The sequence below is a fragment of the Scyliorhinus canicula genome, chromosome 6 (genome assembly GCF_902713615.1).
Source record: "Scyliorhinus canicula chromosome 6, sScyCan1.1, whole genome shotgun sequence".
Taxonomy (NCBI): Eukaryota; Metazoa; Chordata; class Chondrichthyes; order Carcharhiniformes; family Scyliorhinidae; genus Scyliorhinus; species Scyliorhinus canicula.
In genome coordinates this window covers 205,036,594-205,324,951 of record NC_052151.1, presented here as the reverse complement: position 1 = coordinate 205,324,951, position 288,358 = coordinate 205,036,594, and the positions used below count along the sequence as shown (strand labels likewise).

The window sequence follows — 288,358 nt, the reverse complement described above, 5'->3', positions numbered from 1 at the left end:
CTATAATTTTCCATCTTTTGTCTTGATCCTTTCTTGAACAAGGGGGTTACAACAGCGATCTTCCAATCGTCCGGGACTTTCCCTGACTCCAGTGATTTTTGAAAGATCTCAACCAACACTTCCGCTATTTCTTCAGCCACCTCCCTCAGAACTCTAGGATGTAGCCCATCGGGGCCAGGAGATTTGTCAATTTTAAGACCTTTTAGATTTTTTGGCACCATCTCTTTTGTAATGGCAACCATACTCAACTCAGCCCCCTGATCCTTTATAATTTTTGGGATATTACTCATGTCTTCCACTGTGAAGACAGACGCAAAGTACTTATTAAGTTCTCCAGCCATTTCCTCATCTCCCATCACTAGCCTTCCAGAATCAGTTTGAATTGGCCCAATGTCTACTTTGGCCTGTCGTTTGTTTCTTATGTATTGAAAGAAACTTTTACTATCATTTCTTATATTACTGGCTAGCCTGCCTTCATATTTGATCCTCTCCTTCCTTATTTGTCTCTTTGTTAACCTCTGTTTGTTTTTGTAGCCTTCCCAATCTTCTGATTTCCCAGTGCTTTTGGCCACTTTATAGGATCTCTCTTTTTCTTTGATACATTTCCTGACCTCCTTTGTCAGCCGTGGCTGTCTAATCCCTCCCCGGATAATCTTTCTTTTCTTGGGGATGAACCTCTGTACAGTGTCCTCAATTATGCATACAAACTCCTGCCATTTTTGCTCTGCTGTCTTCCCCTCTAGGGTCTGCTTCCAGTCGATTTTCGCCAGTTCCTCTCTCATGCCCTCGTAATTACCTTTATTTAACTGTAACACCATTACATCCGATTTTGCCTTCTCTCTTTCAAACTGCAGACTGAACTCAACCATATTATGATCGCTGCTTCCTAAGTGTTCCCTTACTTTAAGATCTTTTATAAAGTCTGGTTCATAACATAGCACTAGGTCCAGAATAGCCTGCTCCCTTGTGGGCTCCATGACAAGCTGTTCCAAAAAGCCATCTTGTAAGCATTCCATTAATTCCTTTTCTTTGGATCCACTGGCTACGTTATTTACCCAATCCACCTGCATATTGAAGTCCCCCATGATCACCGTGACCTTGCCTTTCTGACATGCCTTTTCTATTTCCCGGTACATGTTGCGCCCCTGGTCCTGACCACTGTTAGGAGGTCTGTACATAACTCCTATTATGGTTTTTTTTGCCTTTGTGGTTCCTCAATTCTACCCACACAGACTCCACATCATCCGACCCTATGTCGTTTAGTGCCATAGATTTAATTTTGTTCATAACTAACAAGGCAACCCCACCCCCTCGGCCCACCTCCCTGTCTTTTTGATAGGTTGTATATCCTTGGATGGTTAACTGCCAGTCCTGAACCCCCTGCAGCCATGTCTCTGTGATGCTACCACATCATAATCATTCACGATGATCTGTGCCATTAGTTTGTCTACTTTGTTACAAATGCTACGAACATTCAGGTAAAGTGCCTTAATGCTAACTTTCTTATCATTACAGATATTGGAAGTCCTAAGATGTCCAAAGTTATCCTTCCTTTTTGTTGAATTCCTAGTCTGCCTCAAGCTTAAATCCACCTGCCTACATGTTATCCTCCTGCGTATCTTGCCATTTAACTCCATGCTCCCTGCCGCTTTCACTTTCCCTTCCCCCCCAACTCAGAAGTTTAAAGTCCTACTGACCACCCTATTTATCCTCTTCGCTAGAACACTGGTTCCAGATCGGTTCAGGTGAAGACTGTCCCAACGGTACAGATCCCCCCAGTTCCAAAACTGATGCCAATGTCCCATGAAGTGGAATCCCTCTTTCCCACACCAATCCCTTAGCCACGTGTTTACTTCCCTAATTTTCTTTTCCCTATGCCAATTGGCACGTGGCTCGGGCAGTAATCCGGAGATTATGACCCTTGAGGACCTGTATTTCAATTTTCTTCCTAGTGCTTGATAGTCCCCGAACAGGTCCTCCACCCTAGCTTTACCTATGTTGTTAGTCCCAACGTGGACCACAACAACTGGATCCTCCCCCTTCCGCTCCAATATCCTTTCAAGCCGGTCAGAGATGTCCCACACCCTGGCACCGGGCAGGCAACACACCATGCGAGACTCCCGATCCGGCTTGCATAGGATACTATCTGTCCCCCTAATTATAGAATCCCCTATAACAACTACTTGTCTTTTTACTCCCCCCTCTTGAATGGCCTTCTGCACCATGGTACCGTGGTCAGCTGGCTCATCCTGTCCAGAGCCCTTTTCCTCATCCATACAGGGAGCAAGAGTCTCATACCTGTTGGACAAGGTCAAGGGCTGAGGCTCCTGCACTCCTGAACTCAGGTTCCCCCTGCCTGCCTCACTAACATTCACACTCTGAAGTCCCTGATCACTTACTGAATGTGAATTACTTAATCTCCCAGGTGTGACTGCCTCCTGAAACAAAGAGTCCAGGTAACTCTCCCCCTCCCGGATGTGCCGCAGTGTTTGAAGCTCAGATTCCAGATCATCAACTCTGAGCCGGAGTTCTTCCAGCAACCAACACTTGCTGCAGATGTGGTCATTGCCATTCACAAGGGGAACAGCCAGCTCCCACATCATACAGCTACAGCACATCACCTGCCCAGCCATCTCTGATTAGTTAATTAATTTATTACTTTGTATAAATTTCAGTTTAAAAAAAAACTTGGATACCTCTGCTATAGTCTTTTCCAACCTAGTTCTGGTTAACAAATAAGAAAAAGAAAAATAATAATGTAACAAGGCACTCACCTGCTCACCCCAATGGGTCTTATTATTAGGTTAGAGGAGGAGGGCGGGTGGGAGACACTACACGTGTAGTGTCTCTGGTTTCCTCTCCACCAGAATTTATTGACGAGGGAGGGGTAAACCTTCCCAGAAGTCCGCGGGCCAAACTTCCTGTTTCCTGCAAAGGTAAGTAATTTAAACTTACAACTCACCTCCCGATAGGCTCAGCACCTGCCTGTATCCAATGGCTGGCCGCTGCTCCTTTCAATGTCTTCCTCTCGCGCTGTTTTCAAAGTCCCGGCTGTCTCTCCTCTCGCACTGTTTTCAAAGTGCCGGCTATCTCTCCCTTCGCGCTGTTTTCAATGTCCCGGCTGTCTCTCCTCTCACGCTGTTTTCAATGTCCCGACTGTCTTACCTCTCCCGCTGTTTTCAAAGTCCCGGCTGTCTCTCCTCTCGCGCTGTTTTAAAAGTCCCGGCTATCTCTACTTTCGCGCTGTTTTCAATGTCCCGGCTGTCTTTCCTCTCGCGCTGTTTTCAATGTCCCGGCTGTCTTACCTCTCGCGCTGTTTTCAAAGCAGTCGTGCTTTACATTCCAAAGCTGTTCTCAGAGCAGTAGTGCTTTACATTCAACCAACATGAGCCTTCTCTTGAGATCTGATATTGTTCCGATGATGTTCTTAATATGACCGTGGTCATACAACAATTACATTCCAGATTTGACACCAGATGTTGGAAAACTCCATCTCCAGGTTATTCTACTGCACCATCTCTCAACCTCAACTCCCTGTCACACACACGGGCATTTTGTCATTACGGTCACTCAGTTCCGTGATAAAGGTCGGATTGTTGACTTTGAATTGCAGACTTCAGTTACTAAAGCACGGGAAACGCATTCAACATCATAAATTATGCCACTTCTCCATCTAAGAACGACTGCTAAGCGCATGCAAAACCTCAAATAAACACACATATTTAAACTGACCTATATAGAACAGTACAGCACAGAACAGGCCCTTCGGCCCTCGATGTTGTGCCGAGTAATGATCACCCTACTTAAACCCACGTAACCCGTATACCCGTAACCCAACAATCCCCCCATTAACCTTACACTATGGGCAATTTAGCATGGCCAATCCACCTAACCCGCACATCTTTGGACTGTGGGAGGAAACTGGAGCACCCGGAGGAAACCCACGCACACATGGGGAGGACATGCAGACTCCACACAGACAGTGACCCAGCCGGGAATCGAACCTGGGACCCTGGAGCTGTGAAGCATTGATGCTAACCACCATGCTACCGTGAGACCTAAACTGCAGAAGACTGTCCACGCCGCAAAATCATTCCACCCAATCTCGTTCCCCCAACTTACACAGAGCTTCCAACTGATATGGATCCTCAAACTGGTACTGACCATTCAACGATACCTTCTAACAGATACAGATGCTGTAATTCACAAGCCCATCCAATAGATACATATCCTTGTTACCAACGCAAAGGTAGTATTACGGCATTTATATATCTACGGGTAAACATTAGAGATAAGGTATACTGTTAGCCTAGTTTAATGTAATGTTGCTGTTCCCGGAAAGGAACTATAGTTAGATTTATTCTGGATAAAGGCAGTTGTATGTGTGGGGGTTAGTTAAATTTCAACTGTGATTTGATTGTGCTTGCAGAGGAGTTGACGTCTGCAGAGTAAAGAAAAGCCTAGGGAAGGCTAAGTGGTTGCTTAGCAACGGGAGCCTTGTAAAGATGAAAACACCTTTCCTTTGTTTTTAGTTTTATTTTCAATTGAAATCCACAGCCGTTGAAGCAAGATCACAGCGGAGTAAGGAGCTCTTAACTCTGCCAGGAGAAGATGGACAAGGGAAATTGCAATGATACTACAAGTTTTCGAAGGAACAAGGTACATTCCAGAGAACCCGGGAATTGGGAAAAGCAGGGTTAAACGGAACAGAGCAAACTGGAGCAAGACAAATTATTGTTCAGGCAAGACCAGAGATTTTAAATGACATTGGATCATGAGAGGCTAGAAATATATATGCAATAGTGCTAAATTTATGAGACATTCGCTTGTAACTTTTTTTTCGTTCACAGGGATTCTCTGCCGCACCTAGATAACAAAGACACCTATGTCAGACTCCTATTTATCGACTACAACTCAGCCTTCAACACCATCATTCCTACAAAACTCATCGCCAAACTCCGTAGCCTTGGCCGAGGCTCCTCCCTCTGTGATTGGATCCTGAACTTTCTAATCCACAGGCCACAATCAGTAAGGATGGGTAACAACACCTCCTCGACGATAATCCTCAACACCGGTGCCCCACAGGTCCGTGTCCTCAGCCCCCTACTATGCTACTTATACACATATGACTGTGTGGCTACATTACCCTCCAACTCGATTTTCAAATTTGCTTATGACACCACCATAGTAGGTCGGATTTCAAACAATGACGAGACAGAGTATAGGAATGAGATAGATAATCTGGTGAACGGGTGCAACGACAATAATCTTTCCCTCAATGTCAACAAAACGAAGGAGATTGTCATTGACTTCAGGAAGCGTAGTGGAGAACTTGCCTCTGTCTATATCAATGGGCACAGTAAGAAGTCTTACAACACCAGGTTAAAGTCCAACAGGTTTGTTTCAAACACGAGCTTTCGGAGCCATGCTCCGAAAGCTCGTGTTTGAAACAAACCTGTTGGACTTTAACCTGGTGTTGTAAGACTTCTTACTGTGCTCACCCCAGTCCAACGCCGGCATCTCCACATCATGTATATCAATGGGGACAAAGTAGAAAGGTTCGAGAGCTTCAACTTTTTAGGTGTACAGATCACCAACAGCCTGTCCTGGTCCCCCCCATGCCGACACTATAGATCAGAAAGCACAGCAACGACTCTACTTTCTCAGCAGACTAAGGAAATTTGGCATGTCAGCTACGACTCTCACCAACTTCTGCAGATGCACCATAGAAAGCATTCTTTCTGGTTTAATCATAGCTTGGCATGGAGTTTGCTCTGCCCAAGACCGCAGGGAACTACTAAAGGTGGTGAATGTAGCTCAATCAATCACGAAACCCAGCCTCCCACCCATTGACTCTATCTATAATTCCCAGCATAATCAAGGACCCAACGCACCCCGGACATACTCTCTTCCACCTTCTTCCATCAGGAAAAAGATACCAAAGTTTGAGGTCATGTACCAACCGACTCAAGAACAGCTTCTTCCCTTCTGCCATCAGATTTTTGAGTGGACTTACCTCGTATTAAGTTGACCTTTTCTCTACACCTTGCTATAACTGTAACATTATATTCTGCAGCCTGTCCTTACTTCCCCATGGACGGCATTGTTTATACAGCATGCAAGAAACAATGCTTTTCACTGTATACTAATATATGAGACAATAATAAATCAAATCAAATGTCGGGGTGATGCGGAAATCCCGACGCATTGACATGGGCCAAGCTTAAATGACCGGTCCGGTTTTTTCCCCCCACCTACTTCTCTTGATGTGCTGTGCTAAACAAGCTGCATGAAAACTCAATGGACAGCTCGAACTTGGTCAGCTGGCCCCGATGTTAGATAAGTTGTTATGCCTTTTTATTTTCATTTTTTTCGTCTAGTCATTAAGTAGAGACAGGAGACATCGGAAACAATTCTTCGTGTCGGCTAATGTTTTGTAATGTCAGGGCTTAGTGTTTTTAAATTTTCAAAACACATTCAGAGAAATACATTTTTATATATTTTTACTTTAGTCTGTCACGAGGCTATTCATTGCATTAAATGTATTTTAATGTAAAACGTGTGTTTGGAGCCACAGAGAGTGCAAGGACTATTTGTTCATTTTGATTTGATATGAGAAATTTAATTCCAATAAAGGAACAATAAAGAATACAATGAGATTGGAGTGAATGTAATCTTGAGAGAACGTATCTCATTGCCCACCTAAGGTACTCTTTTTCACTGGTCATGGGTTCTGTGGGCTGAAATGTCAGATCCTACAGCCGCATTTTCGAATGTACTTGGCAGGTGTTTTCCTTGCCAGTCCTTGGACTTTAGGTCGTGGGGATTCCTTTGTCAGGGTCCTTTTCCAGACCTGCTCTTGCCGTCGCTTTTCCTTGAAGAATTGTGTCCGTTTAATCAGGAAGTTCCTCCAACTATATCTCATCTGAGCAAGGCTCTTGCAGACGTTGAAGTCTACGGTGCCTTTTTTGAGGGAAGCTTTCATGGTGTCTTTGAAGCGCTTTCTTTGTCCTGGTCTTCTTTGGAAGCATTTCTGGAGCTCGGTGAAGAGGATTTGCTTTGGCAATCTGGGCTCTGATATCGTAAGTACGTCACTGGCCCAGCGGAGTTGGCTTCAGGTGATCCCGGCCTCAATCCAGGTGCGGTTGACTCCTTCAAGGACACCAATGGCAGCACGTCCATCCTCCCAACTGATGAGGAGTGCATTTGGATTTTGCAATTATTTTAAGCTGTGCTATTTAAGGGTTTTCCTGATGTCCTGTTGATTGTGACAAGCCACACGGATTACTTCAAATGATTGAACAGAATGTAATGCCTTAGCCGACGTATGCAAGCCTCCTGGAAACTAATGTGAATTATCTCTCTGACAGGTATTGCAGAATCTCGTGCAGATTTATAATCTGCAGTTATGATCCACCTCCGCTGGGACTTCACACGAACCGTTCTGTTTCTTAATACTTATTGTGTTGTTTTGAGACTTCCAAGTAACCACAGGGATCATGGGAAAACTGTGAGGTTACATCTCCACCTTGTGAGGAAGTGAATCAATTACCCACTCCTAAGAGTGTACTGGCAAAGGACACCATATGAAATTATGTCAGAGGAAATGCGTGCCAGGAGATTGAGTTTCAGCAAGGAAGCAATCGGACACCTTTGTGAAATGGTGATTGAAGGCATGAAGCTGAACTCTAATTGCTGCACTGCCTTAACTGTGGAAATGAAATTCACGATGGCGCTGATTACGTTTGCATCTAGGTCCTTTCAACAAGGCATTAGTAACATATGTAACCTTTTTTAGAATGTTGCGAGGACCTGCACTTACCAGCCACTGAATGCAATTGATCCGCGGCATCAGAGCTTATTCTTTTTGACAAATCCCTCGAAAAGATGGAGGAGAGGTCTATCACATTCTAAAGGTTTCCCAAAAATAATCGGGCTGCCATTGGAACATATATTACATTAAAGGCAGTAAGAAATGACACTGTTTTCTTCAGCTATAGGAAGGGAATCCATTCTTTAGATGTGATGATCATGTGATGCACAAATATGCATCCTCAATGTAAATGCAATCATCCTGGGAAGTGTCAGGCGAATTTGGCCTTGCAATCTCAATGTTACAATAGTCCACGACAACACCACCAGTAATTAAAGGTGTTAAGGGATACCCATTGAGGTGACGGCTTATGGCGCTATTCCATAAGACCAACAATGAAGCTCTTGAGCGACACCACATGCTCATATAGCAACCATAAAGTGATGGAACGGACAATTCGTGCTTTGAAATAACGTTTCCATGTCTGGGCAGGATGGGGTCACGTTATAGCATGTATTGGTGATAGAAAATTGGACCTGGGAGCATAAGTAAGCCATCTGGGCTCTCTACCCTGCTCCACCATTCAATAAGATGATGGCTGATATTTTTGTGTGGACTCAGCAGCACTTAATCACCAGTTCACCATAACCCTTAATTCCTTTACTGTTCAAAAATCTACCCACCTTTGCTTTTAAAACAGTCGACAACGTAGCCTCAACTGCTTCATGGGCAAGGAATTACACAGATTCACAAACCTTTGGGTGAAGACGTTCCTCCTCAACTCAGTCCTAAATATGCTTCCCCTTATTTAGGAGCTATGCCCCCTCATTCTAGTTTCAAACGCCAATGGAAACAACCTCCCTGCTCCTATCTAATACATTCCCTTCATTGTTTCTCTAATACTCCCGTCTCTCGTTCTTTTAAATTCCAATGCGTGTGATCCGAATCTTTCATCATAAGGCAATCCTATCAACTCAGGAATAAACCTAGCGAATGTCCTCTGTACCCTCTCCAGCGCCAGTGCATCCTTTCTCAAGTAAGGAGACCATAGCTGCACAGAGTACTACAGGTGTGGCCTCACCAGCACCCTATCAAGCTGCAACATAACCTCCCTGTTTTCAAACTTCATCCCTCTAGCAATGAAGGACAAAATCACTTTTGCCTTCTTGATAACCTGCAAACCAACGTAATGGGAATAATGTACAAGAATACCAGGTCTGTCTGCACAGCAGCCTGCTACATTTTGTACCACTTAAATAGTAGTCCTCTTTGCTGTCATTCCTACCAAAACGGACGACCTGACATTTACCAACATTGTACTCCAGCCGCCAGGCCTTTGCCCACTCGAATTATCTGTTCCATCAGCAGACTTCTAGCGTCGTCCATACACTTTATTCTGCCACTCATCATAATGTGATCTGCGAACTTTGATACATTTCACTTGGTCTCCAACTTCAAATCATCTCTGTAACTTGTAAAAAAAAAGTGTGGTCCCAACACTGATCCCTGAAGCACACCACTAGCCACTGATCGCCAACCAGGAAAACACCCGTTTACCCCCACAATTTGCCTCCTGTAAGTTATCAATCCTCTATCCGTGCTAATACATTACCTGTAACGGCATGCACTCTTATCCTATGCAGTAGCCTTTTGTGCACCACCTTGTAAAATCCAGTAAATTAGCAAAACATGACTTGCCTTTCATGAATCCATGCTGTGTCTGCCCAATGAGACAATGTTTATCCAAATGTCTCGCTATTTCTTCCTTGATGAAAGGTTCAAGCACTTTCCCCACTCAGAAGTTATGTTAACCAGTCTGTAGATTCCCACCTTTTGTCCATCTCCTTTCTCAAACAGTTGTGTCACATGTACTGTTTTACAGAACCACCCCAGAGTCCACGGATTTGGTCCAGCAAAATTACAACGTGAGCATTTGCCATTTCCTCGCCATCTCATTTATTACCCTGGGATGCATTCAATCAGGACCAGGAGACATATCTACCTTTGGCCCCCTTAGCTTGCCCAAAACTACCTCCATAGTGATCAATAGTTTCTTGGTCTTCACCTGCCATAGTCTCCTTGCCATCAATTAATGGCATGTTATTTGTGTCTTCCATTGTGAACACCGACACAAAATAACTATTCAATGCCACGGTCATTTCTCTTTTCCAATTCTTAAATCCTTCTTCTCATCCTCTGAAGGACCAATGTTTACCTTAGTCACTGTTTACCGTTTTATATATTTTAGACGTTTTTGCTACCTATTGTTTTATTCTGAGCTAGTTTACTCTCATAGTCCATCCTCCTTTCATTAGAGCCCTTTTCATGGCTTTCTGTTGACGTTTAAATATTTCCCAATCCTCTAGTTTCCCACTCATCTTTGCCACCTTGTATGCATTTTATTTGAATTTTATACTCTCCTTTAATTCCCTACATATCGATAGCTGATTATCCCTTTTCCTACAGACCTTCCTTTTTACTGGTATGTACTTTTGCTGAGAACAGTACAAAATGGTTTCGAAAGTACTCCACTTTTCCTCAATTGTCCCACCATAAAGTTTTTGTTCCCAGTCTCTCTGAGCTACCTTCTTCCTCATTCCATTGTAGGCTCCATTGTTTGATCACAAGACACTGGTATTTAATTTTAACTTCTCACCCTCCATCTGTATTTTAAATTCAACCACATTGTGATCGCTCCTTCCGAGAGGATCCCTAACAATGAGATCATAAATTATTGCTGTCTCATTCTACAGGACCAGATCTCGGATTGCTTGCTCCCTCGTTGGTTCTATTACATACTGTTCGAGGAAACTATCACGGGTAAGTTCTGTGAACTCCTCCTCAATGCTGCCTTGACCAACTTCGTTTGATCAATCGATAAGTAGATTAAATTCCCCATGATAATTTCAGTACCATTTTTCTATGCATCAGTTACTTCTTTGTTTATTGCCCACATCGCCGTGTTGTTATTTTGGGGTGCCTGTAGTTTCTGCCTATCAGTCACCTTTTCTCCTTACAATTTCTAATTTACACCCAAATGGATTCAATCTTTTTTCCAAAGAACGTCTATCATCTCTTACTACCGCCCCGATGTCATCCTTAAATATCTTGATTAATAAGGGGATCAGCAGCAATGGGGAGAAGGCAGGAGAATGGGGATGAGAAAAATATCAGCCATGATTGAACGGCGGAGAAGACGCGATGGGCCGAGTGGCCTAATACTGCTGCTATGTCTTATTATCTTATGTACTTATAGCTACACCACCTCCCTTACATTTCTGTCTTTTCTTCTGAAAATTCTGATACCCCGGATATTTCAATCCCAGTCGTGACCAAACATATGTCACATAGATTGTTGATATGCGTTTTCCATTGATTGATGAAACGTGTTTTACATTGCACAACTTTTCTCTTCGGCATAGACTCAGCATTCACCTGGAAGATGCCTTTCCACCTGAAATGGGTGAGCTGGAGTAAAGTAATATGAAGCCTGATGCAAGCATACCTCTTGATGCAAGTGGGCAAGCCTAGGCTCCAGATGATACAAGGGCCATTTGAGATATCCTGGCAGCAGCTGCTTTTGGACATTGGGCTTGCAAAATTAACAATTGGTATGTCTTAGCCCTCTCTTCGTCCACATCTCACCCTCCCTCCCCTTTCCCCTCTTCTCTTCTCACCTCCCTCCTGCCCTTCCCCCTTCTCCATCATCTCTCGCTCACTCTCCCTTGTTCTACCTCCTCTTTGCTCTTCCATCCCATCCCCTTGAAAGATAGACAGAGTCGTTGTGTTTATGTGTAAAATATATTTTATTGACCGTTGAGTTCAAGTGATTAAACAATTTTATTGCAAGAAATTGGTAAAATTTGAAGTAATTATTAAACAACAAGTTATTATTCATCTGTTAAGTGGTCGCTCGGTTACAAGTCATGTGAAAAACCTGGATTGGGTTTCGGAATGCAAACCGCTAATGGAAAGTATGATTATGAGAGAAGATTTTATAGCGTGTTTTGGGCATTCGAGTTTGAAGACTCTTACGTAACAATCAAATGGGGAATTCCGAGTCGTCTTTTACAGACAGTCACGGGATTCTATGTGGAGAATGTATTTGACCATCATCATTTCGTGTTTAAAAGATCTTTTTTATGTTACAGAGATCATTGTAGCTTAAAATTTGCATTGGAATTCATGTTAATCTTAAACTCTATGTATTTGTTAAACTAAGTGAGGAGTAAAGTAGTATTGAATGATAATCCATTTAAAAAATGATTACTGGATATACTTTCCGTGTTCTTAAAATAATTGACAGTCCTGTAACTCTGCTGGTCCACGTTTGATAAGAAAAAAGTTAAATGTTAGTTCTTTGAGCCAGGGTTCCATTTCGGGATCTTCCCGTCCGCTTATAACAGCAACTGAGATCTTAATATCCTGCAACTGATGGGAACAATTTAAATCTCCAATATAGACATGCCCTCTAATTCATACTGGCACCCCAGAATATCGACAGATTATCACATTCAGACAGATCCTCCAATGGGTACATACCCTTAAACTGGTGAAGACGTGCTCAACGGATGCAACATTTCCATCGAGGCAGATCCTCAGTCAAACATACTTCCTCCCACGTGCCCAGCCTTTCATTGTGAAACACCATCGCAAACTAATACATGCCAAAATGATGGGTTCCCGGATGCTGAGAGTCCTCCGATTAATGAATACAGACCGCAAACTGATAAAGCTGCTCGAAGCGACTTGCAGGGATGATGAGAAGAGTGAATGTTCGCCAGTCAGTGCTATACTGTTCACAAAGAAGGTGATCTTCTCCACATCAGCTATAGTTGGCTCTGTAATAGTTGGGAACAGGAAGGGACCATTTTGTCTTCGAACTGTTCATGCTGTTGAAAAAGCGCAAAGTCGATCTCAGATTCATTATTCAACCGAATTTTCTTTTGGCAATTCTCTCAGGATCCAAATAGCTGTCCAGATCGCTCTCCATTTTACTCAAGAAATGTGCTTGCACAACTCTCTGGGATAGAGATTACAAAGAGACCACGCGCAGTTTGAAATCGCCGAATCCTTGTCCTGCGCGTCGAGACGATGTCTTGAACTCTCCAGCCAGGTGGAAAGCTCTTCTCAGAGTTGATCATGTCAAAGCCTTCTGAGCCTTCTGAAACTACACTATTAGTCAAAGTTCAGGGAACGGTTAAATAGAGCAGGTGAATTGGCCAGAAAACATTTAAAAGTTGCACAGCAAACAGGAAGCAAACAAGAAAGCAAAAGTGCGTAGTTATGCGAGTGGAGATAAAGGTTTCGCATTGTTACTATGGTAGGTGAACATTTAAAAGCAAGGTTTTCTGGACTTTATCAGATTGAAAGAACATTGAGTGAGGTGAATTATTTTGGATGAATACCAGATAGAAGGAAAAAACTCACCGAGTGTGTCATGTGAATATGATTATGACTCAAAATGAAGAACCAAATCCAGATGACTCTGAATTTGGCATTCCGCAAATTGAATTGGCTAACGAGGATGTTCTTAAAAATTGGGATAAATTATTGAGTTACCTTCCAGGGGGAAAACGAACTGACCTGAAAGAGTTATTAACATCAGAAGGACAAGTTTGTGGAAATAAGTTGGGAAGTACTAAAATGGTTATACGTGATGTAGATGTGGGAAATGCTGTTCAAATTAAACAACATCCATACAGACTTCACCCTCTAAAATTGGCACAGGCTCAGAATGAAATTGAAAGTATAATTGAAAGAGGCACAATTAAAGTGGATTTCAGCGAGTGGAGCTCACCCATAGTGATGGTACCGAAACTGGACGGTACTCAACGGTTGTGTGTGGACTATAGAAATGTTTATGCGGTTACAAAAACAGACTCGTATCCTAGCCCACGGTGGGAGAGCTGTATTGAGCAGGTGGGTCAATCAGCTTTTATCTCCAAACTGGATTTACTCAAAGGTTACTGACACGTAACTTTTTCTGAAAGGGTGAAGGAGATTTCACCTTGTGTGACTCTTATACCGATTCAAAGTTACGCCATTTGGCGTGAAAAACGCCCCAGCCACATTTCAACGGTTAACTAACAAACTCATTTCAGGAGTACCAAATTCTGCGGTGTACATAGATGATCTGGTGATTTTCAATCAGACATGGTGAGACCATTTGAAGCATCTGTTGGAGTTATTCGATCGACTTCAGGGCACGGGTTTGGTGGTAAACCTAGACAAAAGTGAGCTTGGAAAAGTCCACGTCACGTTCCTTGGCCATACAATTGGACATGGACGGCTGGGCCCACGTGATGTGAAAACAAAAGTTATGGGGGAGTTCCCAATACCTTCGACACAAAAGGCAATAATGAGATGTCTTGGCCTGAGTGTTTTTAAGTAAATGTGCAGGAATTTTAGAAGCGTGGTTGCTCCACTGCTGGACGCACTGAAGAACTGTCGCAAATTTCAGTGGATGGCGGAGTGTTAACAGACATTTGACGGCCTGAAGGCTGTGCACAAAACCATTCAAGATGGCTATCGATGCGAGTGATGTGGGCATAGGTGCCGTGCTCCTGCAAGAAGACAACGAAGGAATAGAGCAGCCTATTGGGTATTTTATGCAAAAACTCAAATGTTCACCAGAGGAAATATTCGGCAATTGAAAATGAGACTTTGAGCTTGGTGCTGTCTTTGCAACATGTTAACAATTATGTTACCAGCAATTCGTCTGAAACAATTATATATACTGACCATAATCTGTTGAAGTTTTGGGACAAATTCAAGAATGAAAACACCAGACTGTTTCGATGGAGTCTTTTATTAAAATTTAATTTAAAACTTGTTCATGTCGCAGGATGGGAAAACGTGATAGCCGATGTTTTGGCACGAATGCGAAGAGGAGAGAAAGGTTCAATGGTGGAAGACAAAGAACTGAACTGTGCTGTGTTACTTTAAATTTTTGCCTGTTTTGATTTTATAAAATGTCTGTATGTTTATTGTCAAGTTTTAGTAATGGGCAAGTAAAAAGGTTTGAAAAATCAAACTATCTTTGAAGTCTTTTTAAATTTAAAAAAATATTATTATTCTCCTCCCTTTTCGCATTTTTCCCCAAATGTACACCCAACAATAAACAATAATCAGCAACGAATAGAATGTTAATCCCCATATCAATATCAACGATCCCATCCTCCCACAAACCCTAAATATCAGCCCGCATCTTAACATATACAAATGACAAAAAGGAATTAGGAATCACCCATAGTCACAATTAACACAACAGTCCCTCCCCCCCCCCCCCCCCCCCCCCACCCCTCCCAGCCTCCATCCCCCTAATATTCCATGTAATCCCATTCTCGACAGTACATGATGAATAATGCTCATGAATTGTAAAACCCCTCCATTCTTCCCCTCAGCTCAAATTTGACCTTCTCAAGTGTCAGGAATTCCAGCACGTCCCCCTGCCACGCCAGGGCATATGGTGGTGAGGTTGATCTCCAATCTAATAGGATCCGCCTTCGGGCGGTCAACGAGGCGAAGGCTACAACATCTCCCTCCGCACCTGATTCCAACCCCGGCTGGTTCGACACCCCGAATATGGCCTCGTGGGTCCCGGGTCCAGTTTCGGCTGTTAGCTGCGCTTTTAATAAAATTAGATGCACGCTAATTGCGCTGCCTATTGGTAATAATTAATGGGTAGAGTGTCTGATTCGACATCAATAGTGGTTAGCAAAAGATTGCAGGTTCCAGATTTGCTGCACTTGTTTTACACAGAGAAATCTAGTTCAATTGAGACCACATCTCAACTCCTTAATTTCCCGGGATGTGCTACAGAAATTCGTCGCCTTTTTGTCTCCAGCAGATTTTTGTAATTATTCTCCAGCTCATGTGAAAATGAAATTGATAGAATTGTAGAATCGTGCAGTTCCCATATTTATGTAAAAGTGACGGGGAAATATTTGCCTGACCAACACAAGGAGAAGATTGTGTTTAGAGGAAACGCAAAGAATCATAGAATTTACAGTGCAGAAGGAGGCCATTCAGCCCATCGAGTCTGACCGTGAACTGAGCAATAGGGTGGAAATATCATACAACTGAGAATTACATACATCTATGACAGGACATGTTCAAGCAGGTGCCAGGCAAGATCAATAAGCAATAGAGAGGATGGTTTCGAAGACAAATGTAGACTACACCAATGATTGGCATTGAGCCCTTTCTTATTCCTGATTGCCATTTCTGTTCTAAATGAAGAAGCGGTACAAGAAGTGGCATGGTTCATAATGTTGCTGTGGAATGATGTGAGTTAGGCTGAAATCTGGCGAACTGAAGAGAAACATTCTTCTAAATGTTTACGAATATTAGTAGACCAGCATGCCAGCGTGGGGAATGTCAGGCTGAGCCCAGAGAAAAAGAACGGACTTAAACATTTTGGAAGAAGAGAAAGAGAAAGTGAATTGTTTCAAATATATAGAGTCAAGGCTGCCAGAAGATGAACGCACGGAAATTGAAATTACGCCATGGATTAGCTCCGATGTAAATAAATGGAAGAAGTGTACTGGAGTGTTGTGCGATAGAAATATATTACTGATACTGGAATGATGAATCTACAAGATATTTTTGAGCCAAACCCGACATTTAATGCAGAACCTTGTGCAATAGAGAAACGAGAGAACAAAGACTGGATAGTAACTATTATGAATGCTGACATGAATGTGTGAGCGGATGGGGAATAACAGGATAAGAAACCAATATACCAGGGGGGTCGTGGAAATTATGGAGACATCAGAGAATCTAGTTGAGAAAAATCGAAATCGTATAGTTACGTGTTGCAGAGAAGGAAAGCACATTTACTCTGATTTAACAGACGAGTACATTTGTTAAATGATTGTAAATAATGCCACTGATTATTAAGCATGTTTCACTCCCTGGAGGGTTGATATGTGTATAAATATAGATTCCCTTCCATTCTTTCTTCTGTGCACCATTCAGAGACATCCAGAAGTCATCCAATCTGACAGAGCATGGATAAGTCAACTATTCTGCTGGTGAAAGAGATTTACTACCCGATCCTCGCAGCTGTTGGTCTTCCAGGTAAGCCATTGTCACTTGTTTGTTGTTAATCGATGGAAACAGTTAGGGCGCTCGAGAGATAAAAGTTAGCTAGGAAGGACCTAAAGAGAGAGCTAAGAAGAGCCAGGAGGGGACATGAGAAGTATTTGGCAGGTAGGATAAAGGATAACCCTAAAGCTTTCTATAGATATATCACGAATAAAAGAATGACTATGGTAAGAGTACGGCCAGTCAAGGACGGTAGTGGGAAGTTGTGCATGGAGTCCGAGGAGAGGTGCGAAATGAATACTTTTCGTCAGTATTCACGCAGGAAAAAGACAATGTTGTCGAGGGGAATACTGAGATACTGGCTACTAGACTAGAAGGGATTGAGGTTCATATGGAGGAGGTGTTAGCAATTCTGGAAAGACTGAAAATAGATAAGTCCCATGGGCCAGATGGGATTTATCCTAGGATTCTCTAGGAAGCTAGGGTGGAGATTGCTGAGCCATTGTCTTTGATCTTTAAGTCATCTTTGTCTACAGGAATAGTGCCAGAAGACTGGAGGACAGCAAATGTTGCCCCGTTGTTCAAGAAGGGGAGTAGAGACAACCCCGGTAACTATAGACCAGTGAGCCTTACTTCTGTTGTGGGCAAAGTCTTGGAAAGGTTTATAAGAGATAGGATGTATAATCATCTGGAAAGGAATAATTTGATTAGAGATAGTCAGCACGGCTTTTGTGAAGGTAGGTCGTGCCTCACAAACCTTATAGAGTTCTTTGAGAAGGTGACCAAACAGGTGGATGAGGGTAAAGCAGTTGATGTGGTGTATATGGATTTCAGTAAAGCGTTTGAGAAGGTTCCCCACGGAGGCATGGCATTCAGGGTCATTTAGCAGTTTGGATCAGAAATTGGCTAGCTGGCAGAAGACAAAGAGTGGTGGTTGATGGGAAATGTTCAGACTGGAGTCCAGTTACTAGTGGTGTACCACAAGGATCTGTTTTGGGGCCACTCCTGTTTGTCATTTTTATAAATGACCTGGAGGAGGGCGTAGAAGGATGGGTGAGTAAATTTGCAGATGACACTAAAGTCGGTGGAGTTGTGGACAATGCGGAAGGATGTTACAAGTTACAGAGGGATATTGATAAGCTGCAGAGCTGAGCTGAGAGGTGGCAAATGGAGTTTAATGCAGAAAAGTGTGTGGTGATTCATTTTGGAAGGAATAACAGGAAGACAGAGTACAGGGCTAATGGTAAGGTTCTTGGTAGTGTGGATGAGCAGAGAGATCTCTGTGTCCATGTACATAGATCCATGAAAGTTGCCACCCAGATTGATAGGGTTGCTAAGAAGGTGTATGGCGTGTTAGCTTTTATTGGGTGAGGGATTGAGTTTCAGAGGCATGAGGTCATGTTGCAGCTGTACAAAACTCTGGTGTGGCCGCATTTGGAGTATTGCGTGCAATTCTGGTCGCCGCATTATAGGAAGCATGTGGAATCATTGGAAAGGGTTCAGAGGAGATTTATCAGAATGTTGCCTGGTATGGAGGGAAGATCTTATGAGGGAAGGCTGAGGGACTCGAGGCTGTTTTTGTTAGAGAGAAGAATGTTAACAGGTTACTTAATTGAGGCATACAAGATGATCAGAGGATTAGATAGAGTGGACGGTGAGAGCCGTTTTCCTTGGATGGTGATGTCTGGCACGAGGGGACATAGCTTTAAATTGAGGGGAGATAGATATAGGACAGATGTCAGAGGTAGGTTCTTTACTCAGAGAGTAGTAAGGGCGTGGAATTCCCTGCCTGCAACAGTAGTGGACTCGCCAACACTAAGGGCATTCAAATGGTCATTGGACAGACATATGGATGATAAGGGAATAGTGTAAATGGGCTTCAGATTGGTTTCACAGGTCGGCGCAACATCGAGGGCCAAAGGGCCTGTACTGCGCTGTAATGTTCTATGTAATGTTCTATATTCTATGAAACTGTCTCTTGTCGATGTCACATATTGCACAAGGGACTCTGTTACCCTGATGCCTGCAGTTCTTAATGGAACAAGTTGACAAACAATTTGTCGCACTTTCCCTTTTGCCCTTTATCTGAAAACCTTATTACTGCGATGCTAATTTTCCTTGAAGGATTTGTTCTATATTTTAGTGGAGTTACTGACTGCCCTGTTATTGAGCGCAGAGTGAGTTCTGGAGCAGCTTATTAAATGTGTGGTTATGCTTCCTTTTTTATCACACAGACTAAATTTATATTGCATCAGCAGGGATCTGAGTCTCTATTTCAATCAGAAAGAGAAACGTTATTTGCTTACCACTCTATTTTTTTTCTTTCTTACAGCAAACCTAATGACAATTGTGATTCTTTCCAGAGGAAATTGTGGCCTTTCCAAATGTATCTCTGTTTACATGGTGGCAATGGCGACAGCAGATCTTCTGGTCATTTTCATCAATGTAATGATGTATCATATATTCAGTTATCATTTTCCACTTTCATTCTTATCTTACACTCCTGTGTGCAAGGTCATGATATATATGACGGGCGTCACTCTCGATTCCTTTGTTTGGTTCACAGTCTGCTTCACATTTGACCGATTTGTAGCAATATGTTGCCAGAAGTTTAAAACAAAGTACTGCACCAAATGAGCTGCCACCTCGGTTGTTACAACAGTCACGGTACTGGTCTTCTTAAAGGGTATTCCGGTTTTGAATGCATATGAACCAGAGCAAATAATTAACAAGGTGCAGTGGGGCTGCCGGTCAAGTGTGGCTTTTTTGTCTTCAACTCCAGGTATTGCATACGTCTGGTTTCACAGCGCCTGGGTGGTTTGGCTTCCGTTCACTCTAATCGTCTCGTTTAATTCTTTAACTGTACGATGTATTTTAGTAGCCAATAAAACACGCACGGGACTCCGGGGTCAGAGGACTGAAGATCACAACGATTCGGAGACGGAGAGCCGAAGGAAATCCATCATTTTATTGTTCACGATATCGGTCAGCTTTATATTGTTGTGGTTGACAAACGCCGTAACATTAGTAACTACCAAAATGACAAACACCGTTTATTACCGAGGGGACCACACAAAACCTGCGTATATCGCCACTGAAACCGGAGCTTTTCTGAAGTTGTTGAGTTGCCTCCAAAACCCATGTATTTATACAGCGACCCAGAGCAAATTCAGACAGGAGCTGAAGAATGTGGTTAAATCTCCACGGACACTAATGCTGAGATTAGTTGAAGAAATGCGGAGATAAAGAATCAAATTTAGCAAACCCGCCATGAAAATCTCAATTTTCGCACGTTTCCATCTTTGTTCTTTGTTCCCGATTATCTGAAAATGTATAAGTTTATGTGCATATTTCTTCAATTTCCCAACGCTTGTTATATATAGGCATTATTTTCCGTTTTCCCATATTATTTTATCTTAGTTTTTCCAAATAAGGATAACCTGGAAATACAACACATTTCAGCCTCAGCATTCATAAATCAACATTGAGGGACTTCACCAGTGACGCCGAAAGTATGGAGAATAGAGGACCACTGCAGATACTGAACGCGCCAATTTAAAATCATCGACACAGGTTTATGTCGTTCCGAACAAAAATCTGAGGCTTTGTGGTCACGGATCTTGTTAATTCTGCTGGACGTTCGGTTTGAATATTGCAAGCGCTCGACTCACTATGGAACGCAATTCCCCATTTATAAATAGGACGGGACTATTTTGAAGTGGAGGAAAGAATCCATTCCAAGCGCATTAATGTACCTTTTCCCTACTTTTGGCTTGGCAATTTAGCTACAGGCGCGATGTTATCCTCACTGGTCACTAATGAAATATGAAGTCTACGGTCGACAGCTGTAACGTGGGTAATAGTACTGTTTTGTTTTCTTCATGAGTCGCGCAAAGTGATAGAGGGATTTAAAAAGTTAAGGTGTTGCATCAAATTATCCCGTATATTTGTTGTAAACGATTAATGAGTAAATAACTGCCCATAATTCTGATTAAATCAAAGCGATACTCAATGCTTAGTGTTCCGCTGAAAATTTGCTCACGATCGAGCACCTTTGCAGGTGTGTAATTCACTCACAAAACGAAAGCAAATCTGTGTTTTTCGATATGTTTCACAAGTATAAACAAGCGATGGTAAAACTTTACAACAGATTATTAAGACTTGGTTTAAAATACCAGGTACAGCAGGAGTCCCCTCTGCTGTCAAACGGCACGGAAAATAGACAAATACTTGATGCGTGTCTTCACAGAGCAAGTTACAAAACAATTCCCTGAAGTACATGATAATCAAAGGACTAGTGAGATTGAGGAACTGAAAGATAGCGGCATTAAATGAAAAAAAAAAAGAAAGTAGTGGGATATAAGTAAATCGCTCTGAACGTTAATTATTCCCCTGGACCTGGTGACCTGTATCTCCGGGTATTGAAAAATAGTGGACGCATCAGTGATCATCCCCAAATTCTACATATTCTGGAAGAGCTCTTGCAGATTGGAAGGGACTAAATATAACCCAATTGTTTCAGAAAGAAGGGAGAAAGAAACGGACAACTACAACCTGATATCAAAAATTGGGGAAATGATAGAAACTATTGTAAAGAATGTGATAATTAGACACTTAGAAATTAATGTTAGAAGCAGGCAAAGTGAACATGGATTTATGGAAGTGAATTCAAGTTTCATAACCTTGTTGGGGGGCGGGGGGGGGGGTTAAAGATGTACCTAAGGATGTACGAATAAATGTGTGATACTTGGATTTTCAGAGTTTTTGATAATAAGACAAGAGGTTAGGAAAATATTGAGCACGTTGGATTGGGAGATTATACTGCTATGGTTTGAATATTTCATAAAGGACAGGCAATAGAGTAGGAATAAATGGGACATTCTCAGGTTGACAAGTTGCGAGACAGTGTTTGGGCTCCACCTTTCACAATCTATGTCAATCAATCAGATTTGGCAGTAAAATGTAACGTTTGCTGTTGACAAAACACAAGGTGCGAATATACATGGTGAGTAATATAGAAATAGACTTTCAAGACGATTTAGACGTTATGGGTCAGGGGCCAAAAACACGTTAGATGGACTATAACGTGGGAAGTTTGGAACTTCTCCATGTTGGACAGAAATACTGGAGTGCAGAGAATTTAGTGAACGATGAGAGAATCACAAGTGTTGAACTCCAACGGAAACGCAGTGCAATGGTTCACGAATCACTGAAAGCTAACATATCGCTACAGCAAGCACCGAGGAAGGAAAATGGTGTGTTGGCTTTTATTGTAAGATTATTCAAATACTGACGTAACAGAGGCCTCCGTGAAGCCACTGCTGGAGAATTCTGCAAGATTCTGCTCTCCTCGTCAAAAGGAAGACTATGTTCGAAATAGAGGATCAACCGTATGTTCAACAGACTGATTCCTGGTATGATGGGATTTATCTATGAGGCTAGATTGAGGAGGATGGGTAGATATTCCCTTGAAATCAAAAGAACGAAAGATGATCTTATTAAAACAGACAAAAGTCTTACTGGGTATGATTGGGCAGTTGGCGAAGGATGCATAGATACCCTGTCTGCGTGGTCTTGCACCGCGGAAAACAGTATCAGATGAATGAGAAAGGCATTGAGGTCCAAGATAAAGAGAACATCCTTCACTCAGTGAGTGATTAATGTTTGGAATACGTTGCTCCAGAGGGCAAGAGAGACCATGTCATTGAGTATTCAAGACTGACATTTCTAGATTTATTGAAATTAAAATCATCAAGGGATATGATAATAGTACTGGAGAATGACATTGAATCAGAAGAGCTGCCATGATCAAGTTGAATGAGGGAACAACTCGAGTGGCCGAAAGGCCAATTCCTGCCACCATTTCTCAAACCCCTATGTTCTTCAATGGGGAAAGCTAATTAAAGACAAGAAGAGCGGGTGGTCTGGAGACACAGATGGTTTCATGGATTTAACTTTTTTGTTCACTATCTTAATGGACACGGTATTGCGTCTCTTTGCACTGCAGCAGTTAAACTGTGAGCATAATTTTTAAAGATCTTTTTAAAATAGTAAACAGTTCTAGAAGAGTGAAAATTGGTACATTATTCCAGCTCGTTAGTGTGCGAATAATAAAACGTGATCAGATCAAAACGGTGAAAGAAAATTAGCAGCTTTTTATGCAAACAATTTTATGGTACGGGATATTTTGTTTTACATAATAGTTTTTCTAAAATTTAAAGTAATTTAGCATCGCGAATCCACCTACGTTGCTTCATCTTTCGGATGTGGGCGTGAGACCCACGCAAACACGGCGTGAAACTGCAAACTTCGCAAGGCCAGTGACCCAGAATCGAACCACTGCGCCACCATGCCACACCTGCCTGAGATAATAGTTAATGGGGAAATAGATTTATACTTGGGGCCAAGAAAATGCATGCCGATTGGAGGGGTGTATAGAGAGTCCCAGCGTTATTTAGTGGGCCTTTCAGCCAATCGGTTCACCTTGTCCCAATCGAGCCAGGATTAATTCCCCTGCGATAAATGTAGTCCTTTGCTTTAAATGTTCACCAAATTTCGTTTCGCACAAATCAATCTTCTCTGCTGCACTACACATGTGCATAACGAGTTCCAAGCCAGCACCAGTCACAACCGAAAACAACTATTCCTCGTTGATGAATCCCTTGCAGATTGTTATTTTCTGTTATATCAAATCAATTAGCACTGATAGGATCAGTAAAATAACCTATAACCTCGACGTACTTTTTATGCTAAAATCGTCCATTGGGCTCGTAAGAATAGTGTGAACCAGTAAGTTCGAATTTTCTACAGAAGTCACCTATTCACAGCTTTACAGAACATGATTAATGAAGTTACATATACAGGGGCAGCACGGTGATGCAGTGGTTTACCCTGATGCCTCACCGCGCCGAGATCCCAGGTTGGATTCTGGGTCACTGTCCGTGTGGAGTTTGCACATTCTCCTTGTGTTTGCGTGGGTTTCGCCCCCACAACCGCAAAAAAGATTGATGTGAAGCAAGGGTTAATAGCTAGAACGAGCCAGAATGAATTAGTGGAAAATCGCCAGTAGAGGAGTTTGTTATTGAAGCCATTGAAGAAGGATGAACTTGTTGAGATGAGGGAGTTGATATCTGAATTCGTGAGCCGACTCATGACTATAAGCTGAATAGCCTTGAGAAATAAGAAAGATGGCCGGATGACGGAATATGAAATGTGGGAGCCGCTTGCAACTATGGCTAACACATGCTGTTTAAGCTAAGACTGCTATATACTCATGTGCCAATAGATAACCGCAAAGTCTGTAAAATCATGTATTGGAATTATGGCAATAACAAGTTTATGCTTTGTAATGGGGGAAAATTCAAGTGAATGTAAGGGACAGCCCCCTAATAATACATATAAAAAAGGGATGTTTTGAGCAATACTTTGGAACTCTCTGAGGTGGTTCTCCAGAATACCTAGAGAGCTGCCCCAATCACAATAAAGAATATTCTGAAATACGGACGTGTTCGAGACTGCTTCTTCCGGACTGAGAGACAAGTGAATTAGAGACGCATTCACATTTTGGCGGCAGTGGTGGGATTTCAAAGAGTCTACGCTGAGACTGGCGGAATAAGCGACTGATCGGGCAGCACGGTGGCATTGTGGATAGCACAATGGCTTCACAGCTCCAGGGTCCCAGGTTCAATTCCGGCTTGGCTCACTGTCTGTGCGGAGTCTGCACATCCTCCCCGTGTGTGCGTGGGTTTCCTCCGGGTGCTCCGGTTTCCTCCCACAGTCCAAAGATGTGCAGGTTAGGTGGATTGGCCATGATAAATTGCCCTTAGTGAGCAAAATTGCCCTTAGTGTTGGGTGGGGTTACATATGATATTGAGATAGAGTGAAGGTGTTGAACTTGGGTAGGGTGCTCTTTCCAAGAGCCGGTGCAGACTCGATGGGCCGAATGGCCTCCTTCTGCATTGTAAATTCTATGATCTATGATCTATGATCTATTATCGAGCTCGGGAGCGAAGGAGGAATTGGGCCCCAATTGTGAGGAAAGTTTTTGCCACTTTGGTATTCCCCTCTGCTGTACTGTCCGTGATTCGGCTCCGCTGCCAGTGCTCAGGGACGCTCCTACGAAATCCAGGTCAGTCTGGCGAACCCGTTTAAGGGAGGGAGTGTGACCCCCTTACAGTTATAGTCACAGGCACAGTCAGGGACTAGTGTCTTAAGGGAGGGAGTGTGACCCCTACAGTTATAGTCACAGGCACAGTCAGGGACTAGTGCTTTAAGGGAGGGTGCGTAGCCACTACAGTTATAGCTACAGAAGAGCTTTCGGCATCATCATGATCCTTGCCTTTGTCTAAAAGTGCCCCCGCGATAAGAGGCTTTAGAAGGGTGCACGATCAACCCTAAGGTAACAACATAACAAGGACGTCATAACCTTGTAGTTAGATAGGCTTGCAGGTACGGATGAGCCTGCCTGAATTGGCCAACGGAGCAGGATAACTCCGTTTAAATTCATGATTGAATAAAGTGGTCCAGGACCATTTCGCCAAATGAACGATAATCGTAAGGATCATTAACTGCCAATAGTGTTAGAGATGGGTAATACGTTAGATGCAACCTCTGATAGTGGAAGCGCGCTTCAAACCTTGTGTGAACAATATCCGGAATATTCCAAGCAACTGAGACAATTGTCAGGAGAATTGCGTAAAAATTTAGGAGAAGAAATATGGCCACTGGGGGAAAAACTAATGCATTAAAATTGGGCATAAAATTGACAGAGAAAGGAATAGTTAAAACAGCCAAGCTCTTAAAAAAAAGGGAACGCGCATATGTGAAAATAACCAAGTCATTAGGCTATCCGCCTTGAATCTGTATATTAATCCATGTGAGTTTAAGCTTAAGTGGGATAAGGTGCTGTCAGGGACTGCGGAGTTCCCAAATCTTATCTCCCAGAATTCTGACACAATAAACTGCTTTGTTACTGATACTCAGGCCTTGGTGTGAATATTTTCACCCCTAACATTTAGAGTAAGTCTGGAAGGATTTGCTGAGCTGGACGCCTCTCAAGCCGCTGGACAAGGCGAGTGGTCAAACCTTTGACCACCAAAAATTAGAGTCACTCAGCAAGGTGGACAGACGGTGAGGTAACATCCAATAAATCTGGTATCAACGCCAAATGAGTAAAAAAAGTCAATTAAAAATTTTTTTTGGTTTTTGAAGAGCAAAGTACTCCGAAAAAAAACAATGATCAAAGATGGGTGTGATTTCTGTAGAACAGAGAAAAATGGTGAGATACACAGAAGTAAAGATAAGACAAATAAAGTTAGAAGCACAAATGACATAAATTAAACCTTCACAAGCTGGTTTAATGGAATTGAGCTCTAACTCCTTTAAGCATAGCAATAAAGCTGGTAAAGATACGGCAGTACAGATTGTGCAATCTAGAAAAAGACATCACAAAACTGCCAACAATTACGGCTAATTGCTGTCCCGGAAATTCTCAAGGAAAAAAAAAATCAAATTAAATGAAGTCCCAAACATCAGAAAGGGACTAAAACACTCAATTAGTTTTGTTCAGGAATATCTGAGGACGACTAATCCTCCCCTCCCAAAACAAAAAATGGGGAGGAAAATCAATACAAGATTACGGTTGGAAATTTAACAATGGATACATGTCGAGAATAACTTCAGATCGTTTCAAGCCGTCCAGATAAATTTGGCAGTAATTCAACTCATTTGAAATAAAAGAAAAATAAACATCCAGTAATGTCTCTTTCAAAAACCGGTTAAATAACGAACATTGAAAATTGAAAGAAAGGATGGATAGTGTTTGAGGTCACGTAGCGGATGGAGATGACATCATGCCAAGTTCTCCACCACTTTCGATTCTGTACAAAAATTTAACCATTTCAGCAAGCAGGGCCTCTGCACAAAGACATATACGTCTCTAAGAATAGCTAATGCCTCTAAAATTAATCAGTGGAAATTGACTTAAATGGAATGACACAGATAAAGTTTTCGAAGGAGAATGAAAAATGTTGTTCAGTATTTTAATTGAGCTCGATTTTAGAGAAAGAGTGATAGGGTTAGAGAGAGAGAGAGCCAGAAACAGAGAGAGGGACTGATAGAGACAGTGCAAGTTGAGAGAGCGAAAGAGAGTGAGTCAGGGAGAGACAGAGACGGGGAGAGGCAGTTAGATAAAGAGAAAGAGCGGCAAGAGTTCCAGAGACAGACAGAGTTACGTAGAGAGATAGACAGAGAGAGAGGGGGAGTTTTAGACATCTAAACTTTGTTCTGAGCTATTCACTGTCTCTGTATTCATGTTTCATTTTCAGACTTTGACTTCAGACTTTGACTTTTAAAATTTGTTACGAGCTGTGATTATTTGAAAGCTTCAAATTGTCTACGCATTGCCTTTAAAGATTATAGTTTGAGTACAGTTAACAATTTTTTTCTTTTCAAAGGCTGTCATTGGCATTTCCAGGGTAATTTTGATACACAAGGAATTTTAATCAGGGTGCAAAATCACGTATGTAAGAATAAGAAAATATTAGTTTTATGGTGTTCAGTGGAGGTTAGGATAGTTGAAATAAATATGACAAATATGATCAAGCCGGTGTTTCATTAGTTCAGGGTTAAAACTTCCCTGACACAAATGATCATCAGTAGGGTGAAACTAACCTGTCTCACAACGCAGATGTTTTCATTATGAGATTGCAGAATTACTTATAAACAACAGATGGGTAAATGAAATATGTCCATGATCATGCTCGTCTGGGAAAGAACCACGATACAGGTTCATTGGTTCACTCAGAGTTTCAATAATATATTGTGTTTGCTGAAATACTTGATAACGGTAATTTGGCAGCACTCAAACTTTTACTCCCAGTCCATTTGAGTGAAAAATATTTTTTAAAAGTTTAGAGATGCAAATGGCATCATTCCAATTTATCCACCCACTATACGCCCCTTTTTGTCTCTGCAAGAAAATTGACCCTTTCAACAAGCTTTTGTCTGTAACAGAGAAGATGTCTTGACACTCCCATGCTGGGTTTGCCTGTGAGCTCTGGCCCTTTTAATTCTGATAAAGTAATCAACAGTCCACACAGCTGAAAATTCATTTTAATTGGAACTTACAAATCTTAAGTTTTGAATTTTCACCCTCTTATCGACCCAGACCTGACCATGTTCACAGATGGAAGTGCTTCCATCGGTGAACGGGTGGAGTGGTTATCAGGATATGCTATAGTCAACCAGGGTGGGGAGGCAGTAGAATCAGTAACATTTGAAACTGGGGAGACAATAGAATCAGGAGCATTTGAAACTCTATTCTCGGCTCAGCAAGCAGAATTGTTCGCACTAATACTCGCATGCGCACTAGGAGCAAGCAAAAAAGTAAATATTTATCTAGACTCCATATATGCCTTTGGAGTCGTTCATGATTTTGGACAATTATGGAAGAACAGAGGATGGTTAACATCTGCTGGCACCCCAATTTCCCATCAGCAGCTGGTGACCCAATTACTCCAAGCTCTTATGCTCCCAGAAAAGGTAGCAGTGTACTGCCCATACGAAAGGAAAAACTCCAGTAGATGAAGGAAATAGGCAGGCAGACCACCAAGCAAAAGAAGCCTCCCATTCAAAGGAAATGGTAGTGCCCAAAATGATGAGCCAGACTAAAAGCTCGCAAGACAAGTCACCCTCTGAAAAATCTATGCCGACCATTACTGACGTCCAGCTACAGGAGGACGCTCCTGCTCGCGATAAAAAGTCATGGGAAGAATTGGGATGTACATATGATAAAGAAAGTAAGCTGTGGGTCACCCCGGCAGGGCAGACATGTATGTCCGATGCTTTGGCAGCCTGGTGGCCGAATGTGTACACTTTGCAACTCACTGTGGTGCACGTGCTACAGGTGATATATTGTTAAAAACCTGGTGGCATCCTAGGTTGCAGGAGATAGCCCAACGAATTAGCAATCGCTGCTTGATATGCAAGCAGTATAACCCTGGTAAGGCAGTGCCCTGTGAGCCGGGGAAGACACCATTGCCCGAGGGTCCCTTTGAGACCCTGTAACTGGACTACATTGAGTTAGAAAGATGCCAGTGTTTTAAGCATGTTTTAGTGATTGTTGATGTGTTTAGTAAATGGATAGAGGCCTATCCTATTTTAGATAATAAGGCTTCAACTGTACTAAAACTTCTTGCGCATGGAATTGTACCAAGATTTGGAATCCCATATCGTTTAAGCTCTGATAATGGACCTCACTTTGTGGGACAGATCAATAAAGAATTCTGCACTCAACTTGGAATTAAACAGCAGTTACACTGCGCCTACAGACCCCAGGCAGCTGGGATAATGGAAAGAGCTAACCAGACTCTGAAAACCAAACTTGCTAAGCTACAAGCAGAGACTGGAGCCACCTGGCTCAAACTTTTACCTGTTGCACTTTTCCAGACCAGAACCAACCCTGCGAGAAAGACTCGATTGAGCCCCGCTCAATGTACGGAAGACCTCTTCGCACCCCCTGGGACTGTCATACATCCCAAGACATTCAGTTCCACCACATGACTACAGAAATGGCTAATTATCTAATAGCCCTCACTAAAGTCTTAAAGAGTCTCCATTTGCGAGTACGTGCCACACAAGAGGAAGTGCCACCCTTAGCTAGCTCCGATATTGTACAACGCAGAGATCATGAGATGATCAGCAATTGGACATGGAAGGGGTTGGAACCGCGTTGGGAGGGACCATTTCAAGGTCTCCTAACCACCCCCACGGCAGTCAAAGTTGAAGGACGCAATGCGTGGATTCACACCCACCACTGTAAGCTAGTGAAGTTTTCGTGATTATTAACTCTCGTTTTAAGTTTTAGGTACATACAACCTTACTCGGACTAGGAGCAGGACCCCACAATGAAGCTGCTCTTTTTACTAGTGATCCTCGCCAGCGCCATCCAGTTTACATTCACTAGCGACCAGTGATGTAGACCTGGTGGACGAATTCTGCACCTTTGTCGTGAGGACACCTTTAGCTGTGCCAACAGCACCACAGATGAGACCTTGTGGACAGCAACCCCGGTAGATACCTGCACCACCATCATTCATCAAGACGAGCAGAAGCCTCGCTTCCTGACTACCAGTGGATCACTGACCTGCGATCGCTACGCTTGCCGGTGGGACTACCGGTGTACGAGGGAAAGGCAAGCCTCGAGTTCCTGAATGTAAGACTACCCATACTCACCCGCCTACCAGGAGGAAGCGGGCAACGCACCATGTGACTGCGAATTCATTCCTGTTTATGTCTTATACTTATGCAAAGAAACTGAATGTCTCCTCTTGTTGGGTATGTACGCATGTTCCCAGCCATGCCCACGGGAGTATTCCCTTGGTCCCTCCTTCCTATTTGCTCGAGGAGATCGCAGAATGGGCTCTGCGACATAATCGCACCGATCCTGATAATGATACACAAGATATGATCGATTGGCGATCAGCCGGGTTCGATATGAGCAGATTTAAAGGATGGTGGTGGCCGAAATTTACTGTAACCCCTCAGCCGCCCTACCTGATCCTCCCAAGCATGCTAAATTTCCAAAAGGCAGTATATGTTTTAAAAAGGATCATGCCAATGGAACCCACCAGGTAGGTAACAGCCAATGGAACCAGACCTTGATTTGGCAACCACCTATAACTAATCTTACAGAAAAAGGCTTGTTCACCTTTAATTGGTCAGCAATAGAAAACCATACTACTGGCGGCCCCTGGAGGGAGGAGCCAACTAGAATCATGATGACGGATGCCAAGGGGAAATTGACCTCGTACAATGTTACCTATTTTTTATGCGGACATAAAGCATATCCCTGGTTGCCAGAAAATTGGTCGGGTTCTTGCTATATGGGCTTTGTAGTCCCTGGCATCACCAATTATACAGATCTATCCAAACATCCCCATTCCCGAACCACTAGGTCCCTTGTGCCTTGGGAGGTGATAGCTACTGTCCTTTGGCCCCAGTTCGGCACTATTAGATCTCTCCAAAAAGTCATCAAGCTCCGGGATATGGTGGAGCAGGTGGCTAATGATACCGTGGAAGGACTCAGTGAGCTCAACGCAGAGATAGCAGCCGTTCGGACAGTTGCCTTACAGAATCGCATGGCTCTAGACTACCTCCTCGCCAATGAGGGAGGTACGTGTGCTGTAGTGGATTCTGAGTGCTGTATTTATATCCCTGATAGCTCGGAGAACATTACACACCTAGTGGACCACATTAGGTATGGGGTAAAGAGACTCCACTAGTCCTCCTCGGACGACTGGTGGGGATGGCTGTGGTCTAGTTCCTGGACCTGTTTCATGGATTTATTATCTTTATCGTTATTTGCATTTTGCTATGCATCATTGCAACATGTGTTAAATGCTTTTGTAATCGTTTAGGCGCCTCTGTGATGCCACAGATGCTGCAGCGGGTTTCCCAGTTAGACAAGCAGGACTTAGTAGGTGCCGAAAATGTGTATGAGGACGTTGGACCAAAGGATAATTTCCCGGAAGATTTCCTGAGACTCTCAAGGATAAGCCCCTGAGGGCTGTGTGATCATGGAATGATCAATGGGGGAATGAGGATGTGAAGCAAGGGTTAATAGCTAGAAAGAGCCAGAATGAATGGGATACTGTAGAAAATCACCAGTAGAGGAGTTTGTTATTGAAGCCATTGAAGGAGGGCGAACTTGTCGTGATAAGAGAGTTTATATCTGAATTTGTGAGCCGACTCATGACTGTAAGCCGAATAGCCTTGAGAAACAAGAAAGATGGCCGCATGACGGAATATGAAATATGGGAGCCGCCTGCAACTATGGCTAACACCTGCTGTTTAAGCTAAGACTGCTATATACTCATGTGCCAATAGATAACCTCAAAGTCTGTAAAATCATGTATGGAAACTATGGCAATAACAAGTTAATCAGGTATTGGAATTATGGCAATAACAAGTTTATACATTGTAAGGGGGGCAAGCTCATGTGAATGTAAGGGACAGCCCCCTAATAATACATATAAAAAAGGGATGTTTTGAGCAAAACTTTGGCCCTCTCCGAGGTGGTTCTCTGGAATACCTAGAGAGCTGCCACGCTCGCAATAAAGAATATTCTGAAATACGGACGTGTTCGAGACCATTTCTTCCAGACTGAGAGACAAGTGAATTAGAGACGTATTCACAAGATGTGCAGGCTAGGTGGATTGACCACGCTAAATTGCCTCTTAAATGGAAAAAGTGAATTGTGTAGTCTAAATTTAAAGATAAAGTTACATATGAAGTATTCCATTTGAATCTTGCAGCAAAGATGATTGAAGACACTTGGATTAAAGCAGTGCTGGCAACGTTCAAAGGTAATGGCCCGAAGATGCTTTGAACAGAACGTACAATTTTTCACAACAGTAATTCACGTTATTTTATCAGAACAAATAAGTAGCAGTCACTTTGTAATGATAATGGGCACCCTAAGTTGATAGTCTAGCATGAAGATGAGTGCAGCAGATTTGGTGACTTTATATGCATCAGACCGTGAATGTCATTATTAATAAATATTTTTAAATGGGACACACGCTCCGTGGGAGAGAATTATCCATCAACCAGACGATTTTATAAAATTATTAATTTTTCTCTGTTTTTCAAAATGGATAATTGCTGAGCTGAAAAGATGGCTCCAGTGGGTCAAATGCTGGCTTCTGGCGGGTTCTGAGATGTTTCAAAGCAAACAAAAGGCCCAGCATGTAACTGACCTTGCATCGGATAAACATTCCAGCCAAGTCTAGACAGTGACTTAGCGGAGGAGGTGTTTGCCCCAACTAGCAAAGAACAAAGATAAGCGATTTGCAACTCCTTGTCTGCAATGTGATGCTAATTATCAAAGCGTTACCTGCTCTGAAACACAATGAGTTTGTTATGCGCCACGGCTTAGATACTCCAAAGTGTATTATGATATTCACCTGACCCCTAACTTTTATTTTGAATAAGGCGAGGATGAGCTCAAGAAACTTCACTTCAGGTGTGATTCATCAGACTTCCAAGACGCTTTTGTCAAAACAATGTTTATTATAAGAATGTAGTTAACATATATAAAACACAGCAAGGTGTTCTAAGAAATTACGAACATGAAGAAAACACAAGAGCTACAGTAATCTATGTGTATAACTCTTGATGAATTCCCCTTAGTAACTGTTTCAATTTAATTACAAAATACAATAAATCAAAAACCCTTTCAAGGGCGTGGCCCAACACACTTGAATGGAACTGGTTCTTTCCCGGAGATTCTGATCTAGTTGTCTCCCAATATATTCCGGAATTAATTACAAACAAAGGGTCTTGAGGGGGTGTGGGTTTCCTTCGGTTATCTAGGAGTGAGATGGGGGAAAATGAAGATTAGAATGATGGCAGGTTACCTTCTCTAAGTGAGTTGATTGTTTCAATTTCAGGCCGCAAATCATGCTGCTTATTAATATACACATTCACACATTTGTTGTATTATTGTTGAAATTGTCCCACAATCAGAACAGCGAGCATCCCACCATCAGCTACCATTTTATTGATTATATAAACGTCGTACTTTTCCTGGAACACGAAAATTAGCCTTAATAAATATTCAGCCTGTGGATTCTCAGCAACAGGATCGTGCATTTCTTGTGACTTTCTGGCGGCTACGACTGACACATTTTAATTCCCTGCTGGGATCTTCCTATGCCTTAGTTCCTACAAAATTCGTACTTTGTGCCCGGAATAGATTGAAAACGGATCCGGAAAATGTGGAACGAGTTACCCAGTTTCTGCGATTCTCAACCTCACACTCTAATACGTGCCGATTGGATGATTCATTGTAGATATTTTGTGAAACATGATCATTTCAGAAAGATTCCTACTGAAAAGTATTGATGTATCATATGAAGAGTGTAGCTTCGTGCAAACAGGAGTCATATTTTAACGTTTATAATTTCTAAAATAGAACGATCTCAATGAATGTCAGATGTGATAGAGGACTCTAATCATTAACTCCTACTACATTTTCTGATGTTCTAATTGTTCTTTCGACATTAAATGGTTAAGACGTGTGGGCCTGCCGCCTTCAACTGTACAGAATGAAGTGCAGAGTATACAGCAGGAACATCGCCAGGCAGCCAATGGCCTCGAACTGCTTTCCTTCATTTAAGTTATTTCTGTTGTTTTGATTATCTTGGTAGTTAAAGATAGATCGCACGTGCCATTTGTAAAGTAAACATCAAACACCTGTAGGGATCGGTCACAAGAAAGATGGCATCCCAGGAGTAGTGTCAGATAGGTCAAATTCAGATCAGAAAAATGGAGGTAGTACATAGAATCCTATAATCATAGAATGGACAGTGCAGAAGGAGGTCATTCAGTCCATCGAGTCTGCACGGGCCCTTGGAAAGAGCACACTACTTAAGCCTATGCCTCCAACCTATCCCCATAACCCAGTAACCCCACCTAACCATTTGGACTCGAAGGGGCAATTTAGCATGACCAATCCACTTAACCTGCACATCTTTGGACTGCAGGAGAAAACGGAGCACCGGAGCAAACCCACACAGATACGAGGAGGAAGCGTAAACTCCGCACATGCAGACACCCGACGCCGAAATTGAACCTGGGTCCCTGGAGCTGTGATGTATCAGTGCTAACCACTGTGCCACCACGGCGCCCCATATAGCTAGTGACTTAGAATGTGTTGTGATATGTATAGAATTACAGGAGAAGTAAAGTTGTAAAAAAATCTCTATGAAGGCACAATGGCGGGGTGATACTGCTTACACTTCAATGCAAGGGGTATAAAAAAACAAGGTAGATAAGTTAAGGACACAGGTAGACACATGATAGCATAGTGCCATTGTCCTAACGGAAACCCAGCTAAAGGATAAGCAAAATTTGCAGTTCAATATCCTCGGTGAAAGAATCTTCAGACACGTTAGAGTGGGAGAAAAAAAAAGGAGGGGAGTAGCATTAATGGTTGACGAATCAATTCCAGTTGTGAGAGCGGTGATATACTAAAGGGTCAACAACGAGGCTTTATGGGTTGAGTTTAGAAATAAAAAAGAGACAGTCACACTACAGAGAGTTTATTACAGACCGCCAAATAATGAAAGGGAGATAGAAGATCAAATATGTAGGGCACCACTGTAGCACACTAGGGGTTAGCACAGTTGCATCACAGCTCCAGGGTCCCAGGTTAGATTCCCGGCTTGGGTCACTTTCTGTGTGAAATCTGCACGTTCTCCCCGTGGCTGTGTGGGTTTCCTCCGGGTGCTCCGGTTTCTTCCCACAGTCAAAAGATGTGTTGTTAGGTGAACTGACCGTGCCAAATTTCCCTTCGTGTCCTATAAGGTTAGATGGAGTTACTGGGTTATGGGGATAGGTTAGGTGTGGGATTAAATGGGATGCTCTTTCCAAGAGCTTGTGCAGAATTGATGGGCCGAATTACCTCCTTCTAAATTGTAAATGCTATGATTCTATGTAGGCCAATCTCTGTCTGTCAGAACAAGAGGGTAATAATAGTAAGATACTTTAACTATCTCAGTATCAACTAGAATTCAAACAATATAAGGGAAACTGAGGGTGAACATTTCATGCAGTATGTCCAGGAAAACATTTCAACCAAATCCAACGAAAGCAATTTTAGACCTAGTCTTGGGGAACGAAGAAGGGCAAGTGACTGAAATGACAACGATCACATCGGGATAGTGATCGCAGTTCAGTTAGATTCAGACTTCGTACAGACAGTGAGGTTCAATATTACAATGGAAAAGGACAGGGATAAAGTAGGAGTAAAGAAAATTGAATTGGGAAAGGCAAATTGTGCACAAATGAAAAGGGACTTAGCTGTTGTGAACTAGCTGGCATTGCTAGAGGATATATCAGTGGAAAACCAGTGAGAAGTACGATAAAGCGAGATCCTAAATATATAAAGTAGAAATGCACCTCCAAGAAAAATTGTGGTACTTCCAAATGTCTACCTCCCTGGTTGTCGAGAGGAATTCACAGGAAGATCAAAGGGGAAAAGAAAGCGTACGATAGGAATAAAAGAACTAAGCACTGCAGATAGCCTAAATGAGTGTAGAAAGTGCAGGGATGAAGTAAAAATGGAAGTAAAGAAATCAAAGAGAGGCCATGATGGCAAGATTAGCAAGTAAAGTTAAACAATTCCCAAAGTTGTTTTACCAACATATTGATGGTTAAATGTTAGGGAAGGAAAAACGTGGGACCTATAACAGTTGAAGAATGATACTTAAGTGAAATGCAAAGGCTGCGGGAAAGGTTTTGCCTCACTAATGAGATTGAACTACTTGAGGAAGTGTCAAGAAAGTTTGATGAAGGTAGTGCATTTAATGTTTTGTACATGGATTTTAGTAAGACATTTGATCAAAAGTAAAATGTCAAAAAGTAAAAGCCCATCCGATACAGGGCAATGTCACAAATTGGATAAAAGGTTGGCTTAATGAAAGGAAATGAAGGGTTCATTTAATAGATTTCACAGAATTTAGAGTGCAGAACAAGGCCATTCGGCCCATCGAGTCTGCACCGGCCGTGGGAAAGGGCACCGTACGTAAGCCCACACCTCCACCCTGTCCACATAACCAAGTAACCCCACCTAACCTTTTTTGAGACACTAAGGGCAATTTAGCATGGTCAATCCACCTAACCTGAAAATCTTTGGATAGCTGTCCTTGCAATTAGAAAGTTGTTTCAAGTGGTGTTCCACGGGGCTCAGTATTGGAAGCCTTACTGTTGGTGTTATGTATTAACGATTTGGAACTGAATGTATGGGGAGGGCATGAGTGAGAAATTTGTACACGACAAAAAGATTGGACGAGTGGAGGACAGTGTAGAGGATAGCTGGAATCTCCAAAATGATTGATGGGTCGGTGAGTGGGCGATAAAGTGGCAGGTGAAACACTGATGAAGACACAACTGGAGCGTTGTGTGCAATTCTCGTCACCACATTACAGGAAGGGCATAATTGCCCTGGAGAGAGCGCAGGAGGTTTACAAGAATGTTTCCAAGGCTAGAAATGCGTACATATTTAGAGAGATTGGATAGGTTGGGGTTATTTTTCTTGGAACACAGAAGGCTGAGGGGTGATTTAATTGAGGTGCTAAATAATCATGAGAGATGAGACAAAGTGGACAGAATAAAACTGTCACCCTTGGTGAATGATTCAAGAACCAGGGGACATATATTCAAAACAAATGGCAGAAGTTGTTGACGGGACATGAGGAATAATTTATTTGTGAAGTGTGTAATGGTAGTCTGGAATTAACTGCCCGGGCTAATGGTGGAGGCAGAGGCACTAAACTCCTTTTAAAAGTTTTAGCGTGGCCAATCCGTCTGCCCTGCACATTCTTCAGTTGTGGGGGTGAGACGTATGCATACACGGGGAGAATGTGCAAACTCCACACGGACAAGTGATTTAGGGCTGGTATTGAACCCGGGTCCTCGGCGCCGCGAGGCAGCAGTACAAATCATTGCGCCATCGTGCCAGTCTAAAGGCCCCCTCTCTGTGCTATAAATCACTATATCTTTGTGACTCTGACCACTATAAGCAGTCCTCCAGGTTAATTCACCTGGTGAAGGAACTACACTCAGAAAGCTCGTGATTCCCAATTAACCTGTTGGACTTTAACCCGGTGTTCTAAGCCGTCTTATTGTGTCCACCCCAGTCCAACGCTGGTACATCCACATCCAGTCTAAATGTAAAGGTTAACCATTACTTTTTGCTTCCTGACACACAGCCAATGATTTATACATGTTGATCTTGCCGCTTTTATTCCATGGACTCTAATGTTTCTCACAAATCTACTATAAGGCATTGTATGAAATGCATTTTGGAAGTTTATGGACATTACATCAACATCATTGCCCTGAAGAACCTTCATATTACTAACTAAAAAAAACTCAAGCAAGTTAGTGAATCGGATTTCCCTTTAAAAACCCGTGTTGAATTTCCTTGGTTAACATTCAATTCACCCTATTTTCCCCAGAATTATCGTTTTTCAAAACATCCCGATCACTGAGGCGTATGTAACATGCCCGGCGTTGTGGGATTAATCTTTACGCAATTTTATGAACACAGTCATTGCATTTGTGATTATTCTGTTCCCAGCACGGCACGCTGAGTCTAAATCTGTGTTGAAATTATGGCCTCCACATCTCGGCTCCCCCCCCCCCCCCCAAATCCAGGCCCTTACGTCCCTCAGTATTCTGCCAACTGCAGGATAGAAATAAATTACAGGTAGAAAAGAAAATAACTAGGTACCGAATATGTGCGATTAAATATTCCATTACGTTATTCCTTCATCACTGACACTTTTAACACTGAATGAGAAATGTCTTTATTTAGGACGAACATACTTGCGTGTTCCTGGTGTTTTACGTCAACCAGCTTTATTTAGCTCCAAGGAAGGAGAATATCAGTGTGCTGCAATATGGGTTAAAATTAATTCTACACTCTCACCTAGAGCTTGATATTGCATCTCTTTCATTATTGATAAACCGCAGTAACAGTGTGCAGGGAAATTTCAACAACTTCTTCAGCTCTTCTCGGAATTTACTTTGTGTCGCTGCGTAAATACACGTGTTTTGACAGGAACTCAAAAACTTCAGCATAGTTCCTGTTTCTAAGGTGATATATTCGGTGTTTAAGGGGTCACCTTTGTAAGAATTGATGTTGACCAGTCTAGAAGTTATAACACCAATGATAGACGGCAACCACATGAGTAAAAACGCGCCCGACACAGTGAACAGTAAGATGATGGATTTTCTTCGGTTCTCTATCTCTGGATCAGACTTATTCTCAGTTGTGTGAGATCGGAGTTTCCTTCGGACTCTGCTTGCGATACAAATACGTCTGATCGTCAAACAATTAAGCAAAACAATTAAAGTAAAAGGAAGCCACAATATCCAAACAATGGTAAACCAGAAAAATGCCACACCAAAGGGTGAAGAAACAAAAGTTGCACTTGTCTGGCAGCCCCACTGCACGTTGTTAATTATCTGCTGACATTCAAATACAAAGAAGAATGGGATATTCCTGAAGAAGATCAGAACAGAGAATATCTCGAGAACGAGAGCTACTGTTCTCTCGGTGCAACGCTTTGCTTTAAACTTTGGGCAGCAGATAACTGCAAATCGGTCAAACGCGAAGAAGACAGTGAACCCAATGGACAAATCGAGCGCAACAGCTGTCATGTATAGAATGGACTTACACACCGGGGTGTAGTGCAGAAAGGAGAGTGTGAAATGATAACTGAAAATATGATACAACATTACATTGATAATCATGACCAGTAGATCTGCCATTGCCATTGCCAACATTATTAAAGATATGCATTTGGAAAGGCCACATTTTCCTCGGCAAATAATCCCAATAGTCACCATGTTCGCTGAAAAAGAAAAGATAGTGTCCCAGCATCAAATTAGCATACAGGTGGACTTATTTTATCCAACAGGATATAAGAAAAGGGAGGCAGTTTAAACTGATTAAAAATAAAAAAGTTACAATGGCTTACCAGGAACACCAATAGCTGCCAGAGTTGGATAGTAAATCTCCTTTATCAACAGAATGACAGGTTTTCCCATCTTCCTAGAATGAGTGAATGACCTCGATGCTTTAAAGCTCTAAGTGACATATTGCTGAGGCATGGGAATGAATAGTATATTTATATATTAATTAATTCCCGAGACAATCAATCAGGTGAAGTCATCATTAATATTATTTAGTCATTTAGCAAAGACCTAGCTATGTTGTTTGTTTATTAGTTTGCTCTGCCAGATTAAGGCGATGTTACATTTCTGTTCGGCATTTGAAAAACAATGGACAATCAGAGGTTGATTTTTATTTACCTTGGTGTGCTAGATTAAGGTAGTAAATTAGAATTTTCACTGGACATTTAGAAAGGCAGGGAGGTTTTTTTATTTAGCTTGTTGTGTTAGATAAATAGAGGAAGTAGACCTTTTTTTCTATAGTTGATATTCCACTCTCTTCGGGGGTAGTGGCAGGGGTGGGGGCTGCCATTCCGTCGGGCAGGGACTCAGTAGATATGGGGAGGTGCAGGTTGCTCGGGATTGGGCTGCTGGGTACAACATTTCTAATTTTGTGGGGAGGGTGAAATCTGATCTGGCAAGGTGTGATGTCTCCCTCTGTCACTGACGGGTCAGGTGCAGACGGTTAAAATGAACGGGTTGCTGCGATTTCTGTTTATTTTCCAATGCTTGCCGATTTTCCTGACAAAGGCATTTTTTTAGAGCCATTGAAGGGATGATTACCTCGTTCATATGGTGAGGGAAGGTAGCCAGGATTAGAAAAATGCTACTACAGAGAGGAAGGCAGGCAGATGGTTTGGGTCTTCCGAACCAGATGTATTATTACTGGACGGCCAATGTGGAAAAGGTATAGAGCTGGGTCAGAGGGGTTGACTCCCAGCGGGTCAGAATGGAGGAAGTTTGTGTCGGGATTGAAGGTGCCAGCAACAGCGCCACTCCCGACGGCCCCGAGCAAATTCTCAGAATCTGGTAGTAATAGCTTTGTTGAGAATTTTGAGGCAGTTTCGCCAGAATTTCTGGTTGGGGACAGGGTCAAAGGAAATGCCGATTCGGGGGAACCACTCATTTGAGTCAGGGAAGTGGGATGGAAATTTTCGGAAATGAGGAGAAAGGAATTAGGACATTGAAAGATTTGTTTCTTGAGGGTCGGTTTGCCGGATTGAAGGAGCTGGGAGCTTATTGGGGCTGGAGCAGGGGGATATATTTAGATACATGCAGGTTCGAGACTTTGCCAGAAAGCAGATATCGAGCTTCCCGTTGGAGTAGGCCTCCACAAGGCTGGAGGAGGGGCTGACGATAGAAGAAGGGGGTTATTACAAGGCTATTTTGGAAGCGGGGAAGGAACTGCCGGAAGGGATCAAGGCAACGTGGGAGAAAGAGTTGGGAGAGGGTATGGAGAAGGGGTTCTGGTCTGAGGTGCTGCGGAGAGTGAATGTCTTCAACTTGTGTGCGAGGTTGGGGCTGACACAGCTGAATGTGGTATATAGAGCACACCTCACAAGGGCAAGCCTGAGACAGCTATTTGAGGGGGTAGAAGATGTTTGTCAACATTGCGGAGGGGGGGGGGGGGATGCAAACTATGTTCATATGTTTTAGTCCTCTCCGAAGCTGGAGGATTTCTAGAAGGAGGTTTTTAGGGTAATCTCTAAAGTGGTGCACGTGAATCTGGCCCTGGACCCTCGGGAGGCCATATTCGGGGTATCGGACCGGCAGAGGTTGGAAACGGGGCAGATGTTGTAGCCTTCGCCTCGATGATCACCTGAATGCAGTTCCTGTTGGGATGGAGATCAACCTCTCTACCTGTGGCCTGGTGTAGCGGGGGTGGGGGGGGGGGGGGGCTGCTGGAATTCCTAACTCTTGAGAAGTTCAAATTTGAACTGAGGGGAATGATGGAGGTGTTCTACAATTCATGGACATTCTTCATTATGCACTTCCGAGAATTGGGTTACATCGAACATTGGGGGGTGGGGGGGGGGGGGGGTTGGGAGGGTTGGGGGAGTAGACTGGATGTGTTAGTGGTGACTATGGGTGATTCCTGATTCCTTTTTGTTATTTGTTTAATTTAACATGTAGGCTGCTATTTGGGGTTTAGTGGGTGGATGGGATTGGTGTTACTGATATGCGGATTGACATTGCATTCGTTACTGATTATTGTTTGTTGATGGTGGATGTAAACTTGGGAGAAAATCTGAAAAAGGAGGAGAATAAAAATTGGGGGAGCTCACATTCCTCAAGAAACATGGAGTGACCAATTGCCCCCAGCAAATAGGATCTGGGCAAGTTATAACAATCCTTCCCTCCAACATCCGAGGATCCGCTGAAGATCCTGGCAAAGCAGGGTGTCAGACTCATTTTACAGCAGGCTGCATGCCAAGTGCATGAGGCACAACATCGGGTGGCTTATACCGAGAAGGCGAACAGTGCTTGTGAGTCGTACGGCATAATGGCTGCAAGTACGTGGGCCGTAGAGGAAAGGGCTGACACTCTGGGGCATCCTGCTTCTCGATTTCGGAGTCGAGAACCTCCATCATCTCTCTGTCCCTATATGCATGGCATTCTGCGAGCATGGTGCAGAGGGACATCTCGAGGGTGAGCATCCATTACATCTGAATCCGGCTACTGTAACTGGAAAAGCGATTTCAGGGGACGGTGAATCTGCGGGAGGGATGGCCTTCTGGATTGAATGTGATCTAAATGCTTGCATTAAATACGACACTGTGCTTGCACCTGGTAAGAGATTGCGTCTGTTTTTGAAGGATATCGGCAGAGACCCATTGAGCACCACAGATAAAATTGCGAACAAACACCAATTCTCCAGGGCCAAACTACCAGACCGGGTGGTGTCGAGAATGGCCCCTGCCATTCCTTATTTCGGTGTGATTTCGTGCCAATGTCTTTCAAAACCATGCTGAGGAGGGCAGGAGGTCTGGGCCCATTAGGAATTCCAGTCACCCTGGAGTGGTCCTACAACAAAACAACGAGCCAGTCTTGTGTCAATAGATCCAGAAGACTGCTGCTTGATGTCCCTCTTCAACGTCTGTGCTGCACTCTCCACCAACCCATTGGGAATCGGGTGGTACGGAGCAGTGCAAATATGCTGCATACCATACATCTTCATGAAAACCATGAACACCTCACTTGTGAAAGGAGTGCCATTGTCAGTGATCAGCGACTCCGGAAAGCCACGTGTGCTAAAAGATAAACGCATCTTCCCTATGGTTGCATGGGACCTTGTTGCCGCCTAACGAATGTACCTCGAGCCACATTGATTCGGCATCAATCAGTAAGAGGAATATGAAACCTTAAAAAGGGCCAGCGAAATCGGCATGTAATCGCACCCAAGACCGGCCTGGCTATTCCCAGTGATGTCGGGGTGTGGCTTCCTGATGCTACTCGGAAATGGAGCAGTGTTGGGATATAGAACATAGAACATACAGTGCAAAAGGAGGCCATTCGGCCCATCGAGTGTGCACCGACCCACTTAAGCTCTCACTTCCACCCTATCCCAGTAACCCAATAACCCCTCCTAACCTTTTTGGTCACTAATGGCAATTTATTATGGCCATTGCAATTAACCTGCACGTCTTTGGACTGTGGGAGGAACCCGGAGCACCCGGAGGAAACCCACGCGAACATGGGGAGAACTTGCAGACTCCGCACAGACAGTGATCCAGCCGGGAATCGAACCTGGGACCTTGGCGAAGTGAAGCTACAGTGCTAACTACTTGTTCTACCCTGCTGCCATCTTCTCAAAATCGGCGCCGGTGCCTGAATAGCCGACCTAAATCTGTGCTGAGTTTCATTTTGGTAACGCCTGTATGACCGTTGTGTATGCCCTTCAGTATAGGACCCTGCCTTTTATCTGGGACTACCACACGTGTCCCCCACAACAGAGTACCATCGGTTCCATTTTTTTGTTCCGTCTAGATCTCGATAAATGTATTAATTTCGCTACGGATTCCCACCCCTTTGTTACCTTCATATAGTTCATCTCTGACATTTCAAAAGTAAGAAATTGTGCAACATTGGGAAAACTGTCAAGTTGAAAATTTAAGTACAGCATAATTGGGACATCTTCTGAAACAGGTGGCAACATGTCCGTGATTAAACAGCACAAGATAAAAGAGATCTGCTCGTCTCTATAATCTGTTACGTAGATAAGAATATATTCCCGTTCACCTCGCAATTAATTGTAGTCACAATTCGAAATCGCATTCACCACAGGCCAAACCGGCAACTGGTTACTTTGCAAAGGACAATGCACAGATGCAGGTCCAATAATGGAGGAAATGCTAATACCTCTGAAAATTGTGCCTCATAATGTGTCGTGACAGCCCCTTTTGGGGTCTTAATGAAGTTCGATGCCATTCTCTGCACGAGAGGCGATGGGGAGATGGTGGCTGCGGCGTAGTGGTATTTTCACTGGGCTAGTAAACCAAAGACGCAAAACCAAAGTAATGCCCTGGAAACCCAGGTTCAAATCCTGCCGCTGCAGATGGTGACATTTGAATTCAAGAAAAATCTGGAATTAAGGAAATCGAATGACAGTGGAACCGCTGCGAGTGTCGGGAAAAAAAAACATTTGGTTCACTAATGTCGTTAGAAAAGGATGTCTGTTGTTCCTACGTGGTCTGGCCGACGTATGACACAGCAATTTGGTTGACTGCTAACTGCCCCCTCAAGGGCAATTAGCGATGATACAACAAATGCTGGCACAGCCTGTGAGACCACGTTCCATGAACGAATAACAAAAAACGAATGGGCCAGTATGATAAGTCATGCACTAAAACGACAATTGTGTTGAATTACGATGATAACACAAAAGAGAAAAGAAATAATCTGATTGAGAGGAGAGCGTGCTTTATATATAGATAAAATCGCTATACAAAATAGAAGCGCTGATTTTTATGTAAGCCCAAAAAACAAAATCAATTTGTTCTCTTCCACAACAGTTCCCCAAAATGGAACATTAATTCCCAAGTCACTGAGGAGCATTGGCGGGGGTTCTGGGGGGGGGGGGGGGTAGGGGGCACTACAACAGCCAATCCGTTCCTGGCTCTTCCACCCATCTTCACTCATACATTATTCACTATGTCTGCAGTATTGAGTCCTCGAAGCAGCGCCCCTCTTGAACAAAACCTTTTGACCCTATTTCAGCATTTCGAGGCCTGGCTTTACAATATGTAAGTTGTTTATGCATCTCCTGGTGGTGTCTTTTCATCTGGCATCAATCCGGTGTCATGTCCATCAATCAAACATCATCTGCCGACGCTTCATATGGGTTAGTAAATTTGCAGATGACACGAAGGTCGGTGGAGTTGTGGATAGTGCTGAAGGATGTTATAGGATACAGAGGGACATAGATAAGCTGCAGAGCTGGGCTGAGAGGTGGCAGATGGAGTTTAATGCGGAAAAGTGTGAGGTGGTTCACTTTGGAAGGAGTAACAGTAATGCAGAGTACTGGGCTAATGGCAAGATTCTTGGTAGTGTAGATGAACAGAGAGATCTCGGCATCCAGGTACATAAATCCCTGAAAGTTGCCACCCAGGTTAATAGGGCTGTTAAGAAGGCATATGGTGTGCTAGCCTTTATAAGCAGGGGGATTGAGTTTCGGAACCACAAGGTCATGCTGCAGCTGTACATAACTCTGGTGCGGCCACACCTGGAGTACTGCGTGCAGTTCTGGTCACCACATTATAGGAAGGATGTGGAAGCTTTGGAAAGGGTTCAGAGGAGATTTACTAGGATGTTGCCTGGTATGGAGGGAAGGTCTTACGAGGAAAGGCTCAGGGAATTGAGGTTGTTTTCGTTAGAGAGGAGAAGGCTGAGAGGTGACTTAATAGAGACATATAAGATAGTCAGAGGGTTAGATAGGGTGGAGTGAGAGTCTTTTTCCTCGGATGGTGATGACCAACACGAGGGGACATAGCTTTAAATTGAGGGGTGAGAGATATAGGACAGATGTCAGAGGCAGTTTCTTTACTCAGAGAGTAGTCGGGGTGTGGAACGCCCTGCCTGCAATAGTAGTAGACTCGCCAACTTTAAGGGTATTTAAGTGGTCACTGGATAGACATATGGATGAAAATGGAATAGTGTAGGTCAGATAGGCTTCAGATGGTTTCACAGGTCGGCGCAACATCGAGGGCCGAAGGGCCCGTACTGCGCTGTAGTGTTCTATGTTCTATGTTCTATATGACGGAACCAACACATTCGAGCCTATTCGCCGTCCTGGCTTGCAGTCCAAGGGTAATTGTAAAGCAAAAGCATTCTAATAAATAATGTACAACTCGTGTTAGTATTGCAGCTTGTAAAATGAAGAACCTCGGACATAACTGTCGCCTCAGCTTCGTTATCAGATTGATTCGTTGAGGTACAGCTATCTTCAACATCATGATATTATGAAAAAAAAGATCCGTCAGAAACGGAAAGTATTGCGGCATGTCCTTTTTTCGTTTTCAATCTTCAGGAGATGTGCCGTCTCCAATTCCGCCAGATTCCCGGATCTTCTAATTTCAGTCCTATTTTCTGACCAAAGCATTGTTTCCCACAGGCTGATAATAATGTATTTGTTTTTTTCAAAGAAAATATATTGATATTTTCAATTTTGGTACAGTTGCACTTCATTGTGGGGCAGCCAATAAACAAAGAAATAATTGATGCATGTAGAAATGGTACAGCAGTTATCACGGGGGATTTTAATCTACATGTTGATTGGTTTAACCAGGTCGGTCAAGGCAACCTTGAGGAGGAGTTTATAGAATGTATCCACGATAGTTTCCTAGAACAGTATGTAATGGAACCTACGAGGGAACAAACAGTCCTAGATCTTGTCCTGTGTAATGAGACAGGATTGATTCATGATCTCATAGTTAGGGATCCTCTCGGAAGGAGCGATCACAATATGGTGGAATTTAAAATACAGATGGAGGGTGAGAAAGTAAAATCAAATACTAGTGTTTTGTGTTTAAACAAAGGAGATTAGAACGGGATGAGAGAAGAACTAGCTAAGGTAGACTGGGAGCAAAGACTTTATGGTGGAAAAGTTGAGGAACAGTGGAGAGCTCAGCAAAGGTTTATACCAACAAAAAGGAAAGACGGTAGAAAGAGGGAAAATCGACCGTGGATTTCTAAGGAAATAAGGGAGAGTATCGAATTGAAGGAAAAAGCATATAAAGTGGCAAAGATTGGTGGGAGATTAGAGGACTGGGAAATCTTTAGGGGGCAACAGAAAGCTACTTAAAAAGCTATAAAGAAGAGTAAGATAGAGTATGAGAGTAAACTTGCTCAGAATATAAAAACAGACAGTAAAGGTTTTTACAAATATATAAAACAAAAAAGAGTGGCTAAGGTAAATATTGGTCCTTTAGAGGATGAGAAGGGAGTTTTAATAATGGGAAATGAGGAAATTAACATGTTTTTTGGGTCGGTCTTCACAGTGGAAGACACAAATAACATGCCAGCGACTGATAGAAATGAGGCTATGACAGGTGAGGACCTTGAGAGGATTGTTATCACTAAGGAGGTAGTGATGGGCAAGCTAATGGGGCTAAAGGTAGACAAGTCTCCTGGCCCTGATGGAATGCATCCCAGAGTGCTAAAAGAGATGGCTAGGGAAATTGCAGATGCACTAGTGATAATTTACCGAAATTCACTAGACTCTGGGGTGGTCCCGGTGGATTGGAAAGTAGCAAACGTGACACCACTGTTTAGAAAAGGAGGTAGGCAGAAAGCAGGAAATTATAGGCCAGTGAGCTTAACTTCGGTAGTAGGGAAGATGCTGGAATCTATCATCAAGGAAGAAATTGCGAGGCATCTGGATAGAAATTGTCCCATTGGACAGACGCAGCATGGGTTCATAAAGGGCAGGTCATGCCTAACTAATTTAGTGGAATTTTTTGAGGACATTACCAGTGCAGTAGATAACGGGGAGCCAATAGATGTGGTATATCTGGATTTCCAGAAAGCCTTTGACAAGGTGCCACACAAAAGGTTGCTGCATAAGATAAAGATACATGGCATTAAGGGTAAAGTAGTAGCATGGATAGAGGATTGGTTAATTAATAGAAAGCAAAGAGTGGGGATTAATAGGTGTTCCTCTGGTTGGCAATCAGTAGCTAGTGGTGTCCCTCAGGTATCCGTGTTGGTCCCACAATTGTTCACAATTTACATAGATGATTTGGAGTTGGGGACCAAGGGCAATGTGTCCAAGTTTGCAGATGACAGTAAGATGAGTGGTAAAGCGAAAAGTGCAGAGGATACTGGAAGTGTGCAGAGGGATTTGGATAGGTTAAGTGAATGGGCTAGGGTCTGGCAGATGGAATACAATGTTGACAAATATGAGGTTATCCATTTTGGTAGGAATAACAGCAAACGGGATTATTATTTAAACAATAAAATATTAAAGCATGCCGCTGTGCAGAGAGACTTGGGTGTGCTAGTGCATGAGTCACAGAAGGTTGGTTTACAGGTGCAACAGGTGATTAAGAAGGCAAATGGAATTTTGTCCTTCATTGCTGGAGGGATGGAGTTTAAGACGAGGGAGGTTATGTTGCAAATGTATAAGGTGTTAGTGAGGCCACACCTGGAGTATTGTGTTCAGTTTTGGTCTCCTTACTTGAGAAAGGACGTACTGGAACTGGAGGGTGTGCAGAGGAGATTCACTAGGTTAATCCCAGAGCTGAAGGGGTTGGATTATGAGGAGAGGTTGAGTAGACTGGGACTGTACTCGTTTGAATTTAGAAGGATGAGGGGGGATCTTATATAAACATTTAAAATTATGAAGGGAATAGATAGGATAGATGCGGGCAGGTTGTTTCCACTGGCGGGTGAAAGCAGAACTAGGGGACATAGCCTCAAAATAAGGGGAAGTAGATTTAGGACTGAGTTTAGGAGGAACTTCTTCACCCAAAGGGTTGTGAATCTATGGAATTCCTTGCCCAGTGAAGCAGTTGAGGCTCCTTCATTACATGTTTTTAAGGTAGAGATAGATTGATTTTGAAGAATAAATGGATTAAGAGTTATGGTGTTCGGGCCGGAAAGTGGAGCTGAGTCCACAAAAGATCAGCCATGATCTTATTGAATGGCGGAGCAGGCTCTCGGGGCCAGATGGCATAATCCTGCTCCTAGTCCTTATGTTCTTATGTTTAATAGTTACAGCACGTGTGGTTCTTGTATATATCTTGTTATCTTCTATCTTCGTGCGTATTCCTCCCAACCACTAACTTTTCTCCCCATGATTTCTCCAAGATCTATTGGTGCTTCCACGTCTCTCCACCTGTCCTCCACCACAACTGGCATAACCAGTCCGTCGAGGAACTGTGTCATCCCTAGATCCCCATCTGGGAGGTTCTGAGGTACAGCCCTCGGTAGAAGGTCTCGAATGCCCGATTGGCCTACTTTAATTCCGTTACCAGTATGCTTCTGCTATCCTTTACCTGCGCCATTTCTCTCGTAGCTGCCTGCTTTCTCAGTTGGTGCACCAGTAGGCAGCCAGCCTTTTCTCCATGTCGTAGAATGTGCCCACAATGTATTTGCTTTTATAGTCATTGTCCCTGGATTGTATCCTATTGGCAAAGGCGAAACACGGCGGAAAATGTGTTATTATTCAGTGATTGGAAAAGTATGGACAGCTTTGGGAATACGAGTTTCATAATTGGGAATGTATTATTGATCTGTGATTGGAGAAGTAAAAGTACTGGAGCTCAATATTTTAAACTACAATTTTAATTATATTTTAACTCGTGTTAGGAAAACTCTTTTAATGCTCATCAACTGCTGCGGGTATCAAACTACATGCTGAGTTCAAGACCAAGCAAATCAGTACTAGGTGTTATGCAGCATGAGTATTTTGCATGTGGTTTAATACAAAAACAGAAGCCAACAGGTAACACTTCAGTGGCAAAATCTAGAGATGTATTCCAATGTTCCCTCACAGTCAGTATTTGCTAGTATAGCGGTGAGCATGGCTACTTCTCAAGCAGTTGACTCGACTGCTGGTAATCGCGATCATTGACTTCGAAACAAGGCAACTCAGAATTTCCAAGTGTTGAGTTGTCAAGCATTGTCTCTGTCAAATCTTCTGTTAAACCTCCTTTCTACACTCAGCTTTTCTAATCTATCACCATAACTGAATTTTCTCGTCCTTCGAGCCACTCTTGTCTGCACTCTCTCAAAAGCATTCACATCATTCCTATGGTGTGGCGCACAGACCTATACACAATACTGCAACTTAGGTCTAACTAGTTAGTGTCTTATAATAGTCCAGCGTAAACTCCTTGGTCGTGCACTCTATGCCGCTATTAATAAAGCCCAGAATGTTGGATGCTTTATCAATTATTCTTTCCACCTTTGCTTCCATCTTCATTTGCATGTGCACATGTACTCAGGTCTCTCTGCTCATGCACACCGTTTAGAGTTCTGCCCCTTGTGCTACATTGTGTCTCCATGTTCTTCCTACCAAACTGAATCACCCCACTGGAAATTCATTTTCCACCTATCGGCCCATTCCAGCAAATCATTTGAAGTTCTACACTGTCCTAATACAGTTTAAATGCTTCCACGTTTCGGATTATCAGCAAACTTTGAAATTGTTCCCAAGCACCAATGTACCAATCATTGATGTATGTCCGTAAAAGACTCTTGGGAACACCGCTGCAAACCTTTAGCCGGTCTGAAAAATATCCATTGTCCTATACTCTGTGCTTCTTGTCATGCAGCCAGTTTCGTATTCATGTCGCTACAGTGCCATTGGTTCAATTAACTATAATTTTTTTCAGAGGTCTGTTGCATTGAATTGTACTGAATGGAAGTTGTGCACACCACATCAACGGCATTATCCTTTCGGCCCATTATCCGGGAGCACTTCAAAGAAACTCCGCCAAGTTCAATAAAGAGGATTTTCCTTTTCCACCTGATCCACCCACAGCTTTGCCAGTTGCAATTAATTCTATCCCGAATATATTTGTTTCTAAAAGCTTCCCGACCACCGAAGTTAAATTTCATCATCTGTAACTATTCTTTTCAACGTGTTTCAAACAGGGGCGTATTTGTTGTAACTCTTCAGAACTCTTGACACCCCCTGATTCTGGAGGGCTAAACAATTCTGGCCAGTACCTAAGCAATTCCCAATCTCACTTCCTTCAATGTCTATCTCATGTACCTCCAGTGCCTTGACAACATTAATTGCCGACAGTTTATCCTCCTCTGCGACCATGGCCTGTGTAAAATACACATCATTGGTAAAGACAGAGGCAACATACTCACTCAACACCTCAGCCGTGTTCGGTGCATTTATCTGTCAATTCCCTTTGTGGTCCCGAATCAGCCCGTACTATTTATGTGCTTATAGAATGCTTTGCGATTACGTTTTACACTGGCTGCCAGTCTTTAATCAGAATCCCTCTTCACTTCTCGGATTCGTTTTTCCAACTCCACTCTTAACCCTCTGTATTCAGCTTGGTTCTCACAAAATACACCACCCGCAAGACATTCGGCCAAACGCAGAACACAAAATTTCAGTCTAATTCTCGATGAATTTCTGACAATGGTTTATTTTTACAAATGCACTGCGTGAATTTTAACAGTTAATGCACTTCTGGAAAGTCATTCGCTTTTTCAATCCTTCACCATTTGGTTTGGGAGACGGTTTGAGGCTGACTATCAGTAATATTACTCAAGACACTTGCAAAGGCAGCACAGAGCAAGAGCAGAGTGTGGCCTACAAAATAGTGCGAAACATCAATTCTATTACAATTGAGATTATAGATCAGTAAATGGGACATTAAAGCTAAAATATCGCTTCAGTCGGTTGAATTCTGATTGTTTCCTCTGTTCGAAAAATGATTACGTCACCAGATGTGTCAATAATGATTGTAGTGTTTCAGGAAAGACAGCGCATTCTTAATTAAGCGACATGTTATTCATTTTGACTGGCATCGACCAATATATTCTCGGTAGTTGTTTAACTGACGGTGGTAGCAGTTTGTGCAGTTTAAGACAGAGTTCTATGGTGTCCATATTTTCGGAGCCTCTGCCGAGCTGCAGCATTGTTATCATTGATTCGAACTTAGAGAGTGATATGTTATTCAAAATTCATATTGATGTAGCTCATCTTCGCACAAAAGTGACTGGACGCATGTTATCCTCATTTTCTTCTCTGAATTAATATCCAGGGGGATTTCAACACATTTTTAAGTTCTTCTCTAAACTTCCTCTGGGTCGCTGCATAAATACACGGATTTTGTAAACAGCTCAAAAACTTCATAAAAGTTCCGGCTTCAGTGGCAATATATGCAGGATCCGTGCGATCGCCTCGATAATAAGCGATGTTTGTCATCCTGGTAGTTACAAAGTTCACGGCAGCAGTCAACCACAACAGTATAAACATGCCTGATATAGAAAAAAGTAAAATAATGGATTTCCTTCGGCTCTCCATCTCTATGTCATTGTGATCCTCTCTTTTGTGACCTTTTAGCTTTTCGCGGACTCGATTGGCCATTAAAATGCTCCGGACGGTTAAAACATTAAAAAAAGTAATGAGAATAAAAGGAATCCACACAACCCAGGCGCTGTGAAACCAGACGTACACTGTGCCCAGTAGTGAGGAATAAAACGCCACACTTGCCCGGCAGCCCCAATGCATCTTGTTAATTATTTGCTCAGTTTGATATGCAAACAGGAAGAGAACGTCCTTCAAAAAGCTCAAAAGAGAGAATGCTGTTATAACTATTTCCGCAGTTCTCTGGGTGCAATATCTTGTATTAAACCTCCGACAGCAGAGAGCTACAAAACGGTCAAACGTGAAAGAGACGGTGAACCAAATAGACAAGTCGAATGTGACAGCAGTCATGTATAGAACGAACTTGCAGACAGGAGTGTGAGAGAGGAATGAAAGTGGAAAGCGATAGCTGAAAACGTGATATATTATTACATTGATGATCATGACCAGTAGATCTGCAGTTGCCATGGCCACCATGTAGACCGTGATGCATTTGGAAAGGCCGCAGTTTCCTCGGCTGAGAATCACAATTGTCAGCAGGTTCACTGGAAGGAAGAGAAGCAATAAGTGCGGTAGCAGTGTCCGATTTAAGTTTACACGGGGATGTGAGCACATTTTACTCCATTCTTGCTTTCTCGGTTGAACTATCAATGTTAAACAATATGAGAACAGCAATAATATTGAAGCCATTATCAGGGAATTCTGCTAACGATTTTACGAGTGGTTGAAGTGCGCACACTGATCAAAGTGACATGGTGATCAGATAAAGTCGTTAAAACGCTTGGACTGGATATTCAAAGAACGTTGAAACATCAGTAAAGTAATCGGATTAAATATAACGAGTGAAATGTGTACACATAGCTCAAAGGTTTGCTTAACTGACAAACAACTCTGCAATGCTGATACCAGAGAATCATGTTGCCTTATGCAGCATGCAATACTACGGAACACAATTTACTACTGATTAACAGCAAGGAGATTGCAATACCTTACCTGAGACACCAAAGACGGCGAGAATTGGATAATAAAACTCCTTTACCACCAAAACTGTTGGTCGTCCCATTTCCTTCATGAAGGTGCAACGTCTAAAGGAGAGCTGACAGACTGGCGCATTGATGGGTCAATGAAGGGAAGTTACATTTGTACACATATCAATCCTCCAGGGAATCAATCAGATGAAATCATAATTAACATTGATGTGGAGATGCCGGCATTGGACTGGGGTGAGCACAGTAAGAAGTCTTACAACACCTGGTGTTTTAAGACTTCTTACTATAATTAATATTAGTTACAGTCATTAAACAAATATGTGATGCAGGTGTATTGCCAGGAATAGGAGGTATCAGGTGAAATTAGTGGCTAGAGCAGTAGTGTGCCACAATGTAAGGTAAAGTTAGAGAGTCCGGTGAAAAGTTGTGACGTGGTAGTCAGAGAAAAATACTTTTTCCAGGAGTACAATTTATCCGAGGTAATGGATCGTGCTGTGGTCACAGCCAGTGGAAATTCAAGCAACAGACATATTGCAAGAAGTTTATCCAGGACTGTTTCGTGATTATGTAGTAACCAGATCACAAAGCCACAGATTGAGGCAGGAGGAAGAAAACTTGAGGAGTGCCGATAGGGAGGCTAAAGTTCAGTTGGCAGAAACCATGTTTGATCAGATGGTTAGTAAAAGAATAAGATCAGCTGGTGGATGAAGCAGATATCTGAGTTCAAGAAAGTGGGTTGAATTACAACAGAAAGGTTCAAAGATAAAGCAGCTGTATCAGAAAGCAGAAACGAAAATGAAATCTGAGTGCCAGAGTGTAACTACATGAGCAATAATGCATTCATGAGAAAGTGGAGCACATTACATATTCCAGCAGAAGAGAAATGGTCAGATGTTCATCAAGTGGTATTACCGGTGGATTAATGAAAGGTGGTTCCAGTAGGGGGTCATTTAGCAGTAAGGAAAACTCAAGCAAAAATACAAAAATATTTTTATTGATTGGCCTGGACTGTATAAAGCTGTAATTTAATGTTGCTGTACACGTCACACATGTCAGATAGTTAGGAAACCTCAGATGGTAACAGACCAGCATCTTTATTACCTTTTCCACCATTTTATTAACCTTTATAATTGTCCGAATTGATTTTGTGGGGCCCCTACCTAAAACCAAAAGTGGGGACGGGATTTGTTAAGGGACGACATCTGACGTCCAACATTAGGCAGCTCCTTAACGTAATAATGATGCCTGCGGAGAGGTGCGAGGTTGAGGTGGTGATGGCCATGGATGCAGACAAGGCCTTTGATAGGGTGGAGTGGAAGCATTTGTGGGAGGTCCTGGGAAGGTTTCGATTTGGGCAGGGATTTGTAGATTGGATCCGGTTGCTATATCAGGCACCGGTGACAAGTGTGAGGACAAACTGAGTTTGATCAGAATATTTTAGTCTGTGCCGCGGGATGAGACTGGGATGTCCACTCTCCCCAGTACTGTGTGCCCTGGCCATAGAGCCTTTGGCAATGGCTCTGCGAGCATTGAGCATTTGGCGGGGGATAGTTAGAGGCGGGTGAAACATAGGGTCTCGCTCTATGCGGATGATTTGGTCCTTTATATAACAGACCCGTTGGGGGGGATTGCAGGAATTATAGGGACACTAGAGGAATTTTGCCAGTTCTCACGGTATAAATTGAATATGGGCAAGACTGAGGTGTTTACGATCCAGGCAAGGGAACAGGAAAGGAGACTGAGGGAGGGTTCAAACTGGTGGCAGGGAGGTTTTGGTACCTGGGGATTCAAGCGGCAAGGGACTGGGGTCAGCTTCATAAATCAAATTTGGGCAGATTGATGGAGCAAATGAAAGGGAGTTTCCAAAGGTGCTCTTGCTGTCATTGGCGGGGAGGGTACAGACTGTGAAACTGACAGTCCTCCGAAGATTACTGTTCGTGTTTCAGTGTCTCCCAATCTTTATCATAAAGTAATTTGTCGGAACATGAATGTGGCGATCTCGGGTTTTATATGGGCCAGGAAAGCTCCGAGGGTGTTGAAGGTCCTTCTTGAATGGAAGCACGGGGAGTGGGTCTTGGCCCTTCGAACTTTATTAATTACTACTAGGCGGCTAATATATCGATGGTTAGGAAGTGAGGAGTCGGGAAGTGCTCGGTGTACGAGTGAGTTGAAGCGGCATCTTGCAAGGGCTCGAGTCTGAAGACTTTGCTCATGGCACCTCTCCTGTTCGTGCTAGCTCAGTACTCCACAAGTCCAGTGGTAGTGGCAGCTCTGAGAGTGTGGGGCAATGGAAGCAGCACATAGGACTGGAAGAAGCGTCGGTGTGGTCACCGATCTGTGACAACCACCGGTTCACTCTCGGGTGGCTGGACGTGGGCTTCAGGAGATGGCAGCGGGCAGGGATTGAGAGATTTTGGATCTCTTCATTGAGGAGGGTTTCGCGAGCTTGGAGAAGCTAGAGGAGGAGTTTGAGTTGCCGGGGGGAATGGGTTCTGGTACAAATGCGGGAGTTTGTCCGGAGGCATGTCCTGGGCTTCCCTTGCCTCCCCACTAAGGGGGCTACAGTATGAGGTGATGTCAAACACAGGGGTTGGGGAGGGGAAGGTCTCGGAAATATGTAACGAACTGATGGACTGGGAAGGGGTTCCAATAGGGGAGGTGAAGAGAAAATGGGAAGAAGAGTTGGGAAAGGAGTTGGAAGTAGAATTATGGGAGAAGGCCCTGAGGAGAGTCAATGCATCCTCGCCGTGTGACATGCTTAAACTGTTCCAATTCAAGGTCGTCCACAGGGCTCATATGACTGGGCCCCGGGTGAGCAGGTTTTTTGAGGAGGTGGTGGACAGGTGAGAGCGCTGTGGGAGAGGTCCTACTAATCATGTGCATATGTTCTGGGTGTGTCCGAGACTGAGGGGATTTTGGCAGGGATTTTCAGATGTCTTGTCAGAGGTCCTGGGAGGGAGTGTCCAGACATAACAATATTTGTAGTGTCGGAAGACATGGGAGCCCAGGGATGGAGAGCGGCCGACGTTTTGGCCTTTGCCTCGCTGGTGGCCCGGAGATGGATCTTGTTGGGATGAATGGACTGGAAGACTCCAAAGCCTGGTGTTTGGTCAAGGGCATGGCAGGGTTTCTTCGGCTAGAGAAAATTAAGTTTGCCTTAAGGAGTTCACTACAGGGGTTCGCTTGGAGGTGGCAGCCGTTCATTGACGTCTTCAAGGACAATTGACCGTCAGCAGTGTGGGGGGGGGGGGGGGGGGGGGGGCGCATGGAAGTGACGAATAAGGGTGGTAACCTAATGCATGGGTAGTTAGGGTCTACGGATGGGGGAGGATAGGTTAGGTATTTTGTTGTGGGGGATTTATGTGCGTTGGATCTCTTTGTTGTTTAAAATGTGAAAATTATGAATGCTTTAATAAAATATTTTCTAAGAACAAACAAAAAGTGCTAATTGTGTTTGTTGACCGTAAGTATTTGTTTACTAGATTTCCAGCGACAAATCCACAAGAAATATTACATCTAAGAGGGTTGTCGAGCTGTTAACCAAATTTTTGAATCGGTATGGACTACCAAAATAAATTCAATAATTTCAGGGATTCAATTCAATTACTCAAGGAAATTATGGTAGCCTAGGAATAAAGTAATTGAACTCAACGGTGCAACATGTAACGTGTGAGAACACGGAAATGCATTATATATGGGCAGCACGGTGGTGTGGTGTGTTAGCCCTGTTGCCTCACGGCGCCGAGGTCCCAGGTTCAATCCTGGCTCTGGGTCACTGTTCGTGTGGAGTTTGAACATTCTCTCCGTGTTTGCGTGGATTTCACCACCACAACCCAGAAGTGTGCAGGGTAGGTGGATTGGCCATGCTAAATTGCCCTTTATTTGGAAAAAATAATTGGGCCCTCCAAATTTATTTTTAAAAAAGGAAATGCATTATATTCATGTTTGCCTGTATAAAATGTAAAATGATATATCTTATAGAGCATAAATTGCATGCAATCTTAAGAAATGTTTAAACTTCCAACGATTTAGTAAAGGAAGCCATTTGCTTACATTGCTGGTTAATCTTTTAAGGGGAGGTGCAACGAATGGAGAATTCTAGTAATATCGGCTTCTAAATATTGGGACAGTTTAAGGGTTAAAAGCCTGTAGTTATAGTGTGTTTGACTGCAGTAGTCATATTTCAAAAACATATTGTGTTTTGGACAAATCTGGGAACTTCTAGCAAACAGTAGGTGCAATTGACCAGAGAGCGGCACCGTGGCACAGTGATTAGTACTGCTGCCACACAATGCCAGGGACCTGAGTTCAATTCGGACCTCTGTGGAGTTTGCATTTTCTCCCCCTGTGTGCGTGGGATTCCTCCTGGTGCTCCGGTTTCCTCCCACAGTCCAATGATGTGCAGATTAGGTGAATTGGTGATGCTAAATTAAAAGGTTTGATATTGTATTCATGATAAAGTTTTGTTTTAAGACTATCAAAGCCTTAATTTTCATGCAATCACTCCTGGAGTGAATCGTTCTTTCTGCACTGTCTCACAAATAATCTAAAATATTGGTTTTTCGGTCCAGGATCCTAGCCAATGCTGGGTCTGGCCTTACATAGTGACATTGTACACAAAATATACAATATACTGCCCGCATGTGTGTGAATTGTTGAGAACCCAAAGCCATGGATTTATGGCGATCGACAAACAAACAAAAATAACACGAGAGGCACCTTTTCACCCAGAGAGTTGTTAGGCTCTCAATATACGGCTTTGACGAGTGATGAGGGCAAATGCAATCGTGCTTTTGAATAGTGAATTTGATAAGAATTGACTTGGGAAACATTGTAGATTTCGGGAGAAATGAGGGAGGGTGGGAATAGTAGAGTGGGCATTTGAATAACGGGCATGAGTAAGATGGGCTGAATGGCTTCCTTCTGTGCTGTAACCATTAAATGAATGTTTAAATCATCCAGGTGCTAACACTTCCTGGAGTGGACCACGAGTCACGCAAACCTGATGCCTATGATCTGACGATTGAACAGGAGATGGTGCAGATTCCGATTGAGATGTGAAGAGCTGCACTCCGGTTTGGACATGAGGTTGGTGCATTCGAATCTGAAAGACAGAACATTGCACAAACTATCCATACAAAGAGTTCAGTGACGTTTATGAAATAAAAACATCCAGTCCCACAATGGATCAGCGTTCACGTCGCGCCCTCCACCCATACCCAGGCTTGCCGGGGAAGCTAAAGATTCTACCATCAGAGTAAATTGCAAAGGAAGCTTTATGAGAAGCCATATAAGGAATCCTGGTCAAAGTCCCTTTTGTGAGTCTGTAGAGTAAAACACAAAGTGATTTTATTTACAAAAATACGTATAAAGTACCAGCAGCTCACTACCGGTTTCCTCTCTAGTCGATACCACATGGCCAGTTCTATTTCTACAGCTACACTGTTAATGATTGCCATCCTCCCCCCCCCCCCCCCCCCCCCCCCACCCCTCACCCCCACCACTCTCATCGGGGAGCACATATTGCTCAAGAACTATAGGGTATCCCATTTTCCCCAACCAATATAACGCATGCAGGTTATAAATACCCAAAGCCGAAAGGAACAATAGAAATCCACCCCAAAGATTACATTGCAGTAGGGCCTGCTCTCCAAATATTCCAATGCCACCTTGAGGTCGGTCGGCAGCCAATCGAAGCCTCATCTAAGTCTTTGCTGCTCAATATTAGTTGTCCGCAAGAAATCTACATCAGAACAGATGATATAGGCTGTTATTCTATCGAGGACACTGACCTCCTTTGCTACCACTCTGATCTTAAATATGGCAGTGCCACCTATGTCCGAACCGATGTTGCTCAAGCTCATCATCTGACAACGAAAACCTTTTCTGACTCCCTAGCGGTTGGTAGATTCCACGTAGCCAGTGTCTACAAGCTCCCAAGTATCATCTGGGAGCCGAAAGTTTTGCCACCCTCCCCGCACAACCATCTATGTGGGGTACATTAACAGTCATCATTAAGACTGGGAAAATGAGTGCAGAGTGGACGTCCAAATTTGATCTGACACACGACCCGAAACAGCGAAGAACATTCCTTTCAGCTAGATGTCCTAGGCGTCAATAAACCGACCTGTCAGTTCTCATAATGGGACTTCCCAAAATGCTCAGATCCTTGTCTTAGATGACTTCCCGCACAGCCCATGTCGTGCTCCAATCGTTCACCTAGCTTTACGTGTTTCAGTAGTCAACATCCCAAGAAAAATGCGATAGAACTTCCAGAAAGCCTACTGGAGACAATACAATACATTGAATTCTTGGAACACAGAATCACAACAATGCCACGACAAAACATTACTGTTCACGAAGCATACGACCTCTCTGTGGTGCCATTTACAAAGCAGCATGCTGGGCTGTCCCTCGAGGCTGCCAGCTCATCTACGTCCTCTGCTTAAATGAAGAGAATGCTCCATCCTAAAGACATATGAGGCATTAGGGGAGCCAGATGTAGGCGATCATCTGATCGAGTCCCTCAATGACGCTCACCGCGCCAAGTGGGAGGAAACTACAGCAGAACGGAACTTCAAACACATTAAAATGCTGCGGAGCCTCTGCTGTCACCTTGGAGGATAGCAAAAAACACCTAGTGAAAACTGTCTCACAGTTACTCCCAGCCATGTCTCCAGCCATCTATTTGCCAGAGCTAAGGCACCCACTGGACAAACACAACAAATAATGATCCAGCGTGAGACAACACAATCAGCAACACGGAGAGACTTCAGCCCCGCCCCCGTTGAGGTTGCAGAGCTAAATAAATTCCTCCAGCTTGAAGTGTGGCGATGTGGCAGGATATGGCAGTGTTTATGAAACACCGGAAATCCCGATTTTACAGGATGGTCATAAATTCCAGCACCATTTCAAATAAATGGCGGACAGCAAATGTCATCGCCATACCAAAACCGGCAAAAGATCCCACAGTTCCACCTAGCTACCGCACAATCTGTTTCCTGTTGGCCCCATATAAAGTCTTGGACCACATCCTTCAGCGCATAACCTCATCCTTAGATGTCCTGAGCGACGAACAAACTGGTTTGTACAAAGACAGCACTACAGGGGAACAGATACTGGCCCTAACCGCTTACATTAAAAACGGCTTTCAAAACAAGTTGAGGATAGATGCTGTGTTCCAGAGCCGCACAGGTGCTTACGACAACATTTGACACGCTGGTCCCCTCCTGAAGCTCTCACGCCACCACCCCCACCCCCTTCCCTTCGCAACTAAAACCATTGGAACGCTATTGAACAATTGAAAGTCCTGAGTTAACCTTGCAGAAGCAAAAACTTGCATGCAACAGACAAACCATTTGACGTTTCCAAGGTTTAGTTCTAGATCCCACCTTCGTTAACTTGTAAATAAATAGTCTTCTGAAAACTACCTCCCGAAATTTCATATATGCTGACGGCAGCTCAAGCCTCCGATTCCAACAAGTTGGACCGAATTCTAAACGAGGACTTGGCAAAACTTGATCAGTGCGGCAACACGTTGCGATTCAAGCCAAACATTGCAAAAATGTATCCAACATATTGGCTCTTTGCAATTCAGAATCCAAGCGGTCCAGTTTTAACAGGTGTAGTGTCGGGCACGGCCCCTGCTGGCCAACCTCCACAAATGGGACATTAGTGCCAGTCCCCTATGTGCCTGTGGGAGAGAGCAAACTATGCACCACATCAGAGAATAATTTACAATCCACAAACTCAGTGCAGTCAAGACCGCAGGACTGGAAGAAACAGCTTGGCTGAGGGACTTTGTGTTCCCTAAATAAAATAAAATGAGGTCATCTGCAAAATCAGTGCATACTCTCTGGATTTCAAGACAATGAGTGACGAGGAGACATTTGTTTATTCACACGTTTAGGACATTTTGAGATTCGCTTCCTTAGAGGGTTGAAGCGCTCAATTTATCCAAGATCCAGAGATTATTGAACACTGTGGAGATTATAGTACATAGGAACAGTCGTGGGTAAAGTCTCGTGCCAGATTGGAAAGATCCTATATTGCACAGAGATCAAGGAGAGGTAAACAGATGACACCCAGACAGACATTCAAAAAGCTTCAGAATAAATTCAAAAATACAGGACAGATATATGGGTCACGATTCTATCTGTTCATTAATTGAAAGTGACGAAGAGAAAAACTTCCAGAGAAACAAATATTAACTCAGAAAGGAATCCAGAGAGTAAGACACACACATGATAATAACATATTTGTGATTAATATGACATTCACCATATAATTCAGAATTTAAATAAAGACCCTTTTGAGAATCAGAAATGAATACACAGTGACTCTATATCACTTTCCTTATGATAGCTTCAGGGGAAAATGTTTAGAGCGTTTAGGAATGCTCTTTGGAGGAAAGGAACGTACTGAAGAGATGGATCTTTGTACAAGACAATATACAGTCACTTGCACCTATTACATTTACCTCTGAGCTAAATCAACTGCTTAGATAATGAAGAATGAGGATGGGTGGGGTAAAATTAATGTCAAATAAATTTGAACTGCAGCAAGTTATCCATTGTATATATTTCAGTGAACTATACTCATTGCAGTGAGGTGTCATTGATACTCTGGAGAGGAGATTAAGGGTTATCGTCAAGACATTGCCTCACTCTACCTCAGAACCAATACTCATGTAGCATATTCTTTCATTGTAGAACGTTTCCAAATAGACTGGTTAGAAAGAGTGGTGAATTCAATTGTTTTTCTGATTCCCAGTAATTTAAAATTGCAATGGAAGCATTAATTAATACTTCATCCTGGATTTCAACAAGTAAAGGAAATTATCAAATTCAGCGATAAAATTTGCTCCCAAAGAGAAAATTGATTTGTATTTGCCCTATTAATATTGAGGTCTTACAACACCAGGTTAAAATCCAACAGATTTGTTTCGAATCACTAAAATCACACACATAGACAAAGTCAATGATGCAAGATGATACTTTGAATGCGAGTCTTTGCAGGTAATTATGTCTTTACAGATCCAGACGGAGCGACTGGAGAGAGGGATAATCACACATTAAAGAGGTGTGAATTGTCTCAAGCCAGGACAGTTGACAAGCTTTCACGAGCCCAGGCAAGATGGTGGGGAGTGAATGTAGTAAGACATGAATCCAAGGTCCCAGCTGAGACATACTCATGCCTGCAGAACTTCACTATCCGTTTCTTCTCGGTGACTCTGTATTGTTGCGCTTCCTGAAGGCCACCTTGGAGAATGCTTACTGAAGATCAGAGGCTAAATGCCCTTGACTGCTGAAGTGTTCCCCCGACTGGAAGGGAACATTTCTGCCTGGCAATTGACGCGCAATGTCTGTTCATCCATTGTCGCAGTGTCTGCAAGATCTTGCATATTCTTCGCAGCCTTCAACACATCATCGATGAAGATGAACATCTTGCCAAGATCATCCCCAATCCCACACTTCTTGCCTTCAAACAAACACGCAACCTCCAGCAGACCATTGTTTGCAACAAACTACCTAGCCTTCAGGAGAACAGCGACCACAACATCACACAACCCTGCCATGGCACTCGCTGTAAGATGTGCCAGATCATCGACATGGATACTACCATTAAACATGAGAACACCACCCACCAGGTATGCGGTACATACTTGTGTGACTCGGCCAATGTTGTCTACCTCAGACGCTACAGGAAAGGATGTCCCGAAGCGTGGTACATTGGCGAGACAATGCAGATGCTGCGACAATGGATGAACAGACATCATGCGACAATCGCCAGGCAGGAATGTTCCCTTTCAGTTGGGGTTACACTAGCAGTCAAGGGCATTCAGCCTCTGATCTTTGGGTAAGTGTTCTCCAAGGAGGCCTTCAGGGCGCGTGACAATGCAGAGTCATCGAGCAGAAACTGATAGCGAAGATCCGCATGCATGAGTACGGCCTCAACCGGGACCTTGGATTCATGTCTCATTACATTCACCCCCTACCATCTGGCCTGGGCTTGCAAAATCCTACCAACTGTTCTGGCTTGAGACAATTGACACCCCTTTAACTATGATTTTCTCTCTTTCCAGTCGCACTTTCTGGACCTGGAAAGACTTAACTACCTGCAAAGCCTCGCATTCAAAGTATGATTCTGCATCATTGACTTTGTCTATATATGTGGTTATGGAACCCACCTCTTCACTCACCTGGTGAAGGAGCTAGTGATTTGAAACAAACCTATTGGACTTTAACCTGGTGTTGTAAGACTTCTTATTGTGCCCATCCCAGTCCAACACCACCATCTCTACTCATGGCTATTCATATTGGACATAATATGCATCCCAGCTCTTGTATATTCTATAAAATACACCGTATAAAAATGAAAAAGTTTTTCGAAGGAGTTGAACAGTTGGAAAACATTCGCGGCAAAGTACATTCCTTTTATTTCTGTGTGTTGTGGCATGACGTGTCAGAGATTTGTAGCACTTTATGGTTCTGTGGGTCAGGCTATTGGAGGATTTTCATTTCGTTTCGGGCACTCTGTGGAGTTGTAAATGTGGCGGATGTGACCAGACTCCTGGATTCTAATCCCAATTTCCTGCGGACCCAACTTTTGCAGTTTAGGTAAAGACCGTGATGTGGTTTGGGCGCGAGCCTGCACTCAACCCTAATGACCTGGCTGGCTCCATAATGTGGATAGGCACGTCCTAGTCCTCAATTTTCATGGTGTCATTACAGCTTTTAAACAACTAATTGATCACAGCACCTTAGCTGTGTCATAGCATCAGGGACTCTCTACAATGCAGAATGAGGACAATTGGTTCATCGAGTCTGCACCGACCCTCGAAAGAAGAGTCCTGCCTAGGTCGGCTTCCCCCACCCTATCTCAGTAACCCCGTAATGCCACTTATGCTGCACATCTCTGGACAGTAACTAGTAGTTTTGCATGGCCACTCCACCTAACCTGCACATATTTGAACAATCGTTTGCAAGGCAGGTTTTAAACGGCTGACTCCGACAACTGCAAATTTTGAACTTTCAATAACCTTCATAACCCGCATGCTAACTAATGTTGGTTGGCGACCCAGACATTTCGCAGTGCAGGGCTCGGTATCTCAGGCTGAATAGGCAGCAACCTAATGTAGTTTTCTGCATCCCCCCCCCCCCCCCCCCCCCCCCCGTACAAGACAATCCGCTTGGTGTACACTGCATGATGAAATGACAGCTGAAATAAAGCTCTCAACAAATAAAATGGTTTTGGTTTATTTTATTGAAAGTGGTATTCCCGACCAATATCCATAACTGAAAAATTTAACAAGTATATTCTTGCTTCTGTCTCTGTCATATTATATACCAAAACTACATGATGCTCAAATGTTTCCTTTGCAAAGCAATACAACACGGTTTAGAACATTGTTTAAAACACAGTTATCAAACGATTTACACTCCCTTAAATTGAGCACAGAGTAAGAAATATATTGACTCAGTAAAATGCCTGATTATTTCATCCTGGCACTGACCACTGCTGCATGATTGGCTTGGAACGACAGTCCAACGATACTTCCAAAAACTTATTTGCCTGCTGAAAATAGATTTTTAAAAATATACAACAGATAGTAAAGACAATGCACTACAGCACGAATACTCTTTGGGATATTCTATTTCTTCAGTGCCTACTATTAGGGTTAGAATATTTAAGGCCTGCACCAATCAATATCTTCTCAATATCTGTCACAATCTATTTTATGACTCCGATCCCATCTAATTTTTATAAGTGTAGTGAATGTATGAACTTCAGGCATATTGTATTGTAGTTAATTGGTGCAGTATGGGTTAAAAGCTTGGGTTAGAGTGTGCTTGACTGCTGCAATCATGTTTTAAAAATAATCTTCGTTAGAAAGGTTGGGAGCCAGGGGTGCAATTAAACCACCGTAAAAACCTTGGGCTAATAGAATTTTGCTTTGATTAAGCAGATTCCCTGTGGAGGTAATAAGATTTCAGCTGGGCAAGATGATGTAATTGCTGGGTTGAGCTACTGAAGCAGGCATTTTGTAGGAAAGCAAGTCAGTTCCTATCTGAATGAGTTGTGTATAGAATTGAAATTGTTCGCGCTCTGCAGTTCAGTTAAATCGATTAACAGTCTTTAAAGCAGTGTAGACTCGTCTGAGAACAAGGGAGAGCTGAAACAAGCTTGGAATCAGCTTCCAAAGACATACAGCCAGAGTATCTACGTGGGATTGACATGAGTCATATCTTCTCTTTAAAGCAGTGTCCAAAGATCTCTCTTTCTCAAATAACATCTCTGTACAACAGGTACTCCTGTGCTATTGGAGCTACAATGGTTGAGATATTAGATGTTTTATTTCTTGCTGTTCAAGTAAGAATAAAGATAGCATTCAAGGGTATTGGCTGGTTTAGCTAATGGGTTGGATGGGTGGTTTATGATACAGAACGTTTGTGATACAAAGCCGGCATCAAGGCGCAGGTTCAATTCCTGTACCAGCTTGCCCGAACAGGTGCTGGAATGCAGCTACTAGCGGCTTGTGACAGTAATAGAGTTTTATTAATATTGTATTCACTGTATTGAGAAGCATTATTTCGGGGATAATTGTAAGTTATTCTCTGGTGTGATGTTAGAAACAATAAAGTTTATTTTAATATATCATATCCCCATTTATTTGGGTAATCTCTCCTGTAGTGAGGTATCCTTTCCACACAGTCTTACAAAATTAAAATAAAATATTGGAGTTTCTGTCCAGTATCCGAGCCACTGTTGGGGTCTGGTCTGGGATGGTAATAACAGGACACCATCCAGAGACAGCTTGGACCTTATCTTGAAGTAATTCATCCGAGAGTTTGAATCATACCGACCTGAAGCCTCTTGCTTCAGTATCAATGTTATAATTTTACAGTCACAGAGATGCACAAAGCCAAAACTGTAAAACACTAAAAAAAACTCTTTGTTCTGGCTAGCGATTGCCTGAATGATCTGTTCCCTATTACAAAGTACTGTACCAACATATCCAAGACTAATTGAGAGGGACGTTAATATCTGCAACAAGCAATCTAATGTCACACTGATGGGCAAAGTTCCTGCTATCTCCATCATTAGCTACTGATCCGGAGACAGGACCTTCTCTGTTTCCCTTGGAAAATGGAAAAGTCAAATGAAGAACATGGCATGAAATTCAGGAAATGATTTCTGATCTCTGTTCATTTTCAAAACAACAGTTCCTTTACGACCTAGTGACAGGCGGCCAATACCTACGGCGCCATGGGTTCTAACTAGGACAGGGAGTTTGGGTTTGATTAATCATGTTTTTAATCAATGACAAAATAAAGAACCAAGGCGATTTCACGAGTTTTACGAGCTCTTCCCTGAAATTTGTTTGTGTGGCTGCATAAATGCACGTGTTTATACAAGACATCAAATGGGTGAGCATATATCCGGCTTCAGTGGCAATGTATGCAGCATCTGTATAAACAGGCCGGATGCGTATGACCAGGACGTCAGCCCACTGACTCTCCGCCGATGGCAGACTCAATAATATAAAATTAGCCGACACAGCGAAGAGTAAAATAATGGATCCTTCGGCTCTCCATCTCTGGATCGCACTTATTCCCAATCCCAGAAGCCCGGAGTCTCCTGCAGGCAATATTGGTGAGAACAATGCGTCTGACTGTTAAACAATTAAACAGCAATATCATAGCAAATGGAATTAAAGAAAACAAAATATTTTGTAAATAGGCTCTACCTGCAGGTAATCCAAGAAAAAGGATTTTTCACACTGGGAATAAAACCTCAAGGAACATTACTAATTATGTGTTTATGTTCAAATGCGAACCAAAACGGAATAGTCTCTAAACACATTAGCCCAGAAACAATAATTATTACAATGGACGCACTTCTCACTGTGCAATACCTGCTTTCCAGTTTCTGACAACAGATACCTATAAACCGGTCAAACGTGAAGCCAACTGTCAACCACATCGACAGAGCATCGGTGCTCCCAGTCAAGTACAACATAAGCTTACAAATGACAGTGCACGAAACAAATTAATGTGGAAATTGTTCCTTGAATATTTGATGAGCAATTCCATGGTTGATTGTGGCCGCGATAGATAGGTGGAATTGGAAAGGTGGCAATTTCATCTGCAGAGGGTCAACGAGTTCATTGTTAGAAGGGGAAAGGCATTACATCAGATTGACACTCAGATAAATATCGTCATATATTGTGGAGCGATGTGGAGATATTGTGGAGATACTGTTCCTACTTAGAATTAGGGGAACCGTTACTTCTTAGAAAATTAGGGAAGCATTCATGTCATTGCTTTCGAAACAAATAAATAATTGAACACTGAATATCCTCCGTGCATTATTCATTCAGAAGGGGCCAGGGCCATTCGGATTCTGCTTGGGGAGTGCTAAAGGAGGACGACACACAACCTACTTGAAACCCAGTTGCTGTTGAATAAAGACGGAGAAGGACAGGTGGGAATTGCTGATGGGAAACAACATATTCACCATATATTTTGTAAGACCTCTCACTGAACATTGGTACTTTTTCCGATAACAGTGTAATTCTACTTTGTATGCTTCAATTGAACTTGCCGCCACCACAATATCGGACATTGCACTCCAACCCCTAATCACACGCTGAATATGAAAGAAAGTTTCTCCCTCTATCACTTTTTCGTCTTTTACTAATTATTTCAAATCGATACTCTCTGATTCTTAATTGTTCCACAAGTGAGAGCAGGAGGTCCCAGTCTACTCTCCAGATCCCTAGTGATTTTGAATGTCACTCGAATTCCGCACCCCCCCCCCCTCATTATCCATCCTCTCCCCCCCCCCCCCCCACCCCCCACACCCCTCCTCCTACCCCCCATCTCCACTACCACCATACATCACCTTCTTTTCTCGAAGGAAAACAATCCTAACTTGTCCAATCGGTCTTGGTAACTAAAGTTCCTCATCCCTGGAGCCATTCTCGTGAATCTTTTCTGTTCCATTTCCAATGCTTTCACACCCTTCCTGAAATGCGGCACCGATAACCGGGCACAATATTCCAGCTGAGCCTGAAATTGTGGTTTACAGCAATTCAAGATAATCTCCTTGCATTTTTACTCGATGCCCCATTAATAACGCCCAGGAAACATCCATTAATCGCTTTATTTTTCCTTTCGCTACGCAAATCATGTATCCATGGTGTTACTGCCCCTTTTATTCAATGGGGTACAACCTTACTCACAAGTATGTTGTGTGGTCTTGTGGCAAACGCTTTTTGGATGTCGGCGCACACAACTTGAACAGCCTTGCCCTCATAAACGTTGTTTGATGCCTCCTCAAAAAATCGCTGACAAGTTAGTTGAACATGACTTCCCCTTCATGTCCATCAAGAATTACTTACATAGCATTTACAGTGCAGAAGGAAGCCATTTGGCCCATCGAGTCTGCACCGCCTCTAAGAAAGATTATGGGATTATGGCATTATGGGAGAATGCTGCCTTAGTCAGCTAGAAGAAAATGTGGAAGGTTGGAAGATGGCTTGGTAACAGACCGGGAAGGAAAGGGTAGATTGGAACAGTCATGTGGAGTGTGATTTGTTTCTTTGATTCAATACATTTTCGTATTGTAGCTGGAGCTAGAAGGGAACATTATTGGGAGGATTCAAACATGGAGATTCAAAAAGGTGGACACTGTTTAGGGAGGCGGAAATGTGTCCAGGGGCTTTTCAATGGAAGTGAGGTTGGACATGAGCCAGTAGTTTGTAAGGACCGTGGGAGAAAATATATGTTTTTAGGAGCAAGCAGACAACGGAGCAAATGCTCTCATTGGAAGAAAGACAATTACTAACAATATTAACCAGCACGGGAAGAAACATGTGAAGTTGTTGATCAGCAATTTAGATGGAAGATGATCCAGGAAATAAGAAATTACGTTCCACAAAAAAGATGCATTTGAAGAACAGTAAGAAGTCTAAAACACCAGGTTAAAGTCCGACACGTCTGTTTGGAATCACGAGTTTACGGAGCGCAGCTCCTTCATCGGGCGAGTGAAGAAGCAATGATACAATGTGAGTACCAAACATGAAGAGTGCAGCTACAAAAAAACTCTGAAAGTAAATCTTGGATGATTCTACAACGGGTTGATTTTCGGCAGTATCAACCGAATTCTCTCACATATTTCTCAGTCCCTATTTTTATGTGCTAAGCGCTGAAACTACGTCATTACATTTGTACAATATGATTCACCAACCCTATTTTCTGCGTTATTACTCATGCCCAGTGGAGCAAGTGATGAAATTCTACATTTAGTCCGTGGCACGGTCATTAGCACTGCTGCCTCACAGCTCTCGGGACCCGGGTTCAATTCCGGCCTCGGGTGACTGTGTGGAGTTTTCGCTTTCTCCCTGTGTCTGCATGGGTTTCCTCCGGGTTCTCTGGTGTCCTTCCACAGTCCAAAGATGGGCAGGTTCGATGGACCATACTAAATTGTCCCTTAGTGCTCAAAAGGTTAGGTGGAGTTACAGGATTACAGGGATAGGATTAAGCAGGGTGCTCTTTCCAAGGGCCGGTGCAGACTCGATGGACCGAATAACCTCCGTCTCCACTGGAAATTCTATGATTCACTAATGTTAATGCACTAGAAAATGGATACGCAATGTTGAGATTCTTGTTCTGTTCCATAATCGTTAACACTGAAATATTCAACAGCTGTTATACAGAAGGATATTCTGATTTACGGGGACTACCAATGGTTACCAGCACAGGATAGTAAATATCCTTAAACTGTAGAAATTTCGGCCATTCCATTATTTCGAAGAACCTTCACCTCCTGATCTTCTTTGCAGTTCCTACTGGAATGTGTATGAGTTCCCTCAGTGCCCCCTTTATAGAACAATCTGGTCCCAGCTGGGAAAGGCAACTTGCACAAAGTTAGTCATTAGCTACAGTTACTAAACAAAGGACAGGTTTCTACTTCAGTGCATTCAGAATGGCAATGGCAAAACCGAGTAGGTCAGTCCACGATACAAAATCCTAGATGAAAAAAGAATGATGAACAATGCAGCACAGGAACAGGCCCATCGGACCTCCAAGCCTGTATCAGTCATGATGCCAACCTTGGCCAAAACCCTCAGCACATCCTTATGCCATATCCCTCTATACCCATTCTTTCCATGTATTTGTCAAGATGCCTTCTGAACGCCACTAACGTATCTGCTTCCACAACCTCCCATGGCAACGCGTTCCAGGAACTCACCACTCTCTGTTTTAAAAAACCTGCCTCGCACATTTCCTCTAAACTATGCCCCACAGACATTAAACCTAGCCCCCTGGTGACTGATCCCTCCACCCTGGGAAAGAGTGCCTGCCCATCCACTCTATCCATGCTCCTCATAATCCTGTCGACCTCTATAAGGTCACCCCTCAACCTCTGTCATTCTAATGAAAACAGTCCAAATCTATTCAGCCTCACTGCATAGCTAACACTATCCTGACTAGGCAACGTCCTGGTCAACCTCCTCTCACCCTCTCCAAAGCCTCCATATCCTTCTGGGTGTGCTCAATATTCCAAGTGCCGTCTTACCAAGATTCTATACAACTGAAACATGACTTGCCAGTTTTTTACACTCGATGCACCGTGGAATGAAGCCATGCATTGCGTATGCCTTCTTGACTACCTTGTCCACTTGTTTTGCCACTTTCAAGATCGGTGGTCCTGCACGCCCAGATCTCTCTGACTTTCTATATTCCTAAGAATTTTACCATTTATGGTATATTTCCCCTCTATGTTAGACATACCAAAATGCATTACCTCACATTTGTCTGGATTAAACTGCATTTGTCATTTCTCTGCCCAAGTTTCTATCTATGTCTTGCTGTATCCTCTGACTACTTCAACACTATCTGCCACTCCACCAACTTGGTGTCATCCTCAAACTTACTTAATGAGACCATCTATGTTTTTATCCAAATCGTTTATGTATACTACAAAGAACAGAGGCCCAAACACAGATCCCCGTGAAACACCACTAGTCACAACCTTCCATTCCGAAAAACACCCTTCTACTGCTACCCTTTGCCTTCTGTGACTGAGCCAGTTCTCTATCCATCTTACCACCACACCTCTATCCCGTGTGACTTCATATTTTGTGCCAGTTTGCCCTGAGCCATCTTGTCAAAGTCTTTACTGAAGTCCAAGTAAACAACATCCACCGCCCTTCTCTCATCAATCACCTTTGTCACCTCCTCAAAAAACTCAATCAAGTTAGTGAGGCACGACCTCCCCTTCACAAAACCATGCTATCTATCGCTGATGAGTCCATTTTTTTCCAAATAGGTATAAATTATGTCCTTGAGAATTCTCTCCAATAAATGAAATGTGCCTTTTCGTGCAGCTCAGAAAAATACAAGATAGTTTTGTTGATCAGTGTGCCGATGCACCAACAGGATAACAGTTTATTTTAGATCTAGTAGTGAACAACTGGGGAGATCTTATAACGCATTGGTTTCTCAGGAAGAGTGAAATAATATACTGGAAAATTACATTCAATGTTGATTGAAAGATATTTAGTTGCTTTGTACCTCGAATGACAAATCTCATAATAGCAAACGACGTAGCTTTGCATTGCGAACTGCCACATGTCGATCTTGAAACAACATTTCAAAAGATATGATTGTAGACAAGAAATTAATTGAAAATGTTAAATATGTATACATTAATGTAAGGCAGAAGCGCCTCACGGAAGGAATGCTCAAACCGAAATTAACAAGAAGGTTAAGAAGAGACTATGAATGCCTGTGTCGCAATCAGTCAAAGGCAACATGAAGGACTGATGAAAGAAACGGGACAAACAGGAACCAGCAAAAAAAAATGGAACAAGATGTCGGCACTGGCGGACATCATGGTCGCCAGCGAGCCGTAATGATACGTTTTTCCCCAGAGCTGTCTGAATGTTCCCATCTTCACAATGTTGCTCAGCAATGGAAAGTATTCTACCGAAAGAAAATCTCAAACTGCAAATATTTTCGGCTGATATCTTACACAATCCTTATTTGCCATTTCATTCACTGGATGAAGGCTCATGAAATGAAAAATAAAAATCGCTTATTGTCACGAGTAGGCTTCAATGAAGTTACTGTGAAAAGCCCCTTGTCGCCACATTCCGGCGCCTGTTCGGGGAGGCTGGTGTGGGAATTGCACCGTACTGCTGGCCTGCCTTGGTCTGCTTTAAAAGCCAGCGATTTAGCACAGTGTGCTAAACCAGCCCCATGGACAGTATATATTAAAATTGCCTTGTCAAAATGTTGCAAAATCTGTTGCAATTGAATGTATGGAACTTGATTGCGAAGACGCTCATGGTAGTGCAATCTGGTGACTTTTCAATTTGGGCCAATTACGCGGAGTTGCAAGTTCACAGTATTTCCGTACGGCTGTCAGTTAACCACTTTAGGTGTTTCGAGCAAGTGGGCAAAGTAGTGAATGATGGAACATGTTGTTTTATTCGTTTGTGGGACGTGGAAGTTGTGACTGGGCCAGCATTTATCTCCCACCCCCCGAGGAGGGGGAAACAACAGTTAAAACTGGGTCAGATTTTAACCAGAATAGCCTGCATTTACCTGGGGACAACTAGAAACCAACCAGCCGGAAAGCATCTGTCCTGACTTTGCCAGTCAAATTTAGGCTATGTCCGGTTGTGATATTCTTATTCATTCGTGGAATGTGGACGTCGCTGGCTAGGCCAGCGTTTAATGTCCATCCCTTATGGTTTCAACGGGCGAATGACTATTGCCCGTTAACCGGAAACTTTATTGTCACAAGTAGGCTTACATTGCAATGAAGTTCCTGTGAAAATTGTCCCCATACACAGTGGCTAACCAGCTAAGGGACTGTTTTCCCTCTTTGTGGATGATTGCCCTTGAAACAAAATGGTTTGCGAGACCATTTCAGATGGCAGTTACGAATCAACTGTATTGCTGTGGGTCTGAAATCACGTGTATGCCAGACAAGGCAGGGAAAGAAGATGGCTTTTGCAACAATCATTAGTTTGTTTAATTTTTAATGAATTAAGGTTTCACATCTGTCATGATGGAATTCGGACCGGCGTCCCATCTCCAAGTGTTATCCTGGGACCCTAGATTACTAGTACGTTGACAATACAGCGCGCCACATTGCCGTTGTACTTGTCTCAGTAACACACATACAGCAGCGCCACTTCATAGGCTGCAGGGCAACGCGGGTGGCGTGAGGTTACCGTTTTGTCTTCCTAAAGGGATTGGTCCAGTGAGATTGGAATTAGAAAACTAATCTTAGACTCACAGAATCTTTACAGCGCAGACCGGGCCATTCGGCCCAGAGAGTCTGCCTGGCTCCCTGAAGGAGCATTGGCCCTCGTCTCATTCCCCTCCCTTGCAAATTATTTTTTCTCAGAAATATGGGAAAGCTTTGTTTTCTCAGCCAGGGCAAGTAGGCTCAGCAATGAGGCTCACACTGCGCTGTTCGGTATTTTGTTTCCACCTCATTCGTAACATTGGAGTCCGTTGTACAGCATTTTAAAAGTCATGTTGAAGCAGCAAGTCTTTTTGACATAGCTAAACAGGTGAACTTTGAAATGGTCCTTCCGAGCGCAACAAACTGCTGATCCCTTTCAGTGAAAACAAGGCAGCAAATCGGGACATTGTGTTAATTGTTTCCCAACATAAACTGAAGCGATGGGGAAACTTTTACAGCGAGGATTTCTCTTAACTTGTCAGTCAGGGTGGCCAATTAAGGCGCCGTGTTTAGATCGCAGTCTACCCAGCAGGCGTAGGTTGAAATGACAAACCTTCACTGAATTTATTCAATTCAAATGTAGACAGATTCATGTGAGTCAATGATTGACGGCGCTAAATATCAAAGTGGAGCAAACGAAGCAGAATCTTACTGAATGGGCAAATGGCCTAAGTCTTCCCATATTCTCTTATGCACATTGTCCTCTATATATTTGAATGCTGAATACAGGGTAAAAGGCGGTATTCTTGGAAGTGTGGAGGAACAGAGGGATCTTGGTGTCCACGTACATAGATCCTTCAAAGTTGCGACCTAGGTTGATAGGGTTGTTCAGAAGGCGCCTGGTGTGTTGGCTTTCATTAACAGGGGATTGAGTTTAAGAATCGCGAGGTTTTGCTGCAGCTTTATTTAATCCTGGTTAGACCACACTTGGAATATTGTGTCCAGTTCTGGTCGCCTCATTATAGGAAGGCTGTGGATGCTTTGGAGAGGGTGCAGAGGAGATTACCAGGATGCTGCCTGGACTGGAGGGCATGTCTTATGAATAAAGGTTAAGGGAGCGAGGGCTTTTTTCACTGGATCGAAGAAGGAAGAGAGGTGACTTGATACGAGATGATGAGAGGCATGGATAGAGTAGATAGTCTTTTCCCCAGGTCTGAAATGGCTGTCACAAGGGGCATAATTGGAGGAAGGTATAGGGGAGATGTCAGAGGTCGGTTCTTTACACAGAGAGTGGTGGGTGGATGAAAAGCACTGCCAGCGGAGGTGGTGGAGTCATTAGGGACATTTAAGCAACTCTTGGACAGCCACATGTGTGCGTGGGTTTCCTCCGGGTGCTCCGGTTTCCTCCCACAGTCCAAAGATGTGCGGGTTAGGTGGATTGGCCATGATAAATTGCCCTTAGTGTCCAAAATTGCCCTTAGTGTTGGGTGGGGTTACTGGGTTATGGGGATAGGGTGGAGTTGTTGATCTTGGGTAGGGTGCTCTTTCCAAGAGCCGGTGCAGACTCGATGGGCTGAATGGCCTCCTTCTGCACTGTAAATTCTATGATTCTATGTCTACCAGTATTTAGTCAGTTTTCCGTTTGGAGACCAACTGCATGTATATAAAGTGGATCTGTTAACAGGCGAATCAGGAACTGAATTCAAATCTATTACTCAAAATCAAAGATTTCTTCAAATAATATGCCGTCAATTCACTTGCATTTACAATTTTCAGTAAATTTTCAAACCACTCTCTGGTGGCCTAGTGGTTAGGATTCCGTGCTTTCGCCGCTGTAGCCGGGTTTGATTACCGGTCAAGTAAGTGCATTTGACAAAACAGCTAACCTGTTGGAGAAGGAGAATTTTGTTCATTCTGTGTATAGACCCTGCGCTCGAAAGCAAATATTTGTCAAGAGTCAGGTCACCATTAGTGTGTTAGGCAAAGCTGATAAGCTCAACAAGGTGGAAACACCTAACTTCTTGTCCTCAGATCAAAGGCAGGGTGACAATGAAACGCAAAATCATCTGCACAAACTTCAACAAAATTTGCCGCAAATCAAACCTGCATCAAACGCTTGGAAGGCAGTTCTGCTCACCCCTGTACCAAAAGCGAGTTGAATTATAGTACCATGTCTCAGGCTTTTGACAAAGGAATTATACAGTAACAAGCAATATTACAAGATTATACTGCGTAGAAGGACATTCAGCCCATCAAATCTGTACCAAACAAGCACCCTACCGTGGCTCACTGCTCGCAACCCAACCAAACCTGCACACCATCGGACTGTGGGAGGAAATCCACACCGATACGGGGAGAAAGTGCACCCGAAGCCAGAATGAAACCTGGCCCCTGCTGATGTGAGGCAGCAGTGCTAACTTCTGTCCCACCTTGATGCCCCTAATTGTGGTAAATGAAATAAAGTTGACGTTGAGCCACAGGAGATATTAGGTCAGGTGACAAAAACTGGTCAAAGAGGTAGATTCTAAGGAGCATCTTAAAGAGGAGAGGGGGCGAGAGAAGTGGAGAGATTTAGGAAGGGAGTCCAGAACTTTAGTCCAGGTCAGCTAAAAGCATAGCTCTCAATATTGTCGAGATTAAAATCAGGAATGTCCAAGATGGCAGAAGAGCAGAAATGTGGAAGGCTTGTTGGGCTGGAGAAGGTTACAGCACGGTAGCATGGTGGTTAGCATCAATGCTTCACAGCTCCAGGGTCCCAGGTTCGATTCCCGGCTGGGTCACTGTCTGTGCGGAGTCTGCACGTCCTCCCCGTGTGTGCGTGGGTTTCCTCCCGGTGCTCCGGTTTCCTCCCACAGTCCAAAGATGTGCGGGTTAGGTGGATTGGTCAGGCTAAATTGCCCTTAGTGTCCTAAAAAAATAATGTTAATGGGGGTTGTTGGGTTACTGGTATAGGGTGGATACGTGGGCTTGAGTAGGGTGATCATTGCTCGGCACAACATTGAGGGCCGAAGGGCCTGTTCTGTGCTGTACTGTTCTAAAAAAAAAAGATAAAGGGTGGAGCGAAGTCATGGAGGGATTTACAAATAAGGATGAGGATTTTAAAAATGAGGCATTGCCGGGTCAGGAGTCAATGTAGATCAGCAAACACGGGGCTGATTGGTGAACTGGACATGGTTCAGGTGAAGTTCCAGACAGCAGAATTTTGGATGAGCACAGGTATATGTAGGGTGGAAGATGGGAGGCTGTCCATTGGAACACTGGAATAGTTAAGTCCAGAGTGAACCAAGGTGTGTATCAAGGTTTCACCAGCAGATGAGCTGAGGCAGTGTCGGAGTTGGAGGATGTGGAAGTTCAGTGAATTCATCTGATAGCATTCTGTCAGTCTGTCTAATATGCAGTTTAGTCAGAGGAATTGGGGGTGAAATGAATAGTGTCAGTTATCATTGTTTAATATTAGGATTGTTACTGTATCTGTATCTCTGAAACATTATAACATTGCAGGTATTTTTACATTTCCCTGTGATCAGAAACGGTACGTGTTTCAATAACTCCTAGAATAAACATGCAGCAAAGACATGTGGGCATTCAGCCCTTCTTGCTGATGCAATCTCTCTGCACTGTGACTCCTTGAAAACGAATTTGCAATTGAAAAGTCTCCTTTCCATTTTCTTTAATAAACATTTAGCTCAGTTGGCTGGATAGCTGGTTCGTGATGGGGACGAAGGCCAGCAGCGAGGGGTTCAATTCCTGTACCATCTGAGGTTATTCATGAAGGCCCTGCCTTCTCAACCTTGCCCTTTACCTCAGGATAAATCACCACGAGTCAGCTCTCCCCATCAAAGGAGAAATTAGCCTATAGTCATCCTAGGGCGACTTTACTTTACCTAATAAAAGTAAACATCTCCCCATCGGGGAATTAAATCACGGTCTCCTGTGTGACAGGCAGGGGTACTAACCACTACAGTGAGGAAAATTGATCATTCAACAATTTATTTTCTGCAATTTAACAAAATATGCTGAATTATGTCAATGACCATCATAAATCCCAGATTAGGACTTCCGGTTGCGGCTATGCGGAGCTAAGCCGCACGTTCGGCAGCTCCCGCGATTTAGGGACTTTTGGGCCGTTTCGAGGGCCCCTATGCATCCCGGTGGGGGAAGGTGCCTGGAAGAACTTGCCCCACACTATATGGTGCTCACCTGGAGTGGGAAGAAGAAAAAGGCTGCAGTAACTCCCCCAAAAAGACGGGGGAAGAAAAACAAAATGGCGGCCGGCACTCCTGCTATTTAGGGACTTTTGGGCCGTTTTGAGTGCCCCAAACGGCGCTGTTTCTACGCATCCTGGTGGGGGAAGGTGCCTGGAAGAACTTGCCCCACATTATCTGGTGAAAAAGGCTGCAGTAACGCCCCCAAAAAAACGGGAGAAAAAAAACAAAATGGCGGCCGGCGCTCCCGCTATTTAAGGACTTTTGGGCCATTTTGAGGGCCCCAAACAGTGCTGTTGCTACGTATACCGGTGGGGGAAAGGTGCCTGGAAGAACTTGCCCTACACTATATGGTGCAAAAAGGCTGCAGAAACACCCCCAAAAAAACAGGGGAAGAAAAACAAAATGGCGGCCGGCACAACACCCGAGGACTGGTGGAAGTGGGCGCAGGAACAACAGGCCTCGCTTCTATGTTGTTTTGCTGAGCTGAAGGCTGAGCTGCTGGACTCCATGAATGCAACTACGACCAAGCTGCTTGGGACCCAGGCGGCACAGGAGGAGTCTATTCGGGAGTTGCAGCGGCAGGCCGTTGAAAGAGAGGAGGAGGCCGTGGTCCTCGTTGGGAAAGTGGAGTTGCACAAGGCACTTCATAAAAAGTGGCAGGACCGCTTGGAGGAGCTGGACGTTCGCACGAGGCGAAAGAATCTGAGGATCCTGGGCCTGGCGGAGGGGCTGGAGGGGTCGGATCTCCCGGCGTATGCGACCACGATGTTGAGCTCGTTGATGGGAGCGGGGTCCTTCCATTTGCCCCGGAGCTCGAGGGAGCGCACAGAGTGATGGCCAGGAGGTCCAAGGCAGGTGAGCCCCCGAGGGCGATCTGGTGCGGTTCCACCGATTCAGTGACCGGGAGTGTGTGCTGCGCTGGGCCAAGAAAGAGAGGAGCAGTAAATGGGAGAATTCGGTAGTGAGGATCTACCACAGGGGTGGGCAAACTACGGCCCGCAGGCCGCATGCGGCCCGCCAAAGGTCTTTATGCGGCCCACCAAGTCATTTTTTTTTTTTAATTTTTAAATTAAAAAAATTTTTTAAAAAAAATTTTTTTTTTTTTTTTTAAGGTCAATGGGGGGGGGGGGGCTGTTGGGTTACTTACTGGTATAGGGTGGATACGTTGACTTGAGTAGGCTCGGCACAACATCGAGGGCCGAAGGGCCTGTTTTGTGCTGTACTGTTCTATGTTCTATATGAGGCGCCCAGAATCATAACCGGGTGAGGTAATTATTTTACTTAATGTACTATGCGGCCCTTTAACATTGTGAATTTCTGAATGTGGCCCTTGCACGGAAAAGTTTGCCCACCCCTGATCTACCAGGACTGGAGTGCGGAAGTGGCTAAGCGGCGGGCCGGGTTCAACCGGACGAAGGCGGTGCTTCATGCTAAGCAGGTCAGGTTTGGAATGCTGCAGCCTGCGCGCCTGTGGGTGACATACAAGGACCGGCACCATTACTTCGAGTTCCCGGAGGAGGCGTGGGCCTTTGTACAGGCGGAGAAGCTGGACTTGAACTAGGGCCTGGGAACATACTTTGGCCGGCATTGTTTCCGCTGTGGCTGTTTTGTTTCAACTGTTTCAACTTTGACATGTGTGTTATGTAGGCTGGTTTTCTTTTTGCTCTTTACGGGTTGGTTTGTCTGTTGGGTATGGTTGTGGGGTAGGTGGGGAGGGTTGGAGGTTTGTGTTCTATATGTTCTCTTCTGTACGGGGCTGGGGATTGAGGGGAAACTGGATTTTGGGGAACTGCATCAGAAGGGTGGGGTATGGCAGTGTGAAAGCGCGGGCTTTCCTCTGGTCTCCCGCGCTGCGGGGCAGGGGGGTGGAGCTTGCGATGGGGACAGGGCCTCTACAGGTCTTTTTTCCCGCGCTGCAGCAAGGAGGTGTGGCAAGAGGGGGATGACCCCAAGCCGGGAGGGGATAGGTTTTGGCGGGAGCTGCCAGGGTCAGCAGAAGTCAGCTGACTCACGGAAGTACCATGGAGGGTGCGTCGCGGCTTGGAGGGGTCCTAGCCTGGGGGGGGGGGGGGGGGGGGGGGGGGGGGAGGGGGGGATACCGGGTTGCTGCTGGAACGACTAGGAAGGAGCCGATGGGGGCCGGGGGGGAAGAGGAGAGGCGCTATCGCCATGGGGAACGGGTCGAGTGGGGTGTGCTGGCCTGGGGCGAACATCTGCCAAGCTATGGCTAGTCGGCAGGGGAGGGGGGCGGGTTGCCCTCTGATCCGGCTGATTACCTGGAACGTGAGGGGGCTGAACAGGCCGGTTAAGAGAACCAGGGTGGTCTCCCATCTAAGAGGGTTGAAGGCGGGCGTGGCTATGCTCCAGGAGACCCACCTGAAGGTGGCGGACCAGGTCCGTCTGAGGAAGGGGTGGGTGGGGCAGGTTGATCATTCAGGATTGGACGCGAAGAACCGGGGGGTGGCGATTCTAGTGGGGAAGAGGGTGGCGTTTGAGGCAGCTGAGGTGGTGTCGGACAAGGAGGGCAGATATATCATGGTGAGGGGTAGGCTGCAGGGAGAGAAGGTGGTGCTGGTGAACGTACATGCCCCGAATTGGGATGATGCTGGCTTCATGAGGCGATTGTTGGGCCGCATCCCGGGCCTGGAGGCAGGGGGCCTGATCATGGGGGGAGATTTTAACACAGTGCTGGATCCCACACTGGACCGGTCCAGTTCAAGGACGGGTAGGAGACCGGCGGCGGCCAAAGTGCTGAGGGGATACATGGACCAGATGGGAGGGGTGGATCCCTGGAGGTTTGGGAGACCGAGAGCGCGGGAGTATTCCTTTTTCTCTCACGTCCATAGGGTTTATTCCCGGATAGACTTTTTTGTCCTGAGCAGGGGATTGATCCCGAGGGTGCAGGATGCCGAGTATTCGGCCATAGCGATTTCGGACCATGCCCCGCACTGGATTGATCTGGAGATGGGGGAGGCACGGGACCAGCGCCTGCTCTGGCGCCTGGATGTGGGGATGCTGGCGGAGGAGGAGGTGTGTAAGAGGGTTCGGAGAAGCATTGAGGGGTATCTGGATACCAATGATACGGGGGAGGTCCAGGTGGGGATGGTCTGGGAGGCTCTGAAAGCAGTGATCCGGGGGGAGCTGATCTCCATCCGGGCCCACAGGGAAAGGAGGGAGAGGAAGGAGAGGGAGAGACTGGTGGGAGAGCTTCTGGAGGTGGACAGGAGATATGCAGAGGCACCGGAGGAAGGGTTGCTGGGAGAACGGCGCAGGTTGCAGGCCAATTTTGACTTGTTGACCACCAGAAAGGCGGAGACACAGTGGAGGAGGGCGCAGGGCGCGGTATATGAGTATGGAGAGAAGGCGAGCAGGATGTTGGCGCATCAGCTCCGTAGGCGAGATGCGGCTAGGGAAATTGGGGGAGTGAAGGATGGGGGTGGAAATGTAGTGCAGAAGGGGACAGAAGTAAACGGGGTCTTTAGGGACTTTTACGAGGGATTGTACCGGTCGGAACCTCCGAGGGCTGAGAGGGGATGGAGAGCTTCATGAACAGGCTATGTTTCCCAAGGGTTCAAGAGAGGCTGGTTGAGGGGCTGGGGGCGCCGATAGAGTTGGAGGAGCTAGTCAGGGGGATCGGGCAAATGCAGTCAGGTAAGGCTCCGGGGCCGGACGGGTTCCCGGCAGAATTTTACAAAAAATATGCGGACCTGGTGGGTCCCCTGCTGGTGCGAACTTTCAATGAGGCGTGGGAGGGGGGGGCTTTGCCCCCGACAATGTCGCGGGCACTGATCTCTTTGATCCTAAAACGGGATAAGGACCCCTTGCAGTGCGGATCAAATAGGCCTATCTCACTCCTTAACGTAGACGCTAAGTTGCTGGCGAAGATCCTGGCTACCAGGATAGAGGATTGTGTGCCAGAGGTAATTCATGAAGATCAGACAGGGTTTGTCAAGGGGGGGCAGCTCAACACGAATGTGCGGAGACTGCTCAATGTTATCATGATGCCGGCAGTGGAGGGGGAGGCGGAGATAGTGGTGGCGCTGGATGCAGAGAAGGCGTTTGATAAGAGTTGAGTGGGGGTACCTGTGGGAGGTGCTGGAGAGGTTTGGATTTGGGGAGGGATTCATCAAATGGGTGAGGCTGCTTTACGCGGCGCCGATGGCGAGTGTAGTCACAAATGGAAGAAGATCGGAGTATTTTAGGCTTTATCGTGGGACCAGGCAGGGGTGTCCCCTGTCCCCCCTGCTCTTTGCACTGGCGATTGAACCGTTGGCCATGGCGTTGAGGGAGTCAGGGGAGGGGTCTGGTGCGGGGGGGGGGGGGGGGGAGGAGCACCGGGTATCGCTGTATGCGGACGACCTGCTGTTATATGTGGCGGACCCAGAGGGGGGAATGTCGGGGGTGATGGAACTGTTAGCGGAATTTGGGGGCTTCTCGGGCTATAAGCTGAACTTAGGAAAGAGCGAGGTATTTGTAGTGCACCCGGGAGATCAGGAGGAGGGAATTGGGAGGCTCCCCTTCAGGAGGGCAGTGAAGAGTTTCAGGTACCTGGGGGTGCAGGTGGCCAGGAGTTGGGGGGCTCTTCATAAGCTTAACTTCACCAGACTAGTGGAACAGATGGAGGAGGAATTTAAAAGGTGGGACATGGTGCCGCTATCGCTGGCGGGCAGAGTGCAATCCGTCAAAATGACGGTTCTCCCGAGGTTCTTGTTCCTCTTCCAGTGCTTGCCCATCTTTATCCCTAGGGCCTTTTTTTAAAGGGTGACCAGCAGCATCATGGGATTTCTTTGGGCGCATGGCACCCCGAGGGTGAAGAGGGTCTTCTTGGAGCAGAGTAGGGATGGGGGGGGGGGGGGGGGCTGGCGTTGCCCAACCTCTCGGGGTACTACTGGGCGGCCAACGTGTCGATGGTGCGTAAGTGGGTGATGGAGGGGGAGGGGGCAGCATGGAAACGGATGGAGAGAGCGTCCTGTGGGGATACAAGCCTGGGGGCCCTGGTAACAGCGCCGTGGCCGCTCCCTCTCACGAGGTATACCACGAGTCCGGTGGTGGTGGCTACCCACAAGATTTGGGGGCAGTGGAGGCGACATAGGGGAGAAGTGGGGGGCTCGATGGAGGCTCCGTTAAGGGGAACCATAGGTTCGTCCCGGGGAACATGGATGGGGGATTTCAGGGATGGTATAGAGTGGGAATTAGACAGCTGAAGGACCTGTTTATCGACAGAAGGTTTGCGAGCCTGGGGGAGTTGGAGGTGAAATTTGGGCTCCCGCCGGGAAACATGTTTAGATATCTGCAGGTAAAGGCATTTGCTAGACGGCAGGTGGAGGGATTCCCTGCGCTCCCCGCGAAGGGGGTGTGACAGGTTGCTCTCGGGGGTCTGGGTCGGGGAGGGGAAGATATCCGATATCTACAAGCTTATGCAGGAGGTGGAAGAGGCGTCAGTAGAGGAGCTGAAAACGAAGTGGGAGGGGGAACTGGGGGAACAGATCAAAGACGGGACATGGGCTGATGCCCTGGAGAGGGTAAATTCTTCCTCCTCGTGTGCGCGGCTTAGCCTCATCCAATTCAAGGTGCTGCATAGGGCGCACATGACTGGGACGAGGATGAGTAGGTTCTTTGGGGGTGAAGATAGGTGTGCCAGGTGCTCGGGGAGTCCAGCGAACCATGCCCATATGTTCTGGGCATGCCCGGCATTAGAGGAGTTCTGGAAGGGGGTGGCGAGGACGGTGTCAAGGGTGGTGGGATCCAGGGGCAAGCCAGGATGGGGACTCGCGATCCTTGGGGTTGGGGTAGAGCCGGGAGTGCAGGAGGCGAAAGAGGCCGGTGTGTTGGCCTTTGCATCCCTAGTAGCCCGGCGAAGGATTTTGCTACAGTGGAAGGACGCGAGGCCCCCAAGCGTGGAGACCTGGATCAATGACATGGCGGGCTTCATTAAGCTTGAGAAGGTTAAATTCGCCCTGAGAGGATCGGTGCAAGGGTTCTTTAAACGGTGGCAACCTTTCCTCGACTTTCTGGCTCAACGATAGGGTACTGGGACAGTAGCAGCAGCAACCCGGGGGGGGGGGGGGGGGGGGGGGGGGGGAGAGACGTTGATTATGTTGGCTTATTTTATTTAAATTTGATTTATCTAATTTTAATTTATGGTTAAGTTCTCTTGTTTGGGGGGGGGGGAATGTGATACATGTGATGTTATGGTATGGGGGGAATTGTGGATGTTATGGGGTTGTTAGTTGCATATTACTGCTTTTTGCTATACTTGTTGTTATATTTTCTGTAAAAAATTCCAATAAAAATTATTTTTTTAAAAAAAACAGTCTGGGCTTGTATCTGCTGGATTGTAGAAGAGTAAGAAGCAAATTTATTGAAACATACAAGATCCCGAGGGGTACTGACAGAGTGAATGTTGAGACAATGTTTACTCGTGAGGACTCACCCATTTAAAACAGATGAGGAATCACGGATCAGTATCTCCTGGCTCCAGAATCAGTAAACCATTCTGAAGATACTGTCACCTCCATCCAGGGAGGTCATCATTCCCTCCCTCTATCCATTTGTCCAATCGGACCAGTGAACTATGTGAACCCATTCCTGGCCGGATGTCTTTTTCCTCATTTAGCTGATGTCTGATATCAAAACTGCAGCTTCTTAATAAAATGCTTCCAAATTACTGATGAATTTGAACCTCTGTGATTCCTGCACTAAAATCTTACACTTGTCCACGGACTAACCATAGGTATGAGAACTGATATAGTCCAGAGTAATGATGAGGTGTTAGTTGCGGCTCACTGGTCACATTCCTATCTCTCTGTCAGGAGGTTGTAGGTTCAAATCCACATCCAGAAACATGAGTATAAAATCCAGGTTTTATTTTGATGCATTACTGAGGGAGCCCTGCACTGTCACAGGTCTTATCTCACAGGTGAGATCTTCAACTATGGCTCCCTGTCCCCTCATTAGGTTGTAAAAGTTCACATGAGGTTATTGTAAAGAGCAGGGGAGTTCTCCTTACTGTCCGGCTTAATATTTATCCCTCAACGAACATCACTGAACAGATTCTCTGATCACAGTAACATTTCTTTAAAAAAAAATATTTAGAGTACCCAATCATTTTTTCCAATTACGGGGCAATTTAGCGTGGCCAATCCACCTATCCTGCACCTCTTTTTGAGTTGTGGGGGTGAAACCCACGCAGACACCGGGAATATGTACAAACTCCACACGGACAGTGACCCAGGGCCGGGATTCAAACCTGGGTCCTCAGTGCCGTAGGCAGCAATGCTAACCACTGTGCCACCGTGCAGCCCTCAGTAACATTTCTATTGGTGGGAATGTGCTGCACAATTTGACGGCTGCATTTCCTACAACAGGGCCGGCATTTTAAAAGAGCCTCATTGGCTGTGAAGCACTTTGGGACATTCTGAAGTTGTGAAAGGCTCCAAATAAATACAAATCTTCCACTAACAAAAGGAGAAAAATCCAAAAAAGGAACAGTCAGTAACAGGACATCAATCAGTGTTCTCTTGGACTCAAACTGATTTCATCAACCGTCAGAATGAACATGGTTCAGTCCTGCGTGTGATTCACAGCAGCAAAATCAGCACAATATAAACATGCAGTCACTGGTGTCTCAGCAGGGTAAACATTAGGTTCAATCACTTTCCAGAGGGAACAGGTACCCAGTCTCCCTCCAGTGAGTGCACACTGGTTAATCAGCAGATCAATTGTAGTTTGAAAGTTCTTCTCATAATCCAAACATTTAAGTTGACTTTTACCAATATGAACCAGCTGGTTTACTGGGATGCAATGACTGAGCAAATCCCTTCCCCCCCACACAGAGATGAACAACATTTATCCAGTGCGAGTGCACTGGTGTCTCAACATATCAGTCAGAACATTTAATCCCTGTTTATCAGTGTGAACAAGTTGATGTGAAATGCAGACGCTTAAACAAGTTAATGCCTTGCCCCTCACACAGCAGTTGAACAGCCTTTTTTAATCTATTCAACAAATATGGGGTTCACTGGCTAGGTCAGAATTTTATGGCCATCCCAAATTGCCTTGGAATGATGGTGTTGAGCTGCCTTCAGAAGCCGCTTCAGTCCATGTGGCTTCGGTACACCCTCTGTGCCGGTAGGGAGAGTGTTCCAGGATTTTGACCCAGTGACAGTGAAGGAATGGTGATAAGTTTCAAAGTCTGGGTGGTGACTGGCTTGGAGGGGAACTTTCAGGAGGTGGTATTCCCATATGCCTGCTGCCCTTGTAGATAGTAGTGGCCGTGGGTTTGGAATGTGCCACCAGAGGAACCTCAGTGAGTTCTTAGAGTGCATTTTGTAGATGGTATTCACGGCTGCAATTGTGTCAGTGGTGGAAGGAGTGACTGTTTGTGGATGGGGTGTAAATGAACCAGTCCTGGGTGTCAAGTATCTCGAGTGTTGTTGGAACTGAACTCATCCAGACAAGGGGAGAGTATTCCATCACACTCCTGACTGGTGCTTTTGAGATGGTGGACAGGCTTTGAGGAGTTAGGAGCCGAGTTACTCGCCACAGGATTCCTACCCTCTCACCTACTTTTGTCGTCATGGTTTTTATATGTTTAGTCCAGTTCAGTTTCTGGTCAATGCTAAACCAGGATGTTGATAGCCTCTCCCCAGTATGAGCTAATTTGTGTCTCAGCAGAATCCCTCTGATTTTAACATCTTCCGACAGTCACAGCATTTACACTGTTCCTTCTCAGTGTGAACAAGTTGCTGTTTACTGCGCTGCGATGACTGAGTGAATCATTTCCACAAACAAGGAGCCGGTGAATAGTCTCTGCCCAGTGTGAATATGCTGGTGTTCACTGAGATGAGGTGAAGCAGTGAATCCTTTCCTGCACGTCTTTGCCAAAGTGAACATCCTCGTCTTTCGTAAGGCCGGAATACTGCTGGAACATCTTCCCACACTCCGAGCAGCTGAATGATCTCCCCGGTTATGTTCAGTGAGGTGCAAAGACCAAGCGAATCCCTTCCCATACATAGGGCAAGTAAAGGGACTGTCCCCAGTGGGAACACGCAGATATTTAGTGAGGTGAGGTAATTCCCTGAACAACTTCCCACACTGAGAGCAGCTCAACAGTCTCTCCTCATTGTGAACTTCTTAGTGTTGAATTAAACCCTCACAGCTCTTAAAGCTCTTCCCACAGTCAACGCAATAAAATGTCTCCCCTCAGTGAACTTGTTCATGTTGAATTAAACCCTCGTTGCTCTTAAAACACTTCCCACAGTCAGTGCATTCAAATGGTCTTTCCTCAGAGTGAACTTGCTTATGTTGAACTAAACCACCAGAGCTCTTAAAATACTTTTCACAGACAGAGCATTGAAAAGGTCTGTCCTCAGAGTGAACTTTCTGGTGTTGAATTAAACCCCCAAAATTCTTAAAACTTTTTTCACAGTCACAACATTCAAAAGGTCTCTCATCGGTGTGAACCTGCTGGTGTTGAATCAACCCCACATTGCTCTTAAAGCTTTTCTCACAGTCCGAACATTCAAAAGGTCTCTCCTCAGTGTGAACCTGCTTGTGTGACACTAGATTAAATGCCCGAGCAAATCCTTTACCACACACAGAGCAGGTGAATGGTCTCTCCGCAGTGTGAGTGCGTCGATGAATTTTCAGCTGAGATGGAGATTTGAATCCCTTCCTACAATCTGAACATTTCAGCAGTTTCTTCATGAAGCGGGTTTTCTTGTGTTTCTCCAGGTTGAACAATCAGTTGAATCCTTGTCCACACATACAACACATGTATGGTTTCTCGAGACTGTGAATGGTGTCAGGCTGTGTAACTGGTTAAAGCTCTTTCCACAATCATTGTACTGGAAAATCTCTTTCAGGTGTGGGTGTCTCAGGACTTTTCCAGTCACACTGATGTTTGAAAACTTTTCTCAAACAGAACAGACAGAATATCTCCTTCCACATTCAAAATCCTTGGATGTGTTTTTGGTTTGAGTTTCTGTCTAGGACTCCTCTGCTTCCAAGAACCTGGAAAGGAAGTTCACAGATGATATCGCTGTCAGTACAGGATAGAAATTTAGAACAGACAATTAACATTTCTAACAATAATAATCATTATTGTCACAAGTCGGCTTACATTAACACTGTGATGAAATTACTGTGAAAAGCCCCTAGTCGCCACATTCCAACGCCTGTTCAGGTACACTGAGGGAGAATTCTGAATATCCAAATTACCTACCAGCACATTTTCAGGACTTGTGGAAGGAACCCGGAGCACCCAGAGGAGAAGGAAACCGGAGCACCCAGAGGAAAGTCACGCAGACACAGGGAGAACGTGCAGACTCCACATGGAACATTGTTCCCCTCCTGTTTCCACAAAAATGTAGTTCCATCAAACAAAAAGGAGCAAAGCTCAGCATCAAGTTCCAAACAGAAGCAAAGGAACTTGAACCTGAATGCGATTCCCGTAAGACCATGAGACATAACAGCAGAATTAGGCTATGCAGTCCATCATGTCTGCTCGGCCATTCAGTCATGGCTGATTTGGTTCTCATCCCCATTTGCCGGCCTTCCCCCCATAACCCCTGATAATAATCGTTATTGTCAGAAGTAGGCTTACATTAACACTGCAATGAAGTTATTGTGAAAAGCCCCTAGTCGCCACATTACGGCGATCCTCTTACTAATCAAGATCTATCTATCTCTGTCTTAAAGGCACTCAGTGATTTGAACTCCACATTCGCCTGAGGCAGAGTTCCACAGATTCACCACCCTCTGGCTGAAGACATTCCTCCTCATCTCTGTTTTAAAGAATCATCCCTTCAGTAAAAAGCTGTGCCCTCAGGTTCTAGTTTTTCCTACTAGTGGAAATATCCTCTCAATGTCCCCATGTCCAAGCCTCGCAGTATCCTATAAGTTTCAATAAGATCCCCCCGCATCCTTGGGCAGCAGGGTAGCATGGTGCTAGCATAAATGCTTCACAGCTCCAGGGTCCCAGGTTCGATTCCCGGCTGGGTCACTGTCTGTGTGGAGTCTGCACGTCCTCCCCCTGTGTGCGTGGGTTTCCTCCGGGTGCTCCGGTTTCCTCCCACAGTCCAAAAATGTGCGGGTTAGGTGGATTGGCCATGGTAAATTGCCCGTAGTGTCCTAATAAGGGTAGGGTTAAGGGGGGGGTTGTTGGGTTGCGGGTATGGGATGGATACGTGGGTTTGAGTAGGGTGATCATGGCTCGGCACAACATTGAGGGCCGAAGGGCCTGTTCTGTGCAGTACTGTTCTATGTTCTATGTTCTATGTCCTTCTAAACTCCAGAGTCCTCAAATGCTCCTCACATGACAAGCTCTTCATAACAGAGATCTTTTTGTGAACCTCCTCTGGACCTTTCCTAAGGCCAGCATATCCTTCCTTAGATACAGGGCCCAAAACTGCACTTTACCCAATTAGAAAATAGTCTATGCCTCCATTCTTCCAACCAAACTACATAACCTCACACTTTTCCACATTGTATTCCATCTGCCAACTCTTCTAGCCTGTCCAAGTCCTTCTGCAGCCCGCCTGCTTCCTCAATACTGCTTGATCCTCTGCATAACTTTGTAACATCTGCAAACTTAGCACAAACACCCTCAGTTGCTTATTCCATTCGTTAATGTATGTTGTAAATCATGGCGGGAGACTTTAACACGGTGCTGGATCCCCCACTAGACCGGTCCAGTTCAAGGACAGGTAGGAGGCCGGCGGCGGCCAAGGTGCTGAGGGGGTTTATGGACCAGATGGGAGGGGTGGATCCCAGGAGGTTTGGGAGGCCGAGGTCGCGGGAGTATTCCTTTTTCTCCCATGTGTATAGGGTTTACTCCCGAATAGATTTTTTCGTCCTGAGCAGGGGATTGATTCCGAGGGTGGAGGATGTCGAGTATTCGACCATAGCAATTTCAGACCATGCTCCGCACTGCGTCGATCTGGAGATGGGGGAGGTGCGGGACCAGCGCCCGCTGTGGCGTCAGGACGTGGGGTTGCTGGCTGATGAGGTGTGTAGGAGGGTCCGGGGAAGTATTGAGGGGTATCTTGAGACCAACGATACGGGGGAGGTCCGGGTGGGGATGGTTTGGGAGGCTCTGAGGGCAGTGATCCGGGGAGAGCTGGTTTCCATCCGGGCCCATAGGGAAAGGAAGGAGAGGAGGGAGAGGGAGAGACTGGTGGGGAAGCTCCCAGATGTGGATAGGAGGTATGCGGAAGCCCCGGAGGAGGGATTGTTGGGGGAACGGCGTAGCTTGCAGGCCAAGTTCGACTTGCTGACCACCAGATAGGAGGAGACACAGTGGAGGAAGGCGCGGTTTATGAGTATGGGGAGAAGGCGAGTAGGATGCTGGCACATCAGCTCCGCAGGCGGGATGCGGCTAGGGAAATTGGTGGAGTGATGGATAAGGGTGGGAATGTGGTGCGGAAGGGGGCAGAGATGAACGGGGTCTTTAGGGACTTTTACGAGGAACTGTACCGGTCGGAGCCACCGGTGGGGGGTGGAGAGCTTTATGATCAGGCTACATTTCCCAAAGGTGCAGGAGGAGTTGGTGGAGGGGCTGGGGGCGCCGATTAAGTTGGAGCTAGTCAGGGGGATTGGTCAAATGCAGTCAGGGAAGGCGCCGGGGCCGGATGGGTTCCCGGTGGAATTTTATAAAAAGTATGCGCACCTGGTGGGCCCCCTGTTGGTGCTGGCCTTCAATGAGGCATGGGGGGGGGCCTTGCCCCCGACGATGTCACGGGCGCTGATTTCTTTGATCCTGAAGCGGGATTAGGACCCCCTGCAGTGTGGATCATACAGGCCAATCTCGCTCCTCAATGTGGATGCTAAGTTGCTGGCGAAGATCCTGGCCACCAGGATAGAGGACTGTGTGCCAGGGTGATACACGAGGATCAGACAGGATTTGTCAAGGGAAGACAGCTTAACACGAATGTGCGGAGGTTGTTAAATGTTATTATGATGCCGGCGGTTGAGGGGGAGGTGGAGATAGTGGTGGCGCGAGATGCAGAGAAGGCCTTTGATAGAGTTGAGTGGGGGTACTGTGGGAGGTGCTGGAGAGGTTTGGATTTGGGGAGGGGTTCTTCAAATGGGTGAGGTTGCTTTATGAGGCCCCGATGGAGAGTATAGTTACTAATGGAAGGAGGTCAGAGTACTTCAGGCTCTACCGTGGGACCAGGCAGGGGTGCCCCCGTCCCCTTTACTTTTTGCACTGGCAATTGAACCTCTGGCTATGGCGTTGAGGGAGCCGGGGAGGTGGAGGGGTCTGGTGCGGGGTGGGGAGGAACATCGGGTATCGCTGTATGCGGACGACCTGCTGCTGTATGTGGCAGACCTAGTGGGGGGAATGCCTGGGGTGATGGAGCTGTTGGCTGCGTTTGGGGGCTTCTCGGGCTATAAGCTGAATTTGGGCAAGAGCGAGGTATTTGTAGTGCACCCGGGTGATCAGGAGGAGGGAATTGGTAGGTTCCCGTTTAAAAGGGCAGTGAAGAGTTTTAGGTACCTGGGGGTGCAGGTGGCCAGGAGTTGGGGGACTCTCCACAAGCTTAATTTTACCAGGCTTGTGGAGCAGATGGAGGAGGAATTTAAAAGGTGGGACATGGTGCCGCTATCGCTGGCGGGTAGAGTGCAGTCCGTCAAAATGACGGTGCTCCTGAGGTTCTTGTTCCTTTTCAGTGTTTGCCCATCTTTATCACTAGGGCCTTTTTCAGGAAGGCGACTAGCAGCATCATGAGCTTTGTTTGGGCGCATATGACCCCGAGGGTGAAGAGAGTCTTCTTGGAGCGGGGTAGAGATGGTGAGGGGCTGGCGTTACCCAATCTCTCGGGGTATTATTGGGCGGCCAATGTGTCGATGGTGCGCAAGTGGATGATGGAGGGGGCAGCCTGGAAAAGACTGGAGATGGCGTCCTGTGGAGGCACAAGCCTGGGGGCCCTGGTAACGGCACCGTTGCCGCTCCCTCCTACGAGGTATACCACGAGTCCGGTGGTGGCGGCTGCCCTCAAGATTTGGGGGCAGTGGAGGCGACATGGGGGGGAAGTGGGGGGCTCGATGGAGGCTCCGCTAAGGAGGAACCATCGGTTCGTCCCAGGGAACATTGATGGGTGGTTCCAGGGTTGGCACAGAGCGGGTATCAGAAAGCTGAGGGACCTGTTGATTGATGGGAGGTTTGCGAGCCTGGGAGAGTTGGAGGAGAAATTTGAGCTCCCCTCGGGGAACATGTTCAGGTACCTGCAGGTAAAGGCGTTTGCTAGGCGGCAGGTGGAGGGATTCCCTTTGCTTCCCGCGAGGGGGTGTGAGGGACAGGGTGCTTTCGGGGGTCTGCGTCGGGGATGGGAAGGTATCTGATGCAGGAGGTTCTGGAAGGGGGTGCCGAAGACGGTGTCGAGGGTGGTAGGATCCAGGGTCAAGCCAGGCTGGGGACTCGCAATTTTTGGGGTTGCGGTGGAGCCGGGAGTGCAGGAGGCGAGAGAGGCCGGTGTTTTGGCCTTTGCGTCCCTAGTAGCCCGGCGGAGGATCGTGCTACAGTGGAAGGATGCGAGACCCCCAAGCGTGGAGACCTGGATCAATGACATGGCGGGTTATATTAAGCTGGAGAAGGCCAAATTCACCCTGTGAGGATCGGTACAAGGGTTCTTTAGGCGGTGGCAGCCTTTCCTCGACTTTCTGGCTCAGCGATAGGGAACTGGGTCAGCAGCAGCAACCCGGGGGAGGGGGGGAAAGGGGTTGACTATGTTTATTTAATTTTAATTTATTTTCAAGTTCTCCTGTTGTTTACTGGGTTTGGGGGGGTGGGGGGGGGTTCGATATATGCGTTGCTACGGTCTTGGGGGTGTTATGCTTGTTATGTTGTTTTATTGTTGCTTGTTACTGTTTGTTGTTATATACTTGGTAAAAAATTTTCAATAAAAATTATTTGAAAAAAAAATGTATGTTGTGAAAAGTTTTTTAAAAAATTTAGATTACCCAATTATTTTTTCCAATTAAGGGGCAATTTAGCGTGGCCAATCCACATACTCTGCACATTTTTGGGTTGTGGGGGTGAAACCCACGCAGACACGGGGGAGAATGTACAAACTCCACACGGACAGAGACCCAGAGCCGGGATCGAACCTGGGACCTCAGCGCCGTGAGGCGGTTGTGCTAACCACTAGGCCACCGTGCTTCCCATGTTGTGAAAAGTTGTGGTCCCAACACAGGCCACTGGCTGCCATCATGAAAAAGAACCCTTAATCCCCACTCTCTGTCTTCTGCCAGTCAGTCAACCCTCTATCCATGCCAGTTTCTTACCCTTAACACCATGGATTCTTAATGTATTAACAGCCTCCTGTACAGAACCGTGTCAAAAACTTTCTGGAAATCTAAATAGATCACATCCACTGGTTCTCCTTTATCTAACTTCCTTGTTACCTCCTCAAAGAATTCTAAGAGATTTATCAGACATGACCTGCCCTTGACGAAGCGATGCTGACTCAGTCATATTTCATCATGCACTTCCAAATACTCCGCAATCTCATCGTTCATAATGGACTCTAACATTTTACCAATGACAGAAGTCAGGCTAACCGGCCTAGAATTTCCCATCTTCTGACTCCTTCCCTTCTTAAACAGCAGTGTCATATCCAGTCCTCTGGGACCCTCCCTGCCTCCAGTGATTCCTGAAAGATCACCACCAATGCCCCCACAATCTCCTTAGCGATCTCTCTTTAGAACTCTGGGATGTATTCCATCTGGTCCAGGTGATTCATCCACCTTCAGACCTTTCAGTTTCCCCAGATCCTTCTCCTTCATGATGGCCACTACACTCACCTCCACCCTAATTCTCCTGAAGTTCTGGTATCCCACTGGTGTCTTCCATTGTGAAGACTGATGCAAAGTAACTATTCAGTCATTTGCCAATTCTTTGTTACTGATTACGACTTCTCCAGCCTCATTTTCTAGTGGTCCAATATCTCTTCTTGCCGTTAATATACTGAAAAAAAACTTGCTTTCTTTTTTTATATTACTAGCTATCTACAGTCATATTTCATCTTCTCCCCCCTTATTGCTTTTTGAGCTCGCTTTTAAAAGCTTCCCAATCCCTTGGCTTACCACTAATCCTCGCGATCTTGTATGCTTTTTCTTTTGCCTTTATGCTGTCTTCCCTTTACTTCCCTTGTCAGCCATGGACATCTCATCTTCCTCTTGGCATGTTTTCTTCTCCTTGGGATGAATTTCTGCTGTGCCTCCCGAATAACCCCCAAAAAGTCCTGCCTTTGCTATTCCACTGTATTCCCTGCTCCTTTTCCAATCAACTCTGGCCAGCTCCGACCTCATGTCTTTGTAGTTGCCCTTTTTTAATTGTAATACCGTCACATCTGATTGCAGCTTCTCCCTCTCAAACTGCAGGGTCAATTCTAACATATTCTCTGTGTCCATGAGACTCTCAACCCGGAGGTGCCCAATGGCCAGGGAACATAACAACGGTACTGGTGAACATCGATACAGAGAGCACAGTGGTTAGCACAGTTGCTTCACAGCTCCAGGGTGCCAGGTTTGATTCCCGGCTTGGATCATTGTCTGTGTGCAGTCTGCACATTCTCCCTGTGTCTGCGTGGGCTTCCTCAGGGTGCTACGGTTTCCTCCCACAGTCCAAAGGCGTGCGGGTTAGGTGGATTGGCCATGCTAAATTACCCTTAGTGTCCAAAAAGGTTAAGTGGGGTTACTGGGTTGCGGGGATAGGGTGGAGGTGTGAGCTTGAGTGGGGTGCTCTTTCCAAGAGCCGGTGCAGACTCGATGGGCCGAATGGCCTCCTCCGGCCATTAATTGTATTAATGGCCATACGTGCATAAATTGTATGATTCAATTCTATGACAGATACACAGAAGATAGGAGCAGGAGGCCTATTGGCCCTTCGAGCTTGCTCCATCATTCATCACGATCATGGCTGATTATCCAACTCAATAACCTAATCCTGCTTTCTCCCCATAGCCTTTGATCCCATTCTCCTTAAATGCTATATCCAGCCGCCTTTTGAATATATTCAAAGTTTTTGCATCAACTACTTCCTGTGGTAATGAATTCCACAAGCTCACCACTCTTTGTGTGAAGATATATCTCCTTATATCTGTCCAAAATGGTTTACCCTGAATCTTCAGGCTGTGACCCCTGATTCTGGACACGCCCATCATTGGTAACATCTTCCCTACATCTGCCCTGTCTAGTCCTGTTAAAATTTTATAAGCCTCTATGAGATCGCCCCTCATTCTGAATTCTCCTTCAGTGTACCTGGACAGGCGCCGTAGTCTGGCGACTAGGGGATTTCTAGACTAACTTCATTGCATTGGTAATGTAAGCCTACTTGTGACACGAATAAAGATTATTATTATTACATGGCTGTAAAGTGACCAATGTTTTCCATAGAGTTGTTTTCCATAGTCCCTGCAGTGCAGAAGGGGTCATTCGGCCAGAGTCTGCACTGACCCGCTGAAAAGTGCACCCAACATAGGCCCACACCCATTGACCTATCTGCAACTCACCTATCCTGCACACCTTTGGACTGTGGAAGGAAAACAGAGCACCCTGAGGAAACCCACGCACATGGGGAGAATATGCAAATTCCACACAGTCACCCAAGGCAGAAATCGGACCCTGACGCTGTGAGGCACCAGTGGTAATCACTGCCACCCATTAGAAACTAATTCTTGCAGGACGTTTAATTTTTTAAAAGACAGAAAGAATGAAAAAGGAGGCAGGATCCCTGATAAGAAATCTTTGGATAAAGACAGAGAGAAAGGATAATCTCCTTTCAAGAAGAAGGAGCTCAGAAACAACAAGTGGCAGAAATCATTTGGGGGGTGTTCTGTGCTGTACTGTTCTATGTTCTATGTTTATCGGCCCCAAAGCAGAGGGTGTAATTTATACAGAATCAAACGGATCTGACAGGAATGAGGAACTTAAATAAACCAGTAAGAGTAAAGATATAATATTGTAGAAATTAAGGGGCTAAATTGACTGGAGCCGCTGACCTTGCATCCTCGGGTTTTCAGAGGGAGCTGAAGACTGAATGGATCAATAGGTTCACTTAACCCAAAATTCCAGAGATGGACTGAGACTCCGAAACCCCGCCCACTCCCTCACCAAGATGGCCGACCATGTGTCCCGCTTCACAAAATCAGCCCAGCTTTTCTTTCCCAGAATGGCGGCTGGTTGTCTGGGTAACCCTGACCTGCCAGTGAGAAGTAAGCCCCGCCTCCCTGATTCCCACTCGCAAGATGGCGGCCAGCGAGTTCGCTCCTGGGGGGGTCTGTCACCGCGGCGTTAACACGGGGCATGAGTGCTGTGGCCTCTTTATAGGAGCCTCAGACCTACCCTAGAAGTTTATAAAGTTTTCAGGCCAACTGAGGTTTCCATTCCTACCGTGTGCTCACATTCCACTCCCGCCTCCGAAACCGTTCGCTCCTCCACAGACCATCACCATCACTAACACTGAGCATGCTCAGAGCACACACCGTTTCAGCACCTGCGCACAGGCGTTCTCTAGTCATTGCTAGGGGACTGTCTGCAGCTCATGGTGTTCTGGATACATTTTCCACCCACGGGGACATAAAAGTGATTGGCATCCGATTCGAATAAGGAGCCAGAGTATTAGCACATAAATTATGATTATAATTTAATAATCTTTATTGTCACAAGTAGGCTTACATTAACACTGCAATTAAGTTACTGTGAAAAGCCCCTAGTCGCCACATTACGGCGCCTGTTCGGTTACACAGAGGGAGAATTCAGAATGTCCAAATTACCTAACAGCACGTCTTTCAGAACTTGTGGGAGGAAACTGGAGCACCTGGAGGAAACCCACGCAGACACAGGGAGAAAGTGCAGACTCCACACAGACGGTGACCCAAGCCAGGAATTGAACCTGGGACCCTGGAGCTGTGAAGCAACAGTGCTAACCGCTGTGCTATCATGCCATAGATTAAACACGGGGGGGGGGGGGCACAGTGGTTAATACTACTGCCTCACAGCACCATAGACCCATTCTTGGGTGACTGTGTGAAGTTTGCATGTTTTCCCTGTGTCTGTGGATTCCCTCCTGCAGTCCAAAGTTGTGCAGGTTAGGTGGATTGGCCATGATCAATATGTGGGGTTGCGGGGATAGGGCAGGGAAGTGGGCCGAGATGTGTGCTCTTTCAGAGGGTCAGTGCAGTCTCGATGGGCCTAATGGCCTCCTTCTACATTTTGTAGTGATTGGATTAATTGACCGTCACCTTTGATGCAAACTGCAAATCACAATCCCTCCCCAATATCAGATGGGAAAAGGCCCCATCTGGTGATCCACAAGGATTAAGTTTAAAAATACGTGGGTTTAAGTAGGGTGATCATTGCTCGGCACAACATCGAGGGCCGAAGGGCCTGTTCTGTGCTGTACTGTTCTAAATTCTAAATTCTAAAGACAATTGTCTGGTCAGTGAAGTGGCAAATGATAATGTGTGATGCTATCCTTTGTTAAGAAAATTATAAACAATAAGCAAGTTACAAATTTAGAAGTAGTATTTTTTCCATTTGACCTCACATTTTGTATAGTTCTGGTCTATGTACTGTATAAAAGACAAAGAAGGTAAGGTGAAAGTGTGAAAATGATTTGCAAGGATGACACTAGAATTGAGAGTTTGCTGTTATGGTGAAATATTGGAGCTTTGTTTGAGGGCTTTTCTTAGAAAATATATTTCTTCTATTATTAATGGGATAGGGAAATGTCATGCCAACGTTTCCACTTATGGAGGAATCAAAGACTTAGCCCCATAACAACTAGGAGCAGGAGTAGGCCATCTGGCCCCTCGAGGCTCCACCATTCAATAAGATCATGGCTGATCTTTTTGTGGACTCAGCTCCACTTTCCCGCCCGTTCAGCATTACATTTTATTCCTTTACTGTTCAAAAATATATCTACCTTTGCCTTAAAAATCCTCTCAACTCTGGAGTCAACCTAGTGAATCTCCCGTGCAGACCCTCTAGTGCCAGTACATCATTTCTCAAATAAGGAGACCAAAACTGTACACAGTACTACAGGGGTGGGCTCGCCAGCACCCTATACTGCTGCAACATAACCTCCCTTATTTTAAACTCTATTCCTCTAGTAATGAAGGACAACATTCCATTTGCCTTCTTAACTACTTGTTGCACCTGCAAAGCATTTTTTTGTGATTCATGCACAAGGACACCCAGGTCCCTCTGCACAGCAGCATGCTGCAAATTCCTACTATTTAAATAATAGTTCATTTTGCTGTTATTCCTGCCAAAATGGATGACCTCACATTTATCAACATTGCACTCCATCTGCCAGAATCTTGCCAACTCACTTAAACTATCGATATCCCTCTGGAGACTTTCAGTGTCCTCTGCACACTTGGCTCTACCAGTCATCTTAGTGTCATCTTGAACTTTGACACATTATACTTGGTCCCCAGCTCCACATCATCAAAGTAAGTTGTAAACAATTTCGAACCCAACACTGATTCCTAAGGCACACCACTAGCCACTGATCTCCAACTAGAAAAACACCCATTTGTCCCCACTCTTTGCTTCCTGTCAGCTAACCAATACTCTATCCATGCTAATACATTACCCATAACACCATGTGCCTTTATATTATGCAGCAGGCCTTTGTGCGGCACTTTGTTGAATGCCTTCTGGAAATCCACCGGTTCCCATTATACACCCTGCTCATAATGTCCTCAAAAAATTCCACTAAATTAGTCAAACATGACCTGCCTTTCATGAACCCATGCTACATATGCCCAATGGGACAATTTCTATCCAGATGTCTCGCTATTTCTTCCTTCACGATAGCTTCAAGCATTTTCCTCACTACAGAATTAAAATTAACCGGCCTATAGATCCCCACCTTTTGTCTACCTCCTTTTTTAAACAGTGGAATCACATTTGCTGTTTTCCAATCTGCTGTAACCGCCCCAGAGTCCAGCAAAGTTTGGTAAATTACCACAAGCGCATTTCTATTTCCCCCGCCACCTCTTTTAGTAACCTGACATGCATTCCATCAGGGCCAAGAGACTTTCTACTTTTAACCCCATTCGCTTGGCCAACTACCTCCTTCATAATAATGATCATTTCTAGGTCCTCACCTGCCATAGCCCCCTTGCCAACCATTATTGTCATGTTATTTGTGTCTTCCACTGTGAAGACCGACAAAATGCCTTAGCCATTTCCTCATTTGCCATTATTAAATCATCCTTTTCATCATCTAAAGGATTAATGTTTATCTTGGACACTCTTTTTCATTTTATATATTTGTAGAAGCCTTTGCTTTGTTTTTATATTATGAGCTTGTTTACTCTCATAATCTATCTTACTTTTCTTTATATCCAACAGAGAAATAAGGATCAATTTATTTTTCCTGAGAACAGTTAGAATGGTTGCAAGAAGTGGTTGGGCAGGCAGCACGGTGGCACAGTGGTTAGCATTGCTGCCTACGGCGCTGAGGACCCGGGTTCGAATCCCGGCCCTGGGTCACTGTCTGTGTGCAGTTTGCACATTCTCCCCGTGTTTGCGTGGGTTTCACCCCCACAACCCAAAAGATGTGCAGGATAGGTGGATTGGCCATGCTAAATTGCCCCTTAATTGGAAAAAATTGGGCACTCTAAATTTATTTTAAAAAAAGAAGTGGTTGGGCGACCGGCTTTCAAAAATAAACTAATGGAATAGATGAATAAGGATGATTAGACAGATAAGATAGATGGAATAGAACATGTCTCAGATGAAATATAAACACGTTCACATTAATGGAACAAAATGATCTGTTGCTGAGTTCTATGTTCCTTGTAATTCAGTTTCATCTGCTGTACGTAATTACAGAATTTCTACAGTGCAGAAGGAGGACATGTGACTGATGAAGTCGGCACAGAGCCTCTGAAAGAGCACCCGGCTAGAGCCCTCTCCCTCACAACCCACCTAACCTTTGAACATTAAGGGGCAATTTAGCACAGACAATCCACCTAACTTGCACATAGATAGATAGAGAAATACAGCACAGAACAGGCCCTTCGGCCCACGATGTTGCGCCGAACTTTTGTCCTAGGTTAATCATAGAATTTTGGACAATTTGTCATGGCCAATCCACCCAACCTGCACATCTTTGGACTGTGGGAGGAAACCGGAGTACCCGGAGGAAACCCACGCAGTCACGGGGAGGATGTGCAGACTCCACACAGACAGTGACCCAAGTCGAAATCGAACTTGGGACCCTGGAGCTGTGAAGCAATTGTGCTAGCCACAATGCTACCGTGCTGCCCTTAAGAGGCATCTTTGTACTTTGGCAGGAAACCCACGGAGTCACAGGGAGAATGTGGAAACTCCACAAAGTTCAGAATCGAATCCAGGTCACTGGCGCTATGAGACAGCAGTGCTAACCACTGTGCCAGAGTGCCATCCCGGCATGTAATGTAATGTACATTTTCATTAACCCATAGAAATTGGACTGAATGGATGTTTCTCTAACGCAATCCTGTACAGCAGAGGTGAACTAATGCTTGGATCCACACAGATAAAGACTAGGAGGGGGATCAATACTCCAGCCCACAAAACTCCCATCATCAAATATTTTGTTATTGACTCTATCCTGTCCCTAGTCGTGGTCTCGGGCTGAAACAGGCCATCCTAACTTGTCTGATATCCAGCAGTGAATATGCAGAACTTTCTTCCAATTAAATATTGGAAAGGGGAAAACAATTGACCCTGCTACAGATTCCACTCCTGAAGCATCAACCCAAACCCCTCCCTTGCAACACTCTGAGGCTGAACCCGACTCTTCACAATCTTGTCAGATTTCACCCCAAGCTGAACTTCACACCACCTATCTGAAGGGGGAATGGTCGCTAAGGAGTGCACAATATTTAGCAACATTGAAACTCGTATGATACTGAAACAATCCATGTCCAAATGCAAAGAAACCTGCACAATATCGTGACTTTGGCTGAGAAGTGGGAATTAACATTAACGCTACACACGTGTCTGGCAATGACCATCTTGAAAAAGAGAGCCAAAGCCCCATTGACATTCAAGGGCATTATCATCATTGAATCTCCCACTATAAGCATCCAGCTTGTCAGGGGGATGGGAACCTGAAGGGTGACCCAAATTGGAAGGAAGTGATGTTGGTAACAGGAAGTAGTAATGGGACTAGAAGGCAGGGGAATCAAAGCAAAGCATCAAGTATGCATGGAATGTGGAAAGGTGTCAAAAAAATAAAGTTAAGGGTGCTCTACCTGAATGTGCACAGCATTCACAACAAGGTAGATTTTCTATAGGCACAAATAGAGCTATGATATAATGGCCATCACAGAAACATAGCTGCATGATGACCAAGACTGGGAATTGAGTGTTCAAGGATATTCGATGGTTAGGAGGACAGACAAAAAAGGAAAAGAGTTTGAGATGCACTGATCATAAGGGATGGATTCAGTAGTAAGGGATGATATCAGGTTGTTAGAACAATGCATGGAATCTGTTTGGATAGAGCTAAGAAACAGTAAGGGGAGCAGACATTGATTGGAGTTGTTTATATGCGACAAAATGGTAATGTGGGGCATAGTTTCAATTAGGAGATGTGAGAAGCATGTAGCATGGACAATTCTGTGAGCACAGATGGCTTCAACATGCACATAGACTGGCTAACAAGTGAGCACTAATGTTGAGGAAGACATGTTTCTGGAGTTTGTCAGCGATGTTATCTTAGAGCAATAAGTTCAGGAGCCAACTGGAGGACAGCCTATTCTAGATCTAGTATTATGTAACAAAAAAGGGATAATTAATAATCATGGTGTAAAAGAACCTTTCGGGATGAGTGACCAGAACATCATAGAATTTTACATTATGTTTGAAAGTGCCGAACTTCATAGAAACATATGTAGATCCATGCATAAAAAATAGAAGCATGAGGAGGCCATTCAAACAAACCTTCGAGCCTGTCCCACCATTCATTATGATCATGGCCGATCATCAATTTCAATACCCTGATCCTGCCTCCCCCCATATCCTTTGATCCCTTTAGCATCAAGAGCTTTAATCCTTCTTGAAATTGCACAATATTTTCACCTTAACTACTTTTCATGATGGTGAATGCCACAGATTCACAACTTGCTAAGTGAAGAAAATTCTTTTCACCTCAATCTGAGATGGTTTATCCCTTATCCTCAAACTGTGACCCCTTGTTCGGGACTCCCCCACCATCGGGAACATTCTTTCTGAATCTGTCCTCTCTAATCGTGTTAGAACTTTGTATGGTTCTATGAGATCCCCTCTCACTCTTCTAAACTCCAATGAATATAATGCTGACCGAATTTGTCTCTCCTCATATGACAGTCCCACCATTCTAGGCATCAGCCTGGTAAACCTTCGCTGCACTCCCTCCAAAACAAGAATAACCTTTCTCAGATAAGGTCAACAAAATTGCATATTATATTCCAGGCGTGACCTCATCAATGCCCAATATGACTGTAACAAAACGTCCCTGTTCTTGTACTCAAATCCTCTCGCTATGAAGGCCAACATACCATTTGCTTTTTTTACTACCTGCTGTACCTGCTTCCTTTTACATGAAGGTCTCGCTCAATATCCACCTCTCTCAATTTACATCTATTCAGATCATAATGTGCCTTCCTATTTTTACTACATCACATTCATCCATGTTATACTGTATCTGCCATACATATGCCCACTCACTCAGCCTGTCCAAATCCTGCTGAACAATCTCTGCATCCACCTCACAATTCACCCTCCAACCCAACTATGTATCATCTTCAAATTTGGAAATACTACATTTAGTTCCCTTGTCCAAATCATTAGTATATAATGTGAACAGTTGGGGGTCCTAGCACATATATCCCTACCGTAGCCCCCTTATCACCACCTGCCAATCGGAAAAAGATGCATTTATTCCAACTTTTTGCTTCCTGCCTTCTAACCAGCTTTCTATCCATCTCAAGACAGGACCCACAATCCAATGTGCTTTAACTTTAGATAGTAATCTGCTTTGTGAGACCTTATCGAAAACCTTCTGAAAGTCTAAATAAACACATCCACCGGGTCTCCCGAGTCAACTCTACTGGTTACATCTTCAAAGAATTCCAATAGATATGTCATGCATGATTTCCCCTTCATAAATCCATTCTAACTTTGTCTGGTTATACCACTGCTTTCCAAATGTTGTGCTATGAAATCCTTGATAATGGACTCTCGCAACATCCCTACTATCGACGTTAGGCTCACTGGTCTATAGTATCCTGTTTTCTCTCTACCTCCCTTTTTGAATAGCGGGGTTATATTAGCTAGCCTCAAATCTATGGAAACATTCCAGAGTCCAAAAAAGTTTGCTAAATTACCACCAATCGATCTGTTTCTCGAGCCACTTCCTGAAGTACTCTGGGATGAAGATTATGGGACCCTGGAGATTTGTCCGCCTTCAATCCCATTAATTTCCCCAAAACCATTTCTTAACTAATACTAATTTCCTTCAGCTGCTCATTGAAACTGGTGTTTCTCAGAACTTTTAGTACATTATTCATGTCTTCCTTTGTGAACTCTGTGCAAATTTAGTTCCTCAGCCATTTCTTTGTTCTCTACTACTGACGTTTGGCTCACTGGTCTGTAGTTCCCTGTTTTCTCTCTACCTCCCTTTTTGAATAGCGGGGTTATATTAACTACCCTCCAATCTGTAGGAAGCATTCCAGAGTCCAAAGAATTTTGGAAAATGATCACTAATGGATATGCTATTTCTCGGCATACTTTCTGTAAGTACTCTGATATGAAGATTATCAGGCCCTGGAGATTTATCCGCCTTCAATCACATTAATTTGCCTAAAACCATTTCTTTGCTAATACTAATTTCCTTTAGACTGTCATTGAATCTTGTGTTTCTCACAACTTCCGGTACATTATTCATGTCTTCCTTTGTAAAGACTGAAGCAAAGTACGAATTTAGCTCCTTAGTCATTTACTTGTTCTTCATCATGAAGTCCCCCATTTCTGACTGTAAGGGCCCTACATTCGTTTTTAATCAATCTTTTTCTCTTAACTGACAGAAACTTTTACAGTCAATTTTTATGTTCCCCACTTGCTTACTTTCATATTGTATTTTCTCCTTCGTAATCAATCCCTTGCTCTGCCTTTGGTGAATTTTAAACTGTTCCCAATCCTCGCGTCTTTTGCTGTTTCTTGCTAATATATATATACCACTTTGAATATAATACTATCTCTAATTTCCCTTGTACTTTTAAAAATTAATTAACGGGTTGTAGGCGTCGCTGGGTCGGCCAGCATTTATTGACCATCCCTCGCTGCCCTTCAGAAGGTGGTGGTGAGTTGCCATCTTGAAGTTCTGCAATGCTTGGGGTGTAGGTACACCCACTGTGCAGTTAGGGAGGAAGTTTCATGATTGTTGTCCCAGTGATAGTGAAGGAATGGTGACATATTTCCAAGTCAGGGTGGTGAGTGACTTGGAGGGGAACCTCCCGGTGGTGGGGTTCCTAGCTATCTGCTGCTCTTGTTCTTCTAAATGATAGTGGTCGTAGGTTTGGAAGGAACCTAAGGAACCTTGGTGAATTGCTGCAATGCATCTTGTAGATGGTACACCCGGCTGCCACTGTTCATTGGTGGTGGAGAGTTTGAATGTTAGTGGAAGGGAGAGCAATAAAGCGGACTGCTTTGTCCTGGATGGTGTCCAGCTTCTTGAGTGTTGTTAGAGCTGCATTCATCCAGGCAAGTGGAGAGTATTCTATTACACTCATGTCTTGTATCTTCCAGATTGTGGACAGGCTTTGGGGAAGGTCGGGGTGGGGGGTGGGGGGGGGGCTGTGGCGGTCAGGAGGTGGGTTCCTTGCCGTGAAATTCCTAGCCTTTGAACTGCCCTGGTAGCCACAATATAAATATGACTAGTCCAGTTCAGTTTCTGATCAATGGTAACCCTCAGGATGTTGATCGTGGGGGATCCAGTGATGGTAATACCATTGCCCAAGACATGCTGCATTTGGACACGGGCTGCTTCATTATCTGAGGAATCACAAATGTGCTGAAAATGGTACAGTCGTCCGCAAACATCCCTACTTCCGACCTTATGATGGAAGGCAGGTCATTGACGAAGCAGCTGAAAATGACTGGGCCTAGGACATTAGCCGGATGAACTCCCGCAGTGATGACCTGGAGGTGGGATGATTTATCTCCAGCACCACCACAACCATCTTCCTTTGGTACCAGGTATGACTTCAACCAGTGGAGAGTTTTCCCCCTGATTCCCATTGACTCCACTTTAGCTGGGGCTCAATGATGCCATACTTGGTCAAATGCCATCTTGATGTCAGGGGAGCCACTCTGCGCTCAAGTCTGGCATTCAGCTCTTTTATCTATGTTTTAACCAAGGCTGTAATGCGGTCAGGAGCTGAGTGGCCCTGGTGAAACCCAAACTGAGTGTCCGTGAGCAAGTTTTGCTGAGTAAGTGCCATTTGATAGCACTGTTGCTTACTACTTCCATCACTTTGCTGATGCTGTAGAGTAGACTGATAGGGCGGCAATTGGCTGGGCTCGATTTGTCATGTTTCTTGTGTACATGGCACACCTGGCCATTTTTCCACATTGTCGGATAGATGCCAGTGATGTAGCTGTACTGGAACAATTTGGCTAGGGGTATGGCAAATTCTGGAGCACAAGTCTTCAGTACTGTAGCCGGACTATTGTAGAGCCCATAGACTTTGCAGTATCCAGTACCTTCAGCCATTTCTTGATATCACGTGGAATGAATCGTATTGGCTGAAGACTGACATCTGTGATGGTGGGAACCTCCAGAGAAGACCAAGATGGATCATCCATTCGGCACTTCTGACTGAAGATTGTTGCAAATGCTTCAGTCTTGCTTTTTGCACAATGTGCTAGGCTCATTCACCATTGAGGATGGGGAAATATGTGGAGCCTCCTCTTCCAGTGAGTTGTTTAATTGCCCACCACCATTCACAGCTGGATGTGGCAGTATTACAGAGCTTATATCTGATGTATTCATTGGGGAATCGCTTAGCTCTGTCTATTACTAGCTGCTTATGCTGTTTGGCACACAAGTAGTCCTATGTTGTAGTTTCACCTGTTTGATACCTCATTTTTCAGTGTGCCTGTTGTTGTTCCTGGCATGCTCTCCTGCACTCTTCATTGAACCAGGGTTGATTTCTTGGCTTTCTGGTAATTGTAGAGTGGGGGATATCCCGGACTTAGAGATTGCAGATTGTGGTTGAATATAATTCTGCTACTTCTGATGACCTACAGCTTTTCACAGTAACTTCATTGCAGAGTTAATGTAAGCCTACTTGTGACAATAAAGATTATTATTATTATACCTGACTACCCACCATAAAGAATTGTACCATATAGTCACTCATCCCTAAGGGTTCTCTCACAACCACGTTGCCAACTAATCCTTTCTCATTTCAACTCATCTTTTCTCAGTCCAAAATGGCTTGTTCCCTTGTTGGTTTCTCAACCTATTGGTCCAGAAAACCATCCTGTACACACTCCAGAAATTCCTCCTTTTTTCAACTGTGGTTAATTTGATTCTCCCGATCTATATACAGCTCAGTCACCCACATTCACAGATGTTCCTTCATCACATGCAGCTCTGAATTCCTGTCTAATGCTATTCCCAACACTAACAATGCAGTTTGGTGGCCTATATGCCACCACTACCAATGCTCTTAACTCAACCCATTCAGATTCCACAACGTCTATGTTAATATTTTTCCTCAAAATTGTATCAATATTTTCTTAATCCAACTCCACCATCTTTTCTTTTGCCTGTCCTCCATAAAAACGGATTTGCACTGAATGTTTAGTTACCATCCTTGGTCAACTTGGAGCCATGTCTCTGCAACAGCAACTATAATCATACCTCTTTTGCATCTATCTCCAATTCATCCATTTTATTTCCAATTCTTCAAGCATTCAGGTACAAAACCTCAAGGCTAGTTCTTTTAGCAGTCCGTAACTGGTCCTTACCATTTCCTCTGGATGCTCCGGTTTCCTCCCACAGTCGAAAGATATGCTGATTCGGTGGATTGGCCATGCTAAATTGCCCCCCCCCCCCCCCCCCCCCCCCCCCCCAGTGTCCAGAATATTAGGTGATTCTACTGGGTTACGGGGATAGGGTGGAGGCGTGGGCTTAAGTAGGGTGCTCTTTCTAAGGGCCAGTGCAGACTCGATGGGCTGAATGGCCTCCTTATGCACTGTAAATTCTATGACTTCTCTGAAGTTGATGTTGCAGCGATTTCTCCAGGATTTTCTGCTTCCATCTTGAAAATGCAAACATACCAGTCAACAGAGGCGGGAGAGCAAACAGGAATAGGAACAGGGGAAAGAGGGACAAAGGAGGGGTATACGGGAGAGGGTGGAAAAGGGAGAGACTGGGGGGGGGACACAGGGAGGGAGAGACTGGGGAGGGGGGACACAGGGAAGGAGGGACAAACAAGGCTAGAAAAGGAATAGGGCTACAAAGTGCCACAACCAAGGGCTCGAAACAAGGAATCACTGCAAGCACCACCCAGTACGGTCTCTGGGCGAAGGGAGACCCCAGAGTGCAGGGGATTGCCCGTGTGGCGGACGCACAGTGGGTGGCCATGTCCGGTGCCCATGGGACAAAGGGAAACCCCGGAGCGCAGGGACCCGACCGCATGGGGAGAGCAGTGACAGCGGGCATCCTGGACGGCCCCCCAACAAAGGGAAACCCCGGAGGGCAGGGGCACATCCACCAGGTAAGTATGGTTAATCCCACAGGAGCGAGGGGGCAGAAGCCCCCCACCAGGATAGTCACCTGGAATGTAAGGGGACTCAAAGGCCCAGTGAAGAGATCCAGAGTCCTCACCCACCTAAGAAATATGAGGGCCGACATAGTCTTCCTCCAAGAGACACACCTGAGGGAGCAGGACCAACTGCGGGTAAGAAAGGGCTGGGTGTGACAAACCTACCATTCCTGCTATGGGACCAGGACCGGGGGGTGGTGATACTGATCAGCAGGAGGATGATATTTAGGGCGACAAAGACGGTTACGGATCTGGGGGAACGGTACGTCATTATCAGCGGGGCCCTGGATGGGGCACCGGTAGTACGAGTTAACGTGTACGCACCCAACTGGGACGACACGAGCTTCATCAAGAAGACCATGGAAGAAGTCCCTGACATAGCGATGCATCGACTAATCATGGGGGGGGGGAATTTAACTGTGTACAGGATCCAAAGGCAGACAGATCAAACCCCAAAACGGGGAAAACCTCAAGCATGGCAGGGGAACCCAGTCACTTTATGGAGCAGATGGGAGGGGTGGACACCTGGAGGTTCGCCCACCCAGGGGAGACGCAAGCATATTAGATAAAGGACATTGTAGTGACATGTATGACCAACTGATAGAAAGGGCCAACACCGTACTGGATGCAACAAGAAAGAAATGGGAGGAGGACCTGTGGGTTTGAGATAGGGTGGTGACTCTGGAGCAAAGCACTGCATAGGGTCAACTCCACCTCCACGTGCGCAAGGCTCAGCCTGACGCAGATAAAAGTGGTACATAGAGCCCACTTAACAAGAACCCATATGAGTAGGTTCTTCCCGGAGGTGGAGGATAGATATGAACGGTGCCAAGGAGGCCTGGCCAACCACGCCCACATGTTGTGGTCTTGACCCAGATTTGCAGGGTACTGGACAACCTTCTTCGCGGCAATGTCCAAAGTGGTGGGGATGAGGGTGGAGCCCTGCCGGAAAGTGGCAGTCTTCGGGGTTTTGGACCAGCCAGATCTATTCCTGGGGAGGAGGGTGAACACCCTTGCCTTTGCCTCCCTGATCTCCCACCGTAGAATCCTGTTCGGCCGGCGGTCAGCAGCACCACCCAGAGTTGCAGACTGGCTGTCTGACCTCTCGGAATCTCCTCTCCAAATGGAGAAAATCAAATTCGCCATCCGAGGGTCAGATGACGGCTTCCACAGAACGTGGGAGCCATTCACGCAATTGTTCCAGGACCTGTTTATGGCCAATGAACAAGCGGAAGAATAGCCAGGTAGCGAAGAATCAGGGGAAAGTCACCAAAGCATGAGAGGGAGAGATAAACCGGGAGGCAGGGGGGGGGGGGGGGGGGGGGGGGGGGGGGAGGCTGGAACAGCTAAACCTAAGAGGAAAGAAAGGCAAACCACAGGAGGGTGGTGGGGGGGGGGGGGGGGGAGGGGGGGCAAGAGGGGAGAGACAGGGATCAAGAGAGGAGAACCAGGAAGGTGGTGGGGAGGCAGGGAAATGAGAGCCAGAAGGAAGGCACAGGATACAGTAACAAACATGGCATCTCCAGGACCAGGGAATGAGGAGAATAAAGACAAAGGACGGGAGGAATGGCAGAAGCTGAGGTGAGCGCGAGACGGCAGCGAGATCCATCCAGGAGAAGCAAGCGACAACACCAACACCAAACCCATTTGAGTATTGCCCACTGTAATTGAGATCTCCGGTGCCCGAATGTATATTTACGTCCCCAGTCTCCACCCCTCCCTCCTTCCCCCCACAAACAGTTGCGTACTTATGTGCTGTAAATAATTTTGCCAGGTGTACAGAGTTGCTGCTGTTGAGCTGGTGCACAATACCCTACCAGTTATTCTATTTTATTTGTTAATGTATTTTTTTTATTATTTACTATTTTCTTTTCTTTGGTATATTTGGGTCTGCCCTTCTCTTCTATATATGTGTATATATATATGTTTCTTATCCTGTGTTCAAAAACCCAATTAAAAACATTTATGAAAAAGAAGAAAATGCAAACATTCCATCTTGAGTTCATTCTTTTGATCTAAAGCCATGCATTGAGGAAACGTATAAAGGCACCACTGAGATTAGAACTCAGGATCTCATGTTTACTAGACAGGCACTTTAACCAACTGAGCCATGGCGCCAACCTCTATTACCAGTATGTCAACATTGAATAAAGGAACTATGAAGACATGAGGGACAAATTTCCTGAGGTGGATTGGGAAAATACATTGAAAGATGTGACATTGCACAGGCAAAGGATAATCTTCAATGAGTATTGCATAGCGTGTGACATCTATTCATAACTTCAAGGTTCAAAAAACTCAAAAAAGATCAGTATTGAAGGATTGTGTTACATGCAAAGAGGCTCATTAACATGCCAGAAATGGCAGTAAACCTGAGGATTATGAGGTTTCTAGCATTCAACAAGGAAAGCCAAGAATCTGACAAAGAAAGGGAGAAAAGAATAGGAAGGCAACCTGGAAAGAAAAACATAAAAACAGATAGTGAAAGTTTCTAGAGGTAAGTAAAAAGGCTGCATTTGGCTAAATGTAGGCCCATTACAGGCAGATTAATGAGAATTTGAAGTGGAGAATAAGGAAATGGCAAAGAAACGAAAGAATTACTTTGTGTTTGTTTTCACTGAGGAAGATACATCTAGCTTCTCCTACATCTCTAAGATGTAGAGATCCAAGAGACTAGGTACAAGGCGGAGTCGAAGGAAGTTACTATAAGTAAGGAGGTTTATTGAGTAAATTAATGGGACTGAAAGGTATACCACAGAAACTGCAGTAGTGGAAGAAGGCAGCTCACCACCACCTTTCCAACAGCAATTAGGGATAGACAATGAATGTCTGCCTAGTGAGTGATGCCCAGGTAGAATCATAGAATCCCTCCAGTGCAGAAGGAAACCATTGGGCTCATCGAGTCTGCACTGGCCCTCTGAAAGAGCACTCCACCGAGGCTCCATACCCCACCCTATCTCCATAATCCTACCTAGCCTTTGGACATAAGGGCCGATTTAGCATGGCCAACCTGCACATTTTTGGCCCTTGGAAAGAAGCTTGAGCACCCAGAGGAAATCCATGCAGATATGGGGAGAATATGCAAACTCCACACAGACAGTCACCCGAGGTCAGAACCGAATCCAGGCCCCTGGCGTTGTGAGGCAGCAGTGCTAATCACTGTGCCACCGTGCATTTAAAAATAATTGAACCCAACCAAGACTAATTGCACAATGACAGAAGTTGCAATGGTGATCTGAGGGGAACGTTTAATCTAGCGAGTGGTTAGGATCTGGGATGCACTGCTTGAGAGTGTGGTGGATTCAAATCCAATCAAGACCTTCAAAGAGAATTCAATAACTATTTATAAAATACTGAAACAAGGACGGCTGCATAGAATGCCTACAGTGTAGAAGGAGGCTATGGGATTAGTGGAAGTGTATTGAGATGGATAGAAAACTGTTTGGCAGAAAGGAAACAAAGAGTAGGAATTAATGTTTTTTTTTCAAATTAATAGGCAGTAACTAGTGGGGTGCCACAGGAATCGATGCTGGGACCCCAGTTATTTACAATATATATTCATGATTTAGATTAGGGAATAACATGTAATATCTCAAAGTTTGCAGATGATACAAGTTGGGTGGGAGGGTGAACTGTGATGAGGATGCAGAGATCCGATACCAAGATCCGGACAGGTTGGACGAGTGGGCAAATCAATGGCAGATGAAGCACAATTTGGATAAGTGTGAGGTTATTCACTTTGAAAGTGAAAAGAGGAAGGCAGATGATGAGATCTACCATGCAGAATTAGTGAGGTCTTGCGACACTAAAACTCAGTAGAAATTTGAGTTAAACTTCTCGAATACAAACAAGAATCTTTATTGCCTCTATTTGATTACAAGTAGGAGAAACTTAAACCTATTCTCAATAAAGTCCGGCTAGCAAAAGGACTTAAAGAAAAGTAACTTGTACACAATTTAACTTTCAAAATAATACAGAAATGGTTTCTTGCTTACTGCAAAACAGCTTGCATTTACTTCAAGAGTTAGAGTGGAAAAGTGAAATTATGAAAATAGAGATAGCGAATAGTTAGGTCAAAGTGTAGGATGATCCCAGAATAAAGATGGCCGTACGGACCATCATGTTTAAAGGAAATCTTATCAGTCTTGAGCCATCTATCTACACCTCTATGTCATTCTAATTGGTTTGGGTTAGAATCAAATAAATTTGATTTGATGGTTAGCTGTCAATCCTTAATGCGCAACTTAAGTTCTGAATGTTTCATGTTTGAATATTTGTGCATGTTATGGAATGCGATTCTGTGCTATTATCACGACTGGTTTCTACTGGTTTTCTGCTAACTTTGCTTTATCCACATTATGAACAATCGTGTCTTCATGTTGCTATGGTGCCTGCTTCGTCCTTTATCTGAATACTGGTGCAGCTCATTTCTTAATGTCAAACTGTCTTTGAAAATATGTTTATTAGATCAATAGCTTTTACATCTTGCTTAGTGAAAATGTTGTTTTAATCTCCAATTAGTTTCTGCATGTGTCAGGCTTTTTGTGTCTCTGTTGAAGTTATGTGTGTTACCATGACCTGAGGTTATGAGTGCTGAAATCCTCATTTTTAAATGGATATTAAAACTGGGGCTTAATATTTACACTAAATAGCCTTCTTTTACCTATCAGATCTCTCAGGAAATAATCGATTACAATCAGCAGATTATCTTGAACAGTTGTAAATTGGGAGAGGGAAATGTGCTGAGTGTCCTTGTGCACCAGTCGCTAAAGGTAAGCACGCAGGTGCATCAGGAGGTCAAGAAGGCTAATGGTATGTTGGTTTTCATCGCAAGAGGTTTCGGGTACAGGACAAAGGATGTGTTGTTGCAATTATACAGGGCCTTGGTGAGGCCATACCGAGACTATTGCGTGGAGTTTTGGTCTCTTTTTCTGAGGATAGATGTTCTTGCTCTCAAGGGAGTGCAGCAAAGGTTTACCAGACTGATTCCAGGGATGGCGGGACTGTCCTATGAGGAGAGATTCACTAGGTTACGATTGTTCTTGCTGGAGTTCAGAAGAATAAGGGGGGAATCTCATAGAGACTTATAAAATTCTGACAGGACTAGACAGGGAAGATGTTCCCGATGGTGGGTGTGTCCAGAACCAGGTGTCACAGTCTGAGGATTCAGGGTAAACCATTTTGGACAGAGACGAGGAGACATTTCTTCACCTAAAGATTGGTGAGCTTGTGGAATTCATTACCACTGGAAGTAGTTGATGCTAAAACATTGAATATATTCAAGAGGCCTCTAGATTTGGCACTTGGGATGAATGGGATCAAAGGTTATGGAGAGAAAGCAGGATTAGCAGGAGTTGAATGATCGGCCAGGATCGTGATAAGTGGCGGGACAAAAGGCCTCCTCCTGCTCCTATGTTCTATGTATCTATAACCAGCTTGTTTTTCATAATAGTATGTCCAATCTACAAGGTGAACAAGATCAGCTGTGTGGAGCGAACAGCCAAGCAGAATAGAACATAGAACAGTACAGCACAGCACAGAACAGGCCCTTCGGCCCTCGATGTTGTGCCGAGCAATGATCACCCTACAAGCCAACGTATCCATCCTATTCCAGTAACCCAACAACCCCCCCATTAACCTTATTTTTTTAGGACACTAAGGGCAATTTAGCATGGCCAATCCACCTAACCCGCACATCTTTGGACTGTGGGAGGAAACCGGAGCACCCGGAGGAAACCCACGCACACACGGGGAGGACGTGCAGACTCCGCACAGACAGTGACCCAGCCGGGAATCGAACCTGGGACCCTGGAGCTGTGAAGCATTTATGCTTACCACCATGCTACCGTGCTGCCCCACACGGATAGATGCCCCAAATAGATGGAAAGATGGCTACAAAACAGATATTAGTGTTAGATTTAGAGGGAGTTTGTAGCCATCTTTCCATCTATTCTGCTATATGGCCTAACCTTAAATCAGACCATCAATATAAAGGAAAATTGTATTACCAGTGAGATTATGAGGAAAGTAGAAGCTATAATTATCGCAGGATGTTACAGCATTTTACACTCGACCCCACAGGGACTGATTATTTGGGGTTTCAGTAGACAACACAGTGTTAACACTTTGTTGTTGCTTCTGTCCCAGATATTGTTTCATCTGAATTTCAGTTTTAGTGAAATGGGTGGCAATGGATGGTCAGAAACTGCTCACAGTCCCTGCAGAGTAAAGTTGAATGGAATTTCTGTAACATTGTGGCCCTTACCCCCAGTATTAGTTATTAGTTGGTATGAGGCAGAATGTTGTCCACCTGATCAGACAAGGTCCCTTTGTGTATCTGGAAGTTTGAGTGAGCGATGTGTAAAACTTGATATTGGCACAACCATGCCTCATTTCTTTTGTAATAATATGAAATATCCGCTGCTTTCCAGATCCCTTCCTTTCCTCCCACGATTATCCTAAGTTTGTTCACAAATTCATGGTGCATGTCATCTGAGACACCTAGTCTCCATTGAGAGTTCCATCTGTTTTACAAACAGAAAGTAATGGGATTGCAGCTAGCACAGGTCAGTTCTGAAATACTGTCAGTCTGATTTCAAGGCCTCCTGGATTAATACACTGATCCAAATCTTCTCACCTAACATCAATCCATACTTACATCTGAGTTCCAGATTTTTACATGACTTCTGATGCAGAAAACATTTAACCCCCTATAAACCTGATTCAACACATCACTGCCACACAAACTACAGAGATTATCTTTGAGATCAATTGTTTCTTTATAATCACTGTTGTTCTGAATGATGTCAGTAAGAAGTCTTACAACACCAGGTTAAAGTCCAACAGGTTTGTTTCAAACACGAGCGTTCGGAGCGCAGCTCCTTCCTCAGGTGAATGGAGAGGTTCTGAATGATGACAGCCTTAACCTTCTCTCTAACCCTACTATCGGTTCATTAATTGGCTTGAGACAATTCACACCTCTTTAATCTGTGATTATTCCTCTCTCCAGATGCTCCGTGTGGACCTGTAAAGACTTAATTACCTTCAAAGACTCGCATTCAAAGTATTGTCTTGCATCATTGTCTTTGTCTATATGTATGTTTCTGGATAAAAGCAAATTACTGTGGATGCTGGAATCTGAAGAGAAAGAGAAAATGCTGGAAAATCTCTGCAGGTCTGGCAGCATCTGTAGGGAGAGAAAAGAGCTAATGTTTTGAGTCCGATGACTCTTTGTCAAAACTGAACCTTTCTGGAACCCACCTCATCATTCACCTGAGGAAGGAGCTGTGCTCCGAAAGCTAGTGATTTGAAACAAACCTGTTGGACTTTAACCTGGTTGTAAGACTTTTTACTGCACGTATATTTGTGTATTGTTTGAACATGTTGCAACATATATCTAAAAAATGTTTAAATATTTGGGCCACACCCATCGAGTTTCATCTGTTTAAGGCCACAAACAGAAAGGTTCAGTTTTCTGATTCAGTTTGAATTAAATCAGCTTTCGAAATGATGCAGAGTTTCATTCAATGAGGGAGATCCGGGATCAGCCCCGCCCCTACGTTCACTTCGATTGGTTGGAAGACCTGGCTCTTTTGCGCGACCTGTGTTCCCGCCCCCTCTTTCTACTGGTCAGGGCCTGCCGTCAATCATTGCAGACAACGTGACCGAGCGCACGCGCCGCTGGAGTTGGACATTAGTACGCAGGTGCAGTGTCGGAGTTTAGCGCCTGCGCAATGCCATTGATGACTTTGGAGACGGGGAGACGTTTGTTTGTCTCGGAGAAGCTGATCGGCGGTGGGTGGGAGGATTTCGAAACATTTTCTGGATCCGCAAACCCTTCAAAATTATTGTCAACTCCCTGGTTTGTAGCTGCGGGGCCTCTCCCTCCCGGGAACAGCCGGTTCACGGCCGCCATCCTGGTTCAGCGAGTGGAGGACGGTTCACAGCAGCGGATTGCGGAGGGGGGAGACAATAAATCAAACACTTTAGCCTCAAATCAATGAGGACTCTGATCCCTGGGAAGGAAGGAAACCCAGGGAGGTGGGCGGGGAGGATTCAGCCCCCCCTCCCCTTCCCCCAAAGAGGACAGGAGCTGCAGAACATGGTGGGGGTGGGGGTGGGGTGGGAGAGGGGCAAGGTGACAAAGTGGTTAGCACAATTGCTTCACAGCTCCAGGGTCCCAAGTTCGATTCCCGGCTTGGGTCACTGTGCAGTGTCTGCACATTCTCCCGATGTCTGCGTGGGTTTCCTCCGGGTGCACCTGTTTCCTCCCACAGTCCAAAAATGTGCAGGTTACATGGCTTGACCATGCTAAATTGCCCTTAGTGTCCAAAAAGGTTGGATTGGGTGGGGTTATGGAAATAGGGTGTGAGTTTGGGTGGGGTACCCTTTCCAAGGGCCGGTGCAGACTCGATGGGCCAAATGGCCTCCTGCACTGTAAATTCTATGATATAACAGAACCCAGCCAGAGAAGAAGGAGAAAACTGGGAGATGAGGAAATAAATAGTGAGATGGGGTTGCTTATCAACCAAGAAGAGGGAGTGTGGTACAGGGATTTACAGCTAAGAGAGAAAGAATATTCTGCAGGAATTAGAATTCTCTTTTCTGATTTTTATCCTGACCTTACAGTTAATTGCTTTCAAATCTTTTTTGCAGGATATCAGAAGGGGAAGATTTACAGATGCAAATCACTCATCAAACTTCTGTTTGGCCAAAGCTTTAACTGATCTTCACCCTGGAGAACGACAACGACACCAGCACCATGGAGAAACCGTGGAAATGTGAGGACTGTGGTAAAAGATTCAGTTATCCATCCCTCCTGGAAATTCATCGACGTGTTCACACGGGGGAGAAACCATTCAGCTGTTCTGTGTGTGGGAAGGGATTTACTCAGTCAACCAAACTCATACCACACCAGCGAATTCACACTGAGGAGAGACCATTCACCTGCCCTGTATGTGGGAAGGGATTTACTCAGACATCCTGCCTCATGTTACACCAGCGAATTCACACTGAGGAGAGGCCATTCAGTTGCACTCACTGCGGAAAGCGATTCAGGGCATCATCTGACCTCAATATACACCAGCGGCTTCACACTGGTGAGAAGCCATTCACTTGTTCTGTGTGTGGGAAAGGATTCACTCATTCATCTGGACTTAGGTCACACCAGCGAATTCACTCTGAAGCAAAGCCATTCAGCTGCACTTCCTGTGGAAAGAGGTTCAGGCATTCATCCGCCCTCGTCGAACACCAGCGAGTCCACACAGGGCAGAAGCCATTCACCTGCTCTGTGTGTGGGCAGGGATTTACTCAGTCATCCAGTCTGCTGAGGCATCAGCGGGTTCACACTGGTGAGAGGCCGTTCAGCTGTAATTCCTGTGGAAAGAGTTTCGGGCAGTCATCTACCCTCATTGCTCATCAGCGAATTCATACTGGGGAGAGACCATTCACCTGCTCCATGTGTGGAAAGGGATTCACTGTCGCATCTGCCCTTGAGTCACATCAGCAAATTCACACCGAGGAGAAACCATTCAGCTGCACTGACTGTGGAAAGTGTTTCAGGTGCTCATCTGCTCTCCTGGCACACCAACGTGTTCACACTGGAGAGAGACCATTCAGCTGCTCCGTGTGTGGGAAGAGATTTACTCGCTCCTTCAACCTAGTGACACATAAGCGAGTTCATAAGTGATTTCTGGTTAGATTCTACTGTTAATCACATCCAGGATTCTTAATCGAACAATATTAATGTTAATAACCTTATAACTGGCTGGTGTTTAATAGTCTGATTGATTTTTGGAGCAGTGTTCATTTTTAAACACATTCTCTGTGATCGTTCTCCTGAATTCAAAACTTTGTTGGAAGGTAGGACATTTTCCACAGAACATGAGTGAGTCAAAAATCAACACAATATACAAATGTGACAGAGGAAATGCCTGAATAGCTTTGCCCAGCAATGCTTCTCAGTGTCATCCACTCTCGTGATAACCTGCCCTGTACTGTACAGTTTACAACTCTACTTCTGACAGTTTCAGAGTGAAGCAGTGATGTGTTCTAGCCCCTCCATGTTCCTGACCATGGCCTTTCCTGCAGATATGGAAGGAGTGTCCCTGCAAAATAGTAAACTCTACAATCTGTCCAGATTGAAAGTGAAGACAGAAATACTGAATGTCCTATCACAGAACTTCTCTACAGTGGGTGATGTGATGATGGTTGCTCACATAGAAACTGAACTAGAAATACGCAAATTGTCTCTCCCATGCCTTTAATTTTTTATCCCTTACTATAAGCATCAGGAAAACTAATTTTGGGACAAGCTGTTATCAAGAAGTGATAAAATGAAAATTAAAGAATCTAATAACGGAATGTATTTTAATGGGTGTAAGATTAAAAGAGAGCAAACTTTTAAAATGGGAATTGGTTCAGAGGACAGATTGGCTTAAGTGAAGGAACTGATGTTTTAGATATGTGGATTAGCCTAGCAACATTATGAACATATATTTACTAAAGAGAAGTGGACAACAATCAGGCATAGAATTTCAGAAGTTAATCAGTGGTTGAAGCAAAGATTGTAAAAGTTCAAAACAGATGAGGGAGAATACCACATTTACAAAGTGAGCTCATGTAAGAAATGGCATTGAGGGGGATCTTGGAGACAGTTCAGATAATAAACGATCAAAACAAAAACCAGCATATTAGGGACAGAGTTCATTCTATGCGGTAAGTTGGTCCAAGATACACAGCAGGTGTTTGGAGAAATTGTGCTGGAGTAGCCAATTGGCTCTATTCTGAGATAGAAGCAATTTCACAAGAGATGCAGGTGCCGTGTGGTAACTATTGCTGTATAGTGCTAGTTTAAAACCGATGGCATGTTATTTGGGGAGCTTTAGCTTAGAGATTAAGAAAGTTGAAGGATTTGAAACTGGGTCAATTTACAAGTATTGTGTACAGCCATTAATGTAGTTAAATGTATATTTTTAGTTTCCTTTCTGGTGTGTTTTGCTGTTCAATAAACAGTTAGTGTGTTACTTATTACAGGACTGGAACATTGTTCTCTGGTCTTCATATCTTTCCTCACATTGTACCAAATTGTAAAAACTGCAGTGAGGAACAAGCATTCCAAGCTTCCCTTCTGGGATTTGGAATGTTCCAGCATTTAACAGCAGTTGGGTTTTTTTTTTAATAAATAATTTTATTGAGGTAGTTTTTGGCTTTGTAAACAGTTACAGACATCAACAGAAAGAAAGCAAAAAAGGCAAAAATGTGCAAACATCCACGTACATTTAATACTTCAATCGTAACAGACTGCACAAGCCAGCTAAATTGCCACCCCTGGACCCATCGTCACCCTTGTTTTAGCACCCGGGACAGGACGCCCGCAAATCTCTCCCAGTACCCCCTCAGCTTAGGGCATGCCCAGAACATATGAACGTGGTTCGCTTGTCCTCCCGCGCACCTAGCGCATTTGTCCTCTATCCCAAAGAATTTGCTCATCCGAGCCACCGTCACGTGGGCCCGGTGAACGACCTTAAATTGAATCAGCCCGAGCCTGGCACATGTCGCGGTCGAATGTACCCTACTCAGGGCCTCTGCCCACAGCCCGTCCTCCATTTCCCCGCCTAGCTCCTCCTCCCATTTAAGTTTCAGTTCCTCCGTCTGGGACCCTTTCTCATGAGCACCGTGTAAATATCAGAGACTCTACCCTCCCCTTCTTTCCCCCTAGAGACTATTCTGTCTTGGATCCCCATTGGCGGGAGGCATGGGAAAGATGGGACCTGTTTACGAACAAAGTCCCACAACTGTAGGTACCTAAAATCATTTCCCCTTACCAGCCCAAATTTCTCCTCCAAGCTCCTCAAACTCGCAAAGCTCCCTTCCAGGAACATATCGCCCACCCCCTGTCCGCCGCCATGCTCGAAACCCCCCATCCATACTCCCGGGAGCAAACCGATGGTTGTCGCAGATAGCAGTTGGATTTTTAACAGTATCTTAGAAATGAGTCCATGACGACTAACAAACTGACTCCTGATACAGAGGGTCGGGAAAGCAGCTCCCACCTTTAGCCAACTCGTGAAGCATGCAGAAAATAACATCAAGCTGACTCTTAGCATGAAGATGCTGGTGTATCCCTCAGTACCTTGTTGTCTGGCTGTGAAACATGGACAATTTATTCATGAAGAAAGAAGCTCGACAACTTTCACTTTGTGACACATTGTGTACATCTCATGGAAGGTCAAAATCACAAATGTATAAAATAAATTTGTCACAAGTAGGTTTACATTAACACTGCAATGAAGTTCCTGTGACGAGCCCCTAGTCGCCACATTCCAGCGCCTGTTCGGGTACACTGAGAATTCAGAATTCTCAACTGGTACAGGAATTGAACCCGCGCTGCTGGCCTTGTTATGCATTACAAACCAGCTGTCTAGCACACTGAGCTAAACCAGTCCCCCTATGTATGTAGCAGTATTATCAAAAATAAATCTCCCACGTATGCTGGCACCCACCAAGCAGAGGCTTAGTTGAACATACAGTGCAAAAGGAGGCCATTTGGCCCATCGCGTCTGCACCGACCCACTTAAGACCTCACTTCCACCCTATCCCCGTAACTCAATAACCCCTCCTAACCTTTTTAGTCACTCAGGGCAATTTATCATAGCCAATCCACCTAACCTGCATGTCTTTGGACTGTGGGAGGACACCGGAGCACCCGGAGGAAACCCACGTAGACACGGGGTGAACGAGCAGACTCCGCACAAATAGTGGCCCAGCGGGGAATCGAACCTGGGTCCCTGGCGCTGTGAAGCCACAGTGCCAACCACTTGTGCTGCCATGCTGACTCGAAACGTTAACTCTGTTTCTATCTCCACAGATGCTGCCAGACTTGCTGAGGTTTTTCAGCATTTTTGGTTTTTAGCACATCGGTTGCTGTTGGCTCTTCATGGTCTTGGCCGTTCCTGACTGGCTGTGGCGAGTGAACTGGTTGTGTTCACCGGTACGGTGAATACCTTCCACCACCAGTGAATACTTCAAGGTACAAAATGTCTCACTGGCCCTGGTAAAAGCATTTTGGTTTAGTGAGGAAGGTTCGCTAAACTTTCAAAGAACAAAGAACAATACAGCACAGGAACACGCCGTTTGGCCTTCGAAGCCTGCGTCGACCATGGTACCTGTCTAAACTAAAACTAAAAGTCTGCACTTGCGTGTCCGTATCTTTCCATTCCCACCCTATTTATATATTTGTCTAGATGCCCGTTAAATGCCGCTATCGTACCTGTCCCCACCACCTCCTCAGGCAGCGAGTTCCATATATTTACCACCCTCGGTGTAAAAAAACTTTCTTCGCACATCAGTGGGTAGCGCCCATACACGCCATTGGCCGACAGTTAGAGCACTACTACTTTAGTGTCAATGTGACTAACTGGAAGTTCCAAGTTCAAAGTGGTTTGTTAATAGAAAAGAGAAGAATTCTGCAGAGATCTTGTCTGGGGCCCTGATATTTGCACAATTCAATTAAAAAAGGGAAATGTAGAACAGAGGGCTTACGTTAATTTAAATTTACTGATTGGACCAAACTGCTGTGAGCGCGCCTGCATAAAGTGGATTAAAGACTCTTAACCAGATGGAAAAATGCATCTATTGATACACATTAATCAGTCAACATGAAATATATATATACAAGAAAGGATTGAATTGATAAAAGAAGGTTGGATAGGTATGATCCCTTTCTTTCTGAACAATATGCAATGAGAGTTCCGAGAGTGCATTCAGCCCTCAGAACATTTAACTACCTTCGAGTTTATATTACATTCCTAGTCCGTCTACCAAGGCTCGGCTCATACTGAGCCAGGGGATCTGCTGCTTTACAACCACAGTGGTCTTACACCATGGAATGGACCATTTACTTTGGAAAAATATACCAGTTTGGATGGTAATTATGGCAGTTTTCTGGGCATCAAATTGGAGACACAAGCAGAGGTATAGGGAAAATCGACCCTGTGTTAATGTGGGGATTGTAAAGGACTTTAGAGCTTTTACTGTGGCCCAGGCTGTATATAAAACATGCTGCAGTTCATGTGGGCTGTCGGATGGTATTCAGTTGCCTGTCTGAGCAGTGAACACGTGGATACAATCGCAATTCAGTAAGACTGTTCACCAGCTGTATATCGAAAGGGATTCATTTGGACATCATGTTTACTGACACACCAGCACAGTCACACTGGAGAGAGACCGTTCAGATACTTCATATGTGTGAATGGATTTACTCAATTTTCCCATGTTCCTTTTGTAACTAAATAAACAAATCAGTTTTCCCATCTATAAATTGTCCAGATATTAAATTTCAGTGGGTTTATTGCACGATTGGTGCATTCTAACTGGTGAGAGGCTTCTTCAATTCTGTGCGTGTTTAAAAAGAAGTCGTCCAACCTGGTGACACATGAGTTGGCTCAGTTGTTTCTTAGGTAGTTACTGCAGTTAATCATATTAAGAATCACACACTGGCAGAGAACCAATGCACTGGAGTTGTTGAAATGATTAATCGCTATTTTTATATTGGAATTCTTTGGCTGCAATTCTAACCGGGTCACAATACATAATTTATAATTAACCAAGATTGATATTTAATGCTGATGCTTTAATCCATCATTCACCACAGAGGAGGATGTGACAAATCATTTTTTATGGTGGTTAGAAAGGGAGACTAAAATCTTTTCCTCTTGTGATATATTCTGGGTTGGTGAGTGTTTCTAATCCCTTCTCAGTATCTTGGTAATGTAAGTGGATTGTAGATTGCAGCTAGTCTATATTGCTTCCCTTCATCCCCCCCCCCCCCCCCCCCCCCCTCCCTTCTCCCCGTTCCAGGCTTCAGTGAAGATGTAGGACAGTTGTTGGGCTCAGAGATCCTGGAGGGGTCCGGGTTGGAGGAGATTCTCCAGAGAGGCGAGATCAAGGAAGACAAGGATCAGCATTTTAAAATTGAGGTGGTGCTCAATCAGGAGCTGATGTGGATCAGCGAGCATAGGGATGAATGGGGAATGGGACTTGGTGTGACTGAGGACAAGCGCAGCAGAGTTTTTGATGATCTCTAGTTTACTGAGGATAGAATATGGGCGCCAACCAGGGGTGTGTGCGAATAATTACGTTTAGAGGTAACAGTTGCATGGATGTAAGTTTCAGAAACAGATGAGCTGAAGTAGGGGTAAAGTCAGGCGATGCTGAAGAAGGAATAGGTGGTCTTCATGCAGATATGTACTTAGAAGCTCATCTTCTGGCCAAAGAAGTTTGAGGAAGTGGAATTCACTATCAGAGCAAGTGGTCGAAGTGAATAAAAATGTTTAGTGTATAGATAAATTTAAGACAAAGCGAGACAAATATAAGATAAGGAAATTGAGGGTTATGTTGATAGATTTAAATGAGGGAAGACTTTATGGGCAAAGGGGATTAAAGGATACGGGCGGAAGGTGGGATCAGCCTATTGAGTTGGAAGGGTGGCATGGTAGCACAGTGGTTAGCACTGTTGCTTCACAGCGCCAGGGACCTGGGTTCGATTCAAGGCTTGGGTCACTGTCTGTGCAGAGTCTGCACTTTCTCCCCGAGTCTGCGTGGGTTTCCTCCGGGTGCTCCAGTTTCCTCCCACAAGTACCGAAAGACGTGCTTGTAAGGTGAATAGGCCATTCTGAATTCTCCCTCAGTGTACCTGAACACGTGCTGGAGTGTGGCGACTATGGTTTTTTTTTTTACAGTAACTTCATTGCAGTGTTAATGTAAGCCAATTGTGACAATAATAAAGATTATCAATGAATGGCGGACCAAATTACCTCATCATGCTCTTATTTCACTATGTTTTAGCAGCACAAAATCCCTGGCACATGCTGATGTGGAGATGCCGGTGGTGGCCTGGATTGGGTCCAGTAAGAAGTCTCTCAACACCAGGTTAAAGTTCAACAAGTTTATTTGAAATAACAAATTTTTGCAGTGCTGCTCTTTCACCTGATGATGGAGCAGCGCTCTGAAAGCTTGTGATTTCAAATAAACCTGTTGGACTTGAACCTGGTGTGAGACTTCTTACTAAGCTGTTTATGGTGAATACCATGAATCTATAATCTGCATAATATTGGAGAGGAAAGAGATTCAGAATGGCGAATCTTTCTTCCATTATAATAGTTCTGATTAAGCTCGCTCTGCCTCTTTGCATTAAAATCGGGTTATATCAAAATGTCACTGCCACTTTGTGTTCCAGCAGCCCAGAGGAACAATTTCTCTTTAAATATGCAGGTCAGAGACGTGTGCCGGGCATGCTCAGTGGAAGAGTCGGCATTGCAGCTGTGCACTGGACTCCTGGGGAAAGCGCCCGTTAAGAGTCTGAATCACCCCGGATGGAAAGTGATTTTTTTCCAAACCGTGAGCTCAAGATAAAGTAGGGATAGAAAATGGGCAGAAGAGAGAGAGAGAGAGATGGAATCAAATAAAATACAATAAAATGATAATATAACTGGGACTAACAGGACACAGCGTGTGCCACATGAGCTGAAATGCAACACACGGGATCCCATTGCGGAGGGCAAGGGTCACATCCACTCGAGCAGGTCCAGGTGAGAGCAGCTGAGTCAGTACAGAGCTGGCAGTGGAGACTGCAGCTGGCTCAGGGACAGCGGAGTCATTGGCAAAACTAACACTATCATTAAAGTGTTTATATATTATTTATTAATTATAGATATATATACACACAAAAATCTAAATAGATAAACTTTTTAGAGCATATGAGACAGTAGCCTGACCAAGAAGCAATCTGTAAGCCCGCCAAGCCTCCGCCCTCAGCCCACTCCTCTAGAGTGGTGAGACCTGGACAACATTCACTGGTCAGGAGAAAAGGCTGAACCGTCTCAGGATGTGTCCTCAGCATTTCATAGTCACCTACTCAGGGGCCCTGGTGCATGCTAATTCCATCGACATCCACGTGTTTGAAACTTCATGATGGCTGTGCTGTGCTGGCCCAGTCACATGCATTGGACGGTTGACAAATGTAAACCCAGACACCCGGTGAACTAACCACTGGGTAATAATCCTGCGGGCATCCCAGGCCTGCACAACAATCAGGACGTGAAGGGAGCGAGCATTGACACTCAGAAAGCTGGCAGAAAGCTGGCATTGGCTGTCAGCTCTGGAAACTGACTGCTCGGAAGGGCCTTGGGAGAGAAGAAATGGAAAGCTCAGCTGGCTGAGAAAGAGGCCCAGAGAAAACAGGCCAGTGGATCCTGCACCTCAGTTCACAGTTCCTTCTCTACAGCAAAATGCAGCAGAGGCCATCATGCAGATTAAGACCCCTCAGCCACACCAGGTGATGTTTAACACAGAGTTCACCAACACAGTGCAAACCACCCCATTCAATGGTGTTACAATCACCAAATTCGGCACTATCAACATCCTGTGGGTTACATTAATCAGAAACTGAATTGCACTAACAATTGCGGGTCAGGGGTGACATTCTCTAGCAAGTAACTCGCCTCCAGTCTCCCCAAAGCCTGTCCACATCCACAAGACACAAATTATCATAAAATTTACAGTGCAGAAGGAGGCCATTCGGCCCATCGAGTCTGCACCGGCTCTTGCAAAAGAGCACCCGACCCAAGGTCAACAGCTCCTCTCTATTCCCATAACCCAGTGACCCCACCCAACATTAAGGGCAATTTTGGACACTAAGGGGAATTTATCATGGCTAATCCACCGAACCTGCACATCTTTGGACTGTGGGAGGAAACCGGAGCACCCGGAGGAAACCCACGCACACACGGGGAGATGTGCAGACTCCGCACAGACAGTGACCCAAGCCGGAATCGAACCTGGGACTCTGGAGCTGTGAAGCAATTGTGCTAACCATAATGCTACCGTGCTGTGTAATGGAATGCTGTCCACTTGCCTGGATGAGTGTAGTTCCAGCAACAATAAAGAAGCGCAAGACTATCCGGGGGAAAAAAGCCGCTTGATTGGCAGCCTTTCCACAAAAGCACTCCCTGCACCACCAATGCGCAGTGGCAGCCGTGTGTACCATCTACAAGCTGCACTGCAACAATTCATGCAGACTCCTTTGACAGCACCTTTAAAACCCATGAGCTCTACCACCTTGAAGGACCTAGACAGATGCGTGGGAATACAACCAACTTGAAGTTCACTTCCAAACAATTCACCATACTGTTCGCTATTCCTTCATTGTGGCTGCGTCAAAATCTTGGAGCTGTTTTCCTTTTTTAAAAAATATTTTTTATTTGGGCATTTATATTATAATTTTAACAAGATAACGAAGTAAGAAAATAAACAACACACACCCAACCCTCCAGGCCGCCCCTTTTTAACCCCCCCCCCCCCCTCCCCCACACACACACACTGCTGACAGCTTAATTTTTCCCAAAGAAGACAATAAACAGCTGCCACCTCCAGGCAAACCCGGACATCGATGCCCTCAGGGCGAACTTAATCTTCTCGAGCCGGAGAAACGAATGTCACTGACCCACACCCCTGTCTTCGGGAGCTCCAAGTCCCTCCATGTCAGTAAAATCTGTCTCTGCACTACCTCAGAGGCAAAAGCCAAGACATCCGTCTCTCTCGCCCCCGGGACTCCCGGGTCTTGGGACACAGCAAAAATCCAGGGACCATTTTTCCCTGGATGGTCTTGCACTTCTTTATGTTGCTGGAACTACACTCATCCAGGCATGTGGACAGCATTCCATTACACAGCACGGTAGCATTATGGTTAGCACAATTGCTTCACAGCTCCAGGGTCCCAGGTTCGATCCCGGCTTGGGTCACTGTCTGTGCGGAGTCTGCACATCCTCCCCGTGTGTGCGTGGGTTTCCTCCGGGTGCTCCGGTTTCCTCCCACAGTCCAAAGGTGTACAGGTTAGGTGGATTGGCCGTGATAAATTCCCCTTAGTGTCCAAAATTGACCTTAGTGTTGGGTGGGGTTACTGGGTTATGGGAATAGGGACTCTGGACTCGGAATCACCCTTACTTTCAGTACCTCCGACATGACATCAGCAAACCCCTGCCAGAATTCCCTAAGCTTCAAACATTCCCAAAACATATGGACATGATTTGCTGGCCTGCCCACATACTGCCCCCACCTATCCTCCACCCCTTCAAAGAACTGCTCATCCAGGCCACAGTCATTTGCGCCCTGTGGACAACCTTAAATTGTATCAGGCTAAGCCTGGCACATGACGAGGATTAACTCGCCTCAGGACATCCTCCCATAGCCCAGCCTCCAGCTTCCCACCCAGCTCTTCCTCCCACTTTCGCTTCACTTCCCCATCGGTGCTCCCTTCCGTACCATCAGCTCCTTATAGATCTCCGATACCTTCCCCTCCCCCACTACCTTCCCCTCCCCCACTCCCGACACCACCTTATCCTGTAGCCCTGGCGCAGTAGGTCCGGGAATGTCGATACCTAGAATCATAGAGTTTGCAGTGCAGAAGGAGGCCATTTGGCCAATCAAATCTGCACCAGCGCCTGGAAGGAGCACCCTATCTAAGCCCACAGCCCCATCCTATCCCAGTAACCTCACCTGACATTTGTGGACACTAAGGGCAATATAACATGGCCAATCCAACTAACCTGAACATCTTTGTACTGTGGGAGTAAACCGGAGCACCCGGAGGAAACCCACTCAGACACGGGGAGAACGTACAGACTCCACACAGTGACACAAGCTGGGAATCGAACCTGAGACCCTAGAGCTGTGAAGCAACTGTGCTAGTCATGTGCTACCGTGCTGCCCCCACTGTGCTACCATACTTGCCTCCACACAGTCCCTCACTTGCAGGTAGCGGAACCTGTTCCCACCAGGCAGCTCAAACTCCTCCTCCATCTCTTCCAAACACGGAAAGTCCCCATAAATAAACAAATCCCCAAGCTGCTTGATCCCCAGCCGCTGTCACCCCCTGACCCACCCATCCAACTGCCCCGAATTTCCACAGATCGGTGCCCACACCGATGCCCCCTCCAGCCCATATTCTGCCACCATTGTCCTCACACCCACAGGACAGCCACTACTACCGGGCTTGTGGAGTACCTGGCCAGCGAGAATGGCAAAGGCGCCGTTAACAGTGCCCCTAAACTTGTGTCCCTACATGAGGCCGCCTCCATCCGCTTCCATACCGACCCCTCCCCCACTTCCTGACCATCGCCATGTTCACTGCCCAGCAATCAGAAGAACCAACCCCTCGCCCCCCCCCCCCCCCCCCCCCCCCCCCTCTCCAGCAATACCTTCTTCACCCGCAGGGTTTTACCCGTCCACACAAATCCTGAGATCATCGCATTCACTTTCTAGAAAAATGCCTTGGGGATAAAGATTGGAAGGCTCTGGAAAACAAACAAGACCCTCGGGAGTACTGTTATCTGAACCCTGCCTGCCAATGATAACGGGAACGCATCCCATCTTCTAAAATTCCCCCTCATCTGTTCCACCAACCGAGCCACATTCAGCTTATTCAGCTGCTTCCACCCCCACGTTACCTGAATGCCCAAATACTGGATCAGACTCGAAACGTTAGCTCTTTTCTCTCCCTACAGATGCTGCCAGGTTTGCTGAGATTTTCCAGCATTCCCTCCCCTCCCCTGTCCAAATACTGAATGCTTCCCCCACTACCTTGAACGGCATCTTCCCTATCTCTTCTGCCCCCTCGCCTGGATCAGAAAGACCTCATTCTTACCTAGATTCCACTTGTAGCCCGAAAACCGGCCGAATTCCTCTAGGATCCCCATAATTCCCCCCCAGTGGGTTTGAAATGTGCAATAACAGGTCATCTGCGTAAAGCAAGACCCTGTGCTCCCCCCCCCCCCCCCGTACTATTCCCTGCCAGTCCCTTGACACTCTCCCCGCCATCGCTCTATAGCCAAGGCAAAAAGCAATGGGGAGAGTGAACATCCCTGTCTTGTATCCCGGTACAGCCTAAAATAACCCAAACTCCCTCGGTTCGTCTGCACACTCATCACTGGCGCCTTATGTAGCAGCTGGACCCAGTCCATTAAGCCCTGACAAAACTCAAAGTGCCCCAGGACCTCCAACAAATAGTCCCACTCCACCTGATCGAAGGCTTTCTCCGCGTCCATGGCAACCACCACCTCTACCTTTCGTCCTTCGGGGGGGGAGGGGGGGGCATCATTATCACTATTAGCAACCTCCTGATATTTGCTGTCAGGTGCCACCCCTTAACGAACCCTGTCTGGTCTTCCCCTATCACCCCTGGCACACAATCCTCAGTTCTCGAGGCCAAGATCTTGGCATTCACATTTAATAGGGAGATTGGCCTGTATGACCCACACTGATGTAGATCCTTATTCTGCTTCAGAAGGAGAGAGATCGAGGCCTGCAACATCGTCGGGGGTGAGTGGGTGTGGGGGGGGGGGGGGGGAGGGGAAGGGGGGAAGCACCCCGTTTCCTTGCCTCGTTAAACATCCTTACCAACAGGGGCCCCAGAACCCCCCTGAGAAACCTTTATAAAACTCCATTGGGTACCCGTCCGGACCCAGGGCCTTGCGTGACTGCATCGTCTTCAGCCCCTCTACCACTTCTACCAGCCCAACGTTGGCCCCCGGACTCCTGCAGCTGCTTTCTTAAGAGCACTGTGGGTATTCCGACACCACAAGGGCCTGCAGCAGTTCATGAAGACAGCTCACAACTGCCTTCCCAAGGCCAAATATAGAAAGCCAATAAAAGTTGACCTGGCCACCAACACCCATTAATTAATGTGAAAATATCGTTTCAGGAGATGGAAGACAGCCAAACAAAGATAAGCACTTTTAAGAACAAATGTCTTGACAGTTGACGTCACTAAAAGCATCCCAAAAATCAAGGTGTTAAAGAGAGGAAGCAACTTAAAATAACCACAATCACTGGAGAAAAATGTCTAGGAAAACTAATGGGACTATGTGATTACAAGTCTCCTCAACTTGATGGACTGCATCTCAGGTTTCTGAAGGAAATGGCTGCACAGGAGGTGGATGCATTGGTTGTAATCTTTCAAAATTTCCTGTATTCTGGAAACTCGGAAATGTAATGCTGTTATTCAAGAAAGGAGGGGGACAAAACAACCACTTCGCCAAACATTTATTATTGGGAACATGCTGGAATCCATCATTAAAGAAACAGAGAAATTAAACATGGTTTTGTGAAAGAGAAATTGTGTTTGCCAAATTTATTAGAGTTATTTGAGCATTTACCAAACAGGGTAAATAAAAAGATACCAGTAAACGTAATGCATTTAGATTTCCAAAAAGCATTATGAAAGATGGCACATTAAAGATACAAGATAACAGCACAGGCAGGCCAATCTCATTCTGAGGTTCGTTTTGTTTTGGACAGAGCTGAAGAAGGCTTACAAATCTGGTGCCTACTACTCCCTGGAGCAGACGGGTTAAAGATCTCAGAAACTATGCATGAATTATTGGTTAATTCACTTGTATTGGGACTCCGGGGCCTATGGGACTGGAATTGACCACGCACTAGCCCAGGGTGTCATAACAGTATCAAACTGCATGTCTCATCGGCAGCTCACATCAGGTAGAGTACTGACAATACTCAACCAGCTCACTCATGCTTGAAAAACTCAGAATTCAACAGGCCATTAGATGTGATTATGTGACTCAACAACACTTGTTGAACAATACTGGATGTGTTTAGAATTACACTAACAACCAATTTAAGATGACCAAACAAGCTCACAATATGGCTCACTTATGCTTCCTCGAAGCTTTATATATATTATATATATATATATCTCCATGAGCAGGAATTAGTCCTCTGCAGGCAGAAAGAACGTGTCCAGGCATTGTGCCATTTATGAATTAAGCAAAGGTCTGAGGGATAATTGATCATTGGTGAATTCTCTATGGTAATAATCTTTATTGTCACAGGTAGGCATACGTTAACACTGCAATGAAGTTACTGTGAAAATCCCCGAGTTGCCGCATTCCGGTGCCTGTTCGGGTTCACGGAGGGATAATTCAGAATGTCTAAATTACCTAACAACACGTCTTTTGGGACATGGGAAAAAAAACACAGCAGCCGGAGGAAACCCACGCAGACACGGGGAGAAAGTGCAGATACCGCACAGACAGGGACCCAAGCCAGAATCCAACCTGGGACCCTAGAGCTGTGAAGTAACAATGCTAACCACTGTGCTACCATGCCGCACATATGACCAAAGTTGACTTGTTAACCAATAAGTCCCCTTTTCTGATGCGGTATGAATTGTCGTTCCCTTTGCAGTTGGGATTCTTCCATTTGTCCTTATGAGTACAAGATGAAAACCTGCAGAAGCATGTCTCATTTTCTCAGTAACACTCAACCAAGTGATCCTCTAGAATTGGAGCAGTGCAGTCATTTATGAACCTGTTGGTGCTTCACCAGGTAGGATGATCGACTGAATCCCTTCCCACAAATGGAGCAGGTGAATGGATTCTCACCAGTGTGAGTTCGCTGGTGTGTCAGCAGTTTGGAGCTGTGAGCGAATCTCTTCTCACACACAGAGCAGACAAAAGGTCTCTCCCCAGTGTGAAGCCGCTGATGTGTCAGCAAGTTAGATGACTGAGTAAATCCCTTCCCACACACAGAGCAGGTGAACGGTCTCTCCCCTGTGTGAACTCGCCGATGTCTCAGCAAGGTCGATAACTGAGTAAATCCCTTGCCACACACAGAGCAGATGAAAGGTCTTTCCCCAGTGTGAACTTGCTGGTGTCTCAGTAAAGTTGATGACTGAGTAAATCCTTTCCCACACAGAGAGCAGGCAAATGGTTTCTCCCCATTGTGAACTTGCTGGTGTCTCAGCAGGTCAGATGACTGAGTGAATCCCTTCCCACACACAGAGCAGGTGAACGGTCTCTCTCCAGTGTGAACTCGCTGGTGTCTCAGCAGGTCGGATGACTGAGTAAATCCCTTCCCACACTTGGGGCAAGTGAATGGCCTCTTCCCAGTGTGACTGTGTCGATGAGCTTCCAGTTCAGATGGATGATCGAATCCCTTCCCACAGTCCACACATTTACATGGCCTCACCCCAGTTTGGTCACACTTGTGCCTCTCCAAATGAGATGATCGTTCAAATCTACATCCACATATAGAACACGTGTACAGTTTGTCCACACTGCAAGTGTTTTTCTTCTCTTCCATTTTTCCAATAATCTTCAGGTCCTGATAAATGGTGTAAATCAGACAGATCGGCCTGGTACTTCATTTGAGCTTCCTGTCTGTTTCCATGTAAAGCACGTTTCCATCAGCAATAAATAAAACTTGCCATTCACAACAGACAATTTACTAGCTTTACCGGTATGTTGCTCCAGATCCACTCTGTACTGGAATCAGTCTCTCAGAAAATGCCGCTGTCCCTTTAACACGTAAGTAGATAGAGAGGGAAGGTGTCCCTTTAAATATGCGATCGACTGCCGAGAAATGCGCATGCTCAGTCAGCTGAACCGACAGGGCCGGCTCTGCGCCTGCGCGCTGGATTCCTGCGGAAGGACATTGAAAGGTCGAATTGTGGACGGAAAATGAGTTTTCCCAAATCGAGTGAGCTTGAGGTTAGCGTAGAGGCGTGAGGAGAGATGGAGAGAATCAAACAAAATACAAACCCGAGAGACCAACCTCGGCAATATGTCACCGCGAGAGGTTCCAAAGCGTAGACCACATTATCCCGGAGGTTGGCCGATGCCGTGGGTGACGTCAGTATTGACCAATAGGGAGAGGGTGGGCGGAGCTGGAGGACCGAGGCCTCGGCGCCGCCTCCAACCAATGGCGTGGCGTGGCGGGACATTTCGCGGGAGCGCAGGTGCTTGTGAGGCGTTGTCCTCAGGTGAGAGCAGCTGAGTCAACAGAGACTGACAGTGGAGACTGGAGCTGCTCTGGGACAGTGGGTGGAGGCCGGAGCTGCTCTGGGACAGGAGGTGGAGGCTGGAGCTGCTCTGAGACAGGGGGTGGAGGCTGGAGCTGCTCTGGGACAGGAGGTGGATCTGCTCTGGGACAGGGGGTGGAGGCTGGAGGCCGCTGCTCTGGGACAGGGGGTGGAGGCTGGAGGCTGGAGGCCGCTGCTCTGGGACAGGAGGTGGAGCCTGGAGCTGCTCTGAGACAGGGGTGGAGGCTGGAGCTGCTCTGGGACAGTGGGTGGAGGCCGGAACTGCTCTGGGACAGGGAGTGGGGGCGAGAGCTGTTCTGGGACAGGGAGTGGGGGCGAGAGCTGTTCTGGGACAGGGTGGGGTGGAGGCTGGAGCTGCTGTGGTAGAGGAGGTGTAGGCTGAAGCTGCTGGCATAGCGAGAAAGGAATCACAGGTAACATATATGTAACAAACAACATGAATAAAGAGGAACTTTCTTGTCTTTTGAATTTTGTTTAATTCCCTTTTCTTACCATGTACTGAATGATCTGTTGAGCTGCTTGCATAAAAATACTTTTCACTGTACCTCGGTACACGTGACAGTAAACAAATCCAATCCAATCCAATCCAGTGGATGTGGTGTACTTGGATTTCCAACTGGTATTTAATAAGGTGCCATGTCAAAGTTTACTGTACAAAATAAGAGCTCATGGTGTCAGGAGTAACATAATATGGAAAGAGGATTAGTTGCCTGTCAGCACTCAGAAAATTGGAATAAATGCGTCATTTCAAGGTTGGCAAGGTTTGACTGTTGGATCCCAGGGATCAGTGCTGGGTCCTCGGCTATTTACCATTTATAATAGTTACTTGGATGAAGGGACCAATATGTATGGTCACTATAAATGTTGATGACACAAAGATAGATAGGCAAGAAAGATGTAAAGAGGACAAAGGGAGTCCTGAAATATATGTAGCTAGGTTAAGTGAGTGGGCATAAATCTGGCAGATGGAGTGCAATTTGCGGAAATGTTAAATTGACCATTTTGGCAGGAAGAATAGAAAATCAGTTTATTGTTTAAACAGAGAGGGATTGCAGAACTCTGCAGTACACTGGTTATCCTGGTATATGAGTCACAAAAAGCTGGTCGTTTATTGGAATGAAATGTAACAATTGAGATTTTAAAAATATGTTTTTCAGTTTATACTGTACAACAATAAAAACAACAACAGAAGGTTTAGAGGGAATTGGATGTTATCTAATATCGAGCATCTTCCAAAGCTTTAATTTAAAGTGGTAAGTCATAGCAGGAGAGCTCAAAGCCTTGGTTTGCTCAGTGGTTTAGCCCAGTGGTTTAGCACACTGGGCTAAATTGCTGGCTTTGAAAGCAGACCAAGGCAGGCCAGCAGCACGGTTCAATTCCCGTACCAGGTGCCGGAATGTGGCGACTAGGGGCTTTTCACAGTAACTTCATTGAAGTCTACTCGTGACAATAGGCGATTTTCATTTTTCATTTCATTTCATTTTCTTGCTCCGTGTGGAAAGACAGGAATATTTCCAATGCCCGGGACCATCTTGTGTGCAGGCATGCCTCCAGCTACACCTCCTGGAAGCCCGGGCTTTGGAGCTGGAATGGCAGCTGGATCACTGTGGAGCATCTGCATGGCAGAGAGTGTCGTGGATAGCACGTAAAGTGAGATTCTCACACTGCAGGCTCAGACTGCACAGGCAGAGCAAGAAAACAGTGCAAGAATCTCCTGTGTTCATTCCCCTGCAAAACAGATGTACCATTTCGGATATTGTTGAGGGGAATGACCTCAAGGGAAAGCTGCAATAGCCAAATTCATTGCACCTCAGTTGGTTCTGCTGCAGAGGGAGTAGTAAAAAGTGTGGAAATGCAATAGTTATAGGGGATTCGGATTGGGATTAGATAGATGTTTCTGTGGCCACAAATGAGACTCTAGGATGGTATGTTGCCTCCCTGGTGCTCGGGTCAAGGATGTCTCGGAGTGGGATAATAATGGGACAATAATGACATTTGGTTAAAAGAGGGATGAGGTCCTGAAAGTAGAATATAGGGTTAGGAAGAAAGTTGAGAAGTCGGACCTCAAAGGTAATGATCTCAGGATTACTACCAGTGCCACGTGCCAGTCAGAGTAGAAATAGTCCGATATATCGCTTGAAAATGTGGCTGAAGAGATGGTGTGAGGGGGAGGGTTTCAGATTCCAGGGGCATTAGGAGTTCTGGAGGAGGTGGGACCTGTACAACCTGGACCGGTTACACCTGGGTATAACTGGGACTGATCTCCAGAGGGAGACAATACTTGGATGTCCTGGGGGGTGTGGGGGTACTTGATCAGTTAGGGAGGGTTTAAACTAATACGACAGGGGTGTGGGAACCTATGTAAGCATTCCGAGCACAGGGAATGAAGAACAGGATAAATAACGGCAAGGAGATTGGGAAGAGAAACCAAGGGCCTGTATCAGATAATGACACTAAAAAATAGTAGGCACGGGGCAAGGAATGTTAAAAGGACTAGCCTTAAGATTTTGTAGTGAACGTGCGGAGCATTCAAAATAAAATGGATGAACTATTTGCGTAGATAGATGTAAAGGAGTATGATATAGTTGGGATTATGGAGACATAGCTCCAAGGTGACCACAGGTGGGAACTAAACTTTAGAGGCTATTCAGTTTTTAGGAAGGACAGGCAGAAAGGAAAAGGTGGTGGTGTTGCATTGTTGATTGAGGAAGATATTGATACAATATTGAGGAACGATATTACCACAGATGATGTGTGGTAATATCTCGGCTGAGTTAGGAAATATCAAGGGACAAAAAACATTCGTAGGGGAGTTATACAGACCACCAAACTGCAGTGGCAATATTGGGAAAAGCATTAGACATGAAATCAGAGATGCATTTGATAATGGAACATCTGTGATTAAAGGTGACTTTAATTTGCACGTAGATTGGGTTAATTAAATTAGTCACAGTACATTAGGAGAGGAATTTCTGGAGTGTATGTAAAATGGTTTTATATGGCCAATGCAGTAAGGAACAAACAAGGGAATAAGTCATGTTGGACTGGGTGATGTGCAATGAGAAAAGAATAGTTGGCAATCTAGTTGTGAGAGAACCCTTGGGGATGAGTGACCATAATATGATAGAATTCTTTATCAAGGTAATTGATTCTGAGGCCAGGGTCCTGAACCTCAATAAAAGTAACTATGATGGCAAGAGTCATGAGCTGGCCAAGATGGCCTGGGAAACGTTTCTGAAAGTGAGTACAGCAGACGAGCAATGGCAGGCATTCAAGGAATGAATAGCTGTACTCCAATAAGTATTTATTCCTATTGGCGCAAGAATAGAAAGGGATCTGTGGCCTAATTATGGCTAACAAAGGAAATTTGAGATAGTATTAGATTCACAGATGAGGCATACAAACTAGCAAGATAAAGCAATAGACCTGAGGATTCGGAACAGTTTAAAATTCAGCAAAGGCGAACCAATTGATTAAGGAAGGGAAAAGACAATATGAAAGTAAGCTAGTAGGGAACATAAAAACTGACTGCAAAAGTTTCTATGGGTAGGTAAAGAGATAATGATTGATTAAAACCAAATGTAGGCCCCTTACAGTCAGAAATGGGGGAATTCATAAAAGGGAAGAAAGAAATTGCTGAGGAACTAAATTTTGTATTGAGTTCACAGAGGAAGACATAAATAATGTACTAAAAGTTCTGAGAGGCACCAGTTTCAGTGAGGAGCTGAAGGAAATTAGATTAGTAAAGAAATGGTTTTGGGGAAATTAATGGGATCGAAGGCGGACAATTCTTCAGGGCCTCATAATCTTCATCCCAGAGTACTTCAGGAAGTGGCTCTAGAAACAGAACGATTGGTGGTCATTTTCCAAAATTTTTTGGACTCTGGGCTGCTTCCACAGATTGGAGGGTAGCTAATATAACCCTGTTATTCAAAAAGGAATGTAGAGAGAAAACAGGGACCTATAGACCAGTGAGCCTAACGTCGGTCATAGGGAAGTCTACTAGAGTCTGTTATCAAGGATTACATAGCATGGCATTTGGAAAGCAGTGTCAGTGACAAAGTCAGCATGGATTTACTAAAGGAAAATCATGCTTGACGAATCTGCTCGAATTCTTTGAAGATGTAACCAGTAGAGTTGACCAGGGAGAACCGGGGGATGTGGTTTAGACTTTCAGAAGGCTTTCGCCAAAGTTGTAAATTTAAAGTGCATTGGATTGAGGGTAGTGTCTTGAGTGATAGAAAGCTGGTTTGCAGATGAAGCAAAATTTGCAATAAATGTTTTTTTCTAATTGGCAGGCAGTGACTAGTGGGGTACCGCAGGGATCTGTGCTAGGACCCCAAATGTTCATATTATATATTATTTAGACGAGGGAACTGAATGTATTATCTCCAAACTTGCAGATGATACAAAGGTAGGTGGGAGGGTGAGCTGTGAGGAGGATGCAGAGATGCTTCAGGGGGATTTGAACAGGCTGAGTGAGTGGGCAGATGCATATTAAATGGATAAATGTGAGATTGTCTGCTTTGGTGGCAAAAATAGGAAAGCAGATTATTTATTTGAAATGTGTAAATTGAGGAAGGTGGATACTCAGCGAGGCATTAGTGTCCTTGTGCATCAGTGACTGATGGTATGCAGGTACAGCAGGCAGTGACAAAGGCAAATGGTATGTTGGCCTTCATAACGAGAGGATTTGAGTATAGGCATGAGGATGTTTTACTGCAATTGTGTAGGGCATTGTTGAGGCCACACTTGCAGTCTTGCGTAGTTTTGGTGTCCTTATTTGAGAAAGCATATTTTTGCAATGGAGGGAGTGCAGCAGAGGTTTACCAGGCTTATTCCTGGATGGCCCCTTCCCTTTCCATTCCCAAAATGTAGCTTCCGGTCTCGCTGGTTCAAACAGGTAGTTGGCATAAATAGGAGCCAGCTTTGATACCGACCCCAATTTAAAATGTTGATGGAGTTGCCTCCATATCTTTAGGTGGAGACAACTACCGGGTTTAAATTAGTAATTTGCTGGCACAAACGGAAGGGAAGCCGTCACCAGTGAATCCAAACTGGGCCCTTTGCAGATCTAGCCTCTGTCGGCACCCAGATAGTGCCCCGATCCCCACATCATCCCAACACCACTGCATTATCTGCCCAGTAACAAAATATCAAATTCTGCAACACGAGACCCCCTGACCGTCTATCCCGCTGCAGAACAACCCTCCAAAGCCTCGGAGATTTGCCTGCCCACATAAAGGCCAATATTAAGAATTCCATCCCCCCCAAACAAAATGACTTGCGAAGAAAGACTGGAAGACACTGAAACAGAAATCTTGGCAAGAGATTTGGGGCCTCACGGTAGCATGGTGGTTAGCATCAATGCTTCACAGCTCCAGGGTCCCAGGTTCGATTCCCGGCTGGGTCACTGTCTGTGTGGAGTCTGCACGTCCTCCCTGTGTGTGCGTGGGTTTCCTCCGGGTGCTCCGGTTTCCTCCCACAGTCCAAAGATGTGCGGGTTAGGTGGATTGGCCATGCTAAATTGCCCGTAGTGTAAGGTTAATGGGGGGATTGTTGGGTTACGGGTATACGGGTTACGTGGGTTTAAAGTAGGGTGATCATTGTTCGGCACAACATCGAGGGCCGAAGGGCCTGTTCTGTGCTGTACTGTTCTATGTTCTATGTTCTAGATTCATCTGAATTGACTGGACCCCACCTGCTAGGGACACAGGAAGATTGCCCCACCTTTGTAGGTCACTTTGGCCATACTCACCAGGCTGGTATAATTCAACTTATGGAGTCGGGCCCAATTTCGAACCAACTGGACCCCCAGCTACAGGAAACTTGACTTGGCCAAGTGAAAAGGGTGACACGGTAGCACAATGGTTAGCTCTGTTTCTTCACAGCGCCAGCAATCTGGGTTTAATTCCTGGCTTGGGTCACTGTCTGTGCGGAGTCTGCACGTTCTCCCCGTGTCTGCGTGGGTTTCCTCCGGGTGCTGTGGTTTCCTCCCACAGTCCAAAGATGTTAGGTGGATTGGTCACGCTAAATTGCCCCATAGTGTGCAAACACTAGGAGGGGTTGTTGGGTTACGGGGATAAGGTGGAGGTGTGTCCTTGGGTAGGGTGATCTTTCAGGGGCTGGTGTAGACTCGATGGGCCGAATAGCCTCCTTCTGCACTGCAAATTCTATGATTCTATGAAAAAGGAGTACCCCCAGACTGGCTCCAGTCCTGGGGCGCCGACCGGAAAATAGTCACTCTTTTCTCTGGATTTTATTTATATCCAGAAAAAGAGCCAAAGCTTTTCAGTATCCTCATTCTGTCCCCCATAGTGGGCACTGGGTCCTGTACATATAACAAAAGATCATCAGCAAACAGGGGCACCCTATGTTCCACCCCTAACTACCCCTCTCCATTTGCCTGAAGTCCTCAGGCAAGTAGCCATGGTTCAATCGCTAATGCAAATAGGAGGGGAGACATAGGCACCCTTGTCTCGTCGCCCTGTGCAACTGAAATTGTATTTATGTGAACGCTGGCTGAAGGAGCATGAGACAAGTCATACCCATGACACAAACCTGGGACCCAACCCAAACTGCTTCAACACCACAAAGAGGTACCTCCACTCCACCCTTTCCTGCATCTAACGTCACAATTATCTCCAGCCCAGCTGCTGGGGTAAGAACCACATTCAATAGTCGCCGCACATTGAATCACAGTCTTTGGCCGTTTACAAATCCCGTCTGGTCATCCCCACTACCTCCGGGAGACAGTGCTCCAACCTCAATGCTACAGAAATTTTTTTTGAATACGGCGATATGATTTCTCGCGTTGAAATATGCAATCAGCTGCAGCCCTCGGTAGAAACCAACCTGACACCTCGCTGAAGGAGAGTATTTAAGTGAGAGGATTTATTTTGGGATGGTAAGAAAAACATATTAAGAGGCAGCTAGCTCCCTGTAAAGGGCTGGCTGGCTTTATGGGGTCAATGGGGGAGCTGATTGGCAAGCCGCAGTGAATACATTCCTGCAGAATCGCTTCGATTGGTTTCCTTGGCGCCGGCTGCTGGAAGACAGGGCCCGGCACACATCCCCGCTCCCTCTCATCTCCGCTCCGCACACTATACATTGCATGTGTGTCATGCGGTCTCTCATCGAGGTGCCTGTACATGTACGTAAAAGCATTGGATTTGTATTTTCCATTTGTGGTCTAGATTTGTGTAATAAAGATGTAAAGCTGTATTTCAGTTTGGTGGGCATTCTTTCTTTCAAATGAAAATACCGATTTTACTGCCAAAATACTGATTTCTGGTATTTGGAATACTGATTTCTGTTGGGAAAGGTAGGCAGCTCTGGCTTAGCATTTATGTTAAGCAGTGAAATAGGGTAACGCAACCCACATTCCTCAGGGTCTTTGTCCTTTTCAGGAGAAGGGAGATGGATGCCTGCCCAAGTGTCGCAGGAAGGGAACCCTGGGCCAAAGAGTAATTGAACATCCCTATCAGTCGTGGCTTTCTTCCAATATTCATAGGTGACCTCCTCCCGCACCGCAATTGGCGTATCGTCCTTGCAGCTTTTTCCTGCTTGCCAGGAGTTCCAGGTTGAGGCACTCAAGTACCTACGGTCCATGTTATAACCTGCCTGCTTACCACTGGCTGGGGACTAATGGCAATCCCACAATCCTTTGGGAGTATGAGTTTCCCCAATGAGGGGGAACGGAGAAATCATTAGCAGATTCCCTGCATAAATAAAGCTGGCCTGTTGGAACCGGCTAGAGGAGAGTGAGCAGCAAGGAAGTTGCTGCTTCTGTTGTGTGTATATATATGTTATTGCAAATAAATGTTATTTCTTTCTATCCTTCAACTCGTGCTGGATTCTTCATGGCCCTCACAAAACTGGCGATGAGGGTTAAACTGAATAGCTGTTTACACTGCTGAAGCCACCTCCCTGGATTTTTGTTGGATACAGGTTGGAAGTTCTTTTCCTTTACACCATGCCTCTGTATGGACGTTTGGATGTTTTTGACGCTGCATTGGAAAGCTGCAACCAGTACACACAACGGATGCGTTACTATTTCCGTGCAAACAACGTGACTGAAAATGAGCGCCAGGTGGTCATATTGCTCACCGCCTGCGGCCCGCATACATTTGGGCTTATTTAGGAGCCTTACGTACCCAGCTGCGCCGGACACCAAAACGTTTGATGAACTTAGTGGGGCAACATTTTAACCCAACCCCATCCATGATAGTCCAGCATTACCAGCTTAATACCACTGAGAGAACCCCAGGAGAATCCCTTGTGGAGTTTCTATCCAGACTACGCAGGATTGTGGAGTACTGTGACTACGGTGAGACCTTGTCAGAAATGTTATGTGACCGTTTGGTTTGCGGTATTAACAATGTCACCCACAGAAAGTTGTTAGCTGAACCAACATTGACTTTTCAGCAGGCCATTCAAATAGTAGAGAGCGCAGAACGGGGAGTGCAGGAGCTACAGGGAATGGAGGTGCATGCCTTGGGGTGCAACACCTTCCGTCCGAAAGCGTCCCCCCGCATGCCTGCGGTACCTTGGGCGACGATGTCCAGATGAACGTCAGGGGGCGTCGGACATTCTTCCCCGAAGGGAGCCTTCTCCAGAACCAATGGATGAGGAGCCATGTCCGTGTCAGACTTATGGGCGTCAACCCCGTCACGGACGCCAGTCCTGTGGGTGCCAGAGGCGCCGTCGTTCCGACAGAAACTGGGGCCAGCCCAGGGGCCGTCCTTCCATTTGGATGAACCTGCGGCGACTGCTCCCGAGGACGTGGAGACGGAGGACGACTGCCTGCAGCTGCATTGTGTGGCAGCTCCTCGTGTGGCCCCCATTAAGGTGACAGTACGGGTCAATGGTCACCCACTTGAGATGGAGTTGGACACTGGCGCAGCAGTCTTTGTGATCACCCAGAGGACATTCGACCGCATCAAGCAGGGTGTACAGACCCTTACATTAACCGACACACAGGCCGGGTTGGCCACCTTTATGGGGGAACCATTGGACATTGCAGGAACTATGATGACCCCTGTGGTTTATGGACGCCAGGAGGGGCGTTTCCCACTTATCGTGGTGCGCGGCCATGGGCCCAGCCTGTTGGGTTGGGACTGGTTGCGCCATATGCGGCTGCAGTGGCAACACATACTCCAAACAGTTTCTAGAGTGTTGACTTGAGGTGCTAGGACGGTACCCAGATGTATTCCAGTCCAGTTTGGGGAAAATAAAAGGGGCCGTAGCCCGTATCTAAATTGAACCAGAAGCCACGTCGCGCTATTTCCGGGCGCGCCCGGTGCCTTACGCCTTGCTCGAGAAGGGAGAAGGGGAGCTCACTCGTTTGGAGACTTTGGGTATTATCAGGCCCATCCGTTTCGCTGGCTGGGCAGCACAATTGTACCTGTAATGAAGCCAGATGCCACAGTTCGCTTATGCAGCGACTATAACAGTGAATACAGCTTCCCGACTTGACCGATACCCAATGCCGCGCATAGAGGATCTCTACGTGAAGCTTGCAGGCAGACTCATTTACAAAATTAGATATGAGTCACGCCTACCTACAGTTGGAGCTGGACCCTGCCTCCCGGCCATATGTAATGAATACACACCAGGGCCTGTATGAATATACACGGTTGCCCTTTGGGATATCCTCTGCCTGCGCTATTTTTCAATGCATCATGGAGGGCATTTTGAGAGCGTTTCGCTGTCTACTTAGATGACATTTTGATTACAGGGACGTCAGAGCAGGAACATTTGGAGGCTGTCCTTAGAGGCTTTTCGGAGGCCGGAGTCCGTTTATGTTGCAGAAAGTGGTCTTTCAGGCGAAGGAAGTAGTCTACCTGGGTTATCGGGTGGATCGTGAAGGTTTTCACCCCGTCGCAGAGAAGGTGCGCACAATTCAACAGGCCCCCGCCCCGACTGACACTTTGCATCTTCGTTCTTTTCTCGGCCTTGTAAACTATTCTGGGAAGTTCCTCCCCAATCTGGCAACTACGCTGGCCCCGTTGCACCTTCTGCTAAAGAAGAATCACACCTGGGTTTGGGGTCAGCTGCAAGAAACCGCTTTCCGGCGCGTAAAGCAACAATTGTCGTCGTCTGGGTTACTAACCCACTATGATCCTGGAAAGCCTTTGCTAGTCACATGTGATGCATCCCCGTATCTTATTGGGGCCGTTCTGTCCCACAAGATGGCGAACGGGCCTGAGTGGCCGATAGCTTTCACCTCCTGCACATTGATTCCAGCGGAAAAGAAATACGCGCAGATCGAGAAGGAGGGCCTGGCAGTGATCTTCACGGTGAAACGCTTCCACGAGTACGTGTATGGCCGCATCTTCACTATCGTGATTGATCATAAGCCTCTGCTGGGACTTTTCCGAGAGGATAAGCCAATACCGCCAGTTGCTTCCGCACGGACACAGGGCTGGGCTTTGTTGCTCGCTGCCTACAAGTATTCTCTGGAGCACAAACCAGGAACCCAGATAGCGAATGCTGACGCACTGAGCTGATTGCCTTTATTGACCGGCCCATGTCGACCCCCACGACTGGTGAGGTGGTTGCAACCCTAAATTTTATGGACACCTTGCCTGTCACGGCATCACAGAAACGTGAGTGGACCCAGCCGGAGCCAGTCCTGTCAAAGGTTCGGCACATAGCCCTGTATGGTGGGTATTATAGGCAGCTCCCAGGTGAGTTGTGGGCATTTTTCTGCAAGCTGTCAGAATTTAGCGTGGAAGACGGTATCCTCTTCTGGGGGACTCGTGTGACTGTCCCGGAAAAAGGACAGGAGCTGATATTAAGAGACTTGCACAATGGGAATCCGGGCGTGACCAAAATAAAAATGTTGGCCCGGAGTTATGTCTGGTGGCCAGGCCTCGACACCGAAATTGACAAGGTGGCCCAAAACGTCTCCATTTGCCAGGAGCATCAGAAGCTTCCGCCGGCCGTGCCCCTACATCACTGGGAATGGCCAGGGCGGCCTTGGATGCGCTTGCATGCGGATTTCCCCAGCCCTTTTCAAGGATCCATGTTCCTTCTATTAATCGATACCCAGTCTAAATGGTTAGATGTGCATAAGATGGTTGGCACAACGTCCTGCGCAGCAATCGAGGAGATGCGTTTGTCTTTCAGTATGCATGGCCTCCCCGAGGTGCTGGTCACGGACAACTGCACTCCGTTCACAAGTGAGGAGTTTGCAAAGTTCATGAAGATGAACGGCATACATCCGCACCGCCCCATACCACCTGGCTTCAAATGGGTTGGCGGAGCGCGCAGTGCAGACATTCAAACGAGGCCTAAAGAAGCAGTCCTCCAGGTCGATGGACATGAGACTGGCTCGTTTTATGTTTTCATATAGGACCACCCCACATGCGGTGACTGGGATAGCTCCGACAGAACTCCTAATGGGCCGGAGACTTCGCACACGCCTTAGCATGGTTTCCCCGGACATTGGCACAAAAGTACGCCGCACACAAAAACGGCAGGAACATGGTTTTCTCGACATTGGCCGATTCGGCAGTTTGCGCCCGGTGACCCAGTGTTCGTTCGGCATTTTGCTGGTGGTGCCTAGTGGGTCCCTGCTGTAATCTTTCACCAAATGTGCCCTATCTCTTACCAGGTGCAAGCCTAGGGTCGTCTCCAGCGCAAGCATGTAGACCACGTTCAGTCCAGAAGATCATCCCTTCCAAAGATTCCCCACCCCCGGAGCTCATTTCTACAGCCACAGGACCAGACACAGTGGAAAGTATTCCCCACAATCTTCCTCTGGTGCCGCACTGTCAGCCTGCGCAGGTCGTTGCAGACCCGTGTGGAGATAGAGACGCCGAGATGACGGAGGCAGTGGACTCCGAGTCCGAGATGGAGACACAGGACGCCTCAGAGGGGGAATCCCCGGGCCCACGGGCCGTGGATGTATAACCGTTAATCACTGAAGCGCCGTTCTCCGTCTCGGTACACGCCGCCCGATCCAGCGCCTCGTGCAAATGGTGTCCGGCCTGCAGCAAAATGAGTCCGACGCCCTCCTTCGCCAGGGTCTGCGGTGGATTTCTTGGACTTTGGGGGGATGGGATGTTATAACCTGCCTGCTTACCATTGGCTGGGGCTAATGGCAATCCCACAATCCTTTGGGACTATGAGCTTCCCCAATGATGGGGAGGACGGAGAAATTATTAGCAGATCCCCTGCATAAATAAAGCTGGCCAGTTTGGAACTGGCTAGAGGAGAGTGAGCTGCAAGGAAGTTGCTGCTGCTGTTGTTCATATGTTATTGTAAATAAATGTTATTTCTTTCTATCCTTCAACTCGTGCTGGATTCTTCGTGGCCCTCACAAAAGTCGACCTCTAAAATCGCATCAACTAACTTTTCTGGTGCTCGCAAATTGCGAGTTCAAGGGGGAGAGGAATGGAGATAAGCAGCAGAGGCAGCTGATTGAATTGTCTCCATGTTAGTGCAAATAAGATCCTGGAGCTCCTTTTTACTTGTTGGTGATGGTGAAGAGGCAGGAGAGGAAGAACACTTAAAAGTGAATTACAAAGATATGACACTGTGTTTAATACAAAATGTATCCTGAATTTTAACACCTATAATGTGACTTGTTGATTATCAACAGAAACAGACTGTTGTTTAAAAAAAATTTGAGAAATCTTTCATTGTCACAATATGGTTCTCTAAATTTTTTTTTTTTTTAAAGTCACCTGCCCAAGTTGAGGCAGTGGAGGCTCCAACACCACCAAGCAGAACTCGCCTCTGGCTATCAATGAGGCAAAGGCGAGGATCTCTGTCTTCACCCCCGTCTGCAGCACTGGCAGCCCAAAATCCTGGAAATGGCCACCAGCGGACACTGCTCCAGTTCGGAATCAAGATTCTCTGACATAGTGTTAAAGAAGGAGATGCAGAAGCTTTCATGTGGCTATGATTCGCCGGCCCGAGAACAACGCTGGCATCAATCCCCCAAATCACCATTCCCCCCCCCCCCCCCAGCAAAAAACACATTGTTGCCTTAGTCGGATGCACCACATTGAAGTGAATCAAGCTGAGCTGAGCACATGCGAAGGAAGAGTTGACCCTGTGAAGAGCTTCACTATATACCGGATGCTGCAGTGTTTGATCTAATTTTGAGGAAGGAAGCCGGACAGGTGTTTGAGATGGCAGTGAGTGAGCATTTTAGTGATAGAAACCACAAAACAGTGCGATTTAAGTTCGTTATGGAAAATGAAAAAGATTGTTTTCGAAAAACAGTTTTGGACTGGGGAAGGCAGATTTTATTAGAAAAGGACAGGATCTGACCAATGTGGACTGGGAACAGCTTCTTGACGGAACATCTCCAGCAGACCATTGGTGGTGGAGGAGGGGGGGGGGGGGGGGGGGGGGAGTGGTTCAAAAGGGAAATTTGGAGACTTCAGGCCCAACATGTTCCCTGTGGGATGAAATGTCTCGGAATATTCAGAACTGGGTGAGAAAGAAAAGAGAAGCCTTTAGAAAGTACAAAGGGAAAAAAAAAAATCAGTGGAGGCCTTGGTGGAGTATAGAAAGTGCAGGAGGGGAAAGGAAACAATTAGGAGAACAGAAACGGGGCATGAAAAAGCACTCGTGGCTATGATTAGGGAGAATCCCAATATATTCTATAAGTATATTAAGGGGAAGAGGATAACCAGGGAAAGATAGAAGGAGCAGCAGAAGCCCATTAAGATCCAAGGGGCAACGTGTCCATGGAGCCAGAGGACATTACTAGGGTGTTAATTGAATACTTCACACCCGTTTTCACTCGGGAGGAGGATGTACGTACAAAATTTGAGGAGAGGCCTGTGAGGTTCTTGAACATTTAGACATGGAGAGTGAAGAGATATTTTGCAAGTCATGTGGACTGCAAAGTGCACTCACTTTATGGAGGCTTGCTCCCACAAATGGGTGTCTGATGAGGAACAGTTAGCCAGGCTGGGCTTGTTTCTATTGGAGTTTAGAAGGGTGAGAGGTGATGTAATTAAAGTGAGTGTGATTCTAATTGGTCTTGAGAAGGTGGATGTGGAAGGAATGTTTCCTGTTGTGGGTGAGTCCCGAACTAGGGAGCAGAGTTTTAAAATGAGGGGTCTGCCATTTTAGGACAGCAATGAGCTTTTGTTTCTCAGAGGGTTGTTTGACTTTGGAACTCGGCTTCAGGTGGTGGAGGTGGGGTGATGTTTAAAGTAGAGGTAGATACATTCTTGTTAAGCAAGCGAATCAATGATAATCGGGGGTAGATAGAAATGTAGAACTTGAAACACAAAGAGAGCAGCCATGATCTTCTTGAACGTTGGAGCAGGCTGCTCATTTTGTATTTGCCCAGCTATCCCAACAATCCCCCTCTCACATTTTATACTTGCCCATTCATGACCAAAGCTTTCCACGCTGAACATTTAATTCTGTTTCTCTATCACACAAGCTGTCTGATCTGATCAACATTTTCAGCTTTGAAACATAGAAACACAGAAGATAGGAGCAGAAGGAGGCCATTCAGCCCTTAGTGCCTGCTCCACCATTCATCACGATCATGGCTGATCGTCCAACTCAATAGCCTAATCCTGCTTTCTCCCCATAACCTTTGATCCTATTTGCCTCAAGTGCCATATCTAGACGCCTCTTGAATGTATTTAATTTCTTCGCCTCAACTACTTCCTCTGGTAATGAGTTCCACAGGCTCACCACTCTTTGGGTGAAGCACGGTAGCATTGTGGATAGCACAATTGCTTCACAGCTCCAGGGTCCGAGGTTCGATTCCGGCTTGGGTCACTGTCTGTGCGGAGTCTGCACATCCTCCCCGTGTGTGCGTGGGTTTCCTCCGGGTGCTCCGGTTTCCTTCCACAGTCCAAAGATCTGCAGGTTAGGTGGATTGGCCATGATAAATTGCCCTTAGTGTCCAAAATTGCCCTTCGTGTTGGGTGGGGTTACTGGGTTATGAGGATAGGGTGGAGGTGTTTACCTTGGGTAGGGTGCTGTTTCCAAGAACCGGTGCAGACTTGATGGGCCGAATGGCCTCCTTCTGCACTGTAAATTTTTTTTTTTTAAATGTCTCCTCATCTCTGTCCTAAATGGTCGATCCTGCATTCTCAGACTATGACTCCTGGTTCTGGACACACCCATCATCAGGAACATGCTCCCTGCATCCACCCTATCTAGTCCTGTTAGAATTTTATAAGTCTCGATGAGATACTTCCCTCAGTAATCTAAACTCCAGTAAAAACAATCACAACCCAGTCAATCTCTCCTCATACGTCAGTCCTGTCATCCCCAGACTCAGTCTGTAAACCTTTGCTGCACTCCCTCTATAGCAAGAACATCCTTCTAGGTGTGGCCTCACCTAGACCCTGTATAATTGCAATAACACATCCCTGTACCTGTACTCAAAACCTCATGCAATGCAAGCCAACATACTATTCGCCTTCTTGACTGCCTGCTGCACCTGCATGCTTATCTTCAGCGACTGGTGCACAAGGACACCCAGGTCCCGCTGCACACTCCCCTCCCCCAATTTACAGCCATTCAGGTAGTAATCTGCATATGTTGATGAGAGAGAGCTTGTGATGCAGTCGGTAGCTTACCTGCCTTTGATTCGAACTCAGGGATGCCCAATTCACGACAGGATGGACAAGAAAGTGGTGTTTATACAATCTCAAGCCAAACAACCTCAGTATCAACTTGTAAATCCATACAGCACAGGCCAGTGGCAGCTGAGAGAATCCTGACCAACCATGTCAATATCCATGTCTGCAACATATGTGTAAATGTGGCATGTTGCCACATTAACACAGACTAGGGTGGAGGGGCCAGGTTGGCTGTTGGTGTGGATTAGACCCACAGCCCAGCGTTCAATCCCCATTCCTGCTGGCGAGGGGAGGGGGGGGGGGGGGAATTTGCGACTTGCCTCCTACTCCCATCCCTTATGGAGGTACCTTTGGCAGATACCTGAATATAGAATCAGAATTTACAGTGCAGAAAAAGGCCATTCGGCCCATAGAAACTTCACTGGCCCTTAAGCCCACACCTATGCCCACAACCCAGTAACCCCACCTATCCTTTTTTTTTGGACACTAAGGGGCAATTTATCATGGCCAATCCATGTAACCTGCACATCTTTGGATTGTGGGAGGAAACCGGAGCATCCGGAGGAAACCCACGGGGAGAACGGACTCCGCACAGTGACCCAAGCCAGGAATCGAACCTGGGATCTTGACGCTGTGAATAAACTGCACTAACCACTGTGCTACCTTGCTGCTCGTGTCACGCAAATGTTGGCAGAATTCCAGAGCTGCGTTCCTCCTGGGTGTTTTGTTGTGCTCTTGACGTAGCATGAGCTGCTTCCTTGATGTGCACTCTGACAAAGGAAGGTTCAGACTTAGAGATAGCTTTAACACATTTACTAAACTGTTAACGATTCTCCTACTTTGATTTGACTCTCCTGTTAATCCTGCTATAGCTACTCAGACTGACGAACCAGTCTGCTACGATCCAGGTGGTGGGTGTGATATGTTTCAAATCAATCCTGTGTACTCACTGAGTGTCTCCACTGGAAAGAGGAAGATCATGCGTGCTGTGTCCTTTTATATGGGTGGTGTAATGCCCCCGCTGTGGTAGTGTCACCTCTGTGTGTATCGTGAATGCCCATTGGTCATGTCCTATCTTACGGGCCTATTGGTTGAATGTCTGTGTGTCATGTCTCTGGTGCTCCCTCTAGTGTCTAGCTAGTCTATGTGTATTTACATTAACCCCTTGTGCATTTACAGTGATGCATATCACCACATCCTCCCTTTTTTCGTGTTACATATTTTCTGTGCAGTGTTAAAGAAAATTGAACAAAAACAGGTCGATAAGTGATGCTATATACAAGTTATGATAACAGTGATCATTAAACAATCAGTCCAAATCATGCATGAGTCCAAAATTCATTAATTATTATGGTCGAGTGTCTTTCTTGTTTGGTTGGAGAGGTGATGATGTTGATGGTGGCATTGGTTTGTAAACGGCGTCAGTGTCCCTGTGCGTAAGGAACCAAGAAGTGGTCATCACTTTGTTGCCTGATTTGGAGTCTTTTTTTCTTCCGATGCTTGTGGTAGCGATGTATGCAATCTGTGTCGTCCTGCCATGGTATGTCATTGTACCGAGCTGAGCAGTAACAGTGGCCCTCACGGGCAGAGTTGTACCATGTCGTACTAGTCGTTGTTCCATTGTTGTTGTTTTTGTCGTGCTTGCTGTCGACTTTGTTGCCTCTGGTACGCTTCTTGTTATTGTCTTTGATGTTGTTGTCTTTAGTGGTTTTGTTGTCCTGACGAACCAGTCTGCTACAATCCAGGTGGTGGGTGTGATGTGTTTCAAATCAACCCTGTGTACTCACTGAGTGTCGCCACGGGAAAGAGGAAGATCATGTGTGCTGTGTCCTTTTATATGGGTTGGTGTAATGCCCCCCCCCCCCCCCCCCCCGTGGTAGTGTCGCCTCTGTGTATCGTGAATGCCCATTGGTCGTGTCCTATCTTACTGGCCTATTGGTTGAATGTCTGTGTGTCATGTCTCTGGTGCTCCCTCTAGTGTCTAGCCCGTCTACATGTATTTACATTAACCCCTTGTGTATTTACAGTGATGCATATCACCACACTGGGGGGTCAATGTTGAGAAGCCAGTATAGGAATTGAACCAGCCGCCTGAGCAAACCGACCCCCTCCAACATGTCATGGACAGTAAGAAGTCTTACAACACCAGGTTAAAGTCCAACAGTTTTGTTTCAAACACGAGCTTTCGGAGCACTGCTCCTTACTCAGGTGAATGAAGAGATATGAACCTACCTCTTCATTCACCTGAGGAAGGAGCAGTGCTCCGAAAGCTAGTGATTTGAAACAGACCTGTTGGACTTTAACCTGGTATTGTCAGACTTCTTACTGTGCTCACCCCAGCCCAACGCCGGCATCTCCACATCATGACATGTCATGGAAAAGCCCCTTTGAGTGTCAGCTATTGGCTGAGAACGGGGTGATTGACAGCTGATCCCACATTCGGGGGACACACCGACATTCTACAACAGTCTCGAGGCCCTGGGCTCGCGCGGAGCAGCCGTTAAACCGACTCCGCTCCAGAGCGTTGTTGGGGTTGGTGACGTCAGCCGCGGAGAGTGCGCATGACCACTTTCGACCCGGAACCAAGTCAAATGCTCTGTTTGGCCGGCGCCGTTTGGGAATTTCCGAAGCGATTTCTATGAAAAGCTCGCGCAGTTTTAATAATACACAACATTAGTATAACGGATTATAGTATCGTTACATGACAATATTAATATGTTACGGATCGCTCAGTACCCTTTATATGTTGCTTGAAGGAAAAACCACGAGAAACCGATTCCTGGTGTTTATTTGGGAGTGAAGGTGAGAAACTGGCACAGCTCCAATATTGAGATTTACAGTTTTTAAAAAAAATAAATTATTTTGTTCCAATTAAGTGGCAATTTAGCGTGGCCAATCTACCTGCCATGTACATCTTTGGGTTGAGGAGAGATTTATAGAGTTAATGTAAAATACTCAGTGTGACAAATTGTGGCAACTTCAAGATTAATATTTAAGGAGTTAATGTAGAATATTCAATATGAGAAACTGTGAAACTTGAGAGTTGGTGCAGACTCGAGAGGTTGAATGGCCTCCTGTACTGTAGGAATTCACCATTCTAGTCTGTCGGTCTAGACGTGCATGAAGTTGCTGCCATTAGAGAACTGATCTTTCTGTCCTTTTTTTGGCACCACGGGATGTTGATTCCTTGGAAATTCATGAAAGTTATTCGACTGGAGTTTGCTATTCATTGAGATGCCCAGAAGAAACTGAGGGAAGGAGGTTTTGAGCATAAACTCGTCAATGGAGTCTGAAGCCTCTCGAGGCTCAGTGGATGACTCAGTTGGTTTCTTCCTCTCTCGCCACTCCATTAATGATTGAAATTCTTGCTCGTCTTCTGACGAGAAAGCTTGATTAACACTGACAAATTGTGTCAGAGGATCTTAAAAGATCAATCAAAGAGGCCTTGGCCCCGCATTTGTGTGCTTAAAAAGCTAGTAAGACTGTTTAAGTCCATGGAGTCACGATTAAGAGCATGGAGGCGGCTTCGTCGGACCACAGTGATCGGATTGGTGCACTGGAGAACAAACTGACTTCGGTGACTGAAACCAACAATTCGTTAAAAAGACAAGCTGAATGGCCTGGAAAACAGGCCGAGGAGGCAGAACGTCCGAATTGTGGGGTTACTGGAGGAAATCGAGGGCTACGGAATATTTCTCGGGCATGTTTCTTAAAATGGTGGGTGAAGGTGGATTTGCATTCCCACCTGAGTTGGACTGGGCCCATCACTCACTTCAACAAGAGGTCTCTTTCTGAAGATCCACCACGTGCAGTGAATGTAAGATTGCACAGTTAGAAAAAGAGAGGGTTTCTCAATGGGGAAAGGAGCACCGTGATCTGAAGTGGGAAGGCCACTCCACTGGGCTATATCAGGACATGGGTGAGGAGTTAACGAAAAAAGAACCGCGTTTAATGGAGTGAAAGCCACCCTGTGTGTCAGGCTTGGGATGGTCTATCCAGCTCATCTGAGAGTCACGTTTTTTTTGACCTGGCTGGAGATGAGGACTTATTTGTTAAAAGGCACAAGTTGGGCGCTGTGTAATCTGATTTGTTGCTCTGTTGATGGGCATATTGTATTGTTTGGTATTTGTTTTTTTTGTCTTTTTGTTGGGTTATGTTCTTATGGTCTTTAATTTTTTACATTAATATATTGTTTCCTTCCTCTTTTCAATGTTGTTGTCTGGCATGACATTTAGTCACTAGTGGGACATTGCAAGTTAAATGGGGTTTTGTTATTTTTCTTTGGTTAGGAGTCTCCCTCCTAATTAGGGAGCTAGTTAAGTGGTGTGATTTTGGAGGGTTCACTGCAGCTTATTATTATAGTTTTAAAAAAATAAGCTTGCCGTTTTTTTGTTTGGTGCTGTTAAATCTACGTTTTAGTCTGAGGATAAGTCTCAGTTTGCCACACTTTTATTTGCTTTTGTATGTGGCTACATTCAACGACGATGGTGATTTTGGAATGGGTGGGGTGGGAGTGGGGGTAGTTTGCTGAAGGTGTCTGCTGGTTTTCCTTTGTCCAGTCTTGGTGACCATCTTGGTTGGACCTTTTTGCTTTATCTTTTCAGTGTTCATGGGTTGATTTCTCGAGGTGGGAATGGCTGACTCTGGATTAAGGGGTGGTGGAAGAGCTCCAATCCGTTTGGTCACCTGGAACATTAGAGGTTTGAATACCCGGTAAAACGATCAAGGGTATTTGCCCATTAAACCCTGTTGTTTTTCTGTAGGACACCCACCGCGATCTTTATAGATCTTTTTTTACCACGATCTTTACAGATTGGCATCCCCTGCAGATATATCGGTCATGTCTGACTTTCTGGACAGTGCACCCATCCTGACTGTTGAGGTTGATGAGAGCGATGAGTTGGACTTCCCGTTATGCCCAGTGGAGATTTTAAAATGTATTGGGCGGATGCAGTCTGGCAAGTGCCCTGATGGCTTTCTGATTGAATTTTGCAAGAAATTCTCGGTGCAGGTTGTACCTTTTATTATTGGATATCTAGAACATACAGTGCAGAAGGAGGCCATTCGGCCCATTGAGTATGCACAGACTCACTTAATCCCACACTTCCACCCTATCCCCATAACCCAATAACCCCTCCTAATCTTTTTGGACACTAAGGGCAATTTGGCACGCCCAATCCACTTAACCTGCACGTCTTTGGACATCTTCAATGATTGCATATCCTGGGGGTCGTTGCCTTCCGACCCTCATCAAGCCTCTATTTCCTTACTCCTTAAGAAGGGCAAGGACTCAATGTGAATGTGGTTCATACTATCCAATCTCGCTTTTGAATGCAGATGTCAAGCTGCTTGCTAAGGTGCAAGCGCTCCGGTTATATTTCGGAGGATCAAACCAGCTTCATGAAAAGCCAACAATTGTCGGCCAAGATATGTCACTTGTTAAATGCCATCCTTTCCCCCTCTCTAGAGTGTTGAGGTCCTCTCGTCAATGAAAGGGTAATAGTCAAGATGGGATGGAGCATCGGGTGTCTATATGGATGACCTACTTCTTTATATTACAGATCCCTCCATAGATGGTGTAATTAAGTTGCTTAACACCTTCGGCTCCTTCTCTGGGTATTAATTGAATTTCGGCAAGAGTGAATGTTTCCCGGTTAACCCCCTCGGAGGCAAGCCCAATTGAGGACTTTATCTTTACACCTTGCTAATGCAAATGTTTGCTATTTGGGCATCCGGGTGACCCATGACTGGCCGTCACTTCACCAGTTGAACTGCACTAGCCTGATTAATAGTGTCAAAATGGGTATTCAGAGGTGGAACAACCTTCCTCTATCTTTGGCGAGTAGGATTCAAACTATTAAAATGACGTGCGCTTTCTTTCAATGTCTTTCCATTTTGCTGTCCCGATACCTTTTTGTCAAGGTTAACAAATTGATTTCTTTGATTTGCACGGGTAAGGATCCCAGAATCCGTAACCTTCTGCTCCAAAGGGATGTACAGGGGGCTTGGCCCTCCCCAGTTTATTGTTTTATTACTGGGCTACTAACATCCAAATATATGACAAATGGAGGCGCGCTCCTGCACTGTTTCTACTCTTCTTGCCACAGTCACCATTGACCTATGGCCCCATTAGATTTTCCTCTAACCCAGTGGTGGTCTCCTCGCTGAGGATTTGGAAACAGTTCAGAAATACTTTAAGCTGCTGTCCCTGTCTTCACTAGGCCCTATTTTTAATAATAATCATCTTTTGCTACCTTCTGTTTTTGACCCAACATTTCAATCTTGGAAACTGAAGGGTCTGGAAAATTTTGGGGACCTGTCTGTGGAGGGGAGGTTTGCTCGTTTCAGGGAGTTAGCTGACAAATTTCAACTTGAGTCTTTTTTGATATTTTCAGGTTTGTGACTTCTCCCATAAGGCTTTTCCTTTCTTTACTTTGGCGCCACCCTCTACTTTGCTGAAGAGGATTCTGTGCCTGACGGGGGGTCTACTTCGGACCTATATGGTCATATTCCCTTGTAGGATTCCGTCCCTCTAAGCGGCTTGAAAGTGAATTGGGCCCCACACTTACTAGTGAGGTTTGGAGGTTTTACACGGAGTCAACTTCACGTCCTCCTGGACTTGGTTGAGCCTAATTCAGTTCAAGGTGTTACACAGGGCGCGCTTGGTTAGGGCAAGGATGGATGTTTTTTCCCTAAATATTGAGAACAGCTGTGATCGCTGTTCTCTTGACCCGGCTAAGCACATGTATATGATCTGGTCCTGCCCCAAACCCGTAGGCTTCTCACTTCCTTCTTGACTACCATGTCAGTGACACTCCATATGAATTTAGACGCATGTTCGTTGGTGGCCATATTTGGGGTGCCAGATTCAGTCTGGGGAAGAGGCGGATGTTGTTGAGTTTGCCTCAGGAATAGCCCAGTGGCAAATATTGCTTGTTTTGAGGTCTCCCGCTCCACCAAGTACCTCTGTTCGATTGGGTGACTTACTGTCATTCCCCTTGGAGAAAGTCAAATTCACCACCAGGGGTCGATGGAGAGGATCGACCCTAAGATGGTAACCATTTATTTCGTTTTTTAAGGAGTTCGTCACTGTCAGCTGTTGGGAGGGTGGTTTAGGTTAGTTTCAGTATTTAATTTAATTATGTGTTGGGCTTTTTTAAACTTTATTATTAGCTTGTGTTTTTTTTGCATTATTTTGCTTTTGTTTGTGTTGATTATTATGGAAAGACTCTAATAAACATAGTTTCTCTTTTTCTGAAATGTCACAACTCCAATATTGTGATAGCTCTAGTTAATATAGAATATTCATAGTGTGAGAAACTGGCTCAACTCCACAATATTTAGGTGTATAGAGAATGTTGAATATTGTTAAGAGTTGAGAACATGAGTGGAAGTCTGTGACTTTAAAGGTTACTGAGAAGAAGCTTTGTGTGATTGGATTGGATTGGATTTGTTTATTGTCACGTTGACCGAGATACAGTGAAAAGTATTTTTCTGCGAGCAGCTCAACAGATCATTAAGTACATGGGAAGAAAAGGGAATAAAAGAAAATACATAATAGGGCAATACAAGATATACAATGTAACTACTACAATATACTACATAAGCATTGGCATCGGATGAAACATACAGGTTGTAGAGTTAATGAGGTAATTCCATAAGAGGGTCATTTAGGAGTCTGGTGACAGTGGGGAAGAAGCTGTTTTCTCAGACTTCTGTATCTCCTGCCAGATGGAAGAAGTTGGAAGAGTGAGTAAGCCGGGTGGGAGGGTTCTTTGATTATGCTGCCCGCTTTCCCCAGGTAGCGGGAGGTGTAGATGGAGTCAATGGGTGGGAGGCAGGTTCGTGTGATGAACTGGGCGGTGTTCATGACTCTCTGAAGTTTCTTGAGGTCCTGGGATGAGCAGTTAACATATCAGGCTGTGATGCAGCCATATAGGATGCATTCTATGGTGCATCTGTAAAAGTTGGTGAGGGTTAATGTGGACATGCTAAATTTCCTTAGTTTCCTGAGGAAGTATCAGCGCTGTTGTGCTTTCTTGGAGGTAGCGTTGACGTGGGTGGACCAGGACAGATTTTTGGAGATGAGCACCCCTAGGAATTTGAAACTGCTAACCATCTCCACTTTGGCCCCGTTGATGACGACAGGAATTGATTGTCTGGTTTGTGGGCTAAGAAGTGAAAGGAGTTGGTGTAGATTGTTAGCAGAGGAAGGGCTGACACTGAAGGAAGTGTTTTGAGTTTGCACAAAGCATAGAAATGGCAGAGAAACAAGCTGGAAATTTGATAGTACACAAAACAATGCTCAAGTTAAAATAGTAAAGTCAAGAATACTTGCTTCAAAACATGTTACTGCTGTAATGGAAAAGAGCATAATGCAGAAGCCTGTAAGTGGAAAAGTACTGATTGTTAGAACTTTGGGGAAAAAGGGCACATGCAGCGTGCCTGTAGATCAAAGGCGGATCACATTATATCAGGAAATGGAGACACAAAGAGCACCCAGACAAATAATGTGAGTCAATGAAAATGAAAGTAACAGCGACAATGCAGAAGAGCAACTGTATTGCATTCAGTCTGATCTGAAACAAGATGAATGATTAAAAATTGACATTGCCTTTCATGATAAGATGGTTGAAATGCAGGTTGACATGGGAGCACCTGTTTTGATTGCTTCTGAGAAGACCTTGGAGAAAAGTTTCAAGAAATTCCCATTGAGAAAGCCCTCCTCCAGCTTCGCACCTCCACTGGTCAGCCTGTGAGTATACTGGAAAAATGTCAAGGTAAATATGGGGATCAGACAGCAAAGTTTCCACTTATCATTGTGAAAGGCCCATCATGTATGGGCAGAAACTGGCTAAAGGAAATTTGAATGAACTCAAATAAAATAAATATATGGCAACCTGATGTGGCAGCCCTTGTTAGACAAGTATGCGTATTTCTTCAAGGAAGGTACTGGAGTTACTATAGATATTGAAGCCAAACTGACCTTGAAGACCAACGCTTCTCTGAAGATTCTTCAAACCATATTCAGTTCCTTACTCAATGCAACATAAAATCAAGCAGGAACTGGGATGACGAGAAACTTGGATAATTGAGAAAGTTAATTATGTAAAGTCCAGAAATTTTAAAATGATCAGCATACACAGGTCTTTATTAATACAGATGACTGCATTCGGAATCATGTCTCACCAGCCTTAATCCAACAAGCCAAGGACAAAGCAGTGCTCCCCTGGTGCTATCTGCTTCCAAAACGGCATGCTCATCTTTGGAAAATCTTGCCAGTAGGGTGTGTTGGAGGTGGAGCCCCTGGTGTATTTCTCTTTGGTGAAAAGAATAAAAAGGGGCTTTCCTGTTTTGGTGAGCAGTTCAGAAGCAGAGGTGCGTGTTTGTGCTTGTTTCTTTATTGTTTGGAAGTAACAAACACTTCAAATGGCAACAAGACTGGGATCATCATTATTGGGACCTTGCAGGCTTTTGATTCAGCTGCTGTGGACTTTGTTGAGCAATTGGAACAGTTTTCTTTTAAATGAGATTGAAGAGAAGCAGGAGTTGGAGTTTCATACAGTTATCGGAATGAATAACATCATAAATCCAGGGAAAACGGAGGCAGTGTGATAAGATGGTGTGTAACCCATGGACGACGGAGCCAATGAAATCGGACAGTGTGTAATTCGGGGAGGATAAAGCCGGTGAAATTTGACAGTCGCAGTTTTTTCTGAAATGCTGGCGTGAAATTAAATCATTCTGCACCGAACTCTGGAGATTTACAGGATTGCAAGGCTATGTGGTCTGAGTAAATGCACACAATGGAACAGAAATACTTGGCTTGGAACTTTGTGTCTGTTTAAGTCAAAAGAAACACCGACAGTACATTTTCTCTACATCTTATTTGTCCAATTTTTGTCTTGCTGTAATTAGATCTCTCAGTGAATGATGGAGGTCCACAGCTGGAAATAAACCGTGATTGCGGACTGAGAAAGCACAGGAGGTGAACCAGCACCGGATTGTGAGAGCACCAACCAGGGAGAACCCTTCCAATTCAAAGAGCTTCCATAGATCGACTTGGGGAGAAATGTAAGAGAAAGTTCCATTTACTCTGATAGACACTGGTTCTGTCGACAGAACGCAAAGGTTACAAGGTAAGGCAGGAAGTACTGAAAATGATACTGAGAGAGCCTGATAATTGAGCACAATTATCCACCAGAGGGCTGTGAAATGTAATGTGAAGTGACATTAGTTTCTGTTTCAAAACACACAGTCACAGTCATTCTTGTTTGTATTTTAGAGCAAGTTCCTAATTTCTGAGGTAGCTCCAATTGAGGCAACGCCCAAATGTATGCATTTATTAAATGGGATAGAACTCACAGCAACACATTCTCTTTACTGTGCAATTACAATGGTAAAAGACAAACCAGGAAGGCGTTATTGCCATGGGGATGTAAAATAGAATTAGGGATGTCTTGCTACAGAAGTACCAAGCATTCGTCTGTCTTCTGCTTGTGTGTAGCACCTGCTGGCGTCTTTGGTATGTGACCAAGTTTGACTGCCATATAAAAGAGTGGTGACAACAGTGTTGCTACTGAACATAAAGTCAAGTGGAAGATGGGCGAATAGGTCTTCAATATTCTATCCACATGCCAAATACTCAGCTTCTGAATCAGTTCCTCTTTTCACATATATTACATCTGCGCAATTAGAATCCGGACAAAAAATATCAGTTAGTGATTGAAGCCAAAGACATTTCAATCGGCTCGCTACTGTCTGAACCTAAATTATGAATAATTGTTTATGCACCTTGCTCAGTCTATTCTTTTACAGTCAAATAATCAACAACTTGCACAGTGCAATAAAATGAAGAGACAAAATCACTTCTAACTACGGCACATAGTTTCTCTGCACAGCCTTCTGAACGTCACCTGAAAACACGGGAAATGTCGTCACTGTCATCACATACACAATAATGTTGTCTAAAATGGCAAGTGATTCATCAAAACAATTTGGTCTAAATGAGACTGCAATTCAGATCTAGCTCTATATGAGACAGCAGGGCATGGAGAGATTATACTCATCAGGCTGATCTTGCTTTTGACAGTGATGTGTAACTGACTTTTACCCAGCGTGTGTTCAGTAAATGGCAGAATCCACTACACTCATTTATGCAGACTCTCTGGAACCAGAATAAGAACTGCAGCAGAAGGTAAGGACCTAGAATGTATGAACCATGTAGCTTTTTGTTTAGTAGTTCAATTGATTCACAGAAAAGTTACAGAACTGAAGGAGGCCAGCGAGGGGTTCTAGATCGCTAAGAGCAATTCTGCTAGTCCCACCAATAGAGGCACAGTGGTTAGTACTGCTGCATCACTGCAGCAGAGACCTGGGTGACTGTGTGTGGAGTTTGTAATGTTCTCCCCATATCTGGGTAGGTTTTCTCTGGGTGCTCTGCTTTCTTCCCACAGTCTAAATATGTGCCGGTCAGGTGGCGTTACAGGGAGAGGGCAGGCGTGTTGGCCTAGGTCGGGTGCTTTTTCAGAGTTGGTGTAGACTCGATGGGCTGAATGGCCTCCTGCACTGCACTGATTCTATGGTTCTATTCTATCCAGTCGCCCTTCATTTTTTTTTCCTTCAAGTACTTATGTTTCCTTTTGAAATTCTTGGTGAAAATGAATACAAGCATTCTCAATGCTTTCAGCAATTGCAACAGTTATCTCTATTTATACTGTCTGGACTGCTCATGGCTTTGAACCTCTTCAAATCTTCTCTCAACCTCTCTTTCCTAAGAAGAACCAGTGTTAAAGGCCTCACATCACATGTCAAATCAAATGGAAAATTGAACTGAGGTCTGAATTATTTTTCTCTCAAGGAATTTGCTTCTGAATCAATGTCAGATGCAAACTTGAATTTTTGAAAGTAAAGCGGACAAAGAAAGGGAGAAACCCAAAACAATTTCAATTGCTTGGGCAAAGGTGTTGGGAAAACTGTTAGAATGACATGTCCCTGGACTGATGATCTTTCTCCCAAAGTTTCAAAGAAGTGGTTGCAGGGATAGTATGGATAGTATAGCATTGGTTGTCATCGAATCATAAAAGTTCTGGCACAGAAAGAAGCCATTCAGCCCATCAGGTCTGCACAGCCAAAAAGGAGAAAAATAGAAATTAAGCCGCTCATTGTAATCCCAATTTCTAGCACCTGGTCCATACTCTTGCAGGTTACAGCACTTCCATTGCAGTTGCAGGTACCTTTTTTAAATGAGTTGAGTGTTGCAGCTTCAACCACCAATTTAAGAAGTGAATTCTGGACTCCCGCCACCCTCTTTGTGATAAGGATTTCCTCAGATTCCCTCCACCTTCTACCAATCAGCTTAAATCTATGCCGCCTGGCAAATGACCCCTCAGCCAGTGGAAACAAGTTTTTCCTATCTCGGCCTCTCAATTTTGCACACTCCAATAGGTGAACCTTCAGCCTCCTAAATTATAAGGAAAACAACCCTAGTTTATACAATCTCTCCTCATAGCTGCAATTTTCAAGCCCTGGCAACTTCTCCCAAAGGTCACTACATTCTGGAAATGTCTCAATAGATTGGAAAATTACAAATATAACAGCCTTTATTGAAGGAAGGAGTGCGAAAAAAGCAGGAATCTGTCAGTCAGTTATCTTGTGCCTCCCATTGGAAAGTGCTCTAATCCATTATATACTTCCTCAGGAAACTAAGCTCAGCATGTCCACACTGACTGTTAACTTTTACAGATGCACCATAGAAAGCATCCTACCTGGCTGCAAAAGCCTGGCATGGCACTACTCGGCCCAAGACCGTAAGAAACTGCAGCATTATGAACACAGTGCAGTCCATCACGCAAACCTGCCTCCCATCCATTGATTCTGTTTACACCTTCTGCTGTCTTCGGAAAGCGGGCAGCCTAACCAAAGACCCCTCCCACCTGGGTTATTCTCTCTTCCAGCCTCATCCACCTGGCAGGAGATGCAAAAGTCTGAGAACACGCAGTAACAGGTTTCCCGCTGTTACCAGACTCCTGAATGACCCTCTAATGGACTGAACTGATCCCTTCACTCACCTTCTCTACTGAGTAGTACGACTCTTCTTATACACACCCGATGCCTGTGCCTATGTATTTACATTGTGTATTTCTTCATGTCCTATGTTTTTTCATGTGTGGAACAATCTGTCTGGACTGTACACAGAACAATACTTTTCACTGTACCTCGGTACACGTGACAAATCAAATTCAATTGAATTCATTGTCAAGGAGGTAATAGGGCATTTAGAATATGATACTACATTCAGGCAGAGTCAGCATGGTTTTGTAAAAGTGAACTTGTGGTTAACTACTTTATTAAAGTTTGTGAAGGATTTAACAAGCAGAAAAAGAAGAGCCTGTAGTTGTACTTAGATTTCAAAAAGGCAGTCGATAATGTCACATCAAAGGTTACGATGCAAAATAAGAGCTCTTGGCAAAGATTAGCGTGGATTGAGGATTGGTTGGTGAACAGGAAGCAGAGAGTAGCGATAAATTGTTCAATTTTAGGTTGCCAAGCTGTAACTAATGAAGTGCCAAGTGATTAGTGCTGGGGCCTCAACTATTCACAATATAGTATATCAGTAACTTGGATAACAGAACCCAATAGATAGTAGCTACCTTTGCCGATGAGAGAACAATACATAGAGAAGTAAGTTGTCAGTTGGAAATGAGAGTCTGCAAAGGGACTCAGACAGGTTATGCGAGTGAGCAAAATATTGGCAGATGGGATATAATGTGGGAAAATGTGAAATTGTCCCCTTTGGTCCCACACCCCATGTTTCTCGGTGGCGTGCTGTTTCCTGGTGATGGGATTCAGTATTCCCGCTGCTTGACAATAAGATTTCCCATTGAAGCCACCCCACAGCGCCGGAAAAGCCGCAGGCTGGGATGCACTGCTGGCGGGCAGGGCCGGTTTTAAGCCTATTTGACCAATTTCATCAAATTGGGCCCCGCACCTTAAGCGGGCCACGCGCCAGCGGCGACCGAGTTACCGTTTGAAGCCTTTTCTGTATTCTAAGAGGAACTATAGGGTAGTTTTTACTTTTGGGGAACGCACCGCATTACCGTCGACAAATCCTTCAGCCCTGCGCCGCCAAATCCTTCCGCCCGGGTAAGTAAGTTTCAAAATTTTAGTATATCAAGCATTTAATGTTTTTTTTTTGGTTAAAGACGAGCATACTACACGAAATATAAACATACATAAATTTTTACTTTTGTAGAGTAGGGGCCCCGCCATCACTTTTCTAATTGGGCCCGCAATTCCTAGCACCGGCCCTGCTGGCGGGAACAGTGAATTACAACGGCCAGAGAATTCCACCCAGTGTATTGTTGGAATGGAGAGAAAGTGGAGAATTATACATTGCAGAGTGTGAGGGGTCTGGGTGTCCTGGCACATTATTAACGGAAAGAAAGTATGCAGGTTCCGCAAGTGATTCGGCAGTCAAATTGAATGTTGGCAGTTGTTACCGAGTAATGCAATATATAAGTAGTGAAGTGTTGTTGCAGCTGGAGTACTATGTTGTGGTCTTATGTCTTCAGTAAGGGTGTAATTTTATTCGAATTACTTCAGAAAACTTTCAATTAATGGAATGCAGGTACGGCAATGATGAGGAAAACAAATTGAATGTTCTTAGTACAGGGGCTCACTGAGTTTGAGTGTGGTTCGGTGTTGGGTCAGTGCGGCACAGGCAAGTGGGGTGCGGGGCTTGGTCGATGGGGTGTGGGTGCGAGACTGGGTCAGTGGCATGTGGGGACTGGGTTAGTTAAATGCAGATATGGGGCGGGGTCAATGGGTGTGCAGCTGGATTTGTGACAGTGGTGTGTTGGTTTGTGTTAGTGGGGTGAAGGAGCAACACAAACTATGCACACTATGTGAAGGCAAGGTCGAATTTTCAGAGCTTCACTGTAAAGAAAGTATGTATTTAATAAGGTGGAGCGGCCCGAGGGAGAAACAAACTGTGCATTACGATGTTTTTAAGTATCAAAGAATCTTTGAAAATTCAAGTTGTCATATGTTTATTTTACCAATGACAGCAGTTAACTGAATTTTACTTTGTCTTAAAGTTGGTTCTAAATTATTACTTGTAGATTAATGAAGTGATTGGGCTCGACACACAAGTGCAGAATATTCAATATTCAACAGCTTGCATTTGTATAGCAACTTTAATGTTGCAAAGCATCCCAAGCCGCTTGACAAGCAAAGTATAAATAAAAATGACTCCGAAGAAGCATCAGAGTAGGTGACGAAAGGCTTTAGTCAAAGAGGTAGTCTATTTAAATGCTAATAGTATTGAAAGATATTAAACGAGTGAACAGCAACAACACGGAGAGGTTTAGGGAGTGAATTGCAGAGTTTGGGTCTTGGTTCTCAGTTGTGGATAAGTGAGAATCGGATTTGTCAGATTTGGAATGACCAGTGGGAATGATAGAGATAGGGAAGAGAGAGTGTATAGATATCAACAGCTTCTAGGACTGGAGTAGGCTACATAGAGAGGAAGGAAGGGACCATTGAAAGATTTAAAAAGCGAGGTTGAGGATTTAAAAATTGAGGCATTGGCAGACTGTGCGCCAGTGCCGGTCAGTGAACACAGGTGATGAGTAAAAGAGACTTGATCCAAATTAAGATACAGGAAGCAAAGTTTCAAAGCTGCGTGCCGTCAGTTTAAATGTGGAACCTGATTCCTTGGTGCTGCGGGCAGCATGTTTCTGAGAAATAGACAGAGGACAGTGATGGGTTGTTGTGGGACACCTGAGATAATGGCATGCGAGTGGGAAGAGAAAACAGTGCCAATAATTCTTTGGCTGCAAATTTATAAATTAGAATTGAACTAAGAACCCTTAACGCACTTCGACCTAGCTGGAAAGTGGAGCGGCATTGGAGGAGCATATGATTGTCAAGGCTGAAGACAGATTGAGAAAGATGAAGATTCTTAATTTATTACTGCCAGGTAGCGTATTATTTGTGACTGTGATAACCATGTTGGAACTGTGGGAAGGTTGATATTTGATTGGAGAGATTCAAACTTGGAGATCCAGGAAAGGGAAGTGTAGGTAATGACATGTTCACTGATTTTGGAGAGGGACGAGGAGTCTGCAGGTTTGGAAGGACAAAAGGGTCAAGGGGGGATTTTGAGGAAAGGGATGAGGATGGCTCATATGTTATGAAACAACCATCAAATTGACCAGTAATGTCACTTTGGTATCTGTGAGATAAAATATCTAAAGGTAACCTACAAATTAATGCTGTGTATCACCTCATTGTTTGAATTCTCAATGTTCTCATTTTAATATTTATATTGAATCCCCTATTACAATATTTATATTGAATCCCCTATGACAATATTCATATTGAACCCCTATTAATGTTTCATTGATTACAGAATATCAGAATCTGGAATGTCTGTCAATATGGCTGAAGATTCTAATGAGGGAGAAGATCCAACACCTTCAAAAAGAATGAGAATCGATGCAGGTAGATTCACAAAATGTTTCAAAATAAAATTTATGTCTTGAGAGACTATACCTTTTAGAAAAACCTGCAGCTCACAAACAAAGATGGAACAGGCAGAGGCTAAGGAAAGAGGCCATTGAGTGATCATCTGGAGAGACATCAATCACAGTCCCAGGTGGAGATACCCCCTGTGTACTGAAACTGTCCAGTAGATACCTGGTATTGGGGACTGTTGATGGAGACTGGCTTAGATCAGGATCTTCTGAACAACAGTCTGACACTGGGGAGCAGTATGACCTTGAGTGAAATTTTCATAGAATTTACAGTGCAGAAGGAGGCCATTCGGCCCATCGAGTCTGCACAGGCTCTTGGAAAGAGCACCCTACCCAAGCCCCTACCTCCATCTTATCCCCATAACCCAGTAGCCCCACCTCACACTAAGGACAATTTGGACCCCAAGGGCAATTTAGCATGGCCAATCCACCTAACCTGCACGTCTTTGGACTGTGGGAGGGACCCGGGGAAACCCACGCACACACGGGGAGAAAGTGCAGACTCCACACAGACAGTGACCCAAGCCGGGAATCGAACCTGGGACCCTGGAGCTGTGAAGCATTTGTGCTAACCACTATGCTACCGTGCTGCCCTGAAATGGTGGAGCCAAGTGTGGTACAGGAATAGGACAATCAGAGTGATGGGAATTCTACACCCAGACGAATAGACAGACCATTCTACAGCTCTGAGCAGTTCCTGAATGGTAAATTTCCTTCTTGGTAACAGGGAAGAATGTCCTGGAACTGGTAGGAGCATCTCTGGGAAGAAAAGAAGAGCAGAAAATATCAATGGTCAGAATTAGTAACACAGATAGAAAAATGTTCATAGAGGGCACGTCAAGACTGATACTCCAGTGAACAACAGACCATAGGTTTGTGATATCTGGATTGCTTTGCCCTGGCTTAGTTAAGGAGGGAAATATGAGGCTGGCCAATGTGTAGCTGCAAGGCTGGAGAAGGAGTGGGGTTTCTCAAGCTTGGGAGGAAGAGCAGCAACATAAAAAACAATGGTTTGACAGGAAAGATGAACGGGGAAACAGGAAGGGAAACTTAATACACAATTAATACAGATTCTGGTGGTTCAAAAGAAAATATAACAAAACAGATAGAGCTACACAAAAGGAGTATGATGAGAAACTTGCAAATGATATTAAATTAATGCGTAACATTTTTGCAGTCACATTCTAGAAAAGAGGGTGGTCAGGAACAAATGTGGATCCTGTGAAAACTGATAATGGTGATATTGTCAATGAAAAGAACGAAATAGGGATATGCATTGAAACATACTTAGAACATAGAAGTGGAAGGAGGCTATTTGGCTCTTTGAACCTGCTCCGCCATTCATTGTGATAAAGACTGATCAAGTTCAATACCCTGATCCTGCCTCCTGCTCCCGCCATAGCCCTTGATTCCTTTAGCTCCAATAGCTATATCTAATTCCTTCTTGAAATTATGCAATGTTTTTTCCTCAACTCCTTTCTGTGGTAGTGAATTCCACAGATTCAGCACTCTGCATGTCGAAATGTCTCATCACCTCAGTACTAAAAGGTTTTCCCCTTATCCTCAAACTATGACACCTAATTCTGGACTTTCCCACCATTGGGAACATTCTTTCGGAATCTACCTGTCAGAATTATATAAGTTTCTGTGAGATCCCCTCTCACTCTTCTAAACTCCAATTAATACAAGCTTAAGCAACTTAGTATCTCCTCATGTGACAGTCCCGTCATCGCAGGAATCAGCCTGGTAAACCTTCGCTGCACTCCCTCCATAGCAGGAATATCCTTCCTCAGATAAGGACACCAAAACTGCACATAACTTTTATAATTACTTTGCTCCAGGATTTATAGTAGGAAAGACAATAACATGTCAGACATCTCGATGAAACTAGTATTGAATCAGGGATTCAAAATCAACAAAATTAACATAAGCAAAGTAACAGCTTAACTTGCAATGATTAACCTACTGTTATGGCACCCTGGGTGAGTGCTCAGTCAATTCCAGCCCCACAGACTCCAGAATCCCAACATAAGTGAATTTGTGTATTTTCCTGAGATCTTTGACCCTTGAGTGCTCCAATGAGTTGTAGGCACCAGATTTGTAAACAAAACAAAAAATAACTTCATTTATAATAAGAGAAGAGTTAAACATGTAATGGAAACAATAGTCTACTAATCTAACTATTGCCCCAAACCCGTCCCATCCTTCACCCAGAAAACATGCGACAGACATACAGGTGATGGGGTAGGTAAGGTTAAACAATAACAGGGATTAAAAGATATGAGAGATTTGAGGATCTTCGCTGCTAAAGTTGAGGTCTTTGTAAGCTGTTATCTCTTCAGAATGCAAGGTGTTGAAAACCATTGATTGGTTTGGATCTTTAAGCTGGGCCACAGGCTGGATGCTCAGGTAATGGGATTCCTTCTAGGGACAAGCTGCAACCTATGTTGATCTAAGCCTTACCCATAGAAGATGCACTTCATGTCTGCTCAATTTCTAATATGTGGACATCTTAGCAGACACCAACAGTTTTTCTCAGTTAAACAAAATAGGAGAGCAGCAGTTTTCGCGAGGCCATTGAGCGGTCTGGTAACTTAAATAGGAGTGCCATCCGGAAAGTTCTCCCATCCCAGCTCTATCGTCAGGCTTTGAATGCTTATTAACTGCTCTGTTTACCTGAAGGGAGTTCCAGCTTTGAAAGAGAATTGCACCCTTTCTGGGAGAGAGATTCAAAAGGAATCTGCTCAGCCCTGCAGTGCCAATCAAAACTGAAACCAAACACACACAATCACCCAGCAGGGCATTACAGAATTAAAAGCGCCAATCGCATTGAGGATCTGCTTAGCTCTGGGATTGTAATGGAGTTGATTGGTTGCTTGCGGAGTGTGTTAAGGCATGCCATTGCTGATGTCAGAGCACACCCTGCTACTTAAAAAAAAAATTTAACACGTAGGCCCCAGCAGTGCCCAGATGCAGGAATTATTAAGGCCAAAAGGACAGGATTAAAAGGGAAATAAGAGTCCAACGAAGATTCACAAGAGGATTCCTTACACTTTCCAGGTGCGAAGTTCAGAAGAGAATTTTAAAGAGGTTATTTATGTGCAAGAAGGATAGATTGTGAGGCTATCAGGGAAGAGCTATGAAAGTGGTGGAGTGTGACCTTGATTTGTTGGTGAACTGGAATGTTGGTACTCTGTTGGAGAGTTAGATTGTTGGATGTGGAAACCCTGGGAGGTGATTCTGGTGGGTAGTTCTGTAGGGGAGGATTAAAACGCTGCTCAGAAAAGGGGCCGAGTTTGCATTACAAATTGGTTACGTTTAGGTTTTACTGTGCTTCTCTTGTGTTAAAAACCCAGTAGTCTGTTTCAAAGAAAGTAAGCATTAGCTCTTGGATCATAGTCAGGAATGCCAAATTAGTTTTTTTCATCACGATTAAGTGAAGAGGTTCTAAGGCATGCTTCAACATTTGAGTGATAATGGAGAAGCTGGAGCAAGTTTGAAGAGAATGTTTTGTAGAGTGGTTGAAGATGCTCAGGGGAATTAAGATTTTAACTCTTGCCTTGGTTTACTGATGGGAATTATCGCTGTGTTTGTTGGAGAAGTTGGGCTGGTTAAAACATTTGACTTTTAAATAATATATATTTCTCCAGAACCTGAAGAAAGCAGTCTTGGCATGTTATCCAATAATTTTACTTCTTGACTCTAATTAGCAGCTTTTGAGTTACTGGCCAGCAAACATGGTGAGAGGAAAACAGCAGCAGCAAAGGGCCGAAGAAAGGGTCGATGCAGCGAGGCTAGATGGGTCAAAACGGGCAGGCAACAGATAACCTGAGAGTGAGGGCTCTGCATGATAGGACAATGTCAAGACTGAGGAAACCACTTCATCCATGCACCTGAAGTCAGGGCACCAAATAATGTTGAAGAAGTAGCAGGGTAGCACAGTGGTTAGCACAGTTGCTTCACTGCACCAGGGTCCCAGTTTAGATTTCCAGCTTGGGTCACTGTCTGTGCGGAGTCTGCACGTTCTCCCCATGTCTGTGTGAGTTTCCTTTGGGTGCTCCCGTTTTCTCCGACAAGTCCAGGAAGACGTGCTGTTAGGTGAATTGGACATTCTGAATTCTTTCTCAGTGTATCCAAACAGGTTGGTAGTGCATCCCAAGAAAAAGAATTTGTGGAATGTTTAAGAGATGGTTTTTTGGAGCAGCTTGTGGTAGATCCCATTAGGGAACAGACAATTCTGAATTTTGTGATGTGTAATGAGGCAGATTAGGAATCTTAAGGTGTAGGAACCCTTAGGGAGTAATGACTACAATATGATAGAATTTACCCTGAAGTTTGAGAGGGAGAAGCTGGAGTCAGATATAAATGTAATGCAATTAAATACAATGACACGAGGAAGGAGCTGGCCTGAGTTGATTGGAATAGGAGCCTAGCAGGGAAGACAGTGGAACAGCAATGGCAGGAGTTTTTGGGGGTTGTTTGGGACACACAGCTGAAATTAATCCCAAGGAGGAGGAAACCTGCTGAGGGCAGGACAAGGCATCCATGGTCGATCAGGGAAGTCGACAGTATAAAAACAAAAGAAAAAGCATACAAAGCAAGGATTAGTGGGAAGCCAGAGGATTGGGAATCCTTTAAAAGCGAGCAGAGGACAACTAAAAAAGCAATATGGGGAGAGAATATGAAATATGAGTGCAAGCTAGCTAGTAATATAAAAGAAGATGGGAAGAGTTTCTTTCAATATGTATAAAAGGTAAGAGAGAGGCAAATATATACATTGGACCACTGGAAAACGTGGCTGGAGAAGTAATAATAGGAAACAAAGAAATGGCAGACGAACTGAATAGTTACTTTGCATCAGTCTTCACAGTGGAAGACACCAGTGAGATTCCAGAGCCCCAGCAGAATCAGGGGGCAGAGGTGAGTGCAGTGACCATCACTAAGGAGAAGGTTCTGGGGAAACTGAAAGGTCTGAAGGTGGATAAGTCATCTGGACTTAAAACAGATAGCTGAGGAGATTGTGGAGGCATTGGTGGTGATCTTTCAGGAATCACTGGAGGCAGGAAGGGACCCAGAGGACTGGAAAGTGGCGAATGTAACACCACTGTTTAAGGAGGGACAGAGGCAGAAGATGGGAAATTATAAGCTAGTTAGCCTGACTTCGATCATTGGTAAGATTTTAGTGTCCGTTATTAAAGATGAGATTGTGGAGTGCATGGTAAAATAGGACTGTCCGCATGGCTTTGTCAAAGTGAGGTCATGACTGACAAATCCGTTCGAGTTCTTTGAGGAGGTAGCAAGGAAGTTAGACAAAGGAGAACCAGTGGAAGTGATTTATTCAGATTTTCAGAAGGTCTTTGACAAAGTGCTGTTTAGGAGATTGTGAAATAAGTTAAGAGCCAATGGAGTTGAGGATAAGATCCTGGCATGGATAGAGGATTGGCTGACTGGCAGAAGGTAGAGAGTGGGGATAAAAGGGTTTTTTTCAGGATTTGCAGGATAAGTGGATTGGCCATGGTAAAATTGTCCCTGAGTGCTCAAAGAATAGGTGGGGTTACCTGTTCATGGGGGAGTGGGCCGAGGTACGGTGCTCTTTCAGAGGGTCAGTGCAGATTTGATGGGCTGAATTACCTCTTTCTGCACTGTTGGGATTCTATGATTCAACAATGCACCTCACAAAGATTAAGTGATAAGACAAGAGCTCGTGGTATTGGAGGTAGTATATTGGCATGGATAGAGAATTGGCGAATGGGCAGGAAACAGCAAATGGGAATAAGGGGTTCTTTTTAAGATTGGCACCTATAACCAGTGGGGTTCCACAGGTTCCATATATATTGATGATTTGGAGGAAGGAAGCAAACGTACTGGAGATAAATTTGCAAACGACACAAAAATAGGGAGAAAGGCAAGTTGCGAGAGGGATACAAATAGGGATACAAAGTTTGCAAAGAGATATTGATAGGTTAAGAAAGTTCGCAAATTGAGGATAATGTGGTAAAATGTGAACTTGTTTATATTGGAAGGGGAAGAGAAGAGCAGAGAGTTTTCTAAAGGGAATGAAACTTCAGGAATCTGCAGCACAAAGGGACTTGGGGTACGTGTGCACAAAACATAAAGTTGGCACACAGGTGTAGCAAGTAATCAGGAAGGTTAATGGGATGTGCGCCCTCAATTCAAGGGCTGGGAGTATGAGAATGGGGAAGTATTGCTGCAACTATACAAGGTACTCCACATCTAAAGAAAGATAGTGGGATAGATTCTCTAGTCCCCCAGCCGCGTATTTCTCGGCACTGTGCCGTTCGCTGGACGGGATTCTATACTACCGCAACTTGTCAATGGAATTTCCCATTGAAGCCATCCCGCAGCATCGGGAAACATGCGGTGGGGGTGTGTTGCTGGTGGGAAAAGAGAATTCCAACGGGCAGAGATTTCTAGACAGATTTTATTGGAGGTGTTGCTCTATTTATCTGGTTGTGAATATAGCGGTCAATGTTGTCGCCTTCCTTAATCCTAATTATGTTTACTTTGGAGTAGCCAGGTATCTCTCGATACCGCCACAAGGTTCAAACCCGAATACTGATCAAAGAGCCAATACACCAGTTAATTAGTTCAAAGTCAATACTATTTATTTACACACACAGTAAGATCTACACATGCACAAAGTACTGGAAACTAAACTATCTCTAACGTTAACGCCTATACTTAGCTTCGAGTGCCCACTCAGTCAGAGGAACAATGGCCGTTGTTCGGATCTGAGGTTGTTGTGTTCGAAGAGGTACAGGAGAACAGCTAAGGTCGTCCGTCTGGTAGCGAGCGTTGACCTTGAATTTACTTGCTTCTGGTGATGCTGGTGGAAGTGTCTCTCTGCTTTGAGAGCCAATTCCAAGAGAGCGATTCTCTCGTCGGGGTTCCTTCTTATACCTGAAGGGGCTTTGAGCGGGCCTTAAACTTGGCTCCAATTAATTGGGCCGCTTCTCGATCATGGCTGTTGATCTTGACCAGTAAAGGGGTGGGTGCCCTGATGGCTGGGCGTGTCTTAGGTGGCTGTTGGCCTTGCTGTGTTTGTGCTTTTCGGTTGGGGAACTGGCGCTGGGATGTTGTCTGCAATAGTATTGGTTACTTGAGTGTCATTCCTTTGTTCCCGGAGATGGGCCATCAATATGCTAATTGACCTACAGTTTCAATTCCATCTGGGAGCTGTTTCCCCAATATGCATTCAGGGTTCTGTGCCTGCTTGTTTTCCAGCATTGTCCACAGTTCCCTACATTCTTTGCGAGCGTCCATTTTGTATTCTGGAAGTGACCATCCCAGATGGCTACACTCCCTCCTTGTGATCCTCAAAGCAAAGCGTCAAGGATCATATTACTGCATCTTCTGTGGCCTGGCAGTCAAGAACAGAGTTTTACATCTTTTTTTTATTAGAACAGACAAACAAAAAAAGTCGATGTACTTTAATTCACTTAAAGGGAGTGGGGCCTTTGCAGAAGTCTGAAAATAGGGGGCCTGAATGCGTATACTGGAGTGCGGGAGACTTTCCTCCGCCATTTCCTAAGTCTGAGTGTCTGAATGGCACTGCAGAATATCGCAATTACTAATAGTGCTTCTACAACGTAGGACAGGGAATACCAGGGAATGAACTTGTCACACCAGGTTGGTGTATCAGTTGCTATCTCTGGGCGCAGTGTATGGCAGAGATGGGAAACATTCACGGCCTGTGGAGTAGGGGTCAGAGGGGGGTCGTGTCCGCACACAACTGGAGGGATTCCACGAAGATCCAAATGTAGTCCATGGTGTCTGTCTTCATGATCTTTTCTTTTTTCTGCAGTCTTCCTGAGGCTTCTGTGGTTCTGGATTTCCGTGGACACAAGCATAATACCTGTTACTATCTTTTTAAGATCTCGTATGTCTTTCTGCCCTTTTATTGCCAATTACCCATTATAATTGGTCACCATCTGTGACTTCCTCATTTTTGTTTTAAACCAAATATTTGGGACAAGTCATCCGAGAAGGAAATACTGACACAGCACGAGCAGTCTCGAAGCCTGTGTAGGCGATGCAGTGAATGTACCATCCCAGTGTTTGAGGATGTAAATAGCATATGGAAAGCAACCTAAGGGGCGCCGTAAAACAAACAAAAGAGTTTTGAACTAAAAGTTCTGAATGGGGTGTGTATGGGCCACGAATGCGTGGAATCCCCGGGGTAGGATGGTGACCAGTGTCGTATGTGCACTACCCAAGCGTAGCTGACCAGATGGGGGTCCTCGGGCAGGGCGGGGACCAGTGCCGTTACTCCACTGCCTGAGTGACCGGACTGGAACGGTAAGAATTTGTGATCGTCGTGTGTGTTGCCTTTTGTGGCTACCTTCAAATCAGGAGAGTAGCTACGATCGGTTGTCTGCGGACAAACTAGTTCCTTTAACTGCCAGTGGGTGTTAAAAGAGTGGTGACGTGGGGCCATAAATAAACTTTAAGTGAACAAACAACATTCAACATGTACAGTAACAAGCATTTAAAGCAACAAAGTAACGCCACAAAAATCGTGTAGGTTCCATCAGAAAGAAGGACACCGTAAATCGCATTTGGCTTGGGGTGTAACTAGCATATGGAGTCAGTGTAGTGTGACCGAAGAAGAGAGGAAGGAGGAGAGAAACCAAAATGAAGTGGCATTGCTGAGGTATCCCTGCCATGAAAAGTGGTGGGTAAGCACTCGGTTTGCATGGGGCAGCTGGGACCTTGTAGCTGCTGTGGGTGGTGTTCTCGTTCATATCTGGGGGCCAGTCTAGCTGGTGGTGGGGGTCTCCTGCAATCTCAGGCGAAGTGTCCTGACTGCCCATATTTATAACATGACCCCTGGGGCACGCAAGGTGGAGCAGGCTCTCTGGTGCATTGCTCCCTTGGGTGTGGTCCCCTGGGTGGGGGGTTGGGCTGTTGGTGTCGTTGCTGGTTCGGGGGGGCGTTGGTGTGCTGATTCCGTTGCTGTTTCGGGGGCGCTTGACATTCTCGTGCATAACGTCCTAATTGTCCGCAATTGTAGCACTTGTGGGATTTAGGCTGCTGCGGGCTGTTTCTTCCCTCATTTACCCATGCGGGGTTCTGGTGTGTCCTAACTGGATGCATGTTCGCATCTGCCTGCTCCTCCTCTGCTTTACCGTAAGCTGATTTTCCCTGCACGGACTGTTCCCAAGTGTGGGATAAGCTTTTTAGTACCCATTTCTCATTGTGGGCCTCGTCTGAGGGGTCGTTATTTGCACAGGCCCTCTGTCCTGCTTCTGTCGCATGAGAGACTAGGATGTGGGTCCATTTGTCCATATTGTCTGTGGTCAAATGGGCGCGGGCTAACTCTCTAAATACCGCTGTGAAATGAATCCACAAGCGTCCAGATAATGCTGTGGGGTGCCCTTGTCTTTTTCTGCCTAGATTTGTTTACGCCTTCTACGGGGTCTCCTTTGTTGTAGCCGATCGCGTCTAGGATCGCTGCATGCATTTCTTGGAGGGTGCTTCCTCCTACATTTGGTTGGTCAGGAAGGGCTGCCACGACTGAGGGGTCGAGGTTCAAAACTGTGAACTTCACTTGCTCTTTTTCATCCAGGCTGTACATGGTCGCCAGTTGTTTTACTCTTGCCAAGTAATGGTGGGGGTCTGATGTGGGTAGGAACGGTGTAATCTTATCGCACGCGTCCCTTAATTGAGTGACGGTTAATGGGGTGGTGTACAGGAAATCTGGGTTTCCTTCTGTTGTGGCCCTGCGCTGTGTGGTAACAGGGTTCATAGGATTGTGTTCTGCCTGTACAGTCAGGGGTGGGGGCGCTTTCCTTTTCTGTGGTTTGTCCAGTGTACATGTGCCATGTACGTATCTATGGGCAGTATCATTTAATTCCTGCCAATCGGGACCATTTTCTTGGTCTAATTGTGATCCAAATGTGTCCTGGAATCCATTTTGGACAGAAAGCAGAGATTGCAGGTCTGCAATTTGCTTTCGGCACTTAGCGTGATCTACCGAGCTCTGACTTTGTTCCGTCGTGGAAGTGTGGAGTGCTCGTAGGGCTGCTTTTAAATCATTACATTGTTTCTGTAACTGTTCAACTTGGTGTTCTGTTTCCTCTCTTACCAACACTGCGCGTTACGTGCCTTGGTAGGCCTTATCATATTGCGACTGAAAGCTGCTTAAATGGGCGAGACAAGATTGGTGTGCCTGTTTGACATCCTCCATCTCCTTGTCCTTCGCCACGAACTGCTCTCTCAGTTCCCTGTTTTCTTTCTCATACTCACTCACGTCTCCTTCACTATTCTTATCTCACTCTTCAATCTCTCTACAGAGCGTCCTCACAACCTCCTCTGTGCCTCGCAATTGTGCCAAGCAGGACACGATTGCCATTGGCTTACGACCTTTCCCTAAGCTCTTCTTATGGATCTCTGTCAGGTTCTCCAACCATGTGTGCCCTACACCTCCGGGACCTCTTTCATCATTCGCACAAAAATCCTTTCCCTTTGAGATGTTTTCTAATCTCCTCTTCCCATACGGGACACTGTCCTACTCTACTGGTCGCTGCGACCTCGAATTCCCCGGGGTTCATAAGGCGTTCCATTGCCTTCATTGCCATTTCAATCGCTATCTCTGGGGTTTCTACCGAATTTGGAACAGGTGGGAATGAAGTGGTGATGTAAACAAGGGTACGGCGTACGCTGTTTTCCGTTCTACAAAACTCCCGACAGTTTTACGCAACAAAATCTCTCAGGTTTACCTTATATCCCTGTTAGTACGCATGCAAATAACACACTTCCGAATCTTGGTGGTTTGATCAGTATTGGTCTAACGCTTGTGGTTTTTCTTTTTCCAATTGGATTCTAATTCAAATTTTGGGTTCTCTCGGAGTGACTAGGCGACTTCTAGGTCGAATCCCATCAGATGTAGCCAGTAATGTTGCTCTCTTTATCTGGTTGTAAATATGGCAGTCAATATGGTCACGTTCCTTAATTCTAATTATGTTTACTTTGGAGTCGCCAGGTATTTCTCGATACCGCCACAAGGTTCAAACCCGAATACTGATCAAAGAGTCAATATACCAGTTAACTAGTTCAAAGTCAATGCTATTTATTTACACACACAGTAAGATCTACACATGCACAAAGCACTAGAAAATAAACTATCTCTAACACTAACGCCTAGACTTAGCTTCGGGTGCCCACTCAGTCAGAGGAACAATGGCCATTGTTCGGATCGGAGGTTGTTGGGTTCGGAGAGGTACAGGAGAACAGCTAAGGTCGTCCGTCTGGTAGCGAGCGTTGACCTTGAACTTACTTGCTTCTGGTGATGCTGGTGGAAGGGTCTCTCCGCTTTGAGAGCCAATTCCAAGAGAGCGATTCTCTCGTGGGGGTTCCTTCTTATACCTGAAGGGGCTTCGCGCGCTTTTAGGCGGGCCTTAAACTCGGCTCCAATTAATTGGGCCGCTTCTCGATCATAGCTGTCAATCTTGACCAGTAAAGGGGTGGGTGCCCTGATGGCTGGGCGTGTCTTCGGTGGCTGTTGGCCTTGCTGTGTTTGTGCTTTTCGGTTGGGGAACTGGCGCCGGGGGTTGTCTGCAATAGTATTGGTTACTTGGTGTCATTCCTTTGTTCCCAGAGATGGGCCATCAATATGCTAATTGACATACAGTTTCAATTCTATCTGGGAGCTGTTTCCCCAATATGCATTCAGGGTTCTGTGCCGGCTTTTTTTCCAGCATTGTCCACACTTCCCTACATTCTTTGCGAGCGTCCATTTTGTATTATGGAAATGGCCATCCCAGATGGCTACAGAGGTGGCTCAGAGAAGGTTCATCAGGGTGATCCCCAGTATGGAGCAATTGTCTTAGAAGCAAATCAGGCTGGAATTTCCTCATTGGAATATGGAAAATGAGAGGTGATCTGATTGAAACATATAGGATTATTAAGGGTCTCGACATGGTTTATAATAAGAGGGTGTTTCTCCTCATGGGAAAGCGTCAGACGAGAGGGCATGATCTCAGAATAGTACTACTGAATGTTAGAGCAGCCTTGATGGGGCTGAACGGCCAACTCCTGTTCCTATTTTTATGGTCTTGACTAATTGGGATTGGACTGCCAACTACGAATACGTATTCCATACATTTTTGTGATGATTCAGACCATAGAACATTTATGGGAGCTTGTTTCTCTAGTACTACACATCCTTTATAAAAGTAATTTAAAACTTGATTTGCAGAATGAATTTTTTTACCAGATTGTTACTTGGTACGGCTTTGTAACAGAGGCACGATTAGAATGTAAGGTAACAGTGGCAATTCATACTTTGCTGTTGACTAATCAGATTTTAATCAGTGGTGAAAATTTTGCTCCGACCTCTTGTATGGTTTTACAGGTACCAATCAAATAGATGTGCGTGTCAGCCATGTGGGTGTGCAAGTGCCTAATCAGCAGTCCAGGTTACTGCGTGGTGAGATACTGTTGTCCTCCATGTGCTCATCTAAGTAAGTCTATGATTTATTCTTATTCCTTGTTTCACATTTTTATTTTTTATTTATTTATTTAAAAAATAAATTTAGAGTAGCCAATTCATGTTTTCCAATTAAGGGTCAATTTAGCGTGGCCAATTACCTACCCTGCATATCTTTGGGTTGTGAGGGCGTGAGGGCAATATGGGGAAAATGTGCAAACTCGACATGGATAGTGACCCAAAGCTGGGATCGAACCTGGAACCTTGGCGCCGTGAGGCGGCAGTGCTACCACTGCGCCACTGTACTGCCCCTTGTTTCATATTTAATGCCTTCCCTCTGTGGTCATTTAAATAGTGTAAAACTTAAACCTAAGTTTGGATGCCAGTGTTGTTTGTCAGTGGAGAGGTGCATTGTCCTTCCGTGCCCAAGCTGTTCATAGATTTTCATAGAATTTACAGTGCTGAAGGAGGCCATTCCGCCCATCGTGTCTGCAACGGCTCTTGGAAAAAGCACCCTACCCAAGCCCACACCACCTTATCCCCATAACCCAGTAACCCCACCCACATTAAGGGCAATTTTGGACACTAAGGGCAATTTAGCATGGCCAACCCACCTAACCTGCACATCTTTGGACTGTGGGAGGAAACTGGAGCATCTGGAGGAAACCCATGCACACACGGGGCGAACGTGCAGACTCCGCACAGACAGTGAACCAATCTGGGAATCGAACCTGGGACCCTGGAGCAGTGAAGCAATTGTGCTGACCACTATGCTACCATGCTGCCCTGTTGTTTGGGGACATAATGTATAGCCTGAATGAGGCCTTGTAAATGTGTGTGCCTCCTCACTTATCGCTGAACGTTTACAAATCTGAGGGAGGAGAACAGTGAAGGGTAAGAGATTATTCTTTGTGCCCTGCCTAATAAATTTTCAACTTTCTGTACAGCCAGAATTTTACGTTGCCCGGATGCAGGCGTGTATGACCCTTAAGCCAAGGAAGAAGAAGTCAGGCGTGTGTCCTATGCAAAATTTCAGTCAATTTAGCCCATCTCGGGTCCAGTTGAACAAAATCTTAAGTAACCCATCTGTTTTTATGGTTGGTTGGCGAGCTGATTGGCCAGGCGACCTGTACATTTTAACTGCAAGCTTGACCCAGGGTAGGATGAACTGTCAGGGCTGAAACAAAATGAGCAAATGAGTCTGGAAACAGGTCTGTGCATGATTGTGTTGCCTTGACACTAGTGGTATAGATTTAACATGTATATTTATTTTTGACGGGTCAATAATTGCTTGAGACAGCTCCATATTGATGTCTCCCTGAGGTAACACCAGTCTGCACCCTTGCTTTTCTCTCCACCTGCTCTTTTCCCTTGCACTCCCTGGCAGTGCTGAGTCTCTCCCAGCATGCCTTTCACACTGGATGGCTGTTAATTGGTCAGCCGACGTGAAATTACTTTCCGTGGCCGGGAATGTGTTTTGCGTCCGAGTCCGGGCCTGCTGAGCACATGCACACAACAGGTGAAAAATTCGGGTCTATGTGTTACTCATCCTAACTGTTGATGCTTTCAGCTCCATGCTAAGTGATGGCACAAGTCTACATGATCGAAATGCAGTTTCAGCGACAATGCAATCCTCAATAACTGACATTCGGAAATCATGGCATGGTGACGTGACTCAGGACTTACGCAATTACCTTGTAGACAAACTGTAAGTGACCAATTTGTATATGTGTGAGTGATAGAGGACCTGGCATGGTTGGGATTTTGTAACCTGATGGAAATATTTCATTTTGTTTTTGTTAAGCAGTGTATTTTCTTCCATTTCCAAAAAATGTTCTCATTTACAAATTTTGTTTTGAGTCTTTTCTTGAGTCCAGTTCCACTGTCGGCTGGTTTCTTGTATCTTCCAATTCACATTTTATGTAAGGTAAACTGAGAATATCAACAGTTTTTTGATTATGGTTGTAGAGAGCATCACAACCAAACAACAAGCCTGTGTTCCCCTCAATGTCCTTACTTGTCCTTGCATGTATAACTCCAGCTGGAGTTGTGTGTAATATTAGAATTATAATCCAGGATAACTTTCTCAGTCTGTTACATGTGAAAGCTGGAGTCTGTTGTTGCTCGCAACACCAAAGATCAACAAACACCACAGATGGATTTCACCTCAAGATCTCCTTCACTCCATGCTGCTTTATCTTACAACAGAGATCTTGTCACAAACAGCGTCAGGACCTGGGCTCAATTCTGATCTTTGAGTGACTGTCTGTGTGGACCATGTGTCTGCATGGGTTATTCCAGGTGCTCTGCTTTCCTCCACAATCCAAAGATGTGCAGGTTGGGTGGATTGGCCATGCTGAATTGCCCCTAGTGTCCAAAGGTTTAAGTGGGGTTACTGGGTTATGGGGATAGGGTGGAGGCATGAGGGCTCTTTCAGAGGGTTGGTGCAGACTTGAAGGGTGAAATTGCCTCCTTCTGCACTGTCGGCATTCTTTGATTCTATGAAATAATTGAATGCTAATTATTAAGTTATTAAAATGTTCTTGTGAATGCCATGTTTAAATCTCAAGAATTCCAAAGGCAACTTGGTGTGTTAGCCTTGGACTAGGATTTCCGCAGTTTGCGTAATAATTTTCAATTTTATCCTTGCACCATGAGAATTTACATTTCTATCACTGTAATTGAATCTGAATGAAAACTGCAGTAGGTACAAAAATGTGGCATAACATTCAGAGTTTGGCAAATCACTTGAAAGCAAAGATTGCATTTTCAAAATTAAAATTTGTGAATGAGCAGGTGTCACGTATTCCAATCACCTATTAAAAACTAACGTCATTAGTACTTAAATTATTTTACTTTAAGATATTTGTGTGAACTCAAAAGCTTTGACGCAAATTGAAAAGGCTATTGATGGAGCATATTGAATGTTTGAATATTTTAATAGATTAGAGTACAAAAGCACGTGAGTTATGCTGCATCTTTATGTCACACTGGTTTAGCCTCAGCTGCTGTGTGTTCAATTCTGTGCACACTCTCTTTTTGAAGAATGTCAAGATTGTAGAAAAGGGATGGAAGAGTTTTACTGGAACAGTACAAAGGAGGGGTGGACTTAATTTAAGTGGAAAACTGGAAACACTGGAGTTTTTCTTCTTAGAACAGAGAAGATTAGGGGGAGATTTGACAGCATTTGGATTTAAAAGCAAACTTAAACATTTGAAAGGGCCAAATGCTATGTGGGAAAAACATTTGAAAGGGCCAAACGCTATGTGGGAAGAGCATGGGAATGAGAATTATTGGTTAGTTCTACCAAAGAACAGGGCAGCACGGTGGGTTAGCCCTGCTGCCTCACGGCGCTGAGGTCCCAGGTTCGATCCCGGCTCTGGGTCACTGTCTGTGGAGTTTGCACGTTCTCCCCGCGTGGGTTTTGCCCCCACAACCCAAAGATGTGCAAGTTAGGTGGAATGGCCACGCTAGATTTCCCCTTAATTGGAAAAAATGAATTGGGTACTCTAAATTTATATTTTAAAAAGTTCTACCAAAGAACCAGAACAGGCATGATGGGCGATGTCTTTCTGTGCTATACATTCTGATGCTAATGATTGATATCATGCATTGTCCCATAACATATCTTCAGAATTTTTGCAGTCACTGCTATGCATTTTGTTAGCCAAATGCTACAAATCTTTATATTACTGGAAGAAATAGACATGTTGTTGAAGCTTTTCATCTTGCACTTATCAGGACAGGAGTGCCAAATCTCAAAGGGAACAACAATTTATGCTGCATGAGATTGACTGTGATTGGTCGACATGTTGCCATGGAGAATGCACCAGGCAGCAGTTATTTCCAGCTACTGTTTAAATTCAAACTGGCAAGTCAACTCTGTTGAGGTTGTTGCCCCGAGAAATGCCTCAGCAGGACATTGTCACCTAAACGTTTGTTTAGTTGAAAAAAACACATTGCTTCGGAATTTTCTTTTCTTTTTTTACAGAGGACAGGGTCTTGTGTGTAAATAAATGTAGCATCTATCAAGCATAAGTGAGCTCCACTGATAATCTTGAATTGAGCATTAGTGTAATACTTAGTACAGTCAGGATTGTTAAGTAAGTGCTGCCCAATACTGGAATCATCCTTTGTTCTGAACTAGGCAAGCTCAGTCTGGCTCTGTGTAGTCTATACTCTGCTTGTTGCGAGCAGATGAACGGACATGACATAATATGTATGATATAATCTGTCAGTCGTTTGAAGGTAGAGCCAACAAAATGAAATAAAAATTGCTTATTGTCACAAGTAGGCTTCAAATGAAGTTACTGTGTAAAGCCTCTAGTCGTGGGGAGGCTGGTACGGGAATTGAACCGTGCTGCTGGCCTGCCTTGGTCTGCTTTAAAAGCCAGCGATTTAGCCCTGTGCTAAACCAGCCCCATATACCTGACATCACACCGGCACTGAAATTCATATACCACATTACACATTTGGTGATCGGCGGAACATCTTTTTGGCTTTGTGGCAGTATCCTATGAGTGGAGAATACCACTTGTGTTGCTGCTGCATAGTAGCAGTTTGAAACAACTATCTTTGTCCATTGCTCAAATTTTTCAGATACTCTAACCTTCCAGGATAATCTGAGGTAGACTGACCACTTTTCAGGACCAAAAGTGATGGTCATAGGCCCATTCATAAGTTTGTGCGATGTACGTGATATACATTGAGTAACGATCTAATCAGTGTAGACATTATCCCGCTGGATGTCTTTGATGCATCCTACTTTGGGATCAGGTTTGCACATTTATGAGGTTGGCAATAAGCCGATCTTATAATGTGTGGAACTGTAGGAATCGCAACACTTATATTGATGAGTGAAAGTAGGGTTGCGGCAGACAGTAGTAGTGAACCCATTAGCAGATTTCTCAATGAGCACATTGAGAAAAGGGAGCAGGTTAGACTGCTCCATTTCAATGGTGAATTTGAGCTTGGAATGAATCCCATTAAGATGTATAAGGAAATTATGACACACAACTGCAGACTCAAATTTAGCCAGCGTATCCTCTATGTATCAGACGTGTGTAAGGTTCCGGTGGCGGCCATGGTGGAGTAGGTCGCACATTTGATAGCTCCCACCTGTGACGGACTTTTGGACCTTTTTACCCCGGTTTTGTCCAGATTTTATGGGATAAATTGGTGAAGAGTGAGACCAGTGAGGAGAAATCCCATTCCAGTATATGGAGAATTGGACCAGAAGTGGCTGTGTGAGAAGACAAAAGTCCTAGAAGGAAGATGCGAGCAGAGCTGGCAACGCGGGAAAGCATGGCAGAGATAGCACAGTGGTCGACTGAGCAGCTGGTGAAGTTTTTCAAAGATTGTTTTGGTAAGCTGAAGAAGGACACGCTGGACCCGATTTAAGGCTTCGATTGATCAAGTTGTCCAGAATCAAGAGACCCACGGAAGAGCAATCCAGGAGGTGGAGAAAAAGGTGTTCAAGCACGAGGAGTACATAACCGTGCTGGAGACCAAGGTGGGGATGCTGAACGACCGCTAGAAAAGAATGCAGGAGAGCTGGAGGATCAGGAGAACAGGTCCAAGAGGCAGAATCTTAGAATTGTCGGCCTCCCTGAAGGCAGTGAGGGATCGGATGCGAGGGCTTATGTGACGGATATGTTGGAGAAGTTGATGGGGGCTGAGGCGTTCCCTCGGCACGTAGAAGTGGATAGAGCGCACAGAGCCCTTGCGAAGAAGCGCAGAGCGAACGAGCCGCCGAGAGCGATGATGGTGCGCTTTCACCGATTCTTGGACATGGAACACGTTTTGCGGTGGGGCCCAAGAAGGAAGGGAGCCGCAAGTGGGAGAATTGTTAGCTGCGCATGTTTCAGGACCTGGGAGCGGATTTGGCCAAGAGGCGAGCTGGGTGTAATCGGGCAAAAACAGTCCTCTTTAAGCAGGGGGTGAATTTTGGGACGTTGCACCTAGCCCGTCTGTGGGTCACACATGAGGAACAAAACTTCTACTTTGAAATACCAGACGAAGTATGAACTTTTATTAAAGAAAAAAGACTGGAGGCGAACTAAAAGACACTGAAGGCTTGGAGAGTACTGTGGTGGCAATTTGTTGTGCTGGGATGTGTAAGTATAAGTAGTGTTATGTGTAATAAGGGGTTGTTGTGATGGCTGGTTAACTTTATCTTGCAGGGAGCTGGTGGGGTGGGGGGGGTCTTTGGGACTGATTCTGTTTTTGTGTGTTTTTTTAAATCTAAAGTGGCTGTTTCTTCACTTTTTTTCTGATGTTTGTTTACTGGGGAATGTGAAGCTTTTAATATGTTTGTCCAAGTGGGGGCCGAGGAGAGAGAACAATGGGGAGACAGACTGCTTGGTGCCACGAGCAGGGGCTATCAAGTCAGCATGGGTCAGCTGACTCACGGAAGCACAGTGGGGGGTGAGCAGGTGTTAAGCTGGAGCTTGACTTGGGGGGGGGGGGGGGGTTGGGTTTCCAGTGCTGTTGCTGAGGGGGAGGGGGAGGTGGGGGGGGGAGAGCTGCTTTGCTGACAGAGGAGGAACTGTTACTAGGGGACAAATCGAAGGTCGGGAATGGCGAATGCCCGATGGGGGGGGGGGGGGGGGGGGGGCTTGAGCAGGCGGAGGATGCGAGCTAGTGGCTGGCCTAAAAAGGTGATGGCTAGTCGGCAGGGTGGGTTGGGGGGAGGTGGGAAGCATCCCGACCAGGCTGATTACATGGAATGTCAGAGTGTTAAATGGGCCGGTCAAGAGGGCTCGCATGTTTGTACATTTGAAGGGGCTGAAGTTGGACGTGGCAATGCTAAAAGCTACACACCTAAAGGTTATAGACCAGACGAGATTGAGAAAGGGGTGGGTTGGCCAAGTATTCCACTCAGGGCTGGGCTCAAAGCCCAGAGGGAGTAGCGATCTTGATCAATAAACGAGTGGCATTCGAGGCAGGGAGAATCGTGTCAGTAGGTACATAATGGTGAGTGGGAAGCTGGAGGCGGTGCGGATGGTACTCGTGAACAGATATGCTCCGAATTGGGATGATGTGGAATGAGGCGGGTGTTAATAAACTGATTATTGGAGGAGATTTTAACACAGTCATTGACCCGGAAATGGACCTGTCAAAATCCAGGACAGGGAGGAGGCCGGCTGTGGCAAAGGAATTGAAGGGGTTTATGAAACAGATGGGGGGGGAGTAGACCCAGGGAGGCTTACACGGCCAAGGGCGAAGGAGTTTACCTTTTTCTCCCATGTCCACAAGGTACACTTTTGTATTGACTTTTTTGTTCTGAGCAGGGCGCTAGTACTGTGGGTGGTGGATACTGCGTACTCGTCAATCGCTGTGTGGGAGTATGTCCCACATTTGGTGGATCTACGGGTTAGTGTGGAGAGAGGGCAACGCCCGCTATGGAGGCTGGATGCGGGGTTGCTGGCGGACAAAGCGATCTGTGAGCGGGTTAACAAGTCCATCCAGAACTACCTGGAAAGAAATGATATGGGGGAGGTCTCTGCAGCGACGGTTTTGGATGCTTTGAAGGCAGTGGTTAGAGGGGAATTAATCTCGATACGGGCGCACAGAGAAAAGGCGGAATGGGCTGACAGGGATAGGTTAATGGAGGAGATACTCCAGGTGCACAGGAGATACTCGGAGGCCCCAGACGCGGGGCTACTGAGGGAGCAGCGGAGGTTACAGGCGGAGATTGGGCTGTTGACTACAGGGAAAGCGGTAGAACAGTTGAGGAAGGCAAGGGGGGGGGGGGTTTATGAGTATGGGGAAAAGGCAAACAGTATGTTAGCGCACCAGCTCAGGAAAAGGGAGGCGGCCAGGGAGATAGGGAAAGTAAAGAGTAGATGTGGGAATACTGTCCTGGACGCAGTGGGGATGAATGAGGTGTTTAAGGACTTTTATACTAAATTATGTGAGTCGCAAACCCCGGCTGGGGTTGAGGGGTGAGGCAGCATTTGGATAGTTGAGGATTCCGAGGGTAGATGAGGAACTGGTGGAAGGGCTGGGAGCCCCAATTGAGATTGAGGAAATAATCGAGGGGCTGGAGGGCATGCAGTCGGGCAAGGCCTCGGGGCCTGACGGCTATCCGGTGGAATTCTATAAGAACTTTACAGAGATATTGAGCCCACTGCTGGTGAGGACATTTAGTGAAGCAACAACAATCTCTCACGCCTCGATTTTATTGATCCTGAAATGGGAGAAGGATCCAGAGCAATGCGGGTCATACAGGCCAATTTCTCCACTGAATGTGGATGCCAAACTGCTGGCTAAGATACTGGCCACAAGGATAGAGGACTGTGTCCCGGGGGTGATAGGTGATAGGACTAGACGGGATTTGTAAAGGGCAGGCACCTCAAGGCCAATGTTCAAAGACTTTGAAATGTTGTTATGATGCACTCAGAAGGAGGGGAGGTGGTGATGGCGATGGATGCGGAGTAGGCTTTTGATCAGATGGAGTGGAATTACCTGTGGCTGGCGCTGGGAAGGTTTGGGTTTGGTGAGTGCTTTATTGACTGGGTGCGATTGCGGCTGCTCTATTTGGCACCAGTAGCGAGTGTGCGTACGAACCGGCTGAGGTTGGGGTATTTTAAACTACACCGAGGGACAAGGCAAGGGTGCCCACTCTCCCTGTTATTTTGCTCTGGCCAAGAGTCATTGGCCATGAGGTTAAGAGCCTCAAGGAACTGGAAAGGGCTGGTTCGGAGGGGGTTGAAGCACCGGGTCTCGCTTTACGCAGATGACCTGTTCTTGTATATTTCAGACCAGTTGGAGGGGATGGGGGAAGTAATACGAATGCTTGGGGAATTTGGCAATTTTTCAGGGTATAAATTGAACATGGGGAAAAGCGAGATTGTCGCGATCCAGGCAAGAGGACAGGAGAAGAGACTGGGAGAGCTGCCGCTTAGAATGGTAGGAAAGAACTTTCGGTATGTGGAAATCCAGGTGACCTGGAAATGGGAGGCACTGCACAAGTTAAACCTATCCCGGCTCGGAGAACAAATGAAAGGTGACTTTAAGAGATGACATGTGCTCCCGCTATCACTGGCGGGGAGGATACAGACTGTGAAAATGACGGTCCTCCCCAGATTTCTGTTTGCCTTTCAGTGCCTCCCTATCTTCACTCAAAGGCTTTTTTCAAGAATAAGATTATTTTGGGCTTTGTGTGGGCGGGTACAACCCCGCGAGTGAAGAAAGTGGTGCTGGAGCGCGGTTGTGGGGAGGGTGGATTGGCGCTGCCGAACTTCTGGAATTACCACCGGGTGGCTAATGTAGCCATGCTTAGGAAGTGGGTAGTTGGGAGGCAGGGCGGGGGGGTGAGTTCGGTGTGGGAGCGGATGGACACGGCATCATGCAAAGACACAAGTTTGGGAGCACTGATAATGGCACCTCTTCTGGTCTCGCCGGCCAGAACGCCAGAAGTCCGGTGGTGGTGGCGGCTGTGTGAATCTGGGGGCTATGGAGGAGATATAAGAGAGTGGAGGGATCATCGGTCTGGACCCCGATTTATAATAATCATCGGTTTGTACCGGGTAGGCTGGATGGTGGGTTTCGGAGATGGCAAAGGGCAGGAATTAGAAGGATGGGGAATCTATTTATAGACGGCAGCTTCCCCAGCTTGAAAGCCTTGATGGATAAGTTTGAATTGCCAGCAGGGTATGGGTTTGTGTATTTGCAGGTGCAAGACTTCCTGAGAAAGCAGGTTCCGGCCTTTCCGCTGCTGCCGCCACGGGGGATACAGGATAGAGTAGTTTCCAGTACCTAGGTGGGAGAGGGGAAGGCATCGGATATTTACCAGGAGCTTTCGGAGGCGGAGGAAACTCCGGTGGAAGAGCTTAAGGGCAAGTGGGAGGACGAGCTAGGAGGAGAGATAGAGGCGGCTCTATGGGCGGATGCCCTAAGCAGGGTTAATACATCCTCATCATGTGCCAGGCTTAGCCTGATACAATTTAAGGTAGTCCACCGGGCACACATGACAGTGGCTAGGGTGAGCACGTTTTTCGGGGAAGAGGACAGGTGTGCGGCAAGGTGTGCAGGAAGCCCAGAAAATCATGTCCACATGTTTTGGGCATTCCCGAAACTTAGAGGGTTTTGCTAAGGCAATGTCCTCAGTACTTAAAAACACAGGTGATGCCGAGTCCGGAGGTAGCGATCTTTGGAGTGTCGGAAGAGCCGGGAGTTCAGAGAGTGAAAGAGGCTGACGTCTTGGCCTTTGCCTCTCTGGTAGCCCAGAGACGGATCTTGTTGATGTGGAGGGACTCGAAACCCCCGAGTGTAGAGACCTGGGCTAGTGACATGGCTGGGTTTCTCAGTCTCGAAGATAAAGTTCGCCTTGACAGGGTCAATGGTTGGGCTCACCCGGAGGTGGCAGCCGTTCGTCAATTTTCTCGGGGAAAATTAAAATGTCAGCAGATGCAGTATTCGGGAGGGGGGGGGGGGGGGTGGGGGTGGGGGGGGGGGGGCGGATTGTTGTTTTATGGTTGGGGTGTGTGAAGATTGGAATGGGGGTGGAAATGTTTATCATATCATGTTTATGTTATTGTTACTTTTATAAAAACTTTCAAATATCTTAATAAAATTATTTTTAAAAACAAGACGTATGCAAGCAGTAAGAGGTAAGGACCTATTCCATCGAAGACTGTGTTTGTCATGCAAGTCAACAGCAACGTTGGAGAGCACTGGGACTAGAGGAGATCCTATGGCAGCATCATGTATTTGAGTATACATTGTGTCACTAAACTGAAGGCAACTGCATCAATTGCTTGGCTCCTCTAGACCCAAGATGAAAAACGTTAAGTTTCGCAAAACTTGTCGTGTGAGGAACATTTGAGGACGCTGGGTCTGTACTCGGAGTTTCAAAGGACGAGAGGGGATCTTATTGAAACTTACAAGATACTGCGAGGCCTGGATAGAGTAGACGTGGAGAGGACGTTTCCACTTGGAGGAAAAACTAGAACCAGAGGACACCATCTCAGACTAAAGGGACGGTCCTTTACAACAGAGATGAGGAGGAATTTCTTCAGCCAGAGGGTGGTGAATCTGTGGAACTCTTTGCTGCAGAAGGCTGTGGAGGCCAAATCACTGAGTACCTTTTAAGACAGAGATAGATAGGTTCTTGATTAATAAGGGGATCAAGGGTTATGGGGAGAAGGCAGGAGAATGGGGATGAGAAAATATCAGCCATAATTGAATGGCAGAGCAGACTCGATGGGCCAAGTGGCCTAATTCTGCTCCTATGTCTTATGGCAGTGTCCCCCTTTTTTCAGCAATACTCTGCTCCTATCAAACCAAGTGATACTTGTAATCTAGAATTAAAAGTTCTGAACAATCACTGGCAAATTATTTGTCCACCATGGAGAACCTTAGCTTTTTGTCATCAAACCATTTTCTGGGGCCCTATTTTTACTAGATTGCTGCCACTCATTGCTAAATATAATCAGAAGATTAAGTTAGTTTTTAGAAAAAATTGAAGTCATGAGGTTTGCACATAATATTTATATTATAGTGTAACCTTGGTTGGTATTTTAATAATTAACATTTAAGTCAGTGAAGAGATTTTTTGAAACGTGGGTGACTTTCCTGATATATCTTTCTCAATGTCCATCTTTGTCTGATTAAAGTTCTATGATGGCATCTTCATAAATGCAAATTGTAGTTAATGTTAATCTCTGCCAGATCTATTAGCTTGCTGTGTTATGTCCTGAACTAAATAGAATCATGGAATACCCACAGTTTTGGCAGCTTTCTTCACAACTGAGCTTCAGTATCCACTCTGCTCACCCCGCATTGGGAAACGGCGAGAAGAGGTCTAAAAATAGTCTGTTCCGTCCCCAACCTGGCTGGCAAACCACATCCAGCAGGCTCATCTACCTGCGGTCAGAATATCAAACTGAATTTCAGAACCTGGAATGTATGAGCCATCATGGATAATGAGCAAAACAATCAACTGGAAAGGAGAACTGCCCTGTTGCCCCTGAACTCAGGCACTTCAACATTGATGACACTGCCCTGCAAGAGACCCGAAGAGCAGGCAAAAGGTGGCTGATGGAAGATGGTGGTTACACCTTCTTCTGGAGAGGAAAACCGAGGATCATCCATCACACAGGATTCACCGTCAAGAACGATCTCGTCAATCGACTCTCCGAGCTCCCTGTCAGCATCAACAATGCCTAATGACCCTCCATCTACAACTTGCCAAGAACCAGTGGGCAACAGTCTTGATCTCGGGGATGCCATCATCGCAACCATCGAAGATCTCTGTCTTTTTGCATCAGTGAGGGCGTTCATCGACATCTTGTTGCGAAAGAGTCAGAAGATGTTCTCGGGACAGCCAGCTTTTGACAGATTCTTCCATAGCAATTCCCAATTGGCTCCGTCAGATTCCTTGGTCAGATTGATGAAGGCCACGTGGAATGATTGATGCCTCTCCTGCCATTTCTGTTGATGTTGCCGTGTAGTGAAAATCATATCCACTATTCATGGTTTAGTCAGAAGTCACACTATCTGGAACGATTTCTTCAGAGACTCTGAGAAGGCAGCTAGCGGGGATTCGGGTTGTTTAGCACAGGGCTAAATTGCTGGCTTTGAAAGCAGACCAAGTAGGCCAGCAGCACGGTTCGATTCCCGTAACAGGCGCCGGAATGTGGCGACTAGGGGCTTTTCACAGTAACTTCATTTGAAGGCTGCTCGTGACAATAAGCGATTTTCATTTCATTTTCGTAATCTTTCTGGCAATGGAGAGTTGGGCGAATCCTCTGTATTTCCCACAGTCCACTTTGTCTCCTTTCTTGAAGATGATGGTGATGATGGCAATCCTGAGGTCGGCAGGAATTTCCTCTCTGTTCCAGATTTTCAGAAACAGCTGATGGAGAGGATGGGTGATCTTTTCTCCTCCAAGTTTGAACATCTCTGCTGGGATCCTGTCCATTCCTCATGTGTTTATTGGCGACCTCAACTTTGTCCACGCTTGATGGGAGTCACAGATAAAAATGAAATGAAATGAAAATCGCTTATTGTCACAAGTAGGCTTCAAATGAAGTTACTGTGAAAAGCCCCTAGTTGCTGCATTCCGGCACGTGTTCGGGGAGGCTGGTACGGGAATTGAACCGTGCTGTTGGCGTGCCTTGGTCTGCTTTAAAAGCCAGCTCTTTAGCCCTGTGGTAAGATCATCTTTGATAGGGAGTTGGGGGATTTCCACAAACTCATCCTCATTGGATGTATCACAACTTAGGAGCCCTTTGAAATGTTCTTTCCATCGAAGGCCGATGTTTTCTCTGTCTCACGAGGGTTCTGTCCTCACCCCCACCCCTTTGCGGCCTAGGGTATTGGGTCCATATATTGCCTTGATGTCACGAAAGAAGCCCGCAGTGTCATGCTTGTTAACGAGGAGTTGCATCTCCTTAGCTTTCTTAGTCCACAATTGCTTCTTGATTTCCCTAACTCTTCTTTGTCGACGAATGGCTCCCACCTCCGGGTGTACACACCTTTGACCCTCTCAAGGCGAACTTTATCTTCTCGAGACTGAGAAACCCAGCCATGTCACTAACCCAGGTCTCTACACTCGGGAGCTTCGAGTCCTTCCACATTAATAAGATCCGTCTCCGAGTTACCAGGGAGGCAAAGGCCAAGACGTCGGCCTCTTTCGCCCTCTGAACTGGCTCTTCGACACCTCCAGACACGGCACCATCCATGTTTTGAGTACCGTGGACATTGCCTTAGCGAAACCCTGTCAGAACCCTCTGAGCTTCGGTCATGCCCAAAACATGTGGACATAGTTTGCTGGGCTTCGCGCGCACCTCGCACACCAGACGGGCTGGGTACAACGTCCCAAACTTCATCCCCTGCTTGAAGAGGACTGTTTTTGCCCGATGAAACCCAGCTCGCCTCTTGGCCAAATCCACGCCCAGGTCATGATAAATGCGCAGCTCACAGTTCTTCCACTTGCTGCTCTGTTCTTTCTTGATCCTCCGCAGAACGTGTTCCTTGTCTCCAGGAACAGGTGTAAACGTCGGCGGCTCATTCGCTCTGGGCTTCGTCGCGGGGGCTCTGTGCGCTCTATCCACTTCCAGGGGCCAAGGGAACGCCTCAGCCGATGAGCTCTCCTCTTCGCCTTCCGAGTTATGTAGTTTTTCCAGGTTTGGAGAACTTTTTCTCCTCTTGTCAATGAAGTCTTGGATGGTGTGATCGTTCTTATCGAAACGGTCTTGGTGTTTCCTGGTCTTGTCTTGTAAGGACCCACAGAAACCATAACCAGTAATACAGAGTTTCTTAGGTGAATAATCATACTTGTTAACAAGTGATTGCTGAAGAAGAGAAATTGCAGAAAGCATCATTTCATGTCAATGAGGTTGGGTGATGTTTCTTTAGTTGAACATCCTTGTCAACATCATATGTGTCATTAAAAATATAATTAAAACTTTTAAATTACAATAGATCACATAAAAAAGCAAAGTTTTAATGTATGGCTTAATTGTGAAGTGAGCCAAAGCCATGCATTGTATAGGAAAGAATGTTTCAGGAAATGTCCTGGATCTCTTCATAGTATTAATTTCTATAGCCATTGTATATTTAAGTCTTTCAGATCTGTCCCATTATGCAGTGAGATCATGGTTGATCTACAATCTAAGTCTGCATATCTCTTAATAGCTTTGTTTAACTAAAATCTATGAATCTTTGATTTAGGAAGTAACAAATAACTTAGGATCAGGTGCTATTTGTGGAGGAATTCCAAACCTAGTATTCTAGTGGAGCTACAATGTGTCCTCTTTAATTTAATTATATTCAAATTGTTGGCTTGACAGTCAGCTTTACCATTCTGAATATATATATCTTTTTTTAAAAAAATTTTATTAAGGTATTTGCAAAATTTTTATAACAAAAACAATAACATTAACATGGTAAAATAAACATTTCCCCCCCTGACCCAATCTTCATACACCTCAACCATCTAACACCTATTCACCTGCCCCTTCAGAATACTGCTTCTGCCGACATTTTAATTTTCGCCGAGAAAGTCGACGAACGGCTGCCACCACCGAGAGAACCCCAACATCGATCCTCATGAGGCAAACTTTATTTTCTCAAGACTGAGAAACCCAGCCATGTCACTGACCCAAGTCTCCACACTCGGGGGGGGGGGGGGGGGGGGGTGGGGGGGGGCTTCAAGTCCCTCCACATTAAAAGGATCCCTCTCCAGGCTACCAGGGAGGCAAAGGCCAGGAGATCAGCCTCTTTCACTCCCGGATCTTCTGACACTCCAAAGATCGTTACCTCTGGACTCGGCACCACCCGTGTTTCCAGCAGCGTGAACGTTGCCTTCGCAAACCCCTGCCTTTGAGCTTCGGGCATGCCCAAAACATGTGGGCATGGTTTGCTGGGCTTCCCGCGCACCTCGCACATCTATTTTCTACCCCGAAAAACTTGCTCATCCTCGCCGCCATCATGTGTGCCTGGTGGACCACCTTAAATTGCATTAGGCTAAGCCTGGCACATGTGAGGAGGAATTGACCCTGCTTAGGGCGTCCGCCCACAGACCCACCTCTAACTCTCCTCCGAGCTCATCCTCCCACTTGCCGTTAAGCTCCTCCATCGGGGTTTGCCCTGCCTCCAACAGCTCCTGGTAGATATCCGATACCTTCCCCTCTCCCACCTAGGTACTGGAGACTACTCTATCCTGTATCCCCTATGGTGGCGGCAGCGGAAAGGCCGGCACCTGTTTCCTCAGGAAGCCTCGCACTTGCAAATATCTAAAGCCATTCCCAGTGGCAGTTTAGATTTATCCCTCAGCGCCTTCAAGCTGGGAAAGCTTCCATCTGTAAACAGATCCCCCATCCTTCTGATTCCTGTCCTCTGCCAGCTCTGGAACCCGCTATCCAGCCTATCCGTTACAAACCTCTGGTTGTTACAAATCGGGGTCCAGACCAACGCACCCTCCACCTTCTTATACCTCCTCCATTGCCCCCAGATCCTCAGTGCCGCCACTACCACCACACATGTGGAGTATCGGGCCAGCAAAAACGGCAGAGGTGCCGTTACCAATGCTCCCAGACTGGTGCCTTTACATGACGCCACCTCTAACCGCTCCCATGCCGACTCCTTCCCCACTACCCACTTCCTAATCATGCCTATATTAGCCGCCCAGTAGTAGTTGCAGAAGTTCGGCAGCGCCAACCCACCCTCCCCCCCCCCCCCCCCCCCCCCCCCCCCCCCCCCCCCCCCCCCCCCCCCCCCCCCCCCCCCCCCCCCGGACTACGCTCCAACAACATTTTCTTCACCCGCGGGGGTTTTATTCGCCCACACAAAACCCGAAATGATCTTGTTCACACGCTTGAAAAGGCCTTGGGGATGAAGATGGGGAGGCATTCTGAATATATTACTGTACAGACAAGTAATGCATTCTGAATATGCCCCGCTGCCAAACAATTTATTTTAAAAATAAATATACAGGTTTCAGTAAATTATTTGGGCAGGTTCACCTGACTGGAGAGAGGTAGCACAACTCGAGTCAGATTATTTAATTTTGCAACTCTGTATTTTAATAAACAATCTCTGTTTTGAGCTTAAAGTTTGACGGTGTACTCTGTAATTGTTTAGGGTAAACACCATTTTAAAATGACAGCTTACTGCACACTTGGTTATTTTGTATCTGCTTTGGTTCCCTGTGTGCAGAGTTCAAAACATATTGCCAGCATCTGGCCCAACAGTATTAAAAGACCGATGGATGGCAAACAGAGTAGCATATGCACGAAAGGTGGAAGAAAACATCTATGAGTCCGCAAATAGCATGGTAAGTTCGAATTTGATATTTGGTGGTGGTACAATTTGACCTTTGAATAAGTGGTAACGTTGAAGTTGGTCTCCTGCTTTGCATTGCGGGACCTACATTAATTTCTTGATGCATTACCTTTTTTCTTTTCGGTCATTGCTAGCTGGGCCAGCACTTATTGTCCATTGTCAACCACATTGCTGTGGATCTAGTCATGTGTAGGTCAGAACATGCAAGGAAAACAGATTTTCTTGCCTAACGACATTAGTGAACCAAATGGTTTCATGGTCATCATTCAACTTTTCATTCCAGATTTTTATTCTATTCACATTTTACCATCTGCCAAGGTGGGATTCGAATCCGGGTTCCCCAGAGCATTATTCCCTGGGACCCTCGATTACTAGTCCAATGACAATACCACTATACCACTGGATCGTCAACAACAAATGTGAAAGTAGGTATGCAAACTTAACTACAAAGTAAATGGACAGAGGTAAACACAGTTAAATAAAAAACAGCTCAGTAGACAGGAACATGCTACCATCATCTCAGAATTTCTAGATCTGTACAGATCTACTGTGCTGAAGTGATCCTTGGCGTCACTAAAAAGAGGTGGCATAGGAGCACAGTGATTAGCACTGTTGCTTCACAGCGCCAGGGTCAGAGGTTTGATTCCCGGCTTGGTTACTGTCTGCGGAGTCTGCATGTTCCCCCTGGTCTGTGTGGGTTACCTCCGGGTGCTCCAGATTCCTCCAGCAAGTCCCTAAAGACGTTAGGTGAATTGGACATTCTAAGTTCTCCCTCGGTGTATCCGAACAGGCACCGGAGTGTGGCGACTCAAGCATTTTCAAAGTAACTTCATTTGCCACCACCCAACTGTGGTGAACGTTATCAGTAGCTGCTGTAACGGTACCTTACCTTTAATGCATTGGCCCTTTAAGACCGGGCTTGGAACCCTGGGGGACTCCGCCTCTGGCTCTGCCCCCAGGAAACAGTGTATAAGATGAGGCTCAGTCGGCAGCATGTGATGAGTACACTTCTCGGCTGCTGTTCAGTTCTCATGATTAAAGCCTTTGAATCACCTATCTTCTCCCCTGTGTCCTGATTGAGGGTATCTCACCAACCAAATAAACCAAGTCTCACCAATATTGGCTGTCTGACAGAAGGCAGAGAGTTGGGATAAGAACATAAGAACTAGGAGCAGGAGTAGGCCATCTGGCCCCTCGAGCCTGCTCCGCCATTCAATTAGATCATGGCTGATCTTTTGTGGACTCAGCTCCACTTTCCGGCCCGAACACCATAACCCTTAATCCCTTTATTCTTCAAAAAACTATCTATCTTTACCTTAAAAACATGTAATGAAGGAGCCTCAACTGCTTCACTGGGCAAGGAATTCCATAGATTCACAACCCTTTGGGTGAAGAAGTTCCTCCTAAACTCAGTCCTAAATCTACTTCCCCTTATTTTGAGGCTATGCCCCCTAGTTCTGCTGTCACCCGCCAGTGGAAACAACCTGCCCGCATCTATCCTATCTATTCCCTTCATAATTTTAAATGTTTCTATAAGATCCCCCCTCATCCTTCTAAATTCCAACGAGTACAGTCCCAGTCTACTCAACCTCCTCATAATCCAACCCCTTCAGCTCTGGGATAAAAGGTTCTTTTTCGGAATTGCAGCCGGTGACCAGCGGTGTCCCACAGGGTTCAGTGTTGGGGCCACAGCTGTTCACCATATATATTAATGATCTGGATGAAGGGACTGGGGGCATTCTAGCGAAGTTTGCCGATGATGTGAAGTTAGGTGGTCAGGCAGGTAGTGCTGAGGAAGTGGGGCTGCAGAAGGATCTAGACAGTTTGGGAGAGTGGTGCAGGAAATGGCTGATGCAATTCAACGTGAGAAAATGTGAGGTCTTGCACTTTGGAAAAAAGAATCCAAGCATAGACTACTTTCTAAACGGTGAGAAAATTCATAATGCCAAAGTACAAAGGGATCTGGGAGTGCTAGTCGAGGATTCCCTAAAGGTAAACATGCAGGTTGAATCTGTGATTAAGAAAGCGAATGCAATGTTGTCATTTATCTCAAGAGGGTTGGAATATAAAAGCAGCGATGTGCTATGAGCCTTTATAAGGCTCTGGTTAGGCCCCATTTGGAGTACTGTGTCCAGTTTTAGGCCCCACATCTCAGGAAGGACATACTGGCACTGGAGCGTGTCCAGCGGAGATTCACACGGATGGTCCCTGGAATGGCGGGTCTAACATATGATGAACGGCTGAGGATCCTGGGATTGTATTCATTGGAATTTAGAAGGTTAAGGGGAGATCTAATAGAAACTTACAAGATAATACATGGCTTAGAAAGGGTGGACGCAAAGAAACTGTTTCCGTTAGGCGAGGAGACGAGGACCCGTGGGCACAGCCTTAGAATTAGAGGGGGTAAATTCAGAACAGAAATGCGGAGACATTTCTTCAGCCAGAGAGTGGTGGGCCTGTGGAATTCATTGCCGCGGAGTGCAGTGGAGGCCGGGACGCTAAATGGCTTCAAGGCAGAGATAGATAAATTCTTGATGTCGCGAGGAATTAAGGGCTACGGGGAGAATGCTGGTAGGTGGAGTTGAAATGCCCATCAGCCATGATTGAATGGTGGAGTGGACTCGATGGGCCGAATGGCCTTACTTCCACTCCTATGTCTTATGGTCTTAATATCTTGGGCGCCGAAAAGTCTGAGTTCTTGACAGATCTACCATCCGGATTCAGCTGCACTTTGCAAATCGCTAAATCTCAGTAGAAATTTAAGTTAAAACTTCTCAGCTGCAAATAAGAATTGTTTTATTTGTCTTCTATTGATTACAATTGAAAGTCATTTAAAAGGCAATTCGTAGACAATTGAAATCTTTCAAAGAATCACAGAAATTATTTTCTTGCTTAGGCAAACAGCTCACAATAACTTTAGAAGTCAAAATCTGAAAAATGGAATATCATGTGTTTGAATGTCACCCAAACCAATTGGGATTATATTGGGTTGTAATTAGATGGCTAAAGACAGATATGATACAGTATAACTGTGAAGTTTCGATCGGCCATTTTGAGCTGGATTTCTCTCTCTTTCCGAAATCCAGCTCAAAATGGCCGACCGAAACTTCACAGTTATACTGTATCATATCTGTCTTTAGCCATCTAATTACACCCCAATATAATCCTAATTGGTTTGGGTGAGACTCAAACACATCTGATTTGACGGCAAGCCGTCCATCTTTAATATGCAACATGAACCTGAAATGAATTCCTGTATGGGTTATGGAATTCTGTTATCGAACTGATTTGTTACTGAATACAATAGCGCCTTTAGGCTCCTGTGGCGTTGCCATGGAGACTGCCCTGTCCTTGGTCACTTTATCTTGTAAATGTATTTGTTAGCTGAATAGCAATTTCTCTTTGCTGCTCTGTTTTTTTTGAAATGCTGAATGTGTGTTTTTAAATGACCTGAGGTTATGAGTGATTCAATAGGCCAGGGGTTCAATACTAAATAGCTAACTTTCGAACTATCACTTTTACCTATTAGAAGTATTAGGAAACAACGGGCTTCTACAGTTCTGCTGTCCAAAGCTAGTTATAACTTTAAGTTCCACATTTTCACTGCTTGGCATAAAGATTTGTGTCCATTAAGCTTCCATCGATCAAAATGCTAACAAAAATAAAGAAATGGGAAATAAGGGAATCATCAGGAAGGGCCCTTACATGTTGAACAAATATTTTGTGTCTTCATATTAGAAGAATCCAGTTCCAAACTGGAAAAGACCTGAGGGCTAAAAAGAGTAAGGAAATTAGGGAAATTAATATCATTACAAATAATGTACTGGAGAAACTTAAGGGACCGGAATCCAACAAATCGCCAGTAGATGGCCTGCTGTCAAGGGTTCTAAAAGAGATAGTGCAGAGATGGTGATTGTGCTAGCTTTGATTTTTCAAAATTCCTTAGATTCAGGAGGTTGCCATATGTTACAAGGTTTTTCAAGAAAGACGGAAGAAAGCAAATAAATACCCTGGCATCAGTTTTTGAGAAAACAATGGAATCTATTGTTAAGGAAGTCTTTAGAAGGTATTTACAGAAGCATTTTCCCACCACAGAGAGTAGACTGACTGGCCTGTAGTTTCCTGGTTTATTCCTTCCTCCCTTTCTTGAACCATTAGCCTGGTTGAACTCTCAGGTGTGTATTTTAGTTGATTTTCTCTCTCTCTCTCTCTAGCTGCTCTCCATCTCCATGCCATCCTCTAGCTCACTCAATTTGGGAAATCTCATTTTCCATCTATGATTCGGCCTTTCAGTGTCCGCCTTCCTCAGGAGTCCACCACGCAGGCACAGAGCTGGCTCTGTAGTTTCAGCCGGCTGGGTATGTGTGTCTCCCGTCAGCAGCTCAGCATTGTTAAAGGGACAGTGGTCCTCTATTGTCATTTATTATTTAAAGAGACAGAGGCATTCTGAGAGAGAGAGACTGAAATTTGCCTACATATCTACTCTTCTATTTCTCTCGGACTGTTAGAGGACCTATAAAATACACCCAACACAGCGATTGCTCCCTTTTTGGTTTTTAAATTGTACCCATATAGCTTAATTTGAAGAGCCTTCTAAGGTGTTGCCCATCTTCAGTGCTGCAATTAATTGATTCCTTGATCAATATTGCGACACCCCCTCCTCTTTTACCTCTTTCCCTGTCTCGCCTGAAGATCCTATATCCTAGGGAATATTGAGCTGCAAATCCTGCCCTCAGTTCATCTGTCTTGCTCATCAGAATCCTTGCATGAAAATAAATATAATCCAATCTTGCCTACCTACCTTCTGCTATTCTGCTTGGTGGTCACCCATACCCTTTCTGCCAGTTCAGTCTTTACCTGCAGTGTGACCACCTCACTGAGTGTGCTATTCATGACATGCTCAGCGTTGTGGATGCTCTACAGTGAATCCACCCTCGGCTCCAGTTCTGGAATGCGGTTAGCCAGTACCTGCAGTTGGACACACTTGCTGCACACATGGTCACCAGGGACAACTGAAGCTTCCATTATTTTCCCACATAGCATATGAGCATATCACGGGTGCAAGCTCTCCTGCCATGACTGCCCTTGAGCCCCTTATTTACTCCTTTTTTTTAAACAAACAAATCTGCTTGTATTAGAATGCCATTAACTTGCCTCCCTTAGGCTAATTTTATTTCCTTACCCTATTTATTTTACTGTATTACTTTATTACAATGACCTTGTCTTTCACTTATTTGTATTGTTTCTCAGTTAATCCATTCCTCTTTTTAAAAAAAAACTTTTAAACTGATGACAGCTTCACTGTGACACTGACTGCGAGGTCAATGAGAACAGGAATCTGACCTTGGTTTTTATGAAGCTGAGCTCCGCTTCGATTCTGAGGTCTACCCGCAGTCTTTTAGCTTCACCTTCTCCCCGGTTCAGCTAACGTCCTGTTTCCACCCAACTCCAAAAGCACTCTTCTTTATCTAAGCAGCACTCGTAGTCCTCGGGGCTATGAGTTTGTAACGTTACCACAAGATTATTGTCGGCAGCGAATCAGTCATTATTCTAACTGCATAAAAAGTAGAAACTGAGCATCAAACAAACTTAACAGGAGTTTGCAACCCATTTGTGAACAGTTTTAAAGTGGTAGTATGATGAAGAAATTCTATAGGTTGTAGATAAAATTGGAAAGCAGTTTGTGTCTGTGTCACCAGAAGTTAAGATCAGGCATCCATTGGTGTAATATAAGGTATGAACTAATTTGTACTTGCTCTGTGTTAGAATGATTACCAACTAGATCAAATACTCATAGCCATACTGTATCACTGTGCTTTCAGGATGCCTACTTCCAATTGATGACGAACACGATCTACAAGGTTCAGTGGCAACTGCAGGAAAAACGACGCATCATGTTTGGTAATTCGGGCGCAATGCCAAACCGAAGTGGTATGTTACTAAAAAAAAGAGCCCAACTTTCAAACCGCGCTCAACTGCAAACTAGATGTCCTTTTAATAAATACGTTTATTTATATTGTTGAATGTGTTGGAAAGTTTGTTAAATTGTGAAGTAACAGATATAGGTAATGAAACATTTGTTCCTTTTACACTAAACACATGCCATCAAAGCTTTAATGTGGACTATTCCTTTGTTTATCTCTCTTATAACTTAATCATCACTAGCATACAGTAATAGATCACTTGACTGTGACTTAAGGAGCCATGATGTTCTGACCCAGCAAGTATGTTGTATCTCCATTTGGCGGATTGATAATTCACAACCTCACAGACTTCTTTCAAGTCTGGCACTGTGGGACGCGTGGGCGGGCCTGGAGCGGCGGGGCTGGACCGGCGTGGCGCGTGGGTGGGGCTGGACCGGTAGGGCGCATGGGCAGGGCGCATGGGTGGGGCTGGACCGGTAGGGCGCATGGGCGGGGCTGGACTGGCGGGGTGGGTGGGTGGGGCTGAACCGGCGGGGCATATGGTCGGAGCTGGACCGGAGAAGGACAAGAGCAGCGACTACCTGAAAACCCCACCAACTGGAAACCCCACCACCTGGAGGTTCCCTTCCAAGTCATACCACCCTGACTTTGAAAATATCGCTGTTCCTTCACTATTGCTGGGGCAACATCCTTCCCAACAGCACAATGGTTGTACCTACACCTCTAGGACTGCAGTGGTTAAAGAAAGCACCTCACCGCCTTCTGAAAAACAACTAAGGATGAACAATAAATGCTGGCCTAACCAATGACGCCCCATCCCATAAATGAATTTATAAAAGATTCACCATATGTCATTTATTCTTACAAGGGCCGCAGCAATTCCACCTGCCACCTTCCAGTAGAAAGTTCTTCCCCAGTTGCATGGAGGTTTCTTGAACACTGGCATCAGCACAACTGTGGGAACTCTCAATCTATTGCCAGAACAATATTTCTTCTGTTGGCTATACTGTCCCCTACCACTGCCACATTTCTTCCCAGCAACCTCATTTGAATGGCCTGCTGTACCATGGTGAAGTTTTTCCATCGATCCAGCAGTTGTTCTTCTCATCCATACAGCTGGAAATTATCTTCTACAGAGAAACTTAAGAATATGAGTTAGGAGCACGAGTAGACCGAATGACTCTTTGACCCTGCTTTGTCATTCAACACTATCGTGGCTGATCAGTTGCCTCAACAGCACCTTCCCACCTACTCCACAAACGGGTCAAAATGTATACATATTTTTAAATCAAGGCATTATGTTGCGATTTTCAAGATGCTACCAGGACTTGATGTTCTGAGTTATAAGGAGAGGCTGGGACTTTTTCCTTGGAGCGTAGGAGGCTTAGGGGTAAACTTATAGAGGTCTATAAAATAATGAGGAGCATACATAAGGTAGATAGTCGACATCTTTTCCCAAAGTTAGAGTATAGAACAAGAGGACATAGGTTTAAGGTGAGGGGAGAGCTACAAAAGAGACCAGGGGGGAGATCTCTTCACACACAGGGCGGTGAACATCTGAACGGGCTGCCAGAGGCAGTGGTAGAGGCGGGTAGAATTTTGTCTTTTAAAGAGCAGTTAGACAGTTGCATGGGCAGGGTGCGTATAAAGGGATATGGGCCAAATGCGGGCAAGTGGGACTAGCTTAGTGATAGAAACAAGCTGGGCCAAAGGGCCTGTTTCTATGCTGTAAACATCTGTGACTTTCACAGACTACCTCTTCATTCTCGCAACTCCTTTATTAGATGTCTTTTATTACCTTCTGTATTTGTGTTGCTTTTTTAAGATTTCCATGTTTGGAAAGGAGGATAGCACAGACATGTGTGTGTATGCGTATATATTATATACTTGGCACAAGGTGATGTATTGTAAAAAGGACTCATCTACAGCCACTTTTTAAAAAAGAGTTGCAAATAATCAAGGACACGGACTGATAACGTGCATGAGGATACATGCAGCGAGGCACATGAACAAATAGACATTGTTCAACAACTTGCATTTGTATGACACCTTTAATGTGGCAAACTGTCTCAAGCACTTATCCAGAGCACTATCAGCACAATTGACACCAAGTCACAGAAATCATATCAGGATGAAAGGCCTGAAGTTTGGTCAGTGGGAAACCTTGTAGGAGGAGAGATAATTTCCGAGGTTTAGGAAAGGAATTGTAGAGCGTAGTGCCTTAGTAGCAGAAAGCAAGGCCTCGGTTGTGGATGAATTCAAATCAGGGATGCTCAGGATACCAGAGGTGTTAGTAGCTTCTCAGATTGGCGGAAGTTGCTCAGATTGGGAGGTTGGGGCCATGGAGAGTTTTTAAAGCAAAGTTGAGAATGTTACACTGAGTTATCAGATTAGGAGTGTGGATCAGTGAACACAAGTGATGAGTTAATGAGACTTGATGTGAGGTAGGATACAGGAAGCAGGGTTTCAGTGCAGTGGTGGTGCAGATCTCGGAGTCGGCAGCTTACATGTGGTATCTGATACCCGATTGCTGAGGGCAGCATGTGGATGAGGATTAGAAGATACATAATTTGAAGATTCCAGAGATCATGGTGCGGAAAGAGAGACTATTGACAGTGACTCTTTGGCTGAAATCTAGTAAATCAGAATTCAGCGAGGAACCACTGAAGCAGTTCCATTCAGCTGGATGACCGAGCAGAGAAATTGGGGCGGAGTGCATCGTCAACTGTGTCAAACTGGATGTGAAGGATGAAGAGTCCTTCATTTACCATTACCAACGCCAGATCAGATGCGATTTGTAGCTTCAATAAGTTTTGTTTTGGTACTGTGACAGATGTGGAAATATTATTGAGCGGATACAAACGTGGAGGTCCAGAAAGATCTGCGTAGATTTGTGGGGTGAAGGTATGTTCAGTTCGAGAGAGAAGAGGGGTTGGTGATGGGACAGGGATTTGCAAGGACAAAGGAGCACAGAATGAATTTTTCAAGGAGGGAGGTACCAACAGCAGCAATGGTTGTGGAACTGCTTTCTGATCTACCACTCATACCTTCATGATGCCTGCAAGGTTGTAATTGCCAAATGGCATTCCATAAATAAATGGTATGCATCACCTCACTGTTCAATCCTGCTATTGATATTATATTTATTACAGAGAATCCGAATCTGGGCACACCTCAGATCGCCATGGCTGAAGGTTCAAACAGTGGAGAATATCCAGCACCTTCAAAAAGAATGCGAATGAGTATGGGTACGTTCAGTAAGTACTTGAAAATGTGATCTCGGTCCTATAGATGCAGATCTCAAGAAGCTCAGAAAGGAGGATGGAAACACGTGTTACGACGTCCCCAGTTGAGGTCTCCCTCAATTTCTTCCTCTCTGTCCCCTCTGTTGAAACTACCTTGGCACAAGCCCCAATTCGTTAAATTCCTGGATGGGAAAACCCAAATTATAATGCCTCAGGCGAGGAGGAATGAAGTCGCAGCCTTTGTTTATTCAACCCTCTTGGGTGATCGCAACAAAATTACTTCAAAAAGTTCACTTCCCTTGTGGATACCTTTTTCCAGCTTTGAAGTACTTCTGTTTTAAGGATCCAATTTAACAATGCTTTCTTAAAAGAGTATGTTTATTAGTTTCTAAATTCCGGTCCCGGCCCCGGGACACTGTCCATGTGGAATTTGCACATTCTCCCCGTGTCTGCGTGAGTCTCACTCCCACAATCCAAAGATGTGCAGGGTAGGTGGATTGGCCACACTAAATTGCCCCTTAATTGGGAAAACAGAATTGGGAACTCTAAATTTAATTTAGTCTGAAAATTGCTAGTTGTAGAATTATGGAATCCTTACAGTGCAGAAGCAGGCCACTGAACCCATCGAATCTGCAAAGACCCTTCGAATGAGCACTCTACCATTGCCCACTCTCCCGGCTCCCCATAAACCATGACCTGCACATCCCAAGACACTGAGGGGCAATTTATCATGGCCAAACCACCTAACACGTACATCTTTGGACTGTTGCGGGGGGAGGGATTGGTTTGGCATGCATTCATGGGTAGAATGTACAAACTCCACACAGACAGCGACCCAAGGCCGGAATTGAACCCGGGTCCCTGCCGCTGTGAGGCAGCAGTGCTAAACACTGCTACCATGCCGCCCTAGTCTGTAATAAGGATGCTGTGCTGAACTGACATAATCAGAGAGATCCAGCATTGATTTGTAAACGATAGGCCATGCCAGATAATCCTGACTTTTTAAGAGACACTAAAAATATTGGACAAGGGAATACTTGATGATATTTATGTCGCCATTTAAGCACCATCTTGTATCGTTCCTCAGACAAGACTACTTGGGTGGCACGGTGGCACAGTGGTTAGCAGTGCTGCCTCATAGCTCCAGGGTCCCGGGTTCAATTCTGACCTAGGGTCACTGTGTGGAGTTTGCACTTTCTCCCGTGTCTGCGTGGGTTTCCTCCGGGTGCTTGGGTTTCCTCCCACACTCCAAAGATGTGTAGGTTAGGTGGGTTGGCCAGGATAAATTGCCCCTTAGAGTCCAAAAGGTTAGGTGGGGTTCCTTGGTTACGGGGATAGGCTGGAGGCGTGGGCTTCAGTAGGATGCTTTTTCCAAGGGTCGGTGCAGACTCGATCGGATGAATGGCTTCCTTCTGCACTGTAAAGTCTAAGACTCTATGATACTCCTAATATTTTAGCTCGTGGAATTGAAGCAAATTACTGATCGAAGAAATTTGTTAAGTAACAGGAATAGTTGGCATATTCAGTACATATTGGCAGGCTGTATCTAACGGTGTCCCGAAAGAAATCTGTGTTGTCGTCTTAACTATATTTCTTAATGACTGAGATAACAAAGTAGAAAGTAACACATCTAGATTTTTCAGTGACTCAAAAATAGGCAGCATTTTAAGCAGTGCAGATGGAAACTTAAAATGACAGAGAAAGCAGTAGATTAAGTGAATCGTCACAATGTTGGCAAATGAATTTCAATACATATGAAAATGTTTGGTCATCTGCAATCTACAGGGGATAGAACAAAGAACTTTCTAAATGGAGAAAAGCTAGAAACAATGGAACTCTACAGAAATTTGGAAGTTCATGGATATAGATTATTAAAATGCTAAGAAAAGCTACAAAAACTAATCAAAAATCCAAATGGAATTCTGGCCTTACATCTAGATGACAAGGTCCCATGGGAATTGAAGTTATGTTCCAGCTACAAAACCTCCGAATAGACCACCACCTGAAATTAGGTCACAAACAGATCAGGAATGACCTCAGGACAGACTTGATGGCCTGAATGGCCTACTGCTCTGACCTTATATAATTCTATGATCCTATTGAGAGCAGCTAAATGCCATTTCTTACGTTATATATTGGATTTGGAGGGAGTGTAGAGTAGATTTACCAAACTGATACCTGGACTTCAAGAATTAAATCAACACGAGCTGTGTGTTTTCTGGTGACGGAGGCAGCCCATTATTGACTGCCGGCTGGATCTTCTGAGCCTGCCGAAGTCTAAAGCGTTTTGCATTGTTTGCCACTCCCACCACTGGAGAAACCACCAGTTCGCAGTCGGCAGGACCAGAAGGCCTTGCTGGTTGGAAGGGCTGGAAAATTCCATCCTAAGATTGTAGTTCCTGCTTTAGAATATTGAACAATGATTTGATCACAAATTTCAATACCTTAAATATCTGGCAGATGGAATACAATGTTGACAAATGTGAGGTTATCCATTTTGGTAGGAATAACAGCAAACGGGATTATTATTTAAACGATAAAATATTAAAGCATGCCGCTGTTCAGAGAGACTTGGGTGTGCTAGTGCATGAGTCACAGAAGGTTGGTTTACAAGTGCAACAGGTGATTAAGAAGGCAAATGGAATTTTGTCCTTCATTGCTAGAGGGATGGAGTTTAAGACTAGGGAGGTTATGTTGCAATTGTATAAGGTGTTAGTGCGGCCACACCTGGAGTATTGTGTTCAGTTTTGGTCTCCTTACTTGAGAAAGGACGTACTGGCGCTGGAGGGTGTGCAGAGGAGATTCACTAGGTTAATCCCAGAGCTGAAGGGGTTGGATTATGAGGAGAGGTTGAGTAGACTGGGACTGTACTCGTTGGAATTTAGAAGGATGAGGGGGGATCTTATAGAAACATTTAAAATTATGAAGGGAATAGATAGGATAGATGCGGGCAGGTTGTTTCCACTGGCGGGTGACAGCAGAACTAGGGGGCATAGCCTCAAATAAGGGGAAGTAGATTTAGAACTGAGTTTAGGAGGAACTTCTTCACCCAAAGGGTTGTGAATCTATGGAATTCCTTGCCCAGTGAAGCAGTTGAGGCTCCTTCATTACATGTTTTTAAGGTAAAGATAGATAGTTTTTTGAAGAATAAAGGGATTAAGGGTTATGGTGTTCGGGCCGGAAAGTGGAGCTGAGTCCACAAAAGATCAGCCATGATCTCATTGAATGGCGGAGCAGGCTCGAGGGGCCAGATGGCCTACTCCTGCTCCTATTTCTTATGTTCTTATGTTCTTAAGAAAGAACATATTTCAGCTGAATGGGGGTGTTTTTAGGAATTGGGGCAGTAGGCGAAAAATAGAGCCAGACCTTTCAGCGGTTAAATTAGAAAATAATCCTAAACACGAAGAAACTCTTTCGACTAATCGCAATTGACCGAGGATCAATAGTTGAGACAGATTATTGTTGACCAGGGGTATTAATGGATATGGATGTTGTATCTGTAAAATCTCAGATACTTCGACCAGTGTATTAATCAAAGGTTTTACCCAGATGTCTTTATTGGCAAGGCAAAGAAAGGACAACGTAAGTGTTTAAGTCAAATAACTTTATTCAACAAACAGTAAAAATCAGTTAACCCTTGTATTATCCCAAAATATTACTAAACGGTCCCAAGATTCGCGATACTACCTGTGCTGATGAACTCTGTCTTGCTGCGGGTTCCCTTTTCTGAGTCTCGATTTATTCAGGATCTTTCTTTGTTGCGAAGGTGGGTCTCGCACACAGATTCCTTCCATCGCTGCTGCATGGAGTCTGCGCTGGGGTGTCCAGTCGTTTGAATCTTATACCCCTCCCCATGACTTTACAGATTGTTCTCTGGCCCCCAGCTGCGAGGACACAGGGTAGGAGTGGCACCATCCAATGAAGTTATGAATGACTACCCAGAAGGACATTAGGGGGTCCATTTCCTGGTGTATTGTCTGCATGTAACCTTGTTCACTCAAAAGAATCGATCCATAAATAGAGCTGGTCATCTCTTGATGGGTGATTGATAGGACATGTCTTGGCAGCTGGATTTCACTGTACTCTAATTTGGCCAAGTTCAAATTCCCATCAGACTGTTTGCTGGAAGTGGCTGGGACTGGATTTAAAATGTTCAATTTTTAATTTAAAGTGTACAAATTTTATCGGGCCAAAAATCCAGGCTATTCAATATTATCACACGGGCAAAACTGAGTATATGGAATTAGCTCACAAATCAGCTATCGGTATCACTGAATGGTAGTGGGTTTTCAGGTGATGTTTGATAATGTAGCTCAAAGGAGACTTTAGCGGTTTGTTATGAAGAATTGTAACAGTTTGGATGGAACCTCGATATTGTGTTTCATTTTCTGTTTCTGTTCATAGATCCAAACTCCACAATCACTGAGTTCTTGACAAATTCCAACGATTACCAGTTGTTCCAGTTCACAAAATTCTACCACGACAGACTACAACAGGCGATTGAAGAAGGGGTGGAAGGACTCGGCCTCATGTTAACAGACAAGGACCATTTTAGTGGACAAGAATATCATGTAAGTGGAAGGGACAGAAAAATTAGTTTCATGTATGATAACACCAGAAATCTGACAGAATTTTCAAGAATGGAATTAGTAACAACGGGCTGTCTAACTACACTCCTAATCAAGTTGTTCCAGTACAGTTACAAGACTGACGTCTACCCAACAATGTGGTAAATGCCCCAGAAAAGCCCAGTGCTGAAAAATCGGGACAAATCCAACCCGAGAATTAGCATCTTACCAACAACTTTCAATTTGCAAAGTGATGAGCATCAGCACACTGCTTTGAAGTGATACTTGCACAGCAATAACCTGTTAACCGAAATTCAGTTTGGGCTCTCCCAGGACCCACAGCTCCTAACCACATTGCAGTTTTGGTCCAATCCTGGAATAACGAGCTGAATTTGAGAGGTGGTGAAGGAGTTACATCAAGTTGCATTTCACAGAGTGTGGCATCAGTGAGCTCTAATAAAATGTTTTACCCCAGTGGCAACTGGGGTAAAATTCTCCACTGGTTGAAGTCAGATCGAGCACAGAGTAGATAGTTTGGTTTTTGGAGGCCGATGATTGTTGCAGGAGGATGTCAAGGTGGCGTCCTGGGCCCAACCGCCTTCAGCAGCCTCATGATCTTCGCTCTATCAGAAGGTCAGAAGTGTGGACGTTGACTGATATTATACAGTGTTCAGCACATTCGCAACTTTTCAAACGGCAAGATCTGGATAATATCCAAGCTGATAAGTAGTGAGCGCCATTCCTACCTTACAAGTACTAGTCTTTGATTTGATTTTTGATTTGATTTATTGTCACATGTACCGAAGTACAGTGAAAAGTATTTTTCTACGGCAGAGGGAACGTACACAGTACGTGCATAGTAGACAAAAGAATAATCAGCAGAGAACATTGATAAATGGTACATCGACAAACAGTGATTGGTTACAGTGCGGAACAAGGAGCCAAACAAAGCAAATACATGAGCAAGAGCAGCATAGGGCGTCGTGAATAGTGTCCTTGCAGGGAACAGATCAGTCCGAGGGGGAGTCGTTGAGGAGTCTTGTAGCTGTGGGGAAGAAGCTGTTCCAATGTCAATGATTATCCCCAACAAGAGGGAATCTAATCATTTCTTTTTGACATTTAATGGCATAAAAATCACTGAATTCATCACCACCATCAACATTAGGGTTAACATTGACTAGAAATTTAACTGGAACAGCCATATACATACTGTAGCTGCAAGAACATGTCAGAGGTGAGGGATTTTGCTGCAAATGACGAATCTCCTGCCCCCCACCCCCAAGCCTGTCCACAATCTACAAGGCACAAGTAATGGAATGCTCTCTCCTTGCCCAGATGAGTGAAGCTCCAATAACCCTCAAGAATCTCAACATCATACAGCTCAGAGCAGCTCATTGCCACTCTATTCACCACCTTGAGCATCCCCTTGTTCTACCACCTTGCACAATGGTACAAAAGCATTGCAGTATCTTTGCAAGGCTCCTTCGGCATCTTCCCGTAGACCGTAATCTCTACCAGACAGAGGACAAGAGTAGCAGACCTGTAGGAACACAACTACGTGTTCCCCTCCAAATCACATTCTGACTTGGAACTAGATTTAGATTTATTGGCACTCGCTCTCTAATAGAGTAGTCGGTGTACCTACACCACATGGTCAGCAGTGGTCAAATGCAGCTCACCACCATCTTCCTGAGGACAATTGGGGTTGGGCAATAAATGCAGGTGTATCCCATACACCTTGAATTAATAAATAAAATATGGTTTCATCTTCAATTACACAAATAGTGCATAACAAAGCGTTATTTTCTGATGTATATCAAATTTCCATTTGAATGAGTCAGTAACACCAGCTTCTATTGTTTCTCCAGGGAATACATCTTACAGATTGACTATTCAACCACAGAAATATTGTTTTGTTTGATTAGTTTTACATTTTTTTTCTTCAAGGCAAGTTGTCTGTTCCTACCTGACTGGTTATTAGAATTTCGCAGAATTTACAGTGCAGAAGGAGGCCATTCGGCCCATCGAGTCTGCACCGGCTCTTGGAAAGAGCACCCTACCCAACCGCACACCTCCACCCTATCCCCATAACCCAGTAACCCCACTCAACACTAAGGGCAATTTTGGACACTAAGGGAAATTTAGCATGGCCAATTCACCTAACCTGCACATCTTTGGACTGTGGGAGGAAACCCACGCACACATGGAGAGAACGTGCAGACTCCGCACAGACAGTGACCCATCCGAGAATCGAACCCGGGACCTGGAGCTGTGAAGCAATTGTGCTAACCACTATGCTACCGTGCTGGAGAGAAGTTAAACAGCAATACCATTACCATCAACTTGTTTGTTCTCAGTGAGAACACCTTCAGTTAACAAACTCCTAATCCTGTTCCTTCATTTTGTCAGTCATTCTAGCTGCTCTTCTATGATCTTTTTGTTCTGAGACAACCAGAACTGCACAACGACACACGAAAAGAGAAGAACGACTTGCATTTATTTGGCCCTTTTCATGGCCAACAGGTTTCTCAAAGCTATTTATGGCTAAGGAGATACCTTTAAAGTGCAGTTACTGTTGTAATGTAGGATGGCACGGTAGCGGTAGCTGCACAGTTAGCACAGTTGCTTCAAAGCGCCAGGGACCCAGGTTCGATTCCCGGCTTGGGTCACTATGCGAAGTCTACACTTTCTCCCCAAGTCTGTGTGGGTTTCCTCCAGGTGCTCCGGTTTCCTCCCACAGTCCAAAGGTGTGCAGGTTAGATGGATTGGCCATGCTAAATTGCCCCTTAGTGTCCAAAAAGTTAGGTGGGGTTGCCGGGTTGTGGGGTAGGGTGGAGGTGGGGTCTTAGATAGGGTGCTCTTTCAGTGCCGGTGTAGACTCGATGGGCTGAATGGCCTCCTTCGACACTGCAAATCTATGATTCTATGAGGACACGTGGGACCAATTTGCACATTGCATACAGCAAGGTTGTAATGACTAGATAATGCAATTGTTGTGATATTGAATGACAGATAAATATAGAAAATGAAAATCGCTTATTGTCACAAGTAGGCTTCAAATGAAGTTACTGTGAAAAGCCCCTAGTCACCACATTCCGGCACCTGTTCGGGGAGGCTGGTACGGGAATTGAACCGTGCTGCTGGCCTGCCTTGGTGTGCTTTAAAAGCCAGCTCTTTAGCCCTGTGCTAAACCCACCTATAGGCCAGGATATTGGGGATAACACCTCTATATTTCTTTGAAATAGTGCCATGGGATTGATTGCAGCCACTGGAGGGGCCAGATGTGGCCTCAGTTTAACATCACATGCAAAAGACAGCACATTTGACAGTTTGGCACCCACTCCGTGCTGCAGTTGAGTGTCAGCCTTGTTTTACGAACTCAAGTCTTGCTTTTACGATGTGGCAGTGTTATCTTGTTTATTTGGTTCCATATTGCCTCATTAATAGCCTATCTGCATCCTGCGCTGTCATTGAGAATTGTTGTATATTCAATCTTAGAATTGTTGAATATTACCGAAAAGATGCAGGAAAATAAGGAAGAAATGGATAAAACTGAAACTATTGTGGATATGAAACTATAATCCAAAGAGATGAAAATACTCTGAGGATCTGTACAAAGGACAGGGGAACGTTTTGGGTACATAGCATGTGGACTGAAACAAAGAAGTTTAGTGGGGCTGGAAATGGGAGAAACCAGGGCAACAGACATGATTTAGTGAGAAAACAATGAATTACCCTGGAAACTGCTCAAAAGCAAACTGGGTAACTTTAGATGACAAAAAAGCTTGAGATGTCAAGAAACGCAATTTACAAACTTGGAAGATCAAAAATGATTGGAACTGAGTGAAACACAAAACAGCAAAGCAAACCAGACAATTAGGGATTTTCAGTCCATGTGCAGAGTGGCTCAGTGACTGCTTTCTGTGCTCAGAACAACTTGGAAATCCCATCACTGAGCAGATCCTTTCCTTCTCATTCTCCGTATTCCTCTTTCACTCCCTTCCTCAATATGTTCATTATTATTCTTTACAGAAAGTTACTGAGCTCGTGGAGAAAGGAAGCCGGGTGGACAGTTCCAAACTTCTCCTAAATCTAGTGATGCAGAAAGGCTCTCTCGCCCGAAGGGTAATGTGGGAATCCTTTGTGAAAATGCGCCATAGGGTCCCAAAGTTGGATAAAATACTGAAAGAAATGCAGGAAAATGGTACGGTTAAATCACACCGTGAAATCAATTTCAGATTCAAACATTGCAGATTTTACAATCATGTTATTATAGTTCGAATTTCACAAAATTGAATTGATTTAATCAGGTTCTGATCTGTTGGATTACATGAACATGGATTACATGAACATCGTACAAGTTTTACCTGAAAAAAACAATCATCTGAAAGGTAAGGGATGATATGGATATTTCAAACCGTTTTTGTTTCTGAGGACCTGATTCGCCTGAACTATTTAAGAAGTTGACAGAATCTGGAAATCAGTAAATCAAAGTTGGAGAAATTGGTTGAACATTGTTTGGACAATCCTCAACTATTCTGCATAAATTCAAATTACTATTCACATGATATGATTTCTGTTCTATCCTGTCAATATTGGAATATCAATCTGGGAATATTGAATTTTTCTCATAGTCTAGCTGGTGATTGGTTTTACATCGGAACATCTTGGGCGGGTTTCTCCGTTTTTCGACACTGAAATCGCGAAACGTGATTGGGTGGAGAATAGCTTCCAACGCCAAAATCAGGGTAGGCCCCGGTTTCACCCCAAATCGGGATGCGTCGGCACCCCGGAAATGGCGTAAATGCGTCGCTCGCCGCGCGGGGTGAGTACAGTAGGCATATCATTAGCGGGACAGCATCCTATACTCCGGGGCCTTCGTGATTCACCGGCTCCGATGGCCCGGTGACCCGATGGCGTGGTTCACTTGTGCTTTCTCAAATTGTGAACCTGGTGTCCTGACTGCTGAGTGAGAGAGATCAGGTAGGAAATGGTGTGGAATGACTGCGGCAGCCGGCCCGGACACCGGCCATGCTGGCTGCGGGGGGGGGGGGGGGGGGTGGGGGGGGGGGCTGCCAGGGCCAATGGAGAGGAGGGCTGGCTGAGCAGCCGGGATGCCCCTCCAGAGGAACGGTGCAGTGACCAGGCACCGACCGCCATATTGCTGACCACCCACCCCAGCCCCTGGTTCTACATAGTGGCACTGGTCATATGGGTGCGCTCACGCACACACCCCACCGGCACAGCACCCCCCCTCCCCCCCTCCCCAGGTCCGAACACCCTGCCCAACTGGCAAACACCCATCGGCGGACCACAATGCAGCACTCAGTGAGGGCAGTGCCAGCCAACAGTGCCCCTGGCAGCAGGGACGGGTGCCAGGACCGGGGCACCAAAGGGGCTGGGATACCTCCGGGGCAGTGGGTGGGGCGGGGGGGGGGGACATTCATGGGGGGGGGGGGGGGGGGGCCTGCAATGCCAACCAGGTAGCCGATGGTACCTGGATGATAATGGGAGAATGCGCCATGCTAATATGTTGGCCTTCCACCTGCTGCAGACAGTAGCATTCGGACTTCAACCTGCGATGCTAGCCGCTGCGTTGATGGCCGTATTCCTGCGAGATACCCTGCGGCCGTGTGACCGAGGCCCGCACAGAGAGGAAGGGGAAGCTGCAGCAGAGGCCAGGTTGCAGAGGGGCAGGTGGCAAACGCAAGGCTGGAGGGCTATGAAGACTCTGGCTGAGCAGAGAGACAGTATAACACATCTGCCAGATGATGGCACACCTGGCACCACAGGGATATCGGAGGACACCCGCTCCCGTTGACCGTCAATGTTGAACGTCTCTGCCACAAGGTCCTGCCAGTTGTCGAGCGGGGACCTGTCCAGGATCTCGCTGTCCTCTGAGCACAGGTGCATCAGCGCCATCACAGACGCCCTATATGCCCTGGCGGACCAGTACACCCAGTGCCATGTGGAGCGAGCCCACAAGGATACCTGGGCAAAAGGGTGCCCCTGTACCCCGGCCTGGGAGGAAGGCCACCAGACTCTGCCATTCGCCGTGCCTGGGTGCAGGTGACAGAGACGTTTAGCGCCGTGGGCAATGCTGCCCGGACTGGCCATGAGGCCAGAAGAAACTCCACGCCGGGGTGAGTTGGACACATTCGTCCCACATACCCGTAATCCTTCCCCCCCCCCCCCCCCCCCCCCCCCCCTGGGGGGGACGACCGAACCCCAACCTGCTCCACATTCCAGCAGCCATGCCAGCCGCAATGGCCGGGTGCCCTGGCCACTGAGGCCATCACCTACACAACCCCTGGGCTGCATGCGTTGGAGCATCTAACAGTGTTTCCCCACTCCCCAGTAGAAAGCCGTTCACAACCACAGGAAGTGGGAGAAGACCGGAGGAGGGCCCCCAGACGTATGGCCCCTAACCATGTCGGAGCAGTGGGCACTGGATATGGTCGGCAGCCCTGAGGAATGGGAGGTCACCGGGGTAGAGGTCGGCGGCGGGCGAGCAAGTGAGACCCTGCTGAGTTGCGGATCCCCATGACACGTGTGGACACCCCTCCCCCCCCCCTTCCAACCCCACCCCAAACCCTACTCACACCCCCCTCACCCCTGTTGATTCATACATTAATAATTTATTTCTCACATGCATTCATAGAAATATCATAGTAGAAATCCATACAGTGCAGAAGAAGGCCATTCGGCCCATCGAGTCAGCATCAACAGTCTGAAAGAGCACCATACCTACGCCCACTCATCCCCCCCCCACCCCCCCAGCGTCACTGTAACTCCACATAACCTACACATCTTTGGACACTTAGGGGCAATTTTAGTTTGGTCAATCCACCTAACATGGCGCACCTATGGACTGTAGGAGCAAACCAGAGCACCTGGAGTAAACTCTAGCAGACAATGGATGAACATGCTAACTCCACACAGACAGCCACCCAAGACCAAATTTGAAACAGTGTCCTTGGCAATGTGAGGCAGTAGTGCTAGCCACTGTGCCAGCTGATGCCCATAATGACCGACAATTACATTTTCAATTCCCCAAATCTGCATTGGGGGAACGCAGGACCAAAATTGCATTATCGTTATTGGTAGAACAATTCAAATCAATGTGTATGTCCTCAGTTTCTTTTTTAACAAAATAATTTTTATTCAAATTTTCAACAAATTTTAACCAACAAAACAAAGAAAAACAGTAACCTCCCCCAATACAAAAGCAATAAATTAACAAAAATAATGAGCATGAAACCACGCACCCATCCCCTACAGCGAACAAGCAACCCCCGCCCCCCCCAGGTTGCTGCTGAACTTGACCGCCCCCTAATGCTCCGCCAGGAAGTCTAGAAACGGCTGCCACCACCGGAAGAACCCTTGCACCGACCCCCTTAGGGCAAACTTGACCCTCTCTAGTTTGATGAACCCAGCCATATAAGTTGGTCCAGGATTCCGCGCTCGGGGGGGCTTCGCATCCTTCCACTGCAAAAGAATCCTGCACCGGGTTACCATGGACGCAAAGGCCAGAATACCGGCCTCTTTCGCCTCCTGCACTCCCGGCTCCGATACTACCCTGAAAATTGCGAGCCCCCAGCCCGGTTCCACCCTGGAGCCAACCACCCTTGACATGGTCCCCGCAACACCCCTTCAAAAGCCCTCCAACACAGGACACGCCCAGAACATGTGGGTGTGGTTCGCTGGGCTCCCCGAACACCTGCCACACCTGTCCTCTTCCCCCAAAGAACCGGCTCAGCCTTGTCCCTGTCATATGCACCCTATGCAGCACCTTTAGCTGGATTAGACTAAGCTGTGCGCAAGAGGAGGAGGAGGAATTCACCCTCCCCAAAGCATCCGTCCACGTCCCCTCATTGATCTCCTCTCCCAGCTCCTCCTCCCACTTCTTCTCTTTCAGCTCTTCCACCGAGGCCTCCTCCCCCTCCTTCATCACTTGGTAGATTGCCGAGATCCTCCCCTCACCGACCCACGTCCCCGAGAGCACCCTGTCCTGAACCCCCCTTGGCGGCAACAGTGGAAACTCCGCCACCTGCCGCCTGACAAACGCCCTTACCTGCATGTATCTGAAGGTGTTCCCTAGGGGAAGACCCAACCTTCCCTCCAACTCCTCTCAGGTCACAAACCTCCCATCGAGAAAGAGGTCCCCCATCTGCCTGATAACTGCCCTGTGCCAGCTCAAAAACCCTCCGTCCATCCTCCCTGGTACAAACCGGTGGTTCCCCCGTATCGGGGACCAAACTGAAGCCTTCCCCTCCCCCCTGTGCCGCCTCCACTGCCCCCAGATTTTGAGGGTAGCCACCACTACCGGACTCGTAGAATACCTTGCTGGGGGGAGCGGTAACGGCACCGTAACCACCGCCTCTAAGCTCGTGCCCACACAGGACGCCGCCTCCAACCTCTTCCATGCCGCCCCCTCCCCCTCCATCACCCACCTATGTATCATTGCCACGTTCGCAGCCCAGTAGTACCCACACAGGTTGGGCAGCGCCAACCCGCCCACTTCCCTACCCCGCTCCAGGAATACCCTCCTCACCCTCGGGGTCTTCTGCCCTCACACAAACCCCGTAATACTCCTACTGACCCTCCTGAAAAAGGCCTTCGGGTTCATGATGGGCAGATACTGGAAGAGGAACAGAAACCTTGGGAGCACCGTCATTTTGACCAACTGGACCCTGCCCGCTAGGGAGAGTGGCAGTACATCCCACCTCCTAAACTCCTCCTCCATCTGCTCCACGAGCTTCGTAATGTTGAGTCTATGCAGAGCCCCCCAGCTCCTGGCTATCTGGACCCCCAGGTATCTGAAGCTCCTGTCTGCCCTTTTCAGCGGAAGCTCCCCTATCTCTCTCTCTCCTGATCCCCCCCGAATGCACCACGAACAGCTCACTCTTCCCCACGTTGAGCTTATACCCAGAGAAGTCCCCGAACTCCGCAAGAATCCTCATCACCTTCAATGAAAATCCTGATTCTTTTGCCGTCAGTCTGGTCTCAATAAAATTTGAGATGGATTTGTAGGTATCAATTATTGTTTATTTTAACCAGCTAGCTGGGTGACTCACTCTATTGGGAGAGAAGGACACAACCATGTCTCCTGGATCTTCAACTGCCAGAGTGCCCAAAAGGTGTACAGATACATTCAAGTTGCATCAAATTTCACATACACACGACCAAATAAGGCAACAGTAATGAATGCAAAATTCCCATAGGCTATCCCTATACACTTCTTGACCTGGCCATATATCCTGATTGGTTCATTTCACATTCCTCTGCCCTGGGCTCACTTCACATTCTTCAGCCCTTGGGGGGGCCCCTTTCACTGAGCATTCTCATCCTAGCAACTGCCCCTCTCCCCTTCCTGGCCATGCTTTGCCCAGTCCATTTGTTCCGGCTCCTATACCCGGGTATTCTCTACGTTATCCTAACTAATTATTCCATTTTGTATCACATTCGTTTGTTCAATTCCTCACCGGCATCCCCCCCGCCGGGTCTGCAACGTACAACAATAAATCGTCCACGTACAACAACAGCCGATGCTCCTCTCCCCCCACCCCCACCCCCCGCCCCGCACTATCCCCCTCCAGTTCCTCGATTCCCTCAGCGCCACGGCCAGGGGTTCGATCGCCAACGCAAATTGCAGGGGAGATAGGGGGCACTCCCTGCCTCGTCCCCGGTACAACCGAAAGTTCTCCGACCTCCTCCCATTCGTCACCACACTCGCCACCGGGGCATCATACAACAGCCTCACCCACCTAATAAATCTCTCACCAAACCCGAACCTCTTCAAATCCTCCCAAAGGTATCTCCACTCCATCCTGTCAAAGGCCTTCTCCGCATCCATTGACGCCACTATCTCCGCCTCCCCGTCCACCGCCGGCATCATTATGACATTGAGAAGCTTCCGCACATTAACGTTGAACTGCCTCCCTATCACAAAACCCGTTTGGTCCTCATGAATAACCTGCGGCACCACATCCTCCACCCTGCAGGCTCGCATCCACATTGAGGAGCGAAATCGGCCTATATGATCCATACTGAAGGGGGTCCTTATCCCACTTCAGAATCAATGAGATTAACGCCCTGGATATCGTCGGGGGCAAAGCCCACCCCTCCCTTGCCTCATTCAAGGTTCTCACTAGCAGCGGGCCCAGCAGGTCTGAGAACTTCTTATAAAATTCAACCGGGAACCCATCGGGTCCCAGTGCCTTCCCTGACTGCATGCTCCCCATCGCATTGACCAGCTCCTCCAGCTGAACTGGCGCCCCCAGACCAGAACTGGTGCACCACCATCCGATTCGCCTTCTCCCCGTATTCGTATACTGCCCCTTGCGCCCTCCTCCACTGCGCCTCCACTTTCCTGGTGGTCAATATGTCAAACTCTGCTTCGAGACTACGAGGCTTCCTCAATAGCCCTTCTTCCGGGACCTCCGCGTACCTCCTGTCCACCCTCACCATCTCTTCCACCAACCTCTCGCTCTCCCTTTTCTCACCCCTCTCCCTATGTGCCCTGATGGAAATCAGCTCCCCCCTAACCACCGCCTTCAGCGCCTCCCAGACCACCCCCACCTGCACCTCCCCATTGTCATTCATTTCTAAATACCCCTCTCTGCACCTCCGGACCCGCCCGCATACCTCCTCGTCTGACAGCAGCCCCACCTCTAACCTCCACATCGGCCGTTGGTCCCTCCCCTCCGCCAGCTCTAGATCCACCCAATGCGGAGCATGATCTGAGATGGCTATCGCTGAATATTCCGCACCTACCACCCTCGGAATCAACGCCCTGTTAAAGACAAAAAAGTCAATCCAGTAGTAAGCCTTGTGGGCATGGGAGAAGAACGAGAATTCCCTAACCCCCAAGGGTACACCCCTCCCATCTGGTCCATGAACCCCCTCAGCACTGTGGCCGCCACCGGCCTCTTACCCGTCCTGGACCTAGAGCGATCCAGTGCTGGGTCCAGCACTGTATTGAAATCTCCTCCCATCATCAAAGCCCCCGTCTCAAGGTCTGGAATCCGGCCCAGCATACGCTGCATAAAGCCTGCATCGTCCCAATTTGGGGCGTACACATTAACCAGCACCACCCGCTTCCCCTTGAGCCTATTGCTCACCATCACATATCTGCCACAACTATCTGCCACCAGACTCGACGCCACAGACGACATACTCTTCCCCACCAAAATCGCCACCCCCCGGTTCCTCGCATCCAACCCCGAATGGAATACTTGCCCAACCCACCCCTTTCTCAACCTGACCTGATCCGCCACCCTAAGGTGTGTCTCCTGGAGCATAGCCACATCCGCCCCCAGCCCCTTCAAATGTGCGACCACCCGGGCTCGCTTGACCGGCCCTTTCAGCCCGTTACATTCCATGTGACTAGCCGAATCGAGGGGCTATTCACCCTCCTTCTCTGCCGGTCAGACATAACTCTTCCTCGCATGGCCTGTTCCCCACAGTGGCAGATCCTCGTCCCGGCCCCATCTAATACCATCAGTTCCCCTTCAGCCCTTCCAGCAGCAACCCGGTACCCCCCTACTCCCCCAACACCTACCTCCCCTGTCGGCCGTCGGGATACTCCACATACTAGGGCCCCTCCTAGCTGCGTTGCCTCTCTTGTTACTTCTGTGTCAGCTGACTCCTGCTGACCCCGGCTGCTCCCGCCACCCCAACGACACCCCCCCCCCCCGCCCCGGAGTAACACTACCACCCTTCCCCCCCCCCCCCCCCCCCCCCCGACCAGCACAGTCCCTGATGCACAATAAATGGACACGAAACGTAGATAAAGTTCGAACGATAGGCTTTAATACACAAGAAGTGTACCCGGCAGCAGACGTACAGAAAAATGACAGACTGCCGGGGTACACGGGTTCTTATACCCAGCCTCGTAGGTGGAGCTACTATATCAGCCAATCGGCTGAGACGCACGAGACATACCTGGGCCAATGGGCAGCGAGTCCTCTGCACCAATGGCAGCTCACACTTCCAGGTACTGTAATACCCCTAGTTGGAGCGGTTGACATCTATGACTCCGGGAGCGATGATCCTGTTCTTGCATCCGTACCCCTAGTCGGAGCTAGCGGGGGCCAGGTCAGGGGAGGGTCGTCCTGTCCGCTGGTGTCGGTAGGGCCGGGGAGGGGGCGCCTGCCGGGGGCAGTTGGGGTTGGGGGGGTGCTGGCGCCGGGGGTGGGGAGTGGCCGGGTTCCGGCGGGTGCCGGGTCCCGAAGGGAGACCGTGTACTGTCGGCCGTCGGGATATTCCACATACGCGTATTGCGGGTTCACGTGGAGTAGCTGGACTCTTTCGACCAACGGGTCCGACTTGTGCACCCGCACGTGCTTCCGGAGCAGGATGGGCCCGGGGGTAGCCAGCCATGTCGGGAGCGGGGTCCCTGAGGAAGACTTCCTGGGAAAAACAAGAAGGCGTTCCTGAGGCTTTTGGTTAGTGGAGGTACATAGGAGTGACCGGATAGAATGGAGGGCGACTGGGAGGACCTCTTGCCAGTGGGAGACTGGGAGATTTCTGGACCGCAGCGCCAGCAGGACGGTCGTCCAGACGTACCGTTCTCCCTCTCGACCTGCCCGTTACCCCACGAGTTGTAACTGGTCGTCCTACTGGAGGCGATGCCCCTGCTGAGCAGGAATTGATGCAGTTCGTCACTCATAAATGAGGACCCCCTATCGCTGTGAATGTAAGTGGGGAAACCGAACAGGGAGAAGATGGTGTGTAGGGCATTAATGATGGTGGTGATGGTCATGTCAGGGCAGGGGATGGCGAAGGGGAAGCGGGAGTACTCGTCAACCACGTTGAGGAAGTACGTGTTGTGGTTGTTGGAGGGGAGGGGACCTTTGAAGTCCATACTGAGACGTTCAAAGGGACGGGAAGCCTTTATAAGATGGGCTTGTTCAGGGCGGTAGAAGTGCGGCTTGCACTCCGCGCAGATGTGGCATTCCCTGGTCACTATCCTGACCTCGATGGAGTAGGGCAGGTTGCCGGTCTTTATAAAATGGAAAAAGCGGGTGACCCCCTGGTGGCAGAGGTCCACGTGGACGGTTCGGAGGCGGTTCACTTGTGCGTTGGCATAGGTGCCACGGGACAGGGCATCGGGAGGCTCGTTTAGCTTCCCAGGACGATACAAGATGTCGTAGTTGTAGATGGACAGTTCTATCCTCCACCGCAAGATCTTGTCGTTCTTTATCTTGCCCCTCTGTGCGTTGTCGAACATGAAGGCCACTGACCGTTGGTCTGTGAGGAGAGTGAACCTCCTGCCGGCCAGATAGTGCCTCCAATGTCGCAAAGCTTCGACTATGGCCTGTGCTTCCTTTTCGACCGAGGAGTGGCGGATTTCTGTACTGGACAAGAAGGCCACGGGTCTGCCCGCTTGATTGAGGGTGGCTGCCAGAGCTACATCGGCCGCGCACTGTCGACTTGGAAGGGGAGGGACTCGTCGATAGCACGCATCGTTGCCTTTGCAATGTCTGCTTTGATGCGGCTAACGGCCTGGCGGGCCTCCAACGACAGGGCAAAAGTGGCTGATTGGATGAGTGGACGGGCTTTATCGGCGTAATTGGGGACCCACTGGGCGTAATATGAAAAGAAGCCCAAACCGTGCTTTGGGGGAGGGGGAGCTCCATCAGGGGTCGCATGCGTTCAGGGTCGGAACCTATCACTCCGTTACACACTACGTAGCCGAGGATGGCTAGACGGTCGGTGCTAAACACGCGTTTATCCTTGTTATAAGTCAGATTAAGGAGTTTTGCGGTTCGGAGGAATTTTTGGAGATTGGTGCCGTGGTCCTGCTGGTCGTGGCCGCAGATGGTGACGTGATCGAGATACGGGAAGGTTGCCCGTAAACCGTATTGGTCGACCATTCGGTCCATCTCCCGTTGGAAGACCGAGACCCCGTTTGTGACACCGAAGGGAACCCTTAAAAGTGGTAGAGACGCCCATCCGCTTCGAACGCAGTGTACTTTCGGTCACTCGCGCGGATGGGGAGCTGGTGGTAGGCGCACTTGAGGTCCATTGTGGAGAAGACCTTGTACTGCACGATCCTGTTGACCAGGTCGGAGATACGCGGGAGAGGGTACCCGTCCAGCTGCGTAAACCTGTTGATGGTCTGACTAGTCTATGACCATCCTATTTTTCTCCCCGGTCTTTACCACCAGCACTTGTGCTCGCCAGGGGCTGTTGCTGGCCTCGATGACCCCTTCCTTCAGAAGCCGTTGGACTTCGGACCTTATTAAGGCCCGGTCCTGGGCACTGTACCGTCTGCTCCTGATGGCGACGGGTTTGCAATCCGGGGTGAGGTTTGGAAACAAGGACGGGGGATTGACCTTGAAGGACGTGAGGCTGCAGACAGTGGGGGGGGGGGGGGCATAGGGCCGCCGAATTTGAAAGTTAAGCGCTGGAGGTTGCACTGGAAATCTAACCCCAGGAGTGCTGCCCCGCAGAGGTGGGGAAGGACGAAGAGCTTGTAATTTTTAACCAATCGGCTGAGAGGCACATGACATACCTGGGCCAATGGGCAGCGAGTCCTCTGCACCAATGGCAGCTCACACTTCCAGGTACCATAATACTCCTAGTCGTACTACCACAGTCCCCTCCCATTCCGACTCCAGCGTGGGAAAAAGCCCGCACCTCCAGCTTAAGCCCCGCCCCTCGACCCAAAATGCGGGAAGAGAAGGCCCGCGCCACAACGGGCCTACAAAACATCCCCCAAGCTTTCCAACAAGAAAAACAAAAACAAAAACCAACACAAAAGAGCAAGGGAGAACAGAGCCTCCGAACACTGTACATCAGTCCCCGACCCCCATCTCAATCCTCAGTCCGAGTCCAGCTTCTCTGCCTGGACAAAGACCCAGGCCTCATCAGGGAAGTCAAAGCAATACTGGTGGTCTTTATAAGTGACCCAGAGGCGTGCCGGCTGTAGCAGGCCGAACTTTACCCCTTTCTTGTGCAGCACTGCTTTCGACCGGTTATAACCGGCCCTTTTTTTCGCCACCTCCGCACTCCAGTCCTGGTAAATTCGGGCCTTTGCGTTCTCCCACCTGCTGCTCCGCTCCTTCTTGGCCCACCTCAGCACACATTCTCGGGCGACGAACCGGTGAAACCGCACCAGCACCGCCCTTGGCGGCTCGTTAGGCTTGGGCCTTCTCACCAACACTCTATGGGCCCCCTCCAGCTCCAAGGGCCCTTGGAAGGACCCCGCTCACATTCGCGAGTTCAGCATCGTGACCACGTAGGCCCCCAAATCCGATCCCTCCAGCCCCTCCGGGAGGCCCAGGATCCACAAATTCTTCCGCCGCGAGCGGTTCTCCATTTTCTCCAGCCTCGCCTGCCATGTCTTGTGGAGCGCCTCGTGCGACTCCACCTTCACTGCCAGGCCTAGGATTTCGTCCTCATTCTCCGAGGCCTTTTGCCGGACCTCACGGATCTCTGCCCCCTGGGCCATCTGAGTCGCCATGAGCTTGTCCAGCGAGGCCTTTAGCGGTTCCAGCAGCTCAGCTTTCAGCTCTCTGAAGCAGCGATGGAGCAGCTCCTGCGCCCACTGCCTCCACGCTGCCGATTCAGTCCATCCACCGGCAGAGAAGCGTAGCTGATGTCTTCCCACAACGGGAAAAGACCGCCCAGCGCCGTTACGGGTCCGAAAATAGCGGGAGCCACCAAACATGCGGCTTAGCTCCGCATCACAGCAACCAAAAGTCATGTCCTCAGTTTCAATAATACACTGAAGTGGGAAGGAATTCTATTTTCTGATTCCAATCAACATCACTCTTTGTTATTCAATGATTGCGATCACTGAATACCCCACTATGAACATTCTTTAGGTCAAAGTCTCGGAAACCTGCATCGAGTAACTCACCACTTAGCTCCCCAAAGCTTGTCCACAAACTACAAGGCGGAAGTTAGGAGTATGATGGAATGTTCCTGACTTTCTTGGATAAGTGCAACTCCAACAACACTTAGGAAGCTCAACACGATCCAGGACAAAGCAGCCCGCTTGAATGCTACCTCTTCCACAAACATTCAAATCTTCCACCACCAAAGAAAAGTGACAGCAAATTGTGTCATCTACAAGATTCATGGCAGGAACTCACCAAGGCTCCTCAGGCAGCACCTTCCAAATTCATGACCGCTACCATCTAGGAGGGCAAGTGTAGCAGATACCTGGAAACACCACCACCTGGAGATTCACCACCAAGTCACTTGCTATCCTGACTTGGAAATATGTTTACAATCTTTCACTGTTGCTGGGCCAGAATCCTGGGATTACCTCCCTAACAGCATGTGGGTGTACCTACATCTCCGGGACTGCAGCAGTTAAATAAGGCAGCTCACCACCTTCTCTGTACTGCGAGAGGACACCTCAGAGGGCTCATGCAGTGAGACAATATGGATAGAGCTCAGGAATAGGAAGGGTGCAGTCACAATGTTGGGGGTTTACTACAGGCTTCCCAACAGCCAGCGGGAGATAGAGGAGCAGATATGTATGTAGATTTTGGAAAGGTGTAAATGCAACAGGGTTGTTGTGGTGGGTGATTTTAACTTCCAGTACTTTGACTGGGACTCACTTAGTGCTAGGGGCTTGGATGGGGCAGAGTTTGAAAGGAGCATCCAGGAGGGCTTCTTGAAACAATATGTAGACAGTCCAACTAGGGAAGGGGCTGTACTGGACCTGGCATTGGGGAATGAGCATCAGTAGGGAAGCATTCCGGGAACAGTGATCAAAATTCAGTACGTTTTAAGGTACTGTTGGATAAAGATAAGAGTATTCCACGGTTGAAGATGCTAAATTGGGGGAAGGCTAATTATAACAATATTCGGCAGTACCTGGATATTCTAGATTGATGTTTTGAGGGTAAATCAACATCTGAACGTGGGAGGCTTTCAAATATCAGTTGAGAGGAATTCGGGAACGGCATGTTCCTGTGAGGAAGAAGGATAAATATGGAAACTTTCAGGAACTTTGGATAACGAGGGATATTATGAGCCTCATCCAAAAGAAAAAGGAAGCATTTGTAAGGATTAGAAGGCTGGGAACGATGAAGCTCGTGAAGCATATAAGGAATGTAGGAACGAACTTAAGCAAGGAGGCAGGAGGGCTAAAATGGATCACAAAAAGTAATTGGCAAACAGGATTAAGGAAAATCCCATGGCATTTTATACGTACATAAAGAGCAAGAGGGTAGCCAGGGAAAGGGTTGCCCCCTCGAGGACAGGGGAGGGAATCTATGCGTGGAATCAGAGGAAATGGGTGAGGTACTAAATGAGCACTTTGCATCAATATTCACCAAACAGAAAGCATTGGTGGATGATGAGTCTGGGGCAGGTTTGTACATAGTCTGGGTGATTCAGAGATCAAAAAGGAGGTGTTGGGTGTGTTGAAAAACATTTAAGGTGGATAGGTCGGCAGGGCCTGATGGAATCTACCCCAGAATACTGAGGGAGGAAATTGCTGGGGCCTTGACAGGAATCTTTGTATCCTCACTGGCTACAGGTGAAGTCCCAGAGGACTGGAGAATAGCCAATGTTATTCCTTTGTTTAAGAGGGGTAGCAAAGATAGTCCACAAAATTACAGGCTGGTGAGCCGTGAGTCAGTGGCAGGAAATTATTGGAGAGGATTGTTCGAGACAGGATTTACTCCCATTTGGAAGAAAGTGGATGTATTAGCGAGAGGCAGCATGGTTTTGTGAAGGGGATGTAGAGTTTCACTAAACAGTTCGAGTTTTTCGTGGAAGTGACAAAGATGCTTGAAAGTAGAGCAGTGGATGTTGTCTATATGGACTTCAGTAAGGCCTTTGACAAGGTCTCTCATGGCAGACTGGTACAGAAGATCAAGTTACACGGGATCAGAGGTGAGCTGGCAAGATGAATACAGAACTGACTCGGTAATAGAAGACAGAGGGTAGCAATGGAGGAGTGCGTTTCTGAATGGAGGACTGTGACTAGTGGTGTTCCGCAGGGTTCAGTGCTGGGATGTTTGCTGTTTGTCATATATATATATAAATGATTTCGAGGAAAATGTCACTGGTCTGATTAGTCTGATTGCGGATGACACAAAGTTTGGTGGAATTGCGGATAGCGATGAGGACTGTCAGAGGATACAGCAGAATATAAATCGTTTAGAGACTTGGGCGGGGGGGTAGGGAGAGATCAGTTTAATCCTGACAAATGTGAGCTGATGCATTTTGGAAGGTCTAATACAGGTGGGAAGCACCTCTGTTTTCAAAGTTTTCCAGATTCAACATTGGCTCATAACTCCCTCAGAGAGTCAATCATGACAGACTGTCACTCCTGAGGGAATTACTCTGGCTGGGTGAGACAGGAGCAGTGAGGCAGCATGGTAGCACAGTGGTTAGCACAGTTGCTTTACAACTCCAAGGTTCAATTCCCGGCTTGGGTCACTGTCTGTGCGGAGTCTGCACGTTCTCCCCGTGTCTGTGTAGGTTTCCTCCGGGTGCTCCGGTTTCCTCCCACAGTCCAAAGATGTGCAGGTTAGGTGGAGGGACGGGGGAGTTGTTGAATTGATAGTCCCGACCTTGCCCAAGGAAATCAGGAGACTGAGGGCCTCCCTGGTCATCCTCACATGTCGGACCATGGCCGCAGCCTGTCTCGATCCTCCGGCTCCTCCCCAGGCTCACCCTCCAGCCCCTACTGGTCCATCTCCTCTACCGATGAGGCTGCATGTCCCTCTGCATCCTCCTCCAGCATGTCACCCCATGCTGTGCCAGAATGTGGAGGGCACAGCAGACCACTACAAAGCAGGAAACCCTTTCAGGAGTGTACTGCAGGACACTGCCAGAGTGACCTAGGCATCGGAATCGCATTCTGAGCAGACCGATACACCACTCATGACAGCACTTGGCCTCATTGTATCGGGTCTCCGTCTCGGTTTCAAGTTTCCGCACCGGCACCATCAGCCGTGTCCTCAGCAGGTATACCTTGTCCCCCACAAGCCAATCTTTCATCCTAGGGTGGTCCTTCAAGACACCAGAGATCTCCCAGTGCCCCAGGAAGTAGCTGTCATGCGCACTCCCAGTGTGGTGGCCACACACATGCATGATCCTGTGTTGGTGGTTGCACACGATCTGGACATTCAGGAAGCGGAGCTCCTAATTAATATAGGGCACTCCCTGATGCCCCAATGCCCGCAGGGCGACATGCATGCCATTGATTGCTCCTTGGACTTGAGTCGTCGTGGCAATCGCACCAAATCCTGCAGCCCCGGTCATCTTGTTGGGCTAGGTCCAGCTCGAAGATGATGGAGACTTTTGCCCAGGCATGGAGCATCTGTTGCCTCCTGGATTCACCTGCGGGTATGGGAAATGCTACACAGATCCCCACACTAGCCCTGGAATGACCCGGTGGCATAAATGTTGAGGGTGCAGGGAGCGGGTGTCCCCCCCCCCCCCCCCCCCCCAAGGGGTGCAACGTCCGCGAGGACATGGCACAGGTTCAGCATGGTGTCTTTGTTGAGATGGAGTCTTCTCAAGCATATGGTGTCCATCAGCCCATAGAATGACTAAAGATGCTTGTACACCCAGGGCCATTACTGGCCTCCCCTTGTGCGTCCCACCTCAAGAGTGTTGGGCAGCCACCTTCAACCTGCATTGTAGTTGCTGCCTTCCATAGCGTTTACCTGCCTTGGCTACCACAAGCAAAGTGAGGGCAGCCTCACAAGATCAACACCAGAAAATTGGAGAAGGAAAAAGACCGACAATTAGTTAGGTCCTCCATCCTAGGATCCTCAAATCCCCCAAGCCTTACCCACCCTTACCATAACTGTCTCGCCTTCTCTGAGCGCCATCCAGTGACCTAGTTATGCTGGTAAACCTCACTCGCAAATCACTCACCGCCAGCCACATCAGGAACCCCTGGATTCCAGATCTCTGCCCAAAATACTGTGAGCCCTGGTTAGATTCCCTCCGCTCATTTAAACGCTTACCCGTTGGCCACGCGAGGATGAAGTCCTGCTGTCTAGTATTTGATTGTTGGTAGCTGCCTCTATGGTGCTGTTGCTCTTCGAGTTCAGGCACACTGTTCAGGCATCAAGGCTTGCTGGATATGCAATGCACTAACCATGCTCCGAGGCATGGCACTTGTGCCTTCGAGGAGGCACTTGAGAGTTGAGGAGCATGAGGTGCTCTCACAACTTACAAGGCTAATTCCTCATTTGAAATAACCTTCAACTGTGAAGTTAGAGGCTGCTCACTGTCAAAGGGAGTGAAATTGACTTTCAAGGGAGAAGCTACAGCATGACTTTGTCCTGAAGGAGTTTCCTAGAATCCCTCCAGTGCACAAATAGGCAACTCAGCCCATTGAGTATGCAACACTCCCCTGAAAGAGCATTCTTCGTGGGCCCCATACCCCACCATAATCCCCCTAACCCCACCTAGGCACATTTTAGCATGACCAATCCATCTAACCGGCACCCAGAGGAATCCCGTGCAGACACTGGGAGAATGTGCAACCTCCACATAGATAGTCACCCGAGGTCGGAATCAAACCCGGGTCTCTGGCGCTGTAAGCCAACAGTGCTAACCACTGTGCTGCCCAGCAGGACAGATTGGTGGAACAGACACGACAGAGAGGCTGCAGCTGTGGTTGCCCATTTTAAGGGTCTGCACAATATTTAATGATGGCTTGAAGGCCTCACAGAAGCAAAGCCACCTACCATTCCCCTAGCCCAGGGGTGACACGATCTTGAATGCCTCAGCCCTACTGGAACCAAGCCAAACCCTCCTGAGGGGTCCCTCAACACCCGAGCACTGGGGCAGCAGTTAAGGTGCCCAAAAGCTGCATGCCGGTAAATAAAAATGGCTACTCATCTCCTCCGTTCCCCTCAGCTTCACGTTTTTGAAAAGGAGTACTAAACGATGCCTGTGTGGCTTCTCGTTCGGGAGTCGGGTAATTCCAGGGAGGCCGCTACATTCAACTTCAATCTCGTTAATGAGAGTATAATGAATGCAAATTAGGGTTGGTGATATTATTGCCATTTTTAGGTCAGATCCAGACCTCGCCTTTGGGAGCGGGCCAGGTGAATAGCAAAACGGTTCACACCCTCTCCTACTCTTTACCTGGTGTTTCTAGATCTGCGTTGGGCGCAACGCTATCCCTGAATCGTGCCCTTGGAAAACTCCCAAGAGATAGGCAAAACAAGAGTTGAGTGGGAGGGAGGATCTTAAAACAATCACCAGCACAAGGCAAAAATGCTGGGAAACCTATTCCACCTAAATGCTGGGAAACCTATTCCACCTAAATGCTGATATGTCCCAGAACCAGATGGGCTGCATGCTTGATAGAAATGGCTGCAGAGATAATAGATGCATTGATTTTAGGTTCCATATGATATGAAATGAAATCCAGAACTTTATTCTTATGCAGTTTAAAAAAAAATGGCTTTCTGTTAAACCAAAAAAGGTTGCTGCAAGTCACATGATAACAGGGTTGGCCAGGGGTTACAAGCTCAAAATAAATCTATTCTGATGTGGAGTCTCAAACCTCGTTGTGCAGATCCCTTGCAATCACAAAACCAGGAGGCTTGTACATTGAATCCTGTTATGCCACAATGCTGCTAACGGACTCATCTCTTACCTGGGAGTGTCCGGGTCCATTTGTTATTTGCACCTGATCAGCTCAGCTTTCTTGCAGTAAGTGTGGCTGCCTCGGCAATTGCTTCCCAACACCAGACCTTCAATAAGGATGGAATTCTTTTAATAATTAACGACTGAGACATTATCAATGCTGAAATCCAATCCAATCCCATTCGAGATATTCCTAGAGCAAGACGGTAGCATGACAGAAGTGGCCATTTTAAAATCTCTCTATGTCTTTTGATAACTGAAAAGTGCTCAGGCTACTCTTTTATATTAACTGGACAACCAGGCTGATTAAGCATCTCTCAGCTCCACAAAGCATTCTTGATTTTTAATGCTCTGTTCAATGTCACCAAGCGAACTAAGCATGGGAGCCCATTGTGCTGCAATATTGTTAATTTCAAGGATTTATCCCCAACTAGAAACCCATTGCAACTGAACCACAAAGGCTATGAGGCTATTTCTAATAATAATCTTTATTAGTGTCACAAGTAGGTTTACATTAACACTGCAATGAAGTTACTGTGAAATCCCCTAGTCACCACACTATGGTGCCTGTTGGGGTTGAGGGAGAATTCAGAATGTCTCATTCACCTAACAAGCACGTCTTTCGGGACTTGTAGGAGGAAACTGAAGCACCCGGAGGAAACCCATGCAGACACGGATGGGGAGAACGTGCAAACTCTGTGCAGACAGTGACCCAAGCTGGCAATCGAACCTGGTCCCTGGTGCTGTGAAGCAACACTGCTGATCACTCTGCAACCGTGCCGTCCAGGATTCTAGAATATCAGGATACTTGGAAAATTATAATTTAATCTGGCAGAGTTAGTATGACTTTGTGAAAGGGTCATTGTTTAATACAGTACAGTTTTTGAGGGAATAATACCGTTGATACAGGGTAGCCTGTAAATGTACTCTACTTGGATTTCCAGAAGGCATTTGATAAATTGCCACATCCGAGGTTGTTTCATAAGGCAAGATCATACCTTAATTCAAAATACCTCTGCTGTAGGGGCTAACATATTATCATGGATAAAGGATTGTTTAGCTAACAGGAAGCAAAGAATACGGATAAACGGGTAATTTCTCAGATTGACGAACTATAACAATGAATGCCATAGGGTTCAGTGTTGGGCCGCAACTGTTTAGAATCTATATCAATGACTTGGATAAAGACCATGGCAACTAAATTTGCTGATGCCACCAATGTCGATAATAGAGTAAGTTGTCAAGAGGAGACAGAATCTACATTGGGGTATACAGGTTAAGTGAGGGCAAGATTTGGCATATGGAATGTGGAAAAATGTGAATGTATCCCACTTTCACAGGAATAGAAAAGCAGCTGTTTATTTTTAAATGCGGATCGCAAAATCTGGTGGAGCGATTTTGCAATCCGCATTTAAAAATAAACAGCTGCTTTTCTATTCCTGTGAAAGTGGGATACATTCACATTTTTCCACATTCCATATGCCAAATCTTGCCCACTCACTTAACCTGTATCTTGTCCTGGTTCATTTATCACAAATGTTAATATGCAGGACACCAAATGATAGGGAGGCAAATACAACGGTGGCATTCCTTGCAAAGGGAATGGGATACTGAAGCAGTGAATTTTTACTGTAGCTATGCAGGTCCTTCGGCCATATCTGGAATACTGTGTCGAATTCTAATCTCCTTGTTTGAAGAAATAAACAATTGAAATACAAGAATTCAGAGAAAGTTCCCTTGATTCAATTCTGTGTTGAGGAATCTGTTGTAAAAAAAGGTTCAACATGTTGGGCCGATACCCGTTGAATTCAGAACAATGAGAGGTGATCTTATTGAAACATAAGGACTGGGATTATCCGACCGTTGGTATTTTCTTTTCCCGCTGGTAGTGCACCCCCGCCCACCAGTTTCCTGGTGGCATGGAGTGGCTTCAGTGGGAAATTCCATTGACAAGTGGCAGGAAGGCAGAATCCCACGGCAAGTGAATGGCATTCCACGGGAAAACATGCGGCTGAGGGACAGAGAATGTCGCTCAAGATCTTCAGGGGACTTGATAGTATAGATACCAGGATGATGTTTCCACTTGTCAAGGAATCTGCAGCTAGGGAACGTGATTTAAGAGGTCTTCCTTTTGAGGCAGAGATTGAATTATTTTTCTCTGCGGTTCATCGAAATGTGGAATTCTCTATTCCGGAAAGCAGTGGAGGCAGGGTTATTGAACTTATTTAAGACAGTTACATTTTACAGAGTCAAACGTTAAGGAGAGAAGGCTAGAATGTGGAGTTGAGACTGTTACCAGACCAGTCATGATCTCATTGAATGGCAGAGAAGGTTGGAGGGCTGAATGTCTTATTCCTGTCCCTAAGACCTATACTACAAAATATAATGAGATGCCGATAGTCGCGGACAAGCCAGTGTTAACCATCAGAATGAAAATATAGGCCCGGATCATCTGGTCTCCATATTGGATCTGACATACAATACATGAAGCGTTTCAGTACCCTGAGGATTTTCAATGCACTGACCGGCATGGGAGCTGAACCTCTGACGAGCAATTCCCTGCTCCCCAGGACACTGTCCGACTGTCTTCAACACCTTGAGTTAGAGTCAGAGACCAGTAAAAGTTCCAATTTATTTAGCTGAATAGTTACCCCAGAAATGTTCAATGTAAAAGTCTTATTCTAAATCCTGACCACACACAATCAATCACGCTGACCAAAGCCTGACAGCCTCTTCAACCTCCTGACTGCCCAACAATCCCATCCTAACCATGCTTACCCTTGCCACTCCTGTTCAGACCTGACTGCCACTCACTAGCCAACCAACACCTTGACCAACCTGTCTAGTCTTCGCAATATATCCCTCCCAACCACGCTACCCAACTGTCACTCACGACAATGCTACCCAACTGCTACCATACCCACATGCCTTACTGACAGTAGCCCCCCCCCCCCCCCAACCACCACCATCACATACTCATTCATCTACTCACCCATTCACGCTGGACATTTAAACTTCCCATATGGCAGCTTGCGTCAGAGAAAGCTGTCTGTGCATGGATTCTGTGCTGAACATGTTCTTCTGGCTGCTGCCTTGGTGGTCTGATCCTCTGAAACATAACCAGGGAAGTGCAGGAAATTTTCCAAATGAACAGGGTGCGATGCAGCAGTTTTGACACTGATCCAAAGGTTTGTGCTATAACCTTCATTTAAAGCTCCATGCTCCTCGCTCCAGGAGCGAGGCAAAGCTCTTGCTGATCTGAGTGCCCATGTACAGAAACGGGATGACCACAACAAAGACTTTTATGAGGCCAAAGGAAGTCTTGACGGGCCTGGGTAAAATGGCTCCTGATTTCGTCACCATCAGCCTTCTGGAAGAGCGCAGCTGAGTGTCCGCTTTTGCCCGCGGATTCAGGAGGCAGCACGGTAGCATGGTGGTTAGCATAAATGCTTCACAGCTCCAGGGTCCCAGGTTCGATTCCCGGCTGGGTCACTGTCTGTGTGGAGTCTGCACGTCCTCCCCGTGTTGCGTGGGTTTCCTCCGGGTGCTCCGGTTTCCTCCCACAGTCCAAAGATGTGCGGGTTAGGTGGATTGGCTATGCTAAATTGCCCTTGGTGTCCAAAAAATAAGGTTGGGGGGGGGGTTGTTGGGTTACTGGTATAGGGTGGATACGTTGACTTGAGTAGGGTGATCATTGGTCGGCACAACATCGAGGGCCGAAGGGCCTGTTCTGTGCTGTACTGTTCTATGTTCTATGTTCACGACATATTAGAAACTGGTGAGGATGTCAAACTATTTTCGGAAGTTAATTCCCAAGCATGGCTTCCATTAACTGAGTTTAATTTCTACATAAAACTACTTAAACTGAATTGAATCTTGCACTATTTTACTGATGATTTAAGTGTTATTGAGAAGTTATTATTCATTCGATATTACTAACATGGAGAACCACTTTCTGTCTGTTCTAATTGAAGATGTTCAACAGAAGCACAAGAAGGCACTCCTGGCACAAACTGAAACACTGACAGTGAACACTATCCTAATAAAGGAGAAGGTTAAGATTTTCCAGCTGGTTGATCGATACGCGGAGCTAACGATCATTTCTACTGTTCGAGATCGGACACTTGTAGAACATGAACTGCTGGCAAGAGGCCGAGACCATGACGTGTTGAGAAAGAAACTTCTCCGGAGAGAACTGGAAAAAATCCGAACGGATCAGTTGTTCCAGAGCAGTTTTTCCTGGAGTAAATCAAAATCTGGGAGTTCAGCAGTAGTGAGTGGAGTCCCGGGAATTGGAAAAACAACAATGGTGCAAAAGATTGTTTATGACTGGGCCACTGGGAAAATATACCCACACTTTCAATTTGTTTTCAGCTTTAGATTGCGAGATTTTAACACTATGAACTGTAGAATAAATCTGAGTAATCTAATACTGGATCATTATCCTTACTTTGGGAATGTCCTGGGAGAGCTCTGGAAGAACCCAGAGGGATTGCTGTTTATATTCGACAGTTTGGATGAATTCAAGGACGGGATTGATTTTTACGACAATCGGACAAATGAACCTCAGTCCATGTGCACAGGTCCCGAATGCTGGTGTGAAGTGTCTGACATTGTGTACAGTTTAATACAGCACAAGCTGCTCCCAGGATGTTCAGTGCTCGTGACCAGCCGCCCCACTGCATTACATTTGTTGGAAAAGGCTGAGATCAGTGTCTGGGCAGAAATCCTCGGACTTGTTGGTGATGAACAGAAGGAATATTTCAACAAGTTTTTTGACGATCAGACAGTGGCAGCAGCTGTTTTCAATTATGTGGAGGAGAACGAGATCATGTACACCATGTGCTACAACCCTTCCTACTGCTGGATCCTCGGTCTGTCACTAGGTCCCTTCTTTACACAAACAGACAGGAAACAGCAGCAAGTTCCCAAGACCATCACCCAACTATATTCCTACTATATTTACAACATTCTGAAAAACCATGGCCGAGAGATTGAAAGCCCCCGTGATGTGTTACTGCAGCTTGGTGAGATGGCCTTCACAGGAGTCTCCGAGAAGAAGATTGTGTTTGGAAATGGAGATTTGATGAAGTACAATCTACAACCTTCCCAGTTCCTGTCTGGGTTCCTGATGGAACTTTTGGAGAGAGATGATTCCGCCCAGAGTGTGGTTTACACATTCCCACACCTCACCATCCAAGAGTTTGTAGCTGCACTCGCGCTATTTCTGAGTCCAGATCCTGGGGAAATCCGGAAACTCCTCAATGAAGCCCAGAGCAAGGAAGATGGGCGATTTGAGATACTTTTCCGTTTTATTTTTGATCTCTCCTCCCCACAGGCAGCTTGGCCCCTGGAGGAGTTTCTGGGTCCGTTTCTTGATCAAACAACCTGCCAAGTGATTGGCTGGATGAAGGAGAAAATTGAAGGACAGATTGAAAACGCAGCAAGTGAAACTGGTAAAAGGGACCTCCTGAACATATTCCACTATCTGTTTGAGTCTCAGAATAAAGCACTGGCTCAGGCCACAGTGGGATCTGTGAAACGACTTGCATTCCGTCGATTGAAACTGACCCCAATTGACTGTGCAATCCTGTCTCATGTCATTGGACTCTGTGATGCAATAAAACACCTTGATTTACACTATTGTTACATCCAATGTGAAGGACTCCAATGGCTGGGACCTGTTCTGCATAAATGTCATGATTTGAGGTAATTGTTTCATCCCATCACTTGCACTTCTTGCTTTGTTGAGAAACCATTTACTCTGTTAAAGGGAAAACAGTATACCTTCCAGTTCAAGCAGAGAGGACGAATCAAAAAAACTTCACGAAGTAATAGGACGAGTTTAAAATTCCAGGGTGGAAAATAAGATTATGCCTTTTCTGACAAGTTATTTGTTTACTTCGGGCGCGATCCGCTCTCGCTCGAGTTCAGTGCGGCCGGTGAATGCTGGGAGAGGTGTCTCACCGTTTCACGGCAGTCTCCACACCTCGCAGGATCGTCCCAAGTCCCATGAGGTGTCCGAGTCAGAAACGCGACCGCAAGGGGCGTGGCCAAGTGGAGCGAGCTATTTCAGTTTTAAACCGACTTGACTTCAGCGAACATACCCGCGATTCACCGGCCTTGCGGGACCCACCGGCCTTCCCAGTGAGGCGGCAGCCAGGCGCCGTTCAGCACTGAGCCACACAAAAGTGGACCAGGCGGAACAACACCCGGCAGGTCTCCTGGGCTATTGGAGGGCCCTGGGTGGTCAGGGTCAGTGCAGGGTGGACCCCTGGCCATCCACCTGGAATACGGGCACCTTGGCACTGCCAATCTAACACCTTGGCAGTACCACCCTGGCACTGCCAAGGTGGCAAGAGCACTGCCAGGGTGCCAAGGTTGCAATGCACGGGTCCAGGCCCAAGGGGGCCTTGCCCATGAAAGGAGGGTGGAGAGGGTTTTGAAGGGTGGGCATGTGTAGAGCAGGTAAGTAGGGGCCTCTGGGAGATTGGGATAGGGGGAATGATGGGCCTGTCAGTGGGTATGGAGGGGCCTGAAAAGGGGAGTCCCCCAGGGACCCCATAGCAGGATGTCCTCATTTTGCACGGGAGGGGGGGGTGGTAATGCCCATGTATGTAGGGTGGTGACATTGCCCGTGGTTGGGGGCGTGGGGGCCCCACAAGCTCACCTGAGGGATCGGAACACCCTATCAAAATGGCAGCCCAATCTTTGAGTTCAGCTCCCTAGTGCTAAAAAAGAAATTCAAGTGTGGACTAAACCGGTGAGAAATTCCCCAGGGCCCAAAAAGTGAGTGGGAAAGTAGCCTGCAGAGCCGATGGGAATCTCCTTGGAAAAACCCACCGTAAATGAACTTTTTGGGAGAATTGCACCCCCAGAGGTGACATGGAGGCTTTGACCATGGAATTAAGATGAAAAGAAACAATGATATCTATTTACAAGAACCAAATTTTGATACTCTAAACATATTAAACAATGACATTGAAAATAAAAATAATATTTATATTAATATACTAATATATAATCCCAATGTTTAATACATCAGCCATGAACTGTAAAGATCACAGAGGAATACAGTTCCATATATTATCATAAACATTCAAATGGCTTCTGGTGAGGGAGGGTGAAAATTGAAGAAGAATATATTTTTCAGGTCTAATTATTTAAAATTGCCCCCAGTACTGTTCATTAAATGAGGAAACCTGCTGCTGTTATGAAAGGTTCAAACTGCCCCGTTACCAGGATGCAGGCTCATACTGAACAACCAAGACAAATTTCCAAAAATCTGGATCTTGCACAGTTTTACTGGAGACTGTCCACCGTCAGTGATTTACAACAGGCTTTTCCAATAGTCTATCCCTAATATGAGGATCTGCCTGAAGCAGGAAACTCCCATAAATTCTCAAAATTTAACATAAGTTGCGCCTGCAGTAAATATATTCCCTGTTTAATGGGGAATAAATGGAGAAATGCTGCGTTCCCTAGAAACTAGGAGACAGCAATGTTTCCGCTTTGTAACAGGACAGAATAAACTTTTCTTGCATAAAATCCAGGGGTTGAATTTTACAGCAACAGTTCTCACCATTTCACAACATAACTCATCCTGAGGTAACTCTCAGTCTAATCAACCCATTTGAGTTTCACCAGGGCAGCGCAGCTCCTGGCCTCATTACAGCCTTAGTTTCAGCATGGACAAAAGAGATGAATGCCAGAGGTGAGAGTGACTGCCCTTGACATCAAGGTAGCATTTGACCGAGTATGGCATCAAGGAGCCCAAACTAAACTGGAGTCATTGGGAAACAGGGATAAAACTCTCCTCTGGTTGGAGTTACCTGGCACAAAGAAAGATGGTTATGGTAGTTGGAGGTCAATAATCACAACCACAGGAGTTCCTCAAGGTAGTATCTAAGGCTGCTTAATCAATTACCTCCCTCCCATCTTTTAAGAAAAAAATTAATTTAGAGTACCAGATTATTTTTTTCCAATTAAGAAGCAATTTAGCCTGGCCAATCCATTTACCCTGCACATCTTTGGGTTGCGGGGTTCAGACACATGCAGACATGGGGAGAATGTGCAAACTCCACACGGACAGTGACAGCCTGGAATCGAACCCGAATCCTCGCGGGTGTGAGGTAGCAGTGCTAACCACTGTGCCGGTGTGCCGCCCAAACCTTCCTCAATGACAGAAGACATTTGCTTTCCCCACAGTCACTGGATTCTCCCAAGTGCAGGGCATCATCTATGGTACCCATTAAGGCACCCAATGACTGGCTAGTGAGACCAAACAACAGGAAGGGCTTCCACTCTCTCAGTATCCAACTGGTCTGTGACCATAATAGTAACTTCCCCCATCATGTGCGAACACTCATGGCAGCTGCCATGAAACATTTAACCTTGAAAGTGTGTGTCTTAGTGGGCAACATATATTCCTGGAAGTAATGTTACTGTTGGAGCCACAGAAAGAGGTACAATGGTAAATGCCACCTGGGCATTGAACAGGCCATCGGACTTCTGAATATATGATTCTAGTGCATGGGTCAGTTCACTATTGACCTCCAATCCCCTGTTGCAAGAATCCCTGTCATTACAAACAGTCGACTGCACTCTCCATAACGTGGCTCTCCACGGAGACAACTCTTGGGGGCAATGAGGCACTGGGAGGAACAGTTCATCAGCAGAAGCCTGTGAAAGAGGAGGAAGAGGCGGCAAAGGGAAATGATGCTGAACAAAGTGGAGCCCCTGCGGCACATTGGGGTGGCCTCCTCCTGCTGCCCTCAGGGAAGATGAGCCATCTCTTCTCCCTCATGCCTCCAATTTAGCATCAATGTAGTGAGGGGATTGTCCTACCCTAGATTCCAGGCCTCTGGCTTCCATGTGACACCTTAATTTCCTCTACTGCTGTGGCGGCCTTGACACAAATCACAGTTTTCTCCCTCAGGACAGCCAGCAGCCTCAATGATGGCTGCCAGGCTGGTCTAAATGATTCCTGACCCACCTGAATTCCGACTTCCACTGGCTCTAAGTGAACAGGAAATCTGTCTCCATAACAATTAATGGCATCCCTACATGTAAAATCAGTTTCCCACTGTTGGATTTCGGACCTGAAAATAAACCCAACTCCTGTTTCTCACCTCCGTGGTGAAAATTCAGACTGTTTTAATGTGTTTCTCACTCTCTCTGTTTAGACTGGCTCGCAATAATCTGGGCGATTCAGGAATGAAACTGCTATCTGTGGCCTTGAGGAATCAGGACTGTAAAATACAGAAACTGGAGTAAGTACCAGACAGTATCATAACTGGATGTCTGACACTTATTTTTCTCAGAATCAGGAAAAGTTTTAACAACAACGCTTGCAGACATTATTATGAGTATCAGTAATTCTATTAATATTAAACAGTGGGGGTGAAAATGGACATGGACATGCTAATCAGGAAAATTGCATTTCTGCTGGTTATAGAAACCCCTGATATTAAGGTCTATTGAAGTAGATCTGTATCACATTTGACCAATGCAGCACCTCCTCTTGCGCAACCTCATCCATGCGCAATTTCTCCACGACTATATTTTATCTCAATTTCCATGTCTCTCTTCCCTACTCTTCAGGCTGAATAATAACGCTCTCACAGTTTCTTGTGCCGAAGATCTTGCCTCTGCTCTCAGTATAAACCGGTCACTGATGTATCTGAACCTGGGATATAATAATCTCGGAGATTCAGGAATAAAACTACTGTCTACGGCGCTCAGAAATCCAGACTCTAAAATACAGGAGCTGAGGTAAGTACCAGATTGTGCTTATAATAACTGGATGGTTAGATCATAGAACTTACAGTGCAGAAGGAGGCCATTCGGCCCATTGAGTCTGCACCGGCTCCTGGAAAGAGCACCCTACCCAAGGTTAACACCTCCACCCTATCCCCATAACCCAGTAACCCTACACAACACTAAGGGCAATTTTGGACACTAAGGGGAATTTATCATGTCCAATCCACCTAACTTGCACATCTTTGGACTGTGGAAGGAAACCGGAGCACCCGGAGGAAACCCACGCACACACGGGGAGGATGTGCAGACTCCTCACAGACAGTGACCCAGCCGGAATCGAACCTGGGACCCAGGAGCTGTGAAGCGATTGTGCTATCCACAATGCTACCGTACTGCCCTGGTAAATTATTATCAGTATTAAGCACGACACATAATAATTACGATCATTATTAATGTTATTAATAAGCACTACAGATTTGCTTTGATTCCTTTCATAATATGACCTGGCTTTATTTCTCTTGATTACCAACCAACGTCTTATAAACCACTCTTCATTGGTCCTCGTACTTTCACCCCCAACAAGCATTGTCACTAATTTCAAACTGACTCCCGGCAGTTCCGGGAGCCTTCCAGCGTCCCGGATGGCTTCATCTGCAGAAAGTGCACCCAACTGGAGCTCCTCACAGACCGCATGGTTCGGTTGGAGCAGCAGTTGGATGTACTTAGGAGCATGCAAGTGGCGGAAAGCATCATAGATAGCAGTTATATAAATGTGGTCACACCCAAGGTGTAGGTAGAGAAATGGGTGACCACCAGAAAGGGCAGGCAGTCAGTGCAGGAATCCTCCATGGTTATCCCCCTCTCAAACAGATATACCCCTTTGGATACTCAGGGGGGAGGGGGGGGGGGCGGTTAGCCTATCAGGGGAAAACAGCAGCAGCCAGAGGCAGTGGCACCACGGCTGGCCCTGATGTTCAGAAGGGAGGGTCAAAGTGCAGAAGAGCAATAGTTATAGGGGACTCTGTAGTCAGGGGCACAGGTAGGTGCTTCTGTGGACGTGAAAGAGACTACAGGATGGTATGTTGCCTCCCTGGTGCCAGGGTCCAGGATGTCTCCGAACGGGTAGCGGGCATCCTGAAGGCGGAGGGCCAACAGGCAGAGGTTGTTGTACATATTGGTACTAACGACATAGGCAGGAAGGGACATGAGGTCCTGCAGCAGGAGTTCAGGGAGCTAGGCAGAAAGTTAAAAGACAGGACCTCTGGAGTTGTAATCTTGGGATTACTCCCTGTGCCACGTTTCAGTGAGGCAGAAATAGGAAGATAGAACAGCTAAACACGTGGCTAAACAGCAGGTGTAGGAGGGAGGGTTTCCGTTATCTGGACCACTGGGAGCTCTTCCGGGGCAGGTGTGACCTGTATAAGAAGGATGGGTTGCATCTAAACTGGAGAGGCATAAATATCCTGGCTGCGAGGTTTGCTAGTGTCTCACGGGAGGGTTTAAACTAGTATGGCAGGGGGGTGGGCACCGGAACAATAGGTCAGAAGGTGAAAGCATTGAGGGAGAACTAGGGAATTGGGCCAGTATGGCTCTGATGCAGAGAAGTCAGGGAGATGTTGCTGAACATAGTAGGTCTGGTGGCCTGAAGTGCATATGTTTTAATGCAAGAAGTATTACGGGTAAGGCAGATGAACTTAGAGGAGCGAAAGAGAAAATGCTGGAAAATCTCAGCAAGTCTGGCAGCATCTGTAGGGAGAGAAAAGAGCTAATGTTTCGAGTCCGATGACTCTTTGTGAAAGCTTTGACAAAGCTTTGCTCCCTCAATGCTTTGTCAAAACAAAGCTTTGAAAAAGAGCCACCAGACTCGAAACAATAGCTCTTTTCGCTCCCTACAGATGCTGCCAGACTTGCTGAGATTTTCCAGCATTTTCTCTTTTGTTTCAGATTCCAGCATCCACAGTAATTTGCTTTTCTCCAGATGAACTGAGGGCTTGGATTAGTACATGGAACTATGATGTTGCTATTACAGAGCCCTGGTTGAGGGAAGGGCAGGATTGGCAGCTAAACGTTCCAGGATTTAGATGTTTCAGACGGGATACAGGGGGAAGTAAAAGGGGTGGCGGAGTTGCGGTATTGGTTAGGGAGACTATCACAGCTGTAATACGGGAGTACACCTCAGAGGGCAGTGAGGCTATATGGGGAGCATTTCGGGAACAGAGACCACCATTCAGTAAGTTTTAAAGTGCCGGTGGACAAGGATAAGAGTGGTCCTCAGGTGAACGTGCTAAATTGGGGGAAGGCTAATTATCACAATATTAGGCAGTACCTGGATATTCTAGATTGGGGGCAGATATTTTGAGGGTAAATCAACATCTGACATGTGGGAGGCTTTCAAGTGTCAGTTGAAAGGAATTCAGGACCGGCATGTTCCTGTGAGGAAAAAGGATAAATACGACAAATTTCGGGAACCTTGGATAACGAGAGATATTGTGGGCCTCGTCAAAAAGAAAAAAGAGGCATTTGTCAGGGAAAGAAGGCTGGGAACAGACAAAGCCTGTATGGAACATAAGGAAAGTAGGAAGGAACTTACGCAAGGAGTCAGGAGGGCAAGAAGGTGTCACGAAAAGTCTTGGCAAATAGGGTGAAAGAAAATCCCAAGGCTTTTTACACATACATAAAAAGCAAGAGGGTAGCCAGGGAAAGGGTTGGCCCATGGAAGGATAGGCAAGGCAATCTATGTGTGGAGCCAGAGGAAATGGGCGAGGTACTAAATGAATACTTTGCATCAGTATTCACCAAAGAGAAGGAATTGATGGATGTTGAGTCTGGAGAAGTGTGTGTAGATAGCCTGGGTCACAAAAAGACAAGGTGTTGGGCGTCTTGAAAAATATTACGGTTGATAAGTCCCCAGGGCCTGATGCGATCTACCCCAGAATACTGAAGAAGGCTAGAGAGGAAATTGCTGAGGCCTTGACAGAAATTTTTGGATCCTCACTGTCTTCAGGTGATGTCTCGGAGGACTGGAGAATAGCCAGTGTTGTTCTTTTGTTTAAGAAGGGTAGCAAGGATAATCCAGGGAACTACAGGCCGGTGAGCCTTACATCAGTGGTAGGGAAATTACTGGAGAGATTTCTTCAAGACAGGATCTACTCCCATTTGGAAGCAAATGGACATATTAGTGAGAGGCCTCATGATTTTGTGAAGGGGAGGTCGTGTCTCACTAACTTGATAGAGTTTTTCAAAGAGGTCACAAAGATGATTGATGCTGGTAGGGCAGTGGATGTTGTCTATATGGACTTCAGTAAGGCCTTTGACAAGGTCCCTCATGGTAGACTGGTACAAAAGGTGAAGTCACACGGGATCAGGGGTGAGCTGGCAAGGTGGATACAGAACTGGCTAGGTCATAGAAGGCAGAGAGTAGGAATGGAAGGGTGCTTTTCTAATTGGAGGGCTGTGACTAGTAGTGTTCCGCAGGAATCAGCGCTGGGACCTTTGCTGTTCGTAGTATATATAAATGATTTGGAGGAAAATGTAACTGGTCTGATTAGTAAGTTTGCAGACGACACAAAGGTTGGTGGAATTGCGGGTAGCGATGAGGACTGTCAGAGGATACAGCAGGATTTAGATCATTTGGAGACTTGGGCGGAGAGGTGGTAGATGGTGTTTAATCCGGAAAAATGTGAGGTAATGCATTTTGGAAGGTCTAATGCAGGTAGGGATTATACAGTGAATGGTAGAACCCTCAAGAGTATTGAAAGTCAGAGAGATCTAGGTGTACAGGTCCACAGGTCACTGAAAGGGGCAACACAGGTGGAGAAGGTAGTCAAGAAGGCATACGGCATGCTTCCTTCATTGGCTGGGGCATTGAGAATAAGAATTGGCAAGTCATGTTGCAGCTGTATAGAACCTTAGTTAGGTCACACTTGGAGTATAGTGTTCAATTCTGGTCGCCACACTACCAGAAGGATGTGGAGGCTTTAGAGAGGGTGCAGAAGAGATTTACCAGGATGTTGCCTGGTATGGAGGGCATTAGCTATGAGGAGCAGTTGAATAAACTTGGTTTGTTCTCACTGGAACGACGGAGATTGAGGGGCATAGAGGTCTACAAAATTATGAGGGGCATAGACAGAGTGGATAGTCAGAGGCTTTTCCCCAGGGTAGAGGGGTCAATTACTGCGGGGCATAGGTTTAAGGTACGAGGGGCAAGGTTTCGAGGAGATGTACGAGGCAAGTTTTTTTTACACAGAGGGTAGTGGGTGCCTGGAACTCGCTGCCGGAGGAGGTGGTGGAAGCAGGGACGATAGTGACATTTAAGGGGCATCTTGACAAATACATGAATAGGATGGGAATAGAGGGATACGGACACACAAAGTGGAGAAGATTTTAGTTTATTCGTGCAGCACAGGCTTGGAGGGCCGAAGGGCTTGTTCCTGTTCTGTACTTTTCCTTGTTCTTTGTTCTGTGACATGAAAATTGGTAGTGTGGTAAATAACAAGGAAGAAAGCCTTAGATTGCAGGATGATGTAGATGGATTGATCAGATGGGCAGAACAGTGGCAAAAGCAACCCTGAAAAGTGTGAGATGATGCATTTTGGGAGGGCTAACATTGTAAGGGAATACACAATCAATGGTAGAACACTAGGAAGTACAGAGGACCAGAGGAACCGTGGGTGCCTGTCCAAAGGTCCTTGAAGGTAGCAGGACAGGCCAGTAAGGTGGTTAAGAAGGCCACAGGTATTATCGTCGCATTGTAGGAAAGATGTGATTGTACTCGAAAGGGTGCAGAGGTGATTCACCAGGAAGTTCCCTGAGCTGGAGCATTTGAGCTATGATGAGAGGCCGGATCGGCTGGGGTTGTTTTCTTGACAGCCCAGGAGACTGAGGGGGAACCTGATTGAGGTGTGGTAAATTATGAGGAGCAGAGATCGGGTAAATATGAAGAAATTTTACCCTTAGCAGAGGGGTCAATAACTCAAGGCCATAGATTTAATATGGGGCAGGAGATTTAGAAGGGATTTGAGGAAAATCTTTTTCACCCAGAGGATGGTGGGAATCTGGAACTCTGCCTGAAAGGGTGATAGAGGTGGGAACCCGTATAACATTTTAAGAAGCATTTAAATGAACACTTGAAACACCATTGGGTGCAAGGCTACGGACCAAGTACTGGAAAATGGGATTAAAATAGATTGGTGTTTGATGGCTGGTACAGGACTGATGCCTTCATTTTAAAGGGATTGGAGTATAAAAATAAAACTTACTAAAACTAGACAGAGCGCTAGTTAAACCACATCTGAATACTTTGAACAGTTTGGTTCCCTTATTTAAAAGAAAATAGACTGGCATTGGCGGCAGTGCAGAGAAGGTTCAATAAGTTGATTTTCTTCTGAGGAGAGGTTAAGTAGATTGAGACTGCATTCTTTGATGTTTAGAAACGTGAGAGGCAACCTTATTGAGACATACAGGACCTTCAAGGGCATTGGTAAGGTCGATGTTGAGGGATTGTTTTCCCTTGTGGGGTCTCTCCAAAAAGTGCATCCACAGAATAAGACCAAAATTAGGAGGAATTTATTTTCTCAGAAGATAGTAAATCTGTAGAATATTTTTGCTGCAGAGGACTGCAGAGGATGGGTTTTTAGGGTTCGTAGAAACATAGAATTTACAGTGCAAAAGGAGGCCATTCAGCCCATCGAGTCTGCATCAGCCCTTGGAAAGAGCACCCTACCTCCACCCTATCCCCAAAACCCATGAACCCCACCTAACCTTTTTTTTTTGGACACCAAGGGCAATTTAGCATTGCCAATCCACTTAACCTGCACATCTTTGGACTGTGGGAGGAAACCGGAGCACCCGGAGGAAACCCACGCAGACACGGGGAGAAAGTGCAAACTCCGCACAGACAGTGACCCGAACCTGGGACCCTGTAGCTGAGATAGACAGCTTTTTAATCAATAACGGAATCAGCGTTATGGGGACAAGGCAGGAAAGTGGAGGTGACGTTTATCTTTTCAGATTGGTCATATTCTCATTAGAGCAGACTGGATGGTTCGAATGGCCTTCTCCTGTTCCTTATGACTAACTCCAAACCAAAATGTCCAAATTATTGTCACGTTCCCTGATATGTCACTGTGTCCAAAATTCAGATCCCAGCTCATCAGCTATAAGCCAAGTTATATCATTGAAATTTACAAAATTCTATAGGATGTGACTGGGTAGATATAGATCTGATTCCGTTCCTGGCGACTCTTGAACCAGGAGACTCAATCTCAGATTAAAGGACAAACCATTAAAACTGATATGAGGAGGAATTCCGTCACTCAGAGAGTGATGAATCTTTGGAATTCTCTAGTCCAGAAGGTTGTGGAATCTCGATCATTGACCTTGTTCAAGACCAAAATTAACAGATTTATGGATACTAATCATAGAATCTCTGCAGTGCAAAAGGAGGCCATTCAGCCCATCAAATCTGCTCTGACCATCTGAAAGAGCTTCCAACCCAGACTCATCCCTCTGCTCTGTTCCCGTTACTCCACCTAACCTTTGGACACTAAGGGGCAATTTACTATGGCCAATCCACCTAACCTGCACATCTTTTGGCCTGACATCAAGGGATATGTGAATAGTGTGGGAAAATGGTGCAAGTGGTAGTTGATAAACCCTCATCTAACTGAATGGTGGACCAAGCTTGATGGATCAAATGGCATGCTTCTGCATGTTCCATGAGCTGCAGTCACAAAGGGAACAGGATCTCTGTACAAGCCAAGCAGCCTGGAGAACCATATCCAGGGAGGAATCAATGAATCAGGGAACAACCCTTGACCTGCCTTCTGCCACTTCAGGTCTTTGTTCAGTAACCAGGCTTGGCTGGTACTTTCTCGACTTGCTGCATTTGAAAGTACTACTCGCTACCATTGAAGGTGGTGCGAGCGCTGCCTGAACCTGGACTTTCCCTTCCATGCTGCCTGAGTGGACCGCTTCTCTGCCTGCCAGTCAGTCTTCAGGGATTTGTCCAGCTCTGACGATATCTTGTTTTTCACAGTAGCTTCATTGCAGTGTTAATATAACATATGACATTAATAAAGATTATTATTGTTGTAACTCTGGCTACCCTTCCCACACGCCCTTGACATCTACTTTCAATCCAGGTGTTGGAATTGCATGGCTTTCGATAAACTCTCAGCCATTACCATCTGGCAAAGCAATATCTTCATTCCTGAGCCACTGACTTTCCCATGTCCCTCTATCATGACTCATGGTGAGGACATGAGAATGTTATCTTGCACCATTATCCATTTTGTTATTTATTCACTCCTGCATTTTCATTTTGTTTTCTCTTTGCCTCCTCACCCTGTCCATTTCCCCTTCGCTTAAAATCTGACAATTCGCTGCTATTTCCCAGTTTTAATGAAATCTCAATGAATTGAAACATTAACTGTTTCTTTCTTCTCTGATGCTGCCTGATCTGCTATTTCCAGTACATTCTATTTATATTTTGGATTTACAGCATCTACAGTATTTTCCTTCTTTATTAATGGAAGTTGTCTTGCTTGAATGACACGCACTGTACATTTTTATTAGTGTTGATCGTGTTCTTGAAATCTCTGGGGATTTCACCCTGATTCCTGTTACTTCTCTCTCTCTCCAATCCCCAGTCTGAGCAATAACTCACTCACAGATTCTTGCGCCGAGGATCTGGTCTTCGCTCTCAGTACAAACCGGGCACTGACTGATCTGAACCTGGGTAATAATAACCTGGGGGATTTAGGAGTGAAACTGCTATCTGAGGCTCTGAGGAATCCGGACTGTAAAATACAGAAACTGGGGTAAGTACCAAGCTCTGAGATTATGTTTATAATAGCTAGATATCTAATAATATTTTAGCACTGTTAGGATATATAATCAATGAACATTGTCCATCATTATTAGTGTAAGTGATAATATCAACAATGAACTACATTAACTCCTGTTATTTACTCCTCTGATTTCCAGGCTATGGGATATCAGTCCCATGGAGTGTGCAGGGGAATAATATGATGATGCATTTTCTGAGGTCATACCCTCCTTCCGAAGCTGTCCCCCTGTCCTGCAACCCATAATTTGTGAAAGAGAGAAAATAATGATTCCAACATGTCCTTTAGCTACTCCGTGTGACCAGTGATGGATACACGGTCACTATGTTTTGTGGTCACCAGATGGTCTCTTGTGCACATTCACTCATCCACTCACTTTCACTCCACAACAAATCAATGATTTGCCGCCCTGTCTCCAGGTCTCCCAACTCCAGTGCTCCATATTCTGTGGACATAAGGATAGCAAGATCTGGATACTACCACCTTTTCTGTTCCCTGATTGTGTTCTTTCTTCTACAAATACTACATTTCAATTGTTCGTCACCATCCAAAACGTGCACTAGCTGGTGACAGCTTGACTGTCCAGCATAGCACTACAGAGATGCCTCCTGCATCTGACCAGGAGACAACTCTGACACGTCAGAACCCTCCATAGAGACTCTCATGTCCCTCACAGTCAAGGCTGCTATCTGGACATTGCCAGTGGCTGTGTGGGAATGAACTTTCTACCAATTTCACTGTCACCCTAATTCAGATAGAAGGCTGTAAGTTTATCATTGTGTGCTGCACTCACCTTGTCAGAACACATCAGGTTATTCATCCTATTGCCACGCTGAGACCACGTGCCCCATGCCTCCACTGGTCGTCGGCAATCTACATCCAGACTTGAGGTAACAAAACTTCCTTCTGTATCTGAGCAGCCTGGAGAAGCACCTCCAGGGAGGCATCAGTGAGAAACCATTATTCTACCTCTTGTCATTTCAGCCCTTTGTTCAGTAACCAGGTCTCCTTTGCTGGTCCCTCCAGAGTTACTGTCTTTGAAAGTACTACTGGCTGCCCGTAAAGAGTGGATGGCTAGCCTCACCTGCCAGCCAATTTCCTGACTCTGGAAATGTTACATTCATGCCTCTGCCTACTCTTCTCTCACTGCACTCAATTCCAATCCTGATCTTGAGACTACACAGTTTCTGGTAAAATCACAGCCATTATCTTCAGAGTCACAAACCAATTTTCAGAATAAGGACATGGAGATCCTGTGCTTTTGTCTTGCTCCAGTATCCCTTTTGTCATGTAATCACTCCTGCTCCTCCATTTTATTTTCTTTACCCTGCCCATCCCCAATTCCATGTTGCTTAAAATCTGTTAATTTGCTTCTTTTTCGTCGGTTCTAATGAAAGCTCATCAAACTGAAACTTACCTCTTTTCTCTCTTCACAGATACTGTCTGATCTGCTGAGTGTTCCCTGTATATTCTATTTATGGTTCAAATTTACAGCCTCAATAGTATATTTTCTTCCATATAATGGAAGTTTTTTTTTGCACGTCACACGCCATATATTATTATTGCTATTACTATTCTGAATAGAATATACCATTCTTAAAAACACTAAATTTACTCTAACTGCTATTATATTCCTCTCTCTCCGACCCCCAGACTCTATAATAATGCCCTCACAGATTTGTGTGCTCAGGATCTTGCCTCTGCTCTCAATACAAACCAGTCACTTCTTGATCTGAACCTGGATAATAATAAACTGGGAGATTCAGGAATGAAACTACTGTCTGCAGCTCTGAGGAATCCAGACTGTAAAATACAGATACTGGAGTAAGTATCTAGGCACTGAGATTGTGTTTATTAAGAAGTGGTTTGCTGCTATTGTAATTATCATCAGTGTCAGTGACGTTTTTGTTAACAAACATTGGAATTTACTTTTATTCTTGTTATTGCTCGCTTATTCCCAGTCTTGAAAAGAACGGCCTCACAGATTCTTGTACTGATGACCTTGCCTCCGCTCTCAGTACAAACCAGTCGCTGACTTTGCTGTACCTCCAATCAAACTCCTTCACAGACCATTCGATCTCTTCTCTCTGCCGCCTCATGCTGACTTGCAGGAATCTGGAGCAAATCGAGTGAGTATTTATATTACATTTTAGTATAATAAAATATGGATGGATCCAGTTACATTTGTGGCCGGTATTTGTCTGCAATTGTTATTGAAATTTTAACTCACGACTCCATGTTAATTACACTGTTGTTCAATCTGGTTTTTTTTAAACATGAAGTTTAAAGTATATTTCTTTTCAATATTTAATCTGTTTCAGGTTAAAGGGAAATTGGTTGAGTCCGGACGGAAAGAGACACCTGGAGTCACTTCGGCAATTCACACCTGGACTAAGAGTGATTGTGTGAACATTTCAATTGATAAACAGTGCTGCTCCCTTTCTATTACCATTTTTCCTGATTTACTGCCGTTCCCGTTTAACCTGCCGGGTTCCAGGTTGAAATCCTATTGGCCGTTTCCCAGCTTCCAGATCGATCTTAGCGAGGGTCATCTGCCATTGTGATGTCAGAGGCCCAGTAACAGACTCCGCCTCCCGGCCCCACCAGACTCCGCCTCCCGGTCCCACAGCGCTGCTTCTGCAGGAGATCCGGGGCTGAATGTTCCCCAATGGGGCACTGGGGAAATGTACAGACACGAAGGATCCAGGGTGGGGATCAGTCTGGGCTGCAGTGGGGCACTGACAATCAACATCTACTCAGTATTCCTGGATTTAGGATAAAGTATCCAGGATTCCTGCTCAGTATTAGTGAATCTGATTACAAAAGCAAGGAAATCATATTGGAGTTCCATAGAACCTTGGTGAGGCCACATCTGGAGTACTGTGTGCAGTTCTGGTCGCCACATTACAGGAAGGATGTGATTTCACTGGAACGGAGCAAAGTCTATTCACCAGGTTGTTGCCTGGGATGGAACATTTAAATTATGAAGAGAGGTTGGAAAGGCTTGGGTTGTTTTCGCTGGAGCAGAGAAGACAGCGATGCGACCTAATCAAGTTGTACAGGATTATGAGGGGCATAGACACGGTGGACAGCTGTTCCCCTTAGTTGAAGGGTAGGCTATGAGGGGACACAAGTTCAAGGTCAGGGACGGGAGGTTCAGGGGGTTTGGAGGAAAAATGTTTTTACCCAGAGGATGGTGACAGTCTGGAAATCACTGCCTGGGAGGGTGGTAGAGGTGGGTTGCCTCACCTCCTTTAAAAGGTACCTGGGTGAGCACTTGGCATATCTTAACATTCAAGGCAATGGACCAGGTGCTGGCAAATGGGATCAGGATTAGCAGATCAGGTGCCTTTTATGCAGTAGTACAGACTCGATGGGCCAAACGGCTTTTTCTGCACTTTTTTTCTGTGACTCTGCTGGGAAGTGAACCTGTGTGGGTTCGGGATGGGGACAGGGTCTGTTCAACTGGGATAGATCCTACCATCCAATAGGGACAAACACCCACTGCATGGAGTGACCCAGGGAGAGTACCCTGTTTGGGAGGTTTCAACAGATTGCGTAACTGGGGAATCATACTTCAAGCATCAATGCTTTTCTGTCTTCCCTAACAAAGAAAGCAATAATTGTTGAAACAATGTATTAAAATGCAGATTCTACACAATTGATATTACATCATCTATTGATATAGTTGTTACTTAAATACAGAAGGGTGTTTCTAAGCAGCTGGAATGATACACGGGATTGGAGTGCATCAAATAAACAAATTGACTTGGTAAATTCACCCACCCGTTCAAAGAGTAATGTTACAAAATAGATGTAGGTTTAAGCAGATTATATTTGTGTTGTGTTTGTTCTGAATATATTTATATTTCTTAAGTTTCCCTTTAATTTTTGACAGTTTTTATAAATCTGCACTTTTATTTTTTCATGCAATCACTTGTGGAGCAAATCATTATTTCCAGTCTTACAAAATAAACTAAAATATTGGGGTTACAGTGCAATATCAGAGCCACTGTTGAGCTCTGGTCTGGGATTGCAATGAAAGTTGAGCTGGGTTCTGGGTTCTTAAGTATAATTCCTTGTTTGGCTTGGGTTGATTGAATTAAAGACAGTGAATGTGTGTGGAACAATTGCATTCTTTCAGGTTTTGACATTTAAATAGGAAGTGATTGGAGATGGCTCAGTTGCAAAACAATTCCTGGGTGTGGAAGACATTAGTTGGGATGATTTAAAAAGGGAGGTAAAAGCAAACGTTTTGGGTTTGCCAGAGAAGCTGCAGTTAACCTTATCTAAAGGGATGAGCAAGCAGAGATAATACAAGCCTTCGCTCAATATTTACGTTTGCCAGAGACACAACCTGAATCATTAGAATTAGCGCGAATTCAATTGCAAATAGAAGTGAAGAATTGGAAATAGAAGCAAAGCAAAAGGAGGGATTGGTAATGGCCGAAGCAAAGGGAAAAGAGATTTTCAACGGCAGACAAAGCAAAAAATAAGGCTTTCGGTATTTTAAAACAAAACTTTATAGTAATACAATATTAAACTCTTTAACTTCACAACAGAACAGCTTAAACTCACCCCTTAATGCTACTACTTAATTCCCCATTAAACAACAAGAAAATAAACATACAGCTCTCAATCCAGTGCAAAAGTAGCATGGCATAAAGTGATACTTGCTTCACAATAGGTTTTGGCTACTGTTAGAACCCCTTCAGACCAGCTTACTATCTTCAAATAGCTGCTTCAACTGCCCCTTCCTGTTCTTCAGAAAAGACTGCTCCATTACTATCTTTTAAACTCTCCTCATCAGAAAGACAACTGCCTGTGGTCTCTGTGATAGCCAGATCAGACCTCTTCAGCTTTCTCAAAATCTCCGTCTGCATGTCCTAGCTCCAACCAACAATGACATAATTTCCCCAAGGTGAAATATTAGCTTCCCAGGGGCAGAAGGCACATTATTAACTCACCAGGGACTTTCCAAATTCAAATGACAAGGCATTAGCCCAGACTGACAAACACATTCCTCTGGCTCTTAAAACCACCCAGGCCCTGCAAACAGAATTATTATTTTTTTTAAACTGACCACAGCAGTCAAACACATTATAAATCAGGCTTCTAACCCTTAAATTGCCCAATACTGAGATTCCAATATCTCTAAAAGCCTCCATTCATCACAATGCCAGCATTTAATGGGGGGTTTACAACTTTAAAACAAACACAAGGCTGTCACTGAACACCTCGTGGCCCACAGAGAAATTAAAGAGCAGTTACAGTTTAGCTGTTGATTATGAGGTGCAGAGAGCAGTTTTAAGTCTCTCTAGCAGGACATGTATGGAGACTGCAGATTGCAGGCCCAACATAACTAACAGAAAAGTCCCAGAAAACAGGGATGGGACAGGAAGACAAGTGAAGTTAAAGGAACCAAGAACTGAAATCTGGCGATTCTGTTCAATTAAGTTATGAGTGAAGAGCAGAGAGAGACTAAAAATTGGTAAAGCTGAAAAATAGACAAAGTGAACTGGGCATGAGAAGCCAGAAATTCAAGGTGACCCAAATGTTGGTGACACCTTAACATGTGCAGTCATGGTGTTCTGTTGGTAGGGTTGGGCATCTGAGACAGTGTGTGGAAGGCAAAAGTGATGGTTAGAAACAGCAGAAGGAGAGGTTGAAACTTTCAAGGCGGATCATTGGGGCGGCACGATGACACAGTGGGTCAGCAGGTTAGCACTGCTGCTTCACAGCTCCAGGGTCCCGGGTTCAATTCCAGGGTGACTGTGTGGCGTTTGCATTTTCTCCCCGTGTCTGCGTGGGTTTCCTCCGAATGTTCCGGTTTCTTCCCACTGTCCAAAGATGTGCAGGTTAGGTGGATTGGCCATGTTGAATTGCCCCTTAGTGTCCAAAAGGCTAGGTGGGGCTACTGGATTACGGGCATAGCGTGGAGGCATGGACTTCAGTAGGGCGCTCTTTCAGTGGGCCAATGCAGACTCGATGAGCCGAATGGACTCCTGCACTGTAAATTGTATGATTCTATGATTGGTGAAGATATCTGAGAAAAAGTTGTTTGGGAGAAGATTCCATGGCGTGTTCTTCGACAGCAGAGATTGGAAATGCCCGTGTGGAAGACAGGTTTCCAGTGAGAACAGATGGCTTGTAGAAATGGGGGGAACTTGATAAGAAACCTGTAGGAGTGCTTTGGGTGGTGACGTATGGTGACAGGGATGAATGTTAATGTGTACCTTTGCCATGTATTAGTTGGCACTCTAAATATCAGCATTCTAACAGGGATTTATACAAAAATCCAGCGCTCAATCTGTCCAGTGAGGAACAAAATATACAACTGCTCATAGAAACATAGAACATTTACAGCACAGAAGGAGGCCACTTGGTCCGATGTGTCGATGCTGATGGTACAAAATGCCTCGAGCCTCAGCCCACATTCCAGCTCTTGGCCAGTACCCACTTTAGGATATGGCCTTCAACTGCATAGTCAAACGTAAAAACGGTTCCTGCATCCATCACCCATTTCAGGTGTGAGTTTCAAACATAACAACCATCTTCATGAAAAGAATCATCCTCGCTTATCCTCTAAGGCTTGACATCTCTGACCACCTGTTTTTTGACTTCTGTTCACAGATTAGATCCTTCCTACCAACTCTGACTAGACCCTCATAATTGCTGACCCAAGCTTCCAACCTCTCCAGTTTTTCCCCACAGGGAATGGGTGAGCACTCAGCTGTCAAGGAGAACTAGGCCAGTCGTGTATCTCTCTACAACTGATATTCAGTCTTGAATACTGGACAATTCAACTGGGGAGTGCAGCCAGGTCCAAGTCCATTGGTAGGATTCAGTTTGAAACAACTATTTAAAAAAATTTTTTTTTACAGTACTCAATAATTTTTTTCCAATTAGGGGGCAATTTAGGGTGGCCAATCCACCTATTTGGATTGTGGGGGCGAAACCCACGCAGACACAGGGAGAATGTGCAAACTCCACACGGACAGTGACCCATGCCGGGGTTCAAAACCGGGTCCTCAGTGCCACAGGCAACAATGCTAACCACTGTGCCACCGTGCTGCCATAGTTTGAACCAACTATGATGTTGGATTCTGGGAGCTGCCAATTATTTCTGCAGCTGCACATATGAATTCACCAGGATATGTTGCCATTGCCCCTGTTCCCCCTGATGCTAGGATCACGTATATCATTATGTCATTGAGTGGCTTCAGAGCGCTCTGACGAAGGGGGATGAATAATCAGCCAACTTGGTTCATAGAATCATGGAATTTACAGTGCAGAAGGAGGCCATTCAGCCCATCGAGTCTGCACCGCCCCATGGAAAGAGCACCCACATTGCCACCTTATCCCCGTAAACCAGTAACCCCACATAACCTTTTTGGACACAAAGGGCAATTTTTAGCATGGTCAATCCACCAAAGCTGCACATCTTTGGACTGTGGGAGGAAACCGGAACACCCAGGGGAAACCCACGCAGACACGGGGAGAAAGTGCAAACTCCGCATAGACAGTGACCCAAGCTGGGAATTGAACCTGTGACCCAGGAGTTATGAAGCAACTGTGCTACTGTGCCCCCCCCCCCTCCCCATTGGCACATAATTGCCACAAATGCCATAATTCCAAACTAAGCCAAGAGCTTGCAGGCAGAATTTAGAAAGATGGGAAAAAGTGCAAGAACGACGAGCTGGTCACGCCAGTGGGAAATTCTGGCCCCATGCTGGCGCACAGGTTTCCCAGCGACGAGGGGTGCTGTCTCCAGGAAATCCCGTTGCCACTGGTGGGATTGGTAGATCCCGCTGGCGGGCTGCGTCCGCCAATGAAAAATATGCAGCGGGGTGGTCGGTAAATCCCACCCAGAATTTCACAAGCAGGACATCAAAGGTTGTAACTCTGCATTACTCTTCTTGCCATAATCTCGTGAGTTTAGAAACAGGCGGATAGAGCCAATGACTGCATGGCTGGAGAGATGGTATCAGTGGAACCAAATAAATAAGATCTATCTCAGCTCTGTGGCAGAGGGTGTTCAGATGAGGGAAGGGGGAATCTGCCGGCTCTGACTGTCGTGGGGGGTGGGGGGAGTGGTGCCTGAGACTTTCATGGTCTGGGTGCCGCTTGCTGCGGCACTGGTCGGGTGGCCCTTTATGATGGTGCCCCGATCTGTCTGAAGCCGATTCCCGGCTCCAAGTGTCTCGCCAGAGTGACAGCATAAACCGTACCCACTTCAATTTTCTCTCAGGGGTTCAAGATTCCATATGAATTCCCAGCGATTCTATTGACGCGTTGCCATTTTTCTGCTAAGATGCACCCATTATGTTTTGGTCTCAACGATGTTCTGTAGTAACGAATTCCACAGGCTCACCGCTCTCTGGGTGAATGAATTTCTTCTTATCTGAATCCTCAATGTTTTACCCTGTATCCTCAAACTGTGACCCCTAGTTCTGCACTCGCCCGTAGAGAACATGCATACTGCATTTAACCTGTCTTATCCTGTTAGAATTTTGTGAGTTTCAACTGGATCCCTCCTTATTTATCTAAACAGCAAATGTAATCTTTATCAACTCAATCTTTCCTCGTGCGTCAGTCTCACCATCCCAGAAATCAGTCTGATAAACCTTCGCACTCCCTCTGTGGTAAGTATGTATTCCTGAGATTGGGAGACCAAAACTGTACATAACAGGGCGGCATGGTGGCACAGTGGTTAGCACTGCTGCCTGACAGCACCAGGGACCTGGGTTCACTTCTGACTTTCGGTGACTGGAGGTTGCACATTCTACCTGTGTCTGCGTGGGTTTGGTCTGGATGTGTATGTTAAGTGCATTGGCTTGGCTAAATTGCCCTTAGTGTCCAAAAGGTTAGGCTGGTTAACAGGTTTACAGGGATAAGGTGGGAGCATGGGCCCAGGTAGGGTGATCAATGGACTGAATGGACTCCTTCTGCACTGTAGGGAATGAACATTGCTCCAGGTGTCAGTCATCTCAGCAAAATGTCCTGTACTGTTGCAATAAGACATCAAAGTACAATACAGCACAGGAACAGGCCCTTTGGCCTTCCACGCCTGTACCAGTCATGATACCAACCTTGGTCACTGCCTTGAGCCGCATCCCTCTATACCCGTCCTATCCATGTATTTGTCAAGATGCCTTGCTCCAGTACTCAAGTCCTCTTGCAATGAAGGTTAACATATTATTTGTCTTCTTAACTGCTTACTGTACCTGCATGCTTGCTTTGAATCACTGGTCTAAGAGGACATTAGGGTCTTATCAACATTTCCCAATATATCCGCATTTCAATATATCATTCTGTTTGTCCTCCTGAAGTGGACAAATTCAGAATTATCCACATTATACTGCATCTCCCAGGCATTTAACCATTCACTGAACTTTTCTGAATTATTTTGTCATGGACCATGCTGATGGTATCTTCGAGAGCATCGCAACTCAGAACACAGATTTGTGAGGGTGTATAGATTTGATTTTGCAATGGTGTGAGATTTTAAGTAAAATTCCAGTGAGAAAAAGCAGTCCAGTCATCATGTAACAATTATTAAAAACTATTTATTGAATTAAAGAAAGGACAAATACACTTCAAAAGGTTTACACTGTTTGAAGACAATTAAGTCTATAAATATTTAAACACACAATTTATGTAGAACATAACCCTGGTTCCAAAATATATTTCTGATCTCTGAACTTCTCAAGCCTTCCTCTTTCCCCAAACAACATCCAAATTACGTAAATGTATAAGTCAAATCCAGTTGATAATTACTGCACAATACAGGGCTAATGATCAAGTTTGGGAAACGTATCTTCCTGGTCCAGGGACGATATTAAACTCCCTTTACAAAGGTTTCTGCACTACCTTGGCTTTAAGACTCCAAGGCTGTAAGAATGTAAACTGGCCTCTGAGCTTCTGAGTATGCTCCCCAATATTTATGCATTTGGCTATGCCTCTGTCGCATTCCTTGACTCTAGAAATTAGCATGTGTATGCCTCACAGACTTAATTAGCAAATGTGTGGATGACTGTGTGCCAAAGAAAGCAATATGTACGTTCCCCAACAAGAAACCATGGCTCAATCGTGAGATTGACTCCCTACTGAAGGACAGATCTGAGGCGTTCAAGGCAGATGACCCTGACCTATACAAGAAATCCAGGTACGACCTCCGCAAATCCATCCGGGATGCCAAGAGAGAATATCAAACCAAGCTAGAGTCACAGACAGACTCTCGGCGGTTGTGGCAAGGACTAAATAACATAACGGACTACAAAGCGAAGCCGAGCAGTATCTCTGGCAGCAGCGTGCCCCTCCCCAATGAACTTAATGCATTCTATGCTCGGTTCGAGCAGGTAACCAACAATCCGCTGTCGAGTACCCCAACAGCCCATAATTCACCCATGCCCACCATCACAGCTTCCAAAGTCAGATCGGCCTTCCTGAAAGTGAAACCTCGGAAGGCGACGGGACCGGACGGGGTCCCTGGTCGTGCACTCAGAGGCTGCGTGGACCAGCTGGCAGAGGTAATCACAGACATCTTTAACCTATCCCTACTCCACTCCGACGTTCCCTCCTGCTTCAAGAAGACCAGCATCATACCGGTACCAAAGAAGAACCAGGCAACATGCCTCAATGACTACCGTCCGGTCGCCCTGACTTCAGTCATAATGAAGTGCTTCGAGAGGTTGATCATGAAGCGCATCACCTCCATACTCCTGGAACGCCTTGACCCACTTCAATTCGCATACCGTTGCAACCGGCCCACATCAGACGCCATTTCCCTGGCCCTGCACTCATCCCTAGAGCATCTCGAAAACAAGGACTCCTACATCAGACTCTTATTTATTGACTACAGCTCTGCCTTCAACACCATAATCCCAGCCAAGCTCATATCAAACCTCCAAAACATAGGACTTGGCTCCTCACTCTGCAACTGGATCCTTGACTTTCTGACCAACAGACCACAGTCAGTAAGAATGAACAACAACACCTCCTCCGCAATAGTCCTCAATACTGGGGCCCCGTAAGGCTGTGTACTTAGCCCCCTACTCTACTCCCTGTACACACACGACTGCGTGGCAAAACTTGCTTCCAACTCCATGTACAATTTTGCTGACGATACGACCATAGTAGGCCAGATCTCGAATAACGACGAGTCAGAATACAGGAGGAAGATAGAGAACCTAGTGGAGTGGTGTAGCGACAACATTCCCACCCTCAATGCCAGCAAAACTAAAGAACTGGTCATTGACTTCAGGAAGCAAAGTACTGTACACACCCCTGTCAGCATCAACGGGGCTGAGGTGGAGATGGTTAGCAGTTTCAAATTCCTAGGGGTGCACATCTCCAAAAATCTGTCCTGGTACACCCATGTCGACGCTCCCACCAAGAAAGCACAACAGCTACTATACTTCCTCAGGAAACTAAGGAAATTAGCATATCAACATTAACCCTTCCCAACTTTTACAGATGCACCATTGAAAGCGTCCTATTGGGCTGCAACACAGCCTGGTATGGCAACTGCTCGGCCCAGGACCGCAAGAAACTTCAGAGAGTCGTGAATACTGCCCAGTCCATCACACGAACCTGCCTGCCATCCATTGACTCCATCTACACCTCCCGCTGCCGGGGGAAAGCGGGCAGCATAATCAAGAATCCCTCCCACCCGGCTTACTCACTCTTCCAACTTCTTCCATCGGGCAGGAGATACAGAAGTCTGAGAACACGCACGAACAGACTCAAAAACAGCTTCTCCCCCACTGTTACCAGACTCCTAAATGACCCTCTTATGGACTGACCTCATTAACACTACACCCTGTATGCTTCATCCGATGCCAGTGCTTATGTAGTTACATTGTATATCTTGTGTTGCCCTATTAAGTATTTTCTTTTATTCCCTTTTCTTCCCATGTACTTAATGATCTGTTGAGTGGCTCGCAGAAAAATACTTTTCACTGTACCTCGGTACACGTGGCAATAAAGAAATCCAATCCAATCCAATCCAATCACTGATCTCCCAATCGTCTCGGTAGGCTGTCTCTATTAATAATAATTTCCCACTTGATTCTATCTATGGCTGCTTAACTTGTTCCTGGGAAAGGTGCATCTCATCCTGCCTGTTGAATACTGGCCACTGCTGTCCCAAGGTGGGTTTATAGCTGTTACTGGGCAGATTGCATCCGATTATGTCTTGTTAAATCCATGCTACTGCTGTTGCTAGGCGAATCATTTAAACCTCGGGTGCAATTCTCCCCACCCCCCCACGCCGGGTGGGAGAATCGTGGGGGCGCCAGGTGAGTCACCCACGCCGCCCCGGCACCCGCACGCGATTCTCCCACCCCACCCCCGAAAACGGCGCGGCAAGATTTATGACAGGCTGCTCGGAGAATCGCCGCTCGCCGTTTGTAACGGGCGAGCGGTGATTCTCCGGCCCACATGGGCCGAGCTGCCAACCACACCTGGTCGCTGCCGGTGTGAACAGCGCGTTAACGCTGCGGGTGGCAGCCTGTGAGGGGGGGAGAGAGGATCGAGCACCGGGGGGGTCGCTCAAAAGAGGTCTGGCCCGCGATCGGTGCCCACCAATCGGCAGGCCTGCGTCTCTGAAGGACGCACTCCTTTCCTCCACCGCCTTGCAAGATCACTCCTCCATTTCATGTGGGGCGCCCGCGGGGAGGACGGCAACCGCGCATGCGCGGGTTACGTCATTTACGCGGTGCTGGCCACGTAATTTATGCGGCGCCAAGGTCCGGCGCGCGTAAATGACGCTGCGCCGCTCCTAGCCCCCCGGGGGTTGGAGAATAGGGGGCGAGGAGAGGCCTCCGACGCCGGAGTGAAAAACTCCGGTTTTCACTCCAGTGTCGGCAGTTAGTCTCCCGTTGGGAGAATCCCGCCCCTCATCTCATTCTCCTCACCGTTGACGTTGTTTCACTTTTGCTTTGATTTTCATTGTCGCCTGAGCTGAAGCAGTCAGCCATTGATGAAACAAAAAATAGTCTGTATTTGGAAAATTATTTAATTTGCCAAGGGCGACGAAGATTCCATGAATGCAATATCTAAGCAGTTCAAACTGAAGACCTAAAAAATTAAGAACAATATTGTTCCCCACCCCAAACTTTTTATTTTTTTAAATTATGAAATTCAGCACCGATGTTGGGAGACATAGTCAATGTGTCTCAAGGAGCAAGGATTGTAGACCTGAAAAACTAAGAACAGTAAAATGTTCCCCACCCTAAACTCTTCCTTTTTATTTATGTGGACATGATTCAACAACTAAAAGGAACAAAAAAAAGTACAGCACGGCAACAGGCCCTTCGGCCCTCCAAGCCTGCGCCAACCGTGCTGCCTGTCTAAACTAAAATCTTCTACACTTCCGGAGTCCGTATCCCTCTATTCCCATACTATTCATGTATTTGTCAAGATGCCCCTTAAACGTCACTATCGTCCCTGCTTCCACCAACTCCTCTGGCAGCAAGTTCCAGGTACCCACTACCCTCTGTGTAAAAAAAATTGCCTCGCACCTTAAACTTATCCCCCCTTGTAATTGACCCCTATACCCTGGGAAAAAGTCTCTGACTATCCACCACTGTCAAATAAGTCCAGTGTGAACCAACTACGGCAGCAATTTGGCCTGACCGAAATGTCGGACAAGGCTCCCATCTGCAACAACCATAGGTTCACACCAGCACTGACTGACGCCACCTTCAAAATATGGAGACAGGAGTCGGGCGGAGGTGGGGGGGGGGGGGGGGGGGGGGGGTGAGGGTACGCTGACAGTCAGGGACCTATACACCGACAGCAGGGTCACAATACTGGACGAACTGACAGAAAAATTCCAGCTAGCCAGGGGGAACGAGCTAAGGTACCTGGAACTCAAAAACTTCCCATGAAAGGAGACAAGGACGTACCCACAACTGCCACGACAGACATTACTGGAAGAGATACTAGACGCAAGCATATTAAAGAAAGGAAACTGGAGCGACATGTATGACCGACTGGTAGAAGGGGCAGTCACCGTACAGGATGCAACAAGAATGAAATGGGAGGAGGACCTGGGGATCGAAATAGGGTGGGGACTCTGGAGCGAAGCACTGCATAGGGTCAACTCCACCTCCACGTGCGCAAGGCTCAGCCTGACGCAGCTAAAAGTGGTACATAGAGCCCACTTAACAAGAAACCGTATGAGTAGGTTCTTCCTGGAGATGGAGGGTAGATGTGAACGGTGCCAAGGAGGCCCGGCCAACCATGCCCACATGTTCTGGTCTTGCCCCAGACTTGTGGAGTACTGGACTTCTTCGAGGCCATGCCCAAAGTGGTGGGGTTGAGGGTAGAGCCATGCCCAGAAGTGGTGGTCTTCGGTGTTTCAGACCAGCCAAATCTATTCCTGGGGAGGAGGGCGGACGCCCTTGCCTTTGCTTCCCTGATCGCCCGCCATAGAACTCTGTTCAGCAGCACCACCCAAAGCTGCAGACTGGCTGCAGATGGAATCTCTCCAAATGGAGAAAATCAAACTCGCCATCCGAGGGTCAGACGACGGCTTCCACAGAACGTGGGAGCCATTCACCCAATTGTTCTGGGACCTGTTTGTGGCCAACAAACAAGAAGAATAGCTAGGGAGTCAAGAACCAGGGGAAAGCAGCCAAAGCATCAGAGGGAGTGATAGACCAGGAGCGGGGGGTGGGGCAGGGGGAGGGGGGGGATTGGGGGGGGGGGGGGGGCGCAGCTCAATCTAAGAGGAAGGAAAGGCAAACCACAGGCGGGATGGGAGGAGGGAAGAGACAGTGAGGTAGTGGGGGGGGCAGGGAAACGTTAACTAATTTGCATCCACAGGAACAGAGAAAAAGGAGAATACAGGCTAAAGACGGGAGGGCTGGCTGAAGCGGTAGTGTGCAGGAGAAGACAATGGCGGCGAAATCCGTCCGGGAGAAGCAAGGGGCAACACCGGCACCAGACTCATTCGAGGATGCCCTCCGGAATTGTCTCTCCAGCATAAACAGATGCCACTTATACATATATATATATTATATCCTGTGTACATAACGGCAAATATATTCTGTTCAAAAATCCAATAAAAACATGTTACGAAAATAATAAGTCCAGTGTACAGGTACGTTCCACTTGTCTCCGCAGTACAAACTGAAGACCTGAAAAATGAGGAACAATATTGTTCTCCACCCTAAACCCTTTTGAAATGGTTCTAAGTAATGAAAATGAAATTCTGCATCTGTCCAGTAACTCCAGTGGACGGTTGTGTTCCACTTGTGTAAGCAGTACAAACTGGAGACCTAAACACACTAAAAACAACATTTCCCGCCTTAAACCCCTGTTGGGTAAACCTCTGTAATGTAGCCTGATCTGATTTGTTGCACTAGTGGTTGAGGATAGGAAGCATTGGAGACAAAATTAGCTTAGGTTCTGTTGCAAGGAAGGTTTCAGATTTAAAAAGAACGGAGTTGAGAGTCAGAGCAGAGATTCAAAAAGAGGGGGGAGCTGAGAGTTGGGGGGGGATTTAAAAAGAGCTGGAGCTGTGAGTCAGATAGGGGATTTAAAAAGAGCTGGAGCTGAGAGTTAGAGAGAAGATTTAAAGAGTAGGAGCTAAGAGTCCCAAAGGGGTTCTTAAAAGAGTGGGAGCTGAGAGTCAGAGAAGAGATTTAATATGAGCGGGATTCTCGAGTCAGGGCGGAAACCAACTGCCCTCCCAAACTGTTGACTACCCCCACATCCCACTGACAATTCAGAAGACCCACCTGCTACCTTGTAACCTTCCTCAGGACTTCTGAATGAACTCCACAGCCCAACCAACACCAGAACTCCGGAACATCACTGACTACCTTGGCATGCCCAACTGCAACCTCTTACTAGCTTATCCCCAGCTACCCTTCTCTGACTAACCATGGAGTTAACACTCTCTCATCCATGACTGCTAATCTCTGGCTACCTTCAGGCTACACCCCTTACTGACCTCTTCCCCTGCTGAAACCCCCCACCATTTCAGGTGCCTGTGCAGACTCAATGGGCCGAAAGGCCTCTTTCTGCACTGTAAGTTCTATCATTCTATGATTAAACATGGGATCCACTGACCACATCTAACACTGATCATCAGAGATCACCACTGACCATATCCTTTGCCCACCCTTTAACACCCCATCCTCCAGCTGACCACCCCACTGACCACCTCCATTTTCCATCCCTTAACACCTCACCCTCCAACTGACTGCCCCACATCGACAATCCCACGGCTGACCTCCTCCAACAGCCACCCAATAATGGCCATCTCTCAAATAACGTTAATCCTCATTGAAATGAAATTGAAATGAAAATTGCTTATTGTCATGAGTAGGCTTCAATGACGTTACTGTGAAAAGCCCCTAGTCGCCACATTCCGGCGCCTGTTCGGGGAGGCTGTTACAGGAATCGAACCGTGCTGCTGGCCTGCCTTGGTCTGCTTTCAAAGCCAGTGATTTAGCCCACTGACCGCGCGCCCTACTGAACATTCTCAGCACAATAGCACAAGTGGCTAGCACTGTGACTTCACAGCGCTAGGGTCCTAGGTTCGATTCCCTGCTGGGTCACTGTCTGTGCGGAGTCTGCATTTTCTCCCCGTGTCTGCGTGGGTTTCCTCCGGGTGCTCCAGTTTCCTCCCACAGTCCAAGTTGTGCAGGTTAGGTGGATTGGCCATGATAAATTGCCCTTCGTGACCAAAAAGGTTAGATGGGGTTATTGGTTACGTGGATAGGGTGGAATTGAGCGCTTAAGTGGGTCGGTACAGACTCGATGGGCTGAATGGCCTCTTTCTACACTGTCTGTTCTATGTTCTGTTCTCCTATGAAGAGGCAACTTTGTCTCCACAACGACTGAGTGCTGGCCACTCACTCCTACTAATACTATCATGAACTGATATCTGCATCTGCTGGATTGGTGAGAACATAATTAAATGTAGGCTTTTCCCTCTTTGTTGGTTACTTCGTAGCCATCTGTGGTCCCATTCTAGAAGCTGTGCCCTTTAGGATCCATCCAGAACACACTAATATAAGGAGATAAGTATTTGCAGTGTGTCACATCACAGCTCAGACTGTCACTTATTAACGGGAGACTATCTCCACGTGAAGATAACAATGGTTCTGCTGCAAATGAATACCCAGCCTATTACGGAATCTGTATAAATTCGGGACAATAGAATATGGTTAATATTATTGAAGTGTGCACACCTAGATTAGTAGGGTTAATATTATTGAAGTGTGCACACCTAGATTAGTAGGGTTAATATTATTGAAGTGTGCACACCTAGATTATTAGGGCTAAGATTGAGATATATTGCATACACACAGTTGCAACTGGGACAGAAAAGTGACTGATCAAACATAAAGATGATTCAGCACAAGCTCAGTGTGTCCTTCCCTCTGGTGTTTGAACACCTTGCTGCCTGCTGACTTTTATAGTCAATTAGTGACTAGATTATACAGTGGGCAATAAAAGAAGCACAAAATTATATCCAACTGCAGCCTGCATCTGAAGCTGTGACATTCTTTTTAAGTGTTGTGCTAGAATATGACAAAATTATCCTGCTTCAAACTAACCCAGCATTTTTTGAAATGTCCATCATAACTGCCTTGTTTTTGTACTCTATGCCTCTATCCCCTCAGCCTACTGATCACTTTTTCAAGCTGCCCTGACAATGTTAACTATTTTTGCACTTATGCCACATGTCCGTTTGCTCAAACAATTCCCGTACTGGCCTCCCCGAACAGGCACCGGAATGTGGCGACTAGGGGCTTTTCACAGGAACTTAATTGAACCCTACTTTGACAGTAAGTGATTATTATTATAATTATACGCCTTTAGAATTGCATCTTCATTTTATATTTCCTATCCTCGTTCTTCCTACAAAAATGTAAGATGTAGACACTTTCTACTTCGGATTTCATCAACGACATGTTTGCCTATTTAACCAACATGTCCGTCTATATTATCAATATCCTCCTCACAATACTTCAAAGTTTCACGTTATCTGTAAACTTTGAAATTATACCTGCACACCCAAGTCAAAGGTAGACATAAATGTTATGGAAACAGTTGTCGTAATTCTAAACCTGGGAAACCCAACAGTGCACCTTGCTCCAAAACCCAAATTACTGTTCATCGCTACATGATATTTCAGCGAATTTCATATCCATGCTTCAGGTGCCCTTTTTATATCAAGGGCATCCAATTTTCTGACAAGACTGATGTTTGTAACTTTGTTGAATACAACTTTGCAATTCCACAGACATTTTTCATCAAACTCTCTCTCCTCCCTCTTCAAAAATGTCAACCAAGCTAGTTTTTTTTATTAATAAACATTTTATTGAGGTATTTTTGGTATTATAACAACAGCACAATAAACAATGTACGTGAAACTATAAACACAGTGCAAAAGCCATCTCCCTTCCTTACAGGTCCCACCTTTATTAACCCCCTACTCTAAGCTAAACTAACCACCCCACGTCTTCTGTTGACGATTAAATTTTTGCAAAGAAGTCGACGAACGGTTGCCACCTCCCGACGAACCCTAACAGTGACCATCTCAAGGCAAACTTGATTTTCCCCAAACAGAGAAAGCTAGCTTTGCCCAATAGCCAGGTCTCCAACTTCGGGGGCTTTGAGTCCCTCCAAGCTAATAGTATCCGTCTCCGGGCTACCAGGGAAGCAAAGGCCAGAACGTCTGCCTCTTTCTCCTCCTGGATTCCCGGGTCCTCCGATACCCCGAAAATCGCCACCTCTGGACTCAGCGCGACCCTTGTTTTTAACACCGTAGACGTGACATCTGCAACCTCCTGCCAAAATCCCCTAAGCTTCGGACATGTCCACAACATGCGGTCATGGTTCGCTGGTACTCCTGCAAATTTTGCGCACCTGTCATCCACCCCAAAGAATCTGCTCATCCAGGCCACTCTCATGTGAGCCCGATGAACGACCTTGAATTGTATCAGGCTGAGCCTGGCACATGTTGAGTTGACTCTATGCAATGAATCCGCCCATAGACCATCCTCTATCTCTCCTCCCAGCTCCTCCTCCCACTTGCGCTTCAGCTCCTCAGTCTGTGTCTCCTCTGACCCCATAAGTTCCTTGTAAATGTCAGTGACACTCCCTTCTCCTACCCACCCTCTGGATACTATCCTGTCCTGACTCTCCCTTAGCGGTCGGAGCGGGAAGGTTGACACCTGTTTACGAAGGAAGTCCCGCACCTGCAGATACCTGAATTTGTTTCCCCTCGCCAACTCAAACTTCTCCTCCAGCGTCCTCATACTCAGAAAGCTCGCCTCTATAAACATATCCCCCATCCTCTCAATCCCTGCTCTCTGCCATATCCGGAACCTCCCATCCATACTTCCCGGGGTAAACCAGTGATTATTACAGATTGGGCACCAGACCGATGCTCCCTCTGCTCCCACATGTCTCCTCCATTGCCCCTCGACTCTCAGGGCCGCCACCACCACAGGGCTGGTGGAGTACCGTGCCGGCGGGAACGGCAGAGGCGGCGTTACCAACGCATGCAAACTGGTGCACTTGCATGAAGCTGGTTCCATACGCTCCCATGCCGACCCCTCCCCCACCACCCACTTCCTGATCATGGCTATATTCGCCAGCCAGTAATAGTGACTAGAATTTGGCCGTGCCAGCCTGCCCTCTCCGCTCAAGCATTACCTTCCTTACTCGTGGGGTCTTGCCCACCCAAACAAAGCCAGTGATCACTTTGTTGATCCATTTTTAAAAAGACCACATAATAAAGATGGCGAGACACTGAAATACAAACAGAAATCTCGGGAGGACTGTCACCTTCACCGTCTGCACCCTCCCAACCAAATTGTCCTTTATTTGGTTACTAGCCGGGACAGATTTAATTTATGCAACTGGTCCCATTCCCACGCCCCTTGAATGCCGAGGTACCTAAAGCTTCCCCCTACTAATCTAAATGGCAGCACCCCCAATCGCCTCTCCCATCCCCTCGCCTGGACCGCAAACATCTCACTTTTCCTCATATTTAGCTTATACCCCGAAAACCGGCCAAATTCCCCTCGAATCCTCATGATTTCTTCCATCCCCTCTATTGGGTCCGATACATACAGAAGCAGGTCGTCTGCATAGAGCGAGACTCTGTGCTCCACCGTCCTCTGTCCCAGACCAGCCCCTTCCAGCCCCTTGAGGCTCTCAGAGCAATTGCCAACGGCTCTATAGCTAGTACGGACAACAGTGGGGAGAGGGGGCATCCCTGTCTTGTCCCCTGGTGCGGTCTAAAATAGACCGATGTTGGCGTATTCATCCGTATGCTTGCCACAGGAGCCTGGTACAGCAACTTGACCCAGTCAATAAAGCCCCACCCAAATCCAAACCATCCCAGCACCTCCCACAGATAATCCCATTCTACCTGATCAAAAGCCTTTTCTGCATCCATTGTGATCAATACCTCCACCTCCCTAACTTCCAGGGGCATCATGATCACATTTAACAGCCTTCTTACATTGGCCAACAACTGCCTACCCTTAACAAACCCCGTCTGGTCCTCTCCAATAACGTCTGGAACACCATCCTGAATCCTGGAGGACAACATTTTCCCCAGCAATTTAGCATCCACACTCAACAGGGATATCGGCCTGCAGGACCCAAACAGCTCTGGGTTCTTGTCCCGCTTCAGAATGAGCGAAATCATGGCCTGTGACATCGTCGGGGGCAGCACCCCTCTTTCCCTTGCATCATTGAACATCCTCACCAACACTGGCCCCATTATCCCAGAGAATGAAGCCAGTGAGATCAGACAGTGTGTAACCCGGGGAGGATGGAGTCAGTGAGATCAGACTGTGTGTAACCCGGGGAGGATGGAGCCAGTGAGATCAGACAGTGTGTAACCCGGGGAGGATGGAGCCAGTGAGATCAGACAGTGTGTAACCCGGGGAGGATGGGGTCAGTGAGATCAGACAGTGTGTAACCTGGGGAGGATGGAGTCAGTGAGATCAGACAGTGTGTAACCCGGGGAGGATGGAGCCAGTGAGATCAGACAGTGTGTAACCCGGGGAGGATGGAGCCAGTGAGATCAGACAGTGTGTAACCCGGGGAGGATGGAGCCAGTGTGTAACCCGGGGAGGATGGAGCCAGTGAGATCAGACAGTGTGTAACCCAGGGAGGATGGAACCAGTGAGATCAGACAGTGTGTAACCCGGGGAGGATGGAGTCAGTGAGATCAGACAGTGTGTACCCCGGGGAGGATGGAGTCAGTGAGATCAGACAGTGTGTAACCCGGGGAGGATCCCTCCATTCCTTGTATACTCATGATTTTTATATAAAATAATTCAGAAATTGCTGGAAATACTCAGCATGTCTGGCAACGTTTGTGGAGAGAGAAACATTGTTAATGTTTCCTATCCATAGAAGTAGTCTTGCTTTTAATTTGTTTTGTCTTTTCTTTGATTTGTCATGCTGCTTGTCTGGCAATCTAGTCTTCGGCGATCAAAGTTTGTGCAATGAAACACTGTGTAAGCAGGGCATTGAGATACCCATTGTAAACCTTTCCAGCACCTAATGCTCATTTCCAAACTCCAAAATCCACTTCATGAAACTATATTTGAGTCACTCCCCCTTCTACCTGCTTTATTCTGCACCACTTCCTTCTCTGAACCAGCTCATCTGGAGCACTTTGTGATTTCTTTTTGTTTTATGTGCTGTGGAAATACATGTTTTGAGGTGTTGTGTTTACCACACGAGTGTCATGTGGACTGAAACATCAGATAATTGATTTTTCCATGGTCTCAAAGTGGATTATAGTGTAATGCTGGGGAATAGTTTCAACTAAATTTGCTGAATTTGAAACTAAATTGCTTTACATATGCACATTCAGAAAATGAAAGAAAAGGGACTCAGCGCTTGATTAGGAGAGAAGGATGTGCGCATCCTCAGTTAGAACGTGAAATTTCACATCAGCCCCAAATCCCGAGCCCGAGAGAAAGTACCCACAATGTAAGACACCCCGCGGAATTGCCCGCCACTCTCGCTTTGCATGGGTTGCTACTGCAGAACTCTCACCTCCCCGTCGTCTCCTGCCCTTCAGACAGGTGAACAACATATCTTTGGTTTAGTTGGAGGAGCTTTGCAAAGACCAGCTCATCGAATTGACAAGGGAATTAAAACTGTTGTACCTGCTGGAGCTAAGAAGGTGGTGGTAATTGAAGTGAGTGCCCAAATATTTCAATTTGAAGTAAAAACGGGCAATGCAGCCTAGGCCAGATCAACAGTACCAGCTCCCGTACCAGCCTCCCCGGACAGGCGCCGGAATGTGGCGACTAGGGGCTTTTCACAGTAACTTCATTGAAGCCTACTCGTGACAATAAGCGATTTTCATTTTTTTCATTCAGTTGGTAGAATTTGCTAAGATCCAGTTACAAATGAAACAGAAATGCAGCAAAGAGAGGAATAGAAATGCAGCAAAAATAGAGAGAAACAGCAATGCGGTCGGAGGAAAGAGAGAATGAGAGAAAGTAAAGAGAGAGAAATGGAAATGCAGCAAAAATAGAGAGTAATGGCAATGCGGTCGGCGGAAAGAGCGAATGAGAGAAGAGAAAGAGAGAAATAGAAACGCAGCAAATTAGAGAGAAATGGCAATGCGGTCAGAGAAAAGAGGGAATGACAGAAGAGAAAGAGAGAAGAGAGAGAGAGGAAAGATAATGAGAGAGAGAATGGAGAGGGAGAGAATGAATACGAAGAGAGAGAGAGAGAATGAAAAGGGAGGGAGAGGTCCAGGTTGCAGTACTGGCAAAGAGTGGAAAACAGCCAGAGCATGGAGGGTAACCTCACCCAAGAGCAGATATGTTTAAGTTTATACAAAATGGGAAGAGGAGGAAATAGAAACGTTCTTGAGGGCTTTCGATAAAATACCAACCCAAATGGAGTGGCCAAAAGAGAAGTGGACATTACCTCTGCAGAATTTTGAAAAGGGTAGGAAATGGGAGAGTGAGAGGAGGGCAGGTAGTCAAGATAAGGAATGGATAACTGGGAAAGTCCTGAGATCTCCCCCTCAGGAAGGTACTGAGGGTGGAAGTGAGACTTGGAAGCCAAGGTGGGACATGTCCATTCAACTTGTTGGAGGTTGCAGGGAAAGCCCATGGCCCTGGTGGGGTTCTGAAGGAGGAGTGTAAGACACAAGCAAAAGTGCAGGTGGGAACATCGGAGACCCAAGGTGAACCTTGCTGTGGGAGCAGGACTAGAGAATGAGGTAGGTGAGAGATATGCTAGTTTTATATTTCAGGGGAAAGTCACTCCATTCTCCGCGACAGAATAGCCAAACCCATAATGATCTCAGGAGACACGGGGGCCACGCACTCTTACTGGAAAATAATTAGTCTTTTCCTCCAGAGAGCTCAGTGGAAATGAAGATGTTAGTGAATAGGATTGGCAATGATTATTTCCCAGTTCCATTGTATAAAATGCGGTTGGAGAGCGATTTAGTGTCCGGTCCCGAGGTGGTTGGGTTGGTTACAAAGTTACCAGTGGAAAGGGTGGACTTACTTTTGGGGAATGATCTGGTGGGTGTGAAGTTCATAGCTGACTCCATGATTACAGGGAATCTGATAGAGGTCAAGGAGACAAAACAGTTACAAGAGCAGTTCCCTGAGATTTTTCCCTCGTGTGTGGTGATCAGGGCTATGGCTAGGCAGGGGTCACCCCCTGCAAGATGGGCTTAGGATAGCTGAATCCATCCTTGGGGAGGACAGGAAGCCGAGTGAGGTATTTGGGAGAACAGCTTTAATGGAGGCCCAGGAGGCCAATCCGGAGATGCAGCGTTTCGCACAAACAAGCCTCAGAACCATTGAGGCTGAGGCGCTTCTGAAATGTACCTACTTTAGGAATGGGGTCTTGATTAGGAAATGGTGACACTCTCAGAGACCCATGGACGTGGACTGGGCAGTTGCTCATCAGGTAGTTGTATCAGCCACGCACTGTCAGGAAGTTCTGCAGATTGCGCATGACATATCCATGACCAGGAATCTGGGAATATGAAAACCTCGAGCCTCAGTCAATGAGCAATTCTCCTGGCTGGGGCGGCAAAAGGATGTTGTGCAGTTATGTAGGACCTGCCACATCTGTCAGCTAATAGGTAAACCCCAGCATGTGATACAACCCAAACCATTAATTCCCATTCTAGTGTTTGACGAACCATTTAGTCGGGTGTTGGTCGATTGTGTGGGACCATTGCCCAAAACAAAGACAGGGTATCAGTTTATCCTTATGGTCATGGATATGACCACCGGATTCCCTGAAGCTATACGCTTATGAAACATCACCGCTGAGGTAGTAGTGAAGAAACTGACAGTTTTTCACCCACTGTGTTTTGCCCTTGCTGGACAAGGGTTCCAACCTTATGTTGAAAATCTTTCAGGGTATAATTGAAATGAAATGAAATGAAAATCACTTATTGTCAAGAGTAGGCTTCAATTAAGTTACTGTGAAAAGCCCCTAGTCGCCACATTCCGGCGCCTGTCCGGGGAGGCTGGTACGGGAATCGAACCATGCTGCTGGCCTGCTTGGTCTGCTGTAAAAGCCAGTGATTTAGCCCAGTGAGCTAAACCAGCCCATAATTGGTGGGTTGGGAAGAAAACAGTTAAAAACAACCACCGATCACCCCCAAACAGAAACATCTGAAGAAGAACCATAACACCCTCAAGATTATGATCAGGGCCTATTGCCATGACTACCTGAAGGATTGGGCAGAGTATTGGATTGCCTACTGTTTGCTACCAGAGATTTCCCGAATTAATCTATCCGGATCAGTCTGTTTGAGTTTGTAAATGGCCATGAGATTTGGGTCCCTTAAAACTGATAAAAGAAGAGTTCTTCAGACCATAGGACAATGCCTCTTTATTGGATTATGATAGCCATTCTTCTGGGAAGGCTCATGAGCACCTGCCGGGTAGCTCGAGAGCATTTGAAGGCTTCCAGAGCCTGAATAAAGATAGTGGTGGACATGCAGGCTAGACATCGAACCCTCCGGATTGGGGATGAGGTACTGGTGTTATTGCCATTACAGTGTGAACCGCTGATGGCCAAATTCAGTGGTCCTTACAAGATCATTAGGAGAGTGAGCGGGGTCACTTATTTAATCAGCACCCCCAACTGGAGGGAGGAGGACAGGTTGTGCCATATCAACATGCTGAACAGTACTATCGTAGAGAGGAGGATGAACGGATATTAGCATGCCAGGTGGTGGAAGTAGTGGACAAGGACGATGATATAAAGTAGAAGGTGAAAGCAGAGGAGGTTGGTACCCAGAATGACCCTCCGGTGGTATGCCTAACCAAGTTGCAAGACCAGTTTGCCTATTTAGATGAAGGGCAGCCACGTGACTTAATACAGACCTTCGGAAAATAACAGCGAATTTGCAGGGGCACCCCAGGGTGCACTCCATTAATCAGACATGATGTCAAAACCGATATATTGAAACCGCATTTCAAACCGATAAAGCAGCGTCTGTACTGGCTGTAACCCCAACAACTGGCTCAGCGAGAAACTGAGATCCAATATTTGTCGGAGAACAATTTAATTGATCCCAGTAGAAGTAATTGAGTTGGCCGGTAGCATTAGTGCCCAAGCCGAATGGAGCCACATGGTTCTGTATTGATTACCGGAAGGCCAGTGCCCTTAACAAGACAGAATTGTATTTACAGGATAGGTGGCGCGGCACAGTGGTTAGCACTGTGCTTCACAGCACCAGGGACCCAGGTTCACCTTGGATCACTGTCTGTACGGAGTTTTCCCGTTTCTGCGTGGGTTTCCTCGGGTGCTCAGGTTTCTTCCCACAAGTCCGAAAAGACGTGCTGTTTGGTGAATTAGACATTCTGAATTCTCCCTCTGTGTATCTGAACAGGCGCCGGAATGTGCAAATCGGAGTTTTTCACAGTAACCACATTGCAGTGCTAATGTAAGCCTACTTGTGACATTAATAAAGATTATTATCATTGTTATTAGTAGGTGGTGCCTCCTTCCTGTTGAAAATCGACCTTTTGAAGGGTTATTGTCCGGTCCCATTCACATCACGGGCACGGAGGGTATCTGCTTTTGTACCCCCCGAGGGTTGTATCAGTGTAGAGTAATGCAGTTTTGTCTTTAAAATGTTCCAATGGTTCAATTCCCAAGTATTGGCTGGAGTACCTTACGTGTGGTCGACTTGGATGACGTGGTGCTATATACCGACACCTGGGAAGAGCACATGGGACAATTAGAAGAGCTAGTTCGGAAGTTAGAGTTGGCGGGGGTTACCTACCTCGGCCACTTGGTGGGGCAGGGGCAAGCGGTGCCCAAAATGGCTAAGGTAAGGGCCTTATTGGACTTACCCGCTGCCACCAGCAAAAGGAAATCATGAGGTTCCTAGGTATGTGTGGGTTTTACCTGAAGTTCGCCCCAAATTTCTGTACTTTAGCACTACCCATAACCAATGTGCTGGGGAAGCATGGAAAAATAGTGTGCTCCCCAGGTATTTCTCGAAGAAGCTCAGTTTATGCCAGAGAAAGTATTCCACCATTGAGAAGGAAGCTTTAGACTTGCTTCTCACCCCACAGCACTTTGAAGTATAAATCAGCTAGGACAATGCCCAGAGCTGATCACACTGATCACAACCCACTGGCATTTATCAAGAAATTTAAGACCCTGAACACAAGTCTGTTTTGTTGGAGTCTGCTTTTGCAACAGTTCAATATTAAAAATGTACAGATTCCTGGAACGCATATGATAGCTGATGCTCAGTCCTCTGTTTAGAGCTAATTACTTGTTACTTCATGGAGGGAGTTTTATTGGGGCTGTTTAGACAGGTATGTGTGGGTGTTGCGTGTCTTCCATACCTCATAATGAAATGTCTATTCCCTGATATTTCATTCTTTTAGGGGGGAGGTATGTTAGGACATTGTTGTCAAACCTTTGTCTTTTTTGTGTTTCCTGTTGCTCTGCTGCCTGCCTTTAATCTGCAGTCTTCATGGCGGCAACAAAAACACTGCGATTTCTGCTTAAACGTCAGACTTTCGGCAAACCCGAGACGCCCCTGGTTTAATGGCCTTGCAGAGGTCTTCCCTTGTAGCTTCTGTGGCAGAGCCTATGATGCCAGTTTGATACACTTGGCAATAACCAATTAATGAAGCTGTCTCCTGTTGCTTGGTGGAGCCATTCAAAACCTTTTAGAAGAAAGACAGGTCATCGGGAAAGCTCCATTTTGTTCTCAGTTCTGAAGAGGATTCCGCGTGGAAGCTACTGGAAGGCACTCTTTAGCTGCTCTCCCTCTCTCTCTACCAGGCAACTAAAACTTCCAAGCCAGATCTGTGAAAGCATTCCTAGTGAAAGGACACAGTCAGCAATCAGGTCTGTGAAGGGCATTTCTGGAGTAGGAAAAACGAGCAGAATCTTGTCAGGTCTGTAACATTTCATTCCTGTCTGGAAGGCTGGGAAGAGCCCAAACTGAAGACTCTATCCCGAAATCAAACAAAGGAGGAAATCATTTATTCCTCCCGAATGAAGGTGCAGTAATTTGGAGGGAGACGGGAGCTCCATCCGGTGGACAAAGATGAGAATTGCATCGATCGGAAGCCTGTGCACAGCTCCATCAGCTGGTGGAAGGTGGGAACTGCGCCGACCCGAATCTCTTGAATAAATCTATTTCCCTGAGCGGACAACCACAGCAGAGAAGATTAATCTTAAACCGTTTCCTTCAATCACTTTTTTTAAAAATCCTCTTCTAACCTTGCTGTCTGTCTGTCTTAAGTGGCTTTTTACTGGGCTCCCTACCTGAGATTTCTTCAATGCCATCTCAAAGTTTCCCCCGAAAGCTTCTGGGTTAAAATCCAGAAATAAAAATTCTGGGTAGAGAGAAAAAAAAATGCTGAAATGGGCAGAAGGCCTTTTTAAATTGCCGGTGTCTATGTGGAGGCTGGGATGGGGTTTTGGAATTAGGTAGACTGATAAACCATTGCCTTGATATTTCTTTATGTATTCATCTTTTCCTCTTATTCTTAATAAACAGTTTGTTAATGTTTTACTTATAAATCTGGTGTCTGTAACTCGTTGGAGCAGTTAGAGGTAAAGATCTCAAGCAAATACTAACTTTTGGTTCATTCACTTATGTTGGGACTCTGGGTTCTGTGCGGCTGGAAGTGGCCACACACTCACCCAGGGTGTCATAACAATGGGAAAAATTGGAAACCATGAAACTCTAAAGAAACTTGGAAATTCATCAAAATGGATTATTAATATTTCATGAACGGGTACAAGACCAAAGTAATGCTGCCCATTTATCCAATGGACAAGGAAATAGAGATATCTCAGTTATGTTACATGCTCACAAGCTCAGGAATAGGCCATTCCTGGAGTTAAGGCCACAATCAGGCCACCTATTTCATCGAATGGCAGTGCAGGTAAATGGGCTGAATGGCTCCTAGTTCAAATGGACCCGAATTCTCATAGGGTGCTGAGGGGCTTATGGCCTAACAAAGACAATTGGCGGGGGGTGCTGGCTTGTTCAATCGATTACACACGAGGGCCGCAGAGTTGGAGGTGAGAGGCCCACACACACACACTGCAGAGGAACAGAATGAACCAATTAAAACAGGCGGATGAGACTTCTGGTGTTATGTAGGAAGGAGGTTGCACTGAAGGTGGCTCCTGCTACGGTTCCGACATTTCAATCCTATTTGCCTGTTTTTTGTCAAGGAATTGTTTGGGGGCTTTAACCCTGGACCTCAACAGAGACAACCAGTGCAAAGAGCAGCAGATCCGGCTTGAAACAGCATAGAGAGGAACGGACCAGGCTATTTATAAAGCAGGAAAGCTTATAGCAGTTCCAGGCCAGGAACAGCGGAGAGAGGAGCGCACCTGGCCAGGAGCAGCACGGAGAGGAGTGCACCCGGCCAGGAGCAGAGAGGAGAGGTGTGCACCCGGCCACAAGCAGCGATGAGAGGAGGGCACTTGGCCAGGAGCAGTGGAGAGAGGAGAGCACCCGGCCAGAAGAAGTGAGGAGAGGAGAGCACCTGGCCAGGAGCAGTGGAGAGAGGAGAGCACCCGGCCAGAAGCAGTGAGGAGAGGAGAGCACCTGGCCAGGAGCAGTGGAGAGAGGAGAGCACCCGGCCAGAAGCAGTGAGGAGAGGAGAGCACTCGGCCTGGAACAGCGGAGAGAGGACAGCACCCGGCCAGGAGCAGAGAGGAGAGGAGGGCACCTGGCCAGGAGCAGCGAGGAGAGGAGAGCACCCGGCCAGGAGCAGCGAGGAGAGGAGAGCACCTGGCCAGGAGCAGCGAGGAGAGGAGAGCACCCGGCCAGGAGCAGCGAGGAGAGGAGCGCACCCGGCCAGGAGCAGCACGGAGAGGAGTGCACCTGGCCAGGAGCAGTGGAGAGAGGAGAGCACCCGGCCAGGAGCAGTGGAGAGAGGAGAGCACCCGGCCAGAAGCAGTGAGGAGAGGAGAGCACCTGGCCAGGAGCAGTGGAGAGAGGAGAGCACCCGGCCAGAAGCAGTGAGGAGAGGAGAGCACCCGGCCTGGAACAGCGGAGAGAGGACAGCACCCGGCCAGGAGCAGAGAGGAGAGGAGGGCACCTGGCCAGGAGCAGCGAGGAGAGGAGAGCACCCGGCCAGGAGCAGCGAGGAGAGGAGAGCACCTGGCCAGGAGCAGCGAGGAGAGGAGAGCACCCAGCCAGGAGCAGCGAGGAGAGGAGAGCACCCGGCCAGGAGCAGCGAGGAGAGGAGAGCACCCGGCCAGGAGCAGCAAGGAGAGGAGAGCACCCGGCCAGGAGCAGCAAGGAGAGGAGAGCACCCGGCCTGGAACAGCGGAGAGAGGACAGCACCCGGCCAGGAGCAGAGAGGAGAGGAGGGCACCTGGCCAGGAGCAGCGAGGAGAGGAGAGCACCCGGCCAGGAGCAGCGAGGAGAGGAGAGCACCTGGCCAGGAGCAGCGAGGAGAGGAGAGCACCCAGCCAGGAGCAGCGAGGAGAGGAGAGCACCCGGCCAGGAGCAGCGAGGAGAGGAGAGCACCCGGCCAGGAGCAGCAAGGAGAGGAGAGCACCCGGCCAGGAGCAGCAAGGAGAGGAGAGCACCCGGCCAGGAACAACGAGGAGAGGAGAGCACCCGGCCAGGAGCAGCGCGGAGAGGAGAGCACCCGGCCAGGAGCAGCGAGGAGAGGAGAGCACCCGGCCAGGAGCAGCACAGAGAGGAGAGCACCCGGCCAGGAGCAGCGCGGAGAGGAGAGCACCCGGCCAGGAGCAGCGAGGAGAGGAGAGCACCCGGCCAGGAGCAGCGAGGAGAGGAGAGCACCCGGCCAGGAACAGCGAGGAGAGGAGGGCACCCGGCCAGGAGTAGAGAGGAGAGGAGCGCTCCCGGCCAGGAGCAGCGAGGAGAGGAGAGCACCCGGCCAGGAGCAGCGAGGAGAGGAGAGCACCCGGCCAGGAACAGCGAGGAGAGGAGGGCACCCGGCCAGGAGCAGCGAGGAGAGGAGAGCACCCGGCCAGGAGCAGCAAGGAGAGGAGAGCACCCGGCCAGGAGCAGCGAGGAGAGGAGAGCACCCGGCCAGGAGCAGCGAGGAGAGGAGAGCACCCGGCCAGGAGCAGCGAGGAGAGGAGAGCACCCGGCCAGGAGCAGCACAGAGCGGAGAGCATCCGGCTGTCCTAATATCCACTCATGTATATAATGAGATGCAGACAGGCAGTGACTGACACACAGGATAACCAATGAACACACACCACAGAACAACCAATCACCAGACAGGACACTAACACTATAAAACACACAAGGCATCAAGACTCTCCCGCTTCTCACGGGACACAGCTTCAGAGATAGTTAGAGTGCACAAGGCATTGAGAACCGTCTCCATGTGACAGAGAGCTATTCTGGTCAAGCCAGTCAGAGGTTATCAGTTTAGATTAATGGACTGTCAACCCACAGCAGATTATGTACAGCAATCAGCAGGTTCAATAAAGCAGTGTTGGGCCATCTCCTGTGTTGGAAGCCTGTTTCTAGTCTCACTGCATCTCGTTGCAGTCAATGTTAAATCAACTCATTTAACACATCATGGTAATAGGGAACTATTAACTCTAACGAACCTACCTCGAGTGAATCCAGCGTCATGGAAAAGATCCAACCCCCTCCGCATCTCCGGATCTCCGACAACCTCAGCGCCAACTGGAAAGTCTTCAAACAGTTGTTCCTCCTGTATATCGTGACCTTCGACCTCGAGGCAGCATCAGATGCCAGGAAGATTGTGCTGTTCCTGTCGACTGCGGGGGATCACGCCATCCACATCTTTAACTCGCTCACGTTTGCCGAGGACAAAGACAAGACGAAGTTCAAGACAGCTCTGCTGAAATTCGACAGCCACTGCGAAGTCAAGGTCAATGAGAGCTTTGTACATCTTCCAACAGAGGCTTCTTGGTAAGGATGAAGCTTTTCAGTCCTTCTTGACATCTCCGCATCTTAGCACAGTCCTGTAATTATGACTCGACGGCTGATTCCATGATCCAGGATCAGATCGTTTTCGGGGTCCAGTCGAACTCCCTGCTGGAGCAGCTCCTCAAAATCAAACAGCTGACCCTTTCCGTCGCCATCGAAACGTGCGTTGTCCGTGAACATGCCAGATACCATTACTCCCACATCAGGGCAGTAGAACTTGCAAAACTGGCCTCCCAAGAGACAGAGAGGGTGGAGGCCATCGCAAAAATGCAAGGCCTGACCATCGAGGGGAGTGGCCCCTTTGCACGCTTTTCCCGGGTCCCTACGCATGCGCACCACGACTGGGAGGACAATGAGGCCAAAGACCCTACTGTGTATGTGAAAATGTCGGCCGACCGCAGTGCGCGACGGTGCACAGAACACGCTGACGTCAGCGTCATGACGTGCCCAAATTGTGGCTCCGCCCATTTAAAGTGGCAATGTTCAGCCAAAGGAAGGCAATGTCTGGGCATTATGCGGCCTTTTGCAGGTCCGCTCCACCGAGCAACAGCCAGCGATCCCAGCTGCTGCGCAGACGTGTCCGCTGCGTACAACAAGGCATGCAGGATTCTGATCCCGAAAGCCCAACGGACCCCGATGCTGACTGCCTCGAGCCTCCATATTGGGTGGGCATCATCACCACACGCGAGCTGGTCTCCACCGCGCCTTCAAACCGGCTTTCAATTCTGAGTGTGGATCCTGACGACGAGTGGTGTGCTGTCATCACGGTCAACCAGTGTCGCATCCGATTCAAATTGGACACTGGTGCGTCTGCGAACCTCATATCCCAGTCAGACCTCGACAGCATCCAAGACCAACCTAGCATTCTTCCACCAGCCTGCCATCTCCTTGACTACAATGGCAATGACATAGCCGCTAGTCGATCGTGTCAGCTTGGTGTATCTCACAAGGCAATCAAGGCGACATTAAGATTCAAGATCGTCCAGCCTGACAAGGCATCCCTACTTGGTGCTCGCGCATGCAAACTCCTAAATTTGGTCCAGCGAGTACACGCCATGTCCTCTACACCTGCGACTGCCTCGCCCAATGCGTATCCACAGGCTGAGATAGATGATATTCTCACGCAATACCATAATGTGTTTAATGGGATGGCCATGCTCCCATATCGCTACAAGATATTACTGAAGCCGAATGCTATCCCAGTCATCCATGGACCACGCCGGGTGCCGGCGCCTCTCAAGGATCATCTGAAAACGCAGCTATGAGAGCTTCCAAGACAAGGGCATCATCTCAAAGGTCACGGAACCAACAGACTGGGTCAGCTCCATGGTCTGCATCAAGAAACCCTCTGGTGAACTCCGCATTTCCATCGATCCCAAAGACCTGAATTGCAACATAATGCGAGAGCACTACCTGATCCCGAAGCGAGAAGAATTAACCTGTGAGATGGCTCATGCCAAATTCTTCACCAAGCTGGACGCCTCGCGTAGTTTCTGGCAGATACAACTGGATGAGTCCAGTCGGAAGCTGTGCACGTTTAACACTCCGTTCGGCAGGTATTGCTACAACCACATGCCTTTCGGTGTCATTTCAGCTTCTGAAGTCTTTCATCAAATAATGAAGCAAATGATGGAGGGCATCGAGGGGGTGCGAGTCTGTGTGGAAGACATGATCATCTGGTCCACGACGTCCGAGGATCACATCGCTCGCCTCAGACAGGTTTTCCAGAGGATCCACGAAAATGGCCTCCAGCTCAACAGGGCCAAATGCTCATTTGCTCGGTTCGCTAGTAAGTTTCTGGGTGACCACATTTCACAGCAGGGTGTGCAACCTGATGTTGACAAGGTGCTGGCAATCAATGCCATGAAGACCCCAGAGGACAAAAAGGTGGTCCTCCGTTTCCTCGGGATGGCAAATTTTCTGGGAAAATTCATTCCTAACATGGTATCCCACACCAGTAGTTGGGAAGTTAGTTCAGTGGGAATGGAGGCTAGGGCAGTTGAATGTTCCTCCTGCAGAATGTGGGAGGAAAGGGTCACCTCTCGTGTCCCTTCTGACTACATCTGCGGGAAGTGCACCCAACTCCAGCTCCTCGAGAGCCGCATTAGGGACCTGGAGCTGGAGCTGGATGAACTTCGGATCATTCGGGAGGCGGAGGAGGTTATTGAGAGGAGTTATAGGGAGGTAGTCACACCTCAGGTAAAAGAAGAAAGTAGATGGGTTACCGTCAGGGGAGGCAGAGGGAACCGGCAGGCAGTGCAGGGATCCCCTGTGGTCGTTCCCCTCTATAACAAGTATACCGTTTTGGATACTGTTGAGGGGGACGACTTACCAGGGGTAAGCAATAGGGTGCAGGTCTCTGGCACAGAGTCTGTCCCTGTTGCTCAGAAGGGAAGGGAGAAGAGGAACAGAGCACTTATCATTGGGGACTCCATAGTTAGAGGAACAGACAGGAGGTTCTGTGGGAACGAAAGAGACTCACGGTTGGTGTGTTGCCTCCCAGGTGCCAGGGTTCGTGATGTCTCTGATCGTGTTTTTGGGATCCTTAAGGGGGAGGGGGAGCAGCCCCAAGTCGTGGTCCACATAGGTACCAACGACATAGGTAGGAAGAGAGATGGGGATTTGAGACAGAAATTCAGGGAGCTAGGGTGGAAGCTGAGAGCTAGAACAAACAGAGTTGTTATCTCTGGGTTGTTACCCGTGCCACGTGCTAGCGAAGTAAGAAATAAGGAGAGAGAGGAGTTGAACACGTGGCTACAGGGATGGTGCAGGAGGGAGGGTTTTGGTTTCCTGGATAATTGGGGCTCATTCTGGGGTAGGTGGGACCTCTACAAACAGGATGGTCTTCACCTGAACCAGAGGGGTACCAATATCCTGGGAGGGAGATTTGCTAGTGCTCTTCGGGGTGGTTTAAACTAATTCAGCAGGGGGATGGGAACCTAAATTGTAGTCCCAGTGTACAGGATGTTTAGAGTAGTGAGGTCAGGGATAGGGTTAAAAGTTCGAAAGAGGGCACCGGCAAGCAGGATGCTGGTTTGAAGTGTGTCTACTTCAACGCCAGGAGCATCCGGAATAAGGTGGGTGAGCTTGCAGCATGGGTTGGTACCTGGGATCTCGATGTTGTGGCGATTTCGGAGACATGGGTAGAGCAGGGACAGGAATGGTTGTTGCAGGTTCCAGGATTTAGATGTTTCTGTAAGAACAGAGAAGCTGGTAAAAGAGGGGGGGGTGTGGCATTGTTAATCAAGGAAAGTATTACGGCGGTAGAAAGGACGCTTGAGGACTCGTCTACTGAGGCAGTATGGGCCGAGGTTAGGAACAGTAGAGGAGAGGTCACCCTGTTGGGAGTTGTCTATAGACCTCCAAATAGTCCCAGAGATGTAGAGGAAAGGATTGCAAAGATGATTCTTGACAGGAGCGAGAGTAACAGGGTAGTTGTTATGGGGGACTTTAACTTTCCAAATATTGACTGGAAATACTATAGTTCGAGTACTATAGATGGGTCAGTTTTTGTGCAGTGTGTGCAGGAGGGTTTTCTGACACAGTATGTAGACAGGCCAACAAGGGGCGAGGCCACATTGGATTTGGTACTGGGTAATGAACCCGGCCAGGTGTTAGATTTAGATGTAGGTGAGCACTTTGGTGATAGTGATCACAACTCGGTTATGTTTACTTTAGCAATGGGCAGGGATAGGTATATACCGCAAGGCAAGAATTATAGCTGGGGGAAAGGCAATTATGATGCTATTCGGCAAGATTTAGGAGGTATAGGATGGGGAAGGAAACTGCAGGGGATGGGTACAATCGAAATGTGGAGCTTTTTCAAGGAACAGCTACTGCGTGTCCTTGATAAGTATGTACCAGTCAGGCAGGGAGGAAGTTGTCGAGCAAGGGAGCCGTGGTTTACTAAGGAAGTTGAAGCACTTGTCAAGAGGAAGAAGAAGGCTTATGTTAGGATGAGACATGAAGGCTCAGTTAGGGCACTTGAGAGTTACAAGTTAGCCAGGAAGGACCTAAAGGGAGAGTTAAGAAGAGCGAGGAGAGGACACGAAAAGTCGTTGGCGGATAGGATCAAGGAAAACCCTAAGGCTTTCTATAGGTATATCAGGAACAAAAGAATGACTCGAGTAAGATTAGGGCCAATCAAGGATAGTAGTGGAAAGTTGTGTGTGGAATCAGAGGAGATAGGGGAAGCATTAAATGGATATTTTTCGTCAGTGTTTACACTGGAGAAAGACAATGTTGTCGAGGAGAACACTCAGGTTCAGTCGACCAGGCTAGATGGAATTGAGGTTCAAAAGGAGGAGGTGTTAGCAATTTTAGAAAATGTCAAAATAGATAAGTCCCCTGGGCCAGATGGGATTTATCCTAGGATTCTCTGGGAAGCCAGGGAGGAGATTGCTGAGCCTTTGTCCTTGATCTTTATGTCGTCTTTGTCGACAGGAATAGTGCCGGAAGACTGGAGGATAGCAAATGTTGTCCCCTTGTTCAAGAAGGGGAGTAGAGACAACCCTGGTAATTATAGACCTGTGAGCCTTACTTCGGTTGTGGGTAAAATGTTGGAAAAGGTTATAAGAGATAGGGTTTATAATCATCTTGAAAAGAACAAGTTGATTAGCGATACTCAACACGGTTTTGTGAAGGGTAGGTCATGTCTCACAAACCTTATTGAGTTTTTTGAGAAGGTGACCAAACAGGTGGATCAGGGTAAAGCTGTTGATGTGGTGTATATGGATTTCAGTAAGGCGTTTGATAAGGTTCCCCACGGTAGGCTATTGCAGAAAATAAGGAAGTATGGAATTGAAGGTGATTTAGCGGTTTGGATCAGCAATTGGCTAGCTGAAAGAAGACAGAGGGTGGTGGTTGATGGCAAATGTTCATCCTGGAGTTCAGTTACTAGTGGTGTACCGCAAGGATCTGTTTTGGGGCCACTGCTGTTTGTCATTTTTATAAATGACCTGGAAGAGGGTGTAGAAGGATGGGTTAGTAAATTTGCAGATGACACGAAGGTCGGTGGAGTTGTGGATAGTGCTGAAGGATGTTATAGGATACAGAGGGACATAGATAAGCTGCAGAGCTGGGCTGAGAGGTGGCAGATGGAGTTTAATGCGGAAAAGTGTGAGGTGGTTCACTTTGGAAGGAGTAACAGGAATGCAGAGTACTGGGCTAATGGCAAGATTCTTGGTAGTGTAGATGAACAGAGAGATCTCGGCATCCAGGTACATAAATCCCTGAAAGTTGCCACCCAGGTTAATAGGGCTGTTAAGAAGGCATATGGTGTGCTAGCCTTTATAAGCAGGGGGATTGAGTTTCGGAACCACAAGGTCATGCTGCAGCTGTACATAACTCTGGTGCGGCCACACCTGGAGTACTGCGTGCAGTTCTGGTCACCACATTATAGGAAGGATGTGGAAGCTTTGGAAAGGGTTCAGAGGAGATTTACTAGAATGTTGCCTGGTATGGAGGGAAGGTCTTACGAGGAAAGGCTCAGGGAATTGAGGTTGTTTTCGTTAGAGAGGAGAAGGCTGAGCGGTGACTTAATAGAGACATATAAGATAGTCAGAGGGTTAGATAGGGTGGACAGTGAGAGTCTTTTTCCTCGGATGGTGATGACCAACACGAGGGGACATAGCTTTAAATTGAGGGGTGAGAGATATAGGACAGATGTCAGAGGCAGTTTCTTTACTCAGAGAGTAGTAGGGGTGTGGAACGCCCTGCCTGCAATAGTAGTAGACTCGCCAAATTTAAGGGTATTTAAGTGGTCACTGGATATACATATGGATGAATATGGAATAGTGTAGGTCAGATAGGCTTCAGATGGTTTCACAGGTCGGCGCAACTTCGAGGGCCGAAGGGCCCGTACTGCGCTGTAGTGTTCTATGTTCTATGTTCTACCACAGCCCTCCGGCATCTAGTAAAATAGTCCACAGTGTTCCAGTGGTTTCCCGCACATCAAGCGGAGTGGCTTGAGCTGAAGGCGAAGCTCACCACAGCCCCAGTACTGGCATTCTTTGACCCGACCAAGGATACCAAAATACCCACAGACGCTAGCCAGGACGGCATTGGGGCGGTGCTCCTCCAGAGTGACGACTCCTCGTCCTGGGCTCCAGTGGCATATGCATCCAGGGCCATGACTCCGGCCGAACAAAGGTATGCCCAGATTGAAAAAGAGTGTTTGGGTCTGCTGACAGGAACAGTCAAGTTTCATGACTACGTATACGGTCTGTCAAAGTTTAAGGTAGAAACAGACCACAGGCCTTTAGTCCACATAATCCAGAAGGATTTAAATGACATGACACCTCGGCTGCAGTGAATTCTTCTTCGCCTCCGTTGATATGACTTCGAACTCGTCTACACACCGGTTAAGGAACTGATCATCGCGGATGCCCTATCCCGATCCATCACCACGCCGTGTGAACAGGGCGACTTCATTCACCGCATTGCGGCACAGGTACAGTTGTGTGCCAGCAACCTCCCAGCCACTGATGAACGAGTTGTCCAAATACACGAAGAAAGTGCCAAAGATCCTCTACTGCAGCGCGTGATGCAACACCTCGCCCGCGGCTGACAAAAGGGGCCGTGCCCCCAGTTCTTCAACGTTAAGGACGAGTTAATGGTTGTTGAGGGGATCCTTCTAAAACTGGATTGAATCGTCATTCCCCAAAGCATGCAAACCATGGTGCTCAGACAGATCCATGAGGGTCACCTTGGGGTCGAGATATGTCGACGCAGAGCTCAGCAGGCAGTTTACTGGCCTGGCATCAGCCAGGACATTGCCAACACAGTCCTCAACTGCACAACATGCCAGAAATTCCAACCACCCCAGCCAAAGGAAACACTGCAACAGCACGAGATCGTAACCTCTCCATGGTCCAAGGTGGGGATAGACCTCTTTCATGCAAACAGGCATGATTGCGTGCTTTTAGTCGACTACTTCTCCAGTTACTTGGAACTGTCGGACCTCACGTCCAAGTCAGTCATCAAAGCCTGCAAAGAGACGTTTGCCAGGCACGCGATACCACTCACAGTAATGAGTGACAACGGTCCATGTTTCTACAGCCAAGAGTGGCCCGACTTTGCACGATCCTACCAATTCAGGCATATCACATCCAGTCCCCATTACCCGCAATCAAACGGGAAGGCCGAGAAGGGGGTCCATATTGTCAAGCGGCTGCTTTGCAAGGCTGCAGACTCAGCATCTGATTTTAACCTGCACTGTTGGCATACAGGGCAACGCCTTTGTCTCCAGCTCAGCTGCTCATGAACTGCAACCTGCGGACGACTGTTCCAGCCATCCATGTTCCAGACCTTGACCACCTCACGGTGCTACAGAAAGTGCAGTGATCCAGGGTCCAGCAGAAGATCACGTATGGTGCTCATGCCACTGATCTGCCTGTGCTGGCTCCAAGAAGATGTTGTTCACGTCCAGTTGCCTGAGGGAGGTTAGTCAGCCCAGCTGTTGTCGTCAGACAGGCTGCTCCCAGGTCTTTCATTGTTGAAATGGCTGATGGCTCCATATTACGGCTGCTCAAAGTTGCCTGCCCGCCACCTGACCGCAGTTCTCCGCATGTCATCATACCGCTTCCGGACATCTCTCACCACGTGGCCACCTCATTTAACCTCATCCAACTCATTTAACACATCACTGGCCAGAAGCAGCGCGGAGAGGAGGGCACCCGGCCGGAAGCAGCGCAGAGAGGAGGGCACCTGGCCAGGAGCAGAGAGGAGAGGAGGGCACCCGGCCGGAAGCAGCGAGGAGAGGAGAGCACCCGGCCAGGAGCAGCGAGGAGAGGAGGGCACCTGGCCAGGAGCAGAGAGGAGAGGAGTGCACCCGGCAAGGAGCAGCTAGGAGAGGACCGCACCCGGCCAGAAGCAAAGAGGAGAGGAGCGCACCCGGCAAGGAGCAGCGAGGAGAGGTGTGCACCCGGCCAGGAGCAGAGAGGAGACGTGTGCACCCGGCCAGGAGCAGAGAGGAGAGGAGCGCACCCGGCCAGGAGCAGAGAGGAGAGGAGCGCACCCGGTCGGAAGCAGCGCAGAGAGGAGCGCAGCCGGCCAGGAGCAGAGAGGAGAGGAGTGATTCCGGTCAGAAGCAGCACAGAGAGGAGCGCACCCGCCAGGAGCAGCGAGGAGGAGTGCCCCCGGCCAGAAGCAGCACAGAGAGGAGCGCACCCGGCCAGGAGCAGCACCGAGAGGAGGACACCCGGCGAGAAGCAGCACCGAGAGGACCGCACCCGGCCAGGAGCAGCGCAGTGAGGACCGCACCCGGCCAGGAGCAGCGCAGAGAGGAGCGCACCCGGCCACAAGCAGCGAGGAGAGGACCGCACCCGGCCAGAAGCAGCGCAGAGAGGAGCGCACCCGGCCACAAGCAGCGAGGAGAGGACCGCACCCGGCCAGAAGCAGCGAGGAGAGGAGTGATCCTGGCCACAAGCAGCACAGAGAGGAGCGCACCAGGCCAGGAGCAGCATGGAGCGTACTGCATGCCCGCTGTCAATTTAACCGCAAGTGGCATTGCACGTCATGCCCCAACAACCTCGGACCGCTCCCATGTACCACCACCAAAGGGAGGTTATCAGACTGTTGACTATACTTGACCAGAACTGTTGAAGTGTCCACTATTTGTGGAGTTGTGTGAGGAGTTCGGAGTCCCTGCTTTGTTTGGCGGAGATCCAGTGTGTGTATTAAGGCAGATGCAATTAGGGAATGTGCCGGGGCTGGATTGATTCCTGGTGGAGTTCGATAAAAAGTTAATGGATCAGTTGGGTCCGTTGTTGCTGGGCATTCTAGGGATTCATTGGAGTGGGGGGCTCTCCTGGAGACATTGGGGACAGGTGTCATTGGGGACAAAGACCAAGGACTGTGGGTCATACCGTTGAACATAGACGCCAAACTGCTGGCCAGGGTGTAGGCTTGAGGACTTGGAGTGGGGCCTCTAAGAGTGAGCAGGGGAAGATCAGACAGGGTTCGTGAAAGGCTGTCGGAGAGGGTGCGCCAGATGCGTCAAGCAGTGCTTACTTCTGCGACCAGTACCGGAGATTATTGTTTCTTTGGACACAAAGAAGGCGTTCGTTCTCTTTCCAGTATTGGAGGAATTTAGGCTGGGTCCAGTATTTGTGTCCTGTTTGTGGCTGCTGTATCGGAGCCATTTGCAAATGTTTGTACTAATAAAATGACCTCTGAGACCTTTCAGTTACATTGGGGCATGGGGTAATGATATGTGTTGTCTCATTTGCTGATTGTAATGGCAATTAAGTCATTGGCTATGATGTTGATGGCCTTGAAGGAATGTAATGGGATATTTAGAGCAGGGTCACGAACATAGGGTATCATTATATGCTGACCATTTGCTGTAATACTTAAGGGATCCGGAGAAATTTATTGGGAACATCATAGAGATTTTACAACAAGTTGGAGATTTCTCTGGCGATAAGCAGGATATAGGGAAAAGTGAATGTTTTGTGGCAGGAGCAGCGGTAGGGGGAGCGTGATCAAGGGGATTACTGCTTTGATTAGCAGAGACTAGCTCCCAGTACTTGGGATACTGGTGGTGGGATCGTGGGGATGGCTATGGAAGCTGAATTATATGAACGATAGGGAGGGTCAAGGCAGAGCTGCAGAGGTGGGACAGCCTCCCGCTGGTGGGTCGAGTTCAGTCAGTTAGATTGAATATATTACCTATATCCCTATTCCTGTTTCAGTGCCTCCCAGTATTCCAGACCAAATAATCTTTGAAGAGTTAGACTGGCTTATTACAGGATATATCTGGATGGGTAAGGTCCCGAGGATTTGAAGGGGGTGCTTCAGAGGGAGAGACAGGCAGGGGGCCTCGCATTGCCAAATTTGTTATATTACTAATGGACAGCTAACATGGAGGAGTTGTTGGGTGCAGGGATGCCGAGTCCCTCTGGGTGTGGATGAAATCAGAGTAAGTTAGGGAGATGAATTTGGGAGCGTTCGTAACACCTCCACTCCGGGTGTTGCCGAAGAAATGAATAGTCAACAAATCCAGTGGTGGTGAGGCAAAAACATTTGGAGGCAGCTCTGCCAGCATTTCAAATTGAGGGCTTGCTCCCATCTGTGCCAATCACTTATACGAGCCGCCAAGGCTGGATGCCACATTTATTGTTTGAAATGAGGGTTGGAGAAGGTGGGGGATCTATTTTGAAGGGGCGGTTTGCTAGCTTGGAGGAGTTAACGGAGAAATATGGGCTTTTGGACACAGAGAGATGGATTTAGTTCTGATGCGGAGGTTGGCAAAACAGTATTTGGGGTTTGTTTGAGGGGATGAAGGCAAAATGGATGGAGTTGAGGCTGATACTAGAGGAAGAGGTGTGGTATGAGTCATTGAGGAGGGTGAATGTGACATTGTCTTGCGCGAGGCTGAGTTCAAGCTAAAGTGAGATGTGCTGCTTTTTGACGTGATGGAAGATGGGTGCGAGCATTGTTCAAGGGGGCCCGCACATCACACACACATGTTCTGGCCGTGCCCCAAGCTGGTGGAGTTTTGGGGCTGTTTTTTAAAATAAATTTAAAACACCCAATTATTTTTT

At 46.1% G+C, this 288,358-nt stretch overlaps 3 protein-coding genes, 1 long non-coding RNA gene and 1 other non-coding gene across 12 annotated transcripts; 2 read left to right on the top strand and 3 right to left on the bottom strand.

The window, feature by feature from the left end:
* Positions 1–83,680: 83,680 nt before the first annotated feature.
* Positions 83,681–95,830, bottom strand: LOC119967821. Its single transcript, XR_005461079.1, has 2 exons — positions 95,749–95,830; positions 83,681–87,366 (listed from the first exon to the last, which is right to left on the bottom strand). It is a non-coding gene; the product is annotated as an uncharacterized LOC119967821 (long non-coding RNA).
* A 13,391-nt stretch (positions 95,831–109,221) lies between these two features.
* On the bottom strand, positions 109,222–109,295 carry trnat-agu. The gene has a single exon. It is a non-coding gene; the product is annotated as a tRNA-Thr (tRNA).
* A 5,588-nt stretch (positions 109,296–114,883) lies between these two features.
* On the top strand, positions 114,884–118,210 carry LOC119967819 (zinc finger protein 135-like). Its single transcript, XM_038800841.1, has 2 exons — positions 114,884–114,971; positions 115,833–118,210. The coding sequence occupies exon 2, from the start codon at positions 115,939–115,941 to the stop codon at positions 116,863–116,865; it is 927 nt and encodes a 308-aa protein (XP_038656769.1). The 5' UTR covers positions 114,884–114,971; positions 115,833–115,938; the 3' UTR covers positions 116,866–118,210.
* An 11,048-nt stretch (positions 118,211–129,258) lies between these two features.
* LOC119967820 (gastrula zinc finger protein XlCGF8.2DB-like) lies at positions 129,259–131,639 on the bottom strand. The gene has a single exon (XM_038800842.1). The coding sequence runs from the start codon at positions 131,331–131,333 to the stop codon at positions 130,548–130,550; it is 786 nt and encodes a 261-aa protein (XP_038656770.1). The 5' UTR covers positions 131,334–131,639; the 3' UTR covers positions 129,259–130,547.
* Positions 131,640–131,741: 102 nt separating this feature from the next.
* On the top strand, positions 131,742–249,541 carry LOC119967818 (NACHT, LRR and PYD domains-containing protein 3-like). Of its 8 annotated transcripts, none has more exons than XM_038800832.1 (19): positions 131,742–131,872; positions 157,569–157,724; positions 158,743–158,847; positions 164,065–164,156; positions 176,565–176,673; positions 178,210–178,347; positions 193,308–193,425; positions 199,256–199,364; positions 202,510–202,614; positions 207,007–207,173; positions 211,203–211,374; positions 211,481–211,561; positions 232,739–234,473; positions 237,950–238,036; positions 238,368–238,538; positions 246,176–246,346; positions 248,027–248,197; positions 248,335–248,502; positions 248,695–249,541. In XM_038800832.1, exons 3-19 carry the CDS (start codon positions 158,807–158,809, stop codon positions 248,780–248,782), a joined length of 3,723 nt encoding a protein of 1,240 aa, XP_038656760.1. In that variant the 5' UTR covers positions 131,742–131,872; positions 157,569–157,724; positions 158,743–158,806; the 3' UTR covers positions 248,783–249,541. The 8 variants fall into 8 exon arrangements, with proteins under 8 accessions (XP_038656760.1, XP_038656764.1, XP_038656762.1 ...); XM_038800834.1 differs by lacking the exon at positions 131,742–131,872 and adding an exon at positions 150,109–150,452 and having other exon boundaries at positions 202,510–202,605; XM_038800831.1 differs by lacking the exon at positions 131,742–131,872 and adding an exon at positions 150,109–150,452.
* Positions 249,542–288,358: the final 38,817 nt, after the last annotated feature.

What these genes read in the sequence shown, in the direction of transcription:
- LOC119967819 (XM_038800841.1), top strand. Translation starts at nt 115,939, where the DNA reads ATGGAGAAACCGTGGAAATGTGAGGACTGTGGTAAAAGATTCAGTTAT.
- LOC119967820 (XM_038800842.1), bottom strand. Translation starts at nt 131,333, where the DNA reads ATGGAAGAGAAGAAAAACACTTGCAGTGTGGACAAACTGTACACGTGT.
- LOC119967818 (XM_038800832.1), top strand. Translation starts at nt 158,807, where the DNA reads ATGCAGACTCTCTGGAACCAGAATAAGAACTGCAGCAGAAG. An exon ending in TCTAAAATACAGGAGCTGAG is followed by an intron (nt 238,539 to 246,175) that starts GTAAGTACCAGA and finishes TCCAATCCCCAG; the next exon opens with TCTGAGCAATAACTCACTCA. An exon ending in TGTAAAATACAGAAACTGGG is followed by an intron (nt 246,347 to 248,026) that starts GTAAGTACCAAG and finishes TCCGACCCCCAG; the next exon opens with ACTCTATAATAATGCCCTCA.